The sequence below is a fragment of the Streptopelia decaocto genome, assembly GCF_964273445.1.
Source record: "Streptopelia decaocto genome assembly, chromosome: 7".
Classification (NCBI taxonomy): Eukaryota; Metazoa; Chordata; class Aves; order Columbiformes; family Columbidae; genus Streptopelia; species Streptopelia decaocto.
Window position 1 is genome coordinate 42626660 of NC_138661.1, and position 287491 is coordinate 42914150.

Genomic DNA, 287491 nt, shown 5'->3' on the forward strand with positions numbered 1-287491 from the left:
GAATGCTGCAACTTCGGAATCCTAGGCAAGCGATATAAAGAACCAGGTGTGCACATATAATCATTTGGCCATAAAGACATGTAATCCCTTACCTGTTTTCCCTTACCCTTTTTGTCCCTTAGACATAAAACATTGACCAAGTCTGAGACTAAGTTTGGATCCAGCCACACCTGGGCTTCTCTCTGAGAAGGAGCATAGAAAGCCGGGGGGTCCATTCTGATCCTTATGACTCAATGGGAGAGCCTCTCTCTACCTTTTCACATCTCCTGTCCCCCATATGAATCACTCTAAAACAACTCAACCAATTCTGCTTGATGTATTTCCTCCATGCAGTAATTGATAGAGTGAACCTTGTCATCAAACTGTGTTAAAGTCATGCTTTTCTTTAAGTGATCTAAACACTGCTTTGTGGCAAGCAGAACCCTAAATTGCTCATCCACAACAAATTGGCATAGTTGGGAGGATGGCAGGTGATATCACTGATTACTTAGAGAGGCACCAGGCTCGTGATAATTGGCATGACTGGAAGGCTGTGGAAGAACAGCTAAAAGTGGCCAGGGGCTGTATAAAGGATAGAAAGGCAAAAGGAGTTATTTGCATAATGTTAGGCACCTGCCTAGAAGCTGCTTGTCAAGAGAGGAAAACTCTAAACAGAGAGGAAAAAGATCTGAGAGAGGAAATAGAAGGCAGGAAAGCTTCTGAGTCCTTCTGAGCTTATTGTCCTTGAAAACTGAGCCCCTGCAGAAACAGTTACAGGAAGAAAAGGAGAAGAAACAGAAATTCAAGGAAAAAATTGAAATTATGCTTATGTGGGCTCCTCATCTCCTGATATCCTACAGATCAGGAAACTTAATTGTGTTCCCTGAAGAATGGGATGGAAATATATGGGGTGAGCCTGATGATAGTGAACAGCAGGAGGATGATTCTTTGTCACATCCCCCTGAATATGAAGTCTGACCTGTAATTAAAAGAGAACTGTCTCAAGGACCTGGGGGTGGTTGTCAGCAAGGCAAGCTAGCAGGGATGTCCTCATATCAGACATGACTTTTCAAACTTTCTGTCAGACATACAGAATCATAGAATGATTTGGGTTGGAAGGGACCTTAAAGTTCATCTAGTTCCAACTGCCTGCCGTGGGCAGGGACACCTTCCACTAGACGAGGCTGCTCAAGGCCCCATCCAACCTGGCCTTGAACACTTCCAGGGATGGGGCATCCACAGCTTCTCTGGGCAGCCTGTTCCAGTGCCTCACCACCCTTATGGTGAATAATTTCTGCCTTAGATCTAATCTAAACCTACCTTCTTTCAGTTTAAAGCCATTACCCCTTGTCCTGTCACTACATGCCCCTGTAAAAAGTCTCTCTCCATCTTTCTTGTACATCCCATTTAGGTACTGGCAGGCTGCTATAAGGTCTCCTCAGAGCCTTCTCTTCTCCAGGCTGAACAACCCCAACTTGTCTCAGCCTGTCCTCACAGGAGAGGTGCTCCAGCCCTCTGATGAACTTTGTGGCCTCCTCTGGACTCGCTCCAACAGGTCCACATCCTTCTTATGCTGGGGGTCCCAAAGCTGGATGCAGTAGTCCAGGTGGGGTCTCATGAGAACGGAGCAGAAGGGGAGAATCACCTCCTTCAACATGCTGGTCATGCTTTCTTTGATGTAGCCCAGGATACAGTTGGCTTTCTGGGCTGCAAGTGCACATTGCCAGGTCACATTAATAACATAAATGTAAACTCTCTTCCCTGCAGATCATCCCACTTTCCAGAGTTTTCTAAACTGAACAGGGACTGGTAGCCTGCAGCACCTAAAAGCAGCATAGGGAGCATGCCTAAAGCATGAGACAGTGACCCTTGAAAGCACTGCAGGCAAAGCTAAGGAAAAGGTAAGCAAGGCAAGACGAGAAAGCTGTTGGTTTACTGTGAAGCTCATTTGAAAACATACAGTTATCACAGAGTGCAAGCACCACTGTCAAACGTTATTATGATGGATTTGAGTGGAGAGGGGGTAGGTGACAGCGCTTGAGCTCTGCAGGTGGCCACAATGTGTAGAGAGGCTGCAGGGCCACCGGTGACACAAAGATCCGTAGGATTGTGGATGTAGCATTCCTTAGGAACTGTGTGGCACCTGTGGGGAAGCCCTGTGGAGAATTTGAGAGAAAGGGCTAATGTGGTCACAGCTGGGGGCAGTGACTGTTTTGGTGTCAGCCTCCTGCTGAAAGCAGGAACAATAGACTCAGGAAGGAAAGAGGTGAAGTCAAAGGGGCAGAGTACAGGACCTGGAAAAAGACTTCCAGCTGGTAGGGCAGAAAGGAAACACAGGGCGGAAGGGACTACAGGATCTGTAAATAGCTGGACCCAGTCAAAGCACTGAGACTGGAGAGATTATGGGCCCCCACACTAAGGGGAAAGAAGTGCTGACCACCACTACACTGCTTGTGGAGAAGTCTCAAGCTGCAGCTGTAATTGCCTTAAGCCAAGACTGACAAAAAAGGAGCCTCTGCAAGCAGGGTTACTGGATGATGAAAAACAGGAGGACACAGCCAGTAAAATGGATGTGCTGAAGGCATCTGAGGTGATTTGGCCTGAAATTTGGTTTGGAAAAGTTGACTGGATCCATGTCAAGTCCAGTCAAGATGTTCCAGCAGAAAACCAGCCAATTTCTTCCAGTTACAGGACCTACTGCATTGCCCTCTCCCTCCCACCCCCTCCTTTCAGCAAGGATCTGTTAGTCTTCTTCAGAACCATCTTCTTGTATTCACTCTCTTTGATCTTTCAAGAACCGAGGTAGCTTGGTACGCAGTCTCAGTTCCTTGCAGCCCCTGAGTTTTCCAGCTCCACAGTGGTGCAACACTCTTTGCAAATCTTTTTCTTTCTCCTTTTTTTTTCTTTTGGTGCAAGGTCCCTCTGAAGACACTTTGCCTCATATCATGCAGCCTTACTATTCTTGCTTGTTTTGCACCACTTTTCCTGCCATCCCGTAGTGGGTGTTTTACAACCACATTTCCCTGCGTCAAGGATGGAGTTTATGGCTCTGGCTTTGCCTCAGGTTCAGCCCCATGACCACTCTGCAGCCAATCTCTGTGTAGTTACCCTAGAAGCAACCACCTACCAGTGTGAGTGGAGTGTTCAAGCCCATTTTAACTCCAGCACCAGCTTTTTTCACAAGCAGAGGGGAATTTTGCAGCCTGCTACCCAAAAGCATAATGCTAGCGGCTCTAGAAACAGAACTGAGGCAGCCCCAGTTCATGCACAGCCAGAGAGAACCCACCTGAAATAGCAGAGCTGAGCTCTGCACTGCTCTGGCCTTGGGCTGGATCTGTCAACAGCGCAGCAGCAAAGGGAGCACAGTACAGTTTGTAACAGCGCTGAGGGGGTCTCCCTGCAGGATTGCCACATACTTGCACCTGCCTCAGCGCTTCATGCCAAGCAAACCAGCCAGAATGAGGACATAGGGGATGGGGAAGTGGGGGAGAAAGTGAACTGAACCTCCAGCAGCCCCAAGCTCCAAGCAGGGCTGTGGGAGTGCCACCAAGACTTATCCGCTAACCGCAGCTCCCAGCTGCCATCGTGGAGCACAGCTGTCCTGTGGGCTCTTCGACCCAGATTTTGCCTACAGGGCAGAAACATCATTAATGGGTTGAGCAAGTTCAGCTGCTGCTTTGGGGAAACGGGCGTGATCTGTCATAGAGAATCTTTAACTTCCTCTTCCTAGAAAATTCATGGTCAACAGGAAATCCAAGCTTTGCATGATACTTTAGAAATTCTTTTCCTGGAAGATGTCAGCACCAAATTAATTATCTGCCAACCACACCTGTAAAAGCTTTCCACAAGGAGTGGCTCTATTAAAGAAATAAAATATGACTCGATATTGTTTTCACTGTGTTGCCCATCAGGTACAGAGAAGCCATAGCGGAAGAATAGGCTTTGCTGGCCTGGAATTCAGGCACAGCAATTAGTTCATGTGTGCATCTCTGTTCACACACAGAACTTTTGGCATTGCATGGATGACAAGTTTCAACTAGAGTCTTTGTGGTTAACAAAACCTCATTTGCCTCTATGGAAAACTAAGTCTCCAGGCAGAGCTATTAGTTTAATATAAGATCATATGTGTGTGTTCTGTTTTGTTTTTTTTTCTCCCCTCCAGCTGCTTCTTTACTACACAGGCTCTTTTTTTACTAATCCATTTGGTTTTGGGTAGCCAGACTAAGTGCCATGCCAAAATTAATGAGGTACAGTCCAGCCAAGCAATTCTTCATTTTTTATGTGTTGTCTCTTGTCCATTACTTTAGCTCTTGGTGGGAATTTCTGATATGCAAACATTCCTTTAGGGGACTTGTTCACAAAAGCTGCAGTATGTCACTATTTCTGGAAACCTTCAAGCAGCCCATTATGATCAGGTGGTCGTGTTTTCCTAGGACAAACAAGTCTGTTCAGACTTTGTCCTGTGGAATTTCAGGTTGTTTGTACTGTAATCAGAGGTCCTGTCCACTGGACATTTCTGTCTTCATAGCAGGTTTTGGCCACACCTAACTCTGTCCCTAATTACAGCCTAACTAGAATTCAGACAAGAAAGTGAAGTTAAGCCTCTATGTTATCCTTTGTAAACCTCCTCTAAAATTTTTTTACCTTATATGAAAGGCTAGTGTTGGTGTTGAAAAATATGCAGGCTAACAAGGTAAATTTCAGTGTTCATTGTAGCACATCTCAGGTCATTTTGTCCCTGTTTCTGTGCATGTTATCTCACAAGCCTGGCACACACACTCTCTTCACATTCGTGAGGACAAAGCAGCAACAAATCATTCAGTTCAAGTGGAACATTTGCAGTTACTGTACAACACTGATGATACTTTACCTGGGACATGGTACTGAAAGCAGAGACTAAATCTTTAAATAAGTCCAAGTGTTCATACACCACCTCTAATTACATGGCACAAGCTTAGAGGTTTCTTCAAATATTGGACCTAGAGTAATAGGTAAATTCATAGCTAAATCCAGGCATTTTTTCATGTCTGTTACTTAGATCTTTAATTGCCTTTTTGGAATACTTTCTCTCTTTTTGAGAAATGACATCACTGATTCTGAACAAAATACCTTAGCCTTGTTCTTTTGGTTTGCACCCTCCTCCCCCCATTCAAGAAGTGTAGTGCAAGGGATACTTTGAGCATGACCTTTCAACAGCTGATGCATTTCTGTGTTCTCACAAATGTGCTAAATAGCATTAGTTTCAAATCTCTGTCTGTGGCAGACTACATTTCAAGGCATCCAGTGTGCTGTAAAAGGTTAACTTCTGCTCTGGCAGGCAGGCAACAAGATGTTTGCAATACTTTAATACCCTATAAGTTAACAGTGTTTGAATCTTCCATCCCCACCTCCTTTTCAGTCTACACTTGTTAAACATCCACTTTGGTTCACTAGCTGGTGTTAACATTCTGTGGTCATTTAATCCCAAATGCTCACCTATGACTTCAGACTTCCTTATCTGTGTCACTCCTTTTCCAAACAGCTCTGAAGCAGCTCACCCTGGCGTGGCTGGTGGAGGCTTGATGGAGTTTTGCGAGTCTAACGTAACTAAGTTCCTCACTTGTGCTAATCCAGGATAAGAATTTCACTACAGAAGGCTACTACAAACACTGCATTTCAACAACAATTTCAAGCAGATGTAGTAAGTAAAGAGTTTTTAAAGTATTGTTTGGTTTAGTTTTTCCAAAAATGGTAGCGCTTTTTTTAAAAAATTTTTTTTTGTTCCCTCAAGCTCTAAAGCATACCCCACACAGAACACGTCCATCAGTCCTTACATTTGAATATGCAGAGCACTAGGATCAGGACCCCACTTTGTCTTAGCAGCCTCAGAGGCTTTCAAGAGCAGAAAGACAGGTCAGATAAAGAGGTTAACTTAACAACTGGGCATGAGTACACCTGCAGCAATTCAGGACCAAAAGAAGTGTTATCCCTCTGTAGCTACTGTTGTGCCAGCCAGCATGTAGCTTCCACACTCTGCTACCCTTCACCACAGTGTAGGGACCTTTGACAAAGCAGGAGAGGCACTTCTAGCATGCATAAGTCAAGAACATGTAGGAGAAGGAATGTTCATGAAGAAGAGAAGTATAGCCAAAACATTCTAGAAGCATTAGAAACCTCAACAGCACTGGAATGCAGCTGCCTCTCTGTTCATACCAGCCTTGTGTGTGTCAAGGCCAGGTCTAGCTCAGGGAACATTGAATCAACTCCAACCTGTTGCCAGACAGTTCTGTTCACAGCCTGAACAGCCACATCATGAGAGACAGAAGCCTCTTTCTCTTGTCCCCAGACTATACTATAATTAAATACTGATGTTATCTCAGTAAATCTGAGTACAGTTGGAAGGGACATCAAGGCTGTTGAAGCTGTATCACTTATACCAGCTGCCTTGCAAGGGGAGCCACCAATCCTGAAGTGAAGGATAACTGAAGACTTCTGAACAGTATTGGAGAATAAATAGATTTTTGCCAGTCAGCTTGAGCCAGAAAGGGGAAGCAATACCAGAAGTTCCCATTGCCCTGCACATCCAAAGTTTCTTGAACAGGAAGCTTGGGGGCAGGGCACACCCCAGCAGGCATGCATGTGCATTGAAGCGTCTCTTTTCTCTGTTTTGAAGAGTGGCACGTGTCACTTATCTCCCTTCACTGAGTGGAAGTCAAGAAGATCTGTTCCCTTCTGACCTCCTATAGTGCTCACAGTCAGAGAAGTCTTTATTCAGCCTTGTTTATTTATTAGAAAATCCCTACAAGTTTGGCATTTAAAATGAAGCATTAGTTACATGGAATACATGCCCTCAAAGTCCAGAAGTTGCTGGATACACTACAGAGGTGGACTGGGGCCAACAGTGACCCAGTGACCTCTGCAGGAGATGCTGGTATGGCTGTGAGACGCTAGCAGGGCAGTAACAATCATGATCCAACCTTCTCAACATAGTTAGCAGGATAGAGTCCAACTTGGCCGTTGAGAAGTCGGCCCTTGCACCAGCCCTGCTCATCTTCTTCACTAATCTTCATTAGTTCTTCACCTAAAACCAAAGAAACAGTCATTAGGAAGCAGATATGGGGGAAGGTAGCACGGCATTTTTCCCCACCTCAGAAAAGCTCATAAAAAGTAAGACCTACTGGTCTGAATCATCACACTTTTCTCCCCTTATCACACTCTGTATCATACTGCACAGTTTAATCAAAGCCAGAGTTACTGACCTCTTCACTGTCTATGCTCAGTATCATCCCTAGGCCAAGGAACTTGGAGATAGACCTTCACTTCTGCTGTTCAAGATGAGAAATCTTTTTGTGCCCTGTATTTCTGCCTGCTTTCCTCCCCCAGAGGAACATGCTCACAAGCCAAAGAGATCAGAGGATGTCAGAGATTTTTTTTTTTTTTTCTTAGTGGCCCTTCTGTAGCCAGTGGGAAGGAAATGTAAGAGGCTGCTAAGCTCTGGCTGTTAGGACCCAAATGACTATTCCATGATGGAGTGTCTGCTTTGGCCAGCACAGCATGGAATCAACTCATTTCTCAGACTATGACCAGGAAAGGCTTTTAACTTTCCCACATCTACTTTGGGAAAGGGCAGAAAGGTCCCCTTCTCCACCAGTAGAAGGTCATACTTCTGCCAGAGCGGGAAGTCTGACTGCATCAGTAAGCACATCCCACACTGGCAGAGGCTCAGAAAAGAAAGTCATCTGCTGTTAAGCTTAAGGCTTACTGGTACATGCTGCTCAGTGCAGATTCGGAAAGGAGGCGACTAAAGCTAACCAGTCATGCCTCATTACATCTGCTGGTGGAAAGAGAGGAAAAAATTCCTAGAGTACCCATATTGTAAGACATTTTAAAGCAACAAGTTAGTGTTAGGAAGTTTACTAGTATGGTAACGCTGCAGCACAGGTATTGGCCCCAGGCACAAGCTATTGCTACTGAAGGACTTCAGTGCCTTTTTAAAAAGGGTGTATTTTGGAGAGAGATAGCACAAAGATACCATGTAAGACTCAAACCAAGCAAGATTAGAGACACTCTAAAGATCTGAATGTCCTCTTGGAGATGGAGATGATGTCACATGCAAACTAAATTTAACTGAAGGAAGAAAAGGGGAAGGGCCTGTTTGCTCCAGCATTCTCACTCAATCCTCTGCTGGGAGCCAGGATCTCCACTCTCAAGATACTCATTTTGAGCAACAGCTTGCATAGCTGTTTTTTGCCAGTGGAACTCTGCCTGCAGTAGTGCATGTCAGTCAGCTGAGCTTTCTCCCAAAGCATCTATCTTCTGGTTACTTCAAAGGACAATCCAGACCACCTTTGTACTTTTGGTATCAATGGCACAAGGGAGAAGCATTTAATAAACTCTCAAGATACAATGTAGAATAAATGCCTTAAGAGGAGGCAGGAAGGATTAATTTTACCACTTGGGGTCTTGCTCTCCCTACACTGTGACCAAGGCCTAGGCAGCCTCTTTATGTGGCCTCGCTGCCTCTTAGTCTAGAATGGGCTGGACTGCCCAGTGTATCATCCACCTCAGAGGAGCTGGCAATGGGTCAGGGAAGGGGAAGAAAAATATCAGTTTTCAGGGGGACATCCAGTTCTCAAAGAATGTTTCAATCATTCAGTCAGCCTGAGTGAGGACGGCAAAAGGTTAGTAAGAAATTAGTGCTTCTGTACCTGCTTTAAAGCTCAGCTCATCAGCCTCCTGTCCTGTGTAATCATACAGTGCTCGTACCCGTACACCTGGTACCTTTATGTCCTCTTCATGCCCATTGGCATCCAGGCACTTCTTGGGAGTGTCCTCATCTGACCACTCTGAAATTTCTTCCTTCCCTCCACTTTATGTGTGGAAGGAAAGAGGGGACAAGATGACAAGATGGTTGTTAGTAGACTCATCTCTCACCCACCTCCTTCTGAATCATGCACCACCCTGACTCCCCTGAGACTGCTATGCTACAGAACAAGGTGCAAGAGGCCCAACAGCTGAGTGAAGGTGAACAGTGAGAAGAGATACCAGGAGATACTAGATTTGGTTGAAAGAATCCCAGCATTAGAGCCCTGAGGGGCAGGAGGGTAACTCATTTCCAAAGTATTTTCACACATGCACACTCTTCATGACCTCACCCTACTCTAGCAGATCCTCTCACACAAGTAAAGCCCATCTGAACTGGAGAACCCAGCTGTGTCCAGAGTTATTCCAGCCAAGAATAAGACAGACAGGAAAAGCCATGTCTCCCCTCCCAAAGAGACATGTCTGGCATGCTGTTTTCCAAGTCAGGAACAAGAGCAGAGGGGAAGAGCAGCAGAGGACAGACACCTGAAACCCAAAAACCCCTGAAGAGGGTGTTTGCTATACTAACTTCACATGGGTGGGTGCCCTCAGGCTCTCATAGAAGAGGCTGTTCTGCTCCTCTTGGTAGGAAAACCTGTAGATTGGCAAATAGCGCCCCTGAATCCAGTAGACTGTGAAATACAGTAGTGGCCTTGAGACATCTCTATATGCCCATTCTTTTCTGCCCAGTTCACTTAGGCCAGAGTTCACTTTTTAAAGCAGGATGGCTCCAGGAACTGTAGGACATGAGTCTCTTCAGCCTCTCTCTGTTCCCCAGCTTGCTTCCTGGCAGGTAGTATGCAGCACCATGCCAGGGGAAAAAAAAAAAATCTGATGCCTGCATTCAGGAAACAGCATAGTAACTGGCAAAGCTGCCAGTTCCCACTCTCCTCACCCTGTCTGGGAAGAAGAAGAGTTGGCAGTATTCATGCCAGAATCTCACACAGTATTAATCCGACTAGGCCAGATCTCATCACCAGAAGGATCTTTATAAGGAAGACCCCTTGTGAGGCATACTAGATACTAGACCATACTACATACATACTACATACTAGACCAAAAAAACCAAACAAATCAAAAACCCCAAAAAACCCACAAAACACCACCCACAACAAAACAAACAAACAAAAAAAACAACACACAACAACAACAAAAACACACACCCCACGCACTACACTACTTAAACCCACTTTTCTACCCTGTCATTTCCAGAGTGGCCCAGGCAGGGCCATGGGCAAGAGCCAGAAGTTAAGGAAGAGATGACTCCTGTCAATCCAGCTCATTGATGACGCTGGGCAGGACTGCATTTCTCCTAACCCGATGTATCCCACACTTCAGCCCTTACCTCCGCTTTGTCTGCAGAGGGCTCTGTGAGACAACACCATCCCGTGCAGGCAAAATGCTGGTCAGCGTGACATCCTCAGACGTCTTGCCACCCTTCTCCTTCTTGGTGATTGGCCGCTGTGTTTCAAGGGACCATTCCTGTTCAGGGACAAGCAATAACACCATCAAGCCGCTTGGATACAAAAGCTCTGTGCATCTTTTCTGACCAATACAGAAGGACAGAACACCAGGTCATGCTGCAGTTGTGGCTGGGCTGGTCAGCCAAAGAGCATTGCTGGTATAGCAAGCTCACTCCTGTTAAATGCCAAAGTACAACAAGAGGGGCTGTGGGAAAATTATAACAGAAACTTGTCCCAAGGCCCTGTGCACCCCCTCCTGTTCTTTGACCTTGCAGCTGGATGGCTGGAGTATTTGCAGTTTGGCAGGGCTGCACATGTCCCTTTGGGCACCAAAGAACTTGCAACACAACAGAAGTTTCAGAAGAGCTTAATATCCTGAGCCTGCCCAGCAGAGACATGGTCTTTCCAACACTAGACTAGCAATCTACCGATTTCAGTAAAGCAGCTAAATGTTTGCCAATAGTAACAATACACTCTAGAATACTACATCACCTGAAACTGAGGCCAATTCATTGCCATGCCTGGTCCATGAGTGTTGCGCCACCACTTCAGGTCCTCCTGGTTGTCTGCAGCCATGATGACTTGGTAGAGGTCTTGATACAACGCATGAAAGCTATGACCAGGAACAGAACCATCAGTAACCAAATCCCCCAGCAGCTCTCCAAAAGCCAAGTAGGAAAGAAGAGTATAACCTCATGCACAATTACGCAGCATCCAAAGTTCCACAGGATTAAAGATGCCAGAGCAGCACCTGGTTCAGCCCTAGGAAAACAGAGCCACCCTCACAGAAGAATCAGCCTGGCAAACGGGACAGGCTTGTTTGGTGTGACAGTGGCTAACATCTGCCAGCTCTCAGCACAGATCATCAAATAAGCAATCAAGGAGCCTGGCACATTCTTGCACACAGACAGGGAGGTGGCTCAGGTTTGTTGCCTCCACCTTAAGAGTACAGGAGCACAGAAGATATTTGGCTGCACCCATTTCTCTGGTGTAACCCCTACTTAATGATAACCATAAGCCAACAAGTTACCCTTACCTAACAAAAGGTCTCTCTACTCAGGGCAGAATGGGTATCACAGCTATAGATACTATAAAGCAACAGAGCTGCAATCCTCAGACATTGATTATATATAGCAACATGGACCATTTCACAGAATAGAAAGACATCCACATGACAGGACTGGACAGTAGTGGAAGAGGAAGGGTTCAGAGGCACAAGGAATCCTCTCTGGGGAGCATGACACTGTCCACGGTCAGAGACACCAGCACTAGTCAGTCTGAAGGGACCAAAATGCCAGTTCTCAGGCACACTTAGAAGGGGAAGGAGCAAGATCTGCCTGATGCAAGCAGGCAGCTCCCTTTCAGACACCAGAACTGACACCCCTCACCAGGGCCTAGGGCACCCCAGGCTGCCAGACTTCCCTCCTGTGTTGGGCTGGTACCTTTCATTGGTGGAGAGGTTGAGATGCTGGTGCAGATTCAGTAACATCTCCTTAAAGAAGCACAATCGCTTGCGCTCTGCTTCCTGACAGCCCTCAAACACTTGCTCCATGTCCTCCATATAGCGGGGATTGTAACGGTTCAGCTCTTCCAGCATCTTCTCATATTGATCCTTGCACTGTATCAACCCAAGATGACAGCAATAGTGAGATGTGTTGCCTTGACATCAAACCAGTGACTCCCTGCTCTGGCTTAGAGTTGACAAGTTTCTTCCCTTGCACTGCTGAACAAATACAGCACAGAAAAAAAAATCCCACAGCTGGTATCCCAATCCATTGTTCTCCTAATATTCTTGCAAGTTCCTTGTTCTTCCTTGCCACCCTCTTCCACAGAGTGTCTTCTGCACTCTCACTTTTACAGGCAGGGAAACCAGCCGCTTTTCACAGTCAAATCTTCAGCTCTGCAGCTCCAACCCCCTGCACCAAACCCCTTACTTTTAAATTTATTTCTAAATTAGATTTTACCCAACACCAAAGATAAAGAGACTTTAGTCTTGGTTGCTGAAGTCTCAGTCTAACTCACTAAACTTTAGACAATGGGATCTCACACCTCCTTACAGGCTTCAGCAGGAGTCATTTCAGTGAGTGACATTATAGCCAGTGCTTTTTTCTTGAGAGGAGTGTCCTCGTGACCCACATCCATACAACACACACACACACACACACCTTCTCAGCCTCCTGAGTGCACTTCTCTACACGCTCCTGCAACTTGCGCAGTTGTTCCTGTGAGACAGATGAGTCTGCCTTGGCATGCGTCTCCCTTGTAAGGGCTGTTTTCTCCTCCTTCCGGGCTGCATGGTAGTTTTTCTTAGAAGTCTCCACCTGTAAGAGGAAGATGCAGACAAAGCCATGATCAGACCACACTGATCCTCCATTACTCAGAGAAGGCACATTAATAGTTGTTACAATCAACAGCAATTGTTTCAGGACAACATAATAGAAATGCCAGTTTGGCATTTAGTAAGCTAGGCTCCAAAGGGAAGAGGTACCTCCAAATTATCTCTTCTTCAGTGCTCACCTGCCGTGCAGGAATACAGAGCCTGTTACCAAAGTCTTCCCACATGGGAAGGAAGCTATACAACCACCATGGACAAGAAACCATCAAGACATCCTTCCTTCTCAGGCACTCTCTGCTACTCTAGTTAAACCTACTTTGTTTGCCTTGTGGCTCTCACAATGAGAGAGCCAGCTCGACTGCCCTTATCCCTCCTTCCCCATTCACGCTTTGCTCACATCTTTCATTTTCTTCACCCAGGGTTTCTGGGCCTTGCGGAACCCATCCTCTGCCTCCTTTGTCTCCTTGAAGCCTCCAATCATCTGCTTGTGGTAGGCCTCCTTCTGCCAGGCCTTGATCTTATCTGAGTCTTCACCAGCCAGGTGGTTCCGGACAGCTAAGTGAATTTCACTCAGTTTGTCAGCAGCTGTCAGGAAGGCATGCCAGGCCTTCTCCAGAGTACCGTACTGCGGACCTGCAGGAACAAACACCAGAGAGGCTCTTACACCTCCGGCCCACAGAAGGGAACATAGATTCTTTTCCTCCTACACACACATATCGGTATGGAGTCACTTCCTTAACTCTTCCCCATCATACAAGTCAGCACTGACTGTTCTCCACACAGTTCCAACAGGCAGCACGCAGACTGGCTGTTACAGCTGGTCAAGACACAAGTTTCTTTTGGGTAATACCATCTGGGACAGCCAGTGCCTGCTAGGAGAACGTTTCTGTAGAAAATTATCTTCACGGAGCTGGCCCGAGTTTCAGGACAGATAGCAACAGTAGTTCATGACTGAGGCTAAGCTAATGCTTCACAGACCAGTAGACCCTTTGGGGCATCTGTCCCAGTGTTTCAGTTTGATTCCACTGCCACTAAATCACAGCATTAGTAGTTATCCTCTGACTAGAAGAGAAGGAGGGAAAAGAGACAGCCAAGCCATTCTTAAAAGAGGAGATCTGCAGCTTGATTTAAGACTTGGACTGCCCAAGGAGTTGCCAAACTAAACAAATAGCTATTTTTTTTTTTTGTTGGTAACCAAACACCTGACAGTGCAGAGAACAACCCTCCAAGTGAATCAGAGGACTAGCTACAAAAACACACACAAAAGACATCCAGCAACATCACCCCCTTTCTGAAGAAAGAAAGCCTGTTCCCCAAGGGAACAGCATCACCTCAGTAAGAGCATTCAAGGGAGAGAATGCAATGATTGCATCCTGTTCCTAGTCCAACCTGCCAAATTTACCTTTCTCCACATTGGTCCTCCACTTACGGGACCACTCTGTTAGCTGCTGAGCATAGTTCTTCTCTATCTTGGCTCGCTCCTGGAAGCAGGAGATTAAGTCATTGCAGAGCCGGTACCCATCATCCACACGCTTCACTGTCCGCCTGTAGTTTCCAGCCTGAAATTTCACACAACATTGTCATTTATACTGTACTGACTTTCATGTTTCTTTGGAAGAGACAGCAGCAGGTCAATCATGGCATGGGGAGGGAGCACAGGCCCTTCTGAAGCCAGCAGCTGGGCTCAGACCCTCCTCTGGCACTCCCTCAGGCAGACATAGCAGTGGAGGGAAGCAGCTGAGATGCTCTACTTGCCTCTCTCACAGCTCAGATCAGTGTCAGCTGAACAAGGAACCCTCATTACACAGCATCTATGGAGGAAAGGGTCACCTCCTCCCTGCAGTAACACACAGCATGTTACTGAACCTCTCTACGGTTCATCCCTTCCATTCCCCAAGACCAACATGTCACCCAGGAACCTGAAACTCCACCCCCTAGGTAAGAAGACATTCGTACCTCCCTCAAATTCTGATTACCCTTCCTTACCTCCCAGAAACTGCCACCAGGAGCCTCCCCGCCAGCCTCATCTTCTGATGACATCACCCCTGTTTTCTTACAGCAGAGAATTTTTGCAGATTTCAGTTAAGCTGAGAAGAGAGAGAAGTGATTTTTAATATATCACTGGCTAAGCCTTTGCAGAGCACAGTTCTCCATAACTTTTGGAGGTGGAGAAGCCCAACTTCCTATCCTGCAGGCAAGTCCTGGCATCCCTGCACCTCCAGCAGCAGAAGGCTGGATCCAGCAGTGATGTCCAGGACTGAAACTGCCTCCTCCCTCCCTGCAGACCAATGGCCTCCTTGAAAGGCCTGGAGCACACTGGGAAAAGATGTTGTAGAAGACAGTCTTGCCAAACCTCAGCTGTACAGATACTGGAGACTCCACTGAATCCAATACCCTTCTGCAGCACCAGACATCTCTGCAGATATTCCTGTCTTAAGCAAGGTCCTCGAGAGGGTAGCAAAAGCTATGGAAATTGAGGTAGCTAAAGCTATTTGAAATCTGCCTTGAAAGTCTTTAAATAAGTCTTCTGTCAATGTAGATGACACCAGCTTCCCAGTATGACTCAGGATTATGGGATTACAACTGACTGGAGAGAAAACAAGGCTGAGCAGTCAGCAGACAGGCATGTCTTGAATGGGGAGGAGCCCTATAAGCTGCCTACCTGCTGAGCTGGGCTTGAGCAGAACTACAGAAACACACCAGGGCATACCCAGCCAAATGGCACTGGAGCAGACATGCTGGCTACCCAGCAGCACTGCTTCCCCAGAAACATCACTGCAGAGCTGGTCTTTTCATTACACTCAACTTTCTGACTGTATTAGGTTCAAAATCTAGGCTAGAAGGTAAATGGTTCATATCATTTGTTGTCTCACAACTTTTGCCTTTTCCTCTGTGCTCATCTGCACTGCCAGTTTGCTCCTGCCACGGTGTGACACTATGAATTCCTTGGAGAGGTTCAGGGTCACTCTTGTGCAGGAACAAGAGGAGTAACAGAAGGTGGCCCAAGCCCAGTCACTCACACACAAACCTACTCCATTCTAGGCAAGCCTGGGTTAATGCAGCATGAATGTCCTTTGCTGCCACTTCTCCTCTTGCACATTCCTAGTTATAAAAAGCTTCCCTCACACCCCAGAGAGGTATCTGCTCATTCTGCCAGCCCACAGAGCACACAGCAGAGATGAAGAAGATCAGGTCAAGAGTCCACATCTTCTACCTCCTGTAAATCCTTCTCAGTGGCATGAGCCACACTGTGAAGTAGCCCAACGCAGACTGCAGGAATTTCCTCCATTTCTTCTGGCAACAGTTTGGCTCTGTTTGCCCCGTCTCATTGCATGGAGAGTGTCAGGAATACATTAATGCTGTTCCTCTGGGTATCTCCAGAAGGCTGAAAGTGCTGAATTCCAGTCACAGAAGCATGTTGTTAAATGAGATATGACACTCAGGTGCACAAACCTTGAAACCTGAAGAATACCTCCACCCATGGCACCAGCTGTCCCTGTCCTTCCTCCCCATTTGTCAGCAGGCTGCAAAGCTATCTCAAGTGCCTCCAGGGCACGCAACTCTACTCTTGTCCCCAGTAACCACATACCTGAAAGCTGAAAGTGAGATGCCACAGGGGAGCACTGCGCAGCTGGCAAGTATATCCAGAGCTCTTCAAACCCTGTGAAAAGACTGGAGGAGACAGAGATGTGCACAGTTACAAACTGCTGCTCCTTTGTGGGGATGCTGCTTGTTCTGATGCATTGCAACTCCATGGGTGTCCCCGTTCCGCCAGCTCATAGGAGGAGCACCCTCTGAAATAGCAGCTGCAACCACTGTGCCTCCTGAGCTGCCACGTTCCAGCACGTAGGAGAGATGCCAAATCCTTGTGTCACAAGATCTAGCCCCAGAGAGAGTTAAAATAGAAACATTGAGACAGTATGACAGCACTGTGCGGGAAAGGTACCACCTCAACAGCTGAGCAAAGGGAACAGCACGGGCCAGAAAGGCCCAACATAAGCATGCTCCCCAGGCACCATACATGGGGCCTTGTCCCCCCTCACCGTACAGTGCCCAGTTTAGCAAACCCCACTGCATCCATGTGCTGCTGCCTCCCCCTTTACACATAGCTGGCTTTGGGAGGCAAAGGGAGTGACACACACATCCACTCTTTCCAGCGCCTTTTTTACTATGGATGAAGAGGATTTATATATATGACAAAGCACTTGATAACTCTACATTAAAAACAAAACCAAAGCTCACAAGAACACATATATTGGTCTAGAAGCCTCAAGTCCTTTTAGTCGTGGAGCACCTAGCACTGCCCTGGTAGGATGGGGCTCTACCAGCAGAGCTTTTTTGTTGGTTCTGTAAGCTGTTCCCATCGCATTCTCAGAAATACTTTATTTTGCCATTATGGTACAGGTAACTGTCATCAACTTTCCATAGAGGAAAGGGGAGTAAAAGGCCTGCAGAAGCCAAGGGAAACAAGGGCAGAAAAAGGCATTTTTATTTACCTCACATTCACTTCCCTGAAGATTTACTTCAATGTCAAAAGTCTATTTATTTAAAAAACAAACAAGCAAAAAACCCATTCTGCTCAGTCACCAGTATCCACTCAGCTGAGGCTGGAAGGTTACAGCAACTGAGAGTTAATACAGCTGAGAGCAGAAACTGCAAAACCCAGAAGTGGGATTTTTAGCCAGACATAAAGACAATTTTGAGAAAGAGTAAAAGAAGATAGGAAAGACGAGGAACGGAAGAAAAGCAGACTGGGTTATTTCAAACAGACTAGAGATGTTTGATGAGGAAGGGCTTGACGGGAAGAGTTGGGACACTCTTGCATGATCCAGATCACTGGATGAAAGGTCATTGCTCATCAGAAACCTCCTAAGACTTCCCAGTGGTCCCGAGTAAAACCAGACTACACGTTCCTGAAATTAAGATTAAAAAACTTCATTAACAGTTATGCCAAAGTATACTTAACTGCCCCAGACCCTTTACTTCTTTCTCCTAATGAAGACACAGATCAATTAGATATGGCACATAAAGGCTGTATCACTTTTTCCATGCCACACCCCCCTCCTCACTTTATCAGGAAGCAATGAATCACAAGCATGCCTTTCATCTCTGGTTTCCAATTCAGGCTGGCTACACAGGGCCAGAACTTGGGGGGAAATGTGGATAGTGGTTGTGTGTCAGAATGTGCTTGTCCATTTGAGGGACAGTCACAAAAAAAAATATTTCTGCAGTTTCCACATTAGAATTTGAGCAATACCTACTTATTTTCTCAAAAGTTATGAACCCAAATAACTGGATTTACTATCACTAAGATCAGTTTGCTCTGAAACATAATAGTAGCTGTGCTGCATCAGACTAAGGGTTCTCGTAGCCTCATAGCCCCTGTAGGCAGCAGCCAAAAGCAGACACCTTCCCTTGCTTTGAGAACAGAGCAAGCATACATGATGCCTCCCTGCACGCTCTCCAAGCCTCTAACCATTTGTTGACAGGAACTTCCTGAGCTGGATGTGGCACCTATGAATTTAGTAACACTCAATGGATTTATCTTCCATTAACTTCTCCAATCTGCTTTTGAACCCACACAAGTTTTCAGCATCCACAATATCATGTGGCAAAGCAACCCACAGCTTAAGGCTATACTGTAGCCATCAGCACAGTAGCTAGGAGGAAGAATACAATAAAGTAGTATAATATTTCTACAGGCTAATCTCCATGACCTGAATAACAGTGAGTCAAGTACATATTTTCATAGCAGTTGTACAGACTTTATAGAAGTCCAGAACAATCTAGCCCGGTAGAAGCAAAAAGGTCAAAGAACAGGGAGGACCCTTTTCTGCCAGGCTTTTTCTGGACTTTACATACTCCATGAGCCCATGTCAGTCAGCAGATCAAATTGGATCTGCATGCAGACATAAGGAAAGTACTTAGTACTGCATACAGCGGCTGAAGAACAGCTGCTGCTGTCACCCTGCGCCCTAGAAGAGCAAACAGATCTCCACTCCACCCCCTCATGCCTAGTTATTCCCAAAACACCATGTGTGTTGAGCCACCAGGAGCTCAACACCAGGGAAGCCTGAGTTTGCCAGGAAAAGTAAATATGAGTTATACATGCCTAAGCCTGGATGTTGTTTTACAGCAAAGTAGAGATGACACGGCTACCTTGTGGACAGCTTGAGTCACTCCATGATTCAGGATGGCACCAGAGCCTGTAGCATATGGGAAATAGAGCTGGAGTTATATCAGGCCCACTAGAATTGTATGTGGGTCAGCACCACATTTGAAACTCCTTCTGATGCCACTGCTACCTCTACTAAGAGGAGGCTGCCTAACAAATCATATTTGCAGGACAATGGAATGTTTACCCTTACCTTCCCACCTTCCTCTTCCAGCTATCACAGTTAAAGAGCTGCTCAAGCCCTCACTCCAGCTCCTGTAAGACATGCCCTCTGAAGGAGGAGGGAGGGACTACATCTCGATTCACTTCACACCTCCGCAGAATGACAGATAAGGGCATCGCAGACATCACAACAACTAGCAACATCAGATAGACAAACTGAACCATGCAAATGAGATTTCTGCAGAGCTACAACCCTTTCTGCTACTAGTATTAAAAAGGTACTCCCCTTCCCCCAAATACCTGCTCTCACTTATGCCCAGCATAGTTCTTAGGCCACACCTGCTATCAACTCCCTGTTAAGTTATCAAAAAATGGCTCTTGTGCTCTAGCTGCAGAAAAGTAGAATGGCTTGTGACTGCCTCACTGGTACAGTGCTCCACTCAGGGAAATGCCAGAGGGCTTGTCAAGGCAGAGCTGTTTCCACCTTCAACCATGTTGTTAAGCTCACCCCTGCTCCAGTCAGTCATGCATCTCAGACCACAGATCCCTGCCCTCAGACCAAGGTGTCAGGCTAAAACCTTCCATTTCAAAATATGTGTGAACCTGGCAACACACTACGAGGTATGTCTTTGTTTCATGTTTGCATAACATGAGTACAACAGGGTCCTGATCTGCAAGCAAAACTTCTAGACCCAACAGTAATTATCACTTCTCCACTTCAGAAACCTTTCCCTAAGGCAGGCAAACCACAGAGATCCTCTTCCCTCTACACCATGCTCCAATACTTCCAGCCTCCAAATGCCCAAGGCATCACTTCTGTGTATCGCTCGACTGCCTCCCAAGACTCCTTGTGAGCAATTGTTTACCTAAGTTTGCCAAGAACAAGCCTCTGAACTCTACAAATGCTGGTGCATGCAGCCCTGCAGGAATTCATCCACAGAAACAGACTGCCCAGTCAAGGCCTTCTGTCAATCTCCTCACCCCTTTCCCAATTGCAACAGCAAATACTGGATGCAGACACATGTAGGAACAAGTTGAGTTATAATTATCTAGTAACAGTAACTGGAGGCTCATTTTCATTATGGACTAATTTCTATATAGGTGTTAAAATTATTGCTTAGCTTGGCTTTAATCAGGAATGGGCTGCTACTAACTGATTTCCACCTCAAGACAACAACTAACACCACGGAGCTACGTGAGATTCCTGCAACCAACTTGTTTGATTCTCAGAGTCACTTTTCTGTATAGCAGGCAGTGTTGAAGGTATTGTTTTCATCCCAGGGTACTTCTGGTGTAGATGGCAGATAAATGTTTCCATCTGAACAATCCAAACACACAAAAGGATGCCAGCCCCACTCCCCTCACAGAACAGACCTGAAAACCCTTACTTTTCTTCTGTTAACTTGTCAGAAATGAACTAGAGCTGGAGCCAGAAGGTTCCACATGGCTCCAGCAGTGTAATGAACTGGATTGGTGCCGGTTACAGCAGCGCTAGGAAGGTCCCTGATGGAGAGAATTAAATGGGCATGGGACAGAATGTCCTTTCCAGCCTCCCCATCCAATAGCATGAACCAGTAATGTGTTCTCCACTGCCATTTTATAGGAGGGGTGATATTTACAGGTGTACTTATGTTTCTGTAGAATACGCTAAGTAACATGAAGATCCTCCCAAAATTTCCGCAGAGATATTTATCTTCATGCTGTGGTCACACCCTCGGCAGAGTCACCTGACTGAGAAGGGACTAAGAACCAGCGTTTCCCAGCCGCTCCCTAAGGACTGAGCCTGCCAGGGATGCCTAATGTAGTTTCGAGCAAGATTTCAGCTGATCTCTCCAGTCAGGGAGAGGTCAAAAAGCCACCAGGCAGAACAGTAACTACACACAAAGGTCACTCCAGCTACATGCAAGCCTGTAACAGAAGCCCAGCTCCCAGACAATGATTCTCTAGAGATCTGTTCGCTAGCAAAATTCTCCATTATTATACCAAAGTACTAAAATGCAGACAAGATCCTGTTCCACTTGAACTGACCTTCTGAGTCTATATGCTGCTTCATTACTCTTATTTCAGACCACAGCTTCTTTAGTATTGGTCTCCTCCACATTCAGACCAAGCTAATATATTGAAGACAGACATCCCCTCACACATTTCCCCAAATTGTTTTCGAAACATTCATTCAGTATTACTTCCATATTTACTAGCTATTCCCTGACAGGTTCTCAGAGGCCAAGGCTACAGGACAGGCTTCTACCAACACATTGCTACTAACCTAAGGGTTAGGATCCCTGACTGACATAGTTTTACCAGGCAGAAATTGTTTCACCAAGAAAAGGAAAAATTCTGCTTTCTTCCAATATGATGTAGGACATCTTTAGTATTACATCAACACACATCTATCCTGGTTAATACAACAATATGAGACAATACTAATGAAAGAATGTACTGGGCCATCAATGTCTGTGTTAGTTTTTCCCCAGTTGTTCTTCCTATGAAAAATTTGGTTATAATCTCAAATATCCACAGAGGAGGGAGGAAATCTGTGCTGGACCATGGGGTACCATACTCTAACAGGTAAACAGGCATGTTCATTTGGTATGTTCAAGATGGTTGCGTAAATAACCTTGACATGTATGCTGTCTCTATGTTTTTAACAGGCAGCTACATATAGGAGCAGCAGATAGCTTAATAAAAAGACACACATCCAAGCTACTAGGAACAGCACAACACTAACCTACACTCTTAGCCTTGTGAATAGCACAGCTCCTGTTCCGCACATTAGTCAGTACGCCCACTGCCCAGCTTTCATGCTCCCTGACTTACCCCTCTCTCAGGGCAAGATTTTAACCCATGCAGATGTTGAGAACCCATAACCTTTACTGTCCCGCTCTCTGAGCCTCTTTGCTTGCTCACTTTCATGCTGCGTAATTCCCAGGGTACTTCCTACCCTGCTGCATCAATCTCTGCAAATACATATGAACAGCACTTCCCTTATAATCAGGAGGGACCTCAAGCAACTGGAAGCTACTCCTTTCTAAATCACTGATAAACAGGTGTTTAAAGCGCCAGCCAAAGCCATTATACCCCTCCTCAACAGTCTCAATCTGCACTGAATGCAGACAGTTTTTCCAGGATTTAATCTACATTTCACCTGGTCATGTTTTTTTTCTGCACTCAGTGACTGGCAGGACAAGATCAAGAGTTCATCCTGTAATACAGTTGCCTATAACTTAAGTAGCTCATCATAGTGCCAGGCTGAGCCAGTCCACCCACTTCCAACCAGGCTTTGAGTAAAGAAGTTTATTTTGTTCAGATCTTTACGTGAACAGCAACAAAATGCTCCAGCCTCATCCAACCCTGAGCAAAGAAGAAATAACGGAAGGGGGTGATCAGTAGTGCTGGGGTAGGGCGTCTTGGGATGGAAATCAAACTCCTGCAAGTCCCTGTCAATGGAATATTCTCCTTCTGTGATTGAATCACCTTGCAACCCCCAGAGCAGGGATCAAGTTTACTTGAATGCATTAAGAAGGCCTAAGGAAGCAGACTGAAATCAATGCAATCAAGCAACCTTTAGAGGAGCCACAAGCCAGTTAGCTCCATTCTAACACTAAGCTTCTGGTGGTTTCTGGCTTCACTGGACTATACACTTATCAGATGTCTCCCATCAGCCTTCTCTGCCCCTTCCTCTAATTTGGAAGTCACTGTGTTTTTTAACCCAGCTGCAGTTCTGCAACTTCTGGCTTCACTTTGCCAATAGCTGTATTTTCCATTAGCTGTCTTTTGAAGCAGAGGGAATGGGAGAGTTGGCAAGTATTTTGTCATTGGAGACCAAGTGTCTGACAATCATATGGCAAATGAATTCAAAGTACTGCATTTATCTCTGGTTGCATCAAACAGGTTTCTGGTTTTACTTGGTAAAAGCTGATTTACTAGAACTGTTTATTATATGAATACTTTTCTTCCAAATATTCATATAATGCAGACAAGAATCTGAAAGAAGATCATCATCAAGGCGTTTCTGAAGTTCATCCAGTTCTCTGCACATTTCTGAGACCCAAACAAGGCCGTAGAAGGGAGTACACCAACTTTTTGAAGTGAGAGCTGAATAAGGTAAGATTGAGTGCTAGGACATGTCTTATGATAAAGGACAAGAACAAGGTAAAGGATCACACCCATTGCTTTTTTTCACATTGTGGTCAGCTCCTCCACTTTGATAGCAAGGCTCTTTGTTCACCTTTGTCACCAGAGCTAGGTCTACTCAATTGCTTCCTTGCAGGAAAACCTAAACAACATTAAGAACAACTGCATCTGTAAGGCAAACTTCAGTGCCATATGAACTGGCAGGACTATAGACCAGCTTTTACACAGAGCCATTTTGCACAGTCTTTTATGAGGCCAGGCATGTAGAAAGAAAGCATTGTTTGCTAGGTGGACTGGAGAGAACACTCCATAACTTGGACTCCCTTTGTAGCATCTCCTGGTTTAAGAAGAGTTTGGCAGATTCAATCAGTTTGTAGGTACTCCATTCCTAAAGATACTCACATGCCTTTCTGACATATTTCCCAGAGATACACAAATAACAAAGTTCAACCAGGGCAGCCATTAAGAACTGGCCTGTGCCATGGATATTCATACTTCACGTGTTCTTCTTGAGGTGCATTATCCTGTATGTCATGCAGCAACTTCAATCTACCTTCATACTATCTGCAGAGAATCTGGTCTTGGTATCAGTAGTGCCTCTTCAAAAACATTTTTTGATGTCAAGCTGAAGAACAGGACTATTAATATAAATTACTTCATATCCCAGGTGATACCCACAAGACTCCAGCTGAACACAAGCTAATGGGACAGTCAGCCCAAAGGGCACACATTACAGAATCAGCACCACTGGAATGTCATTTGCTTTCTCAGCCCATTGCCCTAAGCACCAATCTCAGGTTCTGAGCGCAGGACACAACCTGACACATGAGGAAAGAACACTGGGAGGCTTTTTAAAAACAGAAAGCACAAGCAGAGCAATCCAGTGGACTTTATTTTCCCCCCAATGGCTTCCTGAACCAGCTTCCTTCCCACAGCTCAAACCTCTAGTTTTTCTGCTTGCACTGGGGTAGAAGCCTGCTGGAGCCAGCAGCGAGCTTTCACACAGGTTTCCACAGGCCAGCAGTCCTAGGAAAAGGAGGAGCTGAGTGAAAGCACCAAGAAGCAAGTATCTAGACTCATTCAAGAAGTGCAATATGCTGCATCTTCTCACAGATTCCATGAAAGTTTCTTGCCCTTGTCAGAGACAGGCAGCAAGCCTCCTTCAGAGCTCTACACAGCAGTGCTGCAGTTGATGCAGCTCAGCACACACAGGAGCAGAAGCTTGGCTCAGCAGCAGGGATGCTGAGGGAGAGGAGGATGTTACTGCCAACAGATAATCACCTATGGGTGACTGAAAAGACTGACCAAGTCCCAAACATCGGCCTGCAAAATGAAGAGACACAGCATGGACAAGCTCATAGCATGGCCAGGGAAGAGGAGGCTAAAGAGTTGCTACTACTATTAGCTGTGAGTTGCCTGCAGCAATTCTAATTCTTCTATCCTGGAAAAACAGACAGGTCACAATAAACAGACTCCCACTATAGTCACCTAATAAGAGAGCGTAAAATCCCCCACAAGCCTAATACCGCTGGATCCAGGCCTCCGGTACCATGGAGATCTCTCACATGCCTCTTCAACAAACTACAATGCTCAGTGACAACCACTAGATTTAAAACACAAATTCTGATTATCACAAGTCTGAAAGGCTCTTTCCCATTGTGCCATTCACAGCAAAGTGAAACCACTGAAAGCTGAAATATGATTAGAATGCCAGTCATACATATTGCCTTATAGGAGTACCCAGCTTCAGCCGACATTTTAGTTTGAAGGAACATAAAACTATTGTACCAGCCCCAAGAACAAAGCTGGATGATTACAGCAGAGGATGCACCAGGCTCTTTGCACTGACATTACACTTTGTGCTGCTGGGAAAACTTATTCTCAGATAGAGTGCATTTGGATGTTAAATGACAGTGGTCACCGTGCCACAGATAGCAGCAAAAAGCTACCTCTTGAACAGCTTCTTAACTGCTCCAAGGATGCAAAGTTCTTTTCTTATTCTTCAAAGAAAATTCCGAATTTTTCATTAAAACTTCCAGCCACAGTAGTCACTGTTTTCTGTCCCACCCACTAAGGCCTTAGACTAAGATATTAAGGCTTTTTTTTTTTTAAAATCTATCTGACGCAATTCCCTGTCATACAGTACCCTCTACACCCATCACGCTGAGCTACCAGTGATAAAATAGCTTGCCTGATCAGAAAGTCTGTTTTAAAAAGATAAGAGTCCATCGAAGGGCTTAAACAGCTCTCCTATTGTTTAGGCATTTCCCCGTGAACTTTCAAGAGCAGCCCAAATTCACACATCACTGATCAGCTGATGGCAAAAATAGAGGCAGTTTATTAATGTTCTCTGATCAAGAGCATAGCTTTTTCCACTCAGGCTACAGGCATATACTTTTAGTTTTTGAGGTACCCAGTTCAATCCCTGGATGCCAGCCATGACAGAGATCAAATAGTTCAAACAACTGAATAACCTCCAGATCTCAAGATGTCCAGAATAAAGAATATACAGTAGTTGCCACAGTCAGCAACATCATATGAGTTCCTAACAGAAGCTGATGTTGCCACTGGCACAGTGACTAATGTGTTCTCACAGGTTTGCAATCATTTTCTAAGAAAAGCAGTCACATTACAAATATACCTGACTGTACTGTTGAATTTTATACATATATATATATACACACACACACACACAAGATATATTTATTTCAACACTCATGTTCATCCAGGGGAAACCCAGAAGATTCAGGCTAGTTCTTGTATAATCCACAATAACCTAAAATGACTAAAAGCACCAGCCATTGTCCTGTAAATAAATTAATTTGGGTCCACAAGATTTGTAGGCTTTTATGACTTGGTTACGCCCACAGTCTGCCAAGGACTTGCAGCATTTTGGCACAGTCCAGCCCCACACAATCCTTATTCACTCACTGATGTTTGAATATGACTGAGGTTCAGGTGGGCAGTTGTTCTCAGGCCTATACCTACCTGCCACAGGGAAGTTACTGCTTTTTACAGCCTGAGAAGATGACAGTCTTCACTTGAACAAGTGCAGGCAAGCCAGAGAAGCTCAAACTCGTAGGTCAAAAGAAAAACAAAAAAAGCGCCAATAAAGCAATACAATACAGCAGGCACAGAACTGGGAAGGCAGCAAGCAGCTGATCCAGCTCATGCATTCATTCTGTTCCAAGCTGCAACTCAAACGACAATCTAGTAAATATTTTAGGGAACTTCTAGTGAAATACCACTAATAACACAAAACACTGACAAAGCAGAATAGACTCTGTCTCAGGCAGAGCACATTGTGCACTTCACAAAGAGGTGAATCCTTGCCTGAAAGAATGTGCCCAGTTATGCAATGCACAGGGAGAAGCTCCTCGTTGACCCCACCCAGAGATCAACTCACACCTGGAGCAAGGAGGATCCGGACCCTGTCATTTTAGCCCACACGCTACAGTTGTGCATTCTGCTCCCATTACACACCGAGAATGACTTGAGTAGTGTCTTCTTGGTGACATTTGAGTTCCAGCGTGGAGTGGGAGGCTCTGCTAGGGTTCCGTACTGCGGTCAATTACCATTGTATCAGGAATTCCCTTGTGCAAATTAGACCAGCAGTTGATCTGAACAGGAGAAAGGCTCATCTCCCATTGCAGGAGGGAGGGAGCACCAGTTGGGTCAGGAGGGTTAAAGACTGAACAAAAAGGCCAGATCCTTCCTAGGGCCAGGAGCAAGTGTTCAGAGCTGGTCAGCTAACCCCCTCCTTACCACCAAGCTGAGCCTTCTGCAAGCCTGAAGAACTGAAGCAAGCAAAACACACATAGTTGGCAGAGAAAGTGGTGAAACTGGTTAACACATTTGGGCCACATTAGCTTCACTTATCAATAGCTTTGTGGAGATCACAGATCCCTCCTCCCACGTGCAGTGACAAATCATAGACTGTCTTCCCAAGCACTGGATGTTCAGGCCCACTAACACCCTCCACGTTTATCAGTTTTTTCCTGCCCTCGGCAGAGAGGACACAGTAACCCCAGCAGCATGCCAGGGGCCGGCCCTCAGCCTGCCCCACGCCTGGTTCTGCCTGCCCTGACCCCGAGCCCGCTGTCAGTGGCCGGGGGGAAGAAGCCGACCAGCAAGGGCAGGACGGTCCCGTTTGCCGTACTCCTCACTCCGACCGTCAGAAGCCCGGCTCACAGACCGACAGCATGGACCCCCATGAGACAAGGGGCGCAGCCCCCGAGCCCGGGCCCCCGCGAGGCCCTTTTCCCCCCGGGGGTCCCGGGAAGCCGCTTTACCCCCCTCCGCCACAGCGCTGCCAGCGCCCGCGGCTCCGGTTTCAGAGTGGGAAGCGGCTCAACACGGATCCGGCACAAAGGGGCCCCTGTCCCCGCCGCGGAGCCGTGCGGAGGCGCTGGCTCCGGAGGGAGGGGGAGCCGCCGAAGCCCCCTGCGACGGCAGCAGGCCGGCCACGGGGAGGCCCGCGGCGGGACACCCGGTGAAGGTCAGGCTGTCAGCGGGACTGCAAGGGACCGGAGCTCTCCCAGGAGCTTCCCAAAGCTCCTGCGAAAAATCTCCCGAGGACCGCAGACCCGCGACCGCCCCGCCCGGGCCGCAGCGCCGCCGCTCCCCCGCGCCTACCAGGGGTCTCCGCTGCGCGCCGAGCCGGACCGCGCCGAATTGCCTCCCGATCCTTTCTGCCCACCCGCAGCGCCCGGCCGGGACCGCCTCCCCCACCCGCCCCTTCTCCGTGAGGAAACTTTTCCCTCGCAGCCGCCAGCGCTCCCTGAGCCGCGCTGTCCCCCGCGGGGACGGGGCCAGCCTCTGCCGCCAGGACCCCCGGCACCCCACGGGGAACAGGTCCGAAAGGCGCCCAGGGGAGCGGAGCCCGCAGTGCCGGCAGAGGTGACCCCTCCGCTTACCTCGCAGGCGGCGCAGCTCAGCACGGCGGGGAACCCGGCGGGCAGCGTCCACCTGGACTGGGAGCGGGCCGGGCCCTCCCCCTATTTCAGCCGCGGGACACGGGGGCTCCCGCCCCGCCTCCAGCAGCTCCCGGCGGGGCGGGCCCGGCCCGAGCGCTCGGGCACTCCGGTGGCGGCGGGGCAGCTCCAGCGAGGCTCCCACCTCCCCGCCCCCTCCGCTGGGCTCCTGATCCAATTAACGGGCGGCCGGCGCTGCGCGGGTTCTGCCCAGGCAGGTGGGGGCTGTGGGGACAGTGCGGCTCCCGCCGCGGTTCCCCCTTCGCAGGGAGGACCTGAGGACGGCCCTGGGGCGCGGGGCGCTGGTTCCAGGCAGCGGTGAGGGGGTCTAGGGGCTGCCCGCTCCCAGAGAAGCCATGGCCGGCCGGGTCGCCCCCCGTCATGGCGGGCGCCGGGCGGGGGAGGAGGGCGGCTCTGTGAGGAGCTGCCCGCCCGGGCGATGCTCGGCCCCGCCCTGAGGAATTGGGCTCTACTTTTGTGTTGCCACTGGATTTGAGGCTCTTTGGTCGCTCTCCCTTTCCTCTGAAAACCTTTATCTGAATAATCTGGACCTCATCTTCAATCCCTTAGAGTCTCTTGGTTGAAGCCAGCTTTTTCTGAATGCCAGGGAGTTTGCCTGCCAGAGTTTCCATTTCTACCGCCAGGCCCTGGTGCAGTTCCCCATGACGCTGGGGCAGGGCTTGTACGAGAGCGCTGGAAGGCCTTGCTGGCCCGGCTTCCCTTGACTGCTTCCAAATGGCTTAGGACACAACTGCAAGGACTAGCTGTGGGTTTGTAGTGATGTTTATTCAGTTGGTGGAGAAAGGAAAGACCAAGAGCCTTGCAAGAGGAAGAGAGGAATGAACATGCTGTAAATCTGTGCTCCTGCTTCTCTGCAGTAGTATCAGAATGTTTTTACTCTCTTTAAAACTGCTCCATGTTTCACGGGAGCTAAAAGAATAACTGTACCGAGGCCCTTCAGATACAATGAATTGCTGTGTTTGAAAGCAGACAGTAGAAACTATTCCACTTAATCTGTTTTGAGGCAAATCCTGTGTTCGCTTTTACCTGCATGGAGTCTCTGGAAGGTGGGGACCCGTGACAGGTCACTGGGTGTGGTGTGACCATCCTTTCAAAAAAGGATGCAAGGTGCTTGTTTTATCCTCAAAATTAATAATAGTTGAGGATATAAGCATCAGCTTTGTATTTTACTAAAACAAAACCAAACCCAAGTCTTTGGCATAGATAGTCTCAAATTCAGTTAAATTCTGAGATTTTAATTCCACTATCAAATTAATGTACATTAATGAAATACAGAAAAAGCAAACATCTGTCATATGTTAATATGCTATATCCAGCATTTACCCTGTATTTTGTTTTCATGCTGATTTTAATATTGATGTCCTATGTATTGAGCATCTAAGATGCTTTCCACTTGGGGCCTGGCTGCCCCCAGTACTGATTGTGAGGTGGGGGTGCTACGTATCGTGGCTGCTGCAATCCTGCCCTCCGGGGCTGGAATGGCTTACAGAAAATAGAGCGCTCAGGTAAACAAGGTAATTACAATAGTGATATTTTTGTTAATTTTCCTGGTGCAGAGCAGCTTAATAATGGTCATGGGATAGAAAGAAGTCAGATGGCATAATATTTACTCTTTCTCTTTTTTTTAGGATTATACATTTTTTCCTACTTTTTAGTGGGATATAGGCTTGCTTTCATACTCATGCCAAACTCTAGTTGCTGTAATGGTCTTATTTGCATCAGTAGTCAGACTAAAGTATTCAAAAATATTCATGCTTTGGAAAAAGATCCTGGCAACAAGGAGGCAGAATACTAATGGTATTACAAATAACCGTGAAGCTGATGGTCTTAGTCACAATACAGCCTTACCAGAGCCGGTGGCAAGACAGCTTTATTCTGGAGAACCACATCCCATAACGAAGGCAGAGCCTCAACGTAATTGTATGTCAGACAAAAGACATCATAAAAATAAGCCTAATATTCTGCCCACACATAATTATACTCCTCTGACTTTGCCGCATACTGTAGTTTGAAGACTGTGAGACTGTAAATACACATAAGAATATTTTTTTTCAGATTACTCTTACTCTGGCTTGCTCAGTGCCCCAGGCCAGTGCCAGTTCTTCTGTGCGTGATTTGTGTACTATCTGCTATTCTTGTCCTTAGTGAATAATAATCACAAAAATATCTGGTGATTCTCTAGAGAGAAAGCAAACTTGGTGTTAGTAATTGATAAAATGACTGTATTTAGCAGTTTATTTAGTGTTGGTGCAGCCGCACCTCAAGAACTGTGTGCAGTTCTGGGCCCCACAATTTAAGAAGAATGTGAAGGTCTCTCAATGTGTTGAGGGGAGAACAACAAAGCTGGTGAAAGGACTGGAAGAAATGTCCTGTGAAGAGTCACTGAGGACTTTGGGTTTGTCTAATTTGGACAAAAGGAGGCTGAGGGGAGACCTCATTGCTCTCTGCAGCTTCCTGAGGAGAGGATATGGAGAGGGAGGTGCTGAACTCTTCTCTCTGGGATCCATCCAGTGATTTGACACGTAGGAATGGTTCAAAGCCGCACCAGGGAAGGTTTAGACTGGACATCAGGAAGCACTTTTTTACCGAGAGAGTGGTCAAACACTGGAACAGGCTTCCTAGAGAGGTGGTTGATGCCCCAAACCTGTCAGTGTTTAGAGGCATTTGGACAATGCCCTTAATAACATGCTTTAGCTTTTTGTCAGCCCTGAACTGGTCGGGTAGTTGGAGCAGATGATCACTGTAGGTCCCTTCCAACTGAAATATTCTCCTCTCCTCAGTGCTAACCATGATAGCTCCAAGAGGGAACCACAGGGGTTACTGAGAGTGTGCTCTGCATGGGGATGCTGCTGTTGGGAGACAAATGGAACGGGGACAGGAATTGTGCATCTTTGCTGGAGGTAACTTGGATAACAGTGTCAGAGTTTTCTTTGGGATTAATACATAGAACATTGAAATCAATACAAGTCTTTCAGTCTAATTAAAGAAGGTTGGCATCAGGGCCCCTTTTTTTCAGTTACCAATTTAGAAAGGTACCCTTTCCCTTTTAAAGTACATGAAACCCAAAAGAGCTTAAGATTTGTGTGACTTAATCAGTATTTTGTTCATGATGCCTTATGAACTCCACAGATTATCTCCAATGATGATGGCTTCTGCCGACCTATAGGTGAAATTGGTGATCACTGTCAAGATAAGAAGGATCTTTTTCTGTAGTAGTTTCCCTTCCTGGAAATCAGGTTTTCAAGGCTTCAGGGGGAAGAAGGGAAGTGCATGTTCAGTTATTCCTCTTGCTATTTTTTGCTAATGGGCACATTTCTAAGAATATTGTGTATTACAGAAGTCCTTGACAACACTTTAAGATTTGCTAATTGGGTTGATGTATATGTTCAAAACCAGTTTGTGTTGTTTGTCAGTGATTATGATTTTTTTGTGAACGTCATTTTGATACTCAGGATGGCAGCAACTAAATACAATGTTGTTACTATTCAGGAGAAAAGCATAGAGCCTGGATCTTCATTGTTTTTCTTAGCAGTTTTTCTGTGCATTCCTTAATAGTGAGAAAATGCATAGGTAACTATAGTGCAAGAAAAAAAAAAAACAACAAAGCACCACAACACCCAAACCAAAAAGCCCCACAATTCAAGGAGTGGTTATGTACGGGTATTTTAGGATGTGTGTTCATAGCCACCTGTGTGGATGACTGGACTTTAATTACTCAATATAGTTACTTGTGGGACTGAAGCCTGGGGCCCTGTTGCTCCGGAGATAAGGTTCCCCAGGCAGCAGGGCGGGCAGACCGCAGCCTCCTCCGCAGGCGAGGGGGGACGTGCTGGTACCCCCAGCTGCGCTGTCAGGCTCTTCCTTCCCCATTAATCTGCTACGTAAGATCCAGTAGTCTCTGAGCTGGTCTTGCTGTGGCTTTTTTATGTGTCTTTAAAGTGCATTTTTTTTCGGAGTTCCAACACCAGGTGCATCTTGTGGAAGTTGTGTTTTGAAATAATACCTTTATTTTTTTTTTGGTTGCTGGTTGGTTGATGTATTTTGGGTCCTTACCATGCAGCTTTAATATCCCAATTTGGTGCTCTGGAAAGTAATGAAGTATGTAAGATTGTAAGTCCTCTGCCAAAACAACAACAATAAGCTGTCAGAGGACACCTCAGAGGCTTTGCCTGTTCCGGGCCGGGCCGTGGGCGCAGTGGAGCGGGAGCCCCGCACCCCCCCGCGCCAGTGGAGCGGCGGGCGCTGCTCGGGCCGATCGCCGGCGGGGAGGCCGCAGAGGGTAAGGAGGGCGGGGGGGAAGCAGCGGCTGGGGCGGACACCCCTGGCCCTCCTCGGCCTCCCGCCGCAGAGGCCGCCGCTCCTTGGTGATGAAGGGCCGGCGGGGGCCGCGGGCTCTGCGCCGCTTCCCAGGGGCTGACGGACGAGCCTTCCCGCGGGGCCGCGCCGGGCGCCGCTGCCCCCCCTTCCCGCCCCGGTTATGAAACGGCGGGGGAGGGGCCGGCTGCCGCCCGCCGTCCTCAGCCGCGGTGGGGGAGCGGTGGCCGCAGGAGCGCAGGTGAGAGCGGGCGGCTCTTCCCGCCCAGGCCGCGGGGTAGCCGGGCCTGGGCCGGCACGGGGGCCCGGGGGCCGCGGCGCGGAGGGGCGGCCCCGCGGGGCCGGGTGGGGCCCGGAGGCGCATGCTGGGCACTATTCGGGGAAGCTTGCGCGGTGCCTGCCGAGCTATATTTAAAACGGGCAGATGCCCCTGACAGCCATTCACGAATTATAAATAAGTTCAGCGCCAGCGTGGATCAGCGTGTGCGAGGCCGCTGGCGGAGGATCCCCTGGGGGAACGTGCCGCGCACAGGGCGGGTGACGCCGCCCGCCGGCGGGCACGAGGGCGGTGGGAGGCCCGCGCCTCGGCCAGGGGGCTGGGGGGCGTTTTGGGTGTCACAACGCGAGACACGAGGGCTGCCTCCCACCGCGGGTCAGAAGAGCAGTTCAGGTGTGGCTGCCAGCTAGGGCAGGAATCCAATCCCAGTATCGAGTGGTGGTTGTGAGGAAAAGTGGCTGTTAAATAGGAAGTGTCTTCTGAGCATGTTTGGTGCAAGATCGGCCAGCCCTGGCCATCGTTATAAAAGCTCTGACCTTTTCCTTAGCTGAATCCAAAGTACTCAGTGTGAGCTACTAGAGAAACAGTAGGGTATTATGTGGTTTCACAGATGTACTTTATGCAGATCTGTGGGTTTTAAGCTTAAAAGTTCAGTAAAAGCACATCTGTCAAAACATATTCTAATGCTTTAGGATACATTCATTTTAATACATGAACAAAGAAGAATTATTAAACCTGTTCCTCTCTCCAGCAGAGCACAACAAAAAGCTAGTGTCATGCTGATGGAAGAGGGTACAGGTATAATCACTTCTTTCAGACCACTGGGATATGTTTTGTTCCAGTTTTCTTCTCCGTCTTCTAGTTAAAAGTGTATGACAGTCTTACCTTCCATGCTTTGTTTGCTTTTAGTGGTTAGACAGAATGGCTCCAGTGAACCAGCCAAAGGACAAGAAGCACGAGAGGGCACATGAGCATTGTCTGGAAGAGGCAAAATCAGCTGGGAAGAGGAAACTGGAATGCGAGCAACTAGGGAATGAGCCACAAGCAAAGAGGTTGTTTGTGAGAAAAACATCCAAACCCCCAGAGAAAATCGGTAACATTTCCTCAGATCCTTACTGTTTCTCCCAACCAGATTTACCGTAAATGACAGGCATCAACTAGTTGAAGAGGGAGAATGCCAAGAAGTGTGTTCAGACATGAGTGTTTAGGTAGGGTTATATATTGAAGTGATACATGTATTGGGGTAGTGCATTCTCCAGTTATCTGTCTAGTTTGTGTGTGTGTGCGTGCATATGCTTGTGTTTCATTTTTGAGATTCCATACCCCTTGGTAGAAGCCCTTTCACTGAAGATGCTGTCACAGCTCGTTTGGGGGTGGTTAATTTTTGTGGAGTTCCTGAATTACCAGACATCTGCTTTATTGTAGGACATACCAAGCTTGGTAATGCATTGTTTCCTCTCCCATGCAATTCTTAACACAGTTTCAGCATGTAGTCTGAACTGGCATTTTTACCCAATGCTTTGTATATTCTAACTTTTGCTACAGTAAGTAGGAATACTTTCTACTTCAATGTTCAGGTTAGACTGAACAGAATTTTTTAGTTAACACTTCTCCTGTGCAGTTTTTTCCTTTAGTATGTTACTTTAAAAAAAAAAGTCTCTTAAAAGATTTTTGGTATAATGAGAGGTGGTGAAGTTTTGAGATACTGGAAAGGGTAATGCTGTGCATTATCAAGGAAGTTGTGTAGGCTTCTGCTACAGTAAGGACTATTTTCATAGAATCACAGAATCATTTAGGTTGAAAAAGACCATTAAGATCATCGAGTCAAACTGTTAACCTGCCACTGCCAAGTCCACCTCTAAACCATGTCCCTAAGCACCATGTCTACGTGTCTTTTAAACGCGTCCAGGAATGGTGACTGATCCGCTTCCCTGAGCAGCCCATTTCAATGCTTGACAACCCTTGTGGTGAAGAAATTTTTCCTAATATCCAATCTAAACCTCCCCTGGCACAATTTGATGCTGTTGCCACTCATTCTGTCACTTGTTGCTTGGGAGAAGAGACCAACACCCTCCATGCTACAACCTCCTTTCAGGTAGTTGTAGACAGTGATAAGGTCTCCCCTCAGTCTACATTTCTCAGATAAAACCTATAATTCCTTTGTTTGGAGATCACTGAAGTTACTTCCTTGTGTGGAAATACTGCACGTTTCCTGTACAATTTTGGCTTTAAGGATCCAGAAATGACTGGATGTTTTTCAACAGAGATAGAGGAGTTATACAATTTCCATTGTCTGGCATGTAACTCTAAACTTGAAGCAGTTGGCAGTATGAACAGCAGACGTGGAGACAAAATACTCTGAAAGGAGTTCTGTGTTTAACTGCGGATAGTTAAAGCGCCTTCTGTAGTTCATTTGATTTTCATTGTAACTTCATGGCCTGATTTTCAGATTTGGTGAGCATCTGCAGTTCCTGTAAGATTCAGAGGGAATTGGCTGTAGCTCATACTTTGGAAAAATGAGGCAAATAATATTTTTCCCTTAAGCCCTTTTTCAAAAGATGGAGACCTTTGTATTTGAGCTTTTCCATTCTGTGTTCCAGTTTTGATTTATATATGGAATAGTGTGGCCAGCAGGACTAGAGAAGTGTTTGTTCCACTGTACTCGGCACTGGTGAGGCTCCACCTTGAATACTGTGTTCAGTTTTGAACCCCTCGTCATAAGAAGGACATTGAAATACTAGAGAAAGTGCAGAGGAGGGTGACGAAGCTGGTGAGGGGTCTTGGAGCACAAGTCTGATGAGGAGCAGCTGAGGGAACTGGGGCTGTTTAGCCTGGAGAAAAGGAGACTGAGGGAAGACCTTACCACTGTCTACAACTACCTGAAAGGAGGTTGGAGCATGGAGGGGGTTGGTCTCTTCTCCCAAGCAGCACATGATAAGGTGAGAGGAAAAGGCCTCATGTTGCGGTAGGGGAGGTTTAGATGGGGTATTAGGAAAAAATTATTCACAGAAAGTGTTGTCAGGCATTGGAACAGGCTGCCCAGGGAAGTGGTGGAGTCACCATTCCTGGAGGTGTTTAGAAGGCGTTTAGAAGAGGTTCTTAGGGACATGGTTTAGTGCTAGAGTTGGGTTATGGTTGGACTCGATGATCCTGAGGTTCTCTTCCAATTGAAATAATTCTATGTTTTGGAAAAAGTGTTTTCTTCTCCTGAGTCGTATAGGACGGTTTCAGTTTCTTGCAACTGAAACACTTCTTTAAAGTGTTTCTTCCAGCAGATTCTAAAAAAGGCCTGAAGTTTGTTTCTTATTTAATTATCCTTTATAATAAAACAGAATTTGGAAAAAATACATCTGTTTCCATCACACCTGAAGAAGGAACTGTGGATGCTAATTCTTCTGTGGGAGAAAAAAAAAGGAATTAGAATATGAATACTTTTATACGTATTTTAACAGGTGTGACAAGTGTTTGCACTATGTTGGCGTGTGAACAAAGAAGTTTAGTCTCACACCCATGCATTTCGAGGCTCCAGTGTTGCATTAAAGGACGATTTCATTTAGGGTCTAATCGTATATGATGAACCCTATGTTTTGGGTTTGGTGTTGGGTTGTTTTTTTTTTTTTTTTTAATAAATACCCTTAAATTAAAATATCATTTTTGTTTCTTAAGAAATGCTTCTTTCCCATTTGACGTCTGGATCCCCTGGGGTGTTACAAACCATTGCTGTGGGGATGATTAGATTACAGACACCGGACTGAATAGATCTGTTCTTTATGTAAAAGTCCCTGAAGATAAAAACTTGGAACATGAACAAAATATAGAAGCATGCTGTACTCTCAGCAAAAATCACTCCAAACAGAGAGGTTTTCGGGTGATGAGGCGTCAGCAAGTCTATTATCAAAAACAAAACTCTGAGTGCTGTAGACAGACTGTACGGGCTACAGCACAAGCACATGGAAAATTCTGATTCATGACGAGGCATTTCAGGAACTGTATGGGAAGCCACGTTGCTACGCATGTGGAATTTTCAGATGTTAATGTTTCTGCTGGTCACATGTCTGACCTTCCCTTTGCTGTACTCAGGGGCTTACCACCTTCCATGGACTATTTCCAAGTTGTTGGGGCTCTGGATACCTTCATTGTATTTTGGGTATGAACCATTCAAATTGTATACTGTCCAAGAGATGCACCACCTATGGCTTTGCTTTAGTCCTCTCCTGTTCTTTTTTTGATAAATCTTCAGCAAAGAGAGGGAAGGTGTATCAAGAAGCATATGTGCAGCTCTGGCAGCCTATGGGAAGCACCAGGCTTCATAATTGCAGAGGCTGCTTCACCTTAGAGATACAAGAATAATTTAGAGATTTACCTTGTGGCTCAGGCTTTTCACGGATTTAGCAGCAAGTGCAGATATATTCCTGTGTTTTTTATTGAGTAAGCGTGACAGGTGTTTGCCCTCAGTATGTTTTACTCTTTTTCTCTGTCAGGTTGGAGTAGAGGTGGGTCTGTGGTGAGAAACAACAAAGTCCTTTTCCATCAGCTGGAGCGACAGCGCAGCATTGTTCATTATGTCTACCAGAACATGCTGGGAGGCTCCATTCGGGCACAGCTCAGGCAGGTAAGAAGTTTCCCCTTCATGACTTGCTGGACATCTCAGCTCTCTACCTAAAAACATCTTGAACACACCCAGGGAAACTTTAAAGGGGCTTAAAGTTCCTCGCACACAGAGTTTGTGGCTCCAAGTCTGTTGCACCTTTATGTTTCTTAATCCTGTAAAATGCAAGAGCTGAGGTGTCTTGCCCTTTTGGTTGACCTGGCCCTGTCACTCTGCATTTTATCCCTCTGTTCTTCTTTGAATCATATTTAAACTTACCTGCTCTACTATTTGATTTATTGCACAGTGCTACTTTTGCACACTAATCTGACTGGTTTGTCATACTGTTTTGCATACACTCTTGCTTTGTAATCATGTCAGGTTTCATTTTGATGTTTCCTCTTCGCAGACATATTCCTTCAAGTCCATAATGTTTTACTGTTTTCAGAGCCATACTCCTTTCATTTGAAAATCAGCTTTTTCTGTAACACCCAGAGATGGGAAGCACCTGGGGTAGCTTTATCTTCCATATGATTTCTCTCTTTCAAGTATCCAAATGATAAAGAAATCACCAAGCTCATCCAAGCAGTGCCTGTTCCTCAACTGAATAACAATACAATCGTGCCATGGTGTCTCATGCACTGTTTCAAGTGTTTAGTTCACTCTTAAGCTCTATAGTTGAGCTGCAGACTGTTTGGATGGAGGGGCATAATATTTTCTCTCTGGGTGATGTGTAACATTTTGTGATGCTCAGTAAAGACATAGATAGTTGTAAGTGCCTTTTACTGATGTGGAGACATATTCTCCTTCCTTGTTAATGTTAATTATCTTGCCTTTTTAGCTCAGTCCACGAGGCTTAACTCCCTGTACATCATTTCAAGTATGGTATCTCCCAGTTCTCTGCTTTCTGAGTGCTGTGTCTGACGTGGATTTGTGTGGCCACAGGCTATTTCCCCTGGGGACAGTATGTTCTTCATTCTACAGAGAGGCTTAGAATTTTGTGTGAATGTACTAACACCGATGGCAATTAGAAATTGCTAGCACTACTCATTCAGAGAACCTCAGCGATTCCTGCAAAAGTCATAATTCTCTTTATTTTCTTAACAGTGTCTGCAGCTGCCCTTCCTGCGTTCTCTTGCCTCATACCGCCTCTTTCGAACAGCAAGTCCCTTTGACAGGAGAGTGACATGCCTGGAATGGCATCCAACACACCCCAGTACTGTAGCTGTTGGTTCCAAAGGTGGAGACATTATCCTTTGGGACTATGAAGTACTTACTAAAACCTGCTTCATCAAAGGGGTAAGCCTCTGGGTGCATGGAATGGGTGGGAGGGAAGACTGGAGCACCATAAAATACTGCAGATCAAAACTGGGGTCTGTTGTGAGAAGCATGTCAGGGTCTTGGGTTGCAGAGTAGCCAGCTGTGGGGCAGGACTGAGGTGCAACAGCAAGTCTGTTCCTAAGTCCCAGATTGTTCTAGCACTGGGGAGAACTGAGGCGTGTTAAGTTCATAATGAAGCAGCACTTGCTGTGTGCTCAGTGGAAAAATAATACAACAACTAGCAAAACAGTTATCTTAAAGGGTTGCTAGAAAAGAAGTAGGCAGGGAGGGTCTGTCTGCTTTAGGTCTTTATCTTTCTCTGCTCACCTTTTATTCTGTGCCAAATGAGGAAACATCTTTGAGTGTGGGGAAACTAAGTCCCTTTATTTAAAGTGAGAAACTAAGGTAGAATCAATGGTTTCTATAGCTGGCATGTCCCTTGTTGCTGTATTCAGCCATTCCCATTCTGACAGGGACCCAAAGACTGTGACTGCTTTCTAAATTCACATAGGTATACAATGGGAGGAGGTCTATCCTCCAGAAGTTCCGGAGCCATCTTTCTCTTTTTGTAAATAGTGTAGTGCCAGCCAGCCAGGGAGTACATTGTGGGGACTGAAGGAGCTGCAGTTTTGCCCTCCAGGAGGGTAGCTGTGTAGACAGCCATCCTCTGGGAAGACACAGTTGTGTCTGCCCTCTCGAAGGGCTGTGGTGTGTTTCACTGTTTCTGTTAAGGACATAGCAGTGAATGCAGACTTACAGAACACACTTTTCTACTTCCCCGTCACTCAGTGGATTTTTCTTTTGTTCATCCCCTTCCTTGTAGATGGGAGCTGGAGGGGCCATCACAGGAATGAAGTTTAACCCTTTTAACCCTAGTCAGCTGTACACTTCGTCAGTTGCCGGCACTACCACCCTGCAGGATTTTAATGGCAATACTGTCCGGGTCTTCACCAGCACCGAGGACTGGGAGTAAGAAATACAGCAATGCTTTGGGCCTCTGTGTCCTGCTGGCAGGAGCGCTACAGAGAGAGAGAGAAAGAGAGAGAGAGAGAGAGATACGTTTGCCTCTAATATGTGAGAGCTGGGCTTCTTCTTCTCCACATATGTGTTGCTTATTCTCTGAATTTCAGGGGTGCTCTCTCTTCCAGAGAGGTTCACTCTCCCTTTTTATTTTTCCCTGAAAGGGGGTGGTGGGTAGAAGAGAACTTTTCTTCCTGAAGGGGAGGGAGTCTTTGATGATGCTTACTTCCTGTTACACATGGGATTGTGGGGGTGCCAGTGGATTTCCTCAGCTGTCTGTTCTTAAACCTTCCACTCTGTGTCCTGGGGACCTTTTAGTCTTTTCACATGTTAGCAGTGCTGCTCCTTGTCAGATGATTTTTACGGGACAATTTATAGTCCCATTAGTGCTTCTGCACAAACACCGACTTCAAGTGGTGTGTGTCATAAGGATCACCCCAGTTCATTCTACCTAACTTTTGATTCTTATGTAAAATACCAAAATTAAGAGTCTGGGCTACTTCAGCAATGAATGGAAAGAGGAGATTAATCACTAGAGGCAACTCTGTCTGCCTGTGCTTACAATCACCCTCTCACACAGTTGCTTTTCTGTGGACTCATGAGGAGGCCTGAGCACTTAAATTAGTTACTTCAGTTCACTTAAACTTTACTTAAAGGTAAGTGAGGGAAGTTGGGTTAGTGTCCTCTTTACTTTTCCCCACCTGATTCTTTCTGGGTGGCAGCTTTCATGGTTGGTTTCTATATGGGCTGTTCCAGCTGCAACCTTGTAATAGGGCAGAAGGTGACCCCAAGTGGTGCTGGGGTGATTGGCCAGCTGAGCAAGGAGAGATCGGCTGGGTCCTGGGACATGAGATCTCCTATCCTGGTGGGATGCCTGTTACAGCAATGATGCCTGGATTGGACAGGGCATGCCATCCTCCCACTGCTGTGAGGACAGGCAGGCTCTGTGGGAGGGCCTTTTTAAATCTTCATTGTCTTCTTGAAATCTGGTATTTACAGTGAGACTTCATTAGCTGCTCTGTGAGCAGCAGATGGAGTGTGCTTGAGTATCAAAAGAGCATGGGGACTCCCAGCTAGCATCCTTCTTTTCTGTCTTTGTGTAGGGTTTCCACATTTTCTCAGTAGGCAGATTGGGTAAAAAAACGTAACAAAAAAAACATAACAATATAACACAACACAGAACATAAGGTTCCTGTGCTATGAGGGTAGCAGTAGCATTTCTCCTTGCACCGCTCTCTTCCTGCCTGCTGGTACCTTGAGAAAGACCAGATACAGCATTGGAAGCAGCCTGTAGAGAACTGGTGAATGATGTCTCTTTAAGAAAAGCTTGGTGCAGGGCTGTCATGAGGTTTTATGTGGTTTCTGCATGGAATGGTGCTGATTTTGCTTGTGATCTCCTGAGGCTGGTCTGAGCCAGGTGATTCACTGCAGATTAGTCCTACCCTCATAGCAGAAGCAGCAATGCTGCTAATTATGTGTGCAGCCCAAAGTGGTGGGGTTGAACTTACAGGCTCAGAATGTATGTGCTCAGATGGGAAAGAGACTAGGAAAAAAGAGCTCTTATGTACGTGCCCTGTCAGCAAGCACTGCACTGTACCTAGGGAAACCAGCAGTGTGTTCCAGGAGATGAATGTTGTATTAAGATTTTTGTCTTCCACTCTAACCTTGATGCATCTTGGCTTTGTGTGTATTCCAGAAAGGGCCAGGAGATTCTCTCGGAGACATGAAGTTCAGTCCTTATGAGGCAGTGAAGCTTTATGTGGCATCAGGGGATGGTACCCTAAGTCTGCAGGACCTTGAGGGCAGAGCTGTGCAGGTGATCTCCCGTGCCCCGGACTGTGGCCATGAGCACCATAATGTTTGGTGAGAAGGGAGCACCGCAAGGTTGATTCTCTGTTCCTTGGGGTTAACACTGCGCTGCTGCTTGTGCTGTCTAACATCTTCATTTTTACCAGTGTTAGGAGATTCTTGGTATGAATTGGTCTGTGAGGGAGCTTGGAGACAGGCTCCTGTGCCCAACCCTAGCCCTGCAGGGTGGGTGACAAGCTGGGCAGTCACAGGGCACTCAGGCTTTTACAGCAGCTAAGCGTGCTGTCTGCATCCTCCGGTGTTGCTTTCTGGTGGCGCCATCTCCTCTCTTACAGGTGCAGACAGCTTTTCACTTCATAAAGTGTGAGGTGAGAAGAGCAGAATAACTTCCTTCTCTTGATTGCCATCAGTGTTCTGCTTTGGCTGTAGCAGCTCAGGTAGCGTAGGAAAGCCACAAGACATTCCTGCACAATCTGAATTTCAGGTTATAATTTCAGGTTCAGTTTACCCTGTTGCCCCTCTGAAATCTTCAGGCTCACTGTGATAAATTCCATTACCTTGAATTCTCAAATAATTTATCTTTGTAAGTGAAGCTTTTCCAACAAGTTCCCAAAGGACCCCAACTTTATTCTTGCTGCCCTTCCCCTCCCAGCAGAGCTGGGGTTAAGACCTATGCCTTTATCAGATAAGTCTCTATTCAGTTTTGTTTCCTGGAGCATGAAGTTGCACGTGCAACTTCCCAGTCCAAAGCTTTTGTCTTTGCTGCTGCTTCAGTGTTTCGTGGAAAACATCATATTAAAGCCATTTCTTTACATTTGTCAGCGTCACAAGGATATTCTGGTGTTTCCCAAGGTATGTCCATGTGCAGGCACCAAGTGGCTTTTCAGCCTCTTGTTATGTCCCACTGTCCCAGCATGTCACACTTCCATGTAATGAGCACTTCACAAATGACTAGGAAGCTATTGTTCCAGTATTTAAACGGTGACCACAAAGACGACTCCATTTTTACAAGGAGTCCCATGGAAAAGATGAGGGCTAGTGGGTACAGGTTACTCCTGGGGAGATTCCAGTTGGACACAAGAGGGAAATTTTTCACAATGAGAACAATCAGCCATTGGAATAATCTCCCCATGAAAGTGGTGGGTTCCCCAACACTGGAGACTTTTAAAGATTCAGCTGGACAGGATGGTTTGCCATCTTGTCCAGAGTGTGCTTTTGCCAGGAAAGGTTGGACCAGATGATCCTTGTGGTCCCTTACAAGCTGGTATTCTATGATTCTGTTTCATACTCAGTCACCAACACAAAGCTTTGCTGGTAAACTGTCCCCCTTCCTGATACTCAGGCCTACACCATCAGGCAGGAGGCTGCAGTTGCAACCTTGTTGAACCAGAGCTCCACTTCCTTCACTTCCCTGTGAGAGGCAGCACTGATTTTGTGTCTTTCCCTCCAGTTGCTGGTACTGCAGCGTTGATGTTTCTGCAAGCTGCCGTGCAGTGGTGACAGGTGATAATTTGGGCAATGTGGTCCTGCTCAGCACTTCTGGTGAAAAGGTTTGTATGGCTTCATGCAGCATCTCCTCAACGGGAATCTTCATGGCTCGTGTGCTTTCCTACCCTACAGGGACCCTGAAAAGAGGAGCAAGTATCTTGCAGCTCAGGAGATGAGTCCACCCATTGTCTAGGTGGTGAGAAGTCCTCCACTTCTGGCATTCATTAGACATTTTCACGTTGTTGGATGTCACGGTAACAATTCCCAAACAGAGGGACTGTGTCGCATGCTACCCCTTCATTAGAGTATTTGGTACTGGCCAGAGTAATTACAGGTAACCTGAAGGTGTGAGCACCCTCTCCCAACAACTTTCACAATTTCAGAAACTTAGTGCACTGATGGGAACCATTTAGGAGATACTGCTTTGATGTGTACCCTTCCATGGCTTTGGAGCAGTGACACAGCAGGAATTCAGCAGATGTTGGGATAGAAATTGCACTGCTGCCATTAGACACGAGAGGGCAGGCAGAGGCAGCTTGTGACTTCCAGTCTGAACTAGTACAAACCCTTCAATTAGAGAATAGTTGAAGTGCCCCTGCTTTCAAGAGCCTGCTGTACTGTCACACTGGAATTACCATTTCTCTTGCCTGTGAGGGTAACATCTGTAAGGGTTTGCCGGCTGGTGAGCTCTAGCCAGAGGCAGCTGGGTACACTATTGGGCAGAGTCAGGAGTGCTCCAAATGACTTGTGCTTATTCAAGATTAGTTGCTTGCTTTCTTTTTTTTTTCTTTTCCTGAAAGAATGTGGCAGCCTTTTCTGCACTTGGGAGATGCCCATTATTGTAGGGAGGATGGGCCAGTTTTGCCCTTTGGATTAGAAATAATCTTTCAGTTTCAGATATAAATTTATTCATGGCCACTTTATATCCATTTGTTCTTGTTAATTGAAATATTTCTCCTACCCTCATGTTTCTTTGCTGATAATGTTTCTAGAAGCCAGTTATATCTCCTCTCACCTTTTTTACTAAGATAAGCAAAGCAAGCTCTTTTGGTCTTCTCCCACAAAGAAGGCCCTTCTTACTATTTTGGCAGCGCATTTTCTGTACCTGTTGCAGTTTGTTTTAATCTTTCTGCAGGTGGAAGACTGACACTGGATAAAGTATTTCAGATGTGATCTTGCTTTATACAGTGGCACTAATACTTCCCTCCATGAATCAGGGATGGTGTTTTCCTTTCTCATAGCTTTAATAAATTAGGGTAAATTAGGTGTATCAGAGTTCTCCTAGAATTAAACAGTTCCCAAGATCATTCTTCTCCTTTCTTGTTTCCAGTGGATAAACTCTTGGTGTATTTTAGAAGTTCTGGTACTCTGTAAATGTGTGACCTCTTTACTCTGCTTCAGTAGATTCTTTTTTCCATTTCTTTACTCCAGACTGATACTGTGTTATTTTCTGTTTCCTCTGCTGCAGATTTGGAAGCTGAAATTGCACAGGAAGAAGGTGACTCATGTGGAGTTTAACTCCCGATGTGAGTGGTTGTTGGCCACAGCATCTGTAGATCAGACAGTGAAAATCTGGGACCTCAGAAACATCAAAAACAAAATGAATTTTCTTCATGTACTTCCTCATGACAAACCTGTTAATGCAGGTGAGTTAAAGATTTCGTTGCATGGATGTCTGCAGAGAGTCCACTCAGCTTAGCTTTTGTTGTTGTGGCAATGTTAGCTTTCTCTCAGATTTGAGGTTGCGCAGTAGCTAATGTTAAAGCAAGGATGGCAGTAGGAACGCGTGGGCAGAGGCAGGCCTCCCCAGGCCTCCAGAGGGGAGGTAAGCGGGCTGAGATGGAGAATGGTGCAACTTTGAAATCCTAGCCTAGTGATATAAAGAATTGGGTGTGCACATATAATCCTTTGGCCATAAAGACATGTAATCCCTTACCTGTTTTCCCTTATGCTTTGTGTCCCTTAGACATAAACCATTGACCAAATCTGAGACTAAGCTTGGATTCAGCCACACCTGGGCTTCTCTCTGAGAAGGAGCATAGAAAGCCAGGGGGTCCATTCTGAACATCATGACTGAACGGGAGAGCTTCTCTCTACCCTTTCACATCTCCTGTCCCCATAGAAATCACTTTAAAACAGCTCTCGTCAGATTCCGCTTGGCATATTTCCTCCATGCAATAATAGAGTGAACCTTGCCATCGAACTCTGTTAAGTCACACTTTTCTTTAAGTGATCTAAACACTGCTTTGTGGCAAGCAGGACCCTTAAATCACTCATGCATGACAAACTGGCGTAGTCTTAGACTTGCCATACAAACTGGCACTGTGCCGTGAGAGGTGAATGTGGAAGCATCAGCAGTGGCTGAGATTAGAAAACTGAATTTATTGGGGCAGTTTGTTTGACAAAAGCAGAGCATGAGACTCAAATCTCTGTTTCTTGGGTGCAGTATTACCAGTTCATGGAGGCCCAAACTGCAGATGTTTGTCTCAGCTTTTCTGCTAACTTTCTCTTTGAACGAGCAAGTTCCGTTGTTTGCAATGTCTCTTTCTATGATTCTAAAATGAGAATGATTCTTCCTGTGTAGCCCAGCACTGTGGGTTTCAGCTTACTGTTGTAAAAGTTTTGAGTTTGTTAGAGACATTTAGTCTTGTCTTTTGGGACACATGGCAATATCACACCCCCATTAAAGAAATAGCTGTGGGTTTCCAATCAGAGAAATGTGACTTTGATGTTTGCTGTCAGTCACAGCATTGTGACCTTTTGTTTGCCTGGTTGTCCCCTTCTCCCAGCTTACTTCAGCCCAACAGATGGTGCCAAGCTCCTAAGCACAGACCAGCGCAGTGAAATCAGGGTTTATTCATCTTCAGACTGGACCAAGCCACAGCATCTGATCCCACACCCACATCGTCAGTTTCAGCACCTCACGCCTATTAAGGTGAGTTAGGCCAGTGCAGTTTGAGAGAGGAGTATCATGCCTGGTGCAACCAGCTGGCTGTAAATCAGAAATAGTCTGATTCTGGTCAGGATACTACATTGGTGGGTGGGTGTTCATACTGCTGCAGCTCCCAGCAGAGCAGTGCTCTGAGGATACCCATGTTCCTCAGGCTGTGGGTGGGATGCACAAGCTGTTTCTCACAGTACTGCTTGTCTGCTGTGTGTCTGTGTGAGCTCTGTCCCTTTCTCTGAACTCCCTGTCACTCTGCTCTATGACCAGGCAACATGGCATCCTCGCTATGACCTCATTGTAGCAGGTCGCTACCCAGACCCTAAGTTCCCAGGGTACACAGTGAACGAGCTACGAACTGTTGATGTATTTGATGGAAACACTGGGGAGATGGTTTGTCAGCTCCATGATCCAAATGCTTCTGGTATCATCTCGGTGAGTTGAAGCTAGAAGGACCAGTGGCTCTGTACTGAACCGCAGCCAAGGGATGGGGGTGAGAGACTGGAACAGCAGGATTATCCTCTTTACCTGTGACAGACCCGTGCTTTCGTGGGGGTATGGCTGCCAGCTAAAGCTGCTGACTCGAGCAGGGCTGGCCCATGCTCATCTGTGGCTTTTCTGTGATACTCTTTAGGGAACGTTGGGTTTTCCAGATGGTTTGTTGCTGTTATATAAGCCCCAGTGCTCTTATGACTCTGTTATATAAACAGACTCTGACTGTGTTTCCATTTTCAGCTCAATAAATTTAACCCTATGGGAGACACGCTGGCTTCTGGCATGGGTAAGTAAAGAGAACCTGGGGTGCTAAGCGTGGCTGGGTTCCAGGCCCAGAAAAGGGCAGGCTTGTTTCTCCAGACTGAAGCAAATTGTGAGTGAAGGTTTCCCAAATCCTACTTGCTATAGCAGTCCCCTGTAATTTCCTACATCTGTAAAAGAGATTGATTGGGACCTCCTTTCCAGTCTTCCACCTTTGCAGTTAGAAAACAGGTTGCTGGTCAGCTCCTGTGAAACATTTCCTGAGAGCGCTAATCCAGAGGAGCGAGCAGCCGCTCTGCAGCAGGGAGCTGCTGCCTTCTGCCGGCCATCTAACAGCAGCAGAAAACCATGCTGGGGGAAGCCTTTTCCTGCCAGGCTGTGCCCTCTCCTATTTCCTAGGCTGCAGAGCCGAGATTATTGAGTTTTTCGTAGGCTGTTTGGGATTAAGGGAGCTGGTTATAGATTTAGGTCTTAGACCTGTGACAGGTAAGATTAGGAATTAGTTGATGATGTTTCTTAATTAGATCAAACTTCCATGGCTGTGTGGAGATAGCGTCTGCAATAAATACCTTTGTGTCCTCTGTACCTTGGAAATATCTTAAAACAGACAAAGCATTTTGAATTTCTGGCATTTAAGTGACATAGCCTAAGGTATTATATTTGATATAGAGTTTCTGATGCACAATGTTCAATTTTTCCTCTCAGGTTTTAATATTCTGATCTGGAGCCGGGAGGAGATGGTGGCCAAGAAGCAAGAACATCTTTTGAAAACCATGACAGAACAGGGGATTGGAAGCTGGAGTTTGTCCAGACGTGGAGGGCAGAGGCAGGCAAACCCTGGGACAAGGCAACTCAAAGCTAACTTACTGCCTTGGGAGCTGGAGGAGCCGAGAACAAAAAACAATGATTCCAAATCACAGGGAAGGAAGCGAAAAGGGAAGGATCTAGAGAAGTGATTTAGTATTTTGATCCTTTCTGGATCACAGGGTACAAATTCAGTGTTGGCAATGGGCAGTATAAGCCGTGCAGGGCATTAGATTTCTACTTTGTCCTTCCTCCCTGGATCTGATTGTGCTTCCCTGATTCCCTTTGCTTCCCCTTCTAGAAAGTTCTGTCACTACTCAGTTCCTCCTCCAAGTGGAGTTACCACACATTTTCCGAGGCAGTAGGAAAACTTCTGAGATGTTTTCAGATCCTGCTGAAGTTGCTGCTTCCAGCCTGCCGTATCTGCTTGTCATCGCTTGTCAGAAGTTCCCATCTCCTGTAGTCTGCTGTGGAGTAGCTCACAACAGGGTCCCCAGCTTGTTCTAGCCAAACTGAGCTAAGAAACCCTTTGCTAACAAGGTTAATGTCCTGAAAAGGTAGAATGTTCTCTGGGCTGAGGTGAGGGGTAGCTTGGGTAGCTTAAGAAACACCAGCCTCTCCCATATGCAAGCTTCTTTGGAAAATGCACATCTGTCAAGACCTCAGGCTTAGAGAATCTGTGCTTGCAGCTATTTAACTAGACCACGAAGAACATGATGATGCCAGAACTCTTTACCTTGCATGGGATGCAAGGGCAGCATGGAGCTGGCAATCTGGTGATTCTGTAGTTTCCATTTTCAGAGCTCTAGGCTTTTTCTTGCCACTGATTAGGTAATTTTTTTTCACTTGTGCCTAAGTGCTTCAGAAGGTTGGATAAAAATGTTGCAAAACAGAAACGAGGAATTTCTTCTAAACACCCCTGCTCAGAGCCAAATCTCAAGACTGCTGTTAAACTGAAAAGTTTTGCTTCTTCTAGTTTGTTTACAAGGCTGCCTGGGACCTTGCTGGTGTCCCAAAGGTTGATGGATGGGATGGGCTCCAGGCCTGCTCAGATTCTCTATGTTAACTTTTATAGTTTTGCAGTATTGATATTAATAAAGTTTTATACTGAAGTGAAATTCTTCTTTGATACAGAGCGTGGCTGCTTTGAGCATTCTGCTCAACTGCTTTTGTTTGAGGGAAGAAGTTACTGACCTTTCTGTGGGAGAGCTAAGAGATCTAGAACAGTGGTACAAACACGAGTCCCAGTACTGTGTCTACAGTGGACCCTTCCAAGTTGGGCAGGTTGCACTATGAGCTCTATCTGTGCATGGTTGCTGCAGTCAAAAATAGTTTATCTCAATTCTCACTCTGTTGTAAGTGGGATTGTAAATCAGGGATTTACTTTGGAACGGGGTATATGGCAGTAAGTTCTGCCTGCTTTCCAACAGTGAGCACACTGGTGCTAGCCCTGTGAACTCTTAGAGAAGAAGAGGAGTAGAGTTCAGTGTGAATTTGATTTTAATAATGAAAAGGAAATTTATTGGAACAATTACAGAAAGTCATTCACAGTCAAAATGTCTAAATCATCATAGAAACCTTTCCTCTGTGTGTGCAAAATTTGTTGCCTTTAAAAATAACAGATCTGGTCCTCTTAAATGCACTTTCTATTACCTCCTTCTTGTGCCTGTTCTCACAGGCAGCAGCTTTTTCTTTATGACTGTCTTGCTGTGCAGGAGACCTAGATGATATCTTCAGACGACAAAAAGGTGAGGAAGATGCTGAGAACAGCAAGCTGCTTCTGCTGATGTAGAGTTCCCATGCTGGCAGATGCCAATTATGAGTAGGGAAAAGTCCCCACAATACTCCATAGGGGAAGAAAAGGAAATGTCTGTACCCTAAGAACTGGCTTCTGCCGCCAAGAGGGGATGGGAACTGCACCAGAAAGGGAAGTAAAAGTGGGAAGTGAATGTGCAGCATCACCACGTGAAGAGTCTGTGCTACTTGTGCTTGCTGCAGTCTCTCATTTTCTGCCAAAGGCTCCAAGGCAAGTGGTGAGAACTTGGCATGAAACTCTCTGCAGCAGCTGCAGTGCGCAGAGAGGCCAGCCTGGAGGAAGAGTCACACTTTGGACAAAATGCCAAAGCATGGCAAATAAAGAGATCCAGAGTCACCTGCAAATGCCAATCCTTAATGGTGGGAGGGGGAGTTGTTTGTTTGTTGTCCATCCAGTAGGGAAGATAGGAAGAAAAACTACAGAACTTGGCATTTAATCTAGTCTTAGGTTAACAGCTTTGCTACATCTCTTTAATTACAGCATAAACCCAGCAGAAGGGGCTTGCAGCTGAAATCTGGATTGCCTGCAGTGCAGGATACTCCCTGTAATAGGTACTTGAAGTTCAGAGGTGGGGAAGTTGAATTCAAAGGCTGAATCTTGAGACAGGCCCAGGTTTCTTATCTACAGGGACTCTCCTTTCTAGAGCCAACATTGCACTAGAAATTGGGTACAGGTTTGCTGTGGTTACAGGAATTCATCTCTCTGATGATGCTCTCAGAGGTTCTTTGGATCATATCATACACTCTGAGCTGAATCCTAAAAACTACTGCCAGTTTTTCAATCTTGTCCTGATTTCAGGCCAGTTCTCTCTTGAACCACAGTGTGAGGAGGGAAAAAAAGACAGTTGCCAGCAGCAGGTACTTAGCAGCCTCAAGAAACACTTCTCACTGTGCCATCCTCTGCAGCAGGTCCCTCTGCATGGACAGCACATGAGTCTTGGTGCATTGTTGGTGACCTGTGCCCTCTGCTCCAAGCCCAGCCTTCCAACCATCATCAGCCCAACGGCTTGAGAGAAAAATTACTCAAAGCAGGTTGACCTTGAAGAGAGAAGCGACTCCTGACTGCACTGGATGTGGCAGCTGCTGGAGGCCCAAGGCCCTCTGCCACAGTCATGGTGAGTGTTAACATTTACAATCACTGAAAGGAGGAAAACTTGACCAGCTCCAACTGGCCACGTTGGGAATACGACTACGGAAGGTGTATGAGAACTGTGGGCACCACACAGTATACTGGCTTCAGAATTAAGGTGTCATTTCCATTAGAGTAGCTCAGTCCTCTCTCTCTGAGACATCACTTTTAGAAAGCAGCCAAAAATCAAGTCCAGCTTCACTCTGGGAAGCAACGGCCAAAGCAGAAGAATGCTCAGTAACTGATGGTGCCCAATCATCCTTAGGGGCAACACTTCTCCCTCCTACTGCCTGGGAAGGAGTTCAAGCAACTGTCAAGCCTGCTCTTCTCCGTCATTGGAAACGTGCCGGTAGCCGGGGGGCTGAGACTGTATGCGAAAGAGTACAGTCAAGAGGAGGATTATAAGGAGAAGGAGAATAGATCCACACACAGCCAGACCTACAAACAGTTCTGCAAAGGAGGAAACAAGTGGTCAACATGATTATCATCCAAGCTTTCCCCTTCCTTGATGCTCTGGTCCAGCCTGGACTCACCTGTGTCACGGATGGTGCTTGCTACCTGGCATTCTTGTTTCCAGTCCTGGGGAACAACAGCATCTGTGAGTTCCAAGAATCTTTGCAATGGGCATTTATGCTGACAGCCAGGGATTATCAGTGGGAAAGGTTCCTTCCTGCTCTCGTTCCGGAAGAACATCTCCACAGAGAAGTTACTGAAAACAAAACACAGCTAGATGTTGTTTGTGGTTTGTTTTGTTTTTTTTTTCTCTCCAGCTAAAGTCATCCCTTCCCAAAAACTCAATGTGCACACCCTCTCCTTTATTCTGGTGGTGGTTTTCCTAAGAGTCTGCCACTAGGAGCAAGATTGCATCCCCCTGGGGTGGAGCCTCGCCTAGGCACCTAACCCTTGAGGTGAAATCAGAGCCCGACATCTTTACTGCAGCCCTCACCCATCATCCTCTTGGTACAGCTCAAATAAATGACATGAGGCGTATGGTGGTTGAATCTTGTTGTAGACATCTAGAGCCATCTGCAGTGCCACAAGTGTGGTGTCATGCTGAGAAAGAGGGAAAAAAAACAAATCAGTCACCCTTATGGATGTGGCAGGGCAGCTCAGACCATAGCAGTAACAGACAGGGCAGTGCTGAGGGGATGTCACCTTTAACTTCCATCTGGAAGAAGGGAGGGGAACTGTACTGCTAGAACGGTGATCTGTGATGGTGCTAGAGAAGGGGAGGAAGTGAAACACAGCTGCCTATCTCCTGCATTGTTCTTTAAGAATTAATCCTTAGGGAGCAATCTGGGAGAGATGCTTGATGCTCCAGTCAGGAGGCTGCAGCAAAGGGGGGGGTGACTCTGTATCTACACTGCTGAAACATCACATCTGGGTAGTATCAATCCATCTACCAAATAAATACAGCAGTGGCCCCCAAAGTTTGCCAGTCTAATCCACAAGCCTGAGCTAACAGAAACAAAGTGCAGGTTGGGAATTTTCCTCAGGGGCCCCAAAGGAATGATGCCAGATCGAGTACATCCCACCCAGCCAAAGGCAAAGATGCATGCCCTGATCACTGCACGGGCCATAGAGAAGACAGAAAGGGTTAAAACTATCACCAAGTCCCAGTCTCCTGTGAGGAGGAGGAGATCGATAAAAGCTAGCCCCCAAGTTCTCACTTACTGCTGAATAGGCAAGTAGTTTCAGGTTCTGGTGGGCAGAAACATTTGCTGCTTTGGTTAGGTTTTTCCTTATGTGATCCAGCAGGACCCCTGAGGAAAGGAAAGAGCTGGTAAGAGGCAAAAATTAGACAGAACAGCATGAAGCTTACTCCCCAGTGCACTCACCGCCTTGCAGACGAGCTTTCTCTACCCGACTGCGAATCCCAAACAGAAATTCAAAACCAAAGTCTTTTAGTTGCTTCAACCGAGTCATGACATCTTGTGTCACCCATACAGGCAAATCCATCTTGTGTGCTCGCTAGGAAGAGAAACAGAATACTTGGCTGCAGGTAGCACGGTTCGCAGATTCATCTGAGAATGGGAGTCAGGGTGTCTGGAGTCCTGCCCATACTGCTACTGATTTCGTGTTTTAAATACAGCCCTTTTCTGTTTATGCTTCTGTCCTCACTACTGTGCTGCATACAAAGAACATACATGGGTTTTAATGTTGTAATAAGAAGCATAAAGATTAAAATCTAGAGGCTTCGTTTCTGTGAAAGGGCAACTGGAGTGCAGGGTTATGTTGTAACACCGATACAATGATCTTAGGGCATTAACTTCACGGGTAGTTGATTCTGCCCTGCAAATAACATGCAGTCAGAAAAAAAGAAAAAATAAAAGATAAGTGAGAGAGCACAAACTCCAGGTTTCTGATGCAGCTGCAGCACAATTTCACTGGAGGCTCTGAGGGCCACTGAAGGATATTTGAGAAAGTTAGCAAGCACTCTGCAGACGTAATAGTGGGATGCACCACTGACAAAGGCCAGTACTCAAACCTAGAATACAAAGAACTGGGAACCAAGAGAAGAATTTGCTTTGCAGCCAACCCATTACAAGAAAGGATTATTTATACTGGCAGCCAAACAGCAGTTGTGGTTCCCTGGCGTTACGTGGAGCAATTTTCTACGCCACATCCCATTAAACTGCCAGAAGATGAGGCTGAATATTCTTAAGGGCCCACTCTGTCAGAGTGGTTTGGAGGAATTCACATCAGCAACTTGGACATTTAGTTAGTTTTTCATTAATTTACAAAGAAAATAGCTGGTAAGTTCAGCTATTTCTTGGACTTTTTTATTTTCCCCATCCAGATGGCAGAATGAATCTATTGGATCAGGTGAGAAAAAAGATCCTTCTCTTTGAGGCACTGTTAGTATGATTTAGAAAAAAAGGAGAAAACCCAAAGCAGCTAAAGAGACTGATCAGCCTGAGGGTATGGTTTTGAGAGTAAAACTCCCCTTCCTCAAAATGTTCTGGTTTCATTTTGGGACAGTGAGCTATTCTGCAAGTTCTTGGGGATCATAGTGGTTATGACCTGGCTTTCCAGGCCCAATTTGCAAGCTCATTAAGTGAGTCTTGAAAATGAAGATTTGAAATTCTTGACCTCTCTAACCAAGGGATTTTTTTTGTTACCAACAGAGTTGCTTCACTGTGATTGTTACAAGACAGGAGATTGGTTTTGTGATACAACGGGCAAATTTACATAGTGCAGTGGAGCTCTGGACTGGAATATTCTCAGCTTGCAGGAACTCAAGCTGCCACTTTACATAGCAAAGTGCAATTCCATGCAGATTTATCTTTTACATCCCCAAAATACTACATACCACAGCATACCACTGCCAGCAAGCTAAGCAGCCTTGCACCTCCAGAGAGTTAACATGACACACTGTCAAAATGTTTGGGTTTACTGTTTCTCCCACAATTAGCTATTAAGGGTTTGACATGAAAGATCTCTGTAACTTACTTCATCATGCTGTACAGTTACACACAAATAAACTTGCATGCAACAACTCTAAGTCTCCTGGATACGTGACCTTTACTTCAGCATTACTGCAGCATAGCTACCCTGATTTTTCATTTTGTTTAGGCCTTCTTGAGATATGCTCCTAACAAAACTCCAAATGAATACAGAGTTTGGTGCCCCACCCCAGACAGTAAAAAGGTGACATCTGTCTCTAGCATGGCAAAGGACCTTATAACAGGTAAAAAAAACAGATGTGGGTAAACCCCACTTAACCTAGAAGAGCATTATTTTCTTTTAGAGACGGCATTAACAGAAGCACGGAAAGAAAAATGATTGATCTAAAGTAACAGGGAGGTAGAACCAGGAATAGTCCTAATTTAAGCTCCCAGTTTAAATCATAAAGTTAGCACTCCCTCAGTTTCCACAGATCTCACTTCTACCTTGGTTAATCAGACTTGTTCACAGAGATCTAAAGACTTCAGATGGCAGTCATTTTCTAGTGACTTTCAAAAGATATTTATTATGGAGGTGGGACTTTTTCTGGCTCTAGCACAATCTAGGCTACAAAGTGGGAGGTCATAAGGTAAAAAAGTAGGTAATTCTTGGCACAGGCTGCTGGTGAGTAGGAACTGTTATTATTCTGAAATTAGAACATTACTACTTACTGTAGGGTAGGAATGGTGAGAAGTTGTTTTGTGGGATTTTGCAAAATTATTTTCTACCAAATTCAGTGGACCATAAAGACTGAATTCCTGTGACCGTAAGATGACGGCCAAACTTACTTCACAGAACAGTGTGTCATACACGCTCCAAATACCCTCAAGAGAGACATCCCGGATCCCAGTCTCATTTGCTACCATCTGCAGGAATTGCTGTAGGTATGAGAAGAGAGAAAGGCCTTCAATTTTCTAATCTCATACTGTATTACATGCATAGGTATTCCTACCATTTTCTCAGAGGTCTGAATATGTAGAGGTGATAATACTTTAACTACAAGCCTAAGACCACCTTATCTCATGCAAACAATCACTTACCCAATTCTCTTTGGTCTTATTTATGTACTCTGCTGAGTGCCGAGTTTCGTTCTGTAGCTGTTCATACCGTGGACAGGGGGTCAAAGGAAACTTTAGTAGCTGGGCAGAGACAAGAAGAGCAGCCAGGTCACCAAGAACACTTCAGTACTGAATCTGCCCTCAATACACGCAACTGTAACAAAACCCTGATGTGGGATGAATCTATCAAGAGCTTCAAGTGCTGCCCTCTAACAGACCCTGGGTCGTGTGTGGTCTGCTGCGGTCTTGCAGCGAACACAGCCCCTGAATTCTCATCTTGTTCTGAGAATGGAAGAACCTTTGCTAAACAGGTCCCAGGAGAAGTTTAAAACAACCTGAATTGAGACTGAAGCAAAGACTTTTGGAGAAGTCAGCATAACACACTACTTGAGTAGTCAGTACACATCCTTGAGACTAACTTACCCTTTCCTCGGACTCTGGCACTGTGTGCACAGGGATAGGCTGCCAGGAGATGTTGGGGTTGAACATCTGGTGTCCCTCCGGGGGATACAGACCTGCCAGATTGGCCTCCGCGCTCATCAGCGTCCGGTCACAGTCTGTGCTGCGGATGAAGATCTGCCAGGACAGGGACAGGGCACCATTAGTAATGTTAGACCAGGCGATGGTGCTCGGACGTGGGACGACGCACTTGCTGAGGAGCATTGCCAAGTGCCCTGCAGCTGCCCATAGGCAATAGGCTCACAGGAGCTGAAGTGACCGAGCCTGCTGATGTCAACCTGGACAAAACTGTATGAATGGATATGAGGGCAATTTGCTGTGGTCTGTTCTGGATCAGTGCGACAGTGCGGAGATGAAAGACAGAAAGGAGCCTGAATATGAGGAAGACAGAGCTACAGAAGGAAATGCACTATATTTACAGAGCAAGACTGGCGCCTTCAGTTCTCAGTTCTAGGAATGACCTGCTGTGCTCATGAAAAAAACCTGCTGTCTTCAAGCCTCAGTTTTTCCATCTGAGAAACAAAGACAAGAGTGATCTGACTTACAGGAGAGGAAGAAAAGAGGGAGTGAGGGTTTTATTTAATTATTGTGGGCTCTTGGGATTAATGGCCAAGAGTTATCCTTCCATAGCTCAGAGAGAGAGATGAGCCAGAAAAAAAGAGAATGAGAAAAGTACAGAAAAGTTAAGCAGGTCAAAATGGCGAAACTTTGGTATTCTGGTATCTGTGTACTGAAAACACTTAGGGGGAGACTGAAGAGAAACCTGTGATAAAACAAGAGGAACACACAGGAAATCATGAAAGAATGTACTAGAAAACAGCATACTGAATCTGAAACAACAAGAATAAAAAGCCAAAAGAATGAAATACAATGCCAAGACTGGGATTTTTAAAAATATATTAAATAAGAAGAAACATAAGAAAAAAATTACATATGCTCACTCTGTATAGCATCTCCTGCATTAAGTCTATCTCAAAAATTAACACTCACGAAGAAAAAAATGGTTTTTTCTCTGACAATTTCTACCCACTTTTACTTCTTAACTGTGATTTGAAAACAACCGACCCTGTACTCATTGGACACGATTGCTTTTATCCTCTGTAAGCTTTGAAGAAATAGAAATATTTTAAAAGATAAGGATCTAATTCTAGACATGTCATAAAAACGAATTACACCTTGAGTGTACATGTTTTCTACAGCACCTTTTGCCAGGGCTCCAACTTGTCACTGAGTCAGATGACAGATGGTCATATGGTGTCACCCAGAGGCAACACTTCTTATAAGGGAGGTTGCTCAACCCGAGCAGGGGTGCGGGCTTGGTTAGCAGAACAGCTTTTGTTTGCATATGCCTTAGTTTGTTTTTCTTCTCAGGCAAGAGAAGGAAAACAGTTTCAGCTGGCGAAGGCTTTGTAAGAGTAAAGTATGTTTGGAAAGGAACTACTGAGAAAGGTTAAAGGATCTGTGTTTGAACTGATGCTGGAAGTTTTGTTGGTGAAGCAAATGTCAAAGAAGGGATGCAATCTGAACTATGGCAAGCTGGGTATTTACTGGGGAGCCCAAAAAGGGGGGAAACAAAGAACACAGGGATTCTCAGTTTGCCCCATCTGGTCAATTGCCAAAAGTGAGCTCAGGTAAAATGACTGAATGGATACAGAGCCAGCAGTAGGACAAAGTGGTCTTGACTGTCCACTGTCCATCCAAACCGTGTGACAGCATGTCTCTCCTCATGACGCTTCCTCATGTTCCTGTTGACTCACACCACTTGGATCAAATAGCAGGGATATTGGGGGGGGGGGCGGATTTTCTATTTCCTTGCTTTTTTTTGATCTTTCAAATTTTCCCCTGTGCTCAGCACGTGGTTCCACAAATGGCTCCATAGCTTTTAATTAAAAAAATGCCCTACCAGTTTCTCAAGAGCTATTATAAAGTGTGGCAACATCCTGGGGAGAGAGAGAGAAAAAAATTAATAGCTTCAGGGAACTGAAAACACGGATCCTCTACAGGTGGAAACAAATGAGAGGATCCTTCTGGTTAGTAACTACTGCTCGGATGTACAGACTCCTCCGCGCTCACCCCTGCGGCACACTGGGGAGGGCAGAGGGCAAACGGGAGCTGCATAATTCCCCAGTCTCGAGTAAGGAACGAGTCTCAGCTCCATCACCGTATTCCGGTTTGTTGCCCCGAGTTCAGAGCGGTGCAGCCGCAGCCGACCCGGGCTGGATAACCTCGGCACCGCCGCCCGGGCCCGCCCCACTGCCCGCCCCGGCCCCCGGCACTGACCTCCCGCCGCCGGTACGTGTCGCTGAGGAAGCCCCGGTAGCGCCGCCGCAGGGCCTGGCCCAGCTCCCACTGCTGCCGCATCCCCACCTGCAACGGCACCGGCCGGTCACCGACAGCCCCGGCCCTCGGGCCGGTCACCGACAGCCCCGGCCGCCGCCCGCCCCGCACTCACCTGCGTGAGCTGCCCGAAGCCCTGGGGCCAGGCGGCCTCCTGGAAGGGATCCCGCGGGTAGGCCTTGATGGGCGAGCGGTCTCCGTGCCGGTACACCTGCGGGCGGCATCGCGTCACCCCGGGCGGTGCCGCTGCCCAGCCCCCTCCCGCCGCCGCCCCCCTTCCCCCTCACCAGCGTTACGAAGCGGAGGCTGCGGGGGCGGGCGGGCGGCGGCTGCAGGCACAGCGCCAGGAGGAGCAGGACGGCACCTCCCCAGGCGCGCCCCGATGGACCGGCCGCCATGGCGCTTCCCCACACCGCCGCCGCGCGGAACCCAACCGCTGCCGCCCGCGGGCCCGCACGGACACCGTTTTCCTGCGCGCACCGGAAGCGCCGCGGCCGGGGCCCTGGCGGCCGCCACTGCTGGCAGGGGGGCCGGGGAGGCCCCGCCCCCCCCGGGGCCCACGTGCTCGCCGCCGTGCGCGCGTGCGCGGCCTGACCGGGAAGGGGCGGGGCGGCCCCGGGACCTTCACGGGATGCGCCCCCCCGCGGGGACGGAAGCGCCGGGCGGCGGGGGCGGCCCCGCTGCGCTATGTGGCACTGGGCGAGGCTGAGCCGGCGTGCGGACGGGGCCGGGCCTCAGGCGGGCCCCTGCGGCTGCTCCCGCCTCCTGAGGGGCGGAGGCGGAGCCTGGCGGCGGGGCGGCCGCTCAGCCCGGCGGCCTGGGCCCGTCGAGGAGCCGCGTTCCGGCCAGGTCGGCCCGCCGGGGTGGCGGCGGCGTCCTCCGCTGGCAGCCCTGCCCCCGGCAGCCCTGCGAGGCGGCCCCGTGGGCTGCGGCCAGGTGGGTGTTCGGCGGCGGGAGGGGCCGGGAGGGCTTAGCCGCGTTCCGGCGTGCGGTGCGTTGTTGCGGCTCCTCGCAAGTAAAGCGGTACTTGAGATCTCTGTCTCACACCCGCAGTCACCCGGCGGCTTCTTCTTACAACAGAAAAAGTGTCCCGGTGTTCAGGCGTCATGAGTGATCTCTGAGGTAAACTCTTAATGGACAGAAAGTGAAAACGTGCTGGCCGCGGTGCGGCTGCCCTGGCTCCGTGGGTCGGTAATCGCCTCGCCCGTGAGTCCGCCCAAGGGTGCCGGCGTCAGAACAGAAACCTGGGGCTGTGGCACAGAGCCCGGCCCGGCGGGTTTCACCCGGATCCGTTCGTTCCTCACGAACCTCGGTGGAATTACGTGCGTGTGTGAGGCAATGCAGCTCCTGCTGCCAGGTGTGCCCTTCAAACTGAGGGAAGAATCATAGGGGGTGAAATGGATTTTATGATATTTAGTGCTCGTCTCCACCTCCCAGTGCGCGGAGGCAGAGGGTTACACGGGGTTCTCAGCTTTGCTTTTTAAAGGAAAGAGGGAAACGTGGCTCTCGTGTTTGCAGAGGAGTCTTGGAGGCATGAAGCCCGGTGGCTCAAAACTCGGCTTGTTTGTATGTGTTTGTTTGGTTAAAACTTTGTGTGGTTTACAGCATTACGAAGTTACACGTGTAACGTCTGAGAGTGCTCAATTATTTATGAAATAGAACGGTTATGTCAGCACAGGCTTAGTATAGCATTTAAAGTTCAGATGGACAGAATAATGTGTTTAATTTGCGTAATGAATTAGCACTACTGCAGTTTCGTATCTCTAGGAAAGCACGAACTTGTGGTATTTTTTGCTGAGACCGTATCACTGGGGTTCTTTGGAGTAGGGGGAAAAAAAAAGTGATTTGCAGACAGAGGCTGCTCCTGTGGGCACCCGCTTTTTATTGTTCCACCGGCTTTGCCGCTCTCGTCCCGGTCAGGACGAGGGCTCGGAGCCGGCAGCGGCTGGGCCGTGGGGCAAAGCTTTGCTCACCGGCGGGCGCGGAGGAGCGTGGGACAAGGGGCTGGGTCCGGGCCGGGGCCGCGGTTTTAGCGGTCTGCGATTGCCGGGCAGGTTTTGCTGGACGTCGCGTTGAACGGAGCGGCGCTGCCCGGTGCTGCCTCTGACCGGACTCACGGGGGCGGGGCCGGCGGCGTAGCACGTGACTCGGGGCCGCGCCGCGCGTGACATCACTGCAGCTCCGCCGCGGCGCCGGGAGCAGCGCCGGGCCGGGCCGCCCCTCCCGCCGGCCGCTCGGACACCTGCGCCACCGGGGGGGACGGTGGCGGCCGCACATCGCTGAGGAGCCGTGGGCCGCGCCGGTAACTTTTCTCCTCGGCTTTGCCTGCGAGGGCGGCTGGATGGGTGCCGCCTGCGGGGCCGACAGGCCGTGATTCACGGCGGGGGACGGGAATGTGCCCTCCCGCCCCTCGGCTTGCGCCGGCCTGAGCCGCGGCAGCGCTCCCTGGGATCCGGTGCCGGCGGCCCAGCGCCGCTGGCCCCCGTCGTGCTGCCGGTCGGGCCGGGTCGGGCGGCGCTGGAAGGAGGGCGGGCGGCGGCGACCCGTCCTACCGAGCCGTCCGGGGCCTCGTGGGGGTGCGGACCGGGCGGCGCATTACTCGTGACGGCCACGCGAGTCCCGCCGGGTGGGCTCCGCTGCGCCGGGGGCGGGAGGGGGAAGCGTCCTTGGCGTGAGCCGGGGACTGGCGGCCGTGTCTGGTTCGTGCTGCCGGCGGTAGGGCCTGGCCTCTCGGGCCGGCACTGGCTGCGCAGTTGCGGCGTTGGAGGGGGGTCCCGCTGCTACAGAGGACGGAGAATGGGCGGCAGCAGCAGGTGGATAGACCTGGCACATTCAAGCAGGCGTTTGGGGGGGATAGCATTACTCGTGGCTGTTACCGTGCATCTAGAGATTCTGGATCTCTGCTGTCTCCAAAGATTCTGTGAGGTGCAGCATGGAGATGTTTACTTGCTTTCTGTCAACCCAGGTCACGAGCTTTCTGGGACACAAACTTATCTGCACAACTGCCAGTGTGCGTGGTGCTGTTAAAAGGTAACTAGGTAACTTTGCTTGCCTTGCTGATGACTCTTGATTGTGCCGTTTCACTGCCACTCATTATGCTAAGGTCCACTAATCTGTCACAATGGATATTTCATTATGAGACAGAAGCAAACCTTGGATCACCAGTGAATGAGAAATATATATGTCCTGAAATTTCCTCCCCCCCCCCCTTTTTCTTTTTCCTAAAGGCACAGCTGGGCCCTTCACTGCAAAGCTTTTATGAGGGAGTCTCCATCACTGAGTCACGTTTCTGACTAACTGTTTGGATCACCGCCTGTTAGCCAGTTTCTGGCTATGACTGCAGGTTATGTTTGTAGGGAAGAGTCCTCAGCTCTGCTGCTTGTTCCGAGGTACATGGAGTATCTGCTGTTCCCCAGGTGTCAGGGAGAAGGTTATACGTGAGGACAGACAGAAGAAAAAGAAAAAGCTGGTTTTTACTTCTTTTAGCAACTGGTGGGCTCAGTTTGTGGGGTGAGTCTTAATCAAGACATAACTACCCTGCTGAGTTAGAAACAGAAAAAGATGTCTTCCAGTTAGGGAAACAAATGTGGTTTGAAAATTTCAGCCAGCTGTTGTAGAGCTCAGCTCTTCTTTCCTTTGGGCTGTGGAAAGAGGACATTGGACATGGAACACATCGTGCCAGGACTAGATGGAGTTTGGCCTTGCTCTGCTTATCTGCTATCACACCTGTGCCACGTTCGCCAGGAGATTGCTGCTGCAAGACTGGTGAGGGCAGACTGACTGTGTGGTTTCCTTTTTTGAAATCCAGCACAGAGTTCAGTAAGTGACAGTTCTTCCTCATACCTGCATATGCTCGTGCATCCTTCTTCATATGGCAAGGCCAGCTTTTGCAGGAGAAAAGCAGGAATGAAAATAATTAACAACCTTCTTCCCCTCACCCCCAAACAAAAGCGGGGGGAATAAACCCAAGCCAGCCTCAGATAGCACAGAACATGGCTCGTTGTGGCTCAGGAGTTCTGTAGCTGCCAGAGGAAACCTGCAGTTACTTGTATTGTGAAGATACACAAGGACTGTAGAAAGGCCTATATATGTATGAATTGCCTAATCTAAAAAAAAATAAGAAACAGGAAACTTTTATCGCAGAACTAGTGTCCTGGCTGTGTGCTTTGGGTCACCATTGTTGGTTGTTTCTAGTTGCTGCTGCAGGTCTCTGTGCCTTGTCAGCATGTTTCCTGTACCAGCTGCTGTGCAGCGGGGAGGCCAGCAGAGGCTGTGCAGAACAGGCATGCAGCCACGCCAGTACAGAGCGTGAGTTTGCTGCCTTGTCCTGATCTCACACCTGCAGGAAGAGTCATGTTCCCAGTGTGTTAAAGTGCATTTGATTGCTGTGACTTTTTTTTCCAAGAAAGATGCTTTCCAAGAGCACTTGTTCTGTGGTAAGCAGGACAAGTTTTTTCCTGCTATTCAGCGTTTGATCCAGTGGTGATGGTCTAGGATCTCAAAAGTCATGTCTCATTTAACTGGATCTGATCTGATATGGTTGATTGACAGTTTTCAGAATTTTAAGTTTTGAATTCAAGATCTTAAATTGTTGCTGTTTTTCAGAAGTCGTGTTCACATCTACCCAGGAAAGAATATAATGTGCTTTGTCTTGAATGTGTTGAAGGAGGATCCTGCTTTCTGCTGTGGAAGCAGCACAGCAGAAAGTCTCATTGTCACAAATGTGTGGGTCTTTGGCATGGTGAGATAGGAAAGCTTACCAAATTGTCACTCTCCCTTTCCTCCTCTCCACCCCTCCAAGGCATAAGATTTACAGACCTGGCAATCTTGGAGAAAAATGTTTCAGAACTGACTGAGGTCAAAGCTGTCATACAAAGATGTTTTTTTGTTTCCTTAGGGAAAATAGTTCTGCTGGTCTGCAGTAGGATATGTTACCTTGTTTTCCTCACATCTTAGTAACTTAGGAAGGCAGAATCCCCTTCTCCTGGCTGTGGAAACTGTCTCAGTGGGAAGACACTTCATCTTAGGAGGGAATTCAGGGAAATGCTTCCTGCTGACAGGTACAGGCGTAGATTTAGACTGCAAACAGGTTGGACCTGGTCATTAGATCATACTTCTGCTAATATACAAGTACAAGGTTTGACTTAGCATTTTTGTTGTGGTTACTGTAGTTAGAAGCTGTATTGTAGTCAGTTTGGGTTTGAGAGATGTGCATAATATTGTTAAATTAGATGAGGCTATGTTTTCACAGATACTAAAAATTTCTCAATTAGAAGTGGTATGATGGGTTATTTCAGCACTCTGTGCGGTTTTTGTTCTGTGACTTCCTGCTCAGGACAAAGTACCTTTTTTCCATTTTTGGAGCATAGACAAATTCCTTTCTTGTGTCCTCACTGAGAAGGAGGCACCCCTGGAGCCAGCGTAGCTTGCACTTTTATATCTGGAAATCTCAAAACCAGATTTCCTGTAAAGCGAAATTACTTTGAGTATCAAGAACAAAACATGAAGGTGATATACTAATTTTTGGTATAATTTCATAAATTGCTGTGAAGTATACACTGTCAAGCTTTTAAATATCTTACCTGGGGAGTGCAAAGGGTATTTAGGGTAGTGCACAAAGGTGAGCAGAGCACTACAGACCTTCCAGTATGTTTAAGGGAGGGGAAAAGATAAATGTTTATTTAGTGGGAAGTTGATGAAGAAATAGAACAGTGTTAGAGAATAAGAAATCTAATTCTTGTTTTGAACAGACCAAGACTAGTGTCTGTGGGATTAAGTAGGAGAACTAGCTTGTGGGATGTGAGGATTGAAGCAATTTAAAGACCATGCTGCAGAGTCAGGTTGTATTGTTTCCGTACAGAAACCTCACCAAAATGTAAGTAGAAGGTGTTAGGTATCAGACTGGTTGCTAAAGCAGATGAGTGACAAGAGAGTAGGAGTCTCCTGGCATGTAAGACTCTCTGGTTTGTTTTAAGCTTTTAAAAAAATATTGGCAAATATAGTTGTGACATGTCCTGAAATAGATGTTATATCCTCTCTCCCCCCAGGGAGAGGGGCGATCTGGGCCTGCTGGTCCTAGCGCAACTCTGGAACAAACAAGGTTAATGGGTTTAAATCAAGGCTTCCCACTTGCTGATTTAAATAATGATTAAAATTGATAATTTAAATGTAGTTAATTCAAGCTTTATTTTGCATTTGGTACTTTCTTTAAAGGAAGGCTTATTCTAACTGTTCAGGCTATTCTGTTACTACTTTCTGCTAAACAGGATGATACAGTAAATGATTTACATTAGAAAACAGTCATTTGTGTTGACTAGGTGAATAGTTTCTTTCCTCATGACCTGTTTAAAATTTCTTTTGAATAATAAGGTCAAATTAAATATGCATTTCTTTTTCTAATTAGACGATAATCGTGCACTGGATATACTGGAGTGTGTGCTATTAAAACAGACTTATTGTAACAGGATAGTGTTATCTGTACTTTGCAAAATGAACGAGTTGTTTTTGGTCATCATGTCCTTCCAGATCTTAGAATGAGCATAAGTCATCCTCCCTTGGCTTGTTTTTATTGAGAAACTGGAAAAGAGAAACAGCTCTCCCTCAGTTTATGCTGCCTCCCCCAACTTTGAGTGAACTGAACTAATTTCATAAGTGAATTGAAGAAACAAATCTTTCTTTAAAAGGGCAGAAGGATTAGTTTGGTACTTCAGTGGATTCTGGTTCTGTTGACTCAGTGACTTTCTCAAGTTTAGGAATTATACTCTTTTAACATTCTCTAGGAACTGTGTCCTGCTTGGATAGATTGTGCATTTGTTTGTCTAAATGACTGTCTTAGGCTTTATCATAAATTGTCATTAACTTAGGAAATAAATTTAATGAGTATAATCTTGAAAAATGTGTATAAAATCCATCTAGAGGAAAATGTTTGGAATTTAAATAGTCTTATCTAGGGCCCTTATAAAATGAGGGCAAAGAGGTAGGCTCGTGCAACAGCTCTGAAGTGTATCTTGGCTGCCAGGGTCATAAATGCAGAAATGTGCCAGCCCCCGCAGGATTCCACATGCTGTGCCAGTGAATTTTCCTGGAGGATTTTACACGTCAGGCTGCCAGGTATGCATGTGTAGTGGCTTCTTGCATGGCTACCAGCAGGAACGCATGTGCAAATGTTTGTGGGCATGTGAAGCTGCATGGGAACAGCCCTGGACACCCGCTGTGACGGCTCTTGCCTTTCAATCTATGCACGTGTGTACACAGAGTCCTGGGGCCAGCCCTTTTCCCCAGCACCCTCTGGCTGCCAGAGTAGAAGGAGAAGCTGTCACCTTGCCTTCAGATACTGCCTTTGTGATCCTGGTCTTCTGAGTGACTGCTTCCCACCCTCCGCTGTTGCCCATGCAGAGGAATAATCTTCTGTTTTTTCTGAAAGGGCCGGGAAGAAGTTTGAAAGATGGCTTCTGTGTTTACGACTGGTGAGGGGGACCGATTCTCAGGCATCTGCAGGTCTGGGCAGGAAGCCCTGGGGATTTGATTTAAGGTCCATACAGCCTGCAGACAGGCAAAGTTGCACTGCTAGACCTTTAAGGAAGGTGTCAGACTCCCTTCCTTAGCAAAAGAAGGTGGCACTTCTGTTGTGAGGAGTGTTCTAAAATGTAAAGAACTGATAAACATAGATTGTAGCATCTGTTATCTAGGTGTGTTTGAGAAGAGGGGACTTAAATTTCTGGGCTATACGGGGCTGAAGAAAAATTTTCCTTTGGTCTCCAGAAAGCTCCCAAGTTGCTGTTTGTTTTCTTAGAAATAGAACTGAGAGTGGAGAAAGCAGAAACCTTTGCCTGAAGAAAGCATGAATTTTCTCCCTGTCACCTGTACTTTGAGGGCATTTTGTATCATGCTGCTTCTAAGCAGCAGCCTGGGGTGAAGGCTGAGGAAAAAACAATAAGAGACTGCAGACTTTGTCCTCCCTCATTTCAGCATCATCTCCAACTGCTACTCCCTGATACTTGCTCAGGGTGGTGCCTTTAGCAGTGTCCTAGAATCTGTGGCCATCCCCACCCTTCTCCCTTGATACAAGGATCAAAATAAGACATCCAGCCACCTGTTGGCTTAGCCCCATTGTCCGCTCCCACACACTTGTACACATGCTTGCTTTTTCCAGCACTCACCTTGGGTTTGCAATTATTTCTGAGAAGTCAGGTGATGTGAGCTGTCAGTCTAATGTTTGTTTGCTTGCTTCACGCAGACCCTGCCGCAGCGGCAGTCTTTGCAGAGCTGCTGGCTCCTTGTTTGTCTATGGGTTGTGTGGTGGCTTCCTTCTCCTTGTGGAAGGTGGTGCTGGAGTTGGGAATGGAGTGGGCTCCTTGCAGCCTGTGGCTTGTGACAGACTCTGACAGTTTGGTGGTTACGTTCTTTTGCCATTTCTATTAGAGCCTTTGTGCAGATTTTCAGTCTGTTCTGGGCTTCATTATTTGGGCAAAAGAAAAGCATTTGTCTGTTAGCACCTCCCATCTCTTTGTGCCTTATTAGGGCTCCTTTGGGATGGATGAGGGTGAGGCCTCCTGGGCGATTGGAGATAACCCTCAAGGAGAGGCAGTGGCTCTGGTTTCCCATGTGGTGGGTGTGCTGTGAGCGCAGCCATTTCACTGGCCGGTGTTAGAGCAGTGGACTCTGTCCGGCTCTGGACTGTTTTCCAGCTGAGTGTTTGTGGTGATGTCAAGCAGTGTGAGAAGGGAACATATCTTGGCAGGACAAAGTCTGCAGAAAGTTCAGCTCCACGTTTGGCCAAGAGCCTTGGAGGGAATGAGATCTGCACACACATTCTGCTACACAGCCTGTCACACGCCCTCTCACATGCTCCCTTCCTGTCACACAGATCCTCTTTCTCTCATTTTCAGACCTTTAACACTTCCTTCTGAGCTTCCATCCTGTGCCTTTATTAAAAACAAACAAACAAAACAAAAACAGCAAACAAAACCCTCCTCCTTATTTTGCTGTTACTGTACCTTGTGTTTAGTTGCAATGATCCCCAAAGCAGAAATAGACCACACAGGCCAGGATCCAGAGTATTAATGTCAAAAGCAGGGCAAATTTACTTTGCAATAGAGCTCTTAATAGTCCCTTATTCTGACCTGCTCCCCTGTGCTGGCCTTCACTGTGTTTCTTGGCAACTCTTGTGATCTCTCTTCTTGCTCTGCTCTGCTCCAGTCTGCTGGCTGATCTAGGTTTGCCTAGGTGCATCTGCTGCAGGGTGGCAAACCCTGCCTCTCTTCTCTCATTCTTATAAGAGCGGTCTTAGCAAAACCTGCCCAAAATAGATCCCTGGTAATGGATGGGTGGGGAATAGACTAACAGTCAAACTTACTTTGAAGCAATTTAAAACTCCATTCCAGTATCCTTCCAATGTGTTCTTTATACGGGTATTCCTGTAGTAGTTATTTCTTCCTGACCTCTGTGCTACATCTAGGGATGATATTTCTGTGAATGGGAATTGGTACTTTTCCCTTACTGCCCTTGAGGGAATCTTAATGAGCTTCCTGCCTGTTTTGCAATCCAGTACTGTATTTCTGTTTTGCTTGTGAGCGGTAGTATTTGTTTTGATTGATGCTTTTTGATGGGATGGTGCTTGCATACTAAGTGCTCCATAGATACATTATAAAAAGGCTGCTTCTCAGACACAATCCTGTTTCAGTTATGGTGATCGCAGCATGTTGCTGAAGGTACTCTTGGGGTGGGAGGAAAGGAAGAAATCAGAAAAATGAACAAACAGTTGCACCATAAACAACCCCCCTGTTCTTTTATTTCCTCTTTTGACTCTTAGTCTGCATGTTCTTTTATTTCGTAGCTGCTAGAGGATGCAGAAGCCCAGTTTGAAAGAGAAGGTGGTCTGGACAAGGGTCTAGGAGTTGAGGGCTTTTAAGTTCTCTTCCTGGCTTTGCTAGCATACATCCTACAGCTTTACTTGCCCTTGGTCGTCTTGTCTTCTTGGTAAAATACTGCAGCTCCTTCTTGCTGCTGTTACCTGTATTAGTTACCTGTATTCAGTGCTGACAGTGGATTGGGCCGTGTTCTGCTCAGAGGGAACAACAGCAGTTTGGTATACTGATGTTGAAGAGATGGGGTGAGACAACCTGGCCAGCTGAGCAGGTTTCCCTTTTGTGATGCCAGCTGATTAAAGGCACTTGGCCAGAATAGGCATAGGTCATGAAATGTTATTCCCTGACTGCATAATTCAGTGGATATGAAATTATTTGTAAAGAAACGGTCAGGTAAACAGTATGTCGTGTGTTCTTGTGGGGTTTTTTTGTTTGGTGGGTTTTTTAAAAAATATTATAATTTTCTACATACAGAAAGAAGAAGGCCTGCAGTGCTCTTTTCTAGGCATAATCTAGTTGGTTCTCTTATTGCTTACAGACCAAGTTTAACCCTTTTCCCTGGCACCTCCACTATCAAGATGTTATTTTGGGTATTCATTCATGTGGTGGTTTTTTTTGTTGTTTTGTTTTTTTAAATGTTCTGATCTCTTCAGTTTGGAGATGGCATTAGGATGACATCTCAAATCCGTCATGCGTCAGACTTGTGTTCCCGGAAGCAGAGCTGTAGCATCTGTGGGACTGAGGGTCATAAAGCAGGAATGTAGGATCCAAGGTAGAGTTTTCTTTTGTTCTGTAATGTGATGCCACCATGGAAGTCCACAATGATTGAAGAGAGAGGCTTCTCTAAGACTTTTTTAATCTCCCACTTTGGTGCAAGCTCCTTTAAAAAAAACCCACCTTTTTGAACCTGGCTGGTTATTGCCATTAGCTCTGATCTGGATGACACTGTGTGCTTACTGTCTCTTTTAAACCCTGTTCTCTTGGAAGACTAAGGAAGCTCTGGGTCTTAACTGTTGCTTTGAAGAATGGCTGGCTGTTATGTTTTGGATAGCTGTGTGTAATTGTGTAGAACAAGGTATTGGTGGCTGAGTAAAGCCAGAGAAGGAATCCAGAAAGAAACAGTCCGTGGGCATGTTTTCTATGCTGCCATGCAGTGGCATTTATAAGGAAACTATGGTGGTGGGGTCAGATCTTATTTTCAGCCTTCAAGTAGGATGTGATGAGCTGTCACTGCACCTAGGATGTGTTAGAGCTGGTCAGCAGCAGCAATAATGAGCTGCAAACATCTCAACTGCAATTTTTCAAAGCGGGATCTTGCTAGTTAGCAGATTATTTTGTAATAGAAAGTTTTCTAGGTTGCTTGAACACTTTTTTACATTTGATTTTATTATTTGTGCGTGTGTCTGGTATGGTTAGATGTGCAAAAGAATTGCTTTGTTAGCCAATACAAGGGCCCTAAGAAAAACAAACATGCAGACCAAAACCACCTTTGCAGAAGTACATTTAGATGTGCAAGCGAAAAAGCAAATACACTAACTTACTGGTGGGATAGCTTAATTTGCCTGGGGAAATTGTGAGTGGTACTGGCAAAAGAATGCTGTTGCCATTTCAAAGTGAGTTTCCATAGGGAGAGTTTGCTGACAAACATATTCTGTAGACAAGGCTCCAGGCTGGATCCCCTCCCTTCCTCTTCTTCCCATAGAGTGGCAGAGAGCTGCCCTTTGCTCCCCCGCTGGCAGGAGAGGGCCGCTATTCTGCTTTGTGTGCTTCATCCTCCTGGGAGGAGCACAGATGGGATTTTTCCTGGTGGAAGCTCCTATCAAAGCTTCAGTTGTGCTTCCTGCCATCTGAAGGTCAGTGCTGATAGCAATGTCGAGCTGTCAATGAGCTGGATCTGCAGACAGATGTGGGGGATTATTGCAGTTCAGCTCCAAACAGCAAGTTCTGCTTGTGTCTGTCCCCATGGTGCTGCAGAAGCTGGTGTCACTCCAAAGTGGCTGTGCTCAGTCTGCTTCCCATGTCAGGATGCTGGCTTCACAGCTCATCTGGCCAGACAGACCTGAGAAAGCTGTCTGGCAAAACAAGAAGTCATCCTTAGAGGGGAGGGGAAGGTGGGAGGAAGCTGCTACAGTAACATCTACCTTGCTGTAACCCAGTGCATGCCCTAGTTTTTGCTGTTCCTGAAGCGGTTATACACTAAGGTTAGCCAGAAGCTTGAAGGCTTGAGGTGGCAGTAGAAAGCCTAGAAGGGGCTGGAGCTTTGTTACTCAGACCTGACTTGTGCGGTTTTAAAGACGTTTCATGGCAGCAAGTGGCCACATCACTCCTGATATCACTTGTTATTAATTTCCAGTTCATCAACCAGGGGAAAGTCTATCCTCTTTTACCATTGTCTCCTCTCTTTCTGCCTCTTTCCCTCTCCCTTTGTCAGAGGGACTGATACTTCCATGCAAACAGGAAGGGAGGTGAGAGCAGCCTTCTGAGCAGTGTGAATGAACTCCAGTAACCTTGTCTTCTTTCTCCTCTTTCCAGATGCAGGACCACGGGCATCTGGCAGGAGCGGGGGAGGAAACAAAAAGGCACAGCCTGTTTCAGGATCTTACCCACCCTGAAATCAGTCACACATTTACTCTCTTTTCCTCTTATTCCTTGTGTTGACATGGCACTCTGGTAAGGCAGAAACTGAGGTGAAGACAAGGGCAAACCGAAACCCTCAGCCTCTGACAGGCAAGGAATAATGAGAGGCAGGCAAGGAATAATGAGAGGCAGGTGAGGGGCAAGGGAGCATCTCCCACTGGATGAGGCATGCAAATAGGAGGGCTGACTTGCAGAAAGATTGCTGTTGGGCTGAGGAGTTCCTCTGCAGAGCTTGTAGGTTCTTGGTTGGGATGGAGTCTCAGTGCATTCTGTCTTCATCTAATGTACAGTTTGGGAAGCCCTGTTCCCAAAATGGGATCCACAGGCTGTGTAGGAAAGAAATCCTATGCTCTAAAGATCATAAACAAGGGGTGAGTTTGGGCTTTTTTTTATGTGGAGCGAAGCAAAAGTACTTTGGGCTGATTCTGCCCTGAATTATTGCATTCTAATTCACTTTGCTAACCAGTTTGTTCAATAGAGAGACTGCTTTGTTGTTTCAGTCCTATATTCCTTCTCACTTGAAGTAAGGTGGAACTGGTTTGGAATTTCTGTTGCTGCCAATGTTTCTTTATAATAGCATACTCAGTGGGTCAAGAGCATCTAAGTTATATTAGTTACAGATTCAGAAATGTCTGCAGACCTCTTTGCATTTCTGTAGTAATGTAAGGTCTAATTTTGGAAGGAAGATTATGGAGACTGCCCTCCAGTTTCCCGGAGCACACCTTTAGGGTGTTTTTCTGTAATTGCCTGACTTTCCCTTCCTCAGTTTCCCTCTATTTCTTTTAGGCATACCATCTTTTGGAATAATGCCTTTCATCCTGCTGTATGCCATTGTCACACCTTCCTGCTTCTCCTCCCAGTACTCTTTCAACCAAGTGAGACACTCAGCAGATGTCACACTATGTGTTGAGGCCAGACTAAAGCCAAAGGAAGTTCTTCACAATGACAGCTGGGTGCTGCAGTGAGAACCTGGTAAAGCTCAGGAATGCACTGGTTCAAAGGGGGAGACGAATGTGGGTGCAAAGGCCATGCCAGCAGTCAAGAAAGTCATGGGTAATAATGGAGTTGGTCATCAGCAGGAGTAAAAGCCAAAGTAAGAGGTGTGGGGGGTGTTCTTCTAAAACTCAGAGCTAGAGAGGCAGAGGTGAGAATAAGACCCTTAAGTTGGGGGCAGGAGACCAGGATGGAGCTGCCCATCCCTGAGGAACAGGCTGCACGGCCTGGCTTGACTGGTAGGGCTCTTCTGCATAGTTGGCAGAGGTGGCGACAATTGCAAGGCTCACAGGCCAGGGCTGCACACGTGGGCAGCTGCTGATGGTCAGCTGAACCTTAGCTCAACAGCAAATGAAGAGAGTCAGAATGCTGTAGCATTTTTGGGACTGACAGTGGCTTGCAAACTCCTTCCAGCAGTTGTCTTTATGCTTCTGAGAGATCAAAATGGATAATGTGATTTCAAATCGTGTCCCTGCAGTTCTCTGTAGAGAGAAATTTACAGTGGGTACACAGACCTGGGCTTCATTCCCTGGGAAATACAAAACAGTTTGTTCAATTCTTTGTACACATACTGCTCAAAATCATTCTTCATGCTTTCCTGTTGCATGGCTTTGCACAACTTGCATTTTGGTGGTTTGTCCCTCCCACTGACAATCTGAAGTTGATTATTTTTCCTCATAAGTTTTAACAGTTTCACATGCAATATTATTTCATTTTCAAAGTGTCGGATTTGCATAATGTTCTTTTTCTGCCCTGAAAGGTACAAGTGTCTCTTTCAGTATCTTCTTAATTGGAAGCTGTTATATGTGTACTTCTGCCCTGCTTACATATGTACTAGCTGCTCTGCATTTCTTGGCAAAGGTGATGGTGCAGAAGGAAGGAAGAGGAATGAGCCAGTATGAGCTGGGAATAACCTTTTGTTTCTCTTGAAACAGCTACAAAGTAGTACCAAGTTCCTTGGGGAGGTTTGAAAATACGCTGGCTGCTACACCAGAGATGGTGTAGGAGGAGCATTATGTCACAAAATACTGGTTACTCCTTATGAAAGGATTGGAACAGTGGTGTCTCCTGAGGGGCTTAGTTCTGTGCTGGTGTTGTGGGGTCCTGTGAAATCTCAATCGAACAGTGTTTTTTTTCTTGGCCACTTAGATCTGCAGCCAGCTTTTGATACCCAAGGTGGCATCACTGCTGTGCAAGTTGTGCATTTAGATTTCAGCAGAGACTCTTATGCATGGTTGTGAACCTGGCTTTCAGAGGTAGATTCAGATTGTGTGCTGGCACTTGTATTGCATGGCAGAACACGTTTAGAAGCCAAAATGCCAAATTATATCCCTGATTTAGGTACCTCTGAAAGACAGCCCTTCCTATGTGATCCATTTGTTCACCAACAGCCTGTTAGGCCCATGCACAGAGACACAGTCCTGTTGACACACAGCTGTGTGATGCATGAGCACAGTCATGCTAACACATGTATACAAATGTGAGGTCTCTTCTGCTTGATGCTGACGTGCTGCGGAGTGCATGCTTGTGATTCATTATGGAACTGAAACATAACCATGTATTGTACCCTGGCAGAAGGCTGTAGGATTTTGTAATTTACATGACCAGGACTCTGACCAGTAAATCCTGTTTTGAAAGATCCCAGAGGCTTGCACAAGCTTCCTAAAAAGCTACTGAAGGGGATCTGAACATTCAGTATTTGGAGGTAAAGGACCCATTGTGCTGTTCCTCTGATTATTCCTGCACTCTACAGTACAGTTTTTTTTTCAGATATATACTTGGTCTGGTTCCTGGTTCTTAAACTTCTCACAGAAAGCGCCAAACAAGAAATACCAGGGAGAGGACAGACGTGTTTAGCAGAAGTGTCACAGTACCTGCATCTGGCTCATTTGGTTTCTTTATGTGCTGTACTGCCCAATGCCATCTCCTTTACTTGTCCTTGATGAATGTGGGACAGAAATCAGGCATATTCTGTAGCTTTGTGTCATCCTGATGATAGGTCAGATCAAAGACTCCCAGAAGAGTGCATGAGTGCTTCACCTAGGCTTGGAAGAGGACTCAGCTGAGGTAACGGGGTGAGATGAGACCGTTGTTGCTGGAGGAAGTGATGAATGTTTCTGGCACTTGGTGTGAAAGCCAGGGCTGCCACCTCTAGTCTCTGTTACCAGTACTTTTTGTTACAAGAGCACTTGGGACCGTTGGTATCTGAGTTGTTCCATTGTCTCAGAAACAAAAGGGAAAGGGAAGAAATGGAATAGAGTGAAACTGGTGGTGACACATTTTGGACATGTTTAGTGTCTCCTTTGAGACATAGGTGGCAAGGGCTGGCAGAAAATTTTTTCCCTTAGCCTTTCATTTATATCTGCTTCCTCACCGGAGCATGTCCGCTGATCAGGTTCCTCTGTTCTAGATGCTGTGTTAGAGAGAAGTAATTGCTTCATCTTTTGTCACTTGGCCAGTCCTGGTTTCTAAAACTGACAGAGTTGAGACAGACGGTGGGAGGCAGCACAGCAGATTATGTCAAGAAGGAAGTGTTCCTTCTTGCAGTTGTAGCTTGCATCACCCTTCTACACTTTTAGTTAAAGTGGTGGTGCAAATAGGAAAATGTGAGCCTCTAATAACATGATTATTAGTATAAAAAGTCGAAGACTTTTAGTAATTTGAAAACAATCCTCATGTATTTCTGTGAAAGCGCACTCCCTAGCCTAGTATACAGCCTCTCACTTGCATGCTTGTGGGGAAAATGCTAGTTTAGATTTCTTAGCACCAGAGTGCTGCTGTTTGGACAGTCTTCCACAGCGTGCAGCTGTTACTGGATCTACAAAAGTAAAAAATGCTCCGTCTTAGGAGCAGAGAAATCAAGCTTTGCCTCTCTGACCCGTTCTGTTTTGGGAAGGCTGGAGGCTGGTGCACAAAGTAGGAACGTGTGGGTTGGTTTTACAGCATGAAGAAGAGTGGCCAATAGGCCTTACCACTCACAGTGTCCCTGGTGTGCCCACAGATTTATACCCCACCTCCTTGTTGGTAGCTGCAGACTTCTCAGACATTGCCAGGAAGTCTGTAGTCTCTTAGAAACTCCCCTTCGGGCTCCAGATGTCCTGCTGACAGCAAGTTTCGCTCTTGCCATGTCAGTCATGGTTGTGTGAATGATATAGTTTTGAAATCCCATCAGGCTGTACCCTCCTCTTTTGCTTTTCTGAATACATCGCAGTCGTGGCTGGGTTGCAGCAAGACTGGATCACTGAACTGGAGACAGTGGGGCCTGAGGAATGTCACTCAGTCCCTCAACTAGGGGATCAAACTCTTCCTTTGAAAAATTACTGCAGTACTGCTGCTGGTGATTCATTCTGCACAATAATTAATGTTTGAGTGAGTCTTCTGTGTGGTTTAAAGGAATGTGCAGTTGCACTGAGGGAGCACGCTTAGCTTTCTTGTTTCGTGCTCAAACACGTTCAGAGACATCTGATACCAACACTGGTGGGGAGCTTATGTGGGACTAGGAATACAAGTCAGGTTTGGGTTTGTTTCAGTGACGTTCCTATCTCTATCTGATGCTCTGTGCCTCTCCACAAGGTTTTCAGTTGCTGCAGGATTTACTGTGGCGACTCTTTAGAGAAGTTGCTCGTGGTAGCCATCTTCCTTTGAGGACTGAGAGTCTCTTTGAATTGGTTGCAAATCACTTCAGCTGCATACAGCTAGGTTGTAGTCTCCCACAGTAGCTCTTCTTCCTTTCTCTGGCTTTGAGTTTCATATTTGCTGCCGCTGCTTTTATCGTAGATAGTCTGTTTCTCCGGTGGTTCGGTGGCTGTGTGCACCAGAGGGGAGTGAGCTCCAAACTGGTTATACAGTCAGAGGCTGTTTACCAAGATCACATGATGTGCCCTGTGGTTTTGAACACCTGCATCTATTGTCTGTCACAGTGTAATGGGAGATGGCAGGCGCTCAGCAGCCTTGACAGTATGACTGCATTTGTACTTGATGACTATTTCAGCATCCTGGGAAGGGGGCTAGTTTCTGGAAGTATTGCTTTCATCTTTGCCTTTGGCATTCTGAAAAAAGCTGCATGATCTGGTCCAAATACCCAGGAGGGAAGAAGGGACTTGGGACTGTGCTCCTCTGCCTCTTCCCAGCCAGCACTGCAATGTGTGAGGCACCTGCGCACTTGAGGCTTTTGTATCTGGGCCGCTGCACAGCTTTCTGTCACCTCCTGGATTTGTCAGGGAGTGGCAGGCTTCCAGCCCTGAACTCAATCACTCAAGTTAAACTGGTACAGACCTTTAACGTAGTTGCTTTTTAAATCAGTTAATCCCTTTAGCTTGCATTGGTAAATCACTGAGTTAAGATCAACTGATCAAATGCACGTCCAGTCAGATTAGAGGTGTTTTCATTAGCAGTTTACATCAATTTCACTAAGTTTGTGCAATCAAACCAGTAAGGCCTTCTTTGTGCAGGTAGGGCTTTTTGGAAAAAGTGATTTGATTTGATTTGATTTGCAGCTTCAGATTCTGTAGTGGCGTTAGTTCTGTATAATAAAGATACTTTTCAGTATGGTTTCGAGGTTCCAGAAAAGGGTATCCTCAGAAGGCTGGTGGTGAATCTGTTTCCTGAGGGTGTTGTAATGGTCATTTCCCATAAGTATGATGTCAGCTTTCGATTTGTTGCTGTAGGTGAGGGTAGGATTTGTCATCCATGTCTTTGGTACATCACTGATCTTTGGCATAGCTTTTGGCTACTGATATTAACAGAGAAAGCTGATGTTTTATAGTCTTTGCTAAATGGTACCACAATTGTCTTATACGATTTTTTTTGTGTACTCTGCAGTACATGCCACAAAATGCAGAGCAGCTGACAGCAATGAGCTGTTTGTTACTGGAAGCTTTAACAAAGGCCACTGGTTGTAAAGTCTGGAATTTCCTTTTTACACACTTGGAGAGGTCAGGGCTGAAGTCCCCTGGTGGTGTTAGCAGTAATGGAGACTTGTCCTGCTTTGATAAATATTTTGACAATAAAAAGACAGTTTTGCACCTGCATGGGCTAATCTTGTACCTTTAGGCACGTTTTGTTAAAATATTGTGTTTCAAGATAATAAATATTGATAAAACAGTTAATTGTCCCTTTTAATAGGGAACAATCTTGAAGGTTGCTTGTGATGCAGCTTGCTATAGGTTTTGGGAGTGAATAGCTTCAGTAGTTGAACTCTTGCCTCTTTTGCATCTGTTGGTTGTTTGTTTTTTTTTTTTCACAGGTACTTCTTTTCTGACTGTCAGTAGCAGAGAGAAAATAAAGACCTTGAAGAAATACGCCCGCAGCCCCTTGCTCGGCAATAACAATGCTGCAGCGATGACATTATAGCAAGCCTTTCCTGTGTGGCCTCCATGGGTCCCACTCAACTCAGCACACAGGATCATGGGAAGAGGGTGGCAAGTGTATTTGAGATGGAGGAGGAAGGGCTTTCGCTCTTCCCTGGCTCAGAGAACCCCCCTGAGCCTGCAGGTATGGAAAAATTCTTACTAAATCCATGCAAGCTAAAGGCTTTCCATTCTTTCAGCTGCAAGCAGAATTGATACCTGGCAAAATTTTAGGGCGAGTTCTGCTGTGCATGAGGCTCCCAGGGAGAATGCCTAAGAATAGAACCAGTTATTGATAGTTGAAGATGACTGGGTTTATCCAGGTGATAAATGTGTTGAGTATTTTGCCTGTTTGACCTTCTGGAGGCTCAGTCTGTGGCAGTAAAGTTGATTTGTTTTTATTAGTCTTATCAAAAGCTGCTGAACAACAAAGCTTTACTACTAGGCAACAATCCAGCAAGGGTTAGCGATGCAAAGAAATGATAGGTTCTTGCAGATTCATATAATGGAAAGACAGTAGAAATTTCTTCTACACATTTCTTTTTCTGGGATGTATATATCCACAATAATGAAGCTTATTGTGCCACGATATTTTGAAGCTACATGACATAAAAGAGAGAGGTAGCAGAATCAAACTTAGAGCAATCTGCCATATATAACTGAGGTTAGAAGAGTATCAAGAAATAGAATTGAGATTTTGCGGTTACAATTGTTGCTGACAGACACAGTTTTCCACTTCCAAACTGTAAGAAGGTAGAGTGTAACATTTCTGGACAGGTAACGGGGAAAAAAATGGAAGCACAAGTGCGGTGTCTGGCATAGTGTTGGCAACTTAATGAAAATATGACAAATAAATGTATTTTTTGAAGAGCGAGGCAATGAGCAATCCCTGATATAAAAAGGAGAGGTGATCTGAACATTGAACTAGGACTCATCAGTGGAATAGAGGCAAAGAGAGTAATTGAATGGTGGAGAGATATTACTCAATAGAAGTCCTTAAAACAGATTCGAGGACAGGAAAATCAACCAGTTGATAAATGCCTTACAGAAATTCAAGAAAAAAAAAAAATGTAATAGGGGATCTACCAAAGAAGGGAGATCCTGGTGAGAGCTAAAGGTGCACAGATGGCATTCACTCTTGATATGTCTCAAATTATTTATCTTATCTTTAACTACAGAAAAGGAGCTACATGACTGAAATGGTTAGTCTTCAAAGATGGAAATTAATTTGCATAGATCAACGAATAAACCTATCTGTCTCCATAAAACAGTCATAGGAATGGTAATCAGACCTTTATGTAATTATTTAAAGACAGGTAAGAAATCCACAAGATGGGCAGATCCATCTTGTGGAAATCATTGTATTTACTCTGCTGCCCCTCAGAACCATAGGAACATCATTTGAGGCTTCTGCAAAGTTATTGTAAGAGTTAATATATATACAATGGCAGACTAGGTAATTTGAAATAACTGTAGGCATTGCATAATTTCCTCTTGGTAATAGATTATGTGAAGAGAAATATAGCAGAAAAAGAGAGGGGAATATCAGAGACTTAACCTTTCTGATGACATTTGCCTGCTGTCCCATCTGCAATGAGAAGTGCAGGCCAAAATGAGTGACCTCCAGACCTCTGTAAAGTCAATGGGATTGAAAATCAACACCAAGACACTTAAGACTGTGAAAACCAATATGTAGTGAAGAACACTAATAATAATTTCTGAGACTGACCTAAAACTGTTTGCCATTTCAGGAACTCGAGCAGTATAGTAAGCATAACCGAGAGTACAGATAGCAGTATTAAACCCTGTGTACAAAAATGAGACGTACTGTTGTAACCCTGTAGCTGATCAGGAAATGCCTTGTTCTGCAAACCAATCCCTATGAATTAACTCCGGTGTAAAGGCTTTCCAGGCATATCTAAACATAATCTGGAGATTTATGAAGACATGCTGTTAGTAATCTTTATGAACAGCTGCTGTAGAAGAATCTATAATATCTGACATACAGAAAAATATTTGCACTGTGAGCTGTGCAGAAGGACATGTGAGATGTCAATGTGGCTACAATTAAATGGAATAAAAAGAGATATGGCTAGTAGGGAAGGAATGCACAAATAACTTTGGCAAGCATTTGGCTGGAATGCTTGAGGTCAGTTGCACTGGAGTAGACCGAAGATGTTTCAGAATGCACATCCAGTGAAAAGATTAAGATCTGTCAGAATGATACAGGAAGAACTGGGAGCTTTTGCACAAGACCATCTGAAAAGTGAGGCAGTAGTGAAGGCTCTGTGTTTCAGATGGAATAACGAGGTTTAGCAAATTAACTGTCAGTGTGAGAGTGCTTCAGTTTTAGGAGTGGGGCACACTCTTCTTGAAGAAGAAATGATGGTGTCAGAGTTCCAAAGGTCCACAGCACTTGGGCAGTGTGCTGCTTGCATGCTTATTGCCCCTACCTTCACAAAGTTGCTGTCTTATATTTTGACAGTTTCCCCAGGTGTTACAGGGATCGCCTACTCTGTCTGCTTTTTGTAGGATCACAGTTTCAGCACTCGTTTTCGGTCACTATTTGACTGCTGAAACATTTTTCCTTATCCTTGTACATATGGCAGAGAAAATAGGAGAGAATCAGAGTTGAATTCTGAAGAAAATTACTTTCTGCACAGTCTTGGATTTCAGCTCAACTTTTTTTGCAGCTATTTTGCACATTGGTAACTTAATTGTCACTCCTGCTGATGGAAAGTGCAGAAGAATATCTGGCCTGAGTGTGTTTTAGCTCTTTCACTCTGTTTTGGAGGGAAACAAGCATGAAGCTATATCTGCTTATATAGTTGTGCTGTAACTGTTTGGATTATGTCAGTAGTTGGTTTGCAAAAATATGCTTGCCCAGAAGGGGAGCCTGTGAAATGGAATACTTGATCTTTTCATCCATATGTTTGGGAGACAGTGGATTTGAGTGAAGATGTGTTACTGTAAGGAATGGGGCAGTCAGCTGCAAACACCATGCTTCCCTCATATGTGTGGGTTTTCTTTTTTGTTTGTTCCCCCCCCTTCCTTTTCCTTGGTACTGTTCATTTCGGTAGAAAATCCCCCCCTGAAGAGGAAGAAGGGCCCGGCCCCTAAGATGCTGGGAAACGAAGTGTGCAGCGTGTGTGGGGACAAGGCCTCGGGCTTCCACTACAACGTGCTGAGCTGTGAAGGCTGCAAGGGCTTCTTCCGACGCAGTGTCATCAAGGGTGCACAGTACGTCTGCAAGAATGGTGGCAAGTGTGAAATGGACATGTACATGCGTCGCAAGTGTCAGGAGTGCCGGCTGCGCAAGTGCCAGGAGGCGGGCATGCGGGAGCAGTGTGAGTGCAGAAATGGTGCTGGCAGGAGCACCATGGCACTGGGACTGGAGGTGTGTGGGTGGGTTGGGGGGACAATGGGCACAAGGAAGAGGGGGTCGGCACGAGTGCTTGGGCGTCACACGTGAGCCACGCAGGCTGCCTGCGGAATGTGTGTGGGAAGTCACTGAGAGCTTAGCAGGGGTCATGTGAGGAGAGGTGAGGCTGTTAGTGTGCACCCGGTGTGCTGAGAGCCCCAGCCCTGCTGTATTCTTTGAACATGCTATTTTGTAAGGTCTTGTGGGATATGACATCAGAGGAAAGACTCGCAACTAAGATTTACACATTATCAGTAAACTCAGGCTTCACTCTGTCTTGTGATCGAGGCTGCAAGGTTGGTCACCATGCTCCTTGAACAGGCACTTTCCTTTGCCTCATACAGTGAACTTGTGACAGAGGTAAAGGGCAGTACCACAGTCCTGCAGCTGTGTTTGTACAGACCCAATCTCATTGCTCCCTTTAGTGAACTCTGCTATTTTTCTTACACAAGCCTTAAGGCTGCTTTTTCTGAATATTCAACAATGTTCCTGCTCACATATGAGGAACGGCCCTAATCTGTCAGTGCATCGAGGTTTCTTCCCTTTGCTGGGCAAAACTGACTGAATAGATGCTCGCTTAATGTTAAATCTGTGTGAAGTCTCCTTTCCTGACATCCAGCACCCAGGACAGTGAAGAACAGAAGGTATTTTGGAAACATCTCTACTGAGCTGCACCAAGAAAACATGCTGTTCAGTTTTTTCAACATGAAACACGGCACACCTAATATATGTAATCAGTATCTTTGTCATGCTGGTTTGTATCAGCATTGTGTGTGCTGTCTTTGCCCCATTTCCCCCTGCTCCTGGGACTACAAAACAGATGTATTTGAAAACCTGTGTAGCAAGGCTACCTGTGCACATTGCTACTCTTTGCAGGTAAATACTAGAGAGCCTCATTGTGTTTCTGCATCTACTCATTGTCTTAAGTTGAATCCCCACTGCAAATTTGCCCTGTTAATCTTGACAGAATTTGAGACCTTTTTCCTCCAGCTGTTTCACTTGGAAGGTCATTCCATAACTTTCCTCTACTAATTGTTGGAAACATTCTTCTAATTCCCAGACTGAAGTTATTCATAGCCAGTTTGTTGTTCTTAAGCCACTGTGAACCATGAGGTTAAATAAACATTCCTTCATGGCAAACCGACTAACTTAGATTGCTTTGAATTTAGTATGGTATAGAAGATTGCCCATAGGCAGTTTTCAGGATTTGGCAGCATCTGGTAACTTGTTACATTGCTATAAATTCTTTGTGCATCTGTGTTCCAAGAGTAGAGACTGAAATTGCTTGGATCAATTACTTCTCTCCTTAAACTAACACTGTGACTAGCATTCTCTAGTCTTCCAGATACCCCTTAATTTAGTAATTATTGAATGTCTTTGCTGTTAGAATTGTAATTTTTGTGTGTGTGCACCTGAGCACGCATCTTCCCTGTTGGAAGTCAGGGATAAAGGTTACCCGCAGCTTCAAAGTCCTGTGTTCTTTGTCGTTCCCTCAAGTCCTGTGGACTGTCCATTTCAGAATGCTTTCACAGTAGTTTTCCATTTCTTGTCTTCTTGTTTAGTGTGATTCTTTTGAAAAGAGCAAGTATGTACCTGCTCAGCTGTGGAGCTGCCTTCCCATGCAGCAGCCATGTTTCCTTGTTATCTGTGCATAAAACATGGCCAAAGGAGCTTTCATCACTCTTTAAATCTTGTTTGTAAAGTCAAGGTTTACTTTTTTAATCTTTGTTCCTGAAGATATGGTTTCTTTCCAGTCCCTTTTCTGCTCTTTGTTTATTCATCACTAACTCATAGGGTGATTCTCTTGAAGATAATACTTGAATCCAGGTATGTTTGGTGGTTTCCTTTTTTTGAATGCAGCTTGCAGAGAGTTTTGGCAGCTTTGACTAAAAAAAACAACAAACCTCTACATCGAAATCAGTGAATTCTTCACTTAACATAGTTACAGGCTCTTAACAGGGTTTTGTCTGTAAATTAGCTGATAAGCAGTTGGTCCAATAATATTTTTCACAACATAGACCTTTGAGTTGTTTTATTCCGTACAACAGTACATCTAAATGACATATTCTGTGATTTCGTGACTGAAGAAGACTTCTAGCCCTACTCCTGAAGGTCTTGTAGTCCTCTGTACATTTTGTACAAAGTTTTTCTTTTGTTACTCACCTTGTGGTATGTTAGTACTCCACAGTCTGCTGCAGATGGGCTGCGTAGAGAATTGTCCTTTCACTCTGTACTGACCTCTCAAGAGGAACATGAAATGACACAAGCTGTTAATTTAGCAACATCAGAAAAAGATACAACAGATATAAAACACAATGGACATGCCATGACATGTGAAGAGAGCACCTGCTGGAATGTTATGACATTTGGGGAAATTGCCCAATGGGGAAAGTTGCTGTTGTCTTTCTGAGATCTGCAGTGCATCATGAAGGGAGCATCTGTCCTTTGCGAACAATTTGCATGTCAGTGTGATTAAAAGAAAGGCAATGGAACAACTTAAGTGGGGAAAAGAGGAAGAAACAAATGATAAGTATCACTGTGTGTGTTGGTGTACACTCTGATATACTACATACAGGCAGCTGTGATCTCTGCTTCTCCATCCACAGCATGTTGCCCTGTGTTTAGTTGTGGTTTCCAGTGTGCTCCTGTGCTATGATTGATCTCTGGTTATTCCTGCTTTAGATGTTTTGTCCGAAGAACAGATCCGACTGAAAAAACTGAAGAAGCAGGAAGATGATCAGGCTCGGACAGTTGTGGTGCGTCCAAACCCTCCAAATCCACCAAGCCCTTCCCATGAACTGACGCCTGAACAGTTGAGCATGATAGAAAAGCTTGTGGCCGCTCAGCAGCAGTGCAACCAGCGCTCGTTCACAGACAGGCTCAAAGTAACGGTAAAAACTCTACCAGTGTACCCAAAATAAAAAAAAAAAAGTGGAGTTTGGGGAGCCAAGGTTGTGGGTAAATTATTTGGGAGAGCGAGAGATACTTTAGGCATTACATCTGTGGGTTGAAGTTATGTAAAGAATAGCAAAAGATGTTGTTCCAATGTATCTCATTTTCTTTCTGTTCACTTCATCTTCTCATCTTTCTGCCCTGGCTCCATCTTTCATGTATAAATGCTGTCTCATCCCATTCCCACAGCCGTGGCCCCAAGTTCCTGACCCTAATAACCGTGAAGCAAGGCAGCAGCGTTTTGCTCACTTTACAGAACTTGCAATTATTTCTGTGCAAGAGATTGTGGACTTTGCCAAGCAACTGCCTGGCTTCCTGGAGCTCACCAGGGAAGATCAGATTGCTTTATTGAAGACATCTACCATAGAGGTGAGAGTTTTGTTCCACCACAACATGTAGTAGCAGAGATGAAAAAATTTGGAGTACCTACCCAGAGAACAGGTTTTGGGATGGCAGGCTGAAGGACCTTAGCTATGGGACTATTACTGCAGTGCCAGGCTGTACTGGCAAAGGGCTGTGGAGGAGAATGAGGCAAGAGCCTTGGTAGTGGCAAGCAGGTATTTCCACCTTCCCAGAAGCCAGCACTGCAATGGATGCAGCAGAATTTACCTTGAAATTTTTAAGCACTCTGAGAGAAACTGCTTGGATAGTTTTTGTTTGTTTGGGGTTTTTGGGGTGTGTGGTATGTATGCGTTTTGTTTGGTTTTGTGTTTTCAGAGATGCTCTAACACTCAGCAAATTATCAATGTTGTCATGTTGTTGTAATGTTCTTTCCTGTTTTCAAATCAAGTATATCTATTTCTGTTTTCAGGTGATGTTGTTGGAGACATCTCGGCGCTACAATCCAGAGATTGAGAGCATCACCTTTCTTAAGGACCTGAGCTATAATCGGGATGACTTCGCCAAAGCAGGTGGTGCATTAGACAGGTGTTTTTTCCTTCCCTGTGTCCTTTCATCTTTTTCCTTTTTATTGTGGGCTGCTACACGTCGAATGTGGGGCCTTAAAGCTGAAGTCAGATGAGAAGTTTAGAACAGGACCAGACTGGACGAGACCAATAGCCCTACAAACTTTTTCTTTTTTCTTTTAACATGTGATACTAGCTCAGTTCATTTTTTTTTTTTTTTGGGGGGGGGGGGTGGGGTGGGGAGGGGTATGAACTTGCTTTGGAAAATTTGAACTCTTACAGCATGAAAATCTTGCTGTAAGAGTGCACTTAGGGCTAGCAGCTGGTGTCAACTTCCTTGCTGGTATCAGATCACAACAAATCAAAGCCCAGTCTTCTCTCCTTTGCAAGTATATCACTTGCTGATCTAGATGCATGCTCTGAGTGATGGCATTAGTGTGATTACATTGCAGTTGATATGAAGTCTATACTATGCACTGAAGATCACTGCAGAGTGCTTTAGACGTGTTATCAGCTCAGTATATGATGGTCTGTGGTGAAGTGATTTCTGAAGTCTCTTTTTCCAGGAGCAATGAGTAGCTGTAATCTCAGATGAAGTAACAGGAAGTATGTAGCTTCAGCAGCTCTGAAAATAAGACTTTGGCTGCCCTTCATGTGATTTTTTTTTTTTTTTTGAGACTTTTTTTTGTTTTTTAATTCCTTGGGTAGCTCGGTAGCTATTTAACCATTTATACTTGAGGTGGCTTTTATATAAAACTTTTCCCTTTGCTCTTCCTGATAGCCTTTTATTAGGAAGGCAAAAAGCAGGTAGCCAGAAGGATTCCCTCCATCTTGTTCATCCTTCTCTGATGCAGTTGTACTGTAGGAAATTAGAGACTTGGATGCTATTTTGGGGGAAAGGCCTAGAGTTTTCAACATGATTGTATGACACATAGCACAAAGAGACCTGATTTGACAGTGCTGTGGGGCATTTAAGGCTCTAAGAAAACCCAGAAATAGCATAATTTTACACTTAGAATCCAACTCCTCAGCCACTGTTGTTGGTGCTCACCAGCAGTGGTGGGATGTAAAAGGGAGGTTTCAGGAGACCGTTGTCACTGCCTCACCTTGTTCTCTTCTGTTCATTGCAGGTCTGCAGTTTGAATTCATTAACCCCATCTTTGAATTCTCAAAGGGAATGAATGAGCTACAGCTCAATGATGCTGAATATGCACTTTTAATCGCCATCAACATTTTCTCTGCAGGTAAACATCCAGGGAGATCTGAAGAGCTGCAGCAGTCAGTCAGAGGGCAAAGAAAGTAGAATTAAAGAAAGTCACAAGCTGAAAAGGAGTAATAGAAAGCGTATAGGGTCTAGTGACAAAGTATTGCTACTTCTGCTTGGGCCATTCATTATATTCTGAATTTCATAGTGCTGCCTCCAGAGCAAATCAGATTTCCCACTGCTGGAAAGGTATATAGAAAAAATAGCCACTGTTTACCTTCCTCATTTAGCAATTGCTATTTTCCCATCCCCTTCATGTACTTAGCGCTTCTCTGGTGTGATGTGGGTCACGTAGCACGCGTGACATCTAGTGGTCAAGTGAAGATCCTCTGGAGGTGACACTGGTATGGCTCTGGGCCAGGACAGAGCTTTGCAAAGAAACCACCTCTACTCTCTACTTCTGTTTCTGTCTTGTGACCTGAAAGGTTTGTTGTTTTTGTTTTGTTTTCTTTTTTTCCTGTTTTCTAACTGGCTCAACTGCTGGAGAGACTTTCCTGTTCCCTCCTGAATGGGCAGCTTCTTATCTTCACTGGGACAGGAATGTGAGACCAAACACATTAGGTAGTGCTGTTTGGTCTCTCTAACCTTCCACGTCTATAGGAGTCTGATCAGACTCCCCATGTGCAGTAGACATGACTGAGAAAGAGCAGTTACAGAAAACTGATGTAGTTGCTGCAGTCACGGGTGACTCCCAGCTGTGCTGGGTGAATGCTAGATGAGGTTTTGGGCAGAGACCATACTGAGGGACTGGGGTGAGGCAGGGATGCCAAGTCCAGTGAAGCTGCCTGTGGCAATCTGCTCACTTCTAACCTGCTTTCTGGCAGATCGACCGAATGTGCAGGACCAGTCCCTGGTGGAAAGGCTGCAGCACACCTATGTGGAAGCTCTTCATTCTTATATTTGCATCAACAGACCAAATGTAAGTGCCTGACCAGAACATCCCCAGCGATGATGCAAACTAATTTTGTGTTTATGCAGGCACAGTTCCTGCAATGCTGTTTGTAACAGGTCTCTTGCTGCCTATACTGTCGTGTTCTTCCCTTCTGTGGCTGTTTGGCAGCAGCTGTAAATGCAAGATTTGTGAGCTGTCACAGCCTGCTGTCCTGTTCCATAGTTTAGCCAGCATGGAAAGCCTGGAGTCTTGGACATAGTTTAGTATTTGTGTTCTTCCATGATTCCGGAGAATGCTGGGTTTGAGAGAAATCAGGATTGTGGTTACAGTGCATCATCCGGTGCGGTAAGTTGTTTGGGTTTTTTTTTAAGTTTTAGTGCAAATTTAGTAACAGCTGTCTGTTTGTCTGACCCTGCAGGACCGCCTGATGTTTCCACGGATGTTAATGAAGCTGGTCAGTCTTCGGACACTAAGTAGTGTCCATTCTGAACAGGTGTTTGCCCTTCGGCTGCAGGACAAGAAACTCCCTCCCCTGCTCTCAGAAATCTGGGATGTGCATGAGTGACTGCATGTTCCCAGGGCACTGACGTGCTGACATAATGCCATCTCCCAGCCTTCGCTAACGAGAAGCCAGCCTCCCCTCTCCAAAGCACTGAACTCTGGGCTAGGCAGTGCAGGGAGTGATGAGCCTGGGGTTTCAATGTTGTCATGAGATGATGCAGAAGGCAGCTGGGGTAGATCAGATGGGGGGTTGGTTTCGATGTAGTGCTCATACCCCAAAGGAATAACGTGAAACATCAGAAAACAGTAGAAATGAAGACCTTCCCCCCAACCCCTTCCTCTTTCTTCAGAGTCTTTCTTTTCTCTAAGCATGTCCTGAGGGTTTGCCCATTGATCCTCTCCTCTCTTGTTGATTATGAAAATGAATTTGCAGGAACTTGCCAAACTCTCTCTATTGAGAGTAACCCAGCTCAAAAGGTTTCTGCAGGGTCCCCAGTGTACCTGGATTTGAGGAGCTCAGGGAAGTCAATGTGGATGTTCTGGGGATTTCACTGGGTTTCCTATAAATAAAATCTCTTATATCTGCTGCCCTTTACAATGATTCCAAGAGAAGTAGCTGGTATTTCTTCATTATGAGACTTCATCTCTAGAGCTGCCCTTTCATTCTGGCCCTCCTTTGGAGAAAGGATTCCTCTAATGTGTAGTGCCCTTTGTCTAACAGGGAGGTCCCCTGGGTAGGGAACATTTGTACATCAGGAAGAGGTCAGGCATAAATTAGTGGATTTTTAAATGTAATACATTGCAGTTGTATCTCATGGTGGTTCTCAGCCAGTTCACTTTACCTTTGATGTGCTAGCAGCTGGAAAACTGTAGTTCAAAATGAATCAGGGCATAGATTTTTATCTTTAGGGGTGGAATAGAAAGATAGGTGGGAAGGACTGTTACCTAGGCTAGGTAGGTGTGGTGGAAGGATCTCAAAAACATCCAAGAATTTGGAGCATGTGGCATGTGTTCCAAGGTGGGTGTGAAGATGTATTGGCCAAGGAGAGGACACACTGCATTTAATGAAATATGTGGGCATTGTGTAAGCTTTGGGCTGCACAACTCTCAGATCATGTGCTGCAGGAATATTGGGTGTAACCAGATTCCCTTGCATCTTCTTCCTTTTGCCAAAGTCTTTCCAAGGTACTTGGTCAAGGTTTTAGTGATGGTCATGGGGGAGGTCATGGAGGTCCCTCCTGTATGAGGAAAGCCTACTGCTTTAGAAGGACACTTGGGTCTTGTATCCTTTCTTCACTTTGGGCACTGTGAGATCCACACTGGATTTATGCCCCAAGTTCTTAAGTATCCACATCCATAAGTATTCTAGGATTTACAGCAATATTTTGTCTGACAGAATATACTGTTGTAAAACATGTTCCTTATTTTCCAAGAAACAACATCTTATGGCTGATCTTGGAGATGTAACCTTAAGGATCCTGGTAGCTTGGTCTCATGAGTCTTCTCTGTCGTAGGGGTCTATGTTTGCTTGCCCGGTGAGCATCCCAGGAGTCTAGGTTCACATGGCTCGTTTTTTTTTTTTTTTGGCTGTGTATCTGAGCGCTCTGCCCGTGGTGAGGGTATCGTGTCCATTTTGCACTTGAGGTTGGTCCCCTGCCACTGGCCTTCACTCTGCACCTTTGTAAAGCACTTGTAACAATCTGTAAAATAATCTGTTGTTTTTTATAACTCATTGCAATTGCAAAAATTCTTGTTTAAATCTGTATTTTTAACTAATCTGTTTGAGAAATGTTAATGTTTATATAAAATAATAAAGCCTAATACAGGATTTTTATGTTCTCTGTGCTGTCATTAGACTGGAGGAGGGTGTAATAAGTCCTTAATGCAACAAGCTCAAAGCTGATACGAAAGTGACTGTATAGGCTGGGGAGAAGCAAGAAGTGGTGAAAAAGAAATAGCAGCGCAACCACAGGCAGTTTCTTTGGGTCTAGTATGAGGTTTTTAGCTCTGTGCCAGAGCTGGCTAAGAGGTGAAGTGGATTTAAGTGCATGTCATGAAGACCATAAATTATCCCTACATACCTCACCTTGACTTGTACAACTACATGCAGAATTTAACCCTTTTATTCCATGTGCTCTACTCCATTTTCTGCATATCGTGGCTTGCCAAAATTGAAATGGGAGTCCAGTGCTCCCCTGGCTGTTGAGTGGATTTCAGCAGGATCCCAGCTGCTGATGCATGAATACAGCAGAAATGATCAGCATAGGAGAAGCAGAGAGCTGTGCAGCATCAGCGGCTTCCTCAGCATGGGGAGATCCTCTGCCGCAATGGGAAAGCCGTTGTCAGCTCAGCAAGGCTCCACGCCACATGCTGTTCTGCTGAAGCCTCTGTGTTAGGGTTATAAAATTTAAATTGGAAACTACTAAACCAGAGGAAAAGGGAACAGGAATAGGCTTATAGGAAGCTGCAGCAGGGTATGAGGTGGGAAATAATGAGCAGAGCTTAAGAGTTCAAGCCAGGCCTGGGTGGATTAGAGGGTGGATGGGCCCTACTCCAAGGATTTACTAAAGATGAGGCTGTCAACAGGCAGAGGCAATGGTAATGAAGCTGCAGCTTCATTTTTACATTAATTTTCTTCATTATGAGCTGCATCTCATTTTTATTAAGATAAAAACTGCATGTAATTTTGAGTAATTTTCAAGGTACAACCCATGATGCTGCTGTTGATAGCAGTGGTGAAAATGGTGGTTTTCCTTGCCTCTTGCTTCTCCATCCCTTCTCATTATCATGTAATAAAATATAAGTTCCTTGTTTATATATTCATATTCACTTTTTTTAAAGTGCAAATCAGTACAGTTTTTAGTTTTATAGCAGCTTCCCGGTTCAGCCTAGTGAGCTCAAGTAAGCCAGGTGTGGGGGAAGAACTTTTCTTGAGATCAGTGGTCCTTTGTACTTTTGTATTTGCAAAATGCTACCTAGGCTTGAGACTCAGTCCTGCTGTTGGGTCTCTGCACCCTCTCTGTCTGGAATTAATTCTCCTAATTTTGCCTCTGCAGAAATCATGGGGTGCTTGAACTACAGTCCTTGGCAGTGTTCCCTGCTAGCTGGACCCTTATGCAACAGTGAATATTCGTTCACAATATTCAGATCAACAGGAGGAGGAAGAAAAGACGCGTGTATTTCTGAAATACCCATTCCTCCACAATGCACAAGAGTATAGATGTGGAATATCAAATAAAGTATTTCATCATTTTGCACCTTTTTTTTAAAGTGTTGGGATACTTGAAGTACTTCTGGTTCAACTTTTGAGTTTTAGTAATTTTGGTTTTGTTAATAAATGGATAGGGTTGTGCAGTGTACTAGTTTATAGGAACTTGGAATTAACCTAAAAAGCTGTATCTCAAGCTTTTTATAACCAGATTCTCTTGTAATCTTATGAAGCCAGCAGCAAATCAGTAAGTAAGTAGCCCAGTACACAGAGTGTGAAAGTGCACAGCACTGGATCTCCTCCTTGTAAGGCAGCATTTCCTTATCCTCGCTGCCCTTGCTTGCCTTGAGCCAGGCTTTGCTGTGAGGCCGAGGTTAGAGAGAATCCGACGCTTTGCGTGGCAGAAATGTTAGAATCGCAGAAGCCAGGGTCTCCTCACCCGCCCCGGCCCGGCCGCAGCCTCCTCCGCAGAGCTGTGTGCGCAGCGTTCTTCCCCTCCCGCCCTCAGCCGGCCGGCCGCCCCTCGCCGTGCCCGGTAACACCTGAGGCGGGGCGGCGGGCACCGTGACGGCGGCAGAGGCCGGGCAGGCCTGGGCTCCGCGCCCTCCCGCGTCTGCGTGCACTGCAGCGCCCCCCTGCGGGAGGCCGGTGGGGTGGTCCCCCCGCCGTCCGTGCGAGTGGTTCGCTCCGCTCCTCCCTCCCTGCGGGCGGCCGTGGCGCGTCCCGCTCCTGGCGCTCGATGCGGAACTGGCCGTGCGGCGCAGAGCGGCCCGGGGGGGCGGTGGCGGCGCGGGGCAGGTGAGCGGGGCGCGTGGCCGTGCGGGGGGCGCGGTGCGAGCGCCCGCGTGTCCGGAGCGGGGAGGCGGCCCCAGCGCCGCTACGCGCGGGTCGGGCAGGGGAGCGCGGAGCCCGGCCGGCCGGCGCTGCCGGAGGTGATCCGCACCCGGACAGCTGGCGGCGGGGCCCCCCCGCCCGCCTCTGGCTCTGCCGCAGCCGCCCGGCCGGGCGCTGAGGTGATGCTCGGTACGGCGAGCCCTTCCGCAAGGTCACTGCGGGAGCGGCAGAGGCGGCGGCCCGCCGCTCCGGGGAGCGGGGCCGGCCGAGCGCTGCTTTATCCTCCCGGGGCTCTGGCTCCGGGGTGCGCGGGGCCGCTCGCCCCCGTGGCCGGTTGTGCGGCGCGGCCGCTCCGGGCTGTCGCCGCGGGGCTCTGCCGGCAGCCCGCCCGTGGCGGAGCGGTCCGCGGGCGGGAGCGGGCAGCAGCCCCTGGGGGGTCGCTTGCGGGTTCGCAGCGGAGCGGGGGCTGGGGCGCGCCGGGGCTGGCTGGGGGGGGCGGCCCGGGCGGGGAGGGGGCTCGGCCGGCGGCGGGTGCGAGCGCGCGGGGCGGCCGGCGGGCAGGGCCGGGCCCGGCAGCGCAGCGGCTTCGCCCGGCTCCCTGCCCGGAGAGCGCACCGGACAGCGAGGGCAGGTAACAGGGACCCGCAGGACGGACCGATCCGCTTTGGCGAGGAGAGATGTGCAGCTTGCGAAGGGATTTTTCTGCTCTAATGTGACTGGAAAGGTGCTTTTTACTCCTGGTTTTGTGAACAGCAGATCCTGTTACTCCCCAAGACAATAGAATAGGAAATCCACTTTATGCTAGGCAATTTCCTATAAATCAAGAGCACGTTTTCGTTAGAAATGGGTGTCACCACCTTGCTGTGTTGCTCACTCTTATTTCCATGTGGAGGGGGGGAAGAAAGCTTGGTCTGCCTTACTGTTTGTGTGGAGTCACGATAAAGCATTGCTTAGAGAAATGATAAGCCCTGGAGGAAACTGATTTGTTATCTGGCTTTCTTCTCTCCCTTTTTTCCCCAGCTCGCCCATATACCACACTGTTTTCAGACATACACAAAATAACATACATTATAAATTTGCAGCCCCATGGCGATGGCGTGGAACTGGGAGTCTGGCAATATGTGGTGCTTTCCCTGGGCAAGCCAGCCATTTTCTCTACATTCAGTGCAACTCTGGGTCAGCATTTCTGTTGGTGTGCTCTCAAGTGTCCTTGCCGTGCTCTTTGCAGCATCACTTATCTGCAAAAAGGATGTTACTGGCAGCCAGAAGGAAGGGGAGGGAAGATGTATTGTGGCGTCCTGAGGGTCACATAACCGTACCAAAGTCATCTAAATATAGGTTATTTGGGAAGTGTCTTCATTTTTTGGACTTTACGCTGCTTGAACATTGGCAGCTGTTTTGGATGGGCACAGGAGGTACTTGCTGTTTTCAGCACTAATGAAAATCTGCAATCCTGACATATCAAAGAGAGCACCTCAGACATCTAACACAGCCAAAAGGCAGTTTTTGCGGGATCTAATCTTTCCATCACCTCGTAGTGTGTTATGTAATACAGAACTGATCAGTCATTCCTGCTGTAAAATAGTTCTTTTGCTTTACTGTTGTATTGTTAGAAAATGCATAGCCCTCGGACCCCATTTAATATACCCTGGAATTAATTATACACTCATTAAGCATCTTACTGTGTGTTTAACAAAATGGGAAATCATCAGCAGGTCTCTAGAACACTTTTGTTTGGAAGATAATAATAGCCTCTCTGCAATAAAGATCTTGCACATGCCTATCCAGTGGTGCTGCAGTTGTATTGCAAGTCTGGAGTTTGGAGTTTTTTTTTCCAGATTAACAAATTACTCCTACTGCATTAGTTTCCACATTATTACTACTTTTAAAACAGTTCTAGTTTTACTGGATGGGCTAAAAGGAAAATAATGTCCACACTGAAAGAATGTTCCATACAAAATGCATAATATGGCCAATATATATTTTGATGATGTTTGTGTTATGTGCCAAAGCCATGAATGGTGGTGAACCACAGGCTGTGTAGCAAGTGACAAAAAATAGGTCTTCTATTTCAAAGTTTTCATGGAAAAACATAAATATGCTGGAGGCCAAATATCTTCTTCAACCTTGGTGTAATTCTGTAATTTTTTGAAAGCAAACAAGGCATCCAACTTCAGTCTGTTTCGGAAGGATTTTGCAGACGGAGAAATAAAAGTTTAAAGGATTTTTAGCAGTAAGCTGTGCCCACCTAGCCAAAGTAGCTTTTTAGGCTTTAGAGTATCAGGATCGATGGTTCAGTAGAAATGGTAGAAGCATCAATGCATCTCAGCTTTTACTAAACCACTGGCCATGTCATCTTCCTAAATTAAATTAATGTTGGCTTTGTTGTGTTTGTGGGTTTTTTTTCTCTTGCGTTGAGGGTCACAGAGCCTCATCATTTATAGCTTTTTCCCCTCTCACCTCAAACCATACCAGATATTCAAGTTATGTATAAACAATATACTAGATATATCTCTGGAAAGGTGTTGAACCTGGTCCATTTAATATCTTTTGCAATGAGTCAGTTGAAAAACGAAATACTTCTGAACATTTATGGTATTAGCAAGTCAGAAGTACCGCTGATTTCTAAGAGAATAAATCTCTTCACAGTTTTTGATTTACAACACTGGAACGAATAGATTTTCTCTGATACTTCTTCCCCATATGCTTGTTAGAGAGATTATTTTTTGGGGAAAAATACTCTTAGAGATCTAGTGCATGAGAGTGGATAACAAATGATATAAAATTTAGTGACTTGCCTGTCACATCACACTCTAGTTTTTTAACTAGCTGGGTAGTGCTGTCATGCTTATAACGTGGAAATCGATTCTTTTTTTTTTTTTGTTAAAATCAAGTACAGGGTTGGATGTTTCACTTTCCATTAGGAAGGAATTGGAGACAGGCAATGCATATATTACAACCCAGATTAATTCCTGCAAATGTCCTTTGGCTCTGTTGTGCCTGCATTTAAGAAATACTGCATTAAATTTCCGGGCAGCCCCTCAGCAGAAAGGCTTTGACGTAGTTATTCAATGCACTAGTAGAAAATACAGAATGCAACTACTAATAGGGGATTTGCAGCAATGAGGAAAGGATTTAGAAACAACAACAAGAGCTTGGTATGCAAGATTAATAGCGCTTTGCCAGTTTAAACGATCTCCATCTATCTCAGGGTATGAATTTTCATGAAGGAAAAGCATCTTCGGTGACCTAATGAGACACAAAGTGAAATAAGAATGAGCAGCATGAGGTATCAATTAGAAGGGAATGTTTTTAGTGGGATAATCTGTTAATCTGTGGAATAATTGTGATGTTTCTTTTGATGATGGAAGGATTTGCTGCATTTTCTTCTCCACCTCAAGAGCTATGAAGAACTGTTACAACGACCTCCTGTTCACTCTCTGTATCTGAGCCCATATAATTCAGCAGGTCTTCGCTCTGTTGTCTGAGCTAGAAAATAATTTTAGAGCGATTAGGTTATCTGTCACTGGAGGCCTTTAAACCTGTCACGACCACATGAAAATTACTGTTGATGATTGAGAAACATGCTCCCTATCATCTTCTTGGAACTAGAATAGCCAACTGAAACCCCAAACCCAGCAAAACTCTGAAGAAATAACCCACATACTGCCAGGAGAACTCCCAGACGGGGAGGCTGTGTCTTTTGGTGCCCAGAAACCACTGAATTGTGAGAGGCTGTGTTTGCTTTTAATCACCACTATTAGCAGGACCATTGCAGTGATGAAAAAGAAAGAGGTGCTGCTTGCATATGCCTGAATTGCCTCTGCTGAGGCGGCTCTCATGCTGCATTCCTAGGCACTGCTTGCTTTTCTTTGTAACTAGTTTATAAACAGTTGTTCCAAGTGATATTTGTGATAATCAGGCAATTAACCTTGGGTTTTTTACCCAGGGGACGAAGATATATTGCTGTCAATCTGGGTATCTGATAACCTCCAGGAACTATGTGTTATCTTACAAGCAGAGCAGCATTTTTTTCCTTAATATGTTCCTTGTCTTGTCTGTGAGTTCAGCACCTGGGTTGTGTCCTGCTTCCCTTTATGTTCTAACTGAATTTCCCACTGTGAGTATCAAATGTGTGTATTTTACCTGCTCTGGAAAGACCCTTGCGGTGGGAGAGGGGAACTTCTGCCTCTGCGTCAGACAGCAGGAGGAGAGGAGAGAGGAGAGGAGGAGACCTTTTTGTGAGAAAGACGGTTAAGAATTGAAATGGGTATTCACCAAAATTGCTTCACCCGAGAGCAGTGAGCCGCTCTGCTGCCGTGTCTGTGTCTGTTTCCGCTTCATAGCGGTTGAACTGTGCTCTGCTGGAGCTGCGAGTTGGACGTGCTTGCTTCTTGCCTCTAGAGCACCTCATTTCTTCCATCTTTCTCTCATTAGACTTCAGACAAATCCAGCAGGTGTTGTGTTTCCCCTCCCTCCTTTGCCATGGTGAGTGCTGTTGTCTAGAAGGTCCTCTCAGGACCCCTTGTTCTGTCACTCACTGGCCCTAACAGTTGCTTGAGGTGGTTCCTGTCCCTTCTTTGCTCCAATATTTATGTGTGGGTGAGTCTGCCAAACATGTGCTTCCCACGTCCCAGAGCTCTAGCAGGGAAAAAAATGCTTTGCTTTCCTTTCAGTTTTGACCAGCTGGTACTATGATTTATCACCAAAATTAATAGTAGGATCAGTTTGAGAGTAGTAATTTCCACAGTTTCGATGATGAGAAGGGGAAGGTGCACAGAGAGAAGGAATAACAAGGCAGATGGCACACATAGGGAGACAGGCTGAGTGTTTCTAAGGTGAGGCAAAACAGATGTGAAGCTCTGAGTACCAGTTCTATGGTGCTAACAACAGCCAAATAACTGGATTATTTCAAATACTCCTCTTTATTTTCCAACTCTCATTATCCTGAGCAATGTTTCAGTGTTTTCACACTGGTTGTGAATGTCTCCCTTTTTTGCCTTATAAATGGCTGGAATTTATTGTGGGAACCCCAGTGAGCCTGTCATTTCTCTTCAGGAAGGAGAGTTGTGTGTGCCTGTATGTGGGGGAGGTTGTGCCATGAGTGATGTCACACGTCAAATGAGTAGATGAACAGCTTGAAACCGATGTGAGAGGAGAAGCCACTAGTCGTTGGTGCACTCCTGGCTGTTTGCCTGCAGTGTGACTTTGCAACCTGCTGTCCTTTTGTACCAGTCTCTTCTCTGAGCTCCTGGCTCGGAGCTGCTCACCATGGCGGGGGAGAGCCCTGAATAATTTAACAGTTGAGCTGCATCCAGCAGTTATCTCAATTTAAGTGTCACATGCTTTGTTGTTTTGTGTTAATTTTTTATGGCTGTATGTTTGCAGTGTTTGGCTTTTGGAAAAAAAAACCTGCTGGTGCCCATGTTATGGGAACTGTGACCTGCTTCTCAAACGGGAACTGGGCAGAGGGCTGGCAATGGAAACATCTTGTTGGTGCTGGGGTCTCAGCTGCACGCAAAAGCAGCGGGAAAGTTTCTCAGCTCAGAACTTAGGCTGAAAGTGGTTCTGGTTTGGAAAATAATGTAGTGCCATAGTGGTTGCAGAAGGTGAGACTAATTCAGTTTGGGGGTGCTGTGTAGGTTTTGAGGTTTTGGGTTGACTTCCTGCCCCCCACACCCAGCTGCTACTGGAGTTTTGAGGTTTGATGAAAAGCTGATGAAGTAGAAACAGATGAGAAGGCCCTTGTATTTTGTGATGGTGGTTGCAGCAGGAGGGAAAAAAAGGGACAGACTTGAGTGACGGGCAGGGAGCCCAAGCTACTGTGTTACTGTAGTCTCGTGCAAATCCCTGGAGATTATTTTTAAATAAAATGTGAATTTAAATTCAAACAGTGTAGAGCGTGAGAACTGACCAGAATGACAGAGGGTTTTTATGCCGGAATTTATGTTCTGTGAGAAGATGATGAGTAGTGCTCTGCATGCCCTGCACTATGAGGAGCTGCAGGGAGGATGGTGAGAGAGGTGTTGCAGGCAGTAAAGGAAGGGAGGAGAATAAGGTCTTTACCCTAAATTGAAGCGTGCAAAATTAACTGAGGCTGAGGCTAAAAATCTGTCATCTCCTTCCTGTTAGCAAGTAGCATACTGTAGAAACTGGATGTTTCTCCTGCATTAATTTATTGTTGATGGTTTTCCCCAAGAGTGTAGTAGAATAAAATGAATAACAGTAATAACATATTGTTCTTTTTCTCATGCTTATCTCTCACAGCTTATTCAGGGCCTTGGTCTTGATTTTTTCTTATGTATTTTTTTTTTAAAAAAACAATTAGTAGATGAATGTCCCAGCTGTGTGGTTTTCAAATATCTCCTGGTGGGTCCAGCTGTGCTCCTGTGGGGCAGGTCCTGCTGGGACCACTCCTTTGTGTTTTCTGCTGCCCACAAGTTCCAGTTAGGATTGCACGCTTGTGTTCGCACACTTTGCACATCCTTTTTGTGCAAGACTGGATGTCAGCGAGTGTCTGTGGAAGCATCCTGTGGGTACCTGGGTAAGAGGATTTTGTCAGCTGCCGTTGGTACTCAGCTCTCCACGAGCAATGATGACTTCTGATATTTGTAGTATTCGTGGATATGGAAAACCTCACCCACTGGGAGGCATTTAGCGTGTTGCAGATGCTACGCTGTCATCTAGCTCAGGGCCGCAGGTGCCAGGAGGTGCAGGTTTCGGCGTAGCCCCAGGCGGCCCTTGTGCCGGGGTGAAGGTTGTTTGTAGCAGGGCTGGGAGCTTTGGCGGGGGAGCAGAGCGGGGGGAGCGCTGCAGCTGCTCTATAAATAGCCCCGCCGGGCTAAGATCTGGGGACTAAAGATTGGGTTGCTATGGAGATTGATCTGAATCAGATTACCTGTGGGGCTGTTTTCACAGCATGTGCATGTGTGGCGACTGCATGGCCTTGCAGGTACAGCAGGCTGCCTTAGCTGAGCATTTGGCTGAAGCAGGGGGGAACGAGGATGCACTGCTGAAGGGCCAGCATATGACAAGGACAGGGAAAACTGTTCCTATAGCAACCGAGAACCCAAATCACTCCAGCTTCACTCTGTGATGCTGTGGAAGGGCTTCTGTCTGTGTGGCATGGTACTTCTGTTTGTGAACTCATTCTGGTCATGTTTGGTCTATTTGTCAGCATCCCTATCCATGATATCTCCATTTTGCTCTGGAAAATGGAGATGGAGCTAAAGATGTTTGGCTGTGTTAGTACTGTTTTCAGAAGGCAAAGAGATAATATAATTTAATAGTGGGAAAGGAAGAAATCTTTAAATTATTATCACTCTTCAGAAGGGTTTCCAGTGATGTCTTTTTGTATTGCCAAAAACTGTTTTCACAATTCATTCTCTAGTTCTCCTTAATCAGATGTAGTCTGTCCTTTCCCTTGAGCTTTATGGTTGGATGGATGGAAAGTGGAAGCAGTTGGGATGCATCTGCTGTTTTATCTGTAAGGAACTCTTACTGACTCAAGTGATGCTTGTGCTCCAGGGAGGATGCTTTTAGAAACTGCCTGCAGTCCTGTTCTCTACTGGGTGATTTGTTATGCTTGGAACTATCCCTAGGCATTTAATAGAACCACACCTATATTATAGACAAACCATAGTAGATAAATACTCCATTGTATGTTTTAGGCATGCTTGCAATGCTTTGAAAGTGCCTCTTTTTTTTTTTTTTTTTTCTTTTTTTTTGGTGCCAAAGTGCTAGTATGTAGGAGTCGCAGCGTTGGCATGCACTGCTGCCTTGCCAAGGTGGATGGTAACACACAAAGCAGCTGCACCAGTATAGCAAGTCCATCCAGGTCTGACTTCAGAAATTCTTCCGTGTTCTGTTAAGCTCTGGAGAAGGGGGGTATGTTCTCAACTCATCTGCACTGTCATTTCTGTTTCTTGCGTTAGTAGAGCCACTGTAGTTTCTGGGTAATAGGGATAATGGGCTTCCTACAATGTTGCATATTTTAAAGTATAAAACCACTAGCAGTGTTTAATGTTAATACAGCTACTAAGCAGAGAAAGTGTAAAATGGCTCATATGAAATGGGGACTGCTTGTCTGCTTCTTTAAAAGTTTAGTATAAGCAAAAATAGTATGTACTATACCAGAGATAATGGTTGGAATCACTTGAAACAGCCTTGAGGAAGAAGTAACCCAAATTTCAGTGGTAAAGATTCCATAAAGATTATTAAAATGTCTAAGTACAGGTCAAAGCTACAATTAGTAGTTCATATAGTGCTTCACACTGTGTTGATTCCAGTTGTACAGTGAGTTAAGTGGGGTTCCTGGCCACACAGGTGAGATTGGTTGGTCCTGAGGTACTTGCACCTATTTCTCATAGCTTAGCAGATAGCTGTCTCAGCATACTCAAGGTGTGTAAAGTGAGAAATGGAAACATAAACTGACCAAAAATTGGGCATTGAAACTCCTGGCTCTATCTTTGTTTGTTTCAGCATTCAGTTTAGTCCCATTGGTATGGATCTTGAGTTCACAGCAAACAGTGCCATAAGGTCAGGCATAGTGGGTATAGATCTGAACTGAGTACAGACTGTCTTGGCTGAGGATAAATAGAAATTCAAGATGTTCCAAGGACATTTTAGAACTGAAAATTTAGTTCCTTTTGGACATGGCTGGAAATCTGGTGTTTTGCAAGGCGAGATTTCAATGAACCAGAATTCATGTGGCTTCTGTCCTGTAATTCTTTCTATCTCCTTCACAACTTCTTCTCTTTCTCTTAGAAATTAATGTCCCATTGCATGCTATTCATTCAATCCATTAGTAAATTGAATTGTATGACCCTGATTTATGTTATAAAGGTATCCATGCACCGGTGAATTGTGAAGGATGATCCTTGTACCAGATAAAATTTGGAGATAATGAAAGGAGAAGCCTATTCCTGTACCATCCTAAACTATGGAAGAGTTGCAAGGAAAGCAGGACTTAACATCTGCTTGTTGGAAAATAACCTTCTGCTGTCTTCATGTCATTTTTTCAAGCAGTGATTGAAATACCTGCTGACTCTTGTACAGTGGAGTGTAAGGCTGGACTTACAAAACTGGAAGCTTCTGTTTGAGGAAAATGGCTGTGAGCTAATTTGGGTTAACAGTTTGTGTTCCAGTTATTCTTCAACTAAATGACTTTGTGCCTCTAGCTTTGTGTCTGGAAAGAAAAGATACCTTTAAAAAGACTGGGGACTGCAAGGGGTAGATGTGGCAAGGGTACTGCGCAATTCATGTCTCTGGGGACTATAATGCTGGGTATCAGTCTGACACAGATGGCTCTGAACTGATAAGAAGTCGCTGCAGTTCCTTCACGCTACCATATCCGTTCTGTGGTGTGGTGCTTTTCATGAGTGTGTGTGTGTTTATGTAGACTTTTATTTCTGGGAGGACTTTAAATTGCAGAATATCATCCAGATTGTCCTCTAAGAAATTGTGATACAACCTAAAGTGTGGGTGCTTGGAGAATTTTGAAGTGTAGAGTAGTACCAGTAATAGAAGTGTTGTTTTGAACACTTTTTTGACTTGAGTTACTGGTAGGCCGTGGGTTAGTGCTGGCTCTGGCCTTTGTATTTGTGTCTGGGCTACTGTGCCAATTTCTGCTGGTTCGTGAGTATTGCTGGCAGCTGCTACAGTACGTGGGTAGTGCTAGTTCTCACCAACCTGTTCGCCATCCATATGAGTGCTTATTTAAATTATGGCATTCTTTCATATGTGATATGTTTGTGCAGTATGTTTCTGTGGTGGCCTTCACTACTTTGTTTTTCTCCTTTTTTTGTGTTGAAGTTATATAAAGTTTCTTCTCAAGCATTGCTTGAGAATTCAGCCTTCAAAGCGGTGGTCCCGAGGTGTTTGCAAAGAGAAAGCATAATGCAGAATACCTTTTCAGAAGAAGCCACCTGAAGTTAAAGCAGCTTGAGAGAGAGGAGAGACCATCATTGTCAAACCTGTGCCATCTCAGAGTCAAGATGGTCTCTCAGTTCATGTCCAAATGCCAGTATGGAAGAGAAGTGGAAGTATTTGGTTTGATCTCTTCCTGTTCTAATGTACTGTAAAATCTAGGAGCTAGAATCTCTGAGAAAGAACCTGCTTTACCTCTTTATTGCCTGTAGAGCAGCCTGTAGTTCTGTGATCATGTTGTGTTCAATCAGATTTTCCAGATTCCTTAGCTGCTTACTTCTACCTTTTCTTTGGGCCTGCACAAGCATTTGTGTGGCCATTTCATGAACAAAGTCATAGAAATAACCTAGTAAAAACAAAAGTGGCAAGGGAGGAGAGAAGAGGGTGTTAGTTTTAGTCCATATCTATTCCACGATCTGGTTCACCACGTAACTGCACAAGCACTTCTGCCGGTACAGGGGAGGGAATTACTCTGGCCTGAAATCAAGCTTTTGGCAGTCAGGGAGAAGTGGGACTGCAGTGCCTGTTTGTGTCGGTTTATACACATCATCAGCTGTGGTGTCTGATTCCAACCAAGAGTAGGAAGGTCAGTTCCAGCAAATATTGATCTAATGCTCCTTAATTGCCATCATCAGCCTTTATTACATCTCCAAAGAAGCAACAGATTGAATAGGGGAAGACAAAAGAACTAATCTTGATTCTAATTCTTCTACTTCTTCCTCCAATCCAACAAAACTTCATCTTCCAAAATAAAGCCTTTGTGGTCTTATGTCTCACTGTAACTATGGGCCTGTTAAGAGTAAGCAGCTAAGGAAAGGAGGCTCTAGAAGCCCTTGCAGAATATCTGCATCAGTCTAGTATCCCTGTGTTGCAGTAGAAATCAGAAATCTCAGGAAGTGCTCAGGTATTTTTTTTTAAAACTGACAATCTTTTATGTATGGTATCACAGCTTCAGCCGTTCCAAGGTCATTGGAAGCCTTGCATATGTTGCTTGTACTGGTCTGCTGGGATACAATTTTGAAAATTTAAGGTTTTGATGGAGGTCTTTATGTTGCATACCTCGCTACCTCCTTTGCAGAACTGTGAGAAAGGTGGGTAATGGATTGCAGTTGTAAGAAGTATTCTCCAGGCTAGAGAATAGGAGAAAAACCACAGGGTATGGGCAAGTTACTGAAAGGTAAGCCAAGGTTGTGGACTTGTAGCCTCTCAGGTAGTCTGTAGTCATTGCATGTGTTTTTATACCATTGTAAATGCAATTTACTTTCTCCGCCTTCACTGAAGGGTAGAATAGTCTCATAGAGGAAGAACATATGACTAGTGGAACTTCTTCAAAGTAATAATTCTAGGTTACCTTGTGGTAACTTAGCCCGTCGTGCTGTACACATAAGTAAACAGTGAGTTCCTTAAAGAGTTCTGGGTAAAGCTATTTGGAAAACCAATCAAACCAAAACAAAAAAAAACAACAAAAAACCTGAACCAACCAACCAACCAACCAAAAACCCCACAAAACAAACAAAATAGGTCTTCAAACTGAAGGCAAAAATATAAACTTGATCATCCCAACTTTGTTTAGTTCCTCTCAAGTTTATGTATGCCAAGATATTTGCAGAATACGTTGGATCAAGAGCTCTTGCAGGACAGATTCTACAATGTTTTCAATAATATCATTAAAATGAAGAAACAGGAGCTTTGCTGTTGTTCACAGAAGATAATTTATTAAAGTATTGCTGCTCAGAGAAGGTAATTCATAGTGCCGTCACTTAGGAACCTACAACTACTGTAGCTGAGGATCTTCTAAAACTGTGCCACAAAGTTTTTAAAAATATGGGATTTTGGGTGTGTGAGGGTTAGGGTTTCATTCAGTTAGTTATTCCATAATTAATACTGAGTGGTGTGATTTTCCTTTTCTGACAAATCGTATGCGTAGTTGTTTTGTGTGTGTTTGTATTCTTTCTGGTATTTGGAGGGCTTATGAATAAAATTCCCCAACTCTGTACCTGGAATGTGAAGGGTTGGGAAAAAAGCAATTCGGTTGCTAGACTTTGAACATGGTTGCGAGATGCTGACAGCTACAGTGCCTTTAAATAGCTTTTGTTTGTGAAGTAATGAGAGAAACATCAAGAAAATTACCTAGTTTTGCTGAGACTTTCAAATTGTCAGTAAATCTTTTATACAAATAAAATCTAAACTTTGAGCTCCAGAACAGAAGGAGTTTAGTATAGTAATTCTCTGAATTATGTCATGGCCTTAGGATGTAAACATGAACTGAAATAGAAACCTTACTATGAATATGCCCCAAAAGGCAATCAGTTCATTTTTTTAATATAAAATAACTTCATTAATGTTTTCGTTGGGATGCTCAGTAAACTTGTAGTACAGTTTGAGCATCTCTGATTCTAGATTTTCTGAGAACTTTCTGTTTCAGAAAAATTCTGTTTTCAGATTGTTTCCAAATGTAGGCAGGGAACATTGTAATACAGAACTGGATTACTTTTAAAGATTTTTTGTTTTCCTCTCTTTCATTAATTCAGTGAAATATGAATGGTAGGATTGGAAGGACTAATTTTACAGTGCTTACTGAATTCTGGATGTCTATTAAGCATAGTTACTGACAAATAGTAATTCTGCAGTAAAATAACAGTCATGCCAAGAGGATTTTTCTGTTGTAAAATGGGCAGAGAAAGTAGCTGTACGAGGCATGGGTGTTGAGCAAATGGTGAAGATAAGCCAGATAAATGGAATTGATTAAAGTAAGTGAAAGACACAGTATGATTTACAAGAAGTACTTTTGTGATTGCAAACTGCAATTCTGTAGAACTGCAGTTCTGTATCTTCACAGAAAAAGTGTTAGAGATCGCAGTCCTTGGGGATTGGGGAGATTGTTCTTGCCGTAGGTCACATCCAAGTTTGGGCAGGTGAGGTGTATTATATCAAATTGGAATTCTTCTGATGTTACCCCTTCTGTAGTTATTCTGTTTATCAGACAGATAATGTTCAGGTTGCATTTTTTTCTTCAGTTGTGTTTAACTGCACAGAATTGCCAATTAAAGCTCCTTTCCAAGCACTGTAGGAATCCCAGGGATTTGTCTAAACAATACTTTTGCCTCTAACCGTTTCATGAATAGCTCTTTGCCAGTGATACGCTGCTCTGTCTGTGGTCTTCCTTGAGATCCTCTTGTACTCTTTTGTGTGTTTTTCAGCTCTCTGCTTTTGTGGGCATGTGGTCGTGGTTTTGTACTCATGAAGAGAAAGATCTGTGGATGGCCATGACTGCACAGAACACTGAGGCTTTTTTTTTTGGGAATGTGATTAAAGTTATAAAGTTGTTTCTGTGTATTTCGTATTCCTGATTGTGCTTTTGACACTCTTATTTTTCTTGATGGTAGGTTGGACTTGCCAGACAGTTCCAAGCAAATTCTGTTCCCCAAGGCAGTCGACCCCGGCTGGCTGGATAATTGACTGCTGGATTGATGAACAGAAGTTCACTGAGATGACATAAAAAGGGACCTCAAGGACAATGGTGCAGAAAAAGAAAATCTGCCCTCGGTTACTTGACTATCTTGTGATCATTGGAGCCAGGTAATGTAAAAGAGCCTCAACTCTGCTTTTGCTCGGGGAGTAGAGTGGGAATAAATAGCCCAATGTCCGCTGATGAAGCCTTGTGTGCTGCCAGGAACACGTGCAGAATGCTGTCATCATGGGGGCATCTGCTGGAGCCAGAGCACGTTCTGAAAGATACTGGTGCAGCCAAAGGTTTTTAACCTATGGTCTTTACACTTCATTTCAAGGGTCTGCAAAGGGTGACTAAGAGTGGCCTGTTTATAGGTGACTCCCTGGTAGCCTGTGTATCTGAACTTCTTTTTTTCTACTGGCACCAGGATAGAGGGACTTACAAACTGAAAATACTGAAAGCCACATGCAAGTAAAATACTAGCTTGGGGTTACTTTTCTAGCTTTTGAAGTATAGTCTGTAAACTCAGTTTTCAAAAAATAATCTAGAACTTGCCTGCCTTGGCTGTTTCGCCCTCTAATACTCATTTATCCTCATAGGAATGACATGAATGCTTTTTTTTTTTTAAGTCTTATTAATGATCAATAGATAAAATGTTATGCATATTTACTTAAAGCATATATGAAATGTGGGGTTGATATTTCTTCTGTTTGTCAAATACACATGTACTCAGTAAATGTTATTTTTCTTTATTCTGTTCAAAGTTTATGCAGTAACTTTCTGCCAGTGTATTTAATGGATGTATTCCAAAGTGTATTTTACTTCCATTTCTAAATATCAGTGGTTTATGTGCATCAGCCTGTTGCTTTACCTCCCATTTTCTTCTCAGAATACTTTGAGTGTGGTATTTAAGTAGGCTAAGTGGAAGAAATTACATAAACCTAAGTAATAACTATTTTTATTGTTGTATTTTATGGACAGAATAATAGCTTAATTACTTCTTATTGTCTGTAGAAAAATATAACCAAGTTTTCCATATGTTTGTCACTGACCAGGACAAGAAGAGGGAAGAAATGTTAACTACGTCCTCCAGTGATACTTATAGTGTCTGATGTTCTCACTTAATTTGCTAGCAGAACTTCTGGACTTCTGTAGCTCTCTTGCTGTTTACTGGGCAGCAGTAGCTGCATTGCTGATGCTCAGAGGTTTGTTGTCTCATCAGGGACTTCAGTGAATGCCCGTGATAAGAGATGGAGCTGACTGGAGCAGCTTCTACTGCCAAGTCCTTAGGAGCTCCATGTGGCCTTTAGCGTTGCATGTATTATCCACCGAGCACAAATAGCAATGCCTTTTGGAAGCATTCCCTTTTATTAAATGCAAATTTTCTCAATGTCTGAGAAGACTCTGCCTTTCTATCTGTAGCTGATAGTACTGCAAAGGGTTGAACTGATGATATATTCACTGGTACTTTGATGACATTCTTTTAAACCATTTACCGCCAAATAGACTCTCTAAACAGTACCAGAATTATTTGACATTTCTTCTTCAGTAGATGATGCATTATTTGTGTCCACTAATACATAAAAGCTTTTTAGGGTTTCTTTTTTATTTTTGTACAGTGTTTCAGTACTTAACTGTACAGGGTACTATCAATTTTGTTACTAATTCATGCTTTATTATGAAAGCATTTTCACTTTTTCTTTAATAACATATTAGTTTGGGAGAATTAGTCAGCAGAGCTATTTACACCAGTGATTTTCTTTTGTCAATGACAAGCATTCTATTAGTACTTGTTTGGGTTTTCTTACCTCTCACATAAGAGAAAAGCGAGTGTTTTGAAATGGGCAAATATAAAGTATCAAGAAGAGAAAGTGTCTTGTATTACATCCCATAGGAGAGTGTTGGTGAAGCCAAGTCTCCTGCATCCCATTTAGTAGACATGATACTAAATACTAGTTACTTTAGAAAATGATAGGAGATCAGACTTCATAACAAAGGGGTCAAATCAAAGAGAGCTTGTTCTGGGATGTATTTTCTTCCTTCGCTATGTGGATCTCATACTATTCCTCTGGTAGTTATTTGGTAACTTTCATGAAAAGGAGTGGTAGGAAAATAGTTAATACCTTGAAATAATCTCTTATTCTGGTGGAAAATTAGGGATAAACAGTATTGCCTTTTTGTCTTTGTGTTTTGTTAGTGATTTGTGGTACGAAGGTTGGTGAGCTACAGTGTTAAATATGTCTGCATGTTACTACACAGCTTTTATAGTAACTTACACTTCAAATCCATCTTAATAATCAAACACACAAATATATATAACTATTGTTGCTGTAACTTTTAAATGAAATTTTTACAGGATGATTTCCATATCATTCCACCATTTATCTGAATTACTTTCTAGGAAATTCCTTGTTTTCCCAGTTAGGAATTGATATGAGATTTTCTCATTTAATTTTTCATCTTGTTCATAAATGGCTGAAATGCGGGGGTTTTTCATCTGACTGTATATTTGGAAAGGGATGGTGTATTTCTTACCCAAGTGTTGCCCAGAGATCTGTGTGGTTAAATTCATTTTAGAAATCATAGTCAGGGAAACATGACAATAGGCTGTTCTTCTAGGAAAAACATACTCCTGAAAGTCCTTTTCTCAGTCAGATTTGAACAGGCTCCTGTTGGGCCTTCATAATGATGGTATAGAATTTTTTATTTAGCTTTTCTGCAATTGTGGCCTTGTGCTAGTGATTGAGCATTGTGGCTAGTGACTGAGAAGCTGCACTTTCCCTGGATAGTAGGAGAGAGAACAACCAAAGATGACGCTGAGCCCACAGGCTCCTGACACGTTATTGGGGAGATGCCAAAGATTTTTGTTTTTATTAGTCAACTATGTATGTTTTTTTCATTTTCTTTTTTTGTAGGCAGCCAAGTAGTGATAGTGTTGCTCAGACTCCTGAACTGCTGCGACGTTACCCTCTAGAAGACCATGTGGACTTCCCTCTGCCTCCTGATGTTGTGTTCTTCTGCCAGCCAGAAGGGTGCCTGAGTGTGCGGCAAAAACGTATGAGCTTCCGTGATGACACTTCCTTTGTCTTCACGCTCACAGACAAGGATACAGGTGTCATTCGCTATGGAATCTGTGTCAACTTCTACCGCTCCTTCCAGAAGCGAGTACCCAAGGAGAAGGGAGAAGGCACAGGGGGGCATCGAGCTCGGGAAGGACAGAAAACCTCCAAATCTGGGGATGCATCTGCACCCCAAGAGGAAGTGGGCACCGAGAGTTCGGAGAGCGGTTCTTCGCTGCAGGCTCCAAGTACAGAGTCAACCCCAGATGTGAACCGGTCACCGCGCAGTAAACGTCTGGCCAAAGGCAGCCATCGCTCTCGGAACAGCACTCTGACTTCTCTGTGCATCCTTAGTCATTATCCCTTCTTTTCCACCTTTCGTGAATGTCTGTACACCCTCAAGAGACTTGTGGACTGCTGTAGTGAGAGATTGTTGGGCAAGAAGTTGGGGATTCCTCGTGGGGTGCAGAGGTATGTTGAAGGGAAAGAGAAAACTTTTTTCTCCCATCATTTGTGTCCAGGGCTGCAGTTGTCTGCATGGCAAATTGTGGCTGCAGGTGTGCTTGCAGAAGCAGATAGACACCAATGGTAGATCTTTTTGCTGTTTAAACCCAGGATCACAGTAGGCAAAAAAAAATTGTGGTGATTTCTTTAAAACTTCTCTGTCTGATTCTGTAACCTGATTTTCATGTTTTATACACCTAAGGAGGCACTATCCTAGCACCACTGACTGAGCATGATCTTTTCTGAAGCTGAGCACAGATGCTGTTACCGTTCCTTTGGTGAATAAGCTCCATGGCAGTGTACATCAGGACTGATTCTCTGGCAAATTAGAAACAGCCAAGAAATAACAGAGTGTTTCCACTTGGGGCAAGAGGGAGATGATGAAAGTGTGCTTAACGAGCTTATGAAACAATCTGAACTTCAGCGTGGGAGAGAAAAGACTAGAGAAGCAGGAACGGCTGAAAGAGATCAAAGTACAATATTTGAAGCGGAGAGGGAGGAGAGGTAGAAAACAAAGGAGTTGTCTAGGAAGCATATGGGAATGGGGGTTGGTAACAGCAAATTAACAGGAACTTGGTGTATTTTTAATGTAATGTAGTAATCTTACATATCTACTGTTGTAATGTTGGGTACGTAGCAAAAGCTGTTGCACTGTAGGGTACAGAAAGAACAATGCTTTTATGTATGTATATCAGTCATGGATGTATATCTGTGCTATTGTGCCTGACACCTACCTTCCAGGATGATATTTTCCTTTCCAATATGCTAACTGAAAAGTGAAAATATAAAATGAATCTCTGGAGAAGGAGGGGATTATCTCAATAAGAAGATGGACAGGGCTGTGAGATAGCTCATAATATGAGTTAAGTAGCTTGGTACACTGCAAGTTAAACTTGTCAAAAGCAAAAGATGACAGGACATCTCTAATTTTGATCTTTATAAGCTCATTACATTTTGCATGAAAGGGGAAATCTCTCCTGTTCACAGAGCAGTGGCCTACTGGGCTACTGCCGTGGACTTGTTCTAGGAGAGTATCCTGGGCTTATGACCTGAACCCACTGACTGTTGGGGAAAATATGGTTCTGCCAGAACGAAACTTCTCCCTTCCCACCCCATCCACTGGATGTATGTATCAAGGGAGCTTATTTTGCCACTTGGTTTAGTCTGATAATTACTGAGGCAGAAGAAAGCTAAATTTCATGGGTTTTGTCAACTCTGTGAGCTCATCTGTTTTTTGAAAGTGGTGCTAAAATATTCCAGTGTTTGAATGGCATGTGGTATTCAAAGAATTTGCTCTTGTTGGACATAATTCTTAAAGAGAAGAACTGAGTGACAGGTGAGGAAGGCAAGAGAAGGAAAGCTGAGCATACATCTCTGGGAGAAGTAAAGCAGCAGGTTTGAATTACCGTGTGATTTGCAAGCTGTGACCTGGAAAAGTAGAGTAGTTTTGAAGTGGTGGCAGAATAAAGGTGAAACCGAATCCTTACAGCTTGTAAAAGGTTGAGCCTGCCTGTTAACAATCTAATGCCCTGTGCATTACAAGCGGCTGAAGAAAGAGTGGAGGATAAGAAGCACCGTGGTTCCTGACATGTATATTACTCAGCATAATCTCAAATTGCCCCTCTTTTGACCTCTTAAATTTCCTTAATTTTTCTTCCTTTATAAAGCCTCCGGTGTCATCATCTTACTTTCGTCTTCCTTCGTCTTCCTTCGTCTTCCTTCGTCTTCCTTCGTCTTCCTTCGTCTTCCTTCGTCTTCCTTCGTCTTCCTTCGTCTTCCTTCGTCTTCCTTCGTCTTCCTTCGTCTTCCTTCGTCTTCCTTCGTCTTCCTTCGTCTTCCTTCGTCTTCCTTCGTCTTCCTTCGTCTTCCTTCGTCTTCCTTCGTCTTCCTTCGTCTTCCTTCGTCTTCCTTCGTCTTCCTTCGTCTTCCTTCTTCTCCTTCCTTTTTCTTTTTTTTTTCTTTTTTTTTCTAAATTGTGAACCGTGAGGTAAAACCTCTAGTCTGAACACATACCATTCTAAGGGATCTATTACAATAGCTGAAGATATTTATCAGGCTGAAGTTTTTTGCAGAATGGCTACAGCAGGTTTGCAGGCTTCACTGCTAAGGTGAAGAAGCCACTTTACTTCCCTTGTCAGACCCAGTTTCAAGTTTTGCAGCTCTGAAGGCCCTGGGCAATACTGTACATGCATTTTGGCCAGCCTGTCTGTGAGCTACAGGTTTGCATATCGCTAGCTTGGGGCATGGAAAAATTGCTGCGTGTTTTGCTAAGGTACCTAAATGCTTTCTAGACAGCTTTCAGGAATTTATATTCTCAGATGAAATGCATCCATTCTGGGTTATTCAGCTCATAAGAATGATACAGTGCAATTTAAAATAGGATGAAAAAGATTATTTTATCATGCCAAAACATCTGGGAGATCTTGATGTGACATATTTCTATTATCTTGGGTTTAGTTCCTGTTCTTGCAAAGATTTGTAGGACTGCTGGAAGCAGAATCCTATAGTGAATCTGTCTGCCACAATTCTGGTTGAGATACGAGAGCATCCTATGTGCATGCTGAATTTCAAGCACCAGGGTGATGAGAGATCTTCAGAGATCTGGACCGAACTAGAACCCTTTAGATGAATGAATGAACTCCCGGATGGAAGTGATGTACTTGTGTTGATTCCTACTAGACACATACTTGTGGTGATTCCTGCCACAGAAAGGTTTATACTTCCCCACAGCGATTGTTTCAGTAAGCTTAAATCCCTGCCTTCCATTCCTCTGTGTGACCAAATGCTTGTTAGCTGCATCCTTGAACTCCCAGTGGATCTGCCGTGTCCCTGCAAGAGCCTTGTGGAAGGGCTGTGAACTGAAGCTCCTGGAGTATTAACCGTGTTGTTCTCTCTGTGCAGGGATACAATGTGGCGGATTTTCACAGGCTCCCTCCTGGTGGAAGAAAAGTCTAGTGTGTTGCTACACGACCTGCGGGAGATTGAGGCCTGGATCTACCGTCTGCTCCGCTCGCCGATGCCTGTCGCTGGTCAGAAGAGGGTGGATGTGGAAGTCTTGCCACACGAGTTGCAGCCGGCTTTGACCTTTGCTCTTCCCGATCCATCCCGCTTCACCTTGGTGGATTTTCCACTACATCTGCCTTTGGAGTTGTTGGGAGTGGATGCTTGCCTACAGGTGCTGACCTGCATCCTTCTGGAGCACAAGGTATGAAGGGAAGGGTTGATCTTTGACAGGCACGTAGGAAGCTCTGCCCTCTTCAGAACCAGGGTAGGCTGGATGCTTAGAACAGCTGTCTCCTGCACTGCCTGGAGTCAGTTTGTCTATGGGGGAGGGAATATCTCCTTCTGAGGTTCCTGTTTGGAACAGTTTTGCTCTCACTCAAGCACCTGAAGCTTGTTTTCAGACAGATTAATGGAGGGTTATCAGTTCACAGCCCTCAAATCAGAGGCCTACAGGCTGTTATCTTTGTGTACCCCTGAGGGGGAGTATTAGAAGTGGATGGTTGCTGCAGTGCTAATGTGATTTTCTTTGGTTGCAGGTTGTATTGCAGTCCCGAGATTATAATGCGCTCTCAATGTCTGTGATGGCCTTTGTGGCTATGATCTACCCGCTAGAGTACATGTTCCCAGTGATCCCTCTGCTTCCCACCTGCATGGCCTCTGCAGAACAGGTACAGATTTTTCCTTTATTGGTCTTTTGCAAAGGACGTTCCTGTGATGTCTGAAGCTTATATAGGTGTAGTGCTTGTTTCCTTCCCTGCTGTTTTCTCAGGGATTGTAGCGAAGTCTGCCTTGCAAAAAATGTTCTCTGAGCACCACCAACGATTTAAAGTGTAGGTAACAGCACTTATTTAGGATATCTTCAAAGCATGCTTAGTGAACAGCAGATTCAAAGCAGTAGTTCACAGTAGGTCACAAGCAATGGACTGAAAGGCCATAGATCTACAATTTAACCCTCTTCCCTCAAACGAGTATTAAAGTTTGTTGAGAAGGGTCCAGAGTAATACTTAAGGATGCTTGAGGGCTCTTTATTCAGATTTTAGAAACTGTTTACTGCAATTTATTCTTCTCAGAAAAATAAAGTTTTACGTCAGCTGGGAACCTGGGTTTTACCAATAGTCAGCTCTCTGCAGAAGCTCATTATTTTGCCTGGAACGGTAGAATTTAGGTCATCTTACTATTTCAGTGCTATCCTACAACTGATGCTACAGGTTTATTCTTGTACTGCCCCTTGGAGGTGACCAACTGTTCTAGATTTAAAGAATAAATTAGCTTCCAGAGCCACTGGTCTCAATCTGCTACATGCCTCACTGATTTAAACCTTCTCACTTTGCTGATGCCCTTATCAGAAACAACCTGACTTTCCCCATAGATTTTCCACGTAAATTTGAAAAATTGTGTCCATTTCTTCTGCTTCCTGGAGATGTTATTATTTTGAAACCAAATTACTATTACAAGAGTAAAGGTAAAGCCTTTGCAAGGGTAAAGCCATTTTTACAACAGCACAGACTCAGTCTGGGCCGAGAGTGACTTGCTAGTCCATGATAGATGTGGCAAGCTGTTAGATTAGCTAAGTTTTTTTCCAAAGAGTCATCAGCCATATAAATTACATCCCTGGGGGCAGGGAGGGGGGCACAGGAGGCGGAAATTTATTTTCTTCTAGATGAAAATTGAAGCGCTATGAGCAGGAGTTTTTATTCTTCTTCTTCCTTTTTATTTTTTTTTTTTTAAATACTTCTACTGTATGGAATTAATTACATGTTTATCAGTGGCTTCTGTGTTGTCTCCTCTGCTACAAACATACTACATTTAATAAATAAATTTTTGGGAAGAACAAGGTGATATCAAATGCAGATCTTGTCCTTATTGAAGTCCCTCTTTCTCTCAGTTGCTTCTAGCCCCTACACCTTATATCATTGGTGTTCCAGCAAGTTTCTTCCTTTACAAACTGGATTTTAAAATGCCTGATGATGTATGGCTAATTGACCTGGATACCAATAGGGTAAGTGGTGCCCATAAGGACGTTGTGGCTTTGTTTCCAGGGAACTGTGCACTTCCATCAACATACCCACTGAGAATTTAAGAATGCCCAGCCTCAGTCTGCCTTTGCCACTCCTGCCTTCAACTTCTGCTCCTTGTCGTGTCTCAAGGTCCCCATTTCTTTTGCTCATAAGGCTTTATTTTCCAGTTAATCCATCTTGCTATATGGTTGGAAGATAAATCCACAAACAAATTATAAAGCTGTCTTCTTGAGTAATTGTGACCTGTCTCTAATAGCCTAACCTAAGAAACGCTTAGTCTGATAAGAGCCTTCTGGCAGCATTGCTTGTCATGATTCAAATGGGACTGTGTATCATGCTTCCCGCTGGGGCATGAGCAAGGCTGTTTCAAGGGAAGTATGTATAACATCTTCTACTTGATGGAAATTCCAAAGGATGAGTGTGGGTTCACTCATGCTTCTCTTTTTTTGTGGTAGATGATAAAGTAACTCCTCTGTTACTTGTGATATTGTAAACAATGACAACCATAAAGGAGTGAAAATCAAAGTATTGATGCAGATGTCTGTGCCTGGGGGTTGTGGGTTTTGTTGTGGTCGATTTTTTGTTTGTTTTTAATTAATTATTTTAATTTATGGCTTTTATGCTTTGGTCTCCGCAGTTGTGGAGATTTGGGAGTTTTTGTTTTAGAAATTATTACAGCTGGGGATTTTTTATTCTCTTGCTGTGCTTTAATTCCAGGTGATTGTTCCCACAAATGCAGAATCTTTGCCAGCACTGCCAGAACCAGAAGCTTCAGAGCTGAAAAAGCATCTGAAACAGGTAAGAAGCACTTTAGGGAAAGGACTTGGATTCAGTAGAACTTAGCAGATGCCATCTTGCGCAGCTCTTCTGCTGTACTTGACAAGAATGCAAGTCAGGAAATGTAAAGCAAAATGTGTTGTAAGCAGGTGTGTATCCTGACACATCAGATGGATGTGAAAACATATGAGAGTACTAGAATACTCCTGTGCAAGAAAGTGCCCATTGGTCAGTCATGGAGAGGTCTACTCTGCATGTGGAGGTGGGCTAATCAATAGGGTGGCTGATTAAACAACATTATAGGGGTGTCTTCTTTTGAGCTCCCTGAGCTGTATTACTTTCTAACATTGTTTTCTCCTGACTAAGCTAAATTCTGTTTCACATCTCTCCGTAGTTTTCTCCAGAGGACTTCACTCTAATTTTTGTTACCTGTTTAATCTTTGCTGTCTCTGCTGCTTCCACCTTTGTCATTTGTAGGGGAAGCACAGGACTAGGAATTTTCTGTCAGCCTGTTCAAGATGCCTCTTTCATGTAGCTGGCCAGTTAGAACATCCCCCATGTTATAATGTAACAGCATATTGAGCTTGAAAAGCAGTGTCAGTTGATACAGATGTTAAGTGGTAGGTATCCAGTTGCTGCTTTTCTGTCTTAATGGAGAGAGTTAATTTGGAAAAGTGAGTGGGCACTGAGGTTATAACTGCAGTTAATTTCTTAGCCAGGTGAGGGATAAGTTGAAATACATTTGGACACAACAGATGGTTTGGTTTTTACTGTTTTTTGGGGCTAAACTTGTTTCCAGTTGGTGCAGAAAGTTCCAGATTCCTCCTTTACATTTGCCATGTGGGCTTTAAACTCTGACTTGATCCATCAAGCTATGATCATCTTTGTTCCCCCTCCATTCACAGATCTGTGTGTGAGGTCTCAGTCTCTCCTCTCAGGTCCTGCTAAGCCATTAATCAGCTTGGGTCATCCTGGCTGATCGTGTCAAGCAGGTTTTATCTCTTTATTTCTGTTTTCCTCATGCATGCTGCATGCAGTATCTAAAGGTAAAGTGTGTTACTAATGTGATGAGTTCTGCTCTTTCTCTCTCCTTGTAGACCAGGAGAGCAAAGTGTGTAACCTCTATGATACCCCGGTACCTGCTGCCAGCACAGATGGAAGCAATGTGTTGCTTGGAGTTTTGTTAGATCCACCTTCCCCCCACTTCTGCCTCACCCCCTTGCAATTTCAGGCACTATTCAGCAAACCTCTCTCACTAGGGCAAAATTGGATATCAGAAGAACAAACTGCAGTTTTCTTGAAGATGTATTTAAAATTCTCAGAGCCTTCACCCAAATTCAGGTTACGGCCCTATGTATTCCTGTAGGCATTATCATTAAGAACTGACCGTTGGCAAAGGAGAAGGAGCGCTATTGGTTGCTGTACAAAGTAGAGAAGACTAAATTGTGACTCACATCACTAAGGCTGTCACTTTTGTGTGCCTTTGGGTCTTAGTGTCAATGAATAAAATTCAATATGTCTGCTTTTAAGCTGCAGTAAAAAGTTCTTAGCTGCATCAATAAGGACAGCAGCCTTTCCACTTTCCAAAGTGGCCAGATGTGAATGTTTGGGGGTGGGGCAGTTACACCTCTTTCCCAAGATGTGCTTATTTTCTGGTCCCTTTTATTTCCTCTCATTTGTGATATTTGGTAGTAATAGATATTTTTTTTCCTTCCATCTGTTTCTCTGTGGTCATGTGTTCGTCTTGGCTCTGATGGGCTGCTGGTGTTATCATATGATCTTCCATCTTGCCTCCAGTGTCTGGTTAGCATGACTGCAATCACTCAGAAACAGCTGCTCACTCCTGACAACAAGGTTCTTTATTTTATTGTTTTCCCTTCAATTTTCCATTTTACCCTTTTCCTTTGGAATTTTGGTTTCTGTTTTGTTTTGTGTATTTATTTATTTTTGAAATAAAAAGATGAATATGCAGTGGGCAAATGGGAGAAATGAGGAAGATTTAGGTTAGGTCTGGGTGTCCAGGACTTATCTACCACTTGTGCCGCTTCAGTGCGTAGCCTTGAAAATGTTATGAGGGTTGAAGGGGATTTTTGCTTTATGGAGGGGTGAAGACCCCACTCAGATTGGAAGTGGAGCTTTGCAGGGTTACAGGCAGATGCCTGAGTAAAGGTGTCTTCACATTGTCCTGGGATATCAAACTCAGTGGTTGAACAGCCAAGTTTCAAGGCCTCTAGATCCCAAGATGTATCCAAATTACATATGGGAATAACTCTACAATAAGTTGTACACAATGCCATACTACTTGTGGTCCAGTTTGGACTGTCTGTTTTCATGTCATGAATGATCTAGCAAAGTGGACTTTTGTGCTGCTCCTTGTCTGGCTCCAGGACTGTTTCAGCATTGAGGAGATCATTTTGACAACCAATGTAAAGGAGGGCCTGGAGGTGTTTGTTTATTCAGCATAGGAGATGGTTTAAGACAAACTAATGGAGCATGCATAGTTGTTGCGATTGCCTAGAGGGCAGGATAGCTCTGATCTCTCTTGTTCCTTGAATAACTTGTCTTGCTGAATGTGTGCATCATGTTGTCCTTTGTTAGGCACTAGCCAGCATGAGTCTGAATACTCAGCCCATTCTTAATCTAGAGAAGTTCCACGAGGGGCAGGAGGTGCCACTGCTGCTGGGAAGACCACAGAATGATTTGCAATCTACTCCCTCCACAGAATTCAACCCTCTGATCTATGGAAATGATGTGGATTCTGTGGATGTGGCTACAAGGTGAGGCTGAACTGGAAGGTAGTGTTGAGTCTTCATAAAGTTTGTGCTTGAAGGCAGCACAGGTGCTTCTGTGTGTCCTGTGTTGGAAACAGCATCTTCCAGGTTCTACTGCAGATTCTACTTTACATCATGGGAAAAAAGAGCAGAGATGACAGTGTTTATTTCAGATGTATTAACTGCATGAACATGTATGCATCTTGAGGGAGTATTTTCTTGCTTGCATTTTCCTGTAGGTCATCTGCTTTACCTGGACTTGTCAGTCTGCTATTGCAACCTCAGCTTAAATCACAAGCCTTGAACTACAAAATAGGCTGGAGACTTGGTTGTCATCTCAACTAGCGGAGATGAGAATGATGTCTCTTACTGGGTTGGTCCTGGTGTTGAGATGGTAAATTAAAACAAAGTGATTTCTTGAGTTTTGATTTTATTTTTTTTAAAGACAACTGTTTTCTAAGAAGACTTAGGTTTTTTTACTGGGTTACCGTTCTTCAAAGGTTTGAAACATTGCATATGGCATACCTTTTAAAGACTGTCTGTTTTCTGTTCTGTTGTGTTCTGTGTTTTTATCTGATATATTGTCCTCTGTTTCTTTTTAGGGTTGCTATGGTGAGATTCTTCAACTCACCAAATGTTTTGCAAGGTTTCCAGATGCATACTCGCACTCTTCGTCTCTTCCCACGACCAGTGGTGGCCTTCCAGGCAAATTCTTTTCTTGCCTCTAGACCAAAGCAAACACCTTTTGCAGATAAGCTTTCCAGGACACAGGCAGTAGAATACTTTGGAGAATGGTCACTCAACCCTACTAACTATGCTTTCCAAAGGATTCATAACAGTAAGTTTTGGCCTTGCCTTTCCTGCAGTTGAGTGTAATGCAGGATCTTAAAAAGCAGAGGGATTCTAGGGAAGGACTTAGTTTTACATCATGTTATTCCTGCTGGTGATGGAAATCCAGTTCAAGGAACATTTTTCTATTTTTATGTATGTCCTTATGTCTCTCTATCAAGCCAACCCTGCTGTTAGCCACTAGCTCCTCCAATTAATTTCAACTCCTGTCTTGTTTGCTTATGGAGAAGAAGTCTTGTAGGCTTCTTGGAGTTGAGACTGTCCATTCCCTTGTGCCAGACTTAGTAGGGGGTAGGCTGACTCTGAACAAAGCTTTTTACACCAATAAATGAGTTCAGTTAACCATGTCCTTGTTTTGTTGTGCAGACATGTTTGACCCAGCCCTGATTGGTGACAAACCGAAGTGGTACGCTCACCAGCTGCAGCCCATCCACTATCGTGTTTATGATAGCAATTCTCAACTGGCTGAAGCGCTGAATGTCCCAGTAGAGAAAGAAACAGACTCTGATCCCACTGATGACAGGTTAGTGGGGAGCATAACCCCAGGCACATGATAGTTACTGCAGATTGCTGGGCTTTTCCTACTTCTCATTTGCAGCCTTTTCCTCTAACTTGCCAGGCTGCTGTTTCATTTCTTCTGTCTGGGCAGAATACTGACACTGAAGTAAACTGTCTCATTGCTCATCACAGCAACCTCTTAACGCTTTGCTAATGTCTTCTTAAGCCTTCATTTAATGTGATTCTCCATTTTAATTTTCCTGTTTTCTTTTGCTACCTATATGGCACTTGATATTTGCTATTTCTTCCCACCCTAATGCTTTTTTATTCCATACTGTTCTTTCTCTGGTTATTTCTGTTGCAGTACTACAAGTACTCCCACCCATCCTACCACTCTTTCAAATCTCTACTCAGTGCACGTAGCTATGCTAAGCTTGTTGGTACTGTCCACTGCCTGAGACCTCCTTGTGTATTCAGTAAAATGGCAGTAAACTCTTTTTGTTATAGTAGTTTTGGCCGTATTTCCCAGAGTTTTGGATCTAGTTTTATTATCCTTCATTCTCTGCTAGCCTGTGAGATCTTTCAGGCTTAGACTTGCACATTTTTTACATTCTACGCAGCACCAGTAGTCCTGACAGAGTGGGACTTATCATTAGTGGGAATGCTTTCACTTGTGATTTCCATTCCCTTGAAGCTGTCCTGCACATTCCCACTCACACTGAGAGTTAATACACTACTCCCTGCTCACTTATGCTTGACCTTATAAACTTTGCTGAGAGCCTTTAAATGTCTTCCCATATGTCTCCTGACGTACCTCAACGTTATTTAATTTGCTCTGACCTTTCATGAAGCTGACTTCTGACTTTTGCCAGAAATTTGTTTGTAGAGTCTGTAGTATTATGAGATTTTTAAGAGGCCCATAAAAACAGTGCTGATTCGCAACACTCAAACATCAAGCCGTGCTGTTGCTCATATGCTGCCACTCATCTCTCTCTCTCACCTGTTGTGGCAGTGACAGTGTCGACTATGATGACTCAAGTTCCTCATACTCCTCCCTTGGTGACTTTGTCAGTGAGATGATGAAATGTGACATTAATGGCGATACCCCAAGTAAGTAACTCTGAGCTGTACTTTCACAAGGTCCACATAGGTTCCTCTTCCCTGCTCATCTGCGCTGTGGAAAAAAATGTCTCCTCTAAGTCTCTGGATGAGAGTATTGTTCTATTGCACTTTTGCTTTGAGGTAAAAGTGTACTCCATGTCCTTCTTCAATATCCAGGGGTAGGCTGAAAAAAGACATTTCTTCCGCTTATAAACAATGCCCTCCAAAGGACACTGCAATGAGGAAGACCAGAAATAGGTGCTGCTGAACAAAACTGGCTCACTAGAGCTGGAAACAACCTGCTGCTGCCAGTAAATACTATACAATATGGGCAGCAGAGCACAAGCTTTCTCCTGCCTCCACAGATTTGTTCTCAGTGCTGGCTTTAATGAGTCGCTCTGCCCTTGTGGAGACAGGAAAATGCTTTCTCTGTAGCTTATGTGGAGGCTGCAGCAATAACATCTCTTGTGAGAGTGGGAAACTCTCACTTTCTTCAGCAAACTAAATGTAGGAATGCCAACACATGTCCTATGTCCCAAGGGCAAGAGGTCATAATCATAAGTTTCAACAAAAAAAATTCTGTTTGGACATAAGGAAAAGATCTTCGTGATTAGTGTAGTTAAACAGGTTCCCAGGATCACAGTAGAATGTCAAGCCTTGGAGACTTCCAAACTCAGTGGGACAAGGCCCTGGGCAAACTGCTTTAGCTTTGAAATTATCCTACTTGGAGCAGAGAGCTGGAATAAATGGCCTCCAAAAGCCCTTTACAACCTAAATTTTTATGCAAGTTTGTGCTAATGAGCGGTCCTCGTCTGCTGGGGGTCTTTAGTTAGATGGGCAAAAGACTGAGGAAGGCAGTGTTCTTTAATGCAAAATGATGTGTTTGCAGATGTTGACCCCCTGACTCACGCAGCCCTTGGTGATGCTAGTGAAGTGGAATTTGATGATTTTCAAGAATATTCAGGGGATCTGGATGAACAGGCCATGGACAGTGAAAACTCCCAAGAGAACAACCAGCCTCGTTCAAGTTCCAGTACTACAGCCAGTAGCAGCCCCAGCACTGTCATCCATGGAGTGAATCATGTGTGTACTGAGATGAGTTCAGCCCTAAGATCAGCGTGTTAGGATATAAAGAAGGGGAGAATGCACATAGTTCTTTCTGAGAAGGGCGAAAGCTAATAGGACTGTGAAACCATGCACAGATTAAATTGTATGTTCTTTCTGGACTTTCTGAGCAAGGTGGAGATTACTGGTACCCTCTTATGCTGGGATAGAGCATTCTTGTACATAAAAGCTGCCATGCATTGAAAAATGCAGCATTAACAGAGACCAGTGGTGCAGGTTGTGACTGCAGGAATTCCTTTTACAGAGTCAGGAAAAACTTGATGTCTTAGAGGAACAGGGAGTGGGGTGGGGAAACTAATGAATCTGTGGTCGTGTAGGAAGAATGGGAGTTGCTTGCATAACCACCAAACAGGGTAATGGAGAGCCATTCTTCTGAGCTAACACTTTCCAGTAAGATCTGTTTTACAGGGGTGAGTCCCTAGAACAGTGCACAAATCCTGTAGTGTATATAAAATCCTAGGTTAGAGCCACAGATAGTGGGGATGGGGTTGGGACCCAGTAACAAACAGCAAGGACCCTGCAGACTTCTCAGTTTGAAATAATTGTTCTTGTCCTGCCCTTCAGTTGTATGTAACGCAAGTTAGCGAACAGATCAATGATTTGACTGGTCCACAGGAGTCAGCAGATTCAACAGAAATGGAAGAGAAGTTGGTTGCTGGATTTTCAAATCTCCCTTCCTTGTCACTGCAACCAAGCTTTCCCAAGATAAGCTTGGATCGTCGTGAGAGTGACAGTGCAGCTGGCAGCATGAGCTCCTCAGAAGGGGTGGTGAGGAAGCGAGAGTATGACAACCCGTACTTTGAGCCACAGTATGGCTTTCCTACGGAGGATGAAGATGATGAGCAGGAAGAGAGCTACACCCCAAGGTTTAACCAGAATCTCAACGGAAGCAGGCAAGTCCTCCTTGTCTCCTGCCCTTCTGAACAGCACTGTTGGGGTTTCCAGCTGCCTCCTGTACTTTAATGTTCCTTCGTTCAAATGTCTTTTGCACCTGAAATGCATTGTCGATCACTTTCATTTAATATTGCAATTCTGTAAAGCCTTCTGGTTTGAGTAAAAGCATTTGCTCAGCGCCCTCAGTTCCTTGCTTTTATTTAAGCAGTAGGAGCTAACAGAATTATCAGTTCTTCCTAGAAACGTACTGGTGGGGTGTTGGTTGGTTGGGTTTTTTTGTTTGGTTTGTTTGTTTTCTCAAAGCTTTCTGTTTTGGGGGAAGGATAATACAGTGATTGATGACATTGGGTTTTCTTGTTATTGCTGTCAAAGCAGAACCCATTCGCCCCCAAATCCACCAATGCCCTTTTGCAGACAAGTTTTTAACATGCCCTGAAAGGTAGTAAAAGCCTGAATGCAAAGATAGTTCTATTATCTGTTTTTTCGGTTTTTGTTTCTTTGGCTTTTTGTTTGTCTTTTTTTCCTCTTCCTTTTCTTTTTCTTCTCTTCTTCTTTTTCAACTTTTCCACAAGGGTAGGGGTAGCATGGTGAAAACTGATGAGGAATGAGACCAGCATCGATCTTCCACAGTCATATAACGTGTCGATTTGGGGCGGGAAGGGGGAAAGGTAATAACAGTTGTAATTAATTTCTTTAAAGGTCTCAGAAGTTACTCCGTCCAAACAGTTTAAAACTGGCCAATGATTCTGATGCAGATTCAGATTCCAGGGCCAGCTCCCCGAACTCTACTGTGTCCAACAACAGCAGTGAAGGTTTTGGGGGCATCATGTCTTTTGCAAGTATGTACTAATGAATTCATTAAACTGGTTTTACTTACTATGTTAGAGTTTTCAGAGCGATGGAGTAGAGGGATGGCTAGTGAAGAGAATGGCTTGGTTGGCAAATAGTTACCAGCTGTCCAGAAGTCATGTTGGGAGCCACAGGACCTATTTAACTTTCAGTGCAGATAACTACTGCTTTGTGTGTTTTTCAGTAAGAAGGACTTCAGTTATCTGGCTAAGCCTTTGAGTTATAAGGCACTTTAGGGCACAGATCAGAAATTCTTTCTGTTTCATTTAAACAAAAAAAATGTGCAATTTCATGAGGTTGATACAAAAAAAATCTCACCGGTGGTATGCCTTCCGTGCTACCATGTTGAGTGTTTAGGTGCTAACTTCAATTTCTTGACTGTGCTCACTTACTTTCAGTTATATTTTAACAATAAAATCTATAGATGTGGGAAAGTAATCTCGAGTTTTTTAATGAGAAGAAGAAGATACAGCCAGTTGAGTCTTGCACTACACTGGTGAGCGGTGCATGAAGTTTGCAGCAGTAGGGAAAACATATTGGATGTTTCCGGTAAAGTGATTTTTACTGAAGTAAGGCTTCAAAAGAAAGAACCAAAGCAAATTTAAATAGTACACTGACATTTTATATTGACATCTTCAAGTGTTAATCAGCTCATTGATTTACATGAGATGCTTTCAGGCTTTCTACAGGCTTAACCAGGTATCAATGTGTTCTTGTGTTCTTAAGATCTGTCTGTACTAGGAAGAACTTTTGTTTTCTCCTAATGAAGGGAAAGCTGCTCTTTTAAGACCATACTTCTGTGACAGATTTACAGTGTTTCACAGGCCCAGTGCACAATCCTCACTTCAGAATTACATTCTGTAGAGATCTTCCATCATCCTGTTCTCTTTTGTGGTCCCTACTATTCATTTGCTCCTAAACAGAGGATCAAACTAGAAGACACAGCTGACGTGAGGTTACCTGTTTAAGTGAAGGGGGACAGGTGGATATTGCTGTTACATTTAAGACTCAAAGATACAACAGCAATGATTGTAACATGAAAGCTAAAAAATATGATTCTGTACAATTTAAAATAATCTGATTAGAGATATGGTTGCAATATAAATGGGATGACGTTATGCTTGTGAGACTTTTGGGTAATAAAGAAGAGCTTCATCATTAAGCATCTTGAATAAGAAGGTGAATTACTGGAAGTTTAGGAAGTGTGTGCAGTGAACATTAGGCATTTGTTTTCTTCTTCTGTCATAGGCAGTTTGTACAGAAACCACAGCACAAGCTTCAGTCTGTCCAACTTAGCCCTACCAACCAAAGTTGGGAGAGACAAGAACACTCCCTTTCCCAGCCTGAAAGGTAACAGCTTTTCCTTTTGTCTTCTACAGCCTTTACAATTCTGCTGACTTGAGAGTCTGAAGTCTTACCCCTAACAGGAGTCCTGAGATTGACGCAATTTGGTAGTTTGGGTAGTACCTTTCTTAAGTATCAAGACAGTAAATTCTTTTGATATTTCTTGGTCAGACTTCGTCCCAACAACTGGGCTGTGTTGGGGTGGGACACTGGTGAGTCTAGCGTGTGTTAATGGATACACTATGAATGTTCGTTTTGTTTTGTATTTTGTTTTATTTTTGAGTACATAGAGTAAAGAATGGGAACCAAGAGGTAGGTCCTACTTTTGTACTGCCACTGTCTTCCTGATTAGCCTTTGGTAACTTGTTAGAGCAGTGATGCTGCATTTGTAAGTGGGGATAATACCGGCCTCCCATGGAGAATGCAGTGTACGTGGGTTTCAAAAGTGCTTATAGTCTTTTCAGTTCACTCAATAGAAAATTTCTGATCAAAATCAAATTATAACCGTACTTCAGCTCAGTTGGAGTGAAGATTGATCCCTAACTTCTGTGCACAATCTTTCCATTGGAACATCTCCTCTCCTGTTTGTCCGCAGTATCATTAAGTAACATGTCTGAATGGGCACTAGCGAAATGACCCTGTTACTGTGAGGAGTTAGACAGCCTGGTCGTCCTTGTACCAGATGTAATAACAGGAGTGAGCACGTGCTGGTGTTTTAGTGTTGAGACCTTTTCAGTTGCTAAACTGGGGAAAGGTTTTATTTTACCTTTGGAGTTATTCTAGCTGATTAGAACTTACTGCTTTTAATATGTTGATTTTTTTTCATTTATTTTTTCCTTCTCATCATTTTCATCGGTAAAGATTACTTTAATCTGGAAGTGGGAAGGGATGTGGATGAAGGTTGGTATGATGTTTTGCTGACCTTTGACCTTGTAGAAACAAAGGCCAAAAGCTGGTTTTTGTGTTTCTGCTTTGGACTTTGTTTTTGAGACAAGTAATCATTCCCTGTGTGTAAAATGAGGAGGAACAGGACTGGTATGGTGAAAACACTAGCAGAGATTCTGCACAGCTGTTTTTGACAACCTTTTACCAGTTGGTTACATTTTCGTGTCCAGTTGCACTGGATAAGAAACATGCTTCATGTCAGGGTTATTTCCATGAATAAACTTAATGACTGATTACATGCATTGGAAGAAAACAGTGATGGGGTTTGCCATTCCACGTTCATGCTTTGCGCCTCATCTTCTGCACTTTGGTGTTCTTTTCTTGACTGTTGTAGGGTCTTTAATGTTACTATGCAGATATGAGGATGGGATTTCTGTGGAGTAGCTCAGTCTGTTTTATGCATGTGCAAGTGTGTGTGTGTATGTTTGTGTTCATTTATGTGTGCATGCTGGCTCACTGGGATTCCCACTGGGCACTTCACTGTTTTTTAAATGTTTTTGTCTCCGTTGTAGAGGTATAAAATTGCTGCATTAACTTGTTCTTACCAAGTGTGTGTGGTACCCTGTGTTTCTAACTGTAATGGGAAATGATGCTGGGACTCCATCTCATTGCTGCTGTTTGACCACTTTCCATCTTCCTTTTTAATTTTTATTTCATGCATATCCATTGATATTTTTTCCTCAGTGATGCAGATATTTTTGATAGTGCCCTTGAAATATGATGTGTACAGTAATGTCCTTGAAGATGCAATACATTGATTAGTTCCACAATGCCAAATTTCAAGTCAAGCACTATCTCTGAGATTAATTACCCTGGCCCTTGATGTGTTGGGCTTTCAAGCATCCTTCCTGCTCTAAGCGTTATTTGGGTTTTGTTTTGAGGGAGGGCTGGGAAGAAGCTGGTAGTTGGATTCTTTTGATGCTGATGGTGGGGAGTGTAGATATTGTAGTATACTACTAATTGTATATTTTGTGTCCCAGTATTTGGGTTTAATACTATAATGGAGATTATTACTGAAGCTGGCCCAGTAAGCAATGAAGGTGGGTTCCCTACAGCATGAGCTGTGCATGATATAACAATTTCCAGCATTCCCTGTGCCTGCCTTTGGGCTACCTTTCTCACTGGGTAACCAGTACCACATGATCTATACTAGTCACCCCCAATGCATTATGCTTTTACATATAGTGACTAATTTGAAGATGGTTCTTGCTGTGGAACTGCATGCAGAGCAGCCAAAATTTTCCTGCCTTTCACCTGCTGCTCCCATTACCATCTTCTCTTTTTCTCTCTGCATTACTCCCATTACTGTTTTCTGCCGATGTGTGATGCTAGAATATGATATACGCTGCTGCTTTTTTGGAGTTTCCATTTTGTTTGAAGTCTGTTACCTGTAATCCGAGTAGGTGTGTTAGCCAACCTTAGCATTGCTTGTTAGTGTCCTGGGATTGGACTGTTTTCCTCCCACCCCTTCCTCTCATCCTGCTTCCTCTCCTCTTTAGGAAACAGACGAGCCCTTGTGGATCAAAAGTCTTCAGTCATTAAGCACAGCCCAACAGTGAAGAGAGAGTCTCCATCGCCTCAGGGACGAACTAGCAATTCCAGGTAATATTTTTCATTACTTTTTGAGTATAAAGTGTTGTTAGAGTGGCCTCATACTTGGCCAATGTTTCATCGAAAGTCTAGCTGTTGAAGACTAAATAGTACTTCTCTGTGGCCTTAAGCTTGCACATATTATTGTCCAAGAAGATTCAGTATGGATGGTCTTACTGTTAATAGCACAGATAAATATTTTCCTGTGCTCCAAAATGTGTCCTCTTTCGTCTGAGATCCAAAAAATTCTAGGTCCTTACTTTTACTCAGTACTTATTCTTTGTAATTGAGTGTGTTCTGAACAAGGTAGTCTAGCCAGTCAAGTTTTAATACAGCATGCAGAGAATCAACTCAGTCACATGAAGCAGTTTGATTCCATGAATTCATGTGGAATGCTTTTGTCAGCCTTGGGAAGGGACTCAGAGTGGTGCAAGTAAACATTACCTGACCTGTGCCCATGCTTTGTTCTCCCTTTCCTATGGAGCAGTCATGGGTAGTGTGAAATTTCCTTTGAGCTGCTGTGGCTGAGAGACAAGCAAGAACGATAACTGCAGTTCAGACTGGGGAAATGCAGCATGTTGTGCAGGATTTCCCTTTCTTCTTACCATTCCCTCCCCTGTGGCAAAACAAACTGAAGCAGTGCACAGGGCAAGGCTGCTGCAGTAGTGCTGTTAGTAGTGCTGTGCTTCCTCTTTTGAGGAAAGCCTGCAGGTCGGACAAGGCTGCTGTCAGAGAAGGTTGTGGCATAGAGGGTTCCTGTGGATTCTGAGGAGTGCTGTGAGGGTGAGAAGTAGAGAAGTAGCTAGAGGGACTAGAGGAAAATCTGATTACAGCTTATTATAGGAAAAGAAAATAAAATATTTGATACTGTATCTACAGAACAGAGCTTGGGCTGTGTGTGGTTATGTTAGCAGCAGGCTAGATTTGAGCTTCTTTCCTGTGGTAGGAAATGCATTTCTGCGTGTGTCTTGGCCATATCTCTTTTCCTATGCAAGCCAAGGTAAGCAGAGGGCTGACTTTTGCCTGCTTCCTCTTAAATCCATCAGTGAGAACCAGCAATTCCTGAAGGAGGTGGTACACAATGTTCTCGATGGGCAAGGTGTTGGCTGGTTGAACATGAAGAGAGTCCGACGTCTGCTGGAGAGTGAGCAGCTCCGTGTCTTTGTACTAAGCAAGCTGAATCGCACGATCCAGTCAGAAGAAGATGCTCGACAGGATGTCATACAGGATGTGGTCAGTGCTGAACTCAGCAGGGTCCTCACACCTGGTGTCTGCTGAGGGGCTATATTTGTAGAAAGTTTTTGTTAAATTGCCTCCTAGGAGCTGATGTTACAGTAGTTTTGGAATTTATGTTCTTGAGTTACTATCTCACTTCTGGCACAGTGACACTGATGGGCTTTTTGTTGCAGGAGATCAGCCGCAAGGTTTATAAAGGTATGCTGGACTTGCTGAAGTGCACCGTGCTGAGCCTGGAGCAGTCATATGCGAATGCTGGCCTGGGAGGCATGGCCAGTGTTTTTGGCCTGCTAGAGATAGCACACACTCACTATTACAACAAAGGTAAAGAAGAGCCTTTATGAGGATACAGTGTTTGTGAATCAGACAAGATCCTTATTGTGAAGGTAGCTGTTTTGTGGCTTCTGATATTTCAGGGGTTTTACGACACTTTCAAAATAGGTGAGAACTGGACCATTGTTACTGAAATCACTAAGTACTCTTGGAAAGTCTGACAACACTTCTTTATTTTTCAGATTTTTCTTAAAATCTCATTCTTAATGCAAAATAAGAAAATGCATGCATAAGGAAAAAGAGCAAAAGATGACAAAAAAGCTGCCTCTCTGCTTCATATCTGACTCAGGTGTAATCTCAAATGATGAAAAGCTATGTATTTCGTAGTAGCGGAGGGGTAACATCTGCTAAACACCTTAGAGTTGGTGTTCTGGGTGGCTTTTCTTCAGAGGTGTTAGGAGTTGGCTTAGATGCCCTGTGGGTTACAGGTGTTCATTTCCAGTTGTGTTAGAATGCTGTGGAAGGTGAGGAAGGCTGTTGTAGCATAGCAGTCGTGACTGGGGGCAATTAGACCAATCTTGGTAATTGTCAACCTTTTAGTCTGACACTGATTGTAAGCAAAGTTATAGAGCGGCTGATGTAAAACTCAGTGGTGTTAGAGTGAAGTCTTGCCAACATAACGCCAGATGCCATAATTTGATGTTAAATAGAGTTTACCCAGTAAGTAAATTTTGGTCACAGTAGACAAAATTTTACATAAGCTTTTAAAGCCTTGATACATCTTTGAAGGACTTCTCTCACTGTTGCATAACATCTTGATTCATAGTCACATTTTAGCTACTTAGTATGTTTTCAAAGAGTTGGAGCAGATATTTCTAGAAATGTTTTATAGACAGTATTTCTTTTTCCAAAGCGTTCTGTTTTGTTCAGTTTGCAAATGATGTATACTATTTGAACAGCACATGATGCATATAAGTTATTTGTCTAGAGGAAACTGAATCTTAATAAAGCATGATTGTGAATAACTTATCTTAATATGGCCAAACTAAGGACTTATGTTTAGGAACAAGGACAGTTTGCAATAATAGCAGCATTGGGAACTATGTCCTAGGAAGCAGTGTCTCTGAAAATGGCAGCTATGTGTGAACTTCCCACTGTTTACTGTGTCTCTAAAAGCTGGAGAGGGGGGCACTGTATAAAGCTGGGAATATAGATCGGGGTGCGGCTATTGTATTGTCTCCAGATATGTCACTAACAAGACCCAGAGCTGAGGTAGTGCTTCCAGTTCTGATCATCACATCTTGAAAAATTGAGGAGGTTTCTGAAATGACCTACAAAGAACTGGGAAAACACCTTTGCTCTAAAACATGGAGGTGTTCAGTATGTTGAATGTTTGGTGTTGATTGTTTTCAATTATTATCCAAATGGAAAGGTTTTGCTTGTAGCAGAATCTTTAATCTACTGGACAGAGATAGCACAAGGTCTGCTGGTATGACAAATTTAGATATTAGGATATGAAATTGTGACTATTAGCCTCATCAGCTATTGAAACAGTTTGTGCAGGTTTGCAGAAGGGTCTTTACAGAAAACCTAATTTTAATTATTATGTTCTGAAGGTTTTGCTGTAATTCGAACTGTGGGTTTTGGTACAGTGAAAAATCCAAACTGCCTTTGGGGATATATGGTTATAGGAAGCCTCGGAGAATGATGGAAGAGCTATAGCTGATTTTTTTTTTCTTAACTGAAGTTTAATTTAGTGTTACCCATCAAAGATGATTGTATTTGTCATCTCTGCATTGTGAGAGGGGCTTGCTTATATGCTAGAAATAATATTCTTGGTAGTTTAGGCAGAGTTGTTTAATTTTGCACAACTCAGCAGAGGAGATACTGCAGTTACTGTGTCAAAGAAGATTCCTAGGTTTCAAACATACAGGAGGGAGATAATTTGAGTATCCTTAAAACAGCATTCTGGCTTTCTCCTCTACTGTTTCCACCAGTGTGTCAGACTATCTGCAAGCCGTCGTGACCTATGGGAACAAATGTGGGACTGAGCTGTTTCAGTGTCAGGCTTAATTATTTAGGTGAGACCATCTGTCTCATCTTTCTCTTCCTGCTCTTATTTCCTTTTTCCTTATGTGTTTTTTTTTTTTTCTCTTTTCTTTTCTTTTTTTTTTTTTCTTTGAAGAACCAGAGAAAAGAAAACGAAGCCCAACGGATGGATCTATCACTCCAGTTGGCAAGGATCCTGCATCATCTCCAAGAGTGGAGCCAAAACCTGCGATGCAGCTGCCTGTACCTCAGCTGATGCCAAAGGCACCGAGCCCTGCAGGCAAAGGACCAAGGGAGTTTGACACAAGGAGTCTAAAGGAAGAAAATTTTATTGCTTCCATTGGTGTGTATTGAGGTGCAGGTGAAGTGCAGGAGGGGTTTCTGTTTTAGCATTAGGTTCTATTTGCATTCTCTCCATTTTGACACACAACATTGCTGCTGTAACATGCTTCATTTACACTTTGGATCACAAGGAACAATCATATGTGTTTTCACTCTGCTCTTGGATTACATATCCAGGGCAGTTTTCTCCCAGAAGCTTTCTAAACTTAATTGTTTCTGAACTTCACTACACTTTAGACAACTTTAGTTTTTGTTCTGTGACTCATGTTTACAAGCAACAGGAAATGGCAAAAGGGAAACAGGGCCAGCAGGATTTTGTAAAAGGGCAACTTTGGAAGGGACTGTATGAAACAAAAGTTTTCTAATAATTGCTGACTACCTGTGGATTATCTAGATTGCATCCTGTCAGAAGTGGAACCCAGGATCTGCTGATTGTTAATAAAAACTGCCCAAAAGATTTTAGCAGTAGTGTTACAGTTTCAGTGAGCAGGACTGATGGATCTTCCTTCTATGCAATAGCAAATAGAATGCGTGTCCTAAACAGCATCTGCTAGGCTGGTCACTAGAAATTTTCCCAGTCTGATTTCTTAGCTGATACAGCTTTTCTTTATGTCTGTAAAAATGTTAGGGATAGGCTTTAAACTGTTTTACCTAAAAAGGGATTTACAGAGTGAGGAGGGGCTGGAGGGAGTAAGAAAATAAAAATTTGGTTGGATCCAACCTGCTGTGGATTGTGAACAAGAGAAGAGTATCATCAGCATATGAAAGAAATTCGTTGTCAACTCTAAAAATATATCATGTTAAATTTTAGCTGTTGCTTCTTTTAGCCTGTTAAAAATAATTTTTAATGCAATCATCAATCTACTGTGAGGCTGTACCTGCAGTATGGGGCGTAAGACAAGGGAATGTGTGTATTGGGCAGTTTTGTGGCAGGAGCGCAGACCTTCTTCTTAAATCCACCTCATAGCTGCAGGCTGAGTGGTGTCAAGTCCTTCTGAACTGACACTGAACCCCTCTGACTTGATTTGCTTTCTTGTTTCCAGAGGTAATTTATGGAGGCAGTTGCTCGGAAACTAATCTTGCACTCTATTTGAAAATCTATCATGGAGCTAAAAGAGATTCAGATTTCCAGCATTTCAGTTTAGTGGTTTGGTTTGCTCTGGGTACTTCATTTATTTTCTTTAGAAAAGTGAAAAAGAAAGTATGCTTCAGATAACACTAAGAATAAAACAGATGCTAGGCTAGTGTTCTTCTTAAAAATGAAGAGAGATCTTTGGATTACTGAGACTGCTTCTTTCACTCAGATGGAATTAAAGCCTCACAGAAATGGAAATTGTAGAAATCAGTCCATGTTTGTGAAGCATCATAAGAAGTGCTTTTCCAAAGAAGTGCTACTTAATGTGTTATGTTAACCGCTGTTGCCAGAATATTATCCTTAAACAATCCACAGTGTTCAAGGACAGGCAACAGGTAAATTCTTATTTATGGTTCCGGTGCTCTAATGATTTCCACTTGTCTTCTATGGAACTAAGTTACAAGAAGGATGTGGTTCCACCAAAACTGATCAAAGTTTGAAGAACTTCAGTGTTTTTCTCTAAAGCCTTTTTATTCTAACTGGTTTTGTCTGTCACCAAGAACCACCAACTAGTATGCAAGTCAGTCTTTAAGAAATTGCTGTAAAAACAGCGTAGTGTCCATGTTCATCTGATGCTTGAGATGTAGAAGTAAAGGGAATTTCTGTTGTGTTGCAGGAAGATAATTTAAAGCTGCTTGACTGTTATACTTCCTTTATGTTCTGTTACGGAAGCTTCAGTATATGGCAATTCTTTGGATATACAGGACTAGAGTTAGTCATGGCTAGGCTGAAATTCCTTCTGTAGTGTAGTGAAATGCAGACTTTTTCATTCAAAGTAACTTCTTTAGGGAAGAAGCATTTGGTAAACGTTTACATGTTGCGAAAATAACAGTATTTATAAGTAATTTCATTTAAACATGAGAGAAAATGTTCTTATGTGAAGATCATCTAACACTGGAACACTTTGCCTGGAAAGGCTGTGGATTCTTCTTGTGTAGAGGTAGTGAACACATGACTGGACACGGTCCTGCGGCAGCCTGCTCTAGCTGACCCTGCTTTGAGTGGGGAGGATTGACTCAATGGTCTCCAGAGCTCCTTTCGATCCTCAGCAGATCTTTGCTTCTCTGAAGTTTGGAAGGTTCTTACAGCCTTGTGTATAACTGAAGCTCTCAATGAATCTCTTGGTAATGTACGGAAAAAATACAAATTGGGCCGCTAACCTTTTGACCTAATTACAAGAGAAAATACTAGAGTAAAAAGTACGTCGTCAGCATGATGGAGTAAAACGATGTGTGACACTGTTTGCAATAGCCATACATAAAGTGTATGTTAGTGTGGCAATTAACTGCGTCTCTGAGATCTAAAGGTATAGTAGCTGAATGTGCACAGATTTCTTGATCTGCAGGAACAACAGCCAGGAGGTTCACAGAATTTTCCAAAGTTCAGGGTGGATGTGTTCCTGCTTGACCCCCCTTTTCTTGTTCATTTTTCAGAAAGTTTCTGGTCTCTTGTGTACTGATGAAGTATGTAGGATGCTCCCTTGTAACGGGGAAAGCTGTTAGTATTCAAAATTCTTATTTCTGGGTTGAAGAGTGATGGGGTTTTATCAGTTGAGGATTGATCTTTTCTGTGCTTTAATACCTAATTGCTTAGCTAGGAAAATAATTGTGAAGATTATGCTTCTGCTACTTTGTTTCCTGAAAGATCACCAGTTATTTGCTTACTTCTGGGGTTCTTGTCTTCCAGAGTCCTTGGTCATTGCCTATAGTGTTGGCCTTTTGTTAGGACACTGGTGGCTTTAAACTTGATAGTTAATAGTTTCCCCATTTATGTTAGTGATTAATTCGGTTTTGTTGCATACTTGCTGGAACTGTTAATGAAAATGTCAGTACTTACTGAAGTTACTATTACTTTTAAAATACTTGCTTAATGCTGACAGATGACTTTGACAATTTTTTGAAGCAGATACCTAGTTTGTCTACACTGGATCCTTTGGGACTTGCTGTCCTGTTTAGTTCAGACTCGTAACAAAGTCACAGGCATAGTATTTTGTGCCCCTTGAGTTTTTTGGAGGTTTGCCTTTTATTCTTTGACAAAGTAGTTGAGAGTAAAATCTAGGGTGTTTTTAATGTGCTAGGATATACTCTACCCTGAATTAGCGAGCAAGTCAGCTAAAAGTAATTTAATGACAGGTATTGTAGCTTTCAGCCAGATAGATATGAAGCCAGATAGACTGAGCACTTAAGAGGCCAGATGTTTTGAAGGCCCTTTAACAAACAAATTCAATACATCTTAAAGAGACTGTTATTTGTGTCAGTGTGTACTCAGCTAGATAAGCCTATAGGATGCTGTTTGGATCCATGAGCAATTTCATCCTGTCCATATGTGTACTTACGCAAGTTGAAGGAACATCCATCAATCATGAAGCAGATATAGAAATCAATTGGCTAGAGCAGTCTTTCTAGCTTTTCCTCCCTTGCTACATTTGCCTTGCTCCTGATACATTTAATGATAGTACTTTGGAGCCTTCCTCCACACTTGTAACACTATCCTTTTTGAATTTTTTTTTTCCGTAGGCATTTTGCTAAATGGAGCTTTATTAGAGCCTGCCTTGCCCTAATTTCTGCCATTTGCAGGGTGGGATGGGGTTCTGACATACTTCAAGTCACCTTTTAGTTGCTCAGCAAGTTTCCCTGAAAAGCAGGAGAAAAACATTGTACTTCTTTTTCCTTCCCTTTGCCTCTGCTGCTTTTCTAAGAGTATCTTCCTCCATAGCATTCCCAGCTTTAACCGTGCTAGTGAGAGGGAACAGTGCCCAGCGTTCAGCGTCAGTTCAGCACGTTCGCTTGTCATGTTTCTTTTGGCCAGCAGGCCAGCACCTGGAATGATCTGATGTTTCTGAGCAGAGAAGTTGACTGTGTTTCAAAGGGTTGAGGAATGTGAGTGACAGAAAAGTGCAAGTGCCTTGTCACTGTTAAGTCTCAGGGCTGAGCTTCAAATGGAGAAAGTGCATGCAGGCTTCAGACTTCTCCTTTTCTCTGCATTGTATCACCTTCTGGAATTCCTTGACTTGGAGTGTTGTGACCTAATTTGAATTTTGGATGCAGAGAAGTTCAGCTTTTTGCATGTAGGACTGGCTGATAGGCAGAGCCAAGTGTTCACTGAGAATGCTGTCAGGTCAAAAATAACTTGTTGTACTTATAAACTTTGATAATTTTTAAATAATTGGTTAAATAATGTGTTAAGCTGCTGTGGAATTGCTGCTGCTGTTTTTCTGCCTTTTCCTTTTGATGATATAAACTAGAGGCATTAAAATGTTTCTGTTACTTAGAGCTTCTGTGATGCCTACATTTTGGAGGAATAAATACGTGACAATCTTAAAGGCTTTTCTCAGGAAAGACGATTAATTGCTTTATATGTGGTCCTAATAGCTGTTTTTCCATAGTTGGTTCACCGTGTGAAGTCATCTCTAACATTTGAATTCTGTAAATGAGAGATGATGCAGTGCTTTATTCCTGACATTGATTTCTCGTAAAATGGTGTTAATTAACGTTTCACCCAATAGTTGTTTTAAATTTCTGCCTTTTTTTTTTCTTTTTTTGAGATGAAAGGGTGGGGTTTTTGTTTCAATTTTTTTTCCCCCTGTCTGACCTGTCTGACCAGCCGCTGACTCTTTCTCTTTCTCTCCTGCTTTCAATGCATCTTGGGTAGAATTGTGGAACAAGCACCAGGAAGTGAAAAAGCAAAAATCTTTGGAAAAAACGAGTAAGGAAATTAAAAAATGTAGAAACTGACTCCTCCAGCCTCCCCATAACTGCCAACTCCCCAGGGGCAGGGTGAGCTTGCATCTGTGGCACACAGTTTTTATGCCCACAAGAACAAAGGTCTATCAAGAAAACCTGTGTTACAGAGGAGACCGAACAGATCAGTTTACCTTGGGGAAATTGTGTTCAAATATATCTTCTTTTTTTTTTTTTTTTTTTTTTTAAATCTTTTTTTCCTCCCCTGAATATTCCTTCTTCAAAGAAGGGGAAGCAGATATTCTGCATCCTCACCATGTCAGATATATATATGGAAGGATTTTAAGATATTCCGTCTCCTTTCTTAAAAGTTAAAGACCAGTTTTGTTCAACAAGTTTTTGACATGGATTTATTGATTGACTGAATGTTACTGGAATGAAGAATTCTCTATTCTTTCAAGCTGTGGGATGGCAAATTTTGTTACCTGCCTCAACCATGAACAGCTGATGACCACTGTCAGTCTGCAACAAGAAATACTTTTGAGGGGGAGAGAGAAGGTATATGTGAAGAATTGTATTTAGTGATGGCTGTTAAGAGAACAGCCTCATAGTAAGGAATCAACCTGATTTTGGTTTTTATATCCCATGTTAAAGGAGGAATGAAATAGTCTGAGGCTGTTTGCAGAGTCTAAATAGTAGTCTAAATCTACACAAATCTTAACGTCTATTGAAATATGATATTGAATATATATTATCTGCAGGTGTAGTACAAGGTTTTGCTTTTTTGCTTATCACTGTTGTAAATAGGGACATATGACAGAAGGACAATAGCTAGTTTATAATAATCATGATGTGGCAGGTGTTTCCTAACCGTAAGTGTAGTTTCTACATTACAGAGTTGATGCACCTTTTACAGACTGAAGGTTGGAGAGGATTAATAGCTAAGATGAATGGGTGACAATTCCTGGTATTCTTGACTAGGCCTGCATTTGCTACATTAGTTTTAGGCTCCTCAGTCAAGAACTTCAGTTAAGTATAAGGAAGCATCTGGAGTTAGTTCAGAGAGAATGGAGCACCTCTGCAGTACAACTGACTACATTTAAGATCAGAATTGCATTCTGCTGAGGTAGGGATGTGTATGAGATAGACACACAGCACATGCACACACCTGCTCTCCCAAACTGGGCCTTTCAGGTAGGTGCGTACATTAGGAGGGATAAATTGAGGTTTTAGTGGTTTATGTATATTAGACATACAAGTCTGTGAGGAAGGGAAGGGGAGGTTTGCAGATGCGTGTAAACTGATAGTGACAACAAAGTGATTGTGTTTATTGTCCTTCCTGAAACCCAGATACAGATTAGGTAGATTGCCCGCAGCTTTCAAATACCTGAACTGCTTCAGTTACTTTCACTTGCTTTAAAAGTCAAATTGCCAGAATTATATCTGAATATGAGCTGGGACAGGGAACTGCTTAAACACACAGCTGAAGTTCAGTATTCTTGCTGTAGTAATGAGATACAAAACTTTTGCTGCATCATTATTCAGAACTAGAAATGGTGGTCATTTGAATGAGTGGAAAGAGAAAATAAGATTCCAAATTCTTAGGATGTTTTTAGTAATTTTTCTATTTTGTAAGTTTTGTTTATACTTTCTCTTTGTTAGAATATTTGATTATTTGATTTACAGTACCTAAGGCATATGGATTTAGAGCCAGAGTACTACAACAAATGAAGAACACTTTCTGTAAAACACTTCACATGGAGAATTGGTGGTTGTGTAGTAAGCTAGTATGGTCTGCACAGCCCGCTTATGGCTTTGCTATTCATGAGTTTACATACCATCTCAAACTCACTCCCACAAATCTTTGTATATTATCCTTCTCTCTCTCTCTCTCCTCCCTTCCCTTTCCTTTTCTCTCTCTTACCCTCTCTAATATTACATAAAAAACAAACATGTTCATAATTGCCAGGTTGTTGTGATCAGTGGTTATAAGAGATAAAGGCACTGTTTGCTAGAGGTACTGGATATAGTCATGGGTATATAATACAAATATTCCAGCTGCTGATCATGTCTTCCTGTTACTGAATAGTTGGCAGATATGGATATGGCAGAAGTGTTGCATTCAGTCGCTTCCCCTTTCTGAGAGCAGTGACATTCTGTGTACAGTCTATAACACATTCTTTTCTTGCCTCGTTATTTACCTCATTCAGTGCTTATCCACATTTCTTTTCAGGCTCTACCTCTCCATCATTCTCTTTTCCTTTTGCCATCCCATCAGAGCACAATAGATGATACGATTCTAGAACTGCATGGGAAATTGAACATAGAATTCTTTATCCCTTTTTTCTCTTTTTTTTGTTTTTGGATCAGCGGGTTAATGAATGCATGACTCAAGGCTGGCTGATTCCCTCTCTCACTACTGACCTGTGTGATTGCCAACTCTGGAGAGCCATTTGTTGATGTAATTGGGGAATGTTGTGAAGTACAGCATCATAGAAGCTTCTTCCTTGAAATTCTTACTGATGTAACACTAATTGTTGCTCTTTATGTTCTTGTCATGTGTTGCCTGATTTTTGCATAGATAGTTCCTTTGGGCAACCTAACAAACTCAGCCCAAGACTTTGAGCAAATTAACTGTTCAAAAAAGGATTTTCACTTTTAAGTAAATAGGTATCCTTTAGTTTACCAAGAATAAAGGAAGTGGCTTCCTGGAGTTGAATGGCAATGGCTCTGCATGTGTTATTGTAACTGGAAGCGACTTGACCTTTGTCTGTCCTCTTTTCTCTCTTGAATGGCTAACAAAGGTTCTGTTTAGTGATAGTCACTCCTGGACTATGACTTTGGAGTATTTGAAATTCAACCCAAAGTTTGAAGAATAGCAGATGCATCCTGCTGGCATTATTGTTTACAGTACCAAGTAATTTAAAAAAATCAAAGGAATGAGAAATTTGTTTTATTGGTACTGTTCCTGTTTTCAGTCTGTCATCTGCTTTCTGCCATACTGTTTTGGGTTTTTTTGGTACAGTAATGATTTGCTTTTTCCTTTGTTCAGGGCCAGAAGGTGTGAAACACTTTGATTTGGGAGAAACGGATGAGAAAAAATCCCAAATCAGTGCAGACAGTGGCCTCAGTTTGGCCTCAGGTTCTCAGGTCAGTGGCTTCTATGCTTGCTTTATTTATGTGATAAGAGAGAGGATTCTTCTATTCAGTACTGAATTGTGCGAAGACATCTAGGGTCTCGGCATTCTTGAAAGGCTCATTAAGTAAAATTTCTTCCCCCTTTCCTGTAGGGAACTGATCTTAGCAAATCCCTCAATTGTATGATCTCATGATCTTTTTGACATACAGGCAGTAGTTTCTGTTTGCTGGCTACATAAACCAAGTATGCATAAGATGTGTGATTCAAGACCTCAAAGGAATAGGAAATGGTGTTCTCTCCTTATGCTAAAAACTAATGTGACTTTTCATCTTGTCCTTTATATGTTTTGATTGCAGAAGAGTGATTTTGACTCTGTTCCCAGTGGAGGACCGGCAGTTATGGTCCGAAGTACAAGCCAGGATTCTGAAGTTAGCACAGTGGTAGGATATGCCCAGAGTGAAATCTTGATGTGATTCACTGCTTGCTAAAGTGGAGGAGGGCATTTCCTGTCTACATTTTGTGTGTTATGGCTGCATTCTGTCATGAATGCACAATGTATGTCTATGACTTTTCTCTCCAGAGCCTCTGAGTGAGTGGCAAGCATGTGTGTCTGATAGAACATACATAGTGCTTTAATAGCAGATTGCATCCTTCATGTATGATGCTTGTTCCTGTTCCTATATATTGGTGTATTTATGGAATTGGTGGATTGCAATAATTTTATAAATATGCCTTTGTTGTGTATAAACCATCTATAAAGAATAGGAGTTTAAAAACGTAATCTGAGAGCAAAAAAGGCAGGTCATTTGATGCATTAAAAACAAGAACAAATTTTCTCATGCATTACCTCAGAGCACTTGAATAATATCAAAATATGTCTCCTTGCTTTCTGATCAACTACAGGGCATAGGGGGAAATGGTAGCAGGAATGCACTCAGTTAAAAAAAATGAGCCTTCTCCCTACCACATGTTATCTGATATGGCATATTCCAGGGACAAAACCCAATGAACTTTCCTTTTTATTGGTGGTGTTTTTTCTTCTCTCTAAACTGCTGCATACCTGTGAATATCTGGCTTTCCATGGTCTTTCCCCAGCCTGCGACAAGAATAATACTATGTTTGTCTTTTTCTAATGGAACCATTCTATGGAATGTTGCCCCAGAGGGAAGAGGGGTCTAGAAGAGCTGGTTGATATTCAAGTATGTCCCCCTCCAAACTCAAGAAAGGTCCATCCCAACAAATAGGAAACCAAGCAGAGGCAGCAGGAGACCTCCACGGATGAGCAAAGTGCTCCTAATTGAACTCATACATTAAAAGGACGTATACAAGCAGACGAAGTAGGGACAGGTGACCCAGGAAGGGTATACATTTGCTGTCTCATCTTGCAGGGATATGGTTAGGAAAGCCAATATAGACCCAGAAATGAATCTGGCAAAGAACGTGAGTGGAAACAGGAAAGGATTCTACAAGTAAAGAAGCAGCAAGAGAAAGGACTAGGGAAAATGTGGGCCTGCTGCTGAATGAGGCAGGGGAACTGGTGACAGATGTAAAAGACTGTGGTGCTTGGGGCATTCTTTGCCTCAGTCTTTACCAGTAAAACTGACCTTCAGGAATCGCAAGCCCCTGAGGCTGAAGGAAAAGCCTGGAACAAGAAATACTTACCCTTGGTGGAGGATGACCAGGCTAGGGAACACTTCAACTGGATGTAGTTAAATCCATGGTTCCTGGGGGGGGTTACAGCCGCAAGTGTTGGGGAGCTCGCTGATGCCATTGCAAGGCTGCTCTTGATTATCTCTGAACAGTCATGGTGATTAGGAGAGGTTTGTGAAGACTGGAAGACCGCAAATGCCACTCGTCTTCAAGAAGGGCAAGAAAGAAGATCTGGGGAGCTACAGGCTGCCAGCCTCACCTCAGTCCTTGGGAAAGCTGATGGAGAAAATCTTCCTGGAAAATGTTTCCAAACACATGAAGGGCAAAAGGGTGAATGGGACTGGTCACCATGGGTTTACAAAGGCGTAGGCATGCTTAACCAACCTGATAGCCTTCTACAATGAGATGACTGGCTTGGTGAATGAGGCGAGAGCAGCAGATGTTGTTTACCTCAGCTTCTGTAAAGCTTTTGACACTGTCTCCTCTAACATAGACAAGCTGAAAAAGTATGGGTTGGGTATGTGGACAGTGAGGTGGACTGCAAACTGGTAGAATGATTGAGCCCAGCGGGTTGTGATTAATGGCACAGAGTCTGCTGGAGACAGGTCACTAGTGGTGTACCCCTGGGGTCAGTACCGGGGCCAGTACTGTTCAACATCTTCACTGATGACCTGGATGATGGTACAGAGCAAGTTTGCAGATACAAAACTGGGAGGAGTTACCAACACAACAGATGATTATTCCACCATTCAGGAGGACCTCAACAGGCTGGACAACTGGGCAGAGAGGAATCTATGAAGTTCAAAAAGGGGAAAATGCCAAGTGCTACATCTGAGGAGGAATAACCCCAGGCACCAGTACATGCTGAGGGCTTACTGGCTGGAAAGCAGCTTTGTTGGGAAGGACCTTCACATACTTGGCATACAAGATGACCGTGAGCCAGCAATGCACCCTTGTGGCAGAAAAGGCCAACAGTATTCTGTGTATTATTATTAGGAACAGCACTGTCAGCAGGTGGAGGGAGGTGATCCTTCCATTTTACTCAGCACTGGTGAGGCTGTGTCTGGTGCATTATGTCCAGTTCTGAGCTCCCCAGTACGAGAAGGATAAGGACTTACTGGAGTGAGTCCGGCTCAGGGCCACAAAGACTGTTAAGGGACTGGAGCATTTTTCATGAGAGGAGAGACTGAGAGAGCAGGGACTCTTCAACTTGGAGAAGAGAAGGCTCAGGGGAGTATCTTATCAACAGGTATAAATACATGATGGGAGGCAATGAAGGCAAGGGAGCCAGATTCTTTTCAGTGGTTCCCACTGGCAGGACAAGAGGCAGTCAACACAAAAAATTAAAACACAGGAAATTCCATCTGAACACAAGAGAACACTTTTTTGGTTTGAGGATGGTCAAACACTGCAGCAGTTTGCCCAGGGAGGCTGAGGATTCTCCATCTGTGGAGATTTTAAAAACCTGGCTGGACATGGTGCTCAGCAATGTACTCTAGCTGACCCCGCTTGAGCAGGGGGGGCTTGTCTGTAGATGATCTAAACAGAGTCTCTTTTAATCTTTTTCTGCAGAGTAGGATTTAATGGAAAGATAATGTTACTGAAGGAGAAAAGGAAAATGTGGCCTTCAGTTGTACTGCTTATATTGTGCCTTAAGGAGAAGCATTTTACAACTTTTTACTCCACAGTGTCTTTGTCTATTGAAAGTAACTGCTTTATTTTTCTCCACAGGTTAGTAACAGTTCCGGAGAGACACTGGGAGCAGACAGTGACTTGAGTAGCAATGCCGGTGATGGACCGAGTGTGGAAAATGGTGGCAATTTGGCAGGATCCAGAGGCACTGTGTCAGACAGTGAAATTGAGACAAACTCTGCTACTAGCTCTATCTTTGTAAGGGCATTGCAGACTTGCCTTTATTTATCTATTTATTTAAATTGAATCTTGTACAGTAATCATTTCAATGTGTGCACAAGTGTGGAAGAAGATCGCCAATTCTGTTCTAAGGGTTAATCAGCAATGACTTAAAATATTAAAGATGTAATTTTGTATGGATCCATGTACCTTTCTGCATTTCCCGTACAATATTTAATTGCCTCTCATTCAATATTTCTCTCAACCAAATGGACATTAATTGCTCTTCAGAGGCAAAACAGCATTGATGGGCATTGTTTGACCTTACCTAATTAAGAGGAAGGGATTCCCCTGTTTCTTAGAAGCAGCTGTTTGAAAAAGTAGGGGGATAACCTATTGTAGGTTTAGCAACTGCTCTATTTCTTTAAAACATTAATTCTATTTGAAGTGTCATCATAACTTTAAAATGTATTTTTCTTTGTTGGAAGACCTGTATGCAGTAAAATTCAAATGATCTGAGAGCACTTCTTGTTCACTTTGTTTTTTAAAGTCCTTGATTATTTGGTATAACCTCTAATATACATCTTACCAAGAAAATAATTTTATACTTGACTTGGCTAAACCAAGCTTTCAGCCAAATGTAGCTTGCAATGCCTTAAGATTGGTCTCACTGTGTTCACTATTTTATAATCCTGATAAGATTATAAAAACTTTTACAGGGCTTCTGCTTGTAGTTTTAAGCAACAAACTTTGCTAACATCGTACTTCATTGGAGATTTCTTCTAAAAGCAGGCAGATGATGTAACCACATCCACTTATTTAGCTGCAAAAGGATGTCTTCTCAATTACTAAAGAGTTAGACTTTAAAAAAAAAACCACAATAGTTTTCTCTGTTTTTTCTGCTTGATTAATGAAACTAAATGGAATTTTGTCAGCCCTTGTAACAGATTTAGAGCAAAGATGATGGTTGTGCATGATGAATGTCAATATCGTACCATCATTTACCTGGTGGTAGAGAAATAGATGAGTCAGCTTTATTATCACAGTTCCTGCTGGCTGATACACCCAGCACACAGTTCTTCAGACCAGATGATATATGATCACTTGTTTAATGTCTTTATGAATGGTAAATGAAAGAAAAACCTGTAAAGCCTGAATGCGAGGTAGAGCTCAGGTAATCTTCAATTTCTCTGTCTGTCTCTCTTTGGTTTTGCTTTGTCCGAGTTTGGACTTTTAACTGTATTACCTGCTCTTTGAACAGAGTAATTTATTTGTTTTCTGAACACTAGTGGGAGAAGCATCTACGAAGTATAGCTTGCAAGCCACATCTGTTCAATACAACAGTGGCCTGCATGACAGCACTGCAGGGCACAGAGTTGAATTGTCTGACACCTCTTGTATTATTTTCAGGCGAAGTCCCACAACCTGAAGCAGAATGTGAAGGACAGCAAAGGCGTTACCCTTGGGAGAGGTCCAGAGGATGGGAACCAACGTGTCTATCTCTATGAAGGACTGCTGGGTAAACTGCTTATTTTTGAGTAGGGGATCTTTTAGACTGATGTTCAGGTGGAATCATGTCTGGGCCAGACTGCAATTTTTACATTCCCAGAGACTGTTTTTAACCACTTAGTTGTCCATACTGGTAGAATAGGGGGGCACATCAGGCCATTCAGAGTAAAGCCATGTTTGCTGGGAAGGTTGATTAAGAGTAAGAGGAAATGGGTGTGAGTGGTATTGTTTGCATATAGTGTAGTTTGTCCAAGTCTCTTGCTGTTCTTGAGTATAAATTCTTTAAACTGTTGGAAAAAGAAGAGAAGGACCTTACTTAGCTATGCGTGGAAGGCTAAAACATATAACTGATCTTGAAAAAAGATCCTTCAGCTTGAGTCATGGAACAGAGGGCTAGTAAACTCAGAATACTAATGGCCTTTGAGTGTATTCTTGAATTAGGAGTATATTGGCTTTTTTGAAATGTATTTTATCTGGACTTGCTGTTAATCAAGAGCTCTTTCTTCCTGTGTTTTTCATTCTTTCCACTTATCGCTCCTACCTGCTTGGAATGATACAGGTAGGGATAAAGGATCTGTCTGGGACCAGTTAGAGGATGCTGCAATGGAAACCTTCTCTATGAGTAATAATCTTACCTTTCCACTTCTCTGTGTGTTTGTCATGATCTGTGTTTGTGTGAGCTATTCCTGTCTCTTTCAGGCAGTGTTAACAGTATATGGAAGAAGATATACTCCTTAAAGAATAGAGAGGAGAGATGCTTTTATGTAAGGGTTTGAAAAGATCATGCCATGAATTAGAAAGAGAGCTGTGTCTTGTCTTTTACACTTTTCCTCAGTTGTGATACCGCTTGTGGTTTAAAAGTAACCTTTTTTTTTAAATATATGGATTGTGTGTTGGCTTATGGTATTTTCAAGGAATGGAAAGGAACAGGAATTGAGTATTTGACTGGAGTAAATGGAATAAATGCTCAATTTTTGTATACATTGCATAGGCAAAGAGCGTTCAACTTTGTGGGACCAGATGCAGTTCTGGGAAGATGCTTTTTTGGATGCTGTGATGTTAGAGAGAGAAGGAATGGGGATGGACCAGGGACCTCAGGAGATGATTGACAGGTAAAGTTCTTTCCTCCTCATTGTTTCACTTGGGGCTGAAATAGTAAAAAAAAAAATTAATTTGGCTGAGCATGCTATTGTCACTTTGTAAACCTTGTTACTATACCTGAGAGTTCCAAAGTGAGCCTTGTGAGTCTATGCTGGCCACTACCTCCTGATACTGAAATACTATCTCCAGTTGTGACATATATTTTCTTAACTCTTGTAGAGAGGTCTTATTTCCAGAGAAATGGGGAATGTAAGCCTAATCACAGTATGAACACATGGAATACACTAGATCAGTAGTAAAGCAAGAGATTTCTGTGGCAAGATGACTATATTCTGGAAGAAAGGAAAGATATCAGTGTGTTGACATAAAGTGAAAGAATTTAATGTCTTCAGAAACTGCATATTTAGCCTTCTCAAAATGCAAAGTCACTTACAGGTATTTTTACTTTACAGCTCTAGTTAAAAGAAACAAACAAACAAACCACAAGGCAACCATTCTCTGAAAATATCTGTGTGGTTGCTTAAAGCTAGACTACTTCTAAGATGTCAGTCTTCGCTACCTGCTTGCCTTTTTTTTTTTCTCCTCAGCTCTGTTAGTATCTAATAATTCTCTGCTCCGTCTGCCACCTGTAGCTGTGCCACCTACACCCATGCTATTATGTAACAGGGGATCCAGTAGCCAAAATAAGAGCCACTTTGTGGGGTGCGGCTTTGAAGATTGTTTCTTTTTCCACAGACTACCTACCTTAGTGGAAAAAAAGTGCCTGTGTGTTTCCTTCATCAGTTTACTTCTGCACGCAGCTGCATTTAAGCTCTAAAAGCAGGTAGCTCTTGTACTGAGTTGTATGTTCCTCTTCTGGCAGTTGTAATTGCCATGGAGCTGCAACTGCAGAAAAGAGGAAATGGATAAGCCCAGTGAACCACTGAGAACTTTCCCACTGAGCAGGTGTTATTTACTTCAACTAAATAATAATTAATGGGAATGTTTAATTAGTGATCACAGTGTTTTACTGGAAGATGCCCATTTGGCTTAGTGTTTTTGGAGGTTTTATTTGCTGTACGCTTTACAAATAGTGTGCTGTCCTCTGCCGGTGCTTTAGTGAACTGGATGAAGAATGCCTGTGTCTGCTTCAGGTCTAGCTCTTCTTGCAGGTATCTTTCCCTGGGAGAACATGATCGAAAGCGTTTGGAGGATGATGAGGACCGCTTGTTGGCTACACTGCTGCATAATATGATTGCTTATATGCTTATGATAAAGGTGACTTTTTTTGCTTTTTAATAGATCACTGCTCAGATTTAAGCAGTATATTTTGTTGATGTTGTCTTGAAACCATACACCTCTGTTTACAGAGCTCAGAACAGTGAAATAAAAAAGAATGTTATAAAACGTCTCCTGATCTTAGTAAAAAAAAAAAAAAAAAAAAAAAAAAAAAAAGCAGCTTCAGTACCTGGAGATTCTTTGAGATAACTTGTCTGTGTTTTAGCAGTTTTGTGCCATGGGTATGCAAATACATTGCCATATAAAATAGAATTTTTTAGTCCTACTAGTACCTTTAGAGGACATTCTCATTATCAAGAGCATGGGTTCTAAATTGAGAGCATCTTGTGATCTCCTCACAGCAGCAAATTCCAAATCTTCTTAGGGAAGTTATAGGTAAGTGGAGAACATGGGCAGATTGTGGATATATATATCAAAATGAACTCAATATGAAATTGGCTGTTACTAGGAAGCAACCCTTTTTATCTCATTCAGTGGGCTGTGTATATGCATCTTAAAGCTGCAGGTGGCTACTAGCAATATCTTTCTTTTGGTCTTAGTAATTACTTAGGTAATCCAAATCCTCCCTCGAAGTCACTGGGAAAATCAATCTTCTAAAATTTTTGTCATATTTAGAACTAGCTTAGGTGCATGGTTTTACTTGTAACAGATTTGATGCACTATGCTGTCTGGTGTAACAGCTTGACGGTAAGGGAATAGGGAGAGAGAAAGGAGGTATTGATTTTTCCTAATATAAATGAAATGTGAAGGTAAGTTTTAAGATGGAATTTGTGGATATTTGAAATGAGTTTATTTCAGAAGACAACTGTGGGATTTGGCCATTAGGACCTGCATTGCTGCAATACTTAAAAGTAATAATAACCAATGCAGCTACTTTCATCAAAGGATGCAAAAGAAGAGAGCAAATAATAGTTTCAAAAAGCTTTCTCAGGAGAGATGTTGATAGAGTTAGTCCCAGAGGGGAGAAGTGCCTTTTGGTGTGGTGAAAATAATCGGATCCCCAATAAAAAACTTTTCTGCGGCAAAGAGATAAGGAGGCAAACAGGATATTGTACCTTTTAAAACAATATCACTCTGGACCTCTCTGTTATACATCAAAAGGGAATGCAGGGGATCTGAGAGTTGTGATAAAAATATTGTTTTTTTCAGTGCATCTTCAGAGATGCTGAAGAATGAGGATGGGATGAAGAACTGGGCAAAAGAAGTGGGGTTTTTTTGTTTGCTTTGTTTTTGTTATTGTTGTCATTATTTGTTTTCCCTGACTATCAGTTTGGGGATAAAAGGTCATGGATCCAGAATTTGGTATGTATTCTTTGTATATAAGATTTTTTCAAGCAGTTAGACAGAAGGCTTTAAGAAGCTAAAGACTGAACCAAGGTATCTCAGGGCAGCTTCTAGTAGAAACTGCAAAGTTGGAAGGCCTTCTGTTACTACACAGGTGAATTATTTTGAGCTGTCAAGGGAAATATAATCTTCTAAACCCAACACCTTCTTTTCTTGTTTGGGGATAGCAAAGCCTATTAGTTTTTACCTAAAAAATTCTTGAAAAATACAGTGCTGTCTTTGAAGTGCAAAGATTAAAAAGAATGCCTGATCTAGCTTGAAGTCGTTGCTCAAGCATGAGTGAAGTTAGTATCCATGACTGACATTTATAATAATAATAGCCTTTTGAAATGGCACCGAGGCAGAAATGTTTTGTGTCTTAGCTTCTCTGCAGCTCATCTTCAGGAGGAACCTGCTGCTGTTCGAGGATTATCTGGAAATGTGTTAGACCCCGGCCCTAGTGACCAGGAAACACATCATGAAGTAGTGAGAATTCTGAAAGATATTGTGCCTTTGTGTTAATATTTCTTGTGTTGAGGGCTTCTCAGCTGACTAAATCAACTCTTTGCAGAGAAAGAGGTGAAGCTTGCCGGGCAGATGAGACTCATCACCTAAGTGGCAACATGGAGAACTGAGGCTTTTGCTGTCAGTAGTTGGGTGTGGAGGGTAGTGAAATTGCTGCTCTTGTGCAAGAGTCAGCAGGAAATCTGTTGTGCACAGTATCGCTTGCCCAGTAGCTGGGAAAAGTGGTGCATGTGCAACTTCTGCTTGTACTAAAGAGGCCCTACCATGACTGAGTTGGAGAACAGTTGTTTTGCTGTCTTAGCAATGGAAACCAAGATATGTTGATTTTTGGAGACAGGAGTCGCTGCCTGTGAATAGAGAAGAGTATGTAACTGCCTTTATATCTGCCTTCTAGGTGAACAAGAATGATATTAGGAAAAAGGTGCGTCGTCTGATGGGAAAATCACATATTGGATTGGTGCACAGCCAGCAAATAAATGATATTCTAGACAAACTTGCCAATCTGGTAAGAAAAACAGTGATGAGTGATGTACCTGCTGCAGCCACGTGGAGGAAAAATATTCGAAAGCTATTCTATACAAACTCCGTAAAACTATAAAATTAATTACATTTAATTATTAAATACTGCCTTCACAAAGGCCGTGATTGTGTGACCATGTTTATAGCATTATGTTATACAGTTATCAGTTAGAACTTCAATACAAATATGTATAAATATGACACTTCAGTACCATAGTTCAATACAACCCTCATGTTTTCTTAATAGCACTTGCATGCGGTGGGAACCTTTACTCTCACTATATCCGTAACAAGTTTTCAGTTTTCCATCGGTTTCCAGGTCATTATAAGACTTGTAGGAATCAGTTTCTGTACAAAGCTGTTTCCACTATCAGCTGCTGTGTGGAATAAGCCATATGTCCTGTAATGCTCATTAAGAATATAGGCTAACACTTAGGTTAATAAAACTAGCCAGCTTTTAGCACAGCCGTCACCAGGGTGGATACAAGTTAGGCCCTAGTGCTATTTTTGCAAAGCATTCTTACATTTGGAACTTAGATGTATGCACAGAAAGGGCACAGAATTATCTTACAATTAATAGGGAAAAAGCAGACCAGTTTACTGCAGTGTTACTGTAACCCAGACACCTCACTGTCCCACACTGAGTATGATACCAGCATGAATGTTGTGTGCTGTGATAACTCTCATAGTCACGCTTGCTGAAAGTAAACTTGTCACATTTGTTGAAGCTAAACTTACGAGGTTGTCTTGCTTAAGGCTTTATCCAAAATTGCCTCCAATCAGCTGTGTTAAAAATACTACTTTTTTCTTTGATTTGATGGAAATGCTTCTACTGTCACCTAATAGAATCATGGAATCATTTTGGTTGGAAGAGACCCTCAAGACCATCATGTCCAATCATTAACCTAACTCTAATGGACTATTTTTTTCAAGGGATCGGGAAAAATTGGTTTCAAAGTTCATTAACGATTGCTTTTTTTTTTTTCCTCTAGAATGGACGGGACCTCCCTGTAAGACCCAGTGGCAGTCGCCACATCAAGAAGCAGACTTTTGTGGTACATGCTGGGACAGACACAACAGGAGACATATTTTTCATGGAGGTAGAGACAAGAATAATGTGAATGCAACTAGTAGCATTCAATAATTAAAATTAGAAATGTTATGCAATGTTTTGTGTTCCCAGGTATGTGATGATTGCATTGTGCTGAGAAGCAACATTGGAACTGTGTATGAACGTTGGTGGTATGAGAAACTCATCAACATGACGTACTGTCCCAAAACAAAAGTGCTGTGCCTGTGGCGGAGGAATGGTCAGGAGACACAACTGAACAAATTCTACACAAAGAAGGTACAGATCTTGCTTAATACAAGCAATACTGAGGGAAAACGGCACAAAACAAACAAATCCTTGGTGCATCATATTTCATGTTTAATCCAAAAATAGGATTCTCTCTCCAACTGTGGTTACTGAAATGCAGTGGCTGTTTAACAGCACTGACATCTGAATCTCACATTATGCCTTGTAATTTACCTGAAGACAGTAGTATAGCAGGGTGTAATTTAAGAAATTACATGTGTAGCTTTTACTTGGGTTTTTTGGTTAGAAGGAGGAAAGCATGAGTATTACTAAATATTGCATTATCTTGCAGGCATATAAAGGTAGTTAGAACATTGTGGTAGATTCCTGGCAAAAAAGCTGAATAAAACTATGTCTTAGCAATTCAGTTAATTCTGTCATCTTTAATGGCAAACCCAAACTGACAGATAATTTTTTTCTCCATGGGACCTAGTTTGATTTTTTTGTTTAGTATACGCCTACATTCTCCACTGATATGAAAGCCCTTTTCTTCTTCTTATGATTAATTGTAAATGCGAAGAAATAGCTTGAACCTACAGGGAAAACTCCAGTATCTCTTAGAACTCCAGTAGTTCCTACACAATGACTAGCAAACAAAATGTAGAGATTTGTAAATTCAGGTAATATATTGAAAGGTTATTATCTTTGATATATAGAGAGATTAGATTTCCGCTTCAAAAAATTCATTTTACACATAGACCAGGTCATCATAATGTGGGCTTCAGATAGAAAATGTTCTTAAATTTTACTCTAAGGTTATGGCTTAACATTATTTGATATTAGAGAGGGAGGTTGAAGGAAGATGAACAGAAGAAATGGCATAAGGAAATTGTTATGAATAACAGATAGATTGTATGAGCATGACCACTAACATTGATTGCTGGAAGATGAAAGAAAAGGTGGGATTGTGGTATCGTCGAGGCTTTTTCTATGCTTGGAAACTGAGGAAACTTGGTTAGATTGCTCATGAGCATGTGCCAAGCTGTAAACTCGTCACTAGCTTGTGCCATGAAATTATATGAAATAGTTTCTCTGTCAACTTGAAAAATAAATACACACATTATCTAGTAATTAGCTGTGGCTGAACTTTTATAGGCTTTTTGTTGTTATATACCACATGGGGCTTGCTCTTTTTGTAAAATCTTAGTATTTTGCTGTGCTATTCCTTTAGTAATTTGGAAAAATAACATTGTATTTATTACTCTTCTTTTATATGTTAGTGTCGGGAATTATACTACTGTGTGAAAGACAGTATGGAGCGAGCAGCAGCAAGGCAGCAAAGCATTAAACCAGGTACAAGATTTTGCTTGTTGGAACATTTATTGCTTAATCTGCAATCAACAATTTTTTAAAATTAATAATTTATTTGAACATAATCTCTTTTTGCATGGAAATTTGGAGGTAGATTTGCACATCCATGTGTACATAGCAGACTTACTGTTATCATTAGCTTCCCTCCTTATAGCTCACTCTAAATACAAACTAAAACAAGACAGTGGTATAAAGAAGAGTTACACATCAGGAGGACTAGGTGTCAGTAAAATGATAACTCAGAAAAGACTATGAGACTTCAATTTCACTTTGTGTTCATGGTTCCTTGTATTCCTGATTGAGACACAGAACTATGCTGACCACTTTGTGTTGAGAATGGAGGCTAATTAATGAGCATATTTGTCTTAGTGAATCTGCACTGATGAATCAGCAGCTTTCTGCAGACTTTCAGTGCACAAACCTTGAAAGTCTCGTGCTGGTGCAAGTAACCCAATGTCCTTATTTCAGTATAACTTCTCCAGTGTAGATGGTCTTCTTAGTTTAGCATAATTATCTGGGCCAGGACAGCATAATTATACTGGTGAAACTTTCCTTGGCAAACACCCCTTTCCTTTTCCCATTGAATCAAAAAACATAGAAAAGTAGACTTGCAGTTTTGGGAGACTGAGTCTTGGGAAGGCAATTTTACATTTTTCTTAGTCCTCAGAGAGCAGCAGGTGCTGTATATACCTGGGTAACAACCATGAAGGTGGCTTATTTTGTACCTTTATAAAATGGTTGTTTCTCCATTGCTGGACTCTGTTTGCAGGTTCAGGGTAACATCATTGTGGTTTCATATTTTCAAGTGTGATTTTTGTTGCAACTTTTTTTTCTTTTCCTCAAGTTGATGCTAGGAGCCATGCTTTGAGGTATAAGACTCCTTTAGGTGTACTTTAATGCCAAATCTACATTCATAACTGGCATCATCATGACTGAGAAAATGATTGTGTTTAAATCTAGCATTGTAAGCATTCAACCCTCAGCTAGCTCTTGGAGCTTGGAAGAGCCACCATTTTCTTCCACCTACCATTAGTCCAATTTAATTTGAGGAGGAGGAGAAAGTACTGGACTTTCACTGAGGGTAGAGGAGTCAAAAGTGTCTTTGAAAGCTGTTTTAAGAATTAGGCAATAACGTAGTATTTAAAATGTGTTTGAAAGGCATTCTCCAGAGTTCAGTGGTTCTGCACAAATGATAATGTTTAAAAAATCATTACAAGAGAGCATTTTCTAGCTGAATTGAATAGTGGAAAAGAAACTAAATGCAAATGCCTAGCTTGTCATCTGTTAATGCCCTTCGTTAAATTGTCATTGTTATAACCATGTTGACTTCATCATTGTTGAAAGCATTAAACAATGCCATACAAAACCATCAAACTCACAAATGAAAGCCTAGTTTGTATCTGCTTATGTGTTTCTACTTAAGACTATGCAGTCTATGGTGTTAAGTAATTGTATTGTCTTACCATACAGAAATGAAACATGGCATTTCAAACAAACCAAACCCAAATATGAACTACAAAAAATACAGACTGAACTGATACTGGGTGTCCTTTCATGTAACCAAGATGCAATTTCTTATACGTAGAAGTCTAGTGGTTCTCAGAAGCTGTCATTAGTGAGTGGACTCTACTGAAACGCTACCTCCTGTTCTTAGTAGTGTCCTCTTACTATGCACATCAAATGGAAATTGCATCCAATGAAAATTGTGTTTTTATTGTTTCGTATTTCCCTTCTACATATCATGACTTGGCTGACTGCTTTCTGTTCTTTCTCTCTCTCTGGATTTTTTTATTTTTTTATTTTTTATTTTTTTTAATTTTTTTTTTTTTTAATTAACATATCACAGGCCCTGAGTTGGGCGGTGAGTTCCCTGTGCAGGATATGAAAACTGGTGAAGGAGGTCTTCTTCAGGTCACACTGGAAGGAATTAACCTGAAATTTATGCACAGTCAGGTATGAGGGAAATCTGTGAGAAGACTGTGAGCATGAAGCTTTTTGCAGCACGCCTATATATGTGTTTCCTCTTCCCAGAGTATCAACAAGGACGAGGGATGGCATGATGGGGGTGAAAAAGCATATGTATCTTTACACACAAACACATACTCACATTTATATGTATGTAAAAATACACTGAAATTAAATCTCCTCAGGAAAACTATAATCAACTCAAGAAAAATGTTGATACAGATTTCAGCTTCTTGTTTCTGACAATCTGAATTGCCTAAGCACAAAACAAATGGTAGTCAGTATATTAAGGGACAGAAAAAGTGATCAGTCATAATCTAAACAGCCATAGTGCATCACACTGTGAACATATCCTGCTGTCATAAGCAGTCAACCTTAAATATATAGTTTTTGAACATTATAGGTAGAGAGGGCGACCTTCTGCATCACATTTAATCTGTTGTGTTTTAGAATTCGAATTCTGTAGAATTTAGTATGAAAATAAAATGGGAAAGTGGCTCTTGCTGTAATTCACAAAAATAAGAAAGAATTACTGATTCTTTTTTCCTTCCAAATAATATATTGTGGGCATAGAGGAAACACAACTAGAATTGTCATCTCTTCCTTTGTCTGGATGTTGTTTCTGTTGCTTCCTTTGATTCTTGTTTTTTATTTTGCTTTGTGTTTTTTTGTTTTGCATATAATATTAAATGCATGCTATGCTAGACATTAGAATTGATTTTTAGGGGGGAGAGTGTGTCTGTGTTTGTGTGTGAGAGAGAGAGAGAGAGAAAGAAAACCTTCTGTCAGTCCTTTGTGGAATGTTCTTTCCTTTCTTCCTGACTAGACTTTTCTCCCCACACAAGCTTTGTTCTTCTTTGAGGATACATCAGTGTAGATCCCACTGGAAGCGCACGTGCATCTCAAACATACATGCTTAGAGTGTTTAATACTTCTCGCAAGGTCACAGCAGCACCATGTGCTTCTGTGAGTTATGTGCCAGTATAAGGAGTGGAGAGTTGTGAACTCCTTCAGTTTTCTTCCTGTCTGTTACCTGGGTAGAGCCTGGACCACAGCTGACTTGCTGTAGTATTTCAAACGTACTCTGTGATGGAACAGTCTACACCTGTATGACTTAGTTATAGGCTTTAACTTTTTATTGGATATGCCGAAATACGAAGAACTGCAAGAGGAACTCATCAACAGTACAGAATGAATTTTCATAGTTACTGGAAATGGCAGATCTAAAGCCTTTGAAAACTAAACCCTGCCCTCAAAGCAAGTTTGTTATCACTATAGAAATTGCTTTGTCCAAAGGTAGGATCCACCATAGGGAATGTTCTGTTTGCTTTTCCTTTTTCTTCTGCCAGAAGTCAAAAAATACTGAGCTTAAACTGCTCATCTCTTGAATAGCCTATGGCAATGACTCTATCTTATCAATGAACACCCAGACATATATGAATTTGCAGTGCAAAAATATATGTAAGATGGTAGCCATATCATCATGGTTTCCTAAGTGTAACAGGCATCTTCACAAGACAAAGACATTAAGTGTTAAGCACATAGTGAGCACACAAACTAAAACTCCAAATCTTAAAACATACCCTTGTCCTTAAATTCAGCCCCATCCCCCCCCCCTTTTTTTTTTCCCAAAAAGACTGGAACAACATTCTGAAAGAAAACCTTAGGGAAGCCTAGTACTGAATGTTGTTATATGACTGTTCAGACCATTAGCAGTTGAATTTCGTACCACAGATACTGAGTCTTGTGCTACCACCAGCACTCCTAGAGTTCTAGCTTTATCATATCCTTCCTTACAGAGAATGATGGTCTCATTTGCTGTTTGTGATGAAAATTACTACATCCTTTCTGGAAGATAATCTATGCAGGTCAGACCTAGAAAGTATCCCATCTGTCTCCACCACCTGAAAGATTATTCTTCCTCTTTATCCCCTTTCCAGTTACACTCTAGACAGATCAGTTTCTATGATTTAAGATGGATATTGAAACAAGTACAGTTCTGGGAAATATATTTCACTTATTCAGTACGTTTAATTCTTGGTCTGTTAGGTTTACATTGCCACCTGGCAAGGGCATTCAGTACCATTTAGTGGACCTAAGGCCTATCCTTATTTTCCTTCTCAAAACAAAGTGTCTGGACAGATACCAAAGTTTGCCATTTGAGGTTCTGTAAAGAATTGACAACTGTAGCAGTTATGTAAAGGACTCTTACTAGTTGCACTATGCCAAAAAAATCCCCTCCAATTTCATAATCTGTGGAGCTAAAGGATATTTGCGTTCTTAGTCTGACACTCATCAACCAGTCTGCCTTCTTAATAAAAGGTCTGCAGTTCTAGATTGTCTTTTTCAAATTTCATATAAATTATATTAATTGGTCTGTAAGGCAGTTGATTTCAGAATATGTGCATGAGCATGATTAAAACCAGGATCCTACACCCATTTCTCTGGGGATGCTGGGTCAGGATACTGACCAACAAATGCCTACAGGACCTCATCAGGCACAGCTTTCTCTTCATCTGCCTTTCCTTAATCCATATACAGGCCCTCTTCTTGGCCCTCCTTCCGAGTACTCTTTTCAGCAATGCAACTTACTAAAAGAAGGGATTTCTGTTGCCCTGCTTGGTTGCATATCATGGAATTAATTCATATAGAACATAGGAAGAAGGGTTTCCACTTGGAAAAAAAAAAAAAGAAGAAAAAGAAGAAAAAGATAAATTGAGTCTATTCAGTCCTGAGAACACTGAACATACTGCTTCAGTGTTATAATGGTGCTTGCTTTCATGAAACTGTTTTTGAAGGTTCTTGACTTGCAGTGTGTATGCTTTCTTTACCTCCTTGTGAATTCCTCAGGAAATGTCTTAGATGCATGGTGGGCCAATCTATTATTGGCATACAGTAGTTGTCTTTAGTGTTCACAAATTGTCTCACCATGCAAGCAGTGCATGTAAGTTTAAGAAGAAAAAATGTCAGAGGAAGCAGGTCAGAGGAAGTCCTTTGGAACAAGAAGGAATCAAGAGTACCTGTGGCATTGGCAGACTATTCTGAGTTTACATCCACGAATTATATTATAATATTGGGCCTCAGTAACTCTGTCCCCATTATGAATTAATCTGTGTCAAAAATAGATGGAAGTTTAATAAAATGCAGCAGGCACATGCCCATCTACAGTAGGATCCACACTGAATGCTCTGTCTTGAAGAACCACAGTTTCCCTTGGGTAAGTAACGTATTTCCTTTACACTTGTTTTTGGATTGAGAGGAGAGCATCTCTGCCCTTAACCAATATAACAAGAAGCCCATCAACTCATATGTCTTCTGAAAATGGGTAACTTACTGTAATTGTGACCAACTCGATATATTCTCTTATCACTTACAACTCGTGTGGAAATGTAGCACTCCTTACATTATGCTCAGATCATAAGCATCTGAGGCAATCAAGTCTTTTAGGCTGCTTTACTGTTACCAGATAAAACAACTAATGTTTCACCTGAGCCTTTCTATTGATTTTCTGAATTTTTACTTCAGACTACTAGCAGAATCTTTTCACATAAAATAGTACAGAAAAAGGAAACTAAGGGCAATAAAGTGTTATTTTATTGACTTGTTTACTCAAATGTTTTTGACCAACTAAACTGACATAGAATATGGGCAAAACCAGGCAAACAAAGTTGGGATTATGTCTCCATTCCCAGAGTGCTTGAATGTAAGCAGAAAGCAAGCTTCAGATTTTCTGATTAATTCAGTGGAAGTTTAGTTTTTTTATATTGAGCAAAAAATATCCTGGGTCTGTTTTTTAGTTCTCTGCTAATAAAAATAATAATAAAACCCCCTTTGTCTTGAAAATCAACCTGACCTTTCAGATCTACAGTGCATTTACTGATCTCTTTTGATACAGATAAACCTGTTTCTTAAAAAAAAACCAAAACAACACAACAATTTCTGGTGTTGACTTCCTTTGCCTTTCTTGGGTAGCATACCATCTATGATTACATGGCTGTTGCTAGTATGGGATTCAAAAGGGTTGCAGAGATTTCCTTTCCTTTCTTTCCAAGACCATGAAGTTTATCTAGTAACATGTTTTTAAAAAGGTCCTATCATCATGGTGTCATAAGTGTATAGACAATGAAAGTATCCATCCCACACTTTGTAATGCAGTCTTGCAAGGGTCTCTCTAAGGTACTGAATGTAGACTTATTCTGAATATTAGGGCAATGTTACTCTTTGTGTTTCTTTTGCCTTGAAAAAGCAACTATATTAGAAACTGGAATATGGAATTGATTCCTTATATCACTTTCTACATCTTCTTATGTCTAGGTACTGACTCTGATGTGAGTGTGCCTATAAGAGATGTGCCTATAAGATCGGACTGTTTTGTATCTTGAAATAGATTGGATACTGAACAAACTCATTATGCTCGGAGAACTTGTTTACGCAATCTTGGCATCTTGGTTCTGGACTGAAAAACCTAGCCATGTAGTTCAACTTTTTTGTCTTTTGGGGTTCATGTGCATAAAACATGGGTTTAAAGCAGGTTTGTTTTCTAAGTGACTGCTCAGCTGGCAGCAGGCATGTATGAAGTGAGCGAACAGTAGAGAAGGGTCCAAACTCTCCCATCCTTTTAAAGGAGAAAACCAGTACTGTTAAGTGAGAGTTCTGAGAGTAAGTGTGCAGATTATATATCATGAACTGTAGTAAAATTTTCAATGGCAAGGCTGTCAGGGAGAAGGAAGATTAGTGGTTCCTCATTGGATTAAATTTGGCTACTGGATACGTTAGGGAGGGTCAGTGTCAGGGTGGGAAGTACAGTGCCTCTTACCTGCCCTCTGTGCTGGAGGAGGATGCATGGAGGGGCAGAAACTAACTGGGATGGATCAGAGGCTACAAATCATGCCAAATTTGGGAGCCAGCTTTTTTTCTCGTCCCCCTCTTCTGTTGTATTTCAGGTGTGTTGGTATTCTTTTTTCAATAACTCATTTGAGTGCCTGAAGGGGTAGCAATGTTGGATATGTCAGAGTTACTAACTCCTTCGTTTCTCTTCCATGCTTTCTCCTCCTGCAAGGAGCGGAAGGTACTTCATCTTCTGCTGTCTTTGCTTCTTAGCGCTTTTAAGTTATTTGTTGATTTCTAGCATTGTGGCAAGTTTGTCTTTTGAATATTTATTTCACCCTTTGTTTATATATTAAACTATAAATGAACTGGTAGTGTATGCTACAACACTTTAGCTTGTATCTTCTGTGATATTTTTGTTTTGTTTTTTAGTTAAAAAAAACCCAAACAACAAGCCTGACTAATTTTATATTACTTTTCCTCCTGTTTTTGTAGGTTTTCATAGAGCTGAATCACATTAAAAAGTGCAATACTGTGAGAGGAGTCTTTGTCCTGGAGGAATTTGGTAATTACATTATTTTGATATTAGGTCTGTACTCACATGGCAGTAACTCAAATTTCCAGTCTCCAGATTGAGAGTTGCACGGTAGTTTCAAAGATGGGAGAGAAATGTAGATTGCACATGAGAAATCGCCTAACTGAGAGATGGGTGACTTAACATAAAAATTTACACATTTTCATCATATTAAGATTTGTGGCCTAGGTGCTTTTTGTTAATCGACAAATAAGATGTATTTCTGAAGCAAACAAAACAACAGTTAAACTAGGATGTGTGTAGGAATTTTCTTTGGTATCTTCTTTTTTCATCTGAGAAACCGCATTTTTAAGCAGGACTTTAAGCTGATCTTTCTCAGCATACTATGCTTTCATTATGAAGAATTACTGTTAATTGCAAAGTTTCCTCTTTGCTTTCTGTGGAATTTCATTTTTGTTGCATTAAGCAGATGTTTTGTCAGATTGCACTTTATTTATTCTGTGCTTTTTGTTTCAGAGCATGACTGGTAAAGAGTGGAAATGTAAGGGTTAAGGAGAATAGAGAATTTGTGTAGTTTTGGTCAGTTATTGCTATTACATATAATCTGCCTACAGTCTAGATTGGGGAAAATTCTGGGTTACTCTTCAGTGTTAGTGTCAGTCACACTGTACTTAACTATTGTCTGAAAAAAGAGTGACTTCAGATGCAGCTCTCTGGAAGAGTGATCCACATGCTTCTCTTGAAATAGTCCCCAAATGCGTATTGGTTTATTCCTCTACTCATCTGTGAGACATATGTCTAGGTCTTAAGTGTTTGTATGAAACATTTAAAAAGAAGATAAAATTTACAGCATTCTTTCCATAGTAGATCAACATCCATACTTTGGCCATTAATCAAAGTCTAAATCAGCAGCTCCCTTTACCAAGATACTCATTGTTCTTTGGTGCTGTGAATAGAATATTCTGGCTGAGGGATTCTCTACTAGAAAATCGAGTTTGCTGAAATTAATGTCTTTGTCCGTAATAATGTGTTGTCTCCTTTCGGTGATACAAAGTTGTAAGGTATTCAATGATAAAGCCTTTCTGACTATTGCAGTTTGCTTGTTGTTTGCCAAAAATTAATCTCCCAGAAGACTGGGATTTGAATTTGTGAACAATTTTTTCCCATTTTCAAAAAATGTTGTTCATGGTTCGTATGAACAGATGAGTGTATGTAAACCCTGAAAAACTTCTAATAGTTTAGATGTTCAGAAGGTGTCTGCATTTTATGGTTGTGTATTCCTTTGATACCATCATTTCACCCTGACAGGCACGGTTCATTTTACTACTTACAGAAATTGCTTAAGGTGTAAAAGATTATTGATTAGTTTTACAAAGGTGAGAGTTCAGAAGCCATAAAATTAGCTTTAAAATGGCTTCAGCTTCTGAAGTCTTTAACTTAAAAGAAATTACTTGGATCAGAAATGAATTTTGGATCATTTTTTTTGAGAGGTTTTATCTCAAAGTATTTAATAGTTTGTTTATATTGCACAAGAAAGACAGTGTTTGACTTAGTTGTTTCCAGTCAACTTCTATTGATGACTCCATAATACAGCATTTATCCCCCAAATAATGACTTTAATTACTGTAAGAAAGTAACAAGGGCCTATTGCAAAAGCTAGAATTGTGTTATGGAACTTATGAAAGGGTAATTTTAAGAAGTAATTAGAAATAAACCAGGAGTTGGACACCACAAGCAAAAACTGAGAAGTTAAACCAATGAAATTAAAAATACCCTCCTCCCAAAATAGAGGTCACAGACAAGGACAAATTTAAATATACTAAATGAGATTTCCAGTTTGCTTATCTAGCAATAAAGAGAAAGAAGGGAAGAAAGATGTTGCAAGGGAGTTAACCTTTCTTCTTGTGCAGAGATGAGAGGCTACCTCAGAGCTGCTTTTTAAATTGTTATAAATTTTTAAATTGTTATAAAGATGAGAAGATATGCTGGTCTGTCCTGTTCAAAAGAAACTAACATGTTAATTTGTTAAGAGCATTCATCAAAAACTTACATGGACTTCTTACGGATGAAGTTATTTAGATGTGTTAAACATTGTGAACCTTGCAGTCAGATTCATTATAGTAGGAGTATACTGAAGTACTCTCCCCTCTTAGAAAGGCAGAGAGTGGTAAGCATGCATACACCAGTCTGATGGGAAATACATCAGTACAAGGTTTGTTGATTTGATTTTGCCAAGCATGAGTGCTCCAAGTTTAATGATATTGCAGCAGGAACTTAAAGGTCTGTTTGTGTTAACACTGGGTTTAGATGGCAGCATGGAAGTTGGAATTGCGATTTCAGAGCAGGATGCAAGCAGAAGTTCAGGAATTGTTGCCCACAAATGGAAGTGGAGATTTAAGTGAGGAAATGTAAGGCTCTTTCCCCTGGAATTTGAGTTACTGCTGTGTACTTGTGCTTTACTTTCTTGTGGCCCCTTCACTGCCGCTGCTATGAAAACCTTCATTCTCCAGCAGGTAAAGTGATGTCCCCTAAACTCATTCTGTGCTAGCACCATATTTTCATTCACAGGACCAAAGGCTGCAGGATGGTGCCTAATAATTTACTCCCTTCATCTGCTTAGTTCAGCAGCATCAGGAATAACTTTTAGTGTTAGAAGAAAAGTACTTCTGCTAATCTCTTAATTTGAGTCATGGGTCTTTTATTTTTCTTGATTTATTTTTTTTTCCTGCTTTTTTCTTTCTATTCTGCAGTACTAGTGCTTTGACTTCTCTGACGCACTCTTTTTACTCTTCCTAACTCAGTACTCTAGGATCATTTTCCCTATTGGAAGGACTGTGAGGGAGTACTTTACTTAAAGACAAGGCATTTTACTGACTGTGAAGTGCAGAGACAGTAGTGCCTTGCCTTATGTGCTCTCCTGTTCCCTCTCTTCCTGTTCTCAGTTATGATACAGGATTTTACAGCTTCCCATCTCTCCTCCCCTCATGGCACAAGGTCCTTACACCTTTCCCTTCCTGCTTTTTGAAGAGTTTATGAACAGTTGTATGTTATCCAGTGGTCAGTGAGACTTACACAGCTGTAAAAGTCCTACACTATTTGGCTGTGCCTCACTCCCACCTTTATCCTCTGGTGACACGGAGTTCATTTGGAACATCTGGTGCCAACGGGTAAGGTAGCTTGGATGTGCACCTCCTTATCTCCCCAACTCTAGTCACTGAGGCAGTGCAGCCTGGGTGTGCACTTACCCTGTCTCTCAGTCCTTAATGTAACTGCCAAATCCAAGAAAAGAGAGAACTGAAAAATGAAACAAAAATATTACATTACCTTTTACAATCATATTTTGTACTTTTCAGTAGCTTTTTTCCAAGAATGACGATACCATGACATACAAGAATTAGTAGGCACTGGTTTATATTTAGAGTGCTTTCTCAAACCCAGTCTGCACTGCCTACGTTTGGCGCCTTAGAGTGTGACCTGTATCCCTTTCCAGCGTTTAGCCGTGTCATATCATAGTTGAAAAGGTGATATCTGCATGGATAGGTTTTGTTGTGGATTTTTCCTAGCTATTCAAACTGAAACTCATCTGCCTCTGTTTTCTTTCTTGTCACTAGTACTATGTGTAATAAAACATTTACCCTTCCTCTGTGAACCTGGTATGATTTGGTTATGCATAATTTCTGTATTGCTTCTTCTAAATTTTTTTGTTGTGACACAGAAATTCCATGGCAAATTTCAGCTGTTCTTGAAGGGAAGTATTCAAAGGTGGTCTTGGTATTCCACTGATCTTAACATTTTAAATTTGCCATTTGTATTTCTCAGTGTGGTCTTTGTTTTCTCCTGGTGATTTCCCATGGTATCTGTTCAGGTATTTGTAGACCCAAGTGCGGGTCAAAGGCACAGTTCATATGCAGTGCACAGTAATGGGATGGTTACAGCTTGCTTTTCTGTGCACAAGAGGACAAAAGGCAAATTTTCTTGGGCTATATTCTGCCTATTTCCTTTCTGTTTGAGGCAGTGCAAGGGAACAAGACGAAATTTTCCGGATAGTAGGTTTTTTTGTTTTGTTTTTGGTGAGTGCCTTAATCTTCTTTATCTATAAAGTCTTCTAGAAATCAACAAGCCTGGCATTTTAAGTATATGTGTAAGTGAAATCAGTAATTTATTTTAAGGCAATTTGTTCAAAAGCAATGAACGTTTTCAGTGAATATATCAAGTCAATACCATCAAACACATCCTAGACAGGAGAAAGAATGTCTTGAGATCTTGAAACAGAACTGAGAAACGGTCTTCCACTTCAGAAAATTTTTTCCCTTGGCTCCTTCTTTTGTCTGGATTTCACTCACTACAGTTTCCAACAGTTCTTTTCAGATCTGTTTTTCAGCAGAGAAGGATTCAGACATCCAAAGGATAAAATCTTCGGGAATTGCATACTGACAAATTCCTATGGAATTGTTGGTTTATGTTTTGTGGTAGTAGACATTACATATATTTTGTCATTTAAGCCTACTTTGTCGTTAATTTTACTGTCTAGCAGGAATAAGTAGTAAGAGAAAAGACAGAGTCTCTAAGAACCATCCAATATCTACAAAAAGAGACAGTGAAATATTTTTGTCAAACTGAGTAACTTGTTGTTACAATACCAGTATCTTCAAGGACTTATGTAATGTAAATGAAGAGAAGAAAGAGTATCGCTTAGAACTGAGGGATAGTAAGGTGCCCTGTACCTGCGCCTGCTGTCTGTGTGCATCCCTTCCCTTTCCTATGGGAACATTGTGCTATTTCTTTCCCCTTTTCCTCTTGTATTTTGAACTTTTTGTTTTGTCTCTTGCCCGTCCGGTTTTAGTTCCTGAAACTAAAGAAGTGGTGAGCCACAAGTACAAGACACCAATGGTAAGTCAATTGTGATGCCTTCTGGTAGTTCTTTAGAGGATATATCTTTACATCCTCATGTGGCAAAAATAATTACATTGAGAGTGCAGGATTTGCAATGCTAATACTGCAGTGAAACACCAGCTGCTCCTTTATGATAGTTTTTCTTAAGAGGAGACAACAAAACTTGGTGATTGTTGTTTTTTGTGAAATTACCGGAACTCACAGGTAGTGCAGAAATCTTAGTCGCTTTTGTTAAGATGCAAGGTAGCTGGTTTGGAATGAACTTTAGCACAGCAAGAGCTAGTGCATTTCCTCATGAAAGTGAGCAGTGAGATGGAAGAGAACAGTATAAGTACTGATTCCTGCCATCTGAGTTATTGCTGTGGTTTAGTGTTCAATTTTTTGTAACAGTTTTTGAACACCAGCAATTGATAATGATACTTAGCACTTTTACATGTAATAGTTCAATGATTGGGCTATATGCACTATGAGGAAGAAACAGAAGACAAAGATTATCTTAAGACCTGAAATTTCTTCTGTTATTTTATGTCTGAAGTGCAGTGTGTACACTTGGTGATTGCATGGAAACTCACAGTCCTTCAAGAAGAGAGAAAAATTGCTTGAAGAAACTAGAAATGTTTTAGAAACAAAATGCTTATAATATGTATAACTTAAGAAGCAGATAGCTGTATCTTTTAATGAGAAAATCCAGTTTAATGAAAATTAATTCTATCCTACACAAGTGTTTAAGATTGTACTATAATACAACAAAACACGTTATTATGCTTATTACCTTTACAAAGACTATAAATGTCAGTTTACAGGACAAGAACTTTTAAGATCACCAAAATTGCCAGCATTAGAACTAGGATATAGATATAGAAGTCTTACCTTCACTGAATTGTGCTGCTCGTTGCATGCTAGAGGGTTTTCTGTTCAACAATAGCACACTGAATCAGTTAAAAGCAATAATTGTAAATCTTGCGAATGCTATGTGAAACCCTCTGCTTTAAGGTAGTGACAAAATTGCTTGGTATTCTTCATATGAAACATGCAATGTTGGGTTGTAGGTTTTTAAAAATTAAATAAAAACTGAAAGAATAAAAAAGCTTGTGTTATCCATGAATTTACTAGTGTTGATTAAAAATTACAAGGATTACCAGGCCTTGTACTTGTTAGCATAAAAATATAAGTTGTGAATAAGGAAAAATCCCACCTTGTCATAAGCTGAGACACAGTATTGGATGTTTAGTCTTTTTAGTTAGTTCTTCCAACCTCTCCCAGAAAATTTCTTGTTACTTCATACAACAGACCAAAAGCAAATATGTAGGATGTTTTTTCCGAAGCCAGCTGGCCAACTTTCTATCTTAGCATACTGTTCTTAAAAATTATTAGAATCATACTAACAAGCAACTAATGTTTTTATCCCAAGGAAGTTTTTTTTTAATTTGTTATAAGGCTTTGCTTTTTTATCCATTTCAGTTAGAAGGCAGTATGGGACATATTTTCCTGTTATTGTCTGTAGGCAGAGCAGTTGTCCCATGAAGAAAGGCATGCAGCAAAATACAAAATGCACAGTGGATTTTGTAAAACACTAAATCATATTAATTTCATTATCTCCTTTTCTGAATTCTTGTAGGCTCATGAGATCTGCTACTCCGTGCTGTGTCTCTTCTCCTATGTGGCTGCCATTCGTGGAAAAGAGGCAGAAAACAAAAGCAAACCACCTCGACCAGTTTCCAGTTGATCACAATACCAGGAAATACCTACCCTTTGGCATGTTGACGTGCAAAACTCTCATTTTTACTGAAGTTACTGGAGCTCACTTTACTGTCTTCTATGAGAACTTGATTATTTATGTATGACCCTGCAAATCTTTCCCCACAGAAAAACCTAAGACTTCACTGCTCAGTCTCCTTCTGAGTTCATCCTTAGTGGAGTTTTTATATGAGCTGTTAATCAGACAGTTTTGAGCATCAGCATCCAGCTGTGAGTGATCTACTCTGGCCATTTTTTTGGAATTCCTCTTTTCTTAAGATGACTAACAGCTTGTGTTTGGTTGTTTTTTTTTTTTGTTTCTAATGGTACTTGTTACAGATATATCACTTAACAAATGCAGGTTTCTGCTTTCAGATTCTCTGGTATGTGCACAGTGGAAGCAGTCTGGTCCTGCATGTTGTTTAAATGTGGTGTTTTTATTGTTTTCCTTCTGTGTTGTTCATTTTTACCCACCAATATTGAGTTCTTGTCACATAGTTCTTCAAACCGTTTGGTAGAGAGGAACGATTTATCTACCATAGTCTTAAAATATTATATGACAATTGAAGTTTGGCTATTAAATTGGTCCACCTGTGGAGATGATTCCTCCTCAAGCGAGAAAATAAGTGGAGAAACTTTGAATGCAGTATATTGTGAAAAACCCTGACACCTCATGGATGGTGTGGATTTTCAAATGGGAGTTCAGGTAACATTTGTAGATAGCCCAGCAGTAGAGTTAACAGATGCATATAATCAGTACCTAAAGAAGTTAATCACAGGGATTAGAAAATTAATAAGGACAAGTAAAACTTGGAAATATTCTTGGCAGAAGCACATGGCAGACCCACGTCTTTTTGGGTTTGTAACTATACACAAGATATTTCTATAGCAATCTGAAGAATGTGTTCAGAAGCCCAAAGGATTATGCTGCCCCCGATTTTTTTAAGCTATTGCTTTTTTCTAATCTGTACCTGTATATCAAGGAATCTTGCAAATACTGTGTTAATATATAATGGAACTCCCACAGTTAAAACTATCCATCACATTCCTTAATTTAAGTAGGCCGAATATTAATGTTTTTTGCATTGTGTTTTTGTTTATGAACTGTAGGACACTTGTCTGGAAAGCTCTTAGGATGCTGCAGGGGAGACTGGAGAAAATAATGTTACATGTCAAATACCTGGAAAGATGCTCTGATACAAACTGATGTATTGTATGTTTTAACATGGAATTCTGAGTAAATGCACCCAGAAATAACCCTGTTTTGACTTGGTCAGGGTGTCTGCCATTTTGAATGAAATACACTAGTAATGGCTGAGGAAATGATGTAAATATTATAGTACCACATCTATTTATAGAAACTGTACAGCTGTCTGAATGTGAAAATAAAATGTCATTCAACCAGCAACTGGTTTTCATCCTCCTGTGCTTTTCTCTTGATGCAACTTATTCTGAAGTTAATGTTAAGTTAATGAAGTTAATATACAAAATACATTATACATATGTATGAAATAATGAAAAAGATAAGACTATAAGTGGAAAATCTACATTTCCTTCCACATAAACAGTTGAAACTTGTTTTTGTTCTATCATAACACCCATGTAATTTGTCTTTAAAAAAAGTCAGAAAAACATGAATAGGGAAAACAGACACATCTGAAATATATATATTTTTTTCATACATGCAAATAGAAGCAAAAAGTAAAGGATTTTTCATCCTTTCCTTAACACAAAGGTAAAACTGAAATTTGCAAGCCCTGAAATTAGCCTGTTTTGTATTTAATTGATTTTATTTTCTCATCTGAGACTGTAATTTTTCTTATAGCAGTATCTGAATTTTTAGCAATTGTATTATTCTTGATACTACTACATTACAAGTATATTTAAGACTGAAATCAGTTTGGGCTACAACAGATATTCCGTTTACTGTGATACTGGATCCCACTTAAGTAGAAAATATTAATTTTTAAATTGTAAATATTATGTTAGCAGGCCTACTTACATATTCAAGCCAGTTAATTTAAAATATAAGGGGAAGATTAGAGTTTAAAATAATTAAATACACAGCATCACTTACTATATACAGCTCCTTTTTTTCCCCTGTAGAAGCTGTATTTTTGCAAGTGTATTTTTCTGTGACTTAAAATCATAAATACATAAAGTGCTGTATGCTCTAAACTGCTGAGAAACTTCAGTCCACAGTAAGACTTTTAAAGGGCCTGATAATAAAAATGGTCCTCTGTCCCTTTTGACAGAATTTTTTTAAAGAACAGGTGTGGCTAAATAGTTACAGTGCTTGATGTTCAACGGCAAGGAAGAATCAGTAATAACTTCAGACACTGTGCTTCTGCTCTTTAGGTGAGAGCAACTGACTTGGCTTTAAAATTGAAGACATTTTTGAAATGTACAAAATCTTTCTTGTACTTGATGATGGTGACTTGGCAGGTGTTCTGCTAAATGTATGTATGTAGCGTATTCATCTGAGACAAAGGCATGCTGTGCGGTGTTTCCACTACTAAATACACAGTGCTGTTCTCTGGATGCCAAATGCAGATCTGGAGGTTGGATTTAAAATTGGTCCAAAAGCATAAGCCTTCTCGAATGCAGTCTTCCATCCTTTCCATCTTCACTTCATCACTCCTAAGCATTGAGAGGTACATAAACCTTACTTTTAATGAAAAAATAATAATGAGTGATTTGCATGTGTTTTGTCACATCCCACTTATTTTGATCTTTAGGTAGGACTTTCTTAGCAGCAATAAGAACTTAGAGGCTTCTAAACCTTCCAGAACCTAATAGAAGACTAAGTGAGAATAAGTGGTAATAATAGCGATAGAAGATTCTTTAACAAAATTAATAATCCTTCAGTTTTTACCACTAGGAGGAGCCTGTGTCTTAGTTTTTAAGTATTTCAGGATGACAAGCTTTTGATTTTAACACTTGTGATACTTCCAAGGCACTTACACAAATACGACAAAGATTCATGAACTCGCCTTAAAATTTAAGGTTTTGCTTATCCTGAACAAGTTTATTTTTCTGCTACAGTTCCTTGTTGAAGTTAGTTTTCAAAATGACTGTTGTTTTCTGCAAACACTGGCGTTTGTGACGCGTCTGCCTGGCAGTGTAACCATGGTTACTAATTTATCTGTGAAAGTCGGAAGATGTTGCCTCTGAGGTGAGATCTGCTTTCTGTGAGAAAAATGGTTTCTGATCAACTCTGACTTCAGTGGTATTAAGGAACTCTAAGTCACTGCTCTTAAACAAGCCAGGCTTTGGTGAAAAATATCTCCTAGCTCCTAAAGAAGCGGGAGTTACGACCAAGCAGCAGAAGCTTTGTGTCGAGGACCTTGCCAGGCAAAAGGCAGTGCCAAAGAGCCTTCTCACAAGGGCAAGACATTTCCAAACAGCTGAGTGGAATTACTTTGCTTCTGCTAGCAGGAGTGGCTTCATGCACAGCCCTACCCTGTAACACTCCTGTAAGATGTTCAGTGTGAGCAACAGCTTTGAGGTCCTACGTCCATTCCCAGTATGGCTCTTTCACTAAAATAGCAGAAATGTGATCATGCTTTATATAACAGTGGGTATGTGAGCCCCTCCTTCCAACACTGTATCTGAGGGTTTAAAAGCTTGATGTTGCTGACAGATAAGGTTTGAGTGCAGTTGAGTACAAGCCAGACTTAGAGAGGACCTCTTCAGGCAGATTTTGGGCTCAGATATTATAAAAGCTCAACATTTATACCGACGTTAGGAAATTCGTTACTTTCTGTTTATATGTGCTTGGTATAATTGTAAGTTAATTTTCTGTTTACTTGTGTACAATGTTTTGAAACTTATGCAGCATAGTAGTTCTAGCATTGACTAATTTTGTTTTAAACCATCAGTCCAATGAAGAATCATATATACAACAGCCAAGGGAAAACAGTCCTGCTACTATTTGCAACAGTTACTATAGCAATAAACATGGGTCAAAACCTGCATAGAAGTAGAAATCCCCTTCTCCCAAAATAACTATGCATAAAAAGGAACAAATGGTGGCAGGAAAAACGCTGATAAAACTCTTAACAGTTGCTTCCTTCAAGTATATGAAAACTCTAGTTCCGTATTGCCATCCCTTTCACTCTTTTTTACCTTTTCAGTTTCTCTTATTAACTCCAGTGAGTGTCAGTCTATCCACAGTGCTCTGGGTCTCAAAGTGTTTTCTTCTTCCCTTTTTATTGCTCTACTTGGATTCCTCACCATTTCCTCACAGTTTCTTGGCCTACACTTTCTGCAGCCAGTCAGGCTCAGTTCTGTACCTCAATTTCTGATCAAATGTCTCCATCTGTTTCCCTTAGTGTTTTTGCATACATTCTTCTCACCTCTCTGATGATTATCTTCCACCCACTTTGCCCAGTTTGCATCTATGCTCTTTTCTGGTGTCCAGCTCAACCAGTCCCTGCCCCCTTCTAGTCATAGTCATCTTCCTCTTTCCTGTTCTTACCAAGCTCTCTGCTATCTTCTTTCATCCCTCCGCCTCATTCCACTTTTACTCCCTTTGCATTTAAATAAACTTATTTTTGGTGGAGTGGTGATGCATAAGAGAAAATATCATGCTTTTAAAACATTGTTAGGCCCCCTTACACCAGTAAAAAAGAACAACTCCTGTTTCCAGGTTGCAATTTTTGAGGACTTTCCAATTATCAAAATCTAGTGGAGATATATATATATATATATATATATATATTTTTTTTTTTTTTTTTTTTTTTTAAGGCAACATATACATGAACTGACCTACAAAGCAGAAGAAAAGCTTGGATTTTTGAGCCATTCTTTTTGCTGGGTTTGGTATATGAAAACTAGCAGTAAACAACAAAACTGAAATTGAGAGTTATGTAGATCTGGATTACTGGATTATTAGCATTATGACAGATATCAAGCAAATGTGACCTTACAGAAGGTTAAATTACATTAATGCAAATCCTGGGTTCATATATTTGTGTCCCACAATTTATACTTCCAAGCAAAACAACAAAAGCTATGTATGATATTCTTTATGTTTGTTAAATACACCATAATGAATATAAGATCAAATTCAGACATTTATCCATGGTGAAGAAGAAAAATGGAGCATGCTTATCACTTATTTTTTCCACCTTATATCAATTTCTATACGTTTTCATATCCACTGTTATTTTATATATATATTGGATGAGTCCTTTTGTTGGATTATTTGTCTTCTGTAAAGCTATCCTAATACAGAATTATGACTGAAACATGTACATAGCTGTAACAGTTATCTGTGGTTCTATGGCTGCTTATTGTCAACCTTTCTGTCTGGCATGGAAAGCAGATGGTAGACTATTTTTTCCATATCAGGACCTAATAAATGCAACTGCTCTTATCTGTTTTTTTTAAACTTTCACCAGTTCAACCTGTTATAAGATGTGCTGCTTATGCAGGCTGCTGTGTGGACACTGCCCAAAGACAAGTAAAGGGTATCTCACTGACAGCTTTTGTTTCCCTAAAATAGAGCTCTGTGTCTGGGAAGCACTTGAAAGGTATCAGTGGGGCTATTTTTAATCTCAGCAGCCTGTTCTTAAAAATTCATTCGTAAGGAGACAGGAATGGCTTGTATTTCTAAACCTACTACAAGATGATATGTTACTGGCAAACCTCTCTCCTAAACATATATAAGGATTTTATTTCAAATAAATTCTGTGATAAAAGCAACAGAAATTACTTTTTCTGACTTCCAGAAACCTGTTTTCCCTTGCTGCTCTCATTTGAATGATTAAATTAAGGAAAAAATGCTATCAGTATTTTTCAGAGTTTTTATTCATTGCACTCAATTATAGATCTCCCTTGGAATAGCTAGCACAATAGTTCTTTCTTAAAAGTAATTACACCTACAGGTAAGGTATGCTGAAGCTATTTTATACATGTCTTGACCTCTCACTGTGATTTTCAGTAAGTAGAATTTAATTTTTATATTTAATTTTATATAATAAACTTAGACAAATCTGAAAAAGTCAATGAAAATAACTGTTCCCTCCTATAGATGGATCAGGAAGATAAAATTGTGATAGGTAAGGCACTTTAGACCATTTTAAACATTCTGTTGAGACAATCTGAGCTCAATTTGTTCAATTAGCATTTCACCCCAGTGTATGATGTAATTATTGTAATTTAAGCAGCAGAGCAGAGGCACATATCATCAGCCCATGCTAAAATCAGGTCATACATTGACTGAAGTGATCATCTAAACTGAAACAATCCATCAAGGACAATGTTTAGAGCTTACAAGCTACGTAAGGAAAGTGAGGTTTTTTGTGAGATTTTTCTAAACATGTTACTGAATCCAGTTAGTTTTCCTTGTATTACTTTGACTTCTCACAGTATCACACAGTATCACAGTATGTTTGGGATTGGAAGGGACCTCAAAAGATCATCTAGTCCAATCCCCCTGCTTCTGCCTAACATTAGAATGATCTTCCAAGCAATTATTCATTAACAAACATGTGAATGTGTGAAAATGGTAGACTTTTTCATTTTAGGAAATTTGTATCAGCATAATTATGCCAGTGCACCTTCAGTTACGAGTATTGATTGGTGTAATTAATCCTAACTTGAATATCTAAATGAAATACATCATTAACTAACCTGCAACAACATACATTGATAGAAATATAGCTTGTTATTATAAAGGTTACCTTTCCTTGGTCACAGAAGGTTCCACCTGCATTGGGGATATTATAAATATATATTTAGTAGTTGGCACCCTTTCTACAAGAATAGCTCCAGTACTAGAGCATATACCTGGATCTACCTTGGCTTGAGGATGAAATACTACATGCAATTTTATTAACCGGTCAGAAACCTAATGCTCAGGAAAGAAACAAGAAGCATGCTTATTTTGCAGCCATCACAGCAGATATGCCTGCTAGTTTTAAACTAGTAGTCATGTATTTATGATAGAATACAAAATAGGCTGCCACCCAAGAAGCTTCACCCAATGCAGTTACTGTCATGACTTCAGTGTGGACATGTAGTACTCCATTCTTTAGCTCCAGCTGATCACTTCTTTTTTGTTAAGAGGAAGAATTCATTTTATTTGTGGGGGGCCACCAGTTAATTCACACATAGCTTTTGACAGGTCTTGTATAAGCCCACTGAGTTATAGCTGGAAGAGGAACCCAATGAAATTCAGCACGCTTTACCTCAATCCTCTCTGTTCGCGCCACGGTTTGAAGTGATTTCCTTCGGGCTTCACGGACCTGCGCAATAACGTCTCGGTCCGAGAGCTCCCGGCGCTGAGGGAGCAGCTGCCGCGGCACGAGGCGGACGGTTGGAACGCTCTAACGGCCGCCGCGTGCCCCTCGGGCGGAAGGCGCCCTGATGAGGCTGCGCCCGCCAGGGTCCGGTCCCGGCGGTAACGGGCTGTGGGGCCGCCCTGTTACACGTTAAGGTGCGGGTCCCTGCACCCTGACGGGGGCAATACCCGGCAGCCCCGGGAGCGGGAAAGCTGCCTCATGGCCTGGGGAGTTGTGCCCGCTGGCCGGTAGTGCTGAAGTATCCTAATCAGCCCCCAAGAAAAATATGGTTTTCTTAATGCATACTGTGCTTTGGCTCTTGAGTTGTTGTTTGTTTCTTTGTTTGTTTGTTTTTTCTCTTGGGTTTCATACATTGTGCCTTTTTTTTTTTTAATTGTTATTTTTATGAAGTATTGGTTACCCCTTAACTCATTTTAGTATTATTTTTCACTCATAGAATCATGGTCAGGATTTGAGCTCTAAGGCAGACTCCAGTAATTGAAGGAGATGAGGAGTTCTGGTAAGGTTTGCTTGCATTTGACAGTTTTATTCCATCTTGTGGCTTTTATAAAGAGTATTAAGTGAAGCTTCCCATTGCCAGGAGCAAATAAACTTTGTTTACTTATTATTTATACAACAGTGCTGAAATACAAGGTGAAACACCAAAGAACTGATGCTGTGGTGTGAAACGTGTATTTTCCTGGGCTAAAATATCATCCCATGGCTTGTTTGACTGGCAGGCAGTGCGGTGCTGAGAGAACTGAGGTAGGAGCAGCACCAGGAGTGTTACTTGTTGCCTTAATATTTTTGGGTTACTTGATGTTTCTTGTAAGTGGGATCTTAGCTCAAGTGAAACACTGGGCTAGCCTGATTATTTCTGTGCTGCATCATATCATGTCTTTAGTAATGCTCCACAACATTCCTGTGCTTCAGCTGAGACTTATGCTTAATTCAGAGGATCTAAATATCTCCATTCCTGGTATACAGTTAGTAGTAATTTGTTTGAAGGAAAAGCATGTAGGCTGAACTGGCAGCAAGCAGACTGAATTGATAGGTTTTAAACTGAAGTTGTGGTAGCATTAAAAGTTAAAGTCAGCTTCACATCCAGCTGGATAGAAGTAATAGGCCTGAAGAGGTTATGTTTGTCAAAGTTACTTACACTTTTCACATGGAAGGATCTTTTACTTGAGCAGTAACAGTTTTTTATCTCAAGAAAACTACTGAAAGGACTCCAGTAGGACTGGTGTTTTTGACAATAGTTTCTGTTAGCTGTGAAAAGCACTTAATATGCTCAAAGAGATGAGTTTTTTAACTTTATGGCCTATGTTAATGGTGTAGGTTTTTTTTTGCTTTTTTGTTTTGTTTTTTTTGTTTGTTTGTGTGTTTGTTTGTTTTTTACTATTGATCTTACCTTGCACGCTTCTTTCTAACAGTACTTAACAACTGTAAGGTAAGAATGCTCACCATGATTTTTGCATGAAAGGAGATCCCACACAGGAAAAGATTGTTAAAATCAGCTTTTGTCAAGTAGTCTTTCAGGCGTGATGGGGACAAACTGTGAGATACTTCGTTGTTTTCAGCCATCTGGGTTTGGGAGAAATCCCTCAGTTTATGTAGTTTCAATCAGATTAGGATGAAAGTTATTCCTTTATTTATTAACAACATGGAATTATTGGCAATTAGTGAACTATACATTCAGGATCGATATCAGCCATGGAATAGAGAAATGACAATACTATATGCGTGGATATCAATAAATACCTTCAACATTCTAAAGACCCTTCTAGAACTAATCACAGAAGGTCATCTCTTGCAGGTGCATTTTCCCCCTTTTCATTTTTTCCGCATTTGAGGAGTTGTTAGCATTTTTAATTTTCAGAATTCACATTTTTAGGAGTAACTTTTAGAAACCTAGCTAGAGTGTCCTCCTTTTTTGTAACTATTCAGATTTGGATTTGATTCACTCTGTGTCACTTAGAATTTTGGAGGTCAAAACTGATTTGTTTTTTTTTCATGTTGAAGCACAGTATTATCTTAGAAGGTACTATAGAATTAGATTCTATTTGGTGCTACCCTGCATGAAATACTTACAGAAGCAGTATCTCAGCTAGTTTTTTTCTGAGGAGGCATTTCTTTGTCATTAGTTTGAGTACTTCGAAAAAGTGGAAATTAAAGGTGCAAGCACTGGAAATTTATCATATATATATATATATAAGGTAGAATTCCGTACTTGAAGACCTTTTGAACAATTAAATTTAGTGAAATAATGATAGACTAACATGTAGTGAAAGCATTAGTTTGCAGTACACTGCTTTTAACAGGTGAGAGGTGAGATGAATGTTCACTTGTGAAAGCACTGCTCTTCCCAACAACATTGTACTCATGTTGAATAGCTAAGAATTGAGCAGAAAATGCCATTTTCTTAGTGACTCTTGATTTATTTTTGTACTTTTTCAGTATTGTGGCTTTTACAGCATAAAAGTCTACTCTCTTCATGAAACACCTTTCTGATAATAGAATGTATTTGGTACAGCACCTAACTCTCCTTAGGGTACACTGTCCTTTGTAATCCAAGCTCTTGCAGGTCAGTCTTTGGTTTTCCATAGACATTGTCCCATGGATACTGGGGTGGTCCTCTTAATCCACTGTGTTCTGGGTATAAGTTCTTTATAACACAGAGCATCTCTGACTTTTATGTGTGGTGTGCGCCTTATATTTTAAATATTAACATTGCTCAGAAAATGAAAGTACAAAACAAACTTGTTTGCATATTTTCCATCTTTTTTGTTTATTTGTTGAATAATAATGATGTGTGACAGCCAAAAGTTAACCTTGGATAAGTTGACTTTGGTTTTAGAGGAGTACTCTTCTTTGTTCTTATACCATAATAAAATAATAAAAATACACATATCATTGTCATCAGTGGTTTTATTATGAAGATATATTGTTTAATACAACTAACGTGCTGTGTCAGACATGCTTTCCCATCTCAACTGGCATGTTGGAGGCGGGAGAGTAGTGTTACTTCAGTTCCTTTGTGTTGATTCTTCCAAAAAGCAATGCTCCCTGGACTAATTTAATCTTCCAACCTTCTCTTTTAGGGTGATCATGAAAAAGTACTTTCCAGCTGGAAACTACTAACTACTGCAGGTTTAAAAATACCCCACCCCAAATACTATTCAAACTAGTAGGTGAGAAACCAGAAATGCTATTGTGTCATTTGATTAGACAAAATTATCTGCCACAATACAAGCATGGCATTCACAAACTTTCAAAAGCCTTCAGTAATGTTTTATGGCAGTAAGTTTATTGCATTCATCACAAGCTCTTTTTGTTTATGTGAAAATAATCTTCTTCACTACATCTTTCACTGTTTAATCTGATGTACCAAATTTTCTCTGTAGATTAGTATGATGTCTATGATTGGTTACAGAAAAATCTAATAAATGGAATTCTATGCTGGTGTCTTTTTAAAAGCTAGAAACCCAGTAGTGACTAATTATCAAATAAACTATTTTCTGTATAAAGCAAAACAGTAACTTAAGCCAGAGATTCCCAAATGGTATGTTTTGGATGTGGTTTTGCAAAGATCTGCTCAAGAGCACAGAAGTGGAGATTTCATGCACTGACAGTAACAGCAGTAGGAATGAAAGTTACTTTCTATTGTGCAGAGATCAGCATAATGAAAGGTGATTAAGTGTTAAAAATAATTTGTTAGTGTTTCATTATTCTGAGCTACTTGTTTCTTATTAAGAATGTCAGAATTCTGAGAAGAGAAAATAGAGACAACTGTAGAAGTGGGGAGTTTGTGTTCTTTTCAGACATTAGGAATGGAATGGGTTTGCATGTAATGGTAGGGTTTTTTTCAGACTTATCTAAGGTACGTAATGAAGGGAAGTTCTTGATTTCCCTGAATTTCTTCACATGGAAATGGTGGCAATGTAACTAAAATAGATGTATGAAAAGAGGAAGTATTGTCTGAAAACATGCTGAGCAGTCAGGACACTAGAGACACCATGGCCTCCTAGTATACATATATTAAAGGAATTTTAAGATGAGCATGACTCCTGAATGTAACTGAAATTATCCTTCATTAATTTCTTCAATTTTCTTCTTTTCAAGTTCCATTCCGATGCTGAGACAGAGACAGGGAGAAGGATTTATTGTCAAATATATTACTGGATTGTTTATTATAGCTATTTCATTTTTTTTTAAATCTAAAATATATGTTATGTTTCTAGATTCATTGTAATTTTAATTCTGCTTGCTTCATTAAAGTAATGCATATGGCTTCTTGATAGCAGTTAGGTCTTTATTAATAAATGTCTCCTAGAGGGGAGTGCTTGTAGTCAGTTAAGAAAAGCAGTCAACTAAGTACTCTGTTATTCTTATAGATTTTTACACTGGCACAGCATATTAAAGGTTGAGACCCATGAAATCCTGTCTTTAAAATAAACTAAATCAATTGACTTGCAGGAATGTGATCTTAGTATGATTGTTGAAAAATCAAACAGAAATCAAAACAAGCACCTCCCTACCAACATTATAAAAATTGCATAGTCTCTAACATGAATATCTAGTGACTGCTTAATCCTGTATCTAACCATATAGTCATCACTCCTTTATCCAGCTGAATTATTTTGATTCATACCTTGACTTGCAGATGAATTGAGGTTCAGTGTTTTACTGAGGTGCTGGAGAGAGAAAAAAAAAGATATTATCAGACATTAAAGGATGCTAATTTTAAATTGAGGGTTGGTGCTGAAGGTGAAATATGGAAGCTTTATAGTAGTTGTTTTTATCTGATGATTCCAAGGAGATGTGATGTTCATAAAGCAAGCTTCACAAGATTATAGTATTATGCTTTGAGCCATGGCTACACTGTACAGTGTAGCACTGACCAGAAATACTTGAGCTAGCCACTGAACTGAGAGTAGCCTAAGAGTCTTAATAAGCTGCTGCAAGGATTAGTGAGACATTTCTGAGGTCTTAGTCTGAGTTCATCATCATACTAATGCAGATAAATTGCTGCCAAGACCCCAGCGAGGGGATTGGTGTGTAACACTGCAAGGTGTACTGTGTACACATCCCTGATAGCACTCAGTAAAATGTCTAACTCTGTGCTGCGTGGAAATCCCTTCAGGCTTGCCACGCTGCAGACGACTCTCCATCAATGACTGTTATGCAGGTCACTTTTACAGCTTTTCTGGTTCTGATGAGCATTTAAAGTGCTGCTATATAGGTTCATACTGACAAATAGATACAATAGTAGCAGTTTTACCAAAAATATTTTGTCAATATTTCTTGCTGTGTTATAAACATGTGACTTTTATTTTTCCTGGCCCTTTTGTCAAGCAGAATAAGAAATCTGTTTGATAAATGTTTGTGATGTAGCATGCACTATCTTTTACATATGTCTAAAGGCTAATGACTTGATTATAGGTACACAGGATAATAAAGTTTTCCACAATGTGGTATTTGTAGCTAGACTTCCATTCCAGTGCTAAGTATCTTCTCTAGGCTATATATTAAGTCAGAAGCATAATAATTGTCCACCTTCAGACATGTATTACATAGCAAGTAATCTAATTCTATGATAACAGTTTAGAATGAAAAACACAATCTTGCTGGTGCATGTGATTAACGAAGTTTTTATATGCCACCAAAAAAGTCAAGGTTACATAAAGGGGAACTATTTTTTTTTAGCTGTTACTCTTTCTTCATTGCAGTATTAGTGTTACATCCATAAGATTCACCCGATTACCTCTGACATCCAGTCTGCACTCTATTTCAGCTTCACCACACTCATTAACAGCTCTACAGGTGTAACAGCCACCGTCAAATGGAGTGGGTTTCCGGATCTCCAGGGTCAACACGCCCTGTTTACTGAACATGCGGTATTTGGCATCCCCAGAAAGATCCATTTTGTTTTTGTACCAGAATATCTTTGGCTAAAGAACACAAAAGAAGAATTTTAAAATAGATGGTAGAAAAGTGAAGAATTATGGCTGATCTTACAGCTTTAATTTAGCCATCAAAGGTTTATGCATAATGAGGACTATATATATTATACAGGAGTATTAATTTTTGAAGGAACCTCCCCTTATTCAGTACGAACTCGTGAAACTAATAATTCAAATGTTCAGTATTTTGTTTAACTCTCAAATAGCATGTAGATAATGTAGATCTGCACCCTATTCTATCACAATTTTAAAAAACCCTACAAAATTTATTTATTCAGGAGTTATTTAATTGTACTTATTAAAATATATTTGAATGCTTCAAATGTTTTACAAAAGGGGAGTTAAACTGCACAGATTATTACAGCAGAAATGTCATAAAGGTCTGCAGGTGTTGGGTGGCCAACTTGGAATGCCAAGGTTTGGGCTGGGAAAGGATTTTCCAAACCATTTAGAATATGTTTAGCAACTTCAGGAATTTCAAAATAGAGTTCAGGTTGGGTTCAACTGAGCAATAAAGTGGTTGGCTCTGTACCAGTTCCAGCCATTTTTATAAATGAAATTTTGAAAATTAAAAATCTTATATAAAGCAAACTGCTTTTGTTTATTTCAAACTTGTTATTACATATAGTGAATAAATAGTCTTTAAAGAGTAGAAGAAAAAGCTCTGCAGTCATCTGTTTTACTTCTGGAATTAACGTTTTCTGTTTTGTCACCCATAAACCTGTAAAACTACTGCACTTTTATAGAGTGGACTCAAATTTACTGAATCACTCGTGTCTTTGACCTGTGATACACAATTCAGTCCATTCCAGTTGCCATGCCTGTTTTTCTTTAAAGATATCAGCTGGACATTTTCATGTCTCAAAATTTTTTGCTTCTTTTTCTATAGCCTCTTCATCTTCCTGCGTATATGTCTCGTGTTTCAGCACTGCTACCAGGGCATGAATATTGGCTCTGCTTGAAGTGTTAACTTTTTGGTGCCATACAGATCGTATCTGAGGTATGCTTGATAATCTATAGGTATTCAAATTGGAAAGCTCTATCAAAGTAAGTTACTGTCTGTTGCAGACTTATGCAGTAGCTACATAAACTGTTTGTTAAGGTTAATTTGGGCAATGCAAGTACCGAAACGTATCTGGAAAAGCTACTTTGGAGTATTAGGTGTACTGAAGGATAAGAACTATTTGTATCCTAATGTGGAAGGCAGAGCGAGCATGCTCACAGTCAGAAGCCTGCAACTACTGTATTTAACAGCTGTAAAATATGATGTTTTTCTTAGAATCTTCTTAAAACCATGGAAACTGAATGAAGTGGATACAGATGCACAAAAAGGTCAGTTAACCAAGAGAGAATATCATTACTAACACTGTAATTTCGTGATGAATCTAAGCTGAGGCAGCTACTGGAGGATGGATTTTGCCTGCAGTTGGTGGTGTGTCTTCTGTGATGTTCTTTTGCAGTTATTTATGTGGGTGTGCTTCCTTTTTATATTTGAGTTTTGTCTGGAGCTCCTTCATCCAATGAACTGCAGCAAATGATTGCATTAAGACTGTCTCTAATTTTTTTTTTTTTTTGAGTTAAATTTAACTTTGAGCTATAATCTTGCATATTTTGCTATGTAGATATTAGATTCTTGTGCAGGCATGAGGAAGGGAAAGGAGCAGGAAATAAGGAGCCAGGAAAAAGGTTACTACATTTTTTGTAACTGCACTAACTTAAATTTATGACAAGGTTATGTCATAATATGGTAAATTCCTTCATTGCAGACAAAAAGCCTATTTCCCTTTTTTGAGAAACCTAAATTTAGCTTCTAGCTGATACAGTTTTTACTGCTTGTTCCTAGCTCTTAACAAAAAAAAAGTACTCTTTGTACAGACTTCAACAAATATATTTAGACTGAGAAAATATTCCTGTGAGAGAAAAAAAAGCCCCCAAACTTCACACATAACAGCAGTTTTTATTCTAGTTAATTTTGCAAAGTAACTCAGGCTCTCAAAAAGTTATGTGGATGTATTGACATAATAACAGAAAAACTGGTGTCTATGTATCCTTTAGGTTAATGAAACAATATATTATATTAACTGCTGTTTTCTTGAAAGACTGAAGAGAACAAAATATACATTCCGGGAAGATACGTGTTTTTTATTTGTTTACCTTTTTTCGTGGGTAGATTTTGTGTACATGTGATACATTTTCAATGGCATGGTGTTATCATAAGCAATGCCTGTCCTTGCCACTGTCTCCTTTACTGTATCACCCCATTGGTTCTGTGCACAACCACACAAACACTTGCACCATGCATTCTAGTTAAGCATCAGTTATGAGTGAGATGGGAGATAAATGGATGGGTTTTTCTTAATATACTCATGGTACACTCCAGTCATGCTGAACTGATATGAATTCTAAAGCATCATCTTGGCTTGTTGTGACAATGACAACACCTGTTGTAATTTGTACCTTGGGGATTCCTCTTACAGCACAGCTGAGCGTGGTGTTGTATCCTGCAATCACAGAACGGTTTACTAAAGGGTGAGTGAATTTAGGAGGTTCGGAGAAGTCATGTTCTTTGTAACTAGGTGGCTTATAAGTGGTGCCTGCAATTCAAAGAAATAAAATAGTAAGAACTGTGTTTTCAATTCTCTTGACTTGTGTACAATCGATTTGTCATTTAATTTGTCTATATGATTTAGAAAATCTTCAAAGCTATGACATTGATCATATAACAAATCTTTAAATTCATTTCACTGTAATACACATCACATGTTTAATACTTCAGTTAAAGGAAAAGGTCCTAGCAGCCACGGGGTTTCAGTTTCTGTTAAAAATATGAAAGCCGTGTGCCTGCAGGGGAAGTCTTCACCACAGACATCTTAAACTTTTAACCTCGGAATGTAAAATAATATAGTTTAGGAAGACAGCATAATTAAATATTTTAGAACAGATTTTTGTGTTAGTACAGGAGATCTGCCCAGGTAAGGGCTCTTGATGCTAAAATATTTTAAAAGTGCTAGTTACTAACTAATGAAAATATCTCCAGTGGTGCACCTAAGAGTATTGTATTTTCCATTTACCACTGTATTATTTGCGGTACTTAGTGACTTCTGTGATCTTTGTTTAGAAGAATATGTTACCTGTTTTTTGGATATAGGCAGGATTTTTGGTGGTTGCAGCAGTTTCACTCAATCCACATAAATTTTCACTGAAGACTCGAAAAAAATACTCATTTCCCATAATCAGGTCTGACACTACACAGTTTGTGCGACGATAGTGGTCAAAAACAGTATACCATTCCTGTAACAAGACTATACTATTTAAAAAGATACTATGAAAGGTCAGACATGGTGCTAATTTTGCTACAAGGAAAAGACAAGTAGACATGTATTTAACACTAGCCTGTGAAATAAATATTATGTTCCTTCCTGTGAAGATCAGCTGATACATTTTCCTATTTTTATTTTCTGGCTGGAGTGACAGTTGTATGAATTTTGAGGGAAAAAAAAATCTCTTTACATTTTAGCCCTACTCATATCTGGCAAACCTGACACAAGATGTGACCTCAGAACATGGCTGCTTGATGGGAACTTCCATGAGAAGGATGTTTTCCAGCTGGACTGGCATTCATACCTCTCCCAGTATATACCCTAGTATACCCCACATCTGAGTTTAACTTCCTCCTTCCCCTTCAGTTTTTCCCTTGTAATTGTGAAAAATATAATTCCAAATGAAAAATACAATTGCACCTTTTGGGTAGAGCTGTTTGTCCAGTCACCACCAGAGATGGGACAGGCTGAGTCTCTCTTTTTACATTTTCTACTGGGCATTTTACACAACCCTGCATTTATTCATTTGGTTCCTTTTAGATTTTGTTCTTCAATGTTTAACTGCCTCTGATATGCCATAGGACAATTCAGACAAAAAAAAGAGGGTCACAAATTTAGCTGTTTTCCTCAAATCTCTATGTTCCCAGAACAGGTAGTAGTTTAAACTCCATACAAAGTCACCAACTCAGTGCTGTGTCTTACCATTGTCTTTTTGTCAGTTTTCTGGACTGTGTAGCCCAAGATCTGTGCATTGCCATCATCTTGTGGAGGTGTCCACTCCAGGGCTGCATTAAATCCCCAAACATCTACAAGCTTTATATTCTGAGGGGGACCAGGCTTGTCTGCAGAGGAGACATGAAAAAAACCCTTTGCTTCTGTTTCAAGATCTAAGAGCTTTGCCATTTCCTCCCATGCAGGGAAAAAAATAGAACCTGATAGCAATCTGTACTTGTTCAATATCAATACACTGTAAACAGGAAAGCTGGGAAATTTTCAAATACTGTCTTAATACTTTTTTGGGAGGCCTAAAACCTACTGAGAAATAGACAACACATTAGAATTAGTAATAAGGGAACCAGAAAAACTCTTCCCTAAAATGGAAGAAGTAGGTTGTGTTGTTTGGGTGGGTGCGATTAACTCTTTTACTACAGTTTTATTATTTGCTTTTTTACTTCAATGCAATTTAGTGGCCATTTACGTACATTGAGAGCCATATAAACAACAGAGGCAACTGGGTGTATGTTCCTCCGCCCAAGGAAGGCCAGCCATTGGGCACTATACCTGACTCTTTCCCATTGCCTCAGTGCTTCTTAGCTTGCCCACTATTGATATTTCACTGTTATAACTAGAAAAAAAAAAGCAAACTCTCAGAGGTACAGTAGCCTATGTCCACTTTAAGATGCCTGGAAATATATAGAAAAATATATATCATAAAATGATAGTTTCATTTTTTCCTTCTTTTAAGGATCATTCGTATTTCTGCTAATGTTGTTTAGTCAAATGCTGTAACATTTAAATTAGACTTATTAAGTAATATTCCTTTCTGGTTTAACTTGAAGATGCTGGTTCTTCTTTTTGATATGGTAGATTGTTGTTCGCTGTTACAGGGCTTATTGGGGATGATGATCATTACACCTGGGGTAGAAGGTCTTGTGAGTAGTTGAAGGGTAGTCTGGGAAAATTCTAGATAGCTGAATGGAAACTGTCTCCTTTTTGTAACTAATCTGGAAAAATGAAGAAAATAGAATCTGGTGGATGTAGGTTTGAGATGAGCAAAACACAAAGAAATGCAACTATAGATTTCTTGTAATTTAATTCCTTAAAGAAAGATAGGCAAACCAGTAATAAACTGGCCTTTGACTGTTATTAAGGTAAATGTGACTTTCTGTGTCAAAGCACAATGTGCTAATTCTCTTTTCACTGACATACTTTGGAATGAAAAACTGCTTTATAAGTAACTTTAACCCTTTTTGTCCTCCTTCATATTGCTGAACACTGGAGCCAACTAAAACACTACATGAAGTTCAATAAGGAATACAGAAGGCATCACTCTCATTCCATTTGATGTCCTCTTCCTTCTTCTCTTAGAATGACATTTTAGAGAAAAAGCTGCCATCTTATGCATTGCTCAACAGCTACCAACTTCTTCCCTGTTTCTGAAGCTGGGAATGGTAATGTGTTGTCAAATGAACAATATTGCTTATGAAGATGTGAAAATGCATTTGCTGTTATCTGGAATCACAGCTTAAGAAAAATCTAGATATATTTCTAGATGTGTATCTTCATTATACAAAAATCAATTAGTCTATTCTAACTTGAATATAGGAATTTTGCATACTACATATGAATATGTGTGTGGGTATGAAAACTGCAACAGCTGCAGTGGGCAAAGTCCTACAAGTGCTGAATAAGTGTATTACAATCAGTAGAAAATAGTAGAAAGATGTTGTGATGTTTAGCAGTTTGTTAATGATTTTCAAGCCTACCTATTGTTATAACCCCTCACAGTATGTGCCTAATTTTACAAGTATTTTTCCTGCAAACTTACCTACAGATATATCTACACAACAGATGGGGGGGTTTGGTGTGTGTCGTGGTGGTGTTTTTTGTGGTTTTTTTGTTTTGTTTTGTGGTAGTTGGTTTAAATCTTATAGGAAGAGATTGATAAAGGGAAGAAAAATATAGTCTTAGGTGCAATGAAAGGAAAAAGTACACTTTTTGGAGAAGCCTCACTAGACAGATAGATTTTGAAGTTTGGGCCTTATTGCACCTAGTTATCTAAAAGCAAATATCAGGGAACTTCCCTTCAAAACTGAAAACAATAGGATGACAGGTCACTCATTAATTCGGTAATCTATTGGAAGAGTTATACTTCAAGAATGTGTGTGTGTGTGTATTTAAGACATTCTTATGTATATGTTTATGTACATAGATGTAGATAATGGCTTTTGGGGAGAACAATTTCATAGTATGACTTTATTAAGAACAGAAGAACAGTTTAAGCCTTAACCTGCTATTGGATTAATGTGATAACAATTCAATGTTGTATTAAATAATCCCTTTTTAATAAATTATTATACCTACCCATAATGGTATAGATGGAATAAAGAAAAAGAGTGTACTGAGAGCCTCAGTACTTGTAAGTCTTTGTAAAGGAAAATCTTACAAAAGGTAGAGATGAATAAATTTGTTGAATGGATTTTTATATGCTTGATCTTTGTGATTTGACGGGATAATGCAATCTGCAAGAATATCTACTCAAAATTCCTTTGTAGAATTGTAGAATATTCCTTTATCAGTACTAACCAGTACATCTCTGGCTGGTAGTTTGAACAGAGGGTGGGGAAAGTTAATCCTAGTGATGCATCTGTAGCAAATTTTTTTCCTCTGTAGGACACTGTGTTGGAGTGGGGATTTATATTCCGCTACCCTCAATACAAGCTTATCTGAGGATTTTTGTGTTTTACTGACTTCTATAGAATGGGAAGAAGAGAAAAAGTGGCCATGGTCTTTCAAAGAGAAATGATAATTTACATTTTCAAATAATAAATAATGGGAACAATAAATAATTCCAGTTAAAAAAACAAAACAAAACACAGAACTGAGGTTTGCTTTATCAGTAGAAGGTGTAATGGAAGGCATCTTTTATTGATTAATGTAGTGGGGTAAAAGCTGAGGGAACTGTATTTTTCAGAGATTGGAAATATTTTCATTATATAAGACCTTTCTATAAGTATTTTAAATATACTGTATTGCCATAGTAAAACTCCACCCTTTGTAGATCTCTAGAGCAGACTGCAGCAATTGTTTTGGCAATAAAAGCAGGTGATGACAGTAATAGAAATGTTTCCTCCTGTTTGGAACTGCCTCATTATAGCAGCAAAGCTTTTGGTTACTGGCATTCTTGCATTGCTCTCAAAAATGTAAGGACTGAAGCTACAAATATTAATCCTTCATCAAGCAGACTCTTGCCAAAGAAAGTTAGTTCATGAACAGAGATCTCAAAAGATCACTAGTTGATTTCTATCTCTGAAAGATGAGTTGGCTTTTCAGCATGCTGTGCTTCAGCATCTAAAGCATTACCAGTAGTACAGAAAGAGTGTCTGAATCACCCATATTTCTCTCCTGCCAAAATAATTTAAAATCTTGAGAGCAAAATGTGCTGTTGACGGAACTGAAAAGAAGTAGTTCCGATGGAAGAGTGACAGAATCAAGAATCGGATCAGATGCCTTCGTTGCAGAAGTACCTGTATATGTTACAAGCCCTTTCTTGGCCAAGAATTAAATGAAATTTATTTATTCCCTTTCATTCAAGCAAGCTGGCCAAGAATTAAAAAGTTCAATACCTGACCTCCAACTGTGACATGTATTAAGCTATATGATATGATTATTATTTTTTTTTCAGCCTTTGATTTTCTGTATGAAATAACTCTTGGACAATAGTACATGTATCTGTTTGTGTACCTTTCTACATACCACACAATGGGTGAAAGATACTTGGTACTATGCTGTAAGAGCAATGTGCTAGAACCTGAAGTCACTAATGAGGTTTAGAAAGGAATTTTGGTGTGTAGAGAGCACTAGACCCCTTTACCTGTGTCCCTTGGAATTACATTGTTTTAGCTGCCATTTACTTATTTTGCTGTTGCAGAATTGCAGCCATCCTCTTGAGCAGAAGCAGCTGGTGGTATTAAGGCACATTTGCTCAATTTGTTATGCCTTTTTTTTTGCTCTTGGCACCACTGCATACCCATTCTGCCAACATTCTAAAACTTTAAGCAGAATACAGTCAACATTATATATTTAATTTGAAAGCATAAGGAGTTATGTTTAAATACTCCTTTTTGTGCCAAAATAAATATTCTAAATATGTCTTGATATGTTGAAGGAAATTTGGGATTACACTGTGAAAGAGTGGGGTGAAAAAAATAAAAACAATTTTAAAGAATGTTACATAGAACTGTAATGGGGAGAAACAGAAGAGCTCTGGTCGAATTTTAATGAAATCTGAGTAGAAAAGATCTCAGAATATACCTCTCAAAATCCCAAGGGAAGTGGCAGTGCATTCCTTTAAAATGACACTAGAAAAGAGACTAGAAATTGTATAATAGAGAATAAGCCACCACTAAGCCACAAGCTAACTAGATGCTCTTAGCAGAGTAAGACATTAAACATGAATTTTCCAAATTCACAGGACTGTGTCTTCTTGTCGTTTCTAATTCTCAAAACAGTAGAGGGACATTAGTGCAATGATTTTTATCTTCACTGTCCTTATCTGCTGATGAAACCCAAGAAGAGTATGTCTATTCCAGGATTCAGATTTCCTGCCTTGAGGACAATATGGCTATTCCCAAGAACACCAAAACTCTCAAATTACTTTTGTCACTCTCAAAGTGGTAGAAAGAAGGGTGAGAAACATGATTAAAGACATCTTGGAAATAAACAAGGGTCTAAAACTTGAGACTGTTAACTGAGGGTAGTGTGACTGAAGGCTGTAAAACCATGAGTAGCATAGAAAATGTGAATAAATTATTCTGATACAAAACTGTATCGACATTAAATGAGATTATCAGGAGAGATACTCAAAACAAACTAAATGGGTATCTGTACATACATTTAAACTGAAATTCCTTACAAAGGTTATTTGGATTCTGAAACTAGACCTGAATTAATAAACTGCCTGGATAAAATCATGGAAGAAAAAAATCCCTCAGGAGCTATGGCACACAGATAATCCCTCTACCTCAGAAAGTCTCTAGGATACAGATAATTTCAAGCTGGGAAAATATACTAGGAAAATTAAGTGACATGCTAGCCCTCCTCTGAGCTTTGTCCTGGTCATCTGCTGTTAACCATTGTCAGAGAAGTGATTCTGAGGTAGCTGGACCTTTGGATTGACTCAGTGTGGCAACTATTTTGTTGTGTATGTTATGCTTATTTTTGATGTCAGGTTCTTACCTATGATTTGCATTGTTATTACAACTTTATCAGTCATGTTTTCTATCTGAAGAGTGACTTCATATGCTCCAGAGTGATGAAGCTCTGCCTTTCTGATGAAAAGGATTGTGTCTGTGTTGCTGTTCCGAATTCCCACATCTTTGGAATCTAGAGTTTGACCATCTTTCATCCAAGTGATTTTGGGTCTTGGTTTACCCTGAAGAGAAAAAAAGAGATTTTCTTTTTAGGCTACAGTAGATTTTTTTTTTTTTTTTTTTTTTCTGGTTTTAAGTGATCTGTAAGTCTAGAAAGCTTAATTTAATATGCAGAGTCAGGATAATAAACTCTACTTTGCAATTTGTTTTCTTGCATGCAAACATTTGCTCTTATCTGTGTGGTTTAGTGGCACCATTCCCTGAGGATGACATTTAGTTATAGTTAGAGACTGAAATTGCATTGAGAACAAACCCAGAAAAAATATACTTGTACGGGTATGGTACTCTCAGGCACCCAGGCACCTGTGAAGCCAACAGTTGATCTGTTTTACTCTATTATTAAGTAGCAGAAGTCTTTAATATTTAAGGAGTTTATTAACTTTTTCCCCATCTTCTCCCTCCATTTCATAAAATATTTGATTATCTATCCCCAAGTATTTTTAAGATATTTCAAAAAATTGTTATAATCTTGAAATCTTGGATGTGAAACTTACTGTGTAATTCATAACTGTATTTATAGTCAATCTAGCAGAAAATAACTTTGTGGGGTTTTTTGAGTTTCTGCCAGATGAACATGGTGGAACAGTGCAGCACAGGGCTGGGTGAACCCCAGGTGTAGCTCAAATGAGTGGGGGAGGGAAGGTGAGACTATCCAAGACGGCAGTCAGATCTGCTTAGGCTGCCTTGGAACTGCAGTCTAAGGCACTGAAATTAGGATACCTACTGCCCTCTGCCTCTAGTGAACAGCAGAGAAAGCACCTCTAGAAGGTTCCCCACTTCACTGGGTGTCTGAAACATACTCTGTAAGACTGTATCTTTTTCCATAGGCTACAGAGGCAGATTAGGATACCCAGACTCTTGGTTTAGGTGCCAAAAGGTAGGCAAAATAGAAAGAAGTCTTTGTGCTCTGCTACACCATTGTTTCAGGTTTGTCTGGTAATTGCTCAGAAAGTCTGTGTAGCATCATTTTATTTTTCTGTGATATTAGAAAAGTTAGGCCAAGATCTGTCCAAAATTACACTTAAAGGGGCTCTAAACCACCTAGAAATCGCTATTCTTTAAGATACGTTTTTTTCTCTGGCATCTAAAACCTCAGATACATTGTGATTGATTTTACATCAGGGCTGATGATAAACCTGAATGAGCAATGGTTTTGGATCTTCCATTTTCCATATCTGGTAACTGATTTTCTTACTGCTTTCAGGCAAGTCATATAGTCACCTCAGGCCTGTAGCTCTGAAATATTAGATAAAAGATCATTTTGTCCAGTTCTAGTGTATCTTCACCCTGGTATAATTTCATAGAACCCTTACGAAAACCTATTAGAGGAAGACATGGCTTCCCTCCTTTAGCTGGTAGGTATAGTAGAAAATTCTCGAACAAGTAAAAGGATATGGTGGGGTTTTTTTCTGTATCCTGGTTGTTGGTGAACTTGACAAGTAATTGACTGTATTTTACCTTCTACATATGTGTGTATTTTTAAATGACATGAGGATTCTGATTGAAAGTTTTGTCTAGAGGAATACTTTCAAAATAAAAGCAATCTACTTAAAATGGTATAGTTATATAGAAATTTTCTTTAAAATTCTAATTTGTCAAGACAAATGCTTGGCTAGGTTTTCAGACTTATTACAAAATGTAATAGTTCTTGATGGACTGAGTGATGAGGTGAATTGAGTATCTGGCCTTAAATATCTCAGCAAAAATGGGCATGAGAAACCATAGCATTATCTTTATAAGAAGAAATACTTTATTAGAAATTAATTTATTGGAAATTAATTTATTAGAAATAAATTAAGTTTTGCTACTGTTGGTGTTTGAATGTGGTTGATCAGATATGTTCACTCGCAGCACCTCCCTTTTTGAGGTGCTACGATTGCCAGTGAAAGATTGCAAGTGTTGAGAGTGTTGGTTTTCATATACTCTTATATTTATAGACTGTGAAAAGCATAAACAGATAGAAAGAATGTTCCTAATACATATCTCAGAGGATTGGATTTCTGCAATGTGTAATAAGTAATCCGAGAGAGAACAGTGAGTGACAGTGGGTAAATAGCACACCAGAGAAACTTCAGGCAGTTTACTGCAAGGGAAGAACGAATTTAAATGCTTTTTGGTGTTTATGTTAATGCATATATGGACAAGAAGACTGCTTAGGAATACCGTGAATCTTATCCACGAATAGCACATAATATCCCTTCAATCATGTGCCCACATAGTTAATTTTGAAACAAGAATGTGTTTATTCCTTTCCTTTAAGTAGAATGTCCCACCTGTGTGATGCACTCAACAGAAAAAGGGTTAGTAATAATGTTGTACTTGTTCTTTTCTGTAAATTTCAATCTAAAGATTTTGATAGATTTGAAAATAGCATTTAGCCCGGGATAGCTTGACAAGGTATTTAATAGAATTTCAGTGTTAAATGACATGGTAGTGACCATAGAGGTCACTGGCAGGGTTGCACAGAAACTGTAAATTGTAGAAGACACTGACTTATAGTTTATTTACATAATATTCTGCTTGCTTTTATTCCCTGGCTCAAGGTTCACACTAATTCCAGTATTTATGTATTTACTTTGTTATCCCTTTTGTAATATGAAGTTGCAATCATATCTACTTAGAATCTTTCGCTTCAATAGAAATGGTCAGTGATTTAAACTTTTTCAAAATATAGAATAAAATGTTCATTTTGCTTTAATTTTTTTGAAAGATCCTCAGTTTTGCATATTCTAAATAGCTTTTGCAGTATTAAGAATTGTAGCTATAGTTGCAATTCAGCACTATTACAAATTTAATTAACTCAAAAATTCTCTCTTGATTTAAAATCCTCTAGTTTTGTTCTCAAGCTAAAATTTGGTGTTGATGGATAGATTTTAGCATTGTTTGTCAGCCTTACTTTTTAGGAGATGAGAGTTTATACCATCACATGATTTGTGTGCTACTGAAATTTTGAATTAATTCATTTCAGCTAAATTTGACAGGGCACTAGAATTCTCTTAGACTAGCTTAGTACAGTTTTGTGAAAACTGATGACAGGGTGAAATACTGAAACCTTCATTGGTGTCCCTGATGAGGAAAAGTCAGGGAAGGTTTAGTCTTTATCTGTTTTGTTTGGCAAGAGCTGAATGATCAGGCAGGATAAGTGAAGCTCTGGATTAGTTGCAGCATGTACTTTCTCTGGCCTGGGGAAGTGAGGACATGTCATGTAGGACTATCCGTGGGGGAATAGGGCAAAGAACTGGCAAATTGCTGGGAATATTGCAATGAGACCGCTCTAAGCAAAAAAGGTGGGTTATGCTGGGAAGATAGTGATATAGGGGACATACGACACAAACCTCTAAAACGCCAAACTTTATAATTTCCTCAGCTTATGGGACAACTTGTCAATTTTGTGCAAATTTTCTTCAACTCAGACATTAAAGCAGCAAAAATATCTTTAATGTAATTTTTTTAAGACTTAAATAAGTCAAAAATATCAGATGTAAAATCTTAAATTTTGCAGAAATCTAGAGCTCAGTAAAGCAGCCATTTTAGCAATTGTGTAGATAAGAAACGTGGAAGAAAAAAATAAGCACACAATCATATCAAAGTGGTGCAAGCATGCAATTCAAGGCAGTTACTCCATGTATTGGTTTGCAATTGTTTATTGAGTAGATATATCTTTGTGAAAAAGCAACTTTTCATGTAACCCAGTAACCACAGGGCAAAAGATGTGTGTAATTTATTTTACATAGATTTTGCTCCTCTATGGATTTTTTTTTTCCTGCTGGTACTGCCCAAACAAAAGAATATAGGTAATGTGTGCATATATATCTCCCTGGCTGAAAAATGTTTTACATCTCCAGTGTCTTTACATGAGAATTTCAAAACTCTTCACTAACGACGGTGATTACATTTTTATAAATGTCAAAACTGGACAGCAGAGAAATTTTAGGTTCTTCAAATTATAAATGAGGACTAGATTAAATGATATATCCATTATTACTAAGGATATCTCTGTGAGAGTCCAAATCTGCAATTTACATTTTCTTTTCCTGTGTGTCACTCAGAAAACCTTTTCTTTCCCACACTAATTCTTGCGCTATATTGACATTATAGTCTTGCATCTGAAAAAAGTCATGTAGTGTTTTATGAGTAGTCATTATTGCTTATACAGCTATAGAACATGCAAAGATAGGGGAACTGGTTAGGTCAATCTGTGTCTATGTATATGCAATTTGGTGCATGCCGTAGTGCATGTGTAGTTCCATGCATGCGCTCTTGATAATCCTTGGCATGCTGTGTTTTTTAACCTTGAGCTCACGTACACTAATAACCAAGCTATTATTTGTATACACATGGATTCTATATAGGCCCAATTGTGGTATTCTGTTTATGTACAAACTCTAATTTTTGTAGTCAGCCTTTCAGAAATGAACATACACTCTTTTGGCAAAGAAGTTGCCTAGTAACATCATGTACCTTGGCTCCAGAAGCGTAGTTGGTTGTATTCTTATGCTTTTGTGTACTTCTGTCTTTAAGATGCGTCCTATGGACAATAAGCAAGAATGGGCTTGCACTTACAGCACTTAGTTTTTGTTCTTCCCCAAAAGGAAGGATTATGGAAGAAACTGTGAGTGTAAAAAAATGTGACTGAAAGAAGCGTGATTTTATTGTTTTTTGCTTTAACATTTGAGAGGGTTTTTTAAATCATCAGCCATACTTTGTGTAATAGTGCTTAAGCAGTGAAGCGATGGGAACTTGGACAAGGGAAAGTACTTTAGGTAAGTAGTGATAAATAACCACGACAAAATAGGAACAGATGATACATACCTGAAAAGGGATCACAATGTTGATTGTCTCACCCACTTTCTTCACCAGAGTCTGTCTGAGATGGCGTGGCAACCAGATTTTGGGACGTTCTGCAGTTAAGCATTAGTACATTAAATACAAAGATTTGATACTTTGAAATATTGCTTATAGCATAAATAAGACAAAACACCAAAGAGGAGAGGCTTGGATATTTGTAAGCATAATTGTGCAGACACTGTTTATACAGTTAGGGAGCAGTTAATTCTCAAAGTACTTTCAAATGTATTTGGCTACTGGATACACATTTAGTAGCAATCTCAGTTATATATTTACAACTGAGCAGGTTTCAATGACAGCAGGATTTGTGAAACTGTCACATTTGAAATGCCAGGTTTGGGTGACTTCCATTGGATGTGAGTCTTCTGTATGGACTTTGGAGAACTTCATCAGTTCAGTAGAGGGAATGAGACAAAGGGTGTATTGGAGTAAAAGAGTGATTATAGACTATGGTTGATCTATTGCTATATTGTTACCGCACCTCTGTGAAAATTGCCATTTGAAGGTGTTTATGGACTTACTCAAAAAGCAGAGCAATCAATGGATTTCCTTTACCTTTCTACAGTCATTCAGTTATAGTTCTTTCTTTTAGGTGCAAGGAGTGGAGTCTCATTGCAGCTGCTTACTTTTCACTAACAAAAATAGGACGCTAGTGCATGTTTTTTCATCTAGTCTCTGCTCTCCTCCACCTCACTGGAAAGTTTTCTATTTTCTCCATGTCTTCCTAATTCTTTTCCAAGTCATTTATAGAAAGAATTTCTTAACATACAGTTGGAGTATCTATCTTCATGTCCATTTGGTTTTGAGATACATTACAACTTCATTTCATTTACACAGAGTCATTTTACTGTCAGTGAGACTCTGGCAGACACTTCATGTGAATCAAGGTTGAAGAATCCACTATTAGCACCTCTTGGTATCATTTGGACTCCAGTCAAATTAATTATAATCTACTGCTGTTGGGTGATACGTGGGGTGTTAATTAATAACCTACGACAATCAAGTACAGATAACTGCTTTTATTTAAATAGATCTCTAGCCACAGCCAACGCGATCATTTTGCAGTAATATAGCAGCTTTTCCAGCAGAGAGCTAAATATTAAAAAATGTGTCTCTTAAATGCTGACAGTGCCATTAAAAGAAGTGAAATGTCCATAATTTGAAAGTAAGAAGTAGGATTTTGTTTTAAGACCTGTGCTTGAGGAATATAAGACCTGGAGAATACAATAATGTTCTCAGTCTCGGAAGATATTGGGTGACTAGTCAAAGCGAAAGAGCTGTTCGGGTTTTTATTCACAGAAGAAGGCACAGGCTTGTCAGTCCTGGAATTTTTCTGCATGTGTACATGATTAGAACTTTGACCAGAGGAAACAGATTAATAAGATTTATTCAGTCTAAATACTCACGCAAAATCTCTTGAACAGTGACGGGCTCTTTGATTATTGCTGCTCCACTCTCACCAGCCAAGTTTACAGCCTTTATACGGAAATGAAGTTTGTCCCCAGTGACCAGGTCTTTAATCAGAGCAGATGTGCGCTCAGTTAGGCCAGGAAGAGCTGGAATCCATTCTGTAGCTGCAAGTACAGGATTTGCATATTGTAATAACATATTATTTTTCCAAGCTGGTGCCTTGTCTACAATTGAAAGTAAATTTGTATTAAGGTAAAACAAATTTAACAAGCAATACCACACTTAAAAGGGAATAAACTAAGTTGAAAAAAGAACTCTGGATCTAGAAGATGTGTTTACACATGGAGTTAAAGAATGTATACATTTTGTTTATTCAAAATAGCTAAGGGTAAGGGAATAATCTTTGAGTAGTTCCTTTGGCATTCTGTTTTACTGAGCTTAGAGTTGTGGATCTTCTCTACATTTATTTTCATTAGCAAGAGGTTAAGGTAGAGAATTTGAAAAGTATTTTTTGCAAGAAAGGGAGATCTTAATTTTATTTTTTCTTGGAATAAGTATATCTCCTCTGGGTGTCCAAACAGATTGGTGAGAGCCACAGATGCTGAAAACAATAATAGAACACGTAACTGTTGGAATTTATTATTAACTTCTCAATTGACACAGTAGAACAGAAGTCTTAGAGCTTCCTTACCTATTGTAATGACAGAGAAGTAGAACCGATAAAATCGTTCTATGACATTGACATAGAGATTCTGGTAGTTCCATTATGATATCTCATTAAAGACTATAAATTATTTCTGGATAAATTACACCCTGTAAAAACCCTAGTTTAGGTTATATGGCAATTGAGCTTAGTGTCAGAGAAAATTTCATGATGGAAGTGATTATAAATTTGTTATTTGATTTTTATGACATAAATGTTGTGTTGTAGTATCACAGTAAATTGAGTGTGGTAGTTATGATGGAGTTATACACTTTATTATCAGACCACAAGTATTAAATGAGATAATGTAACAGTTACTTGATAGTTTGTTGTTACAGTCATGTTATTAGATTGGTTTTAAGGAATATGCAATTTGTGAATGCTACAAAAGCATAGTAGTGACTATAGAACAACACTGGTATTTTTCTAGTACTCTTCTGTATTAAAGTTTATGATGATTGTGAAGATGATGTTACGGTTCATGTCAGTATCATGGTTTTACAGTCTTGTCATGGTAAGTCTGGTGGTGGTTTGCAAGGGTGTTAGTTGTAGATTAGAGTTCAAATGTAATGATACTGGATATGGCTAATTTATTGGGATATTGCAGTGAAGCTCTTGCAATTGTAGGATTTTAACAATGTTCAGTTCCTGCTGTCTGGTACTAGTGCTTACTTACATCCATCTTTGCAGTATTCCACAATATAACCATCTAATCCCCCAGCTCCAATGCGCTCAGGGGGTCTCCACTTCAAGGCAACAGTGCTGTCAGAAACATCTTCCACTGTAAAGTGTGTTGGTTCACTTGGAGGAGCTATAGGGAAATATGTAGAGGTAAATTCTGGGAAACAGCAATATGACTGTGAGAATTTAGAGGCTATAGGAGGAGTGATTAGCAGCTGAATTACATACTACTATCTGTTTAAAAAATTTTAAAAACAAGTTTACCTGAAGCTCAGTTGTAAAATGTAACACCTAATACTTCATTAATAGAAATGCACCATAAGTTTCCTGTAATAGGGAAGGGACCAAGCGGTTAGTATAGTAGTTCCTATTCACATATGCTTCCTTGGGAGTAAAAGCCAATGAAAAAAAAAAGAAGAGTCACAGAAGGGAGTCAAATTGTCAGCAGAAATCTGCAGAAAATTTAGAAATTAAAATGCCTGCAATTTCTATGCTGTACTTATACTCTGATTGTAATTAGACAAAAGACACATAGTCAGAGGACCAAATTAATCAGTAGCTAAATTTGACTTCATTAATTTTCCTCTAACAGTGGAGAAAACGACCAACAGTTCTGGCTACATGTTTACAGAAACACTAGTTTGATTTGCGTGTTTGTAATAGACATGTGCCTGAGAAAAATATTTTGGGGCAGAAGAATTTTCACTTCAGTTAGATATAGCTGTTTCATATATTTTCAGAACAGGAGTGCCATGGCTCTTTTTAAATCCATAGTTCAGAAAGACCACTAGCTAAAGTCAGTCTTCTTAAGTATGCCTGTTGTCTACTAATTAAAACCAAAACAAAACAAAGAAAAAAAAGTCCTTACTGGAGAATCTCAAATACATACAAATGCTGCTGTGAAATACTTGATTCCAAAAAATAAATAGAAAGATAACTTTTTCAAAATAATATTTGGAGTGCTGGAACATAATATTTAGTATACTTGGCATAAAAGCAATCGTTAAAGAAATATATTTTGGGCATACGCTGTGTACATGCTGAGCATCTTCTGAATATACATTTTACATGCTAGAAATATTTCTTATATAAAATAAGTTAAATACAGGTTTATATATTGTGCAACTGATTGAAATTGATCTCAGTTCCCAAAGTTATTGTAAAAAAAACAAAAAAACAACCAACCAACCAACAAAATCACTCAGTTTCTTTTAGTATCTGTGTCAAAATTTTTCACATTCAAATGGTGGAAGGACCGTGAACAGCACACGGCGGGCAAAGGCAGTTGGGAGCATATACAACCACACAGTACCGAGCAAAACCCCAAACCTCTTCTCTGAAGCAGTAAGTGGGAACTTTATCCTTAATCAAGTAAAACTCTGCCTATCCCATGAAAACTTTGGACCTTTTTTTCCAGTAGCTCCGCTTGATGGTTTTCTTTTGTCCTCTTTTGTTGCAGACCAGCCGTTGTGTGTTTGAAATTCAGAATTAAGACACTCTTCTTGTAGTTCATCCTTTCCTTCTGACCCCTTTGCAGCATCATCTGCTTTTATATTATCTCCTTCAGCAGGCTGTCCCCCTTCACTGATATTTGTAGATTTAGCAACTCTAGTCATTTTTATCTCCAGCTATTTGTACTTTTGTGGGTCTTCTTTCTAAAGCTCTTAGCAGGCAGGCTTCCTGAGGACTCCTTTAATTTGCTCCTTGCTCAGGGACTGCAGGAGACACTGCCCTGCTGTATTGGGAAGGATTATTTATAGAAAATCATTCCTCAAATATTTTCTTAATCAGCTATCCTTTTAGCTGTGGAGAGGGCCAGGATTAAGGGAGTGCTGGGTGGGATACTGTGATATTTGCACTCATAAGGCAATGGGGGAAGCTGAGAGGGACAGGGAAATTTCTGTCAATTAGTTCTCCTCCTTTCCAGATCCAACTTGACTCTCACACTTCTAATAATAACAACTAAAAATTCATCAGCAATTTCATGAAACTGGAACCTCTGTGCTTCTCAGGAAGGGAAATAAGAGATAGAGAAGACAAAGATAACAAAGAAAAGGTTGATTATAGAATATAGAGAAGGTTGACAGCCTCTTCCCCAACACATTCTTCTTAGGTATAAGGGCAACTGTAGAGTTGACGTGAAAATTGCCTTACCTTGGTTTTGTCCTAGAAATAATATGGAGTGTGGCAAAACTCACCAATTGGCATGAAGGGTTGCGAAGCAGGGCTTGGCCGGGACATGCCAATAGAATTCACAGCATAAACCCGCATCTCATAAATGACTCCTTCAATCATTCGCTTGGCTTCATAGGTTAGCTCTTTCAAAAGGTCAAAGTTCAGTCTCATCCATCGATAGCTTTTCTTTTTCTTTCTCTCTAAAATATAGCCTGTGAAGAATAGCTCTTATGATGTAAAAGAACTGCAAATTGTTATCTTACATGCAGGAATAAAGAAAATAATATTTTTTTTTTTTTCCTATGGCATAAAAGAGCCAAATGTGATCCAGGATTATTGCATATAACTGAATTGTGTGAAGCTGTGGTATTTTCCTCCAGTTCCCTTTTGTATTACTTTCCTTCTACCTCATATTCTTAACAGAACAAGTATACTGTTCAGAGTAGAAGTAAAATTGTCTATGCTTGGTATTAGACTTTAAGCACACTTTGCATGCTATACACTACTATTAAGGTATTTAGATATATGCAAAATAGTGATACTAGCAGAGCTGGTTTAAATGTCAAATCCCTTCTGGTGAGAAAGTAGTCATTCATTCCTAATAGCAGAGAAATATATGAGACACAGCAACTCAACAGAAAGCCCCTTCGGTGAAGGTGAAATTGTCTTGAAATGTGTAGGATAAAACATAGAGTTAAAAATAAATTTCTTTCATATATTCTGCTGCAATTCACTAATCTCAACTAACAGCATAAATCCCAATGCAAAATATTAGTTGGAAGAACAGTTTAACACTTCGCTTTGTGTTTTTGTTTTGGTTTTGTTTGTTTGTTTGCTTTTTAAAATGATTTATCAAAGAACTTGTGTTAGATCTCTGTGTCTGATACTAACTGGTGGAATTGCAGAGTGGTTCCCAGACAGTGCAGATCCCAGCTCTGCTTCAATCCTGGCCATGAACCATTTTTCTTGCTCTGATTTCCTTGGGAAGGAAAGTACTGGTATGCAGATGGTATTTCTGGAAGTGATGCCTATAGACTTCTTTTAAATGGATTTTGTTTTGAAAGCTATTCATCTTTGAACTATAGAGTGGATAATCGGAAAATACACTGAATAGTGATTTACACATACCACGTATTTGTGTGTATTGCATGTCTGTTTCTACCCATATTCTACAGAGGATATGTCTGTAACAGTCGTCGTCTACAATAGTAGACGTTTATAGCAGATACATTGTAAAGACTCATGAATTGAGCGGTGTATGTCAGTGATTTAGTCCCTGCTGCTCACAAAAGTCAAGGCTATCAAACTTGCAGGTGTTTCTTTGAATCATACTTCCCAGGTGCACCACACTTACAGTGTCTAAAGGGTGATGGAGAACAATGGGCACGTTTGCTGACACATCATAGGCACAGACACCAGGAATCAGCAGCCACTCCTGTCTACATTGGATTGTAAGAAAAGCATGGGAGTCTACAGAACGTTTTGGGAAATAAGTGGTAAAAGTACCTTTGAGGTGACAAGTTGTATCATCACTTCTAATGTATAAAGTTACTCCTTGTAACATGCTTGTTTTCAGTAGCTTTTAAACAGGATTAAATGTTGCGAGCAAAGAACCCGTGGTTCCTTTGACGCGTTCCTGCTTTTTTTCTCTGTTCACCAAAGTCTGTGACACTGCTGGTTTAGTTATGCATAGTTTCCTGTCAGAATCGAAACACTTCTTCACTGCGACATACCAGAATTGCAATTCAAAAAATGGCAAAAAGGAAGTAAAATGACAGTACTAGTACTATTGGTGACATTTGGTAAAACAGATTATTTCCCCAAATGCACAGAATGTATGATAACTAAGGATACTACTTTAGTAATGTAAAAAGTACAGCCCATGAAAGGTTTGTGTACCAGTGAAGATAGAGTGTGAATTTCTTTTCTATATCTGTCCGATATAGCTAATAAAGACTGCAGCAGACTGCCTACAATGCAATACCATCTGTAACAATGTGAAGGCAAGTAAGAATGCATATGTATTTTTCTCCTGCCTTTTTAACTTCTTTTAAAGCTTTATTTGAATAGGTAGTGCTGCATCTTGGCTTTCACCACCCTCCCCCCTGCCCAGTGTTTTATGCGAGTTCTCTTAGTAGTACAGTCCTGTGCTAACTGAAGAAACCTGCTCCTGTAGTACAAAGGATTGTTAGTGGAACATTAACAAAGTCATTCCTTTGACAGTGAAAGCAGAACAAAGAACTTTCCAAAATAGGTGTCTTGAAAACTCTACAAAAACACATCAAGGGAGAGGTTTGGCTGTGGTAAGGCTGTTGGTAGACATCTTTGCACCTAATAGTTTGAATTGTTAACTTCTTGCTTGCTTCCTGTCACAACAGATGAAACCAAAAAAGGTTGTGTCGTCTTTATTCCTGCACAGATAACTTCTGATTAGTTAAATAAGGCTACTCTATTCTTATGGAAGTGAATGAAGACTAAATATCCAAAAGCAAATACAAAATCCTCTCTTCCAGATACTATGCAGGGGGTTAAAAGAATTTTAGAACATTTCTAGCCCTGGCATCCCCATGGGAGTCCATAGAGCTTGCAGTGTATTTTTTGAAAAGAAACTCAAACTGCAGTGATATTTATTAAAAAAATTGCTAGATTTGGAGCCCTGAGAAATTTTTCCATCTGAGGATCAGAATTTTATCTAAACAAAACCATGCTCTGCAGATGACTTAAAGTGGTATTGTTGATATTCTTGATTGCTTCAGCTCATTTACTGTATCGCATGATAACTTTGGCATCTGTTTTTTAGTACAGATTTTAAGGTCATTAAAATGATTGGCAAGTGTTTTGTGACCCCGTCGTGTGGTTGCATATGAAGTAGAATTATGAAGTAGTTTCCTAAAAGAAATGTGTTGCTTGAGTGCTTGAGATTGCAGATTACTGGAGTTGGTGACTGAGGTGGCCACAGGTCTCTTTTGGTATCTGCAGGTAAGTCCAAAGGCCTGTACACTGACCTAAAATTTCAGTGAATATTGAATGAGAACGTTTAGCTTTAACTATTTTTGATATCACCTTCTTGTGCTTTGGTAACTTATTCGCTGAAATATTTCTCTGATCCAAACAGGACAGGTAGGGGGCACTCTCTCCCTAAAATTGAAGGGCCAGAATCTAGACCAGTTTGAAGGTTTAATAGTTAGAAGAATTAGTTTCTGAGGGTCAGCCTTCCTAGAGTAAATAAACATGGAGGACCCTTCTGTGCCATTTTAAAAGAGCAGCAAAAAATATAGGCAAGCCTGCTGGGGACTTTATATTTCAGAACTTCTTACCAAGTACTGGTTGCCCACCATCATATTTAGGGGGTTGCCACTGCACAGTACAGTAATCTTCTCCAATGTTGCTGATCGTGGGAGCTTCTGGAGGGTCAGGAACATCTGAAGAAAGGGTGAGAGTGAATGAGAGTTATTGCTGTTTTGGTTTCTGTATACAAGTCAATGAAATATTTTTCCTTAAGATTTTTTTTCTGCATGGTATTGATACAGCTTTGTCAGATAGCAATAGTAGTTACAATCGAGAATGTATTATCTTAGCCTAAAGTGAATCCTGCTCTTTGATGCTTCTATGTTAGATCAGTTTTCCTTTAAATACCATTGATTATTCAGCTCCTGTGTTTCTCCCAGACATAATAAACTTTTTGCAAAAATTTAAGGTAACAAGGCAATTCTGTTCTGTAACAAGAGACAGAATTTCCTATTTTCCCTCGAACAAACTTTATACAATACAATGGCCACATGTCTCTCATATTTTGTTATTTTGCAGATACTTGTAGTAAATAAAGATTTAAAATTTATAAAATATGAAAAGAGACTTAGTATTCACCTAAGCAGCGAATTCTAAATTATAATACTGTAGGTGACAGTAATTTTCCTTTATAACTTCTAAGTTTACTTTTAACCTGACCTTTTGTCATATGTGTGGCAGGGTATAAACAAATTAAATACTATGAAAAATTTTATAAAAATTACTGACTCAAAATCATATTCCCTCTCAGCTCTTCTGTGACTCATGGTGGCAATCTGTTTATCTTATATCAGATACATTATTATTATTTATAAAATGATAGGATCACCTGACACTGGAAATATATACAAAGGAGATACCTGGATTTCTACTGACAGTTGTTCTCCTACCTTTTCACACAGAAGGCATCTACCTGTGAAAAATACTTCTGCCGAGTTCTGTGATTGATAGTATTCCTACCTTTATGATCCTTTTCTGTTTTTTCTTAACCTAAAGTCAGAACTTCCCTCAGTTTTAGAGAAGGGTGAGTTTCAGTGAGCTCATGATGCTTCCATGCTCTGTTTTTTTCCTTGCTTCACTTACCAATAACTTTGACTGTGATATCAGCCTTATCTTCTCCCACTGGATTCTTAACTATAACTCTATATACTCCCTCATCCTCCTTTTCTGCTCCCTCGATGGTGAAGACACAGTGGTCTTCATGCATTTCCACACGAACTCTGCCTTCAGATTCAAACAGAAGCTGTATGCAATGAAAATAACAGATAAAGTCAGTGTAAATTGTGCCAGGGACAGCCTGATGAGCCTGTATGTAAACTGGAGAAAATCTTCAAATCATTGAATATTATAAAAATTATTGAAAAGCTATAAAGTTTTCCAACTTCTATTTATATATAGAATTGAGAAAATATACACTAAGTGGCTCACATAAATAACATTTGGAAAAATTGATTCTGAAAGTCTGCAGGTTGAGATTCATTGCTGGTTACACATAGGCAGTTAAGTTTCAAAGATGTTACTAAGTACTTCCACAAAGTTCTACTTGGGATAGCTGCTGCTATCAATGTAGAGATTTTCATGGATAATAGTTGGGTACTGTGCAAATTCAAGGTTTGCAAATTCAAATTTCCCTCTAAGAAATTTACCATGTTTCTTGTAACTGTTAATGGTATCAGTGTGACTTCCGGCACTCAAGAATGTCATATGGGGTAACTTTCTGCTCTTCTCTGAGCTGAGATCTAAACATAATGACCACAACTCTGCTCTACATTTATAACACTCCTTTCTTCTTTATGTGCCTGTGTATGTTTAGACAGAAGAGAAACCAGTGGAAAGCATATGTGTCTGAATAGTGACTAGTACAGCAGACTCCTAAACCTCGGTAAGGTTTATTGTTGCATAATAAATGTAAATTATTTTGACTCTATCAAAATAAAAAAGTTATTTATGACAAAAAGGAAACTTTTTGGAAAATGAATCCTCTTTCACTGTTTTGTACATACATAGTCCACTCTCTTGACCCATCGTCATGATTCTCTGTGTCTTGTATGATATTGTCTTAGTTTTTTTTTTTCTTCTAGTTATTATTGAAGTCTCCAGGTTAGTGGGGAAAAAAAGATAAATATTCACAAATATGTTAAAAAGAGTTTTCAAATAACTGCTTTGTAATTCAGCCACCATGTGATGGTGATTAGAAAGAGATTTCCTCAATGAGCATCTTACTCTAGAATTAGTCACCAGACTTCTTGTGCCCATTTGAAGTGTTTGGTAATTACCATTGTGAGGCAGGATGTTGGGCCTGAGCTATTCACTTCGCCAGTTTTAATACCTACTGACTTTAGTTTTATTTCTTTCTGAATATGACCTTTTATCTGGAAAACACTAAGCATATTTATGTGTCTGCATGAATAATAAGGAACTTACCTTACTATCAGTATTTAAATCACTGTTGTTTTCTGAGGGAGTCATGGAATCATCATTGCTTCGAACAAGGTCACTTTTCTAGATAAGCAAAAAAACCCACAGAAAGCTAAATCTTTCTGAGCAGAGCAATAAAGCTGTTTCTCTGAGACAGAGAAGAGTTGACAGGTTTGTTAGGGGGGTTGAATATGGAGGTGTGGGAAAAACGAAGAGCAAAGTGAGGCAACAAGCAGACCTAGGAAGGAAATCAACTGATACTAAAGTAAAAAGCAGAAATGGAAATAGATGTATCAGGCTGCAGTGAATTAAGAGAAGGATAAGTCAGCAAAGCTGCATCTACAGCTTAACCAAGAAAGATGTGTGACATTCTGCAGTAGAATTGTAACTGGTTGTGAATCTGTGTCCTGTGGTACTAGTTACCCATCATGTTTGTTTCCATACTAATTCCACATTGCAGAAGAAAGTCCTAAGTGTTATTCAATATGCTAAACTGAACAAAGAATGCAGCAGAACCATGAAGAAAATGAAATTGGGAAAATTAATATAATTGGCAATATTATTTTGTCTACATCTCCACGTGTGGTAAATGATGTAATGATGCAAAGTATTTCTGTGTTTTGTGCTAGTTACAGCTCAAGAGCCTGCCGATAGCAAGGGGTGGGGATATTCTGAGATAGCCAGAAGGGAAGCTCACTTAACATTTTGTGTCGAGCTTCTAAATTCTTTCTGGATGTTTTGTATTGCTTTGATAAGGTGAATGGCAAGTGTCCTCTGTTTTCGTTACACTAAATAAAGTTCTACCCCAGTGGTCTGCTAAGGCATTTTCTTCACAGACTCTCGAATTCTTGAGAAAGATTTAAAAAGAAGCTGCCATCTCCAGAATGTGTCCATTCTATAAGGTGATGATTCCTCATTAACTTTTCTCTGAGGTAGGAAGGAAATTAATGTGTATGGTATTGTACTGTCTGCATGTACGCATGTCTACTCAAATATACTCAGCCCCTTCTTTTGGAACAGAAAAACAGGTGACGGTTCAGAAGAAGAAGAGTTCAACATGATTCACAAAACCAGCTAAATACCAAACAGTTGCATTGCAGATATTTAATTTTTTTCTTGAGGTTTAAAAGAGAGAAAATTAAAAGGAAGATGAAAATACTTGTAACTAAGAATTGCAAATCAAAGTAAAATTTGAGAAAGAAAATAAATTTTCTGTTGTGACATCCTTGCCTCAGACCTTGTGTCAGGTTATACATTACCTTGTTTACTTTCTGCCAGATGACAGTGGGTGTTGGATCTCCTGATATGGGAACATCCAATCTCAATTTGTTCCCAGCCACCACGATAATAGTGTCAGGGGATTGGCCCAGACAGTCCAGGTGGATTTTGGGAGGTTCTATAGCAAAGGTATAGAAAATAAGTTTTAAATATAGTTTGAGTATTCTGTATGAAAAAAAAAAAAAAAGGTGAATATTCAATCAAAATTAAAACCCCACTGCTTCCATTGCTATTGAAAATATGTTTACTTGCATATAAATAATGACTGCTGTTCTTACCTTCTCTTGGTACAAAATCAATCTTGACCTCTGGAGAAAAAAAAGGTGGGGGTAGGGGTGGCAGGAGAAATAGATCAGAAAACATAATTTACATGGCATCTGCACCCAAAAGGTAATTTTAAAACTATTAATCATTAAAACCCCATAAGGCATATGTATCAACAGATTAATGCAATAAATTGGAAAAAAAGCTCTGTAAAACAATGTAATAATGATAACACAAAATAACAGGGAAAAGCGATGTGCCTGTACTGATGTATCAGGAAAGAGGTTCTGCATACTCTTTCCTGGTGTAACCATGATTAATGGCATCTATTTATCCCTCTGGAATTCCCATTACATATTCTACCATAACTTACCCAAAAACTGAAGCTTGGCAGAAAGGTTGTAAGCAAATCCCTGAGGGATGAAGGAATAATCAGCCTCATCATCTGGTGTTACATCCTCAATAGTTAGCTTATGGATTCTGGAAACATGAACAAATACATTCCACTCCCTTACCTTACCTCTCCAGGAGAAACAGGGCTATCTCCAGAAACAAGGTGCAGGCTATAGGATATTAACAGACATTACTATTTCTTCTTCCCTTGCTCTGACATTGAATCAACAACCAACAGGGCTGCAGACTGGTCTACTTTTGGTATTGAAGCAAATCTATGTCAGCATCCATGTCAGTTGTCTATGATTGGATTTTTCTTGTCAAGGTAGATGCATAATCTAGTCTGAATAGAGGAAACAGTTTCTCTGCTTTGGTCCAGTCCTTTACCATTACAAGGGTAGTTGTAACACTGCTGACTGGTTTCCTTTGATCAGATTGTGACTACAATAATTTCTGGAAAAACAAAATAAAAACTGATGCTCCATCCCTGTGTTATTGTAAAATCAAAACAGAATACAGAAAGGGAGTACCAAGGTAGATTTTACTTAACATGTAATGCTTACGTATCTTCTGAATCTTCTTGGTCTCCATTTCCAGTAGTAGTTAGACTGCTAGGAAACTTAAGCACAGAATTGTACAACTGTGTATGTTAAAATGAACAGTAGCTTTTCTGAAGGCATTTATACATATGTGCTATCTTAATCTCTCTAACACTACTGCTAAGGTTAAAGTTATCAACAATGTCTTCTCTAGATTGAATACCAAGAAAACATGAAACTCTAGTGAAAACTGAGAATGAATTCTACTGATATACCACTGATGCCATACATGCAAAACATATCAACACAGAAGTACATATATCAAAGCAAGTCTGTGACTATATGATTGCATATGAGAAGGTTTTAAACTTTTTTTCCTTTTAGCTGGAGCCAGGACAAAGTCTTGTTTTATATTCTATCCCTTGAGAAAACAGTTCCTGTGGATTGTAATGCAATACTCAAGACTCTACCTGCTTTCTAAAACAAAACTAACCTGCCAATATGAGAGATCTTTATCCTTTCATCTGGGACCACCTCCTTTCCATTTTTCAACCAGATTCCTTTCACATTTTCATCAGAAACTTCACACTTGAAGACTGCCTGGTCGCGTGCTTTCACTGTCAGGTCTGCAATGCTCTGATAAACTTCCAGCTTTTTCTCTGATATTGTGAGAGTAATTGATACACACATCAACAAATCAGAACAGCTCTGTAAGTAAACAGTGTGGATTTACTGCATAGAAAAGGCTAGGGTTGAGCAAGCAGTTTGTGAAAGAGTGAAATATGAAGGGAAATCCACAGCATGCAGGGCTTTAACAGAGCTGATAGCTGAGCGCCTGTTATTATTAGAGTATCTGTTACATCCGGCACACAAGTCTGGGCTTTCCTTGGGGCCTTTATTATCAAGCCTTATGCCCCTTATTAAGTCATCTTTTTCCTTGGCATGAGCATTATGCTACCCCTGTGTACTGTTCTGCAGAAGGTTACCTTCAGCTTGTTTTCATATTTCAGCATCTCTCGTTCTGTAATATTACCTGTGCCTACCTTGTACAATTAGTTCAGCGACTGATACCCCACCATTGGTCTTCACAGTGTAGTGTCCACTGTCCTCCTTGGTTGACTCATTAATAATGAGATACTGCTTTTTTCCGTCTTTCTTGAATCGGTATTTGAATGTTTCTTCCCTTGTCAGCTCAATTCCATCCTTTTCCCTGCAATCCCAAATAGTGTTGAGTCATTTTGCTATGGTTAGGAGAGTCAAGAATCAGCTCAATGTTGCTAGAGATTGGATGATACAAGATAATCCCATTTTTGTAACATTTCATGTTAGCAATAAAAGAGATCATTGCACAAATAGCAGTAGAACCAAAACCAGAGTGCTTCTAGCTTGACCATTAATTTTCACTAGGTATTTGACTTCTTGTTCAAGAGAGTTCACTCACAAGGAAGTACTTGATTGTTACTATTTATATGCTATAGATAAACATGAAAGTATGCTAAGTACTGTAGAAGACATAGGGATGAAGGCTCACTTCACTAGCAGGGAATTTACTATCTTATAAGCCACCATAAGGTAAATGGGACTTGCTTGGAAATGACTTAAAAGTCTTAGTTTTCCTAATTTGAATTATAATAGTTATACGTTAATGATTTGTGGGCATCAGTAAAAGAATAAAATGTTAGGATGGATTTAAATGAAGATGTATTTTGGATTTTGTAGCCCTTTCCATTCAAGGATGCCACAATGTATTTAAGACATTACTGAATTAAGCTTCACCAGCCTGGGAGGAAATTTAATTATTGTAATTTCCAATCGTCATGAAGGGAAACAAGCAGAGAGGATTCATGCTGTTTAGTCAAGGTCACATAAAAATACATAAGGCATTTTAAAGATTTCCTGTTGCTAATCTTAAATAACATAAACAGGCTTCAAGATAAGAACTTGTAATTTCTTCAACTTACTCCTTTTGCGGCATTTCTTTCATTATTACTTGAATGTGTTTATATTATGTTACTTGAATGCTACTGCAGTTTGTAAATGAAAAAGGTTTTCTCTTTGATACTTGCTCATATGGAAAAAGAAATAGAAAAGATGTTATTATTTTAATAGAATAAGAATTTTCTTTATATCTTATTTCCCTTATTTTTTTCCAGTGACTGTTGAGCTTAACAAATGAGCTTATAGGATAGCAAATTGAAATGTCACTTAAGGGCTCATTAAAATACAATAGCTCTAATTTCAAAAAAACTTTTGCCTCTGTTAGAGTCTGCTGAAGTAAATCACAAGGTCAGAACTTTAAGCAGAGTCAGGAATCCTACAATTTGTGACTTAAAATGCACCTGCTGCAACTGCATTTCAAAATACCTACAGTTTGCTCCCTCCTGTGTGTTCTTTACAGCAGAGCTTATTGGAACTTATCGTTGGTTTAGAAAAACACTGGCCTCTCTTCCAGATCCCAGGACCGCAACACTAGTAAGGGAGGAAACAGAGGATGCCTGTAACAACCACATGAAACACAGCATTTCATGTTATGCCAGGATAATGTTTCCTCTTCTTACTGAGTGGCAAGAGCCTGAGGCCACATGCAAAATGCTCTCCTAAGGCTGGTACTCTCATTCATGCAGATTAGTTCTTGAACAAGTGCTCCAATGCAATTCGTAAAGCTTTGCTGAACTGCTGAGAATGGACTGTAATGCAGAAGTTCAACACACCGCTGTGGCAAAAACAGGCATATGCACTATGGCTAGTGATCCAAAACTGAACTTCTTTATTTTTTGGTGATGTATTCTGACATGTGGCTCATGAAAGTTATCTGAACATTCTATTCAGACATTGATAAGAAAGAGGTGTCTTGAAATCTTGTCTAAATAATGAAAATAGACTACTTGCAATTACTAGTGTCTTAATTCCCTGGGAAATCTGGGTTGGAAGGGACCTTCAAAGGTCATCGAATCTGACCCCTCTGCAATGAGCAGGGACATCTTCAACTAGGTCAGGTTGCTCAGAGCCCCATCCAGCCTGACCTTGAATGTCTTCAGGGATGTGACATCATATGGATTGGATGGGTAGACTGTTTGGTCAATGAGGAACTGGCTGGATGGTTGCATCCAAAGGGTGGTGGTCAATGGCTCAATGTCTGGATGGACACCAGTGACAAGTGGTGTCCCTCAGGGGTCCATATTGGGACCAGTACTGTTTAATATCTTCATCAATGACACAGACAGTGGGATCAAATGCACCCTTAGCAAATTTGTGGATGACACCAAGCTGAGTGGTGCAGTTGACACACCTGAGGGACAGGTTGCCATCCAGAGGGACCCGGACAAGCTCAAGAATTGAACCTCATGAGGTTCAACTAGGCCAAGTGCAAGGTCCTGCACGTGAGTCAGGGCAACCCCTGGAATCAATACAGCCTGGGGGATGAAGGGATTGAGAACAGCCTTGTGGTGAAGGACTTGGGAGTACTGGTGGATGAAAGATTGAACATGAGCCAGCAATGTGCACTTGCAGCCCAGAAGGCAAATAGTATCTTGGGCTGCATCAAAAGGAGCGTGACCAACAGGGTTTGTTTTACTGACTTGCACATTGCTGATGCTGTGTATGAGTAGAATGTTTGCAAAGGGCTGTACTGACAAATAGTGGAGTGATAGAACTGTAAGCCTCAAAAAAGTACTCCTGTATATTAGTTGATTTAAAATAACACACTCCTACAGTGAAAAGTGAAAAACCTTATATAAGTAATATTACAGGCCTTCCTTTAGTAACTAGAGCAATGAAGTAGGAGGATCAGTTGATACTAAAGTGTTATTGGAATGTTTTATAGAACCATAGAAGTGTTGGTTTAAAGACAACCATGGCTCAACTGGTGCAGTCTCACACTTGAAGCAGAACTAGTGCAGTAGTAGGTAGGCCAGACATGGTTTAGTCTACCCAAGTCCTGAACATCTGCAAGATCAAATGTCTGTTCTCAACTTTGCCACTCAATGCCTCTTTTCTGTGTCTGGAAATGCTTTCCTATTTCCTGTTTAGATTCTAAGGGTAAATTGGGTAATGTCTTCTGAGATATTGCTGATGTAGGTACTATGTGATAATGGAGACACACAGATTTTTTATTATTATTATTATTATTATTATTATTATTATTATTATTATTATTATTATTATTATTATTACATTACTATAGTTTGTTTTCCTTTGGAGCCGACGAGACAATACATCCAACATTCAGAAATGGAAAAATGAGGTCAAAACTGTGTATTTGTTTAGATCTTTTTCTTCAAGAATTGTATTATTTGCAAGGTCATCTAAAGTTTAGAAATAACTATACCATAGTACTGCTTAACAAGAATGTGAGACTTTTCTGGGTGATCAAGAGAACATTCTTTCCTGATTACTATGAAGAGATCCACATAATGAATTCTCCAAGCCCTAGTCTGATGGCCATGCCTAAGAGGCTGTAAGCCTTATTTCTGTCTTGTGCAAGTCACATAATTGCTTTTGTTCATGTGCTTGTGATTTCATATTCCAGGTTTAAAGGGTGCAAGGGCTATAACAGGTGCCCTGAGTTAGTGCCTGTTACTTGGCTTAAACTACTGAGCATTTCCCTAATGAGCCATAAACTGAATCTCTTTCTCCTTACTGTATTTCTTGTTTTCCCTGGACACTACTCTCCATTGTCCAAAATGCTCCCTTTCTTGCCAAAGAGCATTGACTGAGTCTCGTAATAAAAACAGTAAAATACACTGTAAATGTCTAACTGCCCAGTTTTCTGTTGCTATGATTTGAAGAGTTTCTCTGACCACTTGCTGCCTTTCAGGCTGAGACAGCTGCTGGCTTGGCCTTGTCACACCAAATGCTCATCCCACAGATACCAGCTCTGCAAGATGTATGGGAGTTGTTCAAAGGCACAGGATCAAAGTGTGGCAGCTGCACTGTGCTCTGAGAGGGACAGATCTGGTTGTCCCCATCTCTTATGACCAGGCATCTGTAAGCAGTTCCTGAACAATAGCATATGTGTGCCTGTGCATGTGGCTTTAATAGTGTAATGCACACGCTCTGCTAGCTCTTGGGCTCTATTCAAATTCTCGGTTCCTTCCTTTGGGACAGCAGATGAGTGGTTGGCACTTTCCAGGAATGTAATGGGCATTGTGGGAACAGTTGATAACCATGTGCCTGAAGCTGTTAACAAGCACAAGAGAATTTCATCTGGTAGAGAAATGAAGTGAGAACAGTGTACGTAAGACCTGTTATGTGAGCACTGCGTGCTGTGCCTGCCCAAGCAGTGTGAACCTTCCAGCTTCCGCTCAGCTGGAATGCCCAATAAAATAGACTCTGTGGTCCAAATATTTGTCATCTTAATCCTGCTTGCTGCATATGCGTAATGACAGGCTTTGCAAGATCACCACAGCAGATATGTTAAAATAAGTCCATAACCTTCCCTCTCTGTCTCAAGAGACACTAACTTCTTACCTAAGAAAAAAATGCTTTAAAAAGCCCCCACACCTCACTGCAGTTGAGAAGACCAGTAGATTCCACAAAGTACTGTAAACTCATGACAGTACAGATCTGATTGGTCTGGACAGTAGCTAGAAATTACTGTCAAGTATTTAGAAAACTTTAAAGCTAACAATGCAGTACATTCAGTAGCATCCTGTAAACACTGTTCTAGAGACACTAAAATATCTATACTTAATTTGTTTCCTGCCATATTCTGGCCTTTCAGTTACTCTTCAATGTTTAACATACAGGGGGAGGATTAATCTTTTCCTGAAAACAATTATGTAGGATGCCTTCTTCCTTTTTGTTCCACAACTCTTGTCCACAACCACTGGTCCTAGAATGTCCCATGGAGGAATATGGCTTCATGGTGGGATTTTTTTTGGTTGATTGGTTGTGGTTGTGGGTTTTTTTGCCTTTTTTTATTTGTTTGTTTGTTTGTTTTGTTTTGTTTATTTTTATTTTTTCTTTTTTGAGTTTGTTTGGTTTTGATTTGTTTTTATCTTTTGTATTCCCTTACCATTTCACAGTGGCTCCTTCCTCAGACACTTCACATTCAAACTCCACTCTCTCTCCAACCATCACCATCTGGTCCTCCAGTGGGTGAATGATCAGGATCGGAGGTTCTGGAAATGAAGAGATCTTTATTAAAAGAGTATCCTGAAAGACAGAAGACCAAAAATAGATTTCACTGCCCTGCATTCAGCAGGAATAACCTCTGGTGATGCTCTCTGTGTTGAAACTTAAAATTTACTATGCCAGATCACATTATCAATTAGCAAATAGCAAAATGTCCTTTTGGGTTTTGCTTCATGGGACAGAATGCAAACATAGGATTGATCAGTTTTAATATACTGAAATTCTAAACTGGAAGCATCAATTTTAAATCACTTTCTAAATGAGAATTAAAGGTAATTATTACTGTGCTGCTTTCCTGTGCTTTCTTATTTGCAACTATAGGGAAAATTTTCCTTCATTTAACTGTAAGAAAAATATCTGCTTCAATAGATGTCAGAATCTGCTCATATGTTTGAGACTTTCCTATGAGACTAACTAATCTGAGAGTAGAGAAGGTGACAGTAATTCAATGCTGAATGTTAGGGGAGAGCTCTTTCCTTTTACTGCTGTTGCTCACCTTTTACAAATAATTCTGTGAAGCTCTTCTCCTCCCCTACCACACATTCATATGCTGCATCGTCAGCCAGAGAGCAGTGGTTTATGGTCAAGATTCTCTTATTCCCAACAGCCTCAAAAATATATCTGAAAAGAGAATCTAAATGTAATTATCAGAGAGTAACTCTTTTGGACCCAGTCACTGTCTTCCCTTGCATGGCAGAGAAAAAGGTTCCTACTTTTTTCTGACATCAGTGACAAAGTTTGTTAAGACTCAAGCCCTGTATCCCTGCCCTGGTGCAGTGGACAGCAGTACTTTTTGAAAAACTAGCAAAGGAAATTATGGAGAGATCTTCATACAAGTGTGAGATACAAACTCCTGTGAATGGTGTTGGATGCTTTTCTAACATCCAGCCATGCAACAAACTTGACTGCCATTAAAAATGTTCTGTCACAGCTTCAGAATAAAATCACTTGGAATTGGTTTTACAAACAAGCTACACTGAAGTATATCCCATATCACAAGAAAGTAATTTTGAACACTGGATAATACACATGAAGATCAGAATGTAATCTGAGGACTTACTTGCTAAGTAGGTAGATGTAAACATCCAGTTCCACATGTAGATATATAGAACAGAGGGAAGAAAAAGAAAAAGTAATGAGAACAGCAAACTAGCCCTGAGCCAAAGCACTATGTAGATTCTTTCTCAGGTCCTATTTATCTCTATTCTATTCCTTTCTTTCTAAGAAAGACTAGTTTTTCCACTTTGTCCAAGCTGTAGCTCATTCCTTTTTGGATTTCCCGTATTTCTAGCTTACCTGCCGCTCACTTGGATCTCCTGTCCATTCTTCAGCCATTTCACATCAGCATCTGGATTGGCAACTTCGACCATTAATTTAATCTTTTGCCCTTTGTCCACTTGGTAAGCTGGATCCAGCTTCTTGAGGAATGCTATGATGGAGAATTTTTTAAAAAAACCCAAACCAAACACAAAACAAATTTAATAATTTTTATACTTAACTTTTTTTTTTTTAATATATATATTCTCTGTCAAGAAACTAAATCTTTATTCCTTTTCCTGTTGTTTACCATAATCTCAAACCTTCTGCACTTTCTGCATCCCTGTTTGCATTTTTACCATTTTTGTCTGTTCTTCATCCTGTTCTGTTTTCTGTTTTTGCTTAACATAGGATGAAAAGCATGTGATAGTAATTAAAATAAACAAAGTAGAGTATTTTAAATCAGATGTGAATATGTACTTCAACATGTTCTAAATAAAGTTACAGCTATGTCTGCCCATGTTGGAATATGATACTGATCCTCTCAGTACTATTGAAGGGTAATTTGCCATCTCTGTTTCAGATTTCTAAAACGGATTAGTTCAAAATAATTAATAATACTTCACAAGACTACAAAAGGCTCAAGAATTCCAAATGTATCATCCCAATGGAAATTAGATTCTTTAAATGTATCACTGATGCCTGACATACTGACCAGTTTTGGGATAGTGAAGGGTGATGTTGTTTTATTACCTGGGGCACAGTAGACGAGACTCGTCAAATAAGCAGGTTCAGAATATCCAGAGTAGCTCAGAACTTTGGGCACAGCTTTACTCTTTGGTAATCAGCATTTCATGTGTAAAGTCTGTGTAATGGTTGGAATAGGAAACTCCCATGTCTTCTGCTCTTGTGTCTGGCTGCTGTCCAGCTGATTTTAATATTTGAGGAACTCCCAAATAAGAGATGAACACACATATTTGAAATGAATACAGCTCACCAACCTGTACTTTTCTTCTCTTCCTTCTTTATGCGTTTGAGGCGTTTCAGCATCCCTCGCAAATCTGTGATACCATACTGAAAAGCAATTTTCTCGTATTCAGAAGGAGGAGCTTTCCTCAGGATTTCCCAGACATCAACGTCAGATTGTGATTCAGATTTTCCTTCACCTCTGCAGAAAGGGATTAGAGTATCTGAATGCCATAACTGAGGGGATTTAAAAGCAGCTGTAGGCTTGGCAAGCTACATATTGGCTCAATTAAGCCATTTATTAATAAAAAAGTTAGCAGTCTAGCTTTTTACTATATTGTTACCTAAAATAATGAAATAAGACTGGTGACTAGTGTTACTTATATTTATATATACAGTAATTAAAATCCAATCACTGTCCTGAAGCATTTACTTTCTAATAGTCAAAGCAGATAAATGTGAACTTCCCTTTAAAGGTGGGTAATGGAAACACAGGATACTTATTTTCCTGTCATGGTCATACAAAAAACCTGTGGCAAAGCAAGGAACCGATATCCTGAGGATGCCTTAGAAACAAGGCAGTTGGTTTATGTTATTAAGAAACAAGTCCTTTTCTACTCGGGACATTTTTTCTCTTTGCTAAAATGAATCACAGATTATAGAAATATTTATCCTCTATTGTAAAGACAATTGTTGGATATAGTAATCTATAAAACATAAAGACACAGACTAGTGAGCAGTGGCAAACAAGACAAGGTTTACAGTGAACTACTTGCTGTATAGTTTAACCAAAGAACTAGTGGTAATGGAAGAATTAATGTTTGGTTTAGCAAAACCAAGTGAAATTTTGGTTGTCTGGGTTTGAGAAAGGCATTCTTTTTGTGTCTTTTTTTTTTTTTTTTTTTTTTTAAAGATCATAAATAGAAAAAGAAATTGGTGTAACCTTACCGATTTACTGAGCGCAAGAAGCTGCTGTACTCCAGAATGATGCAGAGAACCGTTTGGGAAAACATGCGGCATCCCGATGGCCAAGAAAGAAAGCATTGTGTGTTCAACAGAAAAGAGCCATGAATGTCATCTTCACCTTTAGCAGACCATGCTTGTGCTTCAGTAGCAGCGAGATAAAGGACCTCATGCAAAAGCTCTGCAATAGGCTTGAGAAAAATGCTGTTTCCTATTGAAACCAAATTCACTCCCACGCTTTGTACAGTTCCACTCTCCAATTTGTAATAAAAGTGTAAGCACTTCTGCTTATTCCTAATTATGGTTGATCACCTTAGAGGGAACCAAATAGCTCTGCTTTGCCCTGTCATCATGGAGTTGTTGCCTGTCACAGTTTGCATTTTAGTAAACAGAGAAAGGATGAAAGAGGTAACGTTATCCTAAAAATTTCTTTAAGAAAAGGAACTTCTGTGGCTGTTGTTCCTGATATCACCAGGACCAAGTAGATTTCAGTGCATCAGAACATACCCTTATAATGAAGCCTTGTTCAGTGGTAAACCTCAACAAGCAGACAAGTCGCACAACAGGTAATGCAGAGAAAAGTGAAGGATTATTGAGTGTATTTCCTTTTTTTTTTTTTTTTTTCAGGAAAAGAACAGTCCCATTAGTCTGTTAGAAATATTATGACTTAAAAAACATGACTGTAGTCTGTCTAGACAGCAAGTATAACCAAACATTTCTGATACTCCTTTTATTGCCCCAAAAAAGGCTTGCTTGTAAAACAAGGGCTCTATTTATTGAAGTACTGCTGCCCAGGCTTGGGATTTCTGGTACCCTTCTAGCTCTTGAACAGAAAAGGTGGAAGAAGAGAGGATTTCAGATCAGTGAGTTTGAGCTGAAATATGGCATGCCGTATCTTATATCATTGGAGAGGTTTAGCACGCACTAAGCACTAAACCATCACTAGCACTCATTGCACTGATTTGGAGTCCTTGTGATAAGTGCCACCTACTGAGTATTTCCTATGTCATAACAGTGCGCCAACATAACCCACAAATTTAATCAAGATTCCTCTTCTCTATATACCTAACATCTAGCTTGGGGCAGCTACAAATGATTTGCAGTTTTGCCTAGCAGAAGGCAGGAGAATTGAACTGGTTTGCCACATAAACCAAGATATTTTATTTTTAATATAAGCAGTTCTTGGGCTAGTTGCCCTGATCGTATCAACGAGCAACTTTAAAATATTTCTAAATACAGATAACTTGGAATAGATATATAAGTACATAAACCAGGAATTTATAATAGTTCTAATATTGCTGACTTCTTCGTGCTAGTACAATTGATGTTCTGCAGAGCAAAGTGTATCTAAAAAGGGAATATAAAATCATAGGAAACAACAAAGAAAGACTTAACAGATGCCTTCAGGCATTATAGAAATATTGATGGTCTCTCTGCCTATCTATCTGCCTCTTTGTATGTTCATCTGTATAGACCCCTTTACCTGAAAATTTGCAGGTGGGATTATTCATGGAGTTTTCAAAAGTATTTTGTGTAAGCTATTTTAAAATATGTCATGCAAAAAATCTTTGAATTTGGAACTAATTCTACAGTCTAGTGTATCTCAGTATTGAGAGGACTTCCTTAATTTTTGCTTTAGCTTTTCCATTACTCAGTGTCATCCGATTGTTATATCCAGCAATACTGTTTTGGTGCATGCAAGCTGAGATACAAGAAAATTGTTCACTAGCAAGAATATAGTATCTTCCCTGGAAATACTAATATTTTCTAATTACAGGGAAAGGCTTCTAAGCTGCATGTAAAATGGTACTAAAAGCTAAATGTTGTAATTTGTATAGTGTTTAATTGAGTTGTGAAAAAGAAAAAAACCTCTTTCGCTGCCTCTGATCAAAGGTCTCCCCATCCCAGTACTCCCTTTCACTGTTTTGAATTTGTTAGAACATTCTCTTTGATCCCAGAAAGACAGTTTCCACAGTTCAGCCGTACTCTTCCATTACCCACAGGAGATAAGCAGCGTACGAGAACTTAGAGAGTACTTGGACTCCTGAGATTTCTCCCACCCTTACGTTGCCATCCCCGATGTTGGGGATCCTTATTCAGAGTGATCACCTCATAGGTTAACTATGCACTTGGGGGCATTAAGATGCAGCTTAGTGAACCTGCTGTAAATGGAACATGCAGCTGATACATTTTAAACATATGTGGAGGGGTTAAAAATACTTTTGTACATCCCAGAGATGGTTCCCTCCTATCCCATTACTGTCAACTGATTGGACCTGTCAGCTGTCACCTCCTTCAAGGTCTCTGCTCACTATCCCATTTAATAGTTCTGTGACAGCTGTTCCCTTCCTCTTCCTAATGACCTCTCCTTGGCCCATGACATCTGTATGTCAACACCAGTTAATTAAATTACAGCCACAGGAGATATAGTATTAAATGAAGCTCTCTTTATTAGAGTGGGAATGTTCATTACCTCTGGATTGAGGGGCACTTCTCAATTAGGTGGGACAAAGCAGAAATGGTGAAAGAATGATTTTCAATTCCATTTGAATCTGCATAGCTCTTCAGAGTTCCCTAGCATGAGGTCTCTTTTTCTATTTTAATGAATAATGCTTTCATTCCATGGTGAGATTTTATGACTATACGTTCTCCTTAATATAGGAGTGGTCTTAAACCTGTAGTGTGCAAAGCATGCAAGGATACATAGGTTGCTTCTAAAGTGTCTGTGAAAAACAACCAGAAGCAGTGAATTTATCAACATGCTTAAATTCACTAAACAGAGATTTGTAAGTCAAGAAAGGTCAAAGCCACTGATAAAATGCAGTGACATTTATAAGCTTCTTTTAATTAGTTATATTTCTAGTCTAAAAAATAATGAACAGTTAAATCCACAAGTTGAAGATTCCTGGAAATACTGGAGATGTTTACTTTTTATAATTTTTAAAAAGTTTTTTAGAGCTCTGTCAGTGCTCAAAACTAATTATGAAAACCTAAGTGAAAGGCATTAGGAGAGGGCTCATAGTACTTAGCACTTCATTCCAGCTGGAGTTGCTGTATGACATTATGCAAATATTTTCATGTTGGTCTCAATTTATTTGAAATTTTTAGATGTAGAATAAAAATTCTTTTTTTGCCTTACATTTCCTATAGAAATTAGATTGTGTGTACAACTACTCTGTTTGAGCTCTCAAACCCGTACAATTCTGATTGCTGCCATTATTCAGAAAGCATTTTCCCTACTTTAGAGTTACAAAACAATTCTAATGCACTTTTTGTTTTGGAGTTCTCTGGGGCTCGTGATCAAACAAGAAACTTTGATATCGATGTCAGCTATAGAAAGTGTGTCCACCACTTTCTGTCTGTCTAGCTGGTGCTCTTGAGAGTTCTGGCTGTGGTGTTACTGCAAAGCCAGAATTCACTTCCAGTTGGAGGCACTGCATATTGTGTCATACAGAGTTTGTGTACCTATTTGACCTTCCTTGCCCCACTGAAATTTGCGTGAGTTAACCTGAGTGAAACATGAGGCTATTGTGGCTTTATTGTCTTCCGTACCCAAGCTACTTCAAGTGTCTACATGATGCTGTACTCTTTTTGAAGACAAAAACACTTTTCAGAAATAGTGATACCAACACCTGAGCAGAGACTGAACACAGATTCACAACAACATTTATCCAATTATTTGATTGAGAAAACTTAAATGAGTTTAGATTTGCAAAACATGGCTGTGGATTCAAGTGTTTATAGTAACTTCAGGAGGTGGAAAGACAGAGTGAGTGGCCAGTCATGGAATGGTAATGAGTAATGGAAACTTTCCTTGGAATAAAAGGAGATGTTTTGTAACTGAGAAGCCGATAGATTTGTGGAATAAATGACTTCAGTAATATGTTCACTTAAGACGTTTAAGGATGGATGGACCAACACTTTGTTGCATATTTGATAGGCACCAGCAGGCATGTTATGCAAATGATTGTTCTGATTTTAATTTCTATTACAATAGGAATTTTAAACAGCAGGTTATCAAAAAAATCTGGAAATTCAAGGACAATTAAAAACTTCTTATAAAAGAAAATGATGGTGAAAACCAAACGACATCCAGAGAAATACATTGATTAGTATTAAATGAGCCACCCTTAACTTCTACTAATAATTTAAAAGGACTTCTGTCTCAGAAATTGGTGGTTGATATTTTTCTTTCATACTATCTCGTTTTTATCATGCTCTACATGTAAGAAAGATAAAGATGCATGCATTATTTCAAAGCAAACGGTTCTTATATTCAGTCTGACCCATGTATTTATAATAAAATGAAATCAAAATCTTACTCTCTGTTGGCAACAGTGGCATCCAAAGCATCCATATTAAGATGGTGGTAAAAGGAGAAAAACATAAGCAGACAGGTTATGAAAACAAATGTGGTAAGGATGGATGAGAGTGGGAGGAAATTCCACCCAAAAAGTGAAAGTATAATCAAGAAATAAGAACTAGAGTTAGAAGAGTAAAAGATATTTTATACGACATAGAATATCTTCTTATATATAAGATAACCAGCTATACAATATATAATTGTATAGTGTAATAGTAACGTTTAGATATCTAATAAAAGAACTTGACTTCCCAGCTCTCGGATTTGAAGAACTGTGAAAACTTAGGACAGAAAAATATAAATAAGGCATCATTATAGACAAGTATTGTAAATTTGTTTTCTGTTTCTTTGTTCTAATTGAAAAGTGCTGGTGGAAGCACATAATTAGCCCAGTCCCAGCATTTTCCATCTTGGGAAAGATCAAATTTCTTTTTTTTTTTCCCCTCCAGTATAAACCTAGCAAAAATGCAGCAAATGCTGTGTGTTTGGAGAAGTTGCCATAGTTACCTGTCATCCTTTTTTCCAGTTAGAGCTGCTTTAGGAAAACTACAGGGATTCTGAATTTATGAAACTTTCACTTATTCTAGTCTTAGTGTTTTCAGAGCTGTTCAACAGAGGCTGGTTACTTTATTTCTCTGAGTCTATGGATTTTTACTCACCTCTTTTTCAGTAGGGCACTAAAATTAAACTCTCCACCTTCTTCATGCCCCTCGGTACTGTATGGTAACAGAAAACCATAATTAGTTTCAGAAGGAAATGGGAATAGCTCGTGAGACTATAACATTATGTAGATTATATCTTTTTTTTTGTAGAGAAGTAGTAGATGTAGTAGTTTAGGATGACTTAGAATGTGCAGTGACATGGATGGTGGCTTAATTAGGCTGTTTGTCCTTTATAGGATTAGAAATATATTGAATCAACTTGTATTTTTTTCTGTACCGATTATGGACAAAGTTGTACATGGTATTAATTTGGTAGTCATATTGTTCTGGAACGTATCATGAAGATGTTGCAGAAGCTTTTCTTTAGAATCACTAGTACTTTTGGAAAGCTGTTGTTTCAGGAACGTGGATATTGTTTACCGTGTGGGGCAGTATTTAACCAACCTTTTTGTGGGACTTTTCACAATCTAAACCCACTTTTTCTAGCACTGTCCCAGCTGTAATTATTTCTTAAGGCTATTCGTGTTTCCAGAATTCTTCATACTGAAAAAGTGTCATACTGTTGATGCTTGGGAGAGTTAAAGTAGGAAATCTGTGATCTGACTTTGATTCTGAGATGAGTTTCAATATGCAGTTCTTCAAAAGCATCATGGCAAGCAATGTTGTGATGAATTCATTTGTGAGAACAAGAAACCACAAGCAGGAGTTTTTTGAATGTGTAATTCTTGTCACATATGGTGAACTCAGATGGAATGCACAGTGTTATTTTGGGTGTCCTGAATAAAATGTGTTTTAGCTGTTAACTCCTTTTGGGTTTATTTCCTAAAATTCACTGCAGGGATTTGATATCAAAGTATTGGGAGTTACAATGTATTCCATGACTATTGATTATTCAACTTAGGAAAAAAAAAAAGCTTTTTTTTTTTTTTTTCCATTCAGGTAGATTTAGAAAGTCAAATGTATTTTCTTCATCTCAGCCTCCCATCATCAATGTTGGGTATTTTAACAGTACTTTTAATAAAACAGAAGAAAAACAAGTGCTAAACATCTTGTGCTGCTTGAAAATGCAAGGTTAGTGAGAATAAGTGACAATTTTGAATTAGTGTAGTTTTGAATATGTTGTGAGAAAATATCTTTTTGTTAAGAAAGTACTGGTTTTCCTTCTGTGATTACTTTGAAGATAGTACAATACTGGAAAGGACAATTTTCTGGGTATAATGCTCAAACAGAAAAGTGGTTTTTTGGCCAGTTTGTTCCCCACTTTCCAAAGATTTTCAGTGTTTGCAGGCATAAAATGTACATAAAAATCATTAGTATAATCCCAAATTTGAAAAGGGCTTCTTGTGATCAAATATTCAAGAAATCAGAATCTACAGCTGGGAGAATAACTAGTCACCTTACTGCTTCCTAGGTCACACTTAAATCAGAATTTCAGGAAAGCCCAGCGATCAATGTTTAGCTTTTCTGAAGAATTAGACCCTAATAGTGGCTTTAACATGCACAGAGTTAAGTCTGATCTCAGATTAGACTCTCTAATTAATTAATGCTCCTGTTTCCATTATGGTAGAAGGCATTGGGACCAAAAGAGACAGGGTGGGAAATTTAATGATGGTAGGATAAAGAGTGTGCTGGGAAAGTGGTCAGAGGTGGTCAAGAGAGTGGAGAGTGGTCAGGATGTGCTCAGTAGAGAGAAACACATGTAAAACAGAGGGAGAAGACATGCATATAATTTGAAGTTACTTTTTTTCTTCTAACTATGGTGAGAAGATGACACTTGCCAAACACATGCGTTTTCTGTAGATGAATCTGCCTCTCACTAAACTATCAAACTACTCTTTTCATTTATTTATACTTGTCTTACATTACTACTTACTTGCATGTATTGAGCTCATAAATACTACATGCTATAGAAGATGGTTTATTTGGAATGTATGCTGCAGGTAGTTCTGGGGTTTGTGTGTTTTTTGTTTGTTTGTTTGTTTATGTTTTTTTTCTTCTTCTTTTTCTTTTCCTATGCAGAGAGAGGCAGTTCATTGTTAGACTTGAATTTGTCTGCTGACACAGACAGTGGCTACCTGAGAAAGGCTGAAGTCATCCGTCTGCCCGCTCCTGCCAGACTCCTGAGTGAAGGTATCAAAGACAAAGCTTCAGATTTAAACAGTTCGGTTCAAAATTTGGTTCCATTCTTACAAAAGAAACAGAAAAGCTGAACAGCCTGAAGCTGCTCACACTGCACTCACACTGAATTGATTCTACATTTTTCTACTTGTTTTAGCAAGAAGAGAAACTCTTGAAGCCAAATTTCGCTGCAGTGCAATAACACAATGCAGCTAAGCAGTGTGTCCTCTATTTAATAGGTACCACAGCGAGGCTGGTCAGCTACATATAGATGGATTTGAGCGTAGGTAAATTCTGCAAGCCTTATTTAGTTCTTTGTGATATAATGTTAGAAAAATCTCATAAAAATAGCCCTTATAGGGAAAAACTCAAGGAGTTGCCACAGATTATTTGTGTCCTGTGTTAGAGTAATAGATTTCTGTTGGAATATTCTTGGCTTGGTAACTTCGCAAAAATATCTAAAAACTAAACCAGAAACTGAATTACACAGAGGGAGATGAAATACTCAACAGTGAAAAAGCACGTGTTGTTAATGTCTGAAACCTCAAAACAAAACAAGCAACACAACCAATTTTGCAAATTTTACTAACAGAAGGGAACATTGTTCCGTTAAGACATAAATCAATTCAAACAGTTTTATAGATGTGGGGAGAACAGCCTTTAATATCTAAGACCTACATAAATCTGAGGTTTTATACAGGCACTTGCAGTATCATTGTCTTCATTCAATTAATATATAATTATAGAACATGAAAACAAATACAATCAAAATGCTTGTATTAATGTTATCAGTGATATGCTCCTTACAGAGCTCACATCAAACTCTGCTTCTCTGTGTAGCAAATGTTTATATTCAAGTACATGTAGTTCCTCAAGCCAGACCCAGTCAAGACTAGGCACTACACAGAATCTTTTTGTTGTCTATTGGTCTATGTCTGAAAAAAAGTGCTGAAGTTCTTGGTAGAATTATACAGATTATCAATTGCATAATTGAAGACAAGCATGATTGTTATGCTAGTACAAAGTCTAAGCTGTCTTAGATGATTTCTAGGAGTTATATAGAATTTTAATAGCAGAAATATTTTCTTAGTAGACATTCCCACTTTTGTGCTTGTTTGTACAACAGCCTTGTTTTTAATTAATTTTGTCTAGGAAAGTAATGAATTCTACATGGAAGTACAAACTTATGTAGATAAGTTTCTACTGTAGGTACTCACGTGCGTCGGAAAGCAGCACGAATATCCAAGTCTCCAGTTATTGGTGCTTCTGATGTGACAAAAAGTGATGGAAAAGAATGGGAGAGCAAGTCAAAAGAATGCAAAAACACAGTACTTTTTCTAAAGTTTTTACTTTGCAGGCATTTTCTTTCTAAAGTTCTTATATTGTAAATTGTGATCAATTATATATTGAAAGATTGAAGCATCATCTTTAAACATGTAGCCTTCACTAACTAGCTTTCAACATCCAGTGTTTCATGTATAACTGAATCCTTTCTCATGCTTCATAATCACCTGCAGCATGATGAACCGTTTTATCTCTTGTTTGTCAGTTCTCCTCCTGGTAAATTTTAGTTTCGATACTGGCTTCACTGAGTATTTAAACTCTAATGAGAAAACCACTGGATATCAACTGAATATTATTACTAATAATAAATTGTAATTCATCCTCTGAAAGCAAAGGTAAATTCCTGGAAATACGTAGAGATATATAGAAACTCCATATAGGATATTGCACAGAGAGAACTTTTTTACTCTGTTCTAAGCTCCTGTTGTTATGAATAAATGTACTGCTACTACGGGGAGAAAAACTGTTCTCAATCACATCTCCCAAGTCTTAGGAGTCCTACAGCCAACTAGTGAAACTTCAAAAGTTAATACTGCTGATTGACTACCTTTGATAAACTTTTAGCTTTGCACATTAGGCTCATTGGTTGCTGGAGGCAAATTAATGTTGTGGTCCCTTCAACAGAACCACTGAAACAAGGAATGGTGCAAACATTCAACACTTTCAGGTGGTCCATGCTTATACTGTTATATTTTACCTAAACTTTTACACAATAGGGCGAAATTGATGTTAAAATGTACTTCCTTTTCAATTGCTGATAAGCTTTTCAGTATAGCAATTGTGAGGGTGGCACCACGGATTATGTAAAATGTAAAAGCAATGCTATAACACAAGGTGCTTCTGCATGACTCAAATTTATGGGTAAGAAAGGAATTGAAAATAATGTCACATGTCTAAATCTTTCCATTTCACACCCCCCCTCCCCTTTTTTTTTTTCTTTTCAAGTATCCATTTTTATTACTGAGCTTTTGCCTAGGTAAGAATGGACCTCTCTTTTAGTCTAGTGGAATTAAATATCATGAAAGAATGGAGCTGAAATCAGAATAAATACAGAGGAAAGCTGGGATGATTTTTGCCTTTCTGTGTGCTTTCTTTAAGAGCATCATAGTTCTGACTTTAATGACATCTAAGTGTGATTTTAGTGCTCTGTGTCTCTGCCAACCCATTCCAGTCCTCATCTGTGAGCTTCTCTAAGTGTACCTGTAGCTCTTTGGGTCTATACTTCAGATCTATGCTTGCCTAGTAGCTACTGTGTACCAAAATGAATTGTCAGTGGGCATATAGGGGTGAAAAAAAAAATGAAGAAACAAGGTGGCAGGAATTCATCTTACCATTGACGATCAGATTGAAATTAGAACTATCAAACTTGTCCTTGGTAGACACCTCACATCTGTACCCTCCTGCAAAAGTCATGTTTGCTTCTATGATTTCCATTTCAAAGGTGTACACCTAGAATAGACAGCAGTGATACAATTCATAAGTTAGAAAATGTAACGATGAAAGAGAGAGATAGAATGCAGCATATTAAGGCATGGAGAGAAATAGATGAGGGATGAAACATGCCTCTATGTTGTTTTAGAATTAAGAACTTCCTGAACATGTAACTCATTACTGTTGTAAAAATTACATATATCCCTCAATTCTGTAGGAACAGCTAAAGAGTATTAGTAATGGTCTGACAGATGATACAATGTTATATTAGCAAACTATGCTGGTGTGCTGATGTGTGCAGTCATCATATACAGTAATTCCATGTACCTTGGAATCAGGAACAGAGCATTCATTAAACAAGTGCGGTGTTTACGCAGGATGTATACAGGACATTTAAAAAATCAGCAAAAGGAGTGGCTAATGTGAGCAAGTCTGTTCTGTTCCATCCAGGAGAGGGTGGTAGCGTTTCACATACCACCCAGGATGAGAAATTGTGGTACAGACTCTCTTGTATTCCTACTTGTCTATCTTTCAACCCATTTGTGGTAAAAATGGATCTTAGCTATTTAAAGTAGACAGATGCAAGAGAAGAATAAGTTCAAACACTAATAGCTGAATTCTTCGTGTATGAAAACCAAAATAGACCATACTTAAATATCTGCCTGATTTGTTGTTGTTTTGTTTGTTTGTTTGTTTGTTTGTTTTTCTTGAATAGAGTGAGTATTGGTTACTTGAGAGGAAGACGGTGGGAATGCAGCTGTAGATACTGCAAAATTTCTGTCCTGGTGCTCCAGACATTTTCTCATTTCATCATAGATAAAGTATGCAAGAGTCTGTATCTGGTACTTATCTCTTGTCTGCATGGTCAAAACAGACTTCTATGCATAAGTATAGCATTGTGTGTAGCTTTGTTTACCTTAATATGAAAACATTGCTATGTTATCTTATATTTTCCCCAGATTAGTATCTAGATTAGCATCTAGAAGATTAGTATCTAGAAGACTGAGAACGTTACTCTGCTGATTGTACCTTGTTATTTCGATCATAACTGTCATGTAGCTGGAGATGTTGCCCCACTTTGCTTCCCAGGTCCATCCACTTTCCTTTGAACCATTTCACTGATGGTTTCTTCAGCAGGCTCTCGCCTGCCACTTTGGCAGTGAACGTGATGTTTCCGCCTTGTGAGGGAAGTAGGGTAAAATAAAATTATGAATATTATTTAAGCTAAATAGTCAAGCAACAGGTACAGTTTACAAACACCACTTGACTCACATTTTTTACTCACCAACAGTAACTTCTCCATCCTGGGGTCGTGTCACAAAGAGCCCAATAGGGTCCAGAGGCTCTTCTGGTTGAGTCCCAGGAGATGCAACTGAAATAAACCTCAGAGTTACTAGCTGGAACTTTCTGCATCAGCATCTGTTACAGGCTATATAATGAATTTGATAAGTCATTTCAAAATATCTCAATGTGTTGCTTCTGCCTCTCAGATTCCTTATTCTTTACTTTCTGTCATTCATCACCAGTGGTCAGCTTTCAGCTATTGTCTCTACCTCTCTGACTCCAAGGACTCCCTGTTCCTGTTCTTCACTTTGATTAATGAACCAGACAAGAGAAAGGTGTTAGTTCCCCGTTACCTTCTGTGTTTTGGATGCTTTCCACTGGTGGAGCTGACAACTCTGGGGCAGCTGGGGCTGGAGCAGCTTCAGCAGGAGTGACTGTCTCACTCTTTTCTGGAAATGAATGTAAGCCAAGATTAGAGAAAGAAATGTTTTTACTTGCTTTCTGAAGAAATTTTACAAAATAACAGCTTTTAATATATGTTAGGAAATGCAGACAGATTAGCTGTGGATTTCTAGAACTTAGAGGATGTGCTGGAAGGAAAAGGGGTCAGCTGAAGCTGTATGATGAGGCTTTTTCTTTTGTTGAGCTTCAAAATAACTGATGCCTGAGTTTTTAAATTCTATAGTCTTGATGTCTTGTCAGCTGAATAACACTGTTGTTTGATGTTAACTTCAGTGGTCTACGTAGAAAAGATAATGAAAAATGATGCAATTATTATTTTTGTAAACAATTCGCCTATTCATGAGATTTTGTTTAACACTGCTGTTGGAATATAATTTTCCAAATGCTGTTGCTGTGTGCAGCTTGGAAAAAGCTCTAGACACTGATAGTAATCAATATGGAGAAAGTATTTTAAAACTCCATCTATGATTTCTTCCCCTGGCTCATGGAAGTTTATGGCCTCTCAGTTAAACCATGACCTCACAGGCAAATTCAGGCAAATGCATTTGGCACAATGGAGAAGTCAGAAATGTATGAAAAGGGAGTAGGAGTGAGCAACTGGGGCAGATGGAGGGAGGTAGAATTTCTTGAAACATATCAGTTGCAGGAGGATTTTTCTTTCCATAGGTAGTGGAGCCACATTCAGAGGGCCTTGCCTACATCTCATGCAAGTCTCATGTGCAGTTTCCCAGCTATTTGCAGTGTCTTTCACACCAAAGATTTCTGGCTCTGTTGTGCCACCTGATGAATAACTTGAGTGGGTCCTTTGTCACAGAGGGAGGTGGCTGTGTCTAGGCAGGTTAGGAATCCCATTTTTTTATTACAAAGAGCTGAAATTATTATTGTTTCTGAAAATAATGATGGGAAATCCAGCTACTCTTTATCAATCTAATCTTAGTAAGATATGAAAAACAAGACACTATCTGTGAACATATGAACATGAGTCAGCCCCCCTCTCAGGAACTTTATACTTTTTACCCTAACTGTATTTGTGTCTTGAAAGAAAACAATGTGAATTTAGATCTGTATTATTTAATACTTAATTATCAAATTCTACCACTTTTGTTGTTCGACGGTATCCCATTGGATCTTGTCTAAATAAATTTTAACTCATTTTTTACAGGAAAGAACTAAACCTTATTCTAACATAGTGTAGATGCTCCCATAACTTGGATGTGTAGGTTTAGAAAAGGCTCATTTTGAGGCATCAATACATAGTGTATACAGGAAAATTATCTCTCCATTGGCATCCTGATATCTTCATCCCCACATCAAAGCTGTTTTTAGGTAATGATTACGCTTCCAAATTAGGTAAATTATTATTAAGTTATTCGTATTATTAAGTTATTTGTAGGCTGTCTGCCTGCAGCAGGCTTTACCTGCAACTAACCTGAAACACCATGAAGAAGATCTAACTAGTATAGTATGTACCTGTCATACTTGTATATGCTTTGACTGCTGTTAAATTGTCCTAATCCATACTAGGATTTCCCATTCCTCGTAACCTGCCATGCACTGTCTTTCATCTGGAAAACGATGTCTTGACTCCTGTTAAATATTCACTGGTGTCTTTTCATCTGACCAGATCTCACTACCACCATGTTGCTGGAATAAACAATGATAGCAAAGGCGAGGAGGTGATAAAAGCAGCCTAAGTTTAAGATTTTTCGACAAAATAAAAAGGGAAAATTTAAATACCAGAAGTAGTAAAGGGGGACCATTTTGGAGGGGAAAAAAGGATCGGAAAGGTCAAAATGTTTCCAAAAATGAATTATTTCATCTATCATCAGCATCTTCAGACATTTTTTCGTAAGAATATTTTAGAGAATTTGACTCTTTACAGTTTTTCCCAGGAAAAGTCTGCGGAAGTTTTTCAGTTTCTCATCTAACTGATCCTTTAATGCATACAGTGTAATGAATAATGTATACAAATATTACTAAGGTTACTCTTTGTATTCAAGTCCCTCTTGAAATATATATTTTTATTAGCAGGTGATTTAGATACATTTTTTTGAATGTATGAACTCCTAGAAATATTACAGCACAACTTGTAAATTTTTTGTTGATTGTTTTGATTTTGTAATTAAATGAAAAATTTTGTAATTAAAAGAAAAATCAGTCCTAAAATGTGGACATCATAGTTTAGGTCAGATTATATTACACTAGCTTTGCTTTGGTTTTCAATAGTTAAGTTGAAAAGCTCGACAGAGGATTCTGAAGATGTGTATCAAGATTTCCACTGTGTGGACTTCTGATATCTGGAAATGGGTGTCTTAGCCACAGCAAAGGTAGCTTCCAATAACTGGGCTAAACAGATGTATTGCAGGTGGAGAAATTTTACAGCATTATTAGGGTGATTTCCTTGGACCTCATTCAGGAAGTTTGCGTGGGACTGGAAATACTGATGAAATCAGAATTGCTTAGGAAATGCTGTACCTGGTTCCTTGACCTTGAGTTCAAATTTGACCTTTGAACTTCCAGCTATTACAGCATAGGTCACATCATCTTCTTTTCCTACATTATTGATTGTCAGTGAGTGCTTGTTTCCTTCTGCCTTGATGATGTATTTCTCACTTTCAGCAATTTCCGTGCCAGCTCGCTGCCACTTCACCTTGATGCCGGCTTTTTCTGTCTCTGCTTCAAACACAGCTGTGCTTCCGGCTGTCACCTCTGTTGTCTTCGGCTTCTTGGTAAATGCAGAAACTAAAAAAAGAGAGAGGGCTCGCTAGAATCTGTTTTGCAATTGTGGCATATCTGGTGTAGTCAGCTGTTGTGGCTGCAACAGCTGTCTCCTTTCTCTCCCATCTGCCCATGCAAGATATAAATTACAACACTTTCCACAGAGAAGTTGTGGAATTGTCTTTGTGTTTATCAAGTTCTAAGATGTCATACCTTCTCCATATTGTCATGAAATAAAATGGAATGGATAACAAATACATCTCACTGTCCATCTTCCTCTTTCCCCCATAATGAACTCTGATTTTTCATAAGTGAATGTTCTGATATGACAAGATGGTATGATATGTATTCTTACATATCAAGCTACCTACATGAATTTGTCATGCAGTTTTATTTAAACATATTAATTCTGTCCCAACAGTTGCTTAATGCAGTTATTGAACAGGATCAGGATCTGTTTCTCCAACAAAACTGCAGTTTGTGCAGTAACCTGTATCCTAATATACCACAATAAATTAATGGTTCACTTTTATTCCTTCTGTTTTGACTGACGAAGGCTTTAGTGGAAAGGGATGCACATTCCTATGATGGCCCTTGTAATTTCATCCAGCTAAAAGGATATAAATTGCTATTTGCATTCAAATGTTTCGTTCAGCATTAAAAGTTAAAGTACTTGCCTATGTAGCACTCTACAACAACTAGTTTTCTAATAAATTATAACGTGGATCAAAATATTTCCTCTGTGTCAAGAAGCACTTATGATGCTCATAATGAAAATGAATTAAATTATCAATATATGGTGTGAACAAGCATAAACCAAATTTTCTGGTTTGTTTCATACATAATCAAAGTAGCACAATAGACAAGAATTTGGAAAGCAAGCAGTTTATTGTGATTTTGGTACATGAGTATCCTAATCTTTTTTAAGATTAGATTTTAATAAGGTAACTTATTTTACTAATTTATTTGCCCTGATTTATTTATTTAGATGTCTTCACCTTTATTTTGAATTAAGTTTTTCATTTTGTGCTCATGTTTTGGTCTTAACGAAATCTGTTATTTCTTTGCTCATTGCCATGAGCTATGTTCATGGATAAAAATACCAGTGATTAACATTCTGATTCATGCACTGAGTGGTTTTTGTGCATAATTATGTCAATTTTTTAATTGACTTACCCCTACATAAACATGCTTTTATAAAGTATTAGTAATTCCATCACATTTAATTGTATCTGTCACCTCTGTGGCAAATTGTCTATGGCTTTTTTACATTGGTAGCAACAAGAACTATTCTAAACAACACAACAATGGTTATAATTAGCTTTAAACTTTTGATTCTGCTTCATAAAAGTGAAGGGAACATGACATAGAAATATTTTAAAATAACTAGTTTATACTCATGTTCAAACAGGTGCTTTAGTTAGTATAAATGGTATATTACTAATAATACCATCTGTTCATTGCACAAAATCTCTGTTCCTACAGCATATATAAATTAATTTACCTCAGTGGAGTTAACTCTGCAAAGATTTCGTCTGATGACCTTTGGGCTTTAGTCATAATACAGGCCACATTTCTTGCATTGTTTTGCAAAGGATTCAAAGCTGCTTAAACATCAATTAAAGTATCAATTACAAATACTTTAAGCATTTAGTATGTATCGTATTTTGCCTCTCTGTTATATATAGAGAAACAACACCACTACCACCAAAATTACATTTTTCTCTTTATTTTTTCCTTCCCTCACCCCTGCCCTTATATATTTGATGAAAAAACAATTTTGATTTGCACTGAGCCTATAGGAGCCTTGACTGGCCTTCTCTTGTATTCTTCTTCATGCTTTTCTTCCACATTGAGATATAAGTGTGTGAAATTTCCTCTGGGAGTAAAATGTTCCTTTGTGCTTTTATTTAAGGTTTTTCTAACCTCAGGCCTGTAAGTGGTATAATTGTTCTTAAACAGAATGTAGTACTGTGTAGAATATACGGCTCTATATTACAGCATAATACTCAAATGCATATTACCAGTTACACATCTTCTGATACAGTATTGCACTTCAGTAAATAACACAGCAGAGTATACTTTGATGCAATGTACTGTGAATAATTGCAGAAGAGTTATTATAGACTGCGGGTTAGATGTACATAATTCAAAAGACATGTAAAGATGCCCAGGCTACCCCACAGGAGAGAGCCAGGTCAGTTCTGGAACCTGCTCCTGAAATACCTGCTATCTGGCTCCCCTCCCTGTGACGCTAGAGATAAAGCAACTAAGAGGCGTGTTTTTTGTCTCTGAGTGCTATTATCATCACTCTTCTATTTAAGCACAAAAGAATCTATAAATATATTAATTACTTAACACCAATGTGGCCTGTAAAGGTTCCAGCCTACAAGTGGCAGGGTTTCAATACATGCATACTTGGAAGTAACTCTCTGATCTGCTTCACACCCTGCAAAGTGATTAGGTTTCTTACATTTACTTCAGATGACTCAACAAAAGCAGATCGTTGGCCAGAACTACATGCACAGTGAGAAATCTCCACCACCACATAATATTTCTGACTTTTGGGAAATGTAGAAGTTTATGTAGAAGTTTACAAGTAAGTCTCCTTGTCTTTTTTTTTTTTTTTTCTCTCTCTCCCTTTCCTGCCAAAAGACTCATTTCAGCCTCAACATAAAATGATTATGAATAATTCCACTAAAGCATAAAATTGGAAAAGCCCATTATCTCCCAAGAGAATAAAGGCCTGCAAGAACAGTTGCCGAGAACCCACATTTTCACAGGTAAAGGAGATTTTAAGAGTAATTTGAGATTCAGTGTCAGTCAGTGGTGGTGGCCAAAGTAGTGTCTCTCTGTATTGAACTGTATTCCCTTTCATCTTTCACTATTCATATTTGCAAAGGAAAAGTAGCGATGTACAGCTGCAGATTTTACAGGAAATTACTTTGATGCAGAAGAGAGATTGCTGAACAAGCATGTGAAGAGAATACCGTCATTTTCCCTTCTGGGGGAAAACGGGCTGCTTAACAGAAGGAAAAGAAGTGAGAGAGCAGCTATTCCTGGTCTCCTTCATTGTGGCTGCTACTTTAAGTAACACATAAAGCCAAATTCACCAGCAGATTTTTTCTTATGCAGCTATACCAATCTAATCCAGCTATTTCCTCATTAGGAATGTTCCTAAACACCACCATCCAGAACTTGTCTCCCCTGAGAGCCTCACTTTTCCCTGCCTTTATCAGAAACACTTTCTCCATCTGGCAATCTCTCTCACTTTAGCATTTGGCTTCTGCCCAGGTACGCCCCTCTGAGTTCCATATATCCACCCCATACTCAAAACACTCTTGGATATGACCACCACCATCAGGCTGTGGAAAAACCAATGACTGTGACACCTCTCATGTGATGTTGTGGAATGTCTTACAGCTCTTGTGCCTGTCAGGCACTGACTGATCTCAGGCACCATCACATGCTTATCCAGACTCCTGTGGAACATGCACTTAGGAGCCACTGGGCTGGGGCACCTGACGACCAAGTAGCCCATGTCCTCTGCCACCCACTTTGTTAACTCTGTGCTTCCCAGTGAATTCTAACCCACCCTGCACAAGAGAAGAGAAAGGTGACATTAGTACTAACATACTATAGCAGTTCTGGGGAGAGGGCAGAGACGCACGTGAGTTACCAGTGCTGCTGGTGACAGGAATTATTGGAGGAAAGGAGAGCAATAGGTGCGCTGTGTGTGTGTGTGTGTGTGTCTGTCTGTCTGTCTGTCTGTTTTGTGGGGATGGAACTGGAATTGCTGTGGGGAGTTAACATGGGGTGAGAAGAGGGATGTGGAGCTAATGAAAGAAAATGAGGCCAGAGCCACTTTGTACTAACCTGTTTTTCAGCACTTCTCATATCTCAGACCTTCTTAATAACTTCTAGCTTCCATAATGCAAAGAACTTCATATAACTTCTGAGTAATGTAAACCAGCAAATTTCTGCACCAGGCAGAAGAGGAAGCAGGCTGCGTGTGGTCTGCAATAGTCTTGCAGAAAACTTTTCGGTGGCTAATGCTGTTGCTACCCGATTGTGCATGCAGTACCCATCCTTTAAAAGTCTTGTAACACCTGAAGATGTACACATCAGCCATACAGTTATGTATGTTACATGAATTACAGCTTTATTAATCAGTAATAAAATGCTCTATTAGGAGATCCATGATCACACTGTGTTTTGAAAATAATTTATTAATTAGTCATTCAATCAGGAGGCTGAAGAAATAGAAAACTATATGAGAATGAAATCATTTAAGTTCCTAAACCAGCTTCCTTCACTTTTCCCCTAAATAAATTTTTTTCCCCTAAATAAATAAAACTAGTGTTCTGCCTTCCTACTGCTGCCATTTATTAAATCTTCATATTAGCACCTTCATGCTTTCTCCCTTACTTTCTGACTTGCTTTGAAACAATCTCCCTCTATCATCCACCATCAACATAGATTACTACTTTGTTTCAAAACTTGTTCATACTCTCCTATGCAAAAACCTAGAAAATGACTAAGCTAATACCCAGGTTACTATCTGTCGTACTGATCATTGTTTCCTTTGCTCTCTTGTTGAACTATCTATTTACTAGGTTTTTACTTTTTAAGTGTTTTGAGGCAGACTATTTCTCTGTTGTATTTGTACAGCATCATATTGTTAGCAAATAGCTACTAAGGACTGTTGTGTCCCTAATAAGAGAAAAGGTATTAGAAGCTAGAAGAGACATTCCTATTTGATTATTGTCAGAAAAAATGGAGATGAGACGTATATTTAAAAAATGTTTAACTAACTGGAATAATTTAAATTCCTAGCCGTATTCTCTAAATAGTTTGGCTTGTTAAGAATCACAACCATTAGGTGAAAACCTTTTCCTAAAATCACTGAATTTCAAAGTATGTGTGAAGTATTTGAAATTAAAGTGATGAAATATAGATTCCACAAGAGTGATTTTTAACTACATAGAGTGATAGAGGAGAGCTTTTTTTTTTTTTTTTTCTTTTTCATACTTTTCAAAGTGATCCTCTGACTTCAGCTCTTCATCTTTCATTATTAGTGATATGTACATGGAGGAGAGGGAGATAAGCACTTAGGGAGAATGTGTGTTAGATAAGGCTTTCAAGTGATATTTCTGCCTTTCTGAAATAAAAACTGTTAAAGGTATAAATGTTTCAGGAGAATCTAGTGTATCCAGTTGAACGCACATGCTACAGACTACAGCAGAAATCTATGATGAGTATAATCAGAAAAAACAGAGCCACAGGTTTTCTCCCACAAAGCTGAGTTATCTTACTGCACATTCTGTGTACTTGGTCTTAAAATATGTATCTGCCCAATGTATTGAATCAATGTTATGAAAGCAGTATTAGCTCTTGAGATTCCTTAATTTGTTAAGGCTTCTTGTTGAAAATTTATCTTTGCTTTAGTACTTCCACTTGGCATCCAGCTTTCCTTTTATACCATTTGTTCTTCCATTGAGTTAAAAGCCAAACTGGATAAGCAGACTTAGTAATGGAGCTTGTAAATTCCTTGCTGAGGAACTATATAAAGATGCTACGCATTCCTCGGTCAGGACCTAAGTGGCTTCTTGCAATTACAAGCTTAATCATTCCATGATCCAAAAGCTATTGAACTGCTCAATCTTATCATTCCTTGCCTACTTCAGCAGCTGAGATTGTAAATTCTTGTAACATGAGCAATAGGCAAGGAATAGTTTCACTAAGCAGAATCACCTCTCTCTCTCTCTGCATCCATCATACTTTCTGTAAAATGAGAAAAGTAATGTTCAGCTTGCTTTGAATCCTAACTCACAAAAGAGGAAAATATATCCATATTAATTATTATTATTCATTTTTGTATTACTGTAGGGCACAGAAGTTCACTATCATGGAGCAGTACCTTATTGTGCTAGGTGCTTGCAAATGTAAAATGAGTTTATATTCAGACTAAAATCGTACAGTCTACTCTTCATTATGCAACATTGATTATTATTATGCAAATAGCCTCTGTGTACTTTCAAGCCAGGTTACTTATAAACCCTCGTTAAAATTTCCTAATCTGAACTGCAAAATCTAGACTCCTCAATCTATAAAACAGGTGAATAAAAATGGACTGGTTTTCAGAGAAGGTGAGTAATACCAGACTTCTCCTTTTCCAGATTTAGTAATGCACACATTTCCCATTAAGTCCCATTTATCTAGTAAATGTGGTGTTTAAAATGTCAGCTGTTTCCTCTTAATGTCACAAAATATTGTTAGGGAAATGGTTGGGTTTTTTTTAACTTTTCTGAATTCTCACAACAAAAAAAAAAGTCAATCAAAATTTTCCACAAAGCAAACCTTTGAACAGAGGTTAATTATGAAATGTTTAAATCAAAGGGAGGAGAACATAAAGTTTCTGCAACAGAACCATCCAAAAAGTGATGCTTTTCTGTGTTTGATCGTTTGCTCTGACACTAAATTGCTATGGGTCATCTAAATCCTCTTGCTGATCATGTAGATTTTCGGGAAAGCTATGACAGTTCTTTTGGTATTCTGTAAATAATTAGGGTAGTACCTTATCCTGAAGTATTTTAGCTATACATTTTAAAGTAAAAGAATGTCTGTTGGAAAATCTACTTCACTGTTTCAGGTTTTGTGGGTTGTTTGTTTATTTGTTTTTACATGTTAGGAGGTTTGTTAAAACAGCAGATATAGGCAGAATATCTCCGATCATTCTCTGGTATGAAGCATTTTCCTTTATATGAATTGCTAGATGGTTATTCAGCCCTCCTGAGATTATGCTCAACATTATCCCATCTTGAAATGGCTTGAACTATATAAACAACATGAAAGAGAAAACCAAAGGGATTAATGTCTCCTGGGAGAATGAGAAGATCCCCTCTAGAAGTTATGGAACATGTGACTGGTTCTGTCTCGGAGTGGGTAATAAGAGCTTTTCCTCCCCCTGCTGTGATAATTACAGTGTTTGGGCTGGTTTGTTCATAAGATTTGTGTGGGACTTCTGATGTTAGACACCTATTAGATTTCTCTAGATAAATAATCTGGAACAGAGTTTCACTGTTAGCTAGCAAAGGCTGGCATTTTCACAAACAGAGAAGTCGCCTCTCATCCATGGAGACTGGCAACGTTATAGGCAGTTAAACCATTAGAAATCAAAAGCCACAATGGCTTGGTTATCACACTGTCAAATTTGCAAATTCCATCATATTTCTTTTTGTAAGCATTGTCAGTCACAAGCATTAGACATTTCAATAAATCTCAAAAGTCACATGACTCCAAAAATAGAATATGATTATGACTGTCTTATATTTTGGGTGATGGTTGAACCTTTACAGCTTATATTTTTCAAGCATTTATCTACAATTACAAGTTCTGGCACAAACTTTTTTATATATATAATATATAATTCTAATTTGTAATTCTATACCTATCTGATCTCAGTAACTGCAGCTTTAATCACATCAAATGATGGGACAAAATTGTGCGTTGTGATAAAATTGAAGGGTTGGTGACACCACTGTTGCTTTAGAGTTATCATATAGAGGGAACATAAATAATCTTGTTGGAGTTAATCTTGCTTTGGTGCTTTTCAGTTTTTAATGGGAGATGCAGGCTGGATTTGTGCTCTGGCTGATTCCAAATATTTTGGCCAAAATGAAAGTTCTTAAAAAGTTATTCTTCTTTTGTTGTGGTGACCACAGGAGATTTTCCCACTCACCAGCCTGACAGGAGACTGATGCCTGTTCAGCCCTTTGCAAAGCACAAAGGCCTACATTAATAAGTGTCAACAGCTATTACTGACCAACTTTGGAAACAGTACATTAATAAAAAAGTGTGCATCTTGTACTGTGCATTCAGATGGTAGTGATTCTGGGCATACATTGGCATCAGTGAAGTAAGAGATTTAAAAGAAGAATTCCAGATTTAGTACCATGTTCTCCAGCCTTGCAGATTGGATGTGTGCACACTTTTCAAATAATTGGAACTTCAGCTTTTGACAACTTTTTGTCCCAGCTTGATTGTGGACACAAAGTGCTTCTGAGACGTCTTTCTCTACCCACACACAGGTGTCCTGAGGCTAAATTCTCCCCACCTCTGCTTCCCAGGCTCTCTTCCTCCTTTTCAGACAGATTCATTGCACCTTTCAGCCCATCCTAGGCCTCCCTATTTCCTATGTGGGCAGCCTCTGAGTGATTGTTTCTCAATTTTAGATTAGAACTTTCCGAAATCTGAAATATTTTCCTGGTATTTTTCTAGTGGGGCAGGACTTGCACAAGGCTCTGTGGCCTTGGCTTTCTGAAAATGACTAGTTATCTTCTGGCTCAAGGGGAACGAATGGACAAGGGTGACTAAAAAGAAATATGCATATATTCTTTACAGTACAATGTCTTCTTTTTTGCTAGAGCTCTACTGTCACTGACTGGAAGAACTAGAAAGAATAAGCTCTGAACCACGTGCTATTCGCTTTCATTTTCACAGAGATTTCACTAGCAACAAATACCATCAAAGTTTTCTGCTTACACTTCCTCAAAAGTATCAGCAAAAACCAAACTAAACCAAACCAAACCAAACCAGGAGAGGTTTATATTGCCTAACTGCTCAAGAGAGAGACTGCAAGCTTTTTTCAGAGTCCTAAAGACGATTGGGTAAGGAAGTGAGTAACAAAAAGAATCTGAGAATTAAATGCATTTCACCTTTATTCTTTCCTCATCCAAAGTGTCTTGAGAAAATTCTGTGGCTGAGGGTTGCCAAACTAGTTACTGATTTCTCTGCAAGATCACTCAACAGCTCTTACATTTATAACTTCATCAAATATTGTTTGTTTTTCCTCTTTTTTTCTTTTCTTTTTTTTTTTTTTCTTTCCTTCCTTTCCTTTTCTCTAGCATGCAAAAGCCACTTACATTTTTCTCTGTCAAGCTGGTTTTAGCTTTTGTCTCTCAGTTATGGTCCTTACCTGTTTTCTTTACAGGCTCTGGCATCTTCACTATGTTTTTGATGAAGCTCCCAGTTGTATCTGGAAAGCAGGGTCCGAGCTAAACAGGAATGAGACTGCAGGGCTTTTGAAACCCCCTAAAGAAACACTTGGTGGAAGCCCCCATCCTGCTCCTCCCCCTTGGTCCTCCACTGTTGTCAACTACGGCACCTTATCGACAGCAGGGCACACTTGACAGGCGACATCAGCTGGGATAAATATAGCCAAGTTCCAGGAGCCAGAGAGCTCAAACCACCCAAGACTGGCTACCACTGATCTGTTGGTACAAACCAGAGCACAATCTGATGTGGCACGTGCATACAGTACATTTTCCAGCTTCACATACGTAATGGTTTAAGAATTCCTACACTGCCATGTTTATGGCACATTCAGCAAACTAGATATGATAGTTACATTTCCTGTATGCTGGTTCTGTACTTATTCTATGTATCTGCTTGCATTCTTGCTACCTATTTCAGTCTTTATTATTGTTATAATTTGGTCAGAACTGAACAGGCCCTCAAACAGCTTTTTTATTGTTTCTTTCTTTTTTTTTTTTTTTTCCTCTTCTGTCAAAGACTGTGTTTGTAGAACTAAATGTGGACATTCAGGAAAGAACTTTCTTTTTCAGTGACACTTAGACATTACTGACATTTGCAGTCACAACTAAAAAGCATTACACTACTTAAATAGTATCAGACCTCCCTCCGCATCCACCCACTCAATCCGCAATACATATTTCTTGAAAACTAGTAAGTCTTTTTTTTTTTTTCCTTGAAGTGCCATTTAAAAAATAGTTGCAATGTTCTCTTTGATACCTCTAGAAGTTTTATTTTTGCTTAATTATATAGAAAAGATCTGAGGGAAATCTCACTAGAAAATTACTCTGGTATTGCCATTTCATGCTTCAGTCATTGCTTCTTGTTTATTCATACATTTAGCATATGTCAAAATAGTAACTGTGGACAATCACTCTTTTATTGAAATGGTGGTATATCCATGTCCTGTCACTTTTGTCTGTTGTATTTTGAGTTTTATCAGAGAAACTCTGTAGGCCAAGCATTGAGCACATTTTAGCTACCACTAGTATTAAAAAAATAATTTAAAAAAAAATGTGGTCTTCAGTTTTTCCAGTTTTACAAGCCTGTAAAAACCTCAGTCTAAAGGATTTCTGCTCTTGGCAGGAAGCTCAGAATAGATGAGTGTGCATGCAGCCCATCAGTCATTGTGCTTTGTGTCTTTCACGTCTGACTCTCTGGGTAAACTGATGGGACGAATGTCAACATGCAAGAACGACTGCTGCTACCTCTCCTGATTTTGGGCCAAATACTTCTTCTCCTTTCCCTGAAGGAATTTTTTACATATGAGTGAGGAAGATGGGCAGGATGTGACCTATGTACATTTTCCACTGCCTCTGTTTCTGGTGGAGCACAAGTTAGCACGATATGTATTTGACCTACCATCCTGTGCCTGAGACATTTCACTGGGAGTCAGGAAACCTCAGCTCTTTGCTTTAGCTTGAACTCTTTCAAAGGACTTGGGTCCCACGGTGTGAAAAATCTGTCACTTAACTACTGAGGATCACTATTCCTTTCTTAAATGTTTCTCCCTACTAGAGAGCTGCCATTAACTCCCTCTTCAGAGCTGATCCTCAACACACTGTTGGAACTGCATCCAAATCCCTTCTGGGAACAGAGTTGTCTCCCTGCAGCCTTAGACAATAGAGGTCACAAGAGGCAGAGCTATCACAGACTGATATGGAGAAAGAAAATTAATCTGTGGACTGCGATCAGAGCCATGCTTCTTCTCAACTTAGTTGCCTCTCTAGTACGTGTCCTTGAAATAATGCTTACAAAGAAAATTAGCTGACTAGAAGTCACTTCTGCATTATTTTAAAACATGATCCTCTTGTAATTGCCATCAGAATATACTAATCTTCCTCAGGAATCATTTTGCATAAAGAACTTAGTTTTACTACTTCATTCTTTCTCCCCCACCTATTAGCAAGTAATTATTTTTACTGAAAGCCAATATGCTATGTTCTGAGGTTCTCCATTTGATAAAATACGTAGTGTACTAACATGTTATGTTTGACTTGGATTCAAAAGACTGTTCAGTTTTGAAGCTGTTTTTACACTTAACACGATAGGCCTTTACTACCACTAACTAAAACAGTGTAAGTAGAACAAGACCCCTTTGTGTGGGTTTAAAGGAAATATATACTTTTATTAAAAAATCTTGAAAATCCAGACATGTAGTATTTTTCATATTCTCCAAGCCTGTATTTGTTCTCTGTGAGTGTCCAGTAGGAGGTGCTTCAAAACAAGAACTGAGAACTTTACAATAAGTAAATGTTGGATAATGCATATCTAACAGATAACTCGTTCTGAATGCCAATAGATATTGACTATTTCTTCTAAGTTATTGGAACTCTCAATATTATTGATTCACCTAAATACTCATTTATCTCTAAAATGACATTAACTCCTTGGACTCAAGACTTTCCAATACACATTGGAAGTACACATTCCAATACACTTTCCAATACACATTTACACATTGTAAAAATTGGAATTGTATTACTGATTCAGAATTTTCCAACTTTTTTGAATATCCTCTTGTTCTGGGAGATCAGAAATTGCCGTTCAGTGTCTGAATGTTGGTTGGTTTTTATACTTGTCACAGCACCTCAAATTATTTAGGACAAAAAATACATTAATCTACATTAGAACAGTTTTAAACCTGATGTTATCTACAAAAGCATTTTCCTTTATTTCCCACTTTTTTATTGTCAGGTAGTTGTCTGTATAACTGTCAGATATGTGTCTGATGATGACATGTCTGTAAGAGGTCACTTCCATCACTTTGATGGCAAGGGGGAGTTCATCCTGTCATCACATGTCTTGCAAAATAATTACGTTAATATGTTTCTCTGGAAATTTCTGGGATGATCGAAACTGTGTTGCCATTCAAAGGAGATACAGTCATTCATTAGATTCAATTCTAAAGCTGTGTTGTTTGAGGGTAGTATCCCAATAACTGTCTATGAGCCATAATTTCCTAGGGAATTTGAAAGAAGTTTATGCTAATCTAAAAAGTCTAATATACTAGGATATCAGATTGCTAAAAATATATAATAAGATTATGAGGGATTTGCACTGTGTATTAGAAAGAAAAGCTAGACAATATACTCTGCATTCGTTTATTAATGGAGAGAGTACAGTTTGCAGGAGTTAATCTCAACAGTGCTTGCTGGGATCATGTAAATAAGTTTTTTCTGTTTTGCACTCTCTCCTGCTTATTTATCACAGATATTTAGAAACTGTTTTAGACTTGAAGAGTTATCTACTCTCATAAGCACGTGGAAGCCTTTTCCCAATGTATTTCATGTTTCCCAACCTTTTTATCTGTTTGTTTGGTTTTTTTTCTCTGTTTAAATAAATACTTATTTAATGTGGTTGCAGCATTTTCCTTTTCATGAATCAATTCTCTACCTATGACATCTTATTTTCTTTGGATCTCTTCTCTCAGGATTTCATTTTATCTAGTCCATATCTTTCTCACTGTAGATTTGATTCTTTCTGCGAACATTTAGTGGTATAGTTTTAATTTAGTAAGCTACTGGAGACGTGAATAACTTCAAACATAGACTTTATTGTGACTACTGTGTGCTCAAAATCAGGCACATTTAATTCAAGTACTGTGGTGAGTCAGTCCCTTAGCTGGTTATTCTCTGTAGATACTTTCCAGGATTTAGAATCAAGTTTAATCTGGGGAGGGTATGAGTTACTTCTTCCCCTCAATGAAACAGAGCCACAAGAATGATTCAGTCTGATGCAGGGAAAGGATTCTATTCCAGTTGTAACTTTGCAGCTTTTGTGATTTTAAATGTTATTTAAAATACTGTCTGCATGTTCAAGGCAGAGCAAAATGAATGTTTTCTCTGCTATTACATTTCTGGTTACCAGGTGGCAGCATTGCAGTAACAGTAAACTTTTTCTAGCATTTTCTTCATTCTATTAATTTATTTATTTATCTAACCACTTTTAATAATAAAACCGCTATGCAAATGAAATATATGATAGAGATGGCAACACTGGCCCAAAATAGATGTGTAGTGGATTGTGATAACTACTTACCAGTGCACCACAACATTAGACTATTTTTTAGAAAGTGTATGAAGTTTCATCCTATATTGAAATTAAACTGATATACAAATATAGTGAAGCAACACATAATAAATGTCTCTGGGGCTTTGCTAAAAAAGTAAATGTGAAGGAAAAGGGTTTGCTTCCTTGTCAGAGGAATTAACTTGCAACTCTGAAATTGTTGTTCTGCGTCTCAGACAGTGGCTTTCATCATGTAGTTCGAAGTCAAGTTCAAAACTGACAGTAATAAGTGGCCTGCAGTGACAGGCTGTGTGATGTATCTTCCTGATTTACAATAGTTGTAGTGTAGCTTATGCAGAGAAACCTCAGGGTTTATTATTTCTAGGCAAAGTTAGCAGCTCCTACCTCTAAGAAGAATATCCAACTTCCTATTAAAAGGATATGGTTTTAGATGGCTATGACTTTGCCCAAATGTAGCTATCCAGGTGGAAAATCTGCATACTACTTTTTTATTTGGGACTTTTTTTGCTTTTAGTTTCTATCATGCCATTTGATTTTTTGTCTCTGTTCATTTGTCTCTCTGCCTCTCAGTTTTGTGAAAATATCGTCCCTTCCATGATTCAGCAGTTTCTGAGGACAAGGTAGTATAATGAAGTCTCAGTTCCAGGAGCTGCAGATTTACTGGTGTGAATGGTGGGAGAGCTGAGGAGGCTCAGTGCAGAGCACAGGCCCAGATAGAGTCATTCACTGAAGCGCTGGCCCCATGAAACGGGGCAGACTCTTTCCTTTGTGCTCTTGAAACTCAGAGCTCTGGGCTATGTGGCACAAAGCCACTTGGCCTCACTGACAGAGCTCGAGTTTACAAGGGCTTATGACATCTGGGTAATGCTGATCCTGCTTATTTGAGCTTTCTTCTGCACAACCATTTTGTATCCCTACACTTTACACACAAAAATATGTGACTGAAGGGTGCGGATAGGAAGAAAATCAAGGCTAGAGGTTGTGAGAGGGGTTTGAAATAGGTGCTCAAAGGACAAGAATATTGAATGGGGAGCTGGGGTACAAATGGGAGTAAGGGAAGAGAACTGGGAGTTAGTAGGTGATAGGACTGAAACTGTAAGAGGACGTGGGATGGGAAAACTATAAATGGCTTAATAAATATATTGGAACTGAGAACCATTCACATAAAGAGAAGCTGACTGGAGGCACATGTGAGAGAAGTTGGGCTGAGAGGAATAAAAAAGACTAGCTGGGCAAAAGTTGAAACCTGACCTTGAGAATAAAGCAGCTCAGATCTACTAAATGTGGAGGCGTCTGGTCTCTGAGTCTGGAGATGGAGAAAACCTGAATGCGGACCTGGGAGTGCACAACTGGGACTGGCTGAGAAAGGAGCAGCGGGTTGGTGGGTGGTAAAAAGTGGAAGAGGGAATGCCTAAAGAAGGATTCTAGAATTATGTTTCTAAAAGCATACACTCAAAACTCAGATGATTACTTAGTTAAATTGAAAAGAAACCCAAACTCATTTGTATACGCAAATGGCCAGCTCAGCACCCAAACATTCTTCACTTTGCATAAGGCAGAGGCATCAGAGCGTTCTGCATAAAGGCATCAGTGGTCAAAGGGCTTCTCATATGAAGAGCACTGCTGCTCTGCTGCTGGGGAGTTAAAAGCTCAGAGGGAGCCCTTAAAGCACAGAAACTGCATTCCTTCCTACCACAAAGCCGCTTCCCCAATCCTTTGCATAACCTAGGTCTCCTCAGCACCTCCTCCCACCCTTCCTTCTCCTCCACCACCTCCTGCTAAAGCTTATCTGCTCTACCACATCCTCATTCTCCTCCTAGCCATAGACTGCTCTGCTCATTCTCACGTACTGCTTTGGCTCCCCAATAGTGAAAAGTAACACTGTGGGTAACTGAAGGCATGAAGAAGGGGGATGTGGCTGTATGAGTGGAGAGAATGGAAAGAAACAGAGAATATAAAGAAAGTTGCCCTGAGAAACCTGATCTAATTGGCCTGCTTTGAGTGGGGCATTAGATGAGGCAACCTCCAGAGGTCCCTTCCAAACCAAGTTACTCTGTGATCCTGTGAGATGTTGCAAAAGAAATAAATGGGGCTAAAGCAGACACGGGTGAGTTATGAGTGAGAAAACGAGAAAGAGTATCTGCAACCTGCTGCTGTTTGCGTGTTCATTGGAAGTTCACATTCCCCAGCTCTTGGAATAGGACTCTGATGACTTGGGTTCTGTACAGATCTCCCTAATACCACAGGCTAAACCGAATCAACTGAATTGCAATATGCAAATTTTTTAGAGAGGAAAGGTGAAACTTGGTGAAGTTTTAGCTATGTTACAGTTGCTTCCAAGAGCAAAGCTCTTCGCCTGCTTGAGTGTAGGATAAGATCCATGGGTTCATTACAGTAGCTTTTGTTTATTCCAAGCTTTACATTGTTAGTGTTTTAGGTATATGGGTATGTGAAATTATGTAAATCTGGTTCAAGTATTGCTTAGAACAAAAAAAAAGGGGCTGAGATGGCAAGTTAACACACCAAAAAAAATTAGAAGTAAATGCAAATTCTTGGAATTGGTACCCACAGAATGATGTAGTCTGTGTCATATAATGGTCTTTTATACCAGTAATCCATAAATTTTAAAAACACAAGAGTGGGATTCCCATGGAGAAGATACTATTCTGACCTTTGTCAAAGAAAAAATACTTATTGTACTGCCATCAGTGATAAAGTCTCTGCTATGAATTTATAATGTGCAGTTGGAGTATAAGCAAAATTAGAGTAATACTGTAAATAAACTGAATTGAACTGCCATGTAATATATGTACTTGTTATGAAGTTGGCACTATAGTTTGAATTAAGCTTGATGATTATGAAGTGAGGTTTGTTGTACAGAGATTTGAATGCGGGAGACAAGAGCTAGAAAGAAAGGGAAGAAAGGTAGACATGTTAAGGGATACAAAAAGAAAAAAGTAAACTGAGGCAGAAGGTTTACTGAGGAAAAAATCTAGCAAAGTATAGAGCATAAGCCCTGTTGTAATTGAAAATGAAGACAAATACAGATTATAAGATTCTGGCAGTGTATAGATCTCAAAATGATGTTATGGAGATAAAATTTAATGGAGGAGACAAAAGAATAGTAAATATATTAGGATGTGTATATGTATATTATAGGAAGTTTGAGGAATTCAATAAATGTGGACTGTCAGGCAAAACCAAATGATAGTACCTTTAATTGCAGTTCTGTTTGATGTAGGTGAGTAGCAGCTCAGATTTAGATGTCTCTAAAACTCCCTTTGACTGGGGAGAATTAAAAAATATATGCTATACCTGTAAATTATTATAACCCGCTTATCCCTTAGTAGAGCCACTGCAATTTTCTACCTTCTACACCTCTGATGCATGGCTGGATGGAGTCTAAAATATAGTAGGAAGTTCAGTATTTTGGATTTAGCTCAGCAGTAGTTTTCCAAATAATATCTTTACTCAATAATTTATTAGGAACTAGTCAGCAGCTAATAAAAGTGGTTGTGTTTTGTTTTGTTTTAAAGCAGGCTGCAAAGGTGATCTGTAGGTTGAATATCCAGCTGTAGTATGAATGCCTCCTTTGAAAAAGCATCGATGATCTCTAACAGCAGTGGGACACAAAATGGTCCAATAAATTTGAGCTAATCATGGGTCATCTCTCTAGATAATGACCTGACCTACCTTTTTCCAGCACGTCTGCCTGTCCGGCACTTGGCCACTTTCACAGAAGATAGAATGCTTGCTTCTCTGTATTTTTTCTGAACCAGTGACGTTGTCACATTCATTTTGATATTTTTCTCTAAAACAGCCAAAGAGCTTCTGTTTGCATGTGCAACTGAGTGGTGATAATTTAGATTAATTAAACAGCCTGCTATCCAGGCCAGTTTGATTGGATGAGATACACATGGTACTGTGGCAGAGAAGCATCATCATTTGGTCTCCTTCATAGCTGCAACACATGATTATTCAGGCCCTTTATGCCGCAGATGAAAAACCTAACCAGAAACAGATGGGGAGTGAATATTTTTAGAAATAGAATTTCAAAGCATTATGAAGAGGAAGAGAAAAAGATTTCAACTTTGGAGATAAAGAAAATTTTAAACCTGCTTGTTGAATTATTTTAAATAGTATTTTAAAAATATTTTAATTATAAATAATACTGTCCCCAGAAATATTTTTCCTCATATTCTTCCATTTCCATGTTACTTGTGGCCAAAACCAGTGTAAAATGCAAATTATTCAATTCAAGTACATCTAGCTGCTCTAAAATAAGATTTTACAGTAACACACAGTGCTCAAATCACTAATTTAAAGCTTCATGTTGTTTCTGTTTGATTTTTTTAAAAATTTTTTTTTATTTCTCCAGCATCTAACTGTTTTCTGTGCAAGACTTGCTAGGAAAATTGAAAACTAGGTCTCTGAGATCTAAGAAGGCTTTTTGACAAGCTTGAAATGGCTTTTGTGATCTCGTAAACGTCTCTGCAATTAGCTCACCAGTCAGCTCTTTTCAGTCATCATACTTTTCCTGCAAGAGGAAATTATCTTCTCTGAATTATAATGTCAGAGAATGATCAATTCTGCTTTTCAAGCTGTGCTTGTGGTAAAGATGTTTTTATGAAGAGAGGTGTTAATCCTCTAGTTTTCTTGAATATCAATTCTGCAAGTCTGATAAGGGCAAATGTCTTTTACCCCTTTCTAGTAGCAAGTCAGTGGTGGAGAGTCATCATCAGTACCATGCAGAACAGTCCTGAGTTTCTAGTTCAGCATTGAAGAAACCCTAATTACGTCAGTGCTGAGTGTTGTTCCAGCCTTCTGAGGGCTACCTTCAGTGTCTTCAGCTTCCATCCTATGAGTGCAATGTAGATGCAGGTGGAGTTTATATGAGTCAAATTTAGTGAGTATTACATTGTGTCCTATGGGAAGTAAATTCTTACAGCAGAATTTTAGAAACAAAATCTCTTCTTAAATTGTTTTACATCTTTGACATATCCTAATGCTAGTTGAATAATATACACAACAGTAACTAAATGTTGGGTTGCAAGATTTTTTATAAGACTGAAAGATAATTTATATTTATTATTTATTATTCTTGCCTTGGATAGAGAAAGTTCTGAAGCTCTCACCCACTTTTAACTCTCAGTTGAGTTCTGGCATTGACTGATGTATTTATCATGTTCATGAACTGGGAAAAAGAATTGGGAAGTACTGCACCGTGATTTTTTTTTAAGCAGGAGCTTCTTTCTGTTTGGCTCCAAGGAGACACTGTACCCCAGTGATGTCACCAGACTTTTCACTTCCACAATGAGATTGTTAGTGTAGACTAATTGTAGATACAATTTTGAGAACTCAGGTCTGTAAGAAGCTCATCACTTTCAACTATTTCTGGTTTCAGTGAGGAGCCAGCTCTGAAAAGCTTCATGTTAGTTAGTTACATTACTTAGTTTTGACTTCCAAATTGTCATATTTGGCATGATCTACAACATTTTAATATTGTTAAAAAAAACCCTTCTCTCCTCTATAGACCTACCTCATTTCACCTCATCTATTTTGGAAGAGTCATGATGATATTTCCTGATTTCTGAGTATTTGAACACAGTTGAGACACATTACAAGTTAATTTGCTAATTTACTTAGTGTTGGATGACTTCGGTTTTCTTTTCTGTGTTTAGATATACTGGGTAAATTTACCATTGTGCCTCAGATGTTCATTTATTTTGCATTTTGAGTGTAATTTATACAATGCAGTTGTTATTAGTTACTATTGTTTTACAGTAGAGACTAAAAGCCACAGTTAAAAGCTTGAAACCCTTTTGTACTAGAATTCTGAAAAGACGTGCATGATTAAATGCAACATATTTCCCAGAAAGGTTCACAAGCTAAAATCAAGATACATCAGGGTGGTAAGCAAGCAAGAGGAAAGAACAGGAGCAGGAAAATGAGTGAAACCACAAAAGAACATGGTTAATTGTTATGTTCTAAACCGGATAGAGCTATAAATGCTGTTCTTGGTATAAGTGAATAGAAATTATTAAACTGGCAGGGCTTCACTTGCATGGGAAAAAATAATGACATATATTTATATGTATTTTAAAATTGACTTCAGTACTGTAGTGTCTTTCACAATAATGTTTCTCACCTATTATGTTTGTTAGTTTGCCAGCATTTATGATGTTTCTAAGTAAACTAAAAAGTAATGATAGATGGATAAGACCCTACAACTCTGTGTGCTTTTTGTTCAGGTGCCACACATGAGCTGTATTTGCGTAACTGAATGCACATGAGATTTGTTTGTGAAGTAATCATTTATTATGCAAACAACAGAACTTCATTATATCAAATGTTATTAAATATGTACATGTTATTACTATTTAAAAGAACGAGTATCATTCCAAGATCTGCAAACTTCTCTCTAGCTTTGAGAGCTGCGGCAGAGCCTGTATTAATGCTAGTTTGAAAGCTGTAAGCTAATGCAGCGTCACTGTGAATGACACAGCACCACCTTCGAAGGCAAAACTTCATCAGCTGAATTCTTTAGTTACAATACAATCAAAAAAATATTTTATGACAATAATATATTTGTACATTGTTTAAATTTCCCAACTCTGTCCGGCTTGTAGGATGGAAGCAAAGAATTCTGTCATGTTTAAGATTCTCAGATGCTGAAGAAGGGAATTCGTACCAGAAACACCTGACGGTAAAGGCCCTTTTAAAGGCAGAGAAGGGGGCACAGGAAGCAAAGAGAAAGATGCGTCCATCTGCTCTGCTGGTATCCAGCCAGGAGGTCTTAATATTTTTCTTGCTTAGGGTCCCATGGCCTCAGTGAGGATAATGCTTCCTATCAGTGACCCCCCTTCCCATCACCTCTCCACTAAACTGGTAGGTCAACTTCTTCTTGACTTTCTTGACCTCTCCTGTCTTGCCGTAGTTTCTCAAAGCCCGTGCCATCTTCTGGTAGGTCATTTTCTTGCGATTGCCTTTCTGGATGCCCCAGCGATGAGCCAGTGCTTCCTTGTGTTTGGAGGAGAACTGGAAAGTACCTTTTTCCTTGTCCACCCACCAGATGCTGTCCTTCATGTCTCCACTGCGAAGAAGGTCCAGAAGGAACTGATACAGACGTATCTTTTTCTTGCTGCCTGTGTGAAAGTCAGAGAAGAAAGGCAATGGAGCAGTAGTATTAGCATGTAGTTGCTGGTGAAACAGCAGGACATATGTAATTCATATAACTGTTCCAACTAGCTTGTCAGTCACATAACTTTTTCTGTTTGCAACATTTATAAATATAGACAGTGCTATACTGTGAGGACATAATGTGGATTGATGTATCAAAAACAAAAATAAGGAATTCCAAAGGCCAAACCCTTATTTTGAAATTAATATGCTAATTTGAAGCTAAGTGAAAAACATCGCTAACCTGAAACTAATATGAAGCTAATTTGGGCAGGTTACATAGAACGTGACTTTCAGGTACTAAGCAAACAGGGCTAAGTACTTTTAAAAATCTTTGACCTTCTTGCATTGGTTTTCCCATCTGTTAGGAGAAATTGGAGTAGAAAAGGCAAAAGACGTTTCCATGCAAGAAGCCTGAATAGACAAGACAGGAGGAGGAAGTGGGAGTATGTGAAGAAATGAGATTTGAGATATAGACACAGTTATGGTTGTAAAAGATTTGGAGGACAGAAGAGTTCAAGGAGTCAGGGAAAGTAAAGCTTTGGCAGTGGAATAAAATACTAGCATGGTACTTCTACAGCTTTATTCCTTATCATCATGGTAATGTAACAGCTGCTCAGCACGTAGCTTGACGAAGTTCCTCTGTCTTCACTGACCTGTTTCTCCATGCATAATTCCAGGCCCGGGGTCCACACCATCAGTCTCCCCATCTGATACCTCCAATGGGGGGCTCTGCCTCTCTATGTCCTCCTCATCAGAACTGGGCTGTGGTGGAGAGGAGTATTGTAGGCACATCCGAGGCAGATAGGACACCTTTGGAAGAAAAGAGCAGTAGAGGGAGGAAGGAGTAATGGAGAGTGGGGCATCGAGATAAAATAATTGAAGTGTCAGGGAGACAGTTACAGAGAAAAGCGGGGAGAAAATAAGAGGTATATGTGATTATTTAGGGTAAAACTGACTTAGTTGTTGACTATAATAAATACTATGCAATTAAGAAACACCTCCAGCTAACAGTCAACACTTATATGTGTACAAGGATGCATCTTTACAAGAGGGAAGGAGGAATAAGTTTGTAAAGTCAGAACTTTCCCATATGCTTTATCCTATGCAAGTGATGTTGTCCCTCTTCCCCCATACCTCCCCAAGGCTAACATTCTTCATGACGAGTTTCCAGTCCCTGTTGCCTATCCTGAGTGAAAAGCTGCTTTTGAGAACAACTTTTTTTCTAAGACAGACCTTCTGGAACTACTCTTTTACATTTGAAAGAGCTGAAGAGTTCTACCATAGCATGGCTGCTTTGACTGGCTTTGGCTCTGTTGTCCTTTTCCTTTCTCAGGCATCGTCCCTTCTGACAGCACTACATCCCTCAGGACTTCATCCCACTCTGGAGATGGGGCTACATGGCTCTGTCAGCTTCCTGTCCTGAATTTCCCTCATGAGGAGGGGAACAGCTTTAGCACCAAGACGCAGATACATCATATTGGCTTACATTCTCCTTTCCTAAGTGGCTATCTGAAAATTCCACATTAATGGAGATTTCTCATCTGCAAAGCTAGCAAGCCAGTTTTTGTGCTAAATTCTCTTGCTTTTATATAGAGGCCTTGTCAGGAGCAGTGTGGAATATACCTCAGCTCTGTAACTTCTCAGTTGCTGTCTGGTTTCTTAGGGATCATGACCAGTTGCCATGAATTATTGCAGCTTTTTATTTAAGAATGAGAAACAGATTGGTCTGAGGGGCAGGGGGTAAGAACCCAATTCCTACATTAAATAAAACCAACCAACATCCCCCAAATCCAGAAGTGTATAAAATGTGGTTTTCACGAAATGTGCCAGATTGATAGTCCTGGGAGGTGAGCTCCTTTTGAACTGCTCTTCGTCACTGAAGCGGGGAGTGGGTGTTCACTTCATGAGTCACACCACCCACCCCATGTAGTTTTTTTGCCGAGTGGTACTTTTGCGATGAGTTTTGCACCAGCTTAAAATGTCCCAATAAGGCATGTGCCAAGGGTTGGTTTGGGGGTGCAGCAGCAGGCGGTTAATGAGTTGGCAGATTGGCTGGCAGGAAGGCCAGGATTGGGCAAGAGTGTGTGTAAAGCTTCCTGCCAGATCCCCAAGAGCGACACTTCAGCCCTCACCACAGAGTCACCTTTAGCTTTTTACAGTTAAGAAAGCTGCAGCCTCAGGGGTAAGAAGGGAGAGACAGTGCCAGGGCGGAGGGGGAATGAGAATGTGGGACAATGTCTTACAGTGGGGGGACAGAGATGGATGTCCCTGCAGAGGAAAAGGTTGTGGAAACCTGGAGTGCATTAGGGGGTGGTAGGGGAGTGAGGAAACCTCTGGGGCTGGAGGGGGATGTGGGAGAGAGCTGTGGAGGAGGGAGGGGGAATGGTGTCTCACAAGCAGAGGGAGTTGCAGAGGCCAACCTGGGGAGTTGAGCAAGCTTCCTCCACGCCGTCCCCACTTTCCCTATCTGCTGCATTTTTGCTTACACTTTGCACTTGAAACTCAGTGTAGGTCCATGCACACAGTGTCACACTGTTATGTTACACAGAGTCACAGAAGATCTGCTAGTGCGTTTGAAAGAGACAGGTTACTAATACAGTTCTGGAGAGAGAAAGCTTAAGAAACTGCTAGCTATTTTCCATATTCTGAAGTTGTCTCAGGGTCTTGTGATTTTCCTCTTTCTAAAGCTCTTCACTGTTTTCCAACCTTTTCTTTCATTCTCCCTTCAGAATGACTATTATTTTCTGAATATATTGTTTGTGAGGCCACCTGTTAGCAGACTAATAAAACTTTTTAAAGAAATCTTGTCCAAGAACAGCTTGAGCCTCAAATTTGATTTGACAAAAAATGCGATATCAACAGAAAATTAGAGAAATATCTTTGCATGTTCTTCCTTTATTTACAAACTGTAACTGATACTGCATGATAAGCATGGGCAAATTCAAAATTCAAAAACTGGCAAATTCAGTGGAGGATTAAATCTTGCTTCCTGCTTCTGTTTCTTTGAAAATGCCCTGAATAATAGCATGTGTTGCCTAGAGCTGTGGCTGAGACACACCAGAGTCTGAACGTCAGAGCCTGCCAGGGACCACTTGCACGAGCTACTGTAGGTTAAAGTAAAAAGCCAAAGATCCCCAGCTGGTAAGGAAGAGGAGAGCAGTGGTGAACTCTGCCTACTACTGACTTCTGCAGCTTGGTATGGGGTGGGGCAGAGAGAGCACAGTACTTTTTGTCAAAAGTTGCAACAAAATTAGTAACCTGCCTTTTGTCCTGAAGATGAGAACTGAGTAGAATGAAGTGGGATAAGCAGAAGCACCCTCCCCTGTTTTATGGTCGCGCTTCCAAAGACATTCATAAAGGGGCTAATTTTTATTCTTTGCCTTTGGTTGGAGGTAATGGTTGGTCATCATGTATTAACAGTTACGCTGAGCAACTGAAATAACTCAAAGCTTCCCACAGACTGCTTGTTCCATGAAGCATTTTTTATATTTGTAACTTTCTGTTCCTAATTCTTTGTTAGTATCTACATCTTATACTCTATTCCTGATTTTTTTTCTGAGTAGTAGGTGAGAGGTTTGACAGCTTGCAGTCAGTCAGTTTCCTGTTAACAGTGTTAACTTATTAGCTCCATTTTTTTCCTTCTTTGTTTTTGATTAGTACGATATTTATATACAGTTTCAGTTTGCTTTGAACAGAGAAGCCCAAAATGACAAATCCATGCAGGCAGTTCCTCTCACAAAACTTCAGCAATGGCACCATAGTATGCAGCACTGTAATCAGCAGACACTTTTTTCTCTGACCTCTGTCCTACCCTGTCTTGGATTAAGCACATTTTATGTAGCTTGCCTGCCTTGGCAAAATCTGTAGCACAAGATCACCCACCTTTCTTATCACTCCCAGTAATGACTTTGGGCATATTCTTGTAGGATCAAGAGTTAAAAGTGATCTCCACACCCCCTTTGCTTAGTATCTTTGCAGTATGTTGGAACCCCTTATAATTTCAGCTTTAGTGAGAATTCACTGGCACTTTCGTGACTATCTTTACTGAAAAATTGAGTATCTTCTTTTAAAGGGAGATGACTGGCTTCATGTGAAATCTGAGCAGAGACAAGACTATGTTTTGGCTTGTGACTTACTTACTTCCAGGTAAAAACATGTAGCTTGTCCTCTGCCTGTTTCACTGTGGTAAAATTACCAGTAACTTGTCTTTATTGGCATTTCTTGTCCAGGTCATGTAAAATTGTCAGGGTTACTTGGAAATATTTAAAACTTTCCCGCTACTTTGAGGCTCAGAATACTTCCCTGTCGTCACGGCTGCCCTTGCTATGACAATGCATCAGTTCTCAGGTCCTCTGCAGAATTTCAAAACAATTGATTTCAAAACAATTAATTTTCATTCCAAATTAAACAAAATTTTGAAATTTCAAAAACCTCCACAAAATGCAATTATCTTTTGAGGCACAGTTTGAGAAACATGACTTCTGATTATCCAGATAAAAAGAATGCTTAAACCACATTTGTCCCGACAATGAAGTTTTATATCAAGTGCTTGTGCAGTAAGAACTTGTGTAATTCATTTCATCAATCTCTTTCACATGAGAGTCTGCATTCCCCAATGCATTTTTTTCCTTCCCCTTAACTATCATTCTAAATTCTGAGTAAGGGTTGGTAACCGTACCTGGTGGTTGAGCCCAATGTGTGTGGTTGGGATTGCAGAATCCAAGACATGCATTTGTTCAATCTCCATGTGCCTGTACAGCTGCTGCAGCTGGGGAGGCTGAACACTCTGCAGTTCTGTGAAGTGATTGTCTCCAAAGGTCTCAAACTCATTGTGCACGTGGTGTGGATGATAATCCCAGTAATGATCTAAAGAAAATAAAAATAGATTGTCTGTCATTACGAGATTAAGAAACATGGCATTTACCTGTCTTCATTGGTTCCTACTCCTGTCACTGTCCTTCTGCCCTCTCCACACCATCCCTGTTGACCTGTCTATCTCTGGTGATGATCCATGTAGCTCCCTGTAAAGTTTCTTTTCCTAATCTCATAAATGCCCGTGGCTGGGAAGTAATACTTAGGACACTTTAATTAGGAGAATACTCTTAAATGGAGAGGTGGATTTCAATGATAATTTAGCGCAAGATGCAAAAGACATTAAAGCTGGCACCTTTCTCAAGAAGAGACTGTAACAATCTTATATTTTCATTCTGTAGGCAACAAATTCTACTGATATACATGTTGTCATATTCATATTACACTCTTCCTCATGGCATGGAAATGGAGATGGAAAAAATTTTGAAATCATTCTACCATTATCTTCAATCTTTGTTTTAATCTGCTAGCAAAATATCAGGAATGCTGCAGAAAAGGCACAGCATTTTCCTAGATATTTCTCCTAATTACGTTTTGATATGTCACAGATTTTTCAGGACCGATACTGGAGAATAAAAGGATAAACTGTTGCCACAGTCTTGTGTACACTGTTTACAGTCAGGCTAAATTCTGATGCAGACTCTTACTCTACCTTTCATATCTCTTTATTCTGTGATAATTTAGATTTTTGTTTCAAAAACATAAAAAGTACTCAGATAACCACAATACTATTTCCTGATTTATTTATTTTAGATTTTTTTGCTGTTCAAAATTTAAAATCTGCTAGAGGAAATGTGAAGCATTGCAAATGCTATTTCTCTTTTACAGACAGTACCTGCATGCATAATTATGCACATATTTGTGTGCACTCTTGTTTTTTAAAATCAAAGTCAACATCAGATCCTCTGCTCTAAATGAGCTGGGGGTTAATCTTCCATAGTTTAACTTTTCATGCATCATTTTATGCATGGCCAAAATTTCCGTATAATATTCAGTGAACAGTTCTAATTTATATCTTACTGTTCCAAGTTTTCTTCTCTTGTATCATTATAAATCATTTCTGTCCTACCCTTCACATGTTTTCCTGTTGCTATCACATACCCTTACGATATACTCCTAATTACCACTTAACCCAGCTGCAGGTTTTTAGCTCTCAGTTTTTCAATGTAAATCAGTATATTCACCCCCCCTCATCACACTCGCACATTTCTGCAAGCTCCCTCCCAGCTGTTGACATCCTTCCAATAATATGAACCGAATATGTTGTTTCAAGCGCAGTGGTACTGAATTTATAGAGGAGCAATTGTCTCATTCTGAAATATTATGGTTTTGTCGACGACATTATCTGGATACTAATGTGCTGTGAATATTTTTTCCTAAATACCAGTTTCATTCTTTCTCTCAGCTTCTGTCTCCTCATCCTTCCCCACTTTGGTTTCAATCAGGTCGTATCTCATTGAGGATTTGAGATCTGGGATAGTGACTTTGAACGTGGCTTCCTCGAGAGGGAACTCAGTGATCTGCTTCTACCAAATATAGCCATACCTGAGAAGTTATAAGTTCTTTTAACTGCTGTTATCACTCAGGCCTGTAGAAATTTATTTGGAGGCTCTATCAGACCATTTACCACACCAGCGCTTACTTTGTGTCCTTCCTGCTTTTCTGATTCGTGGATAAATCATGTCACCGCATGTGAAAGAGATGGAAAGGTACTTATAAAAACACCCAGGGAGTTGCTGCATTACTTTGTAATTTCTTTGCTTTGTTTTATAGTGCTTTCTGTGGGCTATGTACAGATCTTATAGTTCAAAGTTGTAATTATAATACACAGTAGCACTTCTTCATATTGCAGTGCTATAGAAAAGTTTTTGTTTCTTTGTTAAAAAAGTGCTTTTTTATGGGTGCAAAGTACTCAAGTACTTTTACATTCACATCTGGTCCAGCCCAGGAAATTACAGAGTGTTTGCGTATGAATCCACAGGTTATCCAAAGCTGTGTCCTGGTAGGAGGCTTTGGGCAGTTTCAATCTGAAACTTTTTTGCTTAGTTGAAAAACTGAACAACACTAACTCATGCTTTTTCTGGGTTAAGTTACTACAGATTCCTCTAAGTAGAGCCAACCATTGAGGCTCCATGTGCCATGGACAGCCTTGTATAACAAATTGTTGAGAATACATTGAAGGAGTAATGTATACTCTCGTTCCCTAGAATGATCTGGCTCTGCTCCTTGTGCAGAAAGTCCTCTGTCAGATCACAGAATCACAGAATGTTAGGGATAGCAATGGACCTCAAAAGATCATCTAGTCCAATCTCCCTGCCAGAGCAGGAACAGCTAGATGAGGCTGCACAGGAATGTGTCCAGGTGGGTTTTGAATGTCTCCAGAGAAGGAGAAGGAGATGGCAATGTATATTCTTGTCTTTGATAATCTACCACACTGAATGACATTGGTGCATAATAGTGAGGATGACAAAGCCCAGGCAAAACTCCTGAGGCTGTCAATAGCAGGTCTGCAGCTGTGGAATGTCTTGCTAGTAGTAGCTGTGGTAGTCAAGAGAGAACACAGTATGTTTCCATCATGCATAGCCATGAGTATTTGTGCGTGTTCCTAGTGGTCTACTTTTGATTCTTCTTACATATTCTTTTTTATCAGCAGTCATGTTTTTATACTTCAAGATACCTCTTCATTTTTGGAGCTTAGGACAAGGCTCCTGCTGCCTCTAGAACTGTAGTTTTAAACTCCTTCTTGGCAAATAAATCAACCTATGGAACACTATTGATGCATACTCATGTTAATCACTATGTAATATTTAGCCTTGTTGTTACTGAATTCCTTTTTTAATGAAATTAGGTGCTGCTGTAAAGTACTATAATAGAATTGTACTAGTAGCACAGCATTTAGGAACTTACAGTGACTATGTAATAATAATACATTATAAAATAAATCTGTATCAAAAATTACTTCAACACAAACTTACATCCAAATATTCAAGTTGTGACAAGAGCAAAAGTCCTTATTTCTTTCTAAATTATCTATAATTTCAGAATGATACTTAGGAAAAACAATATTGTTTTAGTTATATTAAAAGAGAAATTCTGAATTCTTTCTCCACAAGCCCCTCCGCAGTTAACTATCCTGGCTAAGTTATTACACATGAAAATATTAAAAAAAAAAAAATCCAAATAACGGTGTCTGCAGTTATTAGAGTTATCAGCAGCTATTTCTTTTTATATCCTTTGCTATTGCTGTCAGTAACGCATAGGAATTCTGTTCTTCCCTTAAAATCATAAGGGTGGGAGGAAGAAAAAAGAAAGGAGAGACAAGTTCTAGAAATGGAAAGTGTCTGTTCTTTGGGTAAAGGAAAATATCATTAAAAGCCAAGCTATAGCTACACAATGGAGTCATTATGAGAAATTTCATGTGAAGTGAAAGAGGATGTGAAAAAAAATTCTCTCTTATAGCTACATGGAGATTGTGTTTGTTTTGATCTTGTATGTAGTGAAAGGTTAGAGGAAGGACAATCATGAATTCTGATCTCCCTCCCACAACACAGAGGATGTTAGCCTGTTGGGAAGCAGTAGCAGACCTAAAGGCACTCTGTTAATATTCACCGTGAAGTTAGATTCTCACTCTACCACTGAGAAAACATAACTAGAACTTTCTCAGTTATCTTCTGACTGATGTAAATTGCTTTGCTCCCATTTCAATAGATGAATGTTGTTAGAACCAGCAATTAGAATAGGAAATTGGCTTAAGGAAGGTATTTATCCTATAGTGGAGTAACAGGTTAAATCTGCAGAACCATGCAGAATTTCACGAGACATCTCCTGCTCCAGAGACATGTCGGCTCTGCCAGCCCAGAGCTCCGTGTCACACATGGTGACGAGGCTGTGCTGTCCTGGTGGGGTCTGAGCGAGGGACTCTGTGTGGTTCTGATCTGTGCTGTACAGATTTTCCAACTCGTTTTGAACTAGGTGAGGGTTTCTTACACAGTGCCACACCTTAGATGTTCCCACAGTGTTTCGCTTGTCTGAAATAAACAAGCCAAGAAAAAACCCATAGAGGAAATGAGAAAAGTATTGAAGGACACTGGAAAACGAATGTCTTGATTCCCTACAGAACCACTCCGCGTTGAGTGAAATGCTGTGCTCCTAGGCAGTGCCGTAGTCTTAGCTATAACAGTAGCATCTCATTAGCTCCTACTTTACAAATGTCATTATTTTAATAATGCCAAATGTTCAAAAACCTATGAGTCAGGGCCCAGCAAATCATGAGAATGCTTTTGAAGTTAGGGGATTTTTTTAATAAAGTTTGGGGTTCTTTCTATTTTTTCCATATAGCATTTAAGACTAAGTTTCACATGTTTGGACTTTCCTCCACTTCTATGTCGGCTATAATCCGAACAAAATCCAAGCTGAGATTCTTAAGTGATCATATAACTCCAGGAGGTGGGATGAAAATAAAATCCCAAATCACACAATCTAGTGAGTTCCATGAGGTTAGCAAAAGTGTCAGCATTCAGCTGCATATAAAAAGTGATTTTTAGTAAACCAATAATGTTTAGTAATAACTTAGAGACAAAGCTGCAGTGTAATTTTGTAATTACCAAGATTGCATTGGTGTTACAAAACAGGTTGTATTACATATACAGACTTACTAGCATACAAGCTCAGGGTAAGCTGATGGACTAATACTTCAGTCCTTGAAGTAGTTTCTGTCCTGCATGACTGTTTCTCTGTGTTTATTATGGTATTTACAAAATAGTTAAACTACAGTATGTAAAAAACAAACAAATAATTCATTATGTGATGGACATATGCGGATTTTTATGGTGTGTTTTTGCTTTGTTAAATTTATTGTTTGCTGATTGGCAACGATCTTCAACATATTAAATTAGTGACACACTATTGTGTGTACTTTACTGCCCACTCACATAAACCTGGAGTAAGGGTTGCCTTCAGCATTATGTTCTAGAAAAGTGACAGTAATGCATGTAAAACATATCCCTCTCACAAAATTAATTTGTGAGCTGTAAGAGAGAGGTAGTGTCACGCTTAGAATAGAAACATAGAATCATTTTGGTTGGAATAGACCCTCAGTATCATTGAGTCCAACCATAACCCAACTCTAGCACTAAACCATGTCCCTAAGAACCTTGTCTAGAACGCCTTTTAAACACCTCCAGGGGTGGTGACTCCACCACTTCCCTGGGCAGCCTGTTCCAATGCCTGACAACACTTTCTGTGAAGACATTTTTCCTAATATCCAATCGAAACCTCCCCTGGTGCAACTCGAGGCCATTTCCTCTTGTCCTATCACTTGCTACCTGGGAGAAGAGACCAACACCCTCCATGCTACAACCTCCTTTCAGGTAGTTGTAGGCAGCGACAAGGTCTCCCCTCAGCCTCCTTTTCTCCAGGCTGAACAGCCCCCGTTCCCTCACCTGCTTCTCATAAGACCTGAGCAAGACCTTCTATTTCTTTAACAGTCCCTTATCAGCAAAGTCAGAAGTACTGTTCTGTCTTGTATCTATTTACTTTATGTGGTAGCTTTTCTTTGCGGTCTGTAGTGGTATTGAGTAGACCTGAACAATTATTTTATGTATTGCCAGTGATCTCACTCTACCCCAAGCTGAACTCCTCTCTCACAATTCTGTTCTATTTATTTCTTTTGTTTCCTATCTATTTGTGTTCTCGGCGCTTTCACTTCACTGCTATCACTACAGCACCTTATTTATTCTTTTATATTTATTGTTTAATTGTCACAGTTAGCTTTTGAGATAATAAATGTTATCCTCATTTTATGGGTGTGCAAACAGGTGCAGGTTATAATGTAAAAACCCTGAATTTCCATGTGGAATTTGCTGAGTTTGATGAATGTGACTTGACAGATGCCATGAGATAACTTCTAAAAGCTGAATTAATTCTTTGCCTCAGAAATCAAGAATATCATAGATGTTTCTTGAATACAATGTAGAGCACAAATTTAGGTAGGGATCTTTTTCAGAAAAATGCTCAGAACAATCCTAGTCTGTAACTTGCTGTCCCTTGAGGTAGTTTCTGTTGCCACTGATAGAACAGTGCTGTACTGTGAAGTGTTAGACATTTGAAAGTAAGCATTGATGGGTCTAGTTGCTATATCAGTGGGAGTCTTTTAGGGAAACTCCAGGATCTGAAGGGACTGCCACAAGTGATACAGTAGAATGGTGCTTTTCCTTCCTGAGTCAATATTTACTCTGATATTTCCAGGGTGGTGTTGCTGGATCATTGTATTGCACAGAAGACAAAATTCACAAAATAAGACTTGCCCCTCTGATCTACAGTGCCCAGACAACATGAAAATGTAAAGACACCAAAGCTTTGAAATCACATACATAAATTGAAACAATAAATATTCATACAGTATTTTTACATTGAGCTAGGTTTACATACAAACAGCTACAAGGAAGTTTTACATAGATTTAGAGAGAGGAAGTACTTGGGTGTACTGGAAGAAGAGTGAAAGTTAAAGCTAGGTGTGGCAGCATGCAGAAGAGGTCAAAAGAAACAGAGAAATATATGGAGTTGAAAACGGCCAAATACTGAAGAAATATAATTAAAATGAAGGCACAAATATTGCATCTGGGACCCAAGTCAAACAGGAATTGGAGATGGGAATACAAGAAGAGAAATACAGTATTGCAAAGCCACGTCCTTAAAGAGCTCTGAAACAAGCAGAGTGCTTTTGATCTGCAGAGGAAAGTAAAAACCCAGTGAAGATAATGAAGGACAGAGATCAGGAGATCCCGCCCTCCTGGCAATACACTGAATAATGTGGGAGCTCCTCACATCATTTAGTGCCTTCTAAAATTCTCTTTCAGAGAAACTGTGTTGCAGTTGCCAGGTTGGAACAGTACCATTAAGCAGAATAAAACATTGTTGGTTTTTGATTTGAAAGTATGTTCCCATACACTATAGATCACAGCAACATGTTTGTTCTTTTCCTGAATGTCCTAAATCTGTTTCCTGTGGTGTCCCATGAGACTATGCTTCAAGAAGACATTTTTTAACTTACCACCATGACTTTCTCCATCACCGTTGAGATATTGGTAATAGTCATGGGGCTGTCGGTAGAGGTCAGAATCATAGGACACCATATCTTCAGAGGGCTGTAAAGAGAAGAGGAATTTTCAGGACTATAAGTTTACACAAATCCCTTCAAATTTATTCATATATATAGTGAAAGGGAGATGCCAACGTATTTTATATTGCCTAGGGAATGAATGGGGAAGCTTCAAGTTCTTATTGAATCAGCAGGAATAAAATGCTTGACACCAAACACTGTTTTGCAAAGCAAAAGAAAAAAAAATAAAAAATCCATCTCCTTAGACCCAGTCTGTTTAGCAGACCTGTGGCATTGCACAATTTGTTGATATCCCACCTTCCAACCTTCAGAGAGCTGTCTTGGACACCAGGCCCAAGCCAAGATACCATCACACCAGCACGGCAGGGAAACTTTTCCTTTGGTAATGACACACGTTTATGACTGTTATTCCTCCTCTACACAAAAGAGAAAGCAGAAACTTTCAGCATGTTATTCTGAATGTTTCTAGGACATCTCACTAAGTGGTGGGAGCTTGTAGGAGGGTAATGACATTGGCAGATGGCATAAAAGCATTTTATTTCTCCGTTTTTGTCCAAGATGAACTGTAGATGTTTTTTGGTTCAAACCAGCTGCTCAGGGCTGTTAGGTCTGCACAGCGAAGACTTAAGAAGTCCAAATGCAGGGCAGATACTGAGTCATGACCTATTGGCTGCTTAGCTGTAGAATTAAAGTCCTCTCTGTCTTCTTAAAACAGGTGACATAGGGTAACTTTTCCACTTGATTTCCTGCCCACGTCTTATGTTGTTTCAGTAAAGGTAGTCTGTTTATTATTAGTTGTGCACAATTCTGTTTCTTTGTTTAACATTTGGTTTTGTCTTTTCCCAGAATAAGGAGTTGGAGCAGAGCAATGTCCTTTACAGGGCTTTGCTAAGCTTCTGTCCAGTTAAGTTAGTTAGAATATTTTCTTCCAGTCTGAACAAATTCAAAGTAGAACTCAAACACTTTGCTTTTTGTTCTGAAAGGGAATTATTTCTAGTAGGTACTAATAGAAGCATTTTTTTTTTCTGTTAATGACCTCAGCATAACTAACTTTAAAGAAAAGGACAAATATTTAAAACAACATGGTAACTTACATGATGGGGATATTTTTTATGTTCATATGTTTATATGTTCAAATGTTCATATGCCTACCTGTATGTCCCACATCCTCATCTCCCTCCATAAATCTGTCTCCTTTATGTAACACCAGCATTTTGTAAGATTAGATTATGGCAACAGCATGCCAGTAATGCAGGCAAGGCAAACTTCTCTTTTTCTTCCTCCTCTAGACCACTCAAGAAAATGAAACCTAAGGCCGAAGCTGCCATTAAAATCTAGATGGAGGTGGTAGATAAGCAGCTGGCAAAAGGAAAAGATTTTTTCTGGTGAAAACTACATCAGAGTTACCATTGCTCATTAACTCTACTCTTTAACTCTTCTAGTTAACTCTTTCAATTCTTTCTGTTGGAATTTGGGGATTTAAAGATTGTTCTTTTCTAGGGATGTGATTTCTATGATGACATTGATGAAATTAGATCAAGAAAAAGACTTATTCCCATAGGATCAAGATGTTAGAACACAAAAAAATAGAAAATACTTTTTAGAAAATACTTCGGACCCTGGTAGATCCTTAGTAGCAGCTGTGTGCTGTATTAGCATATCATGTTAAAATGCACTGGTAGGACTGCCTAAAACATCTTAACTTCCAGAATACACACAAACTGGGCATCAGATCCATGGAATATTCAAAGCCTCAGAAGCAAATCCATTGCCTGTCTACCAGCTCCCAATATAATCTGTGGTGGTGCATAGCTGTTTTAGGGAAATATTGAGAAAATTCCTCACCATGAGGGTGGTGAGGCACTGGAACAGGCTGCCCAGAGAAGCTGTGGATGCCCCATCCCTGGCAGTGTTCAAGGCCAGGCTGGATGGGGCTTTGAGCAACCTCATCCAGTGGAAGGTGTCGCTGCCCATGGCAGGGGCTTAGAACTAGATATTTTTAAGATCCCTTCCAACCCAAATCATTCTGTGATTCTAGGATTTTGTGATTCCATGAAAATGATAACCCACATTAAAGATAATCTAAGGGAAGGACTAAGTAAAATGAGCAAATAATAATTTAATTGTAACCACAGCAGGGATATCAGTAAAGTGACTCCTCTTATTTTTTGTCTCCAGATGATGTAGGTGCAGTTTTCCATTCCAAATGAATATAATTCCAATAGAATTGCCCTTCAACTACACAGAGGTTTAATGTGAAGTGTAACCTATTTTCTGGATTTCAGAGGTGTGATCAAAGAAAACAGTACAACACTGGTTCTCTCTGATGCTTTTGGTTTTCCTCTACATGATTTCTTTGTGTCCTCTCTAACTGTGACTGATGATATGCATTCACGATATGCATTCACTCAACTGCATTCCTTAGACCTGTGGTGTACTCTGATCTCTGACAAGAAAAAGACTGTATTTTGCTTTCCTCGGGAAAAAGGTCTGAAAGGAATTTCTACTTTTCATTATTTTTGCAAATTAATTCACCCCACCACCCATTTCCTTTCTGTAAATATATGCTTCCTGTTAAATCATGTCAACCTGAATAACATATTAAGTTTTTGCCTTCATATTCAGAATTGTTATTTGCCATAACTCAAAGGAAAGCATTCATATTTTGTGAAAGGGGTGATCTCAACATCCAAATGGAAAATACACATCATACTAGTTGGGAGAAATGAAAGTTAAAAATGTATATACATGTATATAGTTTGAAAGAAAAATCTGTTTCCTTTCAAGTAAAATACTAGAAACTGACTGAAATTATAAAAATGTTCCATATCTAAATGCATCAAAATGTGTACCTCTGATAAATATTTAGCCAAATCTACGCAATTTTCCAAAGAAATAAGTGTCCTGTCAATCAAGACTTAATTTGATATGTATATAATTTCCACTGCTACAAGGAAAACTTTGTCATTCGTATCTTTACAGAAGTATATCTTGGCAGGAAGGCCAAGCATTAGTCCAAAAGTAGATGAACAATACGTATTTTAGGCATGGGAAAGAGCGTTTGACTTTTCCTAGTTGCTGTCTTTTCTTCCTTAAGATTTTCTGAACTCCCCCATTTCAGTCTGATATACCGTAAGAGGCAATAGTGTTTCACAGCATAAGAGCTGAGAATGAAGTATTTCTACTGTTCAAAAGCTAGTTTTATGAACTCAGGTGTGTAAAGGAAGGTGTGTTAAATAGTGATACCCTTAATATTTACAGATCTGGCTGGCTGCAGAGTGAGTTACAGATATTTGACAGCTAAAAACCAGTCTGCTTTTACATAGAACATTGGTTTTTTACATACTCTGATTTGAAAGTCTGGGACTTAAAACCTCTTTATTATGCATTGTGGGAATTTCCTTTGTTGAGTTTTTCTGCTCAGCGATCCATTTGATAAAATATGTATGCGTATACCCTTGTTAACTCATGCAACCTGGACCAATTAATTCATCCCCACAAAGGATTTTAATGAGGACCACTTTCCATCTTGCTGTCTGATCTTCAAGGGTACAGTAACTAAGATAAGAAGATGTATATTAAATATTAAAAGTTTATGTATCATAACTTAATCAGATGGTGGTCAAAGGAGACAGTACAGTGTGGATTCTATCTGATTATCTCTAGCCTATGGGAAAGAGGGATATTTTCTTCTGTTAATTAGAGAAACTATTTCCAAGAACTTTTAATTTTTTTTCCCTTTTTTTTTTTTTTAAGTTTTATTAAAAGCTTTTGCTCTAGTTAGAGAGAATAGGTTTCACCATCTGCTGCTGTTGCCCCTTGTACCAATCTTTACCCACTTGCCCTGTCCTTTTCTGGAACCTCCCCACCCACACACTCATTTCATCATCTTACTTACTAAGAGCACTTCCATGACACTGAACTGTTTTGTTTCCCCTTAGAAAATGCAAAGAATGGCTTATGTTACAATTTAATATTTAACTGATGTCAATGGCCATTTGTTCTATCAATTGTTTTAATGTAAAAGAGTGACAGAAAGCTTTGTTAGCACCTCATAGCTGTGGTCTGAAGTTGATACCTCTTTTCCTACGTGTCATGAGGTGCAGTACTCTATCTAAAACCATATTCCAACCTCAACAAACAATACTTTATCTGTCACAGACTTTGATAAATGGACAGCTGTCTTCACCTTCCTTATTTGCGCTGAAAATCAAGGGGAAAACCACAGGACTACTTGGAGAAAGCTTGGGTGGCGTTGGTTGAGATACAGGGAACTCAGCTGAATAGCAGTCTGAAAGTTCTTATTATTTACCCAGACTTTGTCAGATGATGCCAAGTGATTGTAAATTCACTAAATGCTGATCTTTTTTTGTTGTCCTGACATAGCTATTCACTGGCATGTGATTCAGAAATACTCCACACAGTTTCCAATGATGTGCTGCTCATACAAGTTTTAAGGGCAAGATTAACCATATTTCCTTGGAAAAAAAATACAGGATAACTATTTAGAAAAGATGAGTAAAAATATTAGCACAATCACTCATTGGGCCATGGGCTCTGTGGAACAGAGCACTTCTGTGGGCATTTCACTCTCATACAAATATACTTCCATGCTAAGCTGTGATTTCTACGAGTGGCTGCTTAGGGATTCACATATAACCAGGGCCCTCTTTAGGCAAAGCTGTTTGATGATAATTTTTTGCCCTGTAGCACAACTGAATTCTATCCTGCACTGGACTTTTCCATACAAAATTCCTAATCTTCAGAGAAAGATGCAGTACTCCTAAACCATTTGAGCAGCGTTTTCCAGATGAGGGATAAGAGTTTCCTAGCACAGGAGGGAGGAAGGCAGTTACTGACCCACCCTCAGCCGAGATGGGAGGGACGGAGGAGGGAAGTGTTGCTTCACAGAAACCCCTGTCTAGAAGCAGGCCCGTGTCTCCCTTCTGAAAAAGTCCCAGGAGGCACAGACACTTGCGACAATGCCATATGGGGCTCTAACTGGCAGTGCTTAAAGTGCTCTTAAAACAATTTTGAAAGTACAAACCACAAAATTATTAACTTTTGGACATTTTGTTCACAAAAATAAAAAACAATTTGCCCTGTCAAGTGCCCCTGTAAGCCATAATTGTATTTTCACTGCCTGTTGTATCATTCATCTGAAGAGAGTTCAGCCAGAATATTAACTGCAACACGAATGAGAATATGGGCCAAATTGGGTTAGATTTTCACTCCATTTGTTCAGTGTATGCACTGAAATTCAGTACTGAAAGAGTCCAGGAAACTTGGCTATGAGTGAATGAGTGGACAGAAAATTTACAATTATGTATTTTTTTTAACGGAGGTGCTGGTTTCTGGGTTGGTGGAGGGCAAACTTTGGGTTTCTTTTTAAGTCCCACAAGTAACATATTGAGAAATCTCTGTGTACTTTTTTTATTTTCTCAGTTTCTCTTCAGATTTCTGTCCTGACATATTTGCAGGAGATCCACCGGGCAACTTGGTGTGTTTAAGAAAAAGAAAAAAGATTTTTAGGCTTTTCTCACCCTTTGGGTAGATAGGGGATTTCAGAGACACTGATGATGAACTGCTAGCGTAAAGGGTCTCACCAAAAGAAGACATATTTTTTCAGTCAAGATGGATACCAAACATGAAAAGAATTCAAAGGGCTATCTTTCTGAGTGGAAGATAAGGAAACATGTCTCTAGCCTTTATTAGATGGGACAAGAGAAAAAGAAAACTTGATACAAGTTTTGTTAAAAGGACTCCTGGATCTGCATTGTCTCTTTCTGTTTTCTGAACGCATACAGCAATTACTGTAAGTTATCTATCACATAAAAATCCAAGTAAAACACCTTATCTGACTTTTCTTCAGCTTCTACAAACTTAATGAAATCTAGTTAGGGCCGCTTTTACCCATTCTGTTTAGAGATTTCCCAGTAGGCCTTGTTTTGGAACAACAGGTTAGTGACATTATGTTCTTCAGAAATAATAATTCCTGAACTCACCATATGATAAATTCCAGCAGTGTAACAATGCTTCAGAGTTAAAGAAAGGACAGAAACAGCCTCCTAAGTATACAGGAAAATTTGTGTCTTTGAGAAAACATTGAAAGACACAATTAAGGGCTGTGGGGTTTTTCCTCTCATTCACCAATTGTTTTTTCACAGCAAGTACATTCAAGAGAGTTCAGTTCAAGAGAAGCTGAAGTTAGAAACTAAAATGCCATCATTACAAAGCATACAGTGTCCTAAAATCTGAAATATGTAAAATCAGCATTCAGCAACTCTTCTCTCACAGATTGGTAGATAGTTGAATATATAAACTATGTCAGAGACTGCAGATTATGAAGAATTACAACCTGAAGAAAGACTTGGCCTTATATCACAGAGCCATCACTGAAGAAAAAAAGTTACTGACTTGCTATACACATACTGTACAAAAATGCTATACATTTCATCTGTGAAAACAAATGGAGATCAAAATCAGATACAAGTTTAGGGAGGAAATGTTAATTTCCCATTCATTGCAATGTTGTCACTAGCTTTATATATTGACCTAAGCCCAACTTCCTGGCATTACAAAGACAGACCAAAACAGAGATATTCTCAAATAACAAAACCTGGTTTACTTTGTCTTTTGCTACTGAGCCCAATTATCCAATAAACCCCATATACTCACAGGGGGAATGAGGGGAAATCCTTCCATTTTGCAAGCTTGCAACATTCAGCCAACTTCTGAGTGAATTTTTCTTAATTCAGTTTTCAAACATCCAGAATAACTGACATGAAAAAATCACATGAAAAAAAAATTAAAAAAAAAAGAAAAAGAAAAAAAAGTGAGATCCTCGGACTCTGGTAAGTCCCTTTGCAGTGATGGATCTCAGGACAGGAGAAGGACCCTAACAAGTTTTCATAGTTTGCCCTAATAGGTTCTGAGGTGAACTTCTTCCCGAGCTGTATGTGAAGTTCCTGATTTTATCAAATGTCTGTAGAAGGGAGATAGCCCTTGGGTCTATCAGTGCGCTGTGACATCACAGCTTTAGCCAGTTTGCATAAATCTCATTTCAGGGAGCCGCGGCTGCAACAGGAAGTCTGCCCGGAGCCAGATCTGCCATGGGCAGGTGCTTGCTTTATAATCAGCAACCAGAGCCTGGGCCTGCTACCAATAAACAAACGTACGCGTGCAGTGCTCGGGGAAAGACTATGTGCTTCCCACTGTAGATGAACCATAACGATGGTGCTGCTCTCTGTTTTAATGATGTAGCATAGAGACACCGTCCTGACCACATCTGTGAGGGCACAGACTTGCTTTAACAGTAGTCCTGGGTTGGAATTAGGTGGCAATACTTAGCAGAAGGGAAAAAAAGAGTATGCAGTTTCAAATATACAGTCTTACCTCTCTACAAAATACTGAAGTTAAGCCCATGAGACTTCCTTCATAAACCTTGCAATAGAGCAAAATAATTCAGTGAAAGATACTTAGTCCTCTTATTTGTTTCTTTTGATCTCTTTTCTAGCTCCTGCAAGGAGAAAGCAAGTGGGCAAAAGGAGAAAGTATTACATGTCCCATACAATGACTTGACTTCTCTCACACAAGTGCCTTTAGCAGTGAGTAGAGGACAAGATTTGTAGACTTTTATCTAAAAAGTCAGGTGCGGAAATTTCTTTAGAGATTTGGCTTTAGCTCTTCTCACACGGTGTTCTTCTGTATCTTCATCTCACTTTTTCACTTGCATTTGGCTGCACTGAACATGTGCCCTTCGCAGTGAGGTTCAGGCAGGGGCAGGGTGAGTGGGCCGTGGGGTAGCATGTAGAAGGTGGAGCCTTGCTACAAGGGAAGAGCACTCTTCAATCTTCAAAATGCCTTCTTGCTTTACAGTTTGTTACTAATGTCTTGGAAAAGTGAAGTTTCTTTGTCTGGGTTGTTCCCCTTCAATCTATGCCCGTGTGCCACAGTTTCTGCTTTTGAAAGTAGCCCGTTCACCACTTACCTGGATCTATGTGTGAGGGGGAATTTCAGCCACGACAGACTTCCTCCCTCACACACTGGTAAAACAGAGGCCACTCACAAGTTCCTCTCATTCCCCACCCTTAGGAACTCAACAATCAAACCATATTAGCAATGGGATAAGATCAAGAACATGATGGGACATTAACTCTTGAAGCCCCAAACTGAATTTCACCAGCATGGATTGATACATAAGCATTTCATTCTTATTTGATTTGTACCATGAAATCTTGACATTAACCTAGAAATAAGCAAGCTGCTAAACAGTCCACTACTGCCTCTGAAATGGTTCTCAAGTCTCCCCTTGGATACCGGCCTGGAAGTGATCAGAACAACCTGGGGGAAAAGGAGAGGAGCAAAGTACGGTCCCAATGACAAAATTCAGTGCAAACAGAGGAGGAGGGAGTGAACAATAGCATACACAAATCTTCAAGTGGGCAATTGGATAATGGGTGATAAAGTAATTGTGGGAATTGTGTGTTTATTAAAAAGGCTATTCAGAACAAAGAAGATATGCTATCTGATTCATCATACACTGAGAGATAGCTTAAGCAGCTACTGGAAGGTTTAAAATTGTAGTGTTTTACACAGAGAGGCTTCTATTACAGCGGAATGCAAGTGTATTTCATACACTGGAGGATATTTCTGCACTGCCTCTTAGCACAGGAAATTACCTAATAAGGACAGATATTTTGCACCAGCCTCACTGCACTCAGGGAATGCTAGATTACCAACACTATCAACCATTTTTAACATATGAGGAATCTCAAATGCACTGAGGTTATTAATATAAAGAAATTGATTCTCTGTATGATGAATTAGAGCCAAATAATATGCTATAAAGCCTGAGGACCAGCAGAAAGTCCAGAAGTTGGATAAACTTGTTAGGAAGAAGAGTATTTCCATAAATGGAAATGCTACAAGCATAAAGCATACAAGAATAAAATGCTTGTTTACATTATCACATTTGTATAGGAACATCACTACTAACAATCTTGCTAAAATTCAACACAGATTACTTTCTCACTGATGTATATAACTGTTGTTTTATCCTATGTTTGTAATCACAGAGTCTTCTCACTCCTAAAGGAAGGCCTGTGATGGACAATGCTTTTGGTCCAGATCCTTGCAGTACCTTATTAGATGATTTACATGCAGAAAACAGATGAAATTACCAAACAATTGCATAGCAGAGAACCAGTTTCCAGAGGCATATGATGTGAACTGCTACTCACAGAGTGTAACCTGACCTTTAAAAGGCTTTTGAAGTAATGTTGAGATCCTTCTGTACCATGGGAATTTGGTGAACTAGAGAAAAACCTGCTGAGTTGAAAGATTAAATTTCTGAAAATTATTTCTAAAAACATTTAACATTCATATTAATCTGAGAGATTTTCCATGTAAGCATCACCTCACTGTATGCAGTTTTTCTGAGACAGTTCTTCCCCTACCTCTACCCATTTATTCTTCAATCTATTTCTAACCACAAGTTACAAAAAGCAAAAGGGTTTCAACTCGCAGCCACATCACAGAGAGGTCCCGTTACCTCAAACCTTGTTTGGTGCTTGGAAGGTAATTTTTCTCCCTGCTAAAACCACATACAACATCACTCATCCTGAAATCTTTTAATCAGAAACAAGTGTTTACATAGATTCTGCTACTGAGTTTTCTTGTAACAGCAAGACAAGACCTCTAAGCAAGGGATTCCCTTGTATGTTCCATATCCTTCACAGAGTTGTGTTTTTCATCAAAGTTGTTTTATCTAGAAGTAAGTCAGGTTGTGGGTCTTGTACATCATCCTTTAACATTGAACATTCATTCAGATGACATGGGGGAGTCTGCCCTCTTCTCTGAAGAGAGCCTATGGGTCTCTCTGACTGGGGAATCTGTGGGGCCTGAAGCTCTAGAGCAAAATCCTGTGCATTTAACTCTTTGTTACAAATACCACTATTGAGTTGAAGATATGAGTTGAGATATCTTCATTGCATTTTTCCATAATGAGAGAGTAGGAGTCAGAAAGTGGCTGCTGCAAGTTACTTGTGGAGAATCGGTTGCCACCTTTTCCTCATGTGGAGCTTCACCTTAGGGCCTATAACACTTTGAAAGCAGACTGTGCTGAAAGGTGCTTCCCTTTCCACTGTAATGGCTTATCACTCACTGATGTTTCCTTCTGATGCCCACAGCTTTATTACCATGGTACATTTGAACAAAGACTTTTCCCCACTATTCGAGCATCCCCTCCTAGAGCTGATGCAGTTCCTAGTGACCAAAAAGTGCTTTTGACAGTTCAGCTTTCATGAGTTTCTGAGTTTTATGTAACTGCATCTGTACAAGGACTTTTGCCAGTGGGAAATCTCATAAAAATGGCATTAAAATATCACAGTCTTAACTAGCTTCACTATACCATAAAGACTTTCAGGTATAGACTAGACTAAATCCATATCAGAATGAAGATAACCTTTTTGATTGGGAGAAGGAGGAGTGATTTGAATCAGTACTAACACAGAAAACCTCATGGATTTTTAGGAACCATTATGATATGCAATCACTTACACAAATGAAAAGCACTTCATTACTCATTTTATTAGTAACTTTTAAAGTGTCCATAAAGCAGAATTCAACAAAGAAGAAATTTCCCCTATGGGTTCAAGATCTGTCATCTCAGCTACATTTTATTATTTACTGTATTTGGAAAAAATTGGTCTTGCTTTAAGGCATGTTCAAAAATCTATAAGATTTGATACCAGTTTTTAATGATCTTCTGTATTCTGCAAGCAAAAGATTTTTAATTTACACATTCCTGCTCATTTATAGACATCCAGTCTCTTAAAATGGTTGTATCATTTCAAGCAATTAATGTAGAAGAGTCCTTTAATATTAAAGCATCTGCTTTTGAAGTCTACATCCAGTCTACGCGCTATATACAGTCAGTAGCACCAGTAAAATGCAAGCAGTATTGTCAAACACTCCTTCATAGAGTTGTGTCTTGAACCTACACTCCAGCTGAGGTTCTTCCTCCCACAACCAGACTCTTTAATAGTCATAATTAAACCATAAGGATGAAGTGCATCTGAGATCTGGCTCAATAAGAGCATATCTTTAGAGCAAAAAATTGCTGTTGCTGAAGGCTCAACAACCACCCCTTGGGGGGTATCACTTCAGACCAGTCCTAGGCTGATATCATGGATTGAAGTCCCATTTGCAGATGGAGTCTTGAGACACATCTTCAGTTTCAGGTGAAAAGAATCCAGTTTGTGCACTCTAATACAGCTATGTGGTATAAATTAAAGCACAATAAGTGGGAAGGATCAGGAGATTCATTTTAGAAGTGCACTGATGATATGAACTACATTGCTGATCTACACCCACCAGTAGAAAAGATTCATTCCCTGGATCTGTGGTGACTTCTGCCAAGCTGTGTCAGAAATAACTCTGCTGTATGGAGTTAGATTTAGATATTTAGGCAGCAGTTCTTGCTTGAGAGCACAGCGGTATCTCGGAAGAAGTCTTGCTCTCCTAATGTAAATAATACTTGCCAGACTTGCATCTTATTAGGATTTTATCTCTTAGTAATCTCTCAGAATTCTAAAGAGAAAAACCCTATTCACAAATAATAATTTCTTCAGGTAGCAGGCTGGTTTACAGCCGGTTGGTTCTCTGCCACCACTTTCACAAGGACATTGTGTCTGGAATTTTGCATAAGCAGAGGAACTGCAGTACTAGAAGCCAGTCCTCTTTATACATCCTCACAGTAGACATTTGGCTGTGTAAGTGGTGAAGCGTGCATGCATGCCTCATGTCACAGCTTTATGTGTATGATTAGGACAGGTGTGTACGACTTGTGTATCACACAGTCTGTAGCAGATTATATATAGAAATCTTTTTCTTACAGTAGTTACAGAGAAGAAAAATTCTGTTTGAGTTAATTATGCTTCATTCTTTAGTAACCTTAGGCCATCTTTACTGTATAAGTGACATACAGTTAGATTCTTTGGTCTTCATTTATGCTTTCTTTCCTTTTTTTCAGGTGCCTTGAAATCTGCAGAGTTTGGTACAAAGCTAACATCTTTCACTAATTTACTGGTAGAAGAAATTAACAGTCTAGAGATAAGTGGATCCGTCTTAAGCTGTTCAATTTTTTTAGCGGGACAATTTGCTTACTGCTTTGACAAATGCTACATCAGCCATGTAAAGACTGCAGGCCCATTGAAGGAGTTGATAATTTTTTATTTGGTTGCAGTTGTTTTGCTCTGTATTTTGGTATTATTTTTTTGTAAAGTTGTTCTGGTAACAATATATGTGTTGATACTTTATTTCCTCCCTCCTCTTGTTCTTATGACTGTGGTTATTGGTCTTCTAATTTTGCAACCTTTTTTTTATTAATACAAGCAATTTTCTATACCTACAGTCCAGTATTTGACTGTACCGAACTGTATTTAACTCTTCTTGTTGTGCCAGAAGTATTACATCAAACATTAAACAATTATATTAGTGTATTGTATTATACATTAAACAAACAAAAATTAGGGAGTACCGGTTGTGTGAAGGGTGCTAAAAGGACTTCAAAATTTATTTGAGGTAGTAACTGGCAAGAATTTAGTGGAGAAATACAAAAGAGAGCACTTGAACAGTATTTTGATCCTCCCTTACACTGGAGAGAAAGGAAAAGAGAGTCTGAAGCTAGGAAGGCCAGAGACAAGGAGGCTGCCATAGGTGGGGCTATTGGTGAGAGCTTAGGCTATGAAAGTGAAAAAGTTTTATCTTACAGGTGTCCTGCAAGAGGAAGCTGCACATCCTTTATAAAGGCTGCTTGTGTAGTTTGGCTTAGTGTCAGAGACAACACCTGAGTGACAGCGGGAGCCAGAAGAATAGCTTTGCTAAAAGAAGGAGGTAGAAGGGAAGGAAAACAGAGGTTTTGTTTTGACCATGTTATACTAGTGGAAGCAGTGAAACATTTTAAATAATGTTACAGAAGACATATATATGTATCTCAGAAAATGCGAAAAATGAAATTATCTTCCTGTTTTAGAAGATACCTCCTCAAATCTGACCCAGTTAACAGTGTGGAGAGCCTAATGTCTCATGACTAAGTAGATTTCACTACTGTGACAGAGGGGTGCAGAGGAGCAGAATGCTTTGGATGCTCGGTGCTTGTATATGGTTGAAAGGGAAAAAGGGAAAGAGGAATGAAACTGGGGGTATCCTAGTGTGTAGGACTGGATCAATTCATTATAATTTCCAGAAGGAGTTAAATGTTTTCTGGGGTTAAAGTGAATCAGAATCTGCACACCATGTTCTGGAAATTCCCTAAATTATTTCAGTGGTCATTAAGAAAAGGGAAATGGTTCTTTTCTGGGTAGGAGATGGGACGAGACAAAGGAGTAGACATCAAAACAGAGCCATGGCAGAGTATTTATAACTCAGCTGACTGTCCCCAAATTACAGGATCCCTGCCAGCTGAGAAGGGGACAAACTTTCCCAATGGCTTTGTCTGTTGAGGAGGTTCGTGTTAGTTAACCATTGTGACCCATTGCTACGGATAACACAATGGGCTGAGACAGTTACAATTCCGTTAGGAATACTACATTCAGTTATGTACAGAATGGGCAAACAGGTACTGATAAAATGTGCTCTGCTGATAAATGGAGCTGCAACTCTTTTACAGTCACCTTATTCCCACTCCTATGCCCCAGGGCTTGCTCAAGTTTTTTGTCACTTCAGTCATAGACCTCACTTACCTATAGAGCCTTAACAGTGTGTTTTAAATTTCATTCAAGTACTGGATTGTGTATTTTAAACAGTGACTAAATTTAACATAGTTTACAGTTGCAGCATGCTATTACCAGTGTTGTTGTTTTTGTTTAATTCAGTAATACAGAAATTAGATTTAGTTTAACTAGTCCAAGTACTATGTTTAGACATATATTTTCCAGTCAGGATTTAGTGACTTGTGAACTCATGGTCTGTTGTAGGCCTCTGCAAGTCCGTGGAGTATTTCTAAGGGATCTGAGAAAAGTAACAAACAGTAACCCTGTTATCAAAGGGCTTAAACTGACCATGTAAATTGCATGTATGTTTGTACATACATGGAAACATTTTAGAGCTATGCAAGTAAAAAGGTTTTTTTAACTCTGACCTAGAGGAGGAACCTACAACTTTATTTTCTTTGTACAGCTTTTCTTCTGAGTACTGTTTGCCTCAAGCCAAGATCTTGCCTTCATCCCCCAGTCCCTAACTGGCTGTGGCATTTCTGCTGTGGTGAGAAGAAATATTAAGTGTCTGTCACAAGTTAGTTTCTCCAGCAAACCAACAGCAAAGTTTGCCTTTGGATCAGCAGGCAGAGAACAAGGACTTCACGAGTGCTGGTGCTGTTTATCTCACTATCCCAACCCACAGTCCTGCTCCTGCTCCTCCCCGTTGTTGCTTCTGCCTGCTGAGTAATCCTTGATGCTATGGCTAGACAAAGCTTTTTTACTCTTTTATTCCTGATCATTCATGTAATCGTAATTTTTCTGGACAGCACTCTACTCACCCATCCACCGTGTCTCTGGTGTTAAAGATGTCTGAGATACTGTAGAAGATTCCTCTACAAATGAAGATCTTCTCAATATTGCTTTTTACTTCACAGCTACCCTGTTTCCCTGAAAATACGACAGGGTCTTATATTAATTTTTGCTCCAAAATATGCTTACTTTGTTACATGTATAGCTGCCTGGACACTATTTAAATTTATTTTTTTTTAATGAACTGTAACTAGGGTTTATTTTTGGAGTAAGGTTTATATTTTGAGCATCCTCAAAAATCCTGAAAAATCATGCTAGGGCTTATTTTTGGGGTAGTTCTTATTTTCAGGGAAACAGGGTATTGTTCTGGTTGTGATATCACTTTGCATGCTCAGTGCAGATTACTGTCAGCCTAGAATAACCCAGCATTACTAACTGCCTTGCCATGGCTTAACCTTCCAGAGGCCAAATGCATTGTGCAGAAATTCTCCACTCCTTATTTATGAGAACACATTTCCACTTTTAGTTTATGCTACATAACTGCATATGTTTAGTGCAAAATTCTGCTTTGTATGGTATATTTTTGAATATGTAGAGCTCTTTGAGTGTTTTGGTATGAAAATTATGGTGGTGGGTACAGAATTGAAAGCAAATCCGGTCTGCAATTAAACACAAACCCACAGCAGTAGCTGCTGGACTGAGCTCACCATGTAGTTTCCAAACAAGCTGACAGCAGTAGGAATCGTGGTTTATAAAAAGCTGCCAGCAGTGCTGAGCTGGTGAAGAGAAAGAGGAAGCTACAACGGGAAAGAGAAAAAAAGCACAACCAAAGGCAACTTCACTTCTCTGCCTTTGCTGTTTTTAAATAGATCTGGCTCTAAGTTGCTGTTGAGGGAGCTGTGAAGAACAGCAATAACCTCACAAACTGAGAGCCCCACAATATTTATCCCTTTCTGAATGCCACCTTCAAATCACCTCCCAATTCTAAGGGTCTTCTTTATGTTTTTGTGCATACATGTGAGAATCTTTGTATGTATGCAAGTATGAGTATGTTACCAAAACTATTGCTCAACAGCATTCCAGTAGTTTACAAGAACAGTTTTTGCCATTTAACTCCTCCTTTGAATGATATGCTGACCTGTTCTCTTGAGCTTATTTCTTGATCTTCCCATCCACTTCAGGTGGTGGATTTCTCTTGATTATTTGTCTTGTCATACAAAAAGTGAAGGATTGGTTCTCATCCTCAAACCACCTGTAGCAGGAAATAATCTAAGGTACTATTGACTGCATCATCTTGTACTGGGTGTTAGGGCTACAGGAAGGTGTTCTTAAAGAGCTCACCTGGGGACTGGGGCATAGACTGACTCACTTTGTGAAGGAAGTTTGGCTGATCAGAGGTTCTCTAGCCAGGAGGCAATCCTCCTATGGGGTTATATCTTGGATCTTATTACAAGTGATGGAAGATGCGATGCATCAAAGAGAGAGTGTAACTGGAATTCTAAACCCAGAAAGCAGAGGAATAATGTGACAAAGGATGATAATAAAAATTAGTTGGATTAGAGACTCCTTTATTTTATGTCATTCTGGGATCACAGCTTTGATTCTGTGTATTTTAGTTGAGATGGGATTAACTTTTTTGGAGCTAGTCAGAAGACTTCAGGCAGAAGAAAACAAAGACCTTAGGAGCTCTGCAGATTAACTGCATTTTGTGTTACACTGTGCAGTTAGACGTCTGACGGAAAAACCTGGCAGAATCCCTCTGCATGTTCGTTGCTCTGAATCTGACCATGAAGAATCAAAATGAAAACCACAGAAGGATGCCATAATCAGTTTCAGTAGCTGTGTCAGTCCTAGGAAGAGGGCTGCTATTGGCATGCCCTAGAAGAAATGGGCATGATCCTTGAAGATAAACTAAGGACATGTTTCATCAATCTATATTGTTGCAGTATGGGTCACACCACCAGCCAACTCTCCTCTGTATGTGGGAGGCAAAAAGCAGTAACAATCCATGAATCCCATGACTTCCCAGCAGCTAGAATGCTGAGCGTAGTTCCAAAGGTTGTTTAAGCACCCAAACTTTATAATAATGATTTATTTCCCTTTATCATCGACTTTTTGGCACCAAACCTATTCACACTTTTGCTTGTAGTGCCTGAGATATCAGTACATACCAAGGTGTTTCCAGGTCTGGTGCCAGAGCCCTTTATATTAGGAAACAGCTGTGAGCTGGTAGTGGGATTTGCAGTGCTCTTTTCCCCACCCCCCCCTTGCTGAAACAGTAACATCAAACCTTCAAGAGAGACAGTGCTAAAATTCCTTCCATTCACAAGTTACGTCTTGCTGATGAAAGGATGGCCTAATGGATATGTATTCTTCCTCAGAACCTCTTTCAGAGAACGTTCCCCATTTCTTTCCGTTCCCATTTGGTATGAGGTCAGAAGAGACAAGGCTTTTCTTCATGGCCAGTATGTGTAGGGTTGGAGAGAAACACTGAGTAGCCTTTCCATACAACAAATGCATTTAGTTCTTTTGCAGTGTCCACAAACCTGGGATCACTCCCAGATGCATTTCTGCTATCACAGAAGGAAAGTTTCCTAAATCTTTTTCTGTTTATTCTTCTCATCCAGTCAGTTATTAGAAAGATCAAAACTGCATGCAGCTATTGTAGTTACTCATAAAACCATGATTCCTGAAACAAGAATAGTGAACAGATCCTCATCATCTTCATGGTCAGTCATCACCAAATCTTCTAGATATGCTCTGAAAGAAACAAGGACAAATTTTTCACCTTGACTCTGAAGGTTTACATCTGGCTTGCTGTTGGGAACATCACTGATGAAAGACACTTAACTGGAATATAAAAAATAACCCAAATGAGGAAGTCATCATCGTGCTGTTTCAACAAAATTAAATGTAAACCATTTTTGGGGTTGTGTTTGTTTTCGTTTTCCCAAGTAAAGTCTTAACCTATCCTAGCTTACTTTTAAAAAATCTTTATTTTCTACATTCCTGAAACAAGCAAGATTTAATTTTTGAAACTGGCTATGTTAGCCTGTAATCCTCAGAAGTTTAAAAGGCATTCTATTCTGAAGTCTGATTCATGCTCATTTTCCTATAGAGAACCACCTCCATTTTAGAAACCCAAAGATGTGATTAGTCAAATTTTGTTACATCTGTGATAGTCTGTTTGTTTGTCACCTTTTCATCAAAAATATGTATTGTTACTATCACTTCAGAAGAGGCGAGCTGTCCAAAAATAAGCTCTCTTGACAGATCCTCCTCACCGGGTAATCTTGTGACAATAAAGCTTTGTACAAGAGTAACTAAAATAGCTGCTAGTTTAAATGTCAGAGAGTTTACAATCTCTCAGGGATTTTTCCCTAAGCTTATTCCTATGTATTATGATGCTCAACACACACCTCAGGCGTTGAGGACTTTCTCTTCTAAGAATAACAGTAAATAGTTATAGGGCCACAGCAGGACTATCCACACCCCAGAGTGCAGCAGCGTCTTCAGGATTCTCCGGACAGACTGGTATACCTCCATAGTAAGGCACTAAGAAGAAACTTCCACTCAGCCATGAATCTGGTCATGCCACTGTATGTAAGAGACGTCCCCCAGGCATCTGTTTGAAGATCTCTGCACAATAATGTATTTTTCAGGATAGACATACTTTGTGACAGTTTATAGCACACACAAAAAAATCTCCCCCAGAGAATCTGTCTCAATCCTAGGACAATTTTCTCACAGATCCTGTCAGCCTGCAGACCTTCCTCTTATTATAGCATTTTCGCACACTCCACTAAGGCTAAAACTGTTTTCTCAGCCTGTCTTAGATGTATTGCATTTGCATTACATTACTCTGTGACCTGACTGACAGGTTAGTTGTTAGGTTGGGGGAGACCTCTTCTAGAGTCTGTAGTGAGGACTATAGTGGTCATCTTCCTAGCAGTCAGAAATTGCTAGCATGTCCTTAGGGAACCCACTTGGAATATATATGAACAAAACATCTGAAGTGGTTTTAAAGTGATTGTGTAATTCTGCTGTTTCTGGTTCTTCTGTTTTTGTATGGATGAATCCCCACATTCTTCATTTGCATCTGTTGTCGGCCCTTTACCAATGAGATACTTGATTTGGTGTGGAACATGTGGCTGTTGGGACAAGATACTACTTTTCTTTATTATTCTTGCAGCTGTGTAAGGATAAAGGGCACACATCCTGTTCAGTACCAATTGTTAGACAAAAAATTGAAGGCCTCTCCTACATACATGTACACCACAACTATGATCAGTGTTCACCAGCCTTGCACAGGAGAGGAATTTTCTTTCTTTCTTACAATAGAGTGTCTCCTTCTCTGGATACTGATAAATCCATAGATGACTTACCTCTAGACTTTGTGTATATATTTCAGGGGAGCGTGTTTATTGTATTTGACTGGACTGGAAATGCAAGGAATTTCCACAAAGTATTTATTTAGTAATTTTTCCCCTGGGTCCAGTTTCTTCAAATTAGATTAAAACTGTTCATAAAACAGAAAAAAATACCTTAGTACAGTTTGTTGCTGACCTTTGCTACTCCTTTCATATTTTGCAGTGGCTTTGGTTGTATCTGCCTCCAGCATATGCTTATGCTCATATATAGAAACTTATATATAGAAAGGAGTCAAAAGAGATTTAACCCAGGCTAGGAAGGTGTTTGTTTGGGTTTTTTTTTGCTAGTTTCTTCTTACAGTGTTGAGAGCGTATCACTTGTTCTGCCAGTTGGATTAGGGGAGGAACCTGAAAAGCAAGAGTGAAAACAAGAGGAAGAAAAGGACTTTTATTTTTAAATGTAGCAGTACCTTTTTGCAGGCCTCTTACATAAGAGCAGAAGCTCTTGTTCTAGTGTATTCTGTACTACTTTATCCAAATTAAAAAACTTATAGGTTTGATACACACACGTGGTCTTTGCTCCTGAGCAGAGCAAAGAGGTTACCTGGAAAATAAGTGGGCCCAGAATTCCTAGCTACTTCTTTTTGAATTGTCATCCAGCGCAGCCCAGCAAATTCTCACAAATATGCTATTTTATTCAGTGATATGAATTTGTTAAATTCTGGGAAATTCTGTTGCCGCAACTTTTCCTCTTTAACAGACTTAAGATTTATCTGACTGATAGCTACAAGCTCAAGCTTGTGCTCATGCCTGTACTACCTGACCATCTCAAGTGAAAACACCAATGTTATGGGCAAGGACAAGACTGCAGACTGGCAGTGTCTGGAGTGGACTCTGCTGATGACTATCTCGATGGGAAAGAATAAGGTTCCAGATTGCCCAACATTGCATATGCATGATTTCCCTAGAACTCCCACATCCCACACTTTGCTCATGCTGTCCACATTGGTCTTGCTCAGTTTGTCTTTATCAAGCTTTGAAGAAGAGAGGAGTAGCATTGGTTTTGCTTATTCATGGGCTCCTGATGGAGCACAAACCATGGACACAGTGCATACCATACTGCAAGTTAGAGGCTCTTTCTGTAAAAGCCTGCTGTTATTTCAAGTATGTTCTTGCTGCTGATAATCAGTGGATAAACAACTTTCATAACAACGCTGCAACCCCCCACCCCACCCAGCAACCTGACAGTTGACTTGATGGTTAGCCACGGACTCGTAGCAGCCTTGGGTAGCCAGTTTCCAGATAGCAGCCTGCCTTTCTGGTCAGTATGGTATGTGGTTCCAAAGGACTGGGCAGCTTTATCACACAGGTCTGTGAAGGCCTGCTTCCTCATGCAGAAGTTTTGGAGCTGCTGTTGTACATCAGTAACCGCAAAACAATGTGATTTGATCCTCTGTCTTAGTTCAGTTACAGGAAACACTGTTGGACATTTTGGGAAAGTTAGTATCACTCATCACGTCATCCAAAATTATGGATACTGATAAATCCATAGGTGACATATCTCTAGATTTTATCTTCTTTTAAACCACCATCCACATTTGTTTTACTACCCTCCACATTTTTTAGCATTGCATTTCCTCTCAAATTCTAGGACCTGTCTGCACCACTCTACACTGCTTCTCCAGTTTCTGAACACCTCAGTTGAGGTTATAAGGAACTGCCCTGCAAGAGCCATGCTAACTCCATATTGCTGCAAACTGAGCTGCGTACCAGACGGGCAAAGATGCATGTGACTGGGGACTGCAGTCATTCTGCTTTTAAAGCCAGGAAGGAAAAATAAATAAGTTATCTTATGGGGCCACCACATAATGATTCTCAGAAGAGCTTTGGTCTGTGGCATGGGAGGGAAACTGGGATGTGCCCTTTTTTATTTTAGTGTTTTATATGCAAACCTCAGTGTAGATACAGCTAAGCCGGCTTGATGAGATTTTCAGAAAAGAATGCAAGTAAAGAAATGGGTGCTTGAAGGGAGAGCCATTGAGGCAGATCATGACAACATCTAATGGCGTGTCTTCATTTCTTACATCCTCCAGCAGTGCCAATGTCTTCATCTTATGAACTGGGAACTCAGGAACCCTACACTTGAGCTCAGAGAGCTTCAGATTAAATCAGTGAGTGAAAAGAGGAGAAAGTGAAACAAATGCAGTGTGGAGAGAGGAACTCGAGCTCTTTCATATTCACTTCTCTGTGAAAACTCAGGGCAGGCCCATGACAAGAATTCAGAAAGCAAAGGGGCATTCATCTATATTGGATACTTATGTAAGACACAGTCTAAGATTATGGGGGACCAGGCAAGAGTAGGAGGATGTGAAGGTTCAGGAAGTGGAAAATGACGTGCACATATTTGGGAGTATTTTAGACAATGTAGCATGTGGTTCAAATAGATGGTTAAAAGCAAGAGGTGTTAGCATCCAGGTGGTGGAATATAAAAGTATTCTCTGGTACGTATGTTAAATGCATCCAGCACAAGCTAAACATTTGTCAGTCAGTTGGGTTGAACACACAGTCACTCTGTTACTCCTTGATCTTTTTGTCTCATGCCTCAGAGTGATTTGGTTTAAATAGTAGTCTCTGTTCCTCTCTGGGCTGGCTCCAAATGTCGGGGGTGACCACACACATCTCCCCAGGAGGGTCCCACCAATCCTTTACCACAGCTCCTTTCAGCTCTCTCAGGAGAGATTTTCTAGGCTCTTATTTTCTCACTGTCTCCTTTTCATTTTGCTTAGGTTTTATTTCCAAAATATAGAGCTAGGCTGCTTTTGGTCATGGGATTGAAGACAACAGCAATGAATTGAGGCTTTAATAGTGAAACAAGCTGAAGCAGGCTGGGAGGCTTGGATCTGGACTGAAACAGGTTAAAAAAAGTCATGTTAGTTTGCTAAAAACATTGGTGGTTAACTTAAAAAATAGAGAACAGCCTAACATTTAATTCAGTGAGCTGGTAAAATGCACACTGCCTTGTCTGTGCAAGATTTCTCAAGCATATTTATTAGCATATGTTAGCTAACAGGTGTTAGCCTCAAATTTCTAGACAATCTAGGGGCCAATGTGAGTCTGGAGGTCAAAGTACAGTATAAATTTAACTACTTGCCTTTTTTTACAAACCTTTTTTTTTTTTTTTCTTGCAAGCAGGTGCGTCAAATACTCATTTAATTCTTGAGAATCTCCTGCTCAGGGAAGCATCCTCTGTAATCCTGCTTATATTGTAGTTATTCATAAATAGGTCTGGAAAATGTCTCATATTGATACAGGAGTTTTAATGATAATAACTGGATAAAGCTGTAACAGGATAGACTAATTTTGCATCTTTTATCCTACATCAGATGAACTTTTTTCTCAATTTATTTTCCCTTCCTTTCCTGTCTTTTACCAAAAGTTCCCTTCTTTACCAACAAATTGAATTTAGTGTATCCTAGAACACTACAATGGTTTGGATATTTATTGGTCAAAAGGCTGTGTAAAGGTAGTTCTGTGTTTCAGTGACCTTCCTGTCCATCTACTGTTGCTGACTTGTGGTTTTATGAAAAATCGCATGAGACTTCATGTTTTTCATATTCAAAGAGAAAATATCTCTTGCTTTTATTGCAGAGAATGGGGCTGTGCCTCAAAGAATGGAAACTAAGTGAACAGAAAAAATCTTTTCCAAAAGTTGTATGATTTCTGAGCCAACCTCATGATCTATTGTGGTCTGGCTCTTGATTTTTGACCGTTTGGTGTTCTGGGCATTCCCCACCTTCTTCTCAATGCATAAGCAGGTAGCCCAACCCCACTGGAGTTAAAGCTCCAACTCTGGGAAGCTTCGGGATTTTTCTATAGGGATGGGATGGTGATTCATTCTGAGCTCTCACAAGACAATCATGCAGCTGCCCCTGTTTCAAAATCAGCAGCCCCGCCAGCTTGTCTCCATCGGCCTTGAGAAAACAGGAAGCACAACGGCCACCACAGGAAGCGGTGCGTTCTTACACCCACCCCAAAAACTGTGCCGCTGAACCTATTGCAAAATGTTAACAGAACACTGCAGGGTACACGGAGAGAGAGACAAGAAATCTGCTGACCTTCGGGTGCATGTGCAATTCCTGGCTTCAGTTTCTCAGGCCTGTAGCTTAACTCGGTCACCAACACAGGTCCTGTGTTTCTCAGTCATGGCAGTTACATCCCCTACAGTAGCACGGTCTCACTCAGAATGTGAAGACTTTTTCTTAATTATTTTGTTGCATCCCCAAAGTTTGTACAGAAATGCAGTGAGAAGCTCCTGGCCTGGAGGGCTGACAGACTGAAAGGTAGAGAAGGTGGAGAGGACTGTGTTTATTTCATCGTGATTAACTATGTACTCATTTCCTTGGCAACGTGGAAGAAATGTATGTTTTTAGGGTGGAGATTTATATGTATATCTTGTGATTTTGATGTTTTTCATATTAAAGAAGAAAAAAATCTTTCTCTCTCTCGTGGTTGGGGAGAAAGGACTGTACCATAACATTTCAGAGACTAGAGGTGCCTTCTGCATGTAAAAGTAGGAGCGAAATGAACTGCTCTAAGTAGGAAACACCACTCCTTGGGGGTGCCGTGGGGCACAGAGTAGAGCTAGGAATGGCTGAAAGAGAAGAACATGATGTTCCACAACAAGCAAAAGAGACAAGAGAGATACAATATGCAAAATATTTGATAAGGCTTTTTGTTGTGCTTGTGTACTAAAAACGATCTTGAAAATTTCCTCTGCAAAGTCAAAGGAGAAAAAACACAAGTTTAAATGGTGGATGATGGGCAAGGAAAATTTTAGTAGGGGCTTTTAAATTTAAAAAGCAGTATGTGTGAATTAGATAAGCTGCTGCAAGGGAAGTGCAATAATAAGGCAGGAGAGAATGAGAAATGGAAGACGAAGTTAGCAATTGAGACTAGATCTAGGCATTCTTTTTCTGCTAGCTGTTTCATTTGAGATTCTGGTCCTGGAAACCAACCTATTATCAATTTCTGTTAATTCTCTGAATCGTTTTGGTCAGCAACTGAAGCTTTTGAATGCTGAAATTCTTTTCTTGTTTCAAAATTTAACAAATTTTGAAATGAAAAAGTATGTAATTTTAGTTTTTAAAAAAAGTTTAGTTCAACTCGTAGTTAAATCCTGGGGGATTTCTATTTTTGTAAGAAAATTGTAAAAATTATTTGGGGTAAATGAATTCCCTAGCCACCACCTTTTCTTTTTTTTTTTTTTCCTTTTATCCTTCCCTCCTTTTATTTAAAATTCAGCCAGTAAAAGCCAATTTTTCCCACAACTCCAACCAAACTGAGAAAATGGTCAGTCTCCTGAAATCTGGTCTTCAGCATTACTGGAAAATGGAGAATATAAAGAGCAGTCCTGCGAGCATGCCCAAAGTCCTACACAGAATGTGAATGTTCATTTGAAGACAATGTCATCAGAACATTAGACAAATATTCCTAGGAAGTTGGCTTGGTTTTACTGAAGCAGCAAAGTTGTGTGCAGAATCTTCAAGTGATCTTGCCTGGATGTAGATTACAGACAAATAGCTTATTGAGCAGAGTGGATAAACGTGTTATCTCTTTGTCTCTCAGCACTAGCTCCTAAGTGTCATCTTTCTTTGTCACAGTTAAATTAATTTTACTCTATGGTGAATGGAAATGCAGTTCTACCAAAAAGAAATGGAGTATTTTACCTGCTTCTGTTACTATAGTGTGTTTTCTATCCAGATTTCTGTTCTCCAGGTTGTTTTAGAATGGAGCTTCTAAAACTTTCAGCACAACTTACTTTTGAAAATACTTAATCTGGGATGAAAACTTCATAATACTTCCTTTTGAAGTAACTCATTCTATACAGATTGTTTCTGTTCTGCACAGTCATTCAGCAGGCAGCTTCGGTTTATCTTGTAACTCCCCTCATTACGTTAACTCTCTTAACAGCACGCGCTTTGGAATTTTTCTAAAGCTCATAACTGTGGGGTTTTTTTCCTGCCATGAAATATGTTTTCATTTCAAGTGTGCACAGGGATTAGCAACATGACTGGTTCTAACATTAATACATACATATTCTCTTCATTTTGATCTAACATGTCCCTCTTCTTGCTGGTTATTCTGTTGGTTATTTTCAAAGTTCTAAAAGTATTTATAAAATGATGAAGTTTACTGGACAGAATACTGATGTGCTGTTCATGTCTTTTTCTCCCGAAAGCTATGATGCAGTCATCTTTTTCTTTTGGTGGCAGATGAGGCAAAACATGAGGCTGATCCTGTTTGTTTCTAGCAAAATGTCCCAGTTCACACACTTGTCACAGATTTTCCACAGAGGGCTTAATGATTTTTTTTTTTGTGGACCATATCCATAAACTCCAAGATAGGTTTTACTACTCTGCATCCACACACAAAAGAAGTCTCTAACTCACTTAAATTTGAGGTCTGTATTGAATTCTGTCCCTTTGGGAATATTGTGCATGTACTTAAGACTGGACTTCTATGACTCCACCTCCTGGCCATGTAAATGTGAAAATTAGCCTGTCCTGACCAAGGAAAAGATCCTTATCATACTTATTACTGTGAAAATCTGTTCTGGAAACCAAACATTCAGAAACAAATTATTCCACCAATTCTTACTAATTTACTTTATTCAACTTTGACCATAACTCACAGCTTGTTTCCAGGTGTTTTCCAGAGGTCTGGTGATTTGTTTCAAACTGTTTCTAGCTTAACATTTATTGACTGATTTTTTTTTCCTTATGACCTATCCAAAGTGAGAATTATTAACTTCCGCTGATAAAAATTTAAGTTCTGAGACGACAAATCACACATTATCATTACTTTTCATTGTACTAAAACACACAGCCAATGAATATGATCAGAGAAGCTGGGGGTTTTCAGTCCTTTTAGGCTTTGTGTACTTATTAGACTAGATCATACTCTCTGAAACTTGTACTTTATTAGTGGTCTAATATGCAGTATGAAAATAATGTGTGAAGCAAGAAATAGAAGAAAAGGGGTGCATTTTATGCAAATGAACTCAGGAAGTGTTTGGGACTAGTGACTTTTAAGTGCTTAGGAAGCTGAGAGACTCTTGTAGTCAGAAAGACTTTTTCTGTGCCTCTCGGTGAACAAAGCATTGCTTGGTTGGATTTGACATAGCCCTTTGCAAGTCAAGTAGGTACAAAATTGCCCTTAAAAAATGACCCTCTGTTAACAAAGGTATAACTTGCTTTAATCTGTATCCTGTGGGTGCAGATTTGAAAATGGAAAGGACTCTTTAAAATGTGGACAAGATTGGGTTTTTTTTAAGAACCAAATCTGTCCTGCAGGAGGCTAAGTTAGTAACATTTTATCACATTTCAACCAGTTATTTCTCGCTGTTTTTTCAGAGAGAACTTTTTCAAAATGCCAAGCTGGTGGCATCCCTCCTGCCAATGACTCTGCCTGGGCAGTCTCTGGGCTGGCTCCTCTAGTTTTCCTTTCAGCTGTTGTTACCAAGATTGTAGAAAGCCTCAGGTAAGCACCATAAATGTGGAGCTTTATAGCCCTTCACTGAGAGCAAGAGGAAGTATCATTTCTCCAGTAGCCTGTCTATAACATACATTTCTTACTTCAAAATAATGTTTTGATTTTTTTTTTTTTAATTTGAAAATTATTCTGCACACTTCACTCTGTCCCTTTGTTTGCTCTCTTAAATTCACTGGCAAGGTGATCACTCTGGTTGTTCTGTACCTACACTATATTTTCAGCAGTCAGCAGCTTCTTTTAGCCCCTCATAACCTAATTTTGCTAAGCTAGAGCTCTTTAGAAGTCATTTTGTGAAATATAGTTCAGGATTATTTGGTTATTTTGTTGTTTGGTTGTTTGTACTACTTGACAAAACTCACAGACCAAAAAGGAATTGGAGCAATGGAGAAAGTGAAAAATGAAAGGAAGGCTGAAGGCTCAAAACATAGTTTCTTCACGTTCAGACTAACATATATTTTAGTCCATCAATTTCTCAATTCAACCTTAGGTCAAAACATATTTTTATTACATTAATTGAAGCATCATTATTTTTTATTTCAAACTCTGACTCTGTTTACAGTTTCTACAGTGTGAAAGGGAAAGTTTGTTCTTCTCGTATACACTTAAGACTATTTTTTCATAGGCCCTGACCTCTCTTGATTTCAACTGCAGTTGTTGGAACATTTAAACTACTAGATATTTTACCAGTAAATAATCTAATCCTCTTCAGAACTGCATATAAAGAACTTTATAGGATCAGTAGTACTTTTGAATCTAAACTAGTGCAGAAAAATACTTTGTTTTTTCCTGATGTAATCAGAGCTTAAGGGAAGAAGCATCATTAGCTTTATTGCTTAGAGTAAATGTTTTAGTTTTGCTTTAATAAAATCAGTATCTAAAATTGCAAACTGTGTATATTGAAAGATAGGGGGCTTCTACATGCCAATGC

General features: G+C 40.9%; 7 protein-coding genes across 26 annotated transcripts; 3 read left to right on the forward strand and 4 right to left on the reverse strand.

Annotated features, from left to right (window-relative positions):
* Positions 1 to 6721: 6721 nt before the first annotated feature.
* Positions 6722 to 28156, reverse strand: PACSIN3 (protein kinase C and casein kinase substrate in neurons 3). Of its 4 annotated transcripts, none has more exons than XM_082057731.1 (11): positions 28006 to 28154; positions 16208 to 16290; positions 14605 to 14705; positions 14021 to 14177; positions 13016 to 13251; positions 12449 to 12604; positions 11726 to 11901; positions 10776 to 10896; positions 10166 to 10302; positions 8667 to 8827; positions 6722 to 7039 (listed from the first exon to the last, which is right to left on the reverse strand). In XM_082057731.1, exons 3-11 carry the CDS (start codon positions 14656 to 14658, stop codon positions 6924 to 6926), a joined length of 1314 nt encoding a protein of 437 aa, XP_081913857.1. In that variant the 5' UTR covers positions 14659 to 14705; positions 16208 to 16290; positions 28006 to 28154; the 3' UTR covers positions 6722 to 6923. The 4 variants fall into 4 exon arrangements, with proteins under 4 accessions (XP_081913857.1, XP_081913859.1, XP_081913858.1 ...); XM_082057733.1 differs by lacking the exon at positions 28006 to 28154 and adding an exon at positions 23492 to 23644; XM_082057732.1 differs by lacking the exon at positions 28006 to 28154 and having other exon boundaries at positions 16208 to 17230.
* Positions 28157 to 31818: 3662 nt separating this feature from the next.
* Positions 31819 to 48521, forward strand: DDB2 (damage specific DNA binding protein 2). 4 transcript variants are annotated; one of them, XM_082057727.1, is made up of 11 exons: positions 31819 to 32638; positions 33584 to 33767; positions 37156 to 37286; positions 38370 to 38561; positions 41299 to 41465; positions 42862 to 42961; positions 44368 to 44545; positions 45689 to 45834; positions 46114 to 46278; positions 46579 to 46624; positions 47305 to 48521. In XM_082057727.1, exons 1-11 carry the CDS (start codon positions 32561 to 32563, stop codon positions 47553 to 47555), a joined length of 1638 nt encoding a protein of 545 aa, XP_081913853.1. In that variant the 5' UTR covers positions 31819 to 32560; the 3' UTR covers positions 47556 to 48521. The 4 variants fall into 4 exon arrangements, with proteins under 4 accessions (XP_081913853.1, XP_081913854.1, XP_081913855.1 ...); XM_082057728.1 differs by lacking the exon at positions 41299 to 41465 and adding an exon at positions 39406 to 39551 and having other exon boundaries at positions 31825 to 32638; XM_082057729.1 differs by lacking the exon at positions 31819 to 32638 and adding an exon at positions 33104 to 33472.
* Positions 48522 to 48885: 364 nt separating this feature from the next.
* Positions 48886 to 58146, reverse strand: ACP2 (acid phosphatase 2, lysosomal). The gene is made up of 11 exons (XM_082057737.1): positions 57936 to 58146; positions 57764 to 57859; positions 57592 to 57678; positions 55276 to 55428; positions 54835 to 54933; positions 54583 to 54672; positions 52186 to 52318; positions 52022 to 52110; positions 51294 to 51400; positions 50881 to 51056; positions 48886 to 50797 (listed from the first exon to the last, which is right to left on the reverse strand). The coding sequence occupies exons 1-11, from the start codon at positions 58044 to 58046 to the stop codon at positions 50661 to 50663; spliced, it is 1278 nt and encodes a 425-aa protein (XP_081913863.1). The 5' UTR covers positions 58047 to 58146; the 3' UTR covers positions 48886 to 50660.
* Positions 58147 to 58355: 209 nt separating this feature from the next.
* Positions 58356 to 88255, forward strand: NR1H3 (nuclear receptor subfamily 1 group H member 3). 3 transcript variants are annotated; one of them, XM_082057406.1, is made up of 9 exons: positions 58356 to 58584; positions 76390 to 76637; positions 79573 to 79839; positions 82596 to 82804; positions 83055 to 83234; positions 83677 to 83776; positions 84901 to 85014; positions 85859 to 85953; positions 86345 to 88255. In XM_082057406.1, exons 2-9 carry the CDS (start codon positions 76520 to 76522, stop codon positions 86489 to 86491), a joined length of 1230 nt encoding a protein of 409 aa, XP_081913532.1. In that variant the 5' UTR covers positions 58356 to 58584; positions 76390 to 76519; the 3' UTR covers positions 86492 to 88255. The 3 variants fall into 3 exon arrangements, with proteins under 3 accessions (XP_081913532.1, XP_081913533.1, XP_081913534.1); XM_082057407.1 differs by lacking the exon at positions 58356 to 58584 and adding an exon at positions 59806 to 59950; XM_082057408.1 differs by lacking the exon at positions 58356 to 58584 and adding an exon at positions 64659 to 64758.
* A 2121-nt stretch (positions 88256 to 90376) lies between these two features.
* Positions 90377 to 164817, forward strand: MADD (MAP kinase activating death domain). 12 transcript variants are annotated; one of them, XM_082058800.1, is made up of 37 exons: positions 90377 to 90433; positions 103783 to 103975; positions 106763 to 107377; positions 110312 to 110615; positions 110950 to 111081; positions 112299 to 112412; positions 113149 to 113229; positions 115006 to 115062; positions 115807 to 115985; positions 116582 to 116817; positions 117195 to 117351; positions 118339 to 118436; positions 119317 to 119510; positions 120117 to 120445; positions 121146 to 121285; positions 122544 to 122645; positions 124565 to 124624; positions 125084 to 125186; positions 126221 to 126407; positions 126584 to 126734; positions 128869 to 129075; positions 133861 to 133914; positions 136942 to 137039; positions 137385 to 137468; positions 140410 to 140568; positions 141940 to 142048; positions 142598 to 142660; positions 143030 to 143150; positions 144291 to 144396; positions 146660 to 146770; positions 147777 to 147884; positions 147968 to 148132; positions 149362 to 149434; positions 151299 to 151405; positions 156740 to 156809; positions 161623 to 161669; positions 163291 to 164817. In XM_082058800.1, exons 2-37 carry the CDS (start codon positions 103914 to 103916, stop codon positions 163396 to 163398), a joined length of 5091 nt encoding a protein of 1696 aa, XP_081914926.1. In that variant the 5' UTR covers positions 90377 to 90433; positions 103783 to 103913; the 3' UTR covers positions 163399 to 164817. The 12 variants fall into 12 exon arrangements, with proteins under 12 accessions (XP_081914926.1, XP_081914928.1, XP_081914922.1 ...); XM_082058802.1 differs by having other exon boundaries at positions 120168 to 120445; XM_082058796.1 differs by having other exon boundaries at positions 117195 to 117350; positions 118335 to 118436.
* Positions 164818 to 173629: 8812 nt separating this feature from the next.
* On the reverse strand, positions 173630 to 237030 carry MYBPC3 (myosin binding protein C3). Its single transcript, XM_082058073.1, has 33 exons — positions 236811 to 237030; positions 227591 to 227857; positions 225007 to 225102; positions 224655 to 224741; positions 224399 to 224547; positions 223270 to 223387; positions 221812 to 221860; positions 220552 to 220596; positions 218474 to 218530; positions 213437 to 213460; positions 212524 to 212690; positions 211562 to 211694; positions 210762 to 210886; positions 210147 to 210252; positions 205174 to 205340; positions 204624 to 204789; positions 203572 to 203678; positions 203213 to 203242; positions 202916 to 203052; positions 201663 to 201740; positions 200322 to 200481; positions 199268 to 199372; positions 195974 to 196162; positions 193771 to 193905; positions 192388 to 192555; positions 190946 to 191034; positions 185940 to 186135; positions 180684 to 180823; positions 179793 to 179952; positions 179119 to 179255; positions 176463 to 176649; positions 175350 to 175392; positions 173630 to 174833 (listed from the first exon to the last, which is right to left on the reverse strand). Exons 1-32 carry the CDS (start codon positions 236833 to 236835, stop codon positions 175382 to 175384), a joined length of 3810 nt encoding a protein of 1269 aa, XP_081914199.1. The 5' UTR covers positions 236836 to 237030; the 3' UTR covers positions 173630 to 174833; positions 175350 to 175381.
* Positions 237031 to 247470: 10440 nt separating this feature from the next.
* Positions 247471 to 267132, reverse strand: SPI1 (Spi-1 proto-oncogene). Its single transcript, XM_082058108.1, has 5 exons — positions 266811 to 267132; positions 260064 to 260157; positions 252819 to 253006; positions 248794 to 248950; positions 247471 to 248103 (listed from the first exon to the last, which is right to left on the reverse strand). The coding sequence occupies exons 1-5, from the start codon at positions 266853 to 266855 to the stop codon at positions 247787 to 247789; spliced, it is 801 nt and encodes a 266-aa protein (XP_081914234.1). The 5' UTR covers positions 266856 to 267132; the 3' UTR covers positions 247471 to 247786.
* Between the last annotated feature and the right edge of the window lie 20359 nt (positions 267133 to 287491).

Coding starts and splice junctions, on each gene's coding strand:
- PACSIN3 (XM_082057731.1), bottom strand. CDS start 14,658: ATGTCATCAGAAGATGAGGCTGGCGGGGAGGCTCCTGGTGGCAGTTTC. Junction 14,178..14,604: donor CTGGTGGCAGTTTCTGGGAG/GTAAGGAAGGGT, acceptor GTGAAATTTCAG/GCTGGAAACTACAGGCGGAC. Junction 7,040..8,666: donor TGAGCTGAGCTTTAAAGCAG/GTACAGAAGCAC, acceptor CTTTGGTTTTAG/GTGAAGAACTAATGAAGATT.
- DDB2 (XM_082057727.1), top strand. CDS start 32,561: ATGAAACGGCGGGGGAGGGGCCGGCTGCCGCCCGCCGTCCTCAGCCGC. Junction 42,962..44,367: donor TCAGCACTTCTGGTGAAAAG/GTTTGTATGGCT, acceptor CCTCTGCTGCAG/ATTTGGAAGCTGAAATTGCA. Junction 44,546..45,688: donor TGACAAACCTGTTAATGCAG/GTGAGTTAAAGA, acceptor CCCTTCTCCCAG/CTTACTTCAGCCCAACAGAT.
- ACP2 (XM_082057737.1), bottom strand. CDS start 58,046: ATGGCGGCCGGTCCATCGGGGCGCGCCTGGGGAGGTGCCGTCCTGCTC. Junction 55,429..57,591: donor ACACGTACCGGCGGCGGGAG/GTCAGTGCCGGG, acceptor CTGTCCTGGCAG/ATCTTCATCCGCAGCACAGA. Junction 51,057..51,293: donor CTGTACCAAGAGGATGATGG/GTGAGGGCTGCA, acceptor TTTTGTTTTCAG/TAACTTCTCTGTGGAGATGT.
- NR1H3 (XM_082057406.1), top strand. CDS start 76,520: ATGGGTCCCACTCAACTCAGCACACAGGATCATGGGAAGAGGGTGGCA. Junction 76,638..79,572: donor GAACCCCCCTGAGCCTGCAG/GTATGGAAAAAT, acceptor TCATTTCGGTAG/AAAATCCCCCCCTGAAGAGG. Junction 83,235..83,676: donor TGAAGACATCTACCATAGAG/GTGAGAGTTTTG, acceptor TTCTGTTTTCAG/GTGATGTTGTTGGAGACATC.
- MADD (XM_082058796.1), top strand. CDS start 103,914: ATGGTGCAGAAAAAGAAAATCTGCCCTCGGTTACTTGACTATCTTGTG. Junction 107,378..110,311: donor ATTCCTCGTGGGGTGCAGAG/GTATGTTGAAGG, acceptor CTCTCTGTGCAG/GGATACAATGTGGCGGATTT. Junction 143,151..144,290: donor CCTCAGGAGATGATTGACAG/GTAAAGTTCTTT, acceptor CTCTTCTTGCAG/GTATCTTTCCCTGGGAGAAC.
- MYBPC3 (XM_082058073.1), bottom strand. CDS start 236,835: ATGCCAGAGCCTGTAAAGAAAACAG. Junction 224,548..224,654: donor GGATGGAGAAGTTACTGTTG/GTGAGTAAAAAA, acceptor TTCCCTCACAAG/GCGGAAACATCACGTTCACT. Junction 203,053..203,212: donor TGATTTTGTACCAAGAGAAG/GTAAGAACAGCA, acceptor CCTTTGCTATAG/AACCTCCCAAAATCCACCTG.
- SPI1 (XM_082058108.1), bottom strand. CDS start 266,855: ATGTTGCAAGCTTGCAAAATGGAAGGATTTCCCCTCATTCCCCCT. Junction 260,158..266,810: donor GATTTCCCCTCATTCCCCCT/GTGAGTATATGG, acceptor TTCTCTTTACAG/CCCTCTGAAGATATGGTGTC. Junction 248,951..252,818: donor ACATTGGGCTCAACCACCAG/GTACGGTTACCA, acceptor TTTCTTCCAAAG/GTGTCCTATCTGCCTCGGAT.